The 276,543-nt window shown below is 39.4% G+C and overlaps 7 protein-coding genes across 15 annotated transcripts in view; 3 read left to right on the forward strand and 4 right to left on the reverse strand.

Annotated features, from left to right (window-relative positions):
• Positions 1-11,397: 11,397 nt before the first annotated feature.
• On the reverse strand, positions 11,398-62,273 carry GLCCI1 (glucocorticoid induced 1). The gene is made up of 8 exons (XM_042816457.1): positions 61,838-62,273; positions 45,181-45,332; positions 35,564-35,650; positions 29,844-29,960; positions 26,412-26,564; positions 19,806-20,016; positions 13,783-13,903; positions 11,398-12,694 (listed from the first exon to the last, which is right to left on the reverse strand). Exons 1-8 carry the CDS (start codon positions 62,271-62,273, stop codon positions 12,343-12,345), a joined length of 1,629 nt encoding a protein of 542 aa, XP_042672391.1. The 3' UTR covers positions 11,398-12,342.
• A 4,416-nt stretch (positions 62,274-66,689) lies between these two features.
• UMAD1 (UBAP1-MVB12-associated (UMA) domain containing 1) lies at positions 66,690-159,053 on the reverse strand. Of its 4 annotated transcripts, none has more exons than XR_006168401.1 (6): positions 158,969-159,053; positions 153,245-153,357; positions 105,543-105,628; positions 81,985-82,178; positions 81,524-81,690; positions 66,690-67,690 (listed from the first exon to the last, which is right to left on the reverse strand). XR_006168401.1 is itself a non-coding variant. In XM_042816458.1 (5 exons), exons 2-5 carry the CDS (start codon positions 153,324-153,326, stop codon positions 81,606-81,608), a joined length of 447 nt encoding a protein of 148 aa, XP_042672392.1. In that variant the 5' UTR covers positions 153,327-153,357; positions 158,969-159,053; the 3' UTR covers positions 81,040-81,605. The 4 variants fall into 4 exon arrangements, 2 of the variants coding, with proteins under 2 accessions (XP_042672392.1, XP_042672393.1); XR_006168402.1 differs by lacking the exon at positions 66,690-67,690 and adding an exon at positions 73,716-73,845; XM_042816458.1 differs by lacking the exon at positions 66,690-67,690 and having other exon boundaries at positions 81,040-81,690.
• A 130-nt stretch (positions 159,054-159,183) lies between these two features.
• Positions 159,184-162,416, forward strand: RPA3 (replication protein A3). Its single transcript, XM_042817022.1, has 4 exons — positions 159,184-159,282; positions 159,463-159,537; positions 161,252-161,360; positions 161,861-162,416. The coding sequence occupies exons 1-4, from the start codon at positions 159,184-159,186 to the stop codon at positions 161,941-161,943; spliced, it is 366 nt and encodes a 121-aa protein (XP_042672956.1). The 3' UTR covers positions 161,944-162,416.
• Positions 162,417-164,990: 2,574 nt separating this feature from the next.
• On the reverse strand, positions 164,991-179,362 carry MIOS (meiosis regulator for oocyte development). 2 transcript variants are annotated; one of them, XM_042817232.1, is made up of 12 exons: positions 179,273-179,362; positions 178,795-178,936; positions 176,910-178,276; positions 176,606-176,704; positions 175,404-175,661; positions 174,410-174,579; positions 171,732-171,797; positions 170,998-171,156; positions 170,119-170,271; positions 168,621-168,825; positions 167,418-167,547; positions 164,991-167,145 (listed from the first exon to the last, which is right to left on the reverse strand). In XM_042817232.1, the coding sequence occupies exons 3-12, from the start codon at positions 178,204-178,206 to the stop codon at positions 167,049-167,051; spliced, it is 2,634 nt and encodes an 877-aa protein (XP_042673166.1). In that variant the 5' UTR covers positions 178,207-178,276; positions 178,795-178,936; positions 179,273-179,362; the 3' UTR covers positions 164,991-167,048. The 2 variants fall into 2 exon arrangements, with proteins under 2 accessions (XP_042673166.1, XP_042673165.1); XM_042817231.1 differs by having other exon boundaries at positions 178,751-178,936.
• A 169-nt stretch (positions 179,363-179,531) lies between these two features.
• COL28A1 (collagen type XXVIII alpha 1 chain) lies at positions 179,532-241,791 on the forward strand. Of its 3 annotated transcripts, none has more exons than XM_042816968.1 (35): positions 179,532-179,615; positions 185,103-185,259; positions 185,790-186,349; positions 187,150-187,170; positions 187,760-187,816; positions 189,453-189,506; positions 190,012-190,053; positions 190,798-190,824; positions 191,771-191,815; positions 193,608-193,652; positions 194,241-194,294; positions 203,997-204,065; positions 204,682-204,750; positions 206,110-206,178; positions 207,046-207,114; positions 208,208-208,276; positions 208,845-208,913; positions 210,144-210,212; positions 211,313-211,384; positions 213,470-213,541; positions 214,172-214,240; positions 216,753-216,821; positions 219,021-219,089; positions 220,117-220,185; positions 226,209-226,277; positions 227,951-228,019; positions 232,564-232,632; positions 234,179-234,259; positions 234,349-234,384; positions 234,568-234,604; positions 234,778-235,332; positions 236,600-236,787; positions 238,740-238,956; positions 239,416-239,588; positions 240,543-241,791. In XM_042816968.1, the coding sequence occupies exons 2-34, from the start codon at positions 185,139-185,141 to the stop codon at positions 239,586-239,588; spliced, it is 3,423 nt and encodes a 1,140-aa protein (XP_042672902.1). In that variant the 5' UTR covers positions 179,532-179,615; positions 185,103-185,138; the 3' UTR covers positions 240,543-241,791. The 3 variants fall into 3 exon arrangements, with proteins under 3 accessions (XP_042672902.1, XP_042672904.1, XP_042672903.1); XM_042816970.1 differs by lacking the exon at positions 179,532-179,615 and adding an exon at positions 179,669-179,745; XM_042816969.1 differs by lacking the exon at positions 179,532-179,615 and adding an exon at positions 184,151-184,226.
• Positions 241,792-246,412: 4,621 nt separating this feature from the next.
• C1GALT1 (core 1 synthase, glycoprotein-N-acetylgalactosamine 3-beta-galactosyltransferase 1) lies at positions 246,413-259,872 on the reverse strand. 3 transcript variants are annotated; one of them, XM_042817323.1, is made up of 5 exons: positions 258,951-258,958; positions 257,447-257,562; positions 253,946-254,185; positions 251,824-252,491; positions 246,413-250,383 (listed from the first exon to the last, which is right to left on the reverse strand). In XM_042817323.1, the coding sequence occupies exons 2-5, from the start codon at positions 257,538-257,540 to the stop codon at positions 250,174-250,176; spliced, it is 1,212 nt and encodes a 403-aa protein (XP_042673257.1). In that variant the 5' UTR covers positions 257,541-257,562; positions 258,951-258,958; the 3' UTR covers positions 246,413-250,173. The 3 variants fall into 3 exon arrangements, with proteins under 3 accessions (XP_042673257.1, XP_042673258.1, XP_042673259.1); XM_042817324.1 differs by lacking the exons at positions 257,447-257,562; positions 258,951-258,958 and adding an exon at positions 259,813-259,872; XM_042817325.1 differs by lacking the exons at positions 257,447-257,562; positions 258,951-258,958 and adding an exon at positions 259,595-259,638.
• Positions 259,873-271,643: 11,771 nt separating this feature from the next.
• The window catches only part of ASNS (asparagine synthetase (glutamine-hydrolyzing)), an 11,197-nt gene continuing 6,297 nt past the window's right edge, over positions 271,644-276,543 (forward strand). Inside the window, exons 1-5 of the mRNA XM_042816884.1 lie at positions 271,644-272,115; positions 272,201-272,468; positions 273,849-274,086; positions 274,751-274,936; positions 275,051-275,152. Of these exons, the coding sequence (XP_042672818.1) occupies positions 272,220-272,468; positions 273,849-274,086; positions 274,751-274,936; positions 275,051-275,152 (775 nt within the window). The 5' untranslated portion in view covers positions 271,644-272,115; positions 272,201-272,219. The remainder of the gene's footprint in view (positions 272,116-272,200; positions 272,469-273,848; positions 274,087-274,750; positions 274,937-275,050; positions 275,153-276,543) is intronic.

Consider the following 276,543-nt stretch of genomic DNA (forward strand, 5'->3'; position numbering starts at 1 on the left):
TGTGGTACTGGTGAGCAGGTATGACTGGAATCCAGCTGGCTGAACCCTCATCAAGTTTTGAGCACCTGCATACAAATTTATAATGTTCAAAATGCTGCTTAAGGTGCCACATAGCTGTGAAGTCCAAAAACGGAAGATATTTTTGTTTTTGCCTTTTATGCTCTTTATGTGTATTTTCATGTTTAGTGGATAGCCTGATCTTCTCTTTAGGGAGTACCCAGCACTGGGTGGGGCCATTCTGTTGTGCTATCAGTAGGACACAGAAGCTCATGGAGGCATGGATACCTGTTTGTGAAGGTCAGTGTTTCCTGCTGTTTGGTAATGGCTCCTTGCTCAATAAGCTGTCACCTGTGAAGTCTCTCCTGACATGTGTAACTTCCTGGGGCATTGCAGGGGAGCAGCCTGAGGTCCTGACTTTGAGTGCAGTCTGTGGCAGTAAGGAAGGCATCTGCAAAGATTATATTTGTCTTGATACTTGTTAGAATACTTATGGACCATCTATTCTAGCTAATGGGTAAAGCAGTTCTGATTAAAGCAAAGGTGAGGCTAAAACAGCTCATTTACTGTACTTTGAGTTAGAAAGAAATAAGACTCAAAAAATTCTTGTGTTTGGGTTTTTTTGGTCACAGATTGTAGACTTCCAGGATGCTTAAAACAAACAAAACGCTCCCGTCTTGATTGGGAAAATTGAGGACATGGCACAGGTTCGGCTAAAAGCGTTCTGAATCTTCGTCATGTTTTAAATCATACTTTTTATGTGACAGAATCCACAACTGCAGGTTTTTCCCCTAAAACTGCAATACTGATCAGTTCATGCTATGAATTCCTGTATCATATTTTTTTAAAATTAGTCAGCTTTGAATTTTTAGCTTTCTGCCTGTGCCATTTTTCACACTTTTAAATGGAAGAAGCCAGAGGTGTTTAATACGTAGTTTTGCTTAAAGAAAAGCATTTGAAACCCCTCTGTACAGTGCGTTGTTATCATGACCATTTCATTTAAGAAAATAGGAGCAGACAAACGAAACACCTTGCAGAAAGGCATTTTTTGGTGGCAGAAATCTTAATTGCAGAGGTGGAAGTAATACTTTGCTGATCATAATGCATATGGGATATGCTTGTCTACAGCCTGGGCTACAGAGCAACTGCATGCCACAGTGCCATTGTTGGAGGATTTTCTATGATGTGTGTACAGGCTCAGCAGTAATTGGGACATCAGGGTAGCAAAGCATTGTGGCAAAATTGTGCATTGATTGTTCTACACACAGAATGCTCATCTTGATTTAATATGCTTCATTCTAAATGCATATACTTGTTTTGTAGCCAATTGTCTTAAAATAAAAACAGCTGCAGAACCCCCCTGTGGTGGATGAAAACAGTGGTAATTGATTAACTGTCTTCATCAGGAAGTTTATTAAAGTTGATGTAGTGGATTTTGATGAGTCTGGGTTTTTATATATCCAAGAGCAGCTATTTCTGGGGAGTTGGAGTGTGCACCTTGGAAGATTGAATAGCTTGTGGAGAGAACTAACATGGAACTTTTTATGACCTCCATAAGTGACCGGAATTCAATTCCAGCATCATAGAATACAATGCAGCTTGTTCCCTTCTGTTCTTTCCACATGCAGATCTCAAAGAGGGGAGCTGTAGGTTAGATATAAGGAAAAAATCTTTTACAGTGAGGGTGATGAGGCACTGGAACAGGTTCCTGGATAAGGCCCAGGGCAACCTGACCTAGCAGTGGTATCCCTGCTCATTGCAGGGCTGTTGGACTAGATGGCCTTCAGAGGTCCCTTCCAACTCTAAGGATTATGTGAGTCTATAAATTGATGTACTTTGATGCGTGGAAGTTGGACAAACTGGTCTTGACAGCTCCAATATGCAGGAGGTTGCTATGAAGGCCCAGGCACTGTGTCACGTCAGACTTCAGTTTTCTCAGGGCCTTCTGGAATCTGCCTTCGTATACCACCATTGGAGATCCTGGGTGAGCAAATGCTCCTGGTTGTTCCATTCTTGGCTGCAGTTTTTCCAATGAATGTGGGGTGAGTTAGTCCTAAGGCAGAGGAGGAAGACCTGGAGGGTCATGCCTACTCTCTGCAGTTACTCAGAGCAACAGCAAGACCTTGGAGTGGTAAAGGCATATGTGAGGGTCCCCTTTTTCCAGCTCCCTTCCTCTTCTGTCCAGCAAGCAGCAGCCAGGGAGGCACAGTAGAGGTGCTAAGGAGGAGCTGGGTGGTCAGGGAAGCCCTGTGTGCTGGGCAGCCTGCAGTGCTGCTCACTTAGCTCACAGGTGAGGGCAGGTTGAACAGCTGGACCTCACAGTAACCTGTGACACAGTAATCCAGGGGCCTTGTGCAGTTCTAGTCTTTCCTGGGTGATAAGTAATATGAAGTTGAGCCCCCCCTGTAAGCTTGGTACACTGGCTCACCTAGGATTTGCTGTACCCACTCTCTGGTTGGCCTACTTTTACAGTTGAAGCTCTTTGTTAATGCCTTATTTTTAAATAAGCCACCATAGGGGAAGGCAGGAAGCAGAGCAACAACGCAGCTCTCTAACAGCCAGGCAGCAGAGGATTTGCCTCAGCTGAGAAGCAGCAATGCTGAGACAGGCTAGCGCTGCATTGGTGAGCTGGGCATGTGCTGTTGGGGCTGCTGTCCCCACTCAGCATGTGAAGGAGGTGATTGTTTTCCTTTGCTCTGCCTTTGTAAGGCCCCATCTGAAGCACTGCATCCAGGGCTAGGGGCCCCAGTGCAAGAAAGATGTGGAGCTGTTGGAGTGGTTCCAGAGGAGGGCTATGAAGACGCTCAGAGATCTGAAGCACCTCTCCTATGAAGAGAGGCTGAGGGAGCTGGGCTTGTTGAGCACGGAGAAGAGAATGCTCCATGGAGACCTCATTGCAGCCTCGCAGTATCTAAAGAGGGCCAACAGGAAAAATGGGAGAGAATCCTTATCTGTTGTGATAGGAGATGGGGTAATGGTTTTAATCTGAAAGAAGGTAATTTTAGATTAGGTATAAAGAAATTCTTTACTGAGGGGAGTAAGGCCTTGGCACAGGCTGCCCAGAACAGTTGTGCATGTCCCATGCCTGGAAACATTTTAAGCACAGCTGCATGGAGCCCTGGGCAGCCTGACCTGGTGGGTGGTGTCTCTGCCCATGGCAGGGGGTTGGAACTGGGTGATCCTGAAGGTCCCTTCCAACCTAAACTATGATTTTGTGATGATGCTGGAGAATGTATGAACCCAAAAGCACAGGCACAGAGCGAGGGCTGTACGCAGGTGCCCCAAGAGCAGCACCCACCATTGGTCCAGCACAGGACACAGAGACCCAGGTCTGTGGCTGTGCAATCATAAAGTCTGTGCCTCTGCCCTAGACCCAAGGGTCGTCAAGTAACAGGAATTCTCATTTTCTGCTACCTGCCTGAGTTTAATTGCTGGCCCTGTGAGTGCAGCAGCATTAACACGTTCCAAGTATGACCCAGGTACCTTTATGGCAACTGAGGTGCACAGCAGACAAGGACAGCATATTTTGCCTTTGGTAACCATCAGCCCTCCAGCACCAGGGCAACCTGGCTGTGCTGTCAGTCACTGTTCTACCTGAGTGTTTCATTAACAATGTTCTCCTAAACGTTACCCTGACATTTCCCCTTATTCACTAATTATAAACCAGTCTAATGTTCCTGTTCAGTAGAACAAGGAGGCTACCATTTCCCTGTAGCCACATACAACTCCCAGAAGTGAAGGCTCATTCTATCTGACCCCTGTTTACTTTAATTTGCACTGAAATCTTTATGGGGGTAACAAACGCTCCACCCAGATGCATCAGAGATAATGAAATAGCTGCCAGCCAACCTCAGCCATTGGGTAGAGTAACTGAGCTCAGTCTCCCTTCTTTTATAAGCAAAACTCCCCCGAGACCTGCCCTGTAGGGTGTTGCTTTCAATTTGGACTTCCTCAGCTATTGATGCAGTAGGAAGGGCCCCAGTACAAGTGCTGGAAGCCATATGCCTCATGAACAGGCTGGAAATAATATGCTGCACAATGAAATCACCCGCTTTGTCTCCACCTATGTCAGCAGATAACAGCTGGCTGAGGGAAACAAGTACATTGAACATAGCAGGATCCAGCAAATTAAAAAAAAAACAAAAACCAAAAACCAATAACCCTATTATTATTCCAAGTGCAATCCTCATTATAAATCCTTGACACATAAAATACAGAAATTAAATTAATTGGCCACTGAAGTAACTGCTTTGCTGTTATAACTGCTGAGGCAGCCTGCACTGAACTTGAGCACTCAAGCTTCAAATACAGAGGTAGCCTCACCTATCTAAATTGGGCAGGGTTTGATTCCCAAATGCCTTTTATACTGCTAAGTCTCAGTACCCTGCCTAAAGTACAGGTCCAGGGTCATCCCAGCACTTAATCTAAATGCAGGCCACCACCCTCCCACCATCCACACCCTGGTGTACAGCAGGCACTTGCCTAGCTGTTAAAGAAGAGCTTGTAATGGCTCTGATCACACAGAAAAGGTCACACACACAAAGAAAGTGGAGAGATGTTTGAGCCAGAGCACCAGAGCCAGCATGGCAGGGAGCAGCAGCAGCAGTGACACCACAGCCTTCAGACGGGGCCTGTGGTCACCTCTACTCATCTCCAAAGCACAGGCGAGCAAAGCCTACCTGTGAGATTGTGCAGCCATTACTGCTCTTCATGCAGGGAAATAATGATCACGAAAATCCTTAGATGAACATCTTCCCATCGCCCCCCCCTTCCCTTGTCATTCCCACGCAGCGCACTTCGTGGCTTTTGCTTTCATTTTGAAGAGGCGGGATGTGATCTGTGTACACTGGCTTTGCTGACCTTTGCGGCTTCTCAGTGTCAGTGCTGCACTTTGAAGCCTGGAGGGACCTCAGAGTATCCACCAGTCCTGCAGTTCACTGTTTAAGCAGTGGGAACTTTGCCAAAACAAAGCAAAAGGGAAACAGGATTAAACAGTAAACAGAGATGTTCAGGAAGAAAGGCTGCACTGCTTGCCTCAAATCCACCCCCTCCCCCCCACTGCCTCCCATGTTAACAGCCCACGCTGTTAGCAAACATTAAATGCAATCAGAAAACTCAAGAAATGCACAACGAGTCATTTTTCTACCTGAGATTTCAGGAGCAGATTGAGCTGCCTGCCCAGGGGCTGCTTTTAATGAACAGTACATCGTGCCTGAAAGTGCTTTGGGTTCCCCCTCTGCTCACTCTGAACACACAGAGTATCTAATAGAGGGCTTAATTGAAGTTGATGTACATTGTGTTGTACTGTTTGATAGTTGTTATCCAAGTGAAAAAGGGAAAGTGTTTTAAGATACAGGAAAGTGCTTTTATGGCCCTAAAATAAGTCATCCTGCTGTGCAGCAATGCCAGACCAGAACATCTTCCTTTGGGAGCACTGCCAAAACAAAGCAAGTTCATTTCCACAGGGGACACATAACCCACAACAACTGGAAGAAGCCTCATGTTCTCAGGGGGGATTTGAATCACCCTAAAATCTGCTGCAGTCAGCCCAGCAGGGCACACTCCCAGAGTGCACTGATAACTATGTGATGCAGTCAGTCAAGGAGCTGACGCTCAGCAGGGCCTCATACCTACAAATGAGGGAGAACTGGTTGAGAGCATGGAGGCTGAAGTCACCATGAGGCAGAGAAGTGTAGGAAAGAAAAAAGAAAAAAGCCTTTGCCCTCTTCAGGCACCTGCTTAGAATAACAACCTGCAATACGGCCCTGGAAGAGTCCAGGAACGCAGGCTGTTTCTCAAAGATCACCTCCTCTCAGCTCAATGATTGTCCAGCCCAGCAAGCAGGAAATCAAGGCATGATGGCAGGAGACATGCATGGTTGAACAAACTGAAACAAAAAATGGAAACAGCAGCAGGTGACCCTGTCAACTTGGAGAATAGAAGGCTCAGTGGGATCTTATCCACTGGATATGTGGACATCCACTGTGGGATCTTATCCACTGGATATGTGGATAAATTTCTCAAGGGAGGGAGGGAGCAGGGTGCCAAAAACATGGAGCATGACTTTTCTCAGTGGTGCCCATTAACAGAAGAGGTAGTGGGCACAAAGTGAAATGCAGAGAATTCCATTTAAACATAAGAAATTCATCCTTTGAGTGTGGTCAAACACCAGAATACGTTGTATGGAAAGATGGAGTTTGAATCCCTGCAGAGACTCCAAACCCAACTAGAGATGGCCTGAATGAGACACACACACTAAAATGCTCAGTATTTTTCAGAGCTTTCTCAGGAGGTGCAATAAGTTATAGCCAATCCAAAGGAACCACCATAACAGAGTCAGGCATTTGTTTCTCTGCTTCCTAAAAACAAGACTTCGTTTCCAAAGGCAACACCCTTCCCTCATTTTTCACAAGAGCAAGTTCTTCCTTCCCTATGTAACAAGCCCAACCATCTCAGCAATTGTATGGAAAGGGAGCTGTTCCTCCCCAAGAAACTTCTGCATCATAAAGACAGGGTGAGAAATTCTTATCCAAACAAAAATCTGAAAGGAGTAATTGCATCGCCCATCATCTCAGCACCAAACCTTAACGAGGGGTCTACTTCTCTTAGCTTTGTCGTCTTTGAAGAAAGAACCTGCTTCCACCAAAATCCCATAGCATCCCTGAGCAAACACAACTTCCTTGCCAGCAGCTGTACAAATCACCGCAAAGTTTAACTGCACACCTCACATTATGTATACACCAGAAGAAAAACAAAAACCACAATCAGGCCATATTTTTCTGCAGGCACGGTTATTAGAACAATCGTGCTTTGTTAACAGGCTTAGTCTGATCCAGGGAGGAATAAAAGATAACCAAACTTCCTGTTCTCCCAGGTTGTCAGCTCTTTTGCTGCTGAGCTTCCAGGCTACAGCTCAAGGCAGCCAATTTAACATCAGAACTTGTTACAACCTGAGATAAAATTACGAGGTCTTAGAAAGGGAATGATGTCTCTATCCAGCTCGATCCGATTGCTTGCTGTTGATCTGTCTGCTCTTGTTATCAATTTATCAGTTTTATTTGCATATTCGCACACTTACATTGGAGGCCTTTGTTGTGGAAACGCTCTACGTTCACAATCAGCCTTTTTCTGTCTGCCCTAATTGAGCGACATGTATTTTTGTGACCCACTGCACTCTGTAAAGGCGGCGCCCACTCACCAGTTTCTTGCCATCCGCCCAAAATTACAGCTCTATGGAGGAGCTGACAGAAAGGAAAACAGCTCTAAACGTACTCAACCACCTCTGCAGTGCCAGAGGCTTCACTCCATTGTCATGCAAACAAAAAACCTTCAGGAGCCAGAAATTATCTTCCCAGATCATTTTAAAAAAGCAATAATTCCCCATTTATAAATATTTCAGGGCATCATTTTTCCAGCAACATATAAGAATGTTTCAAGTAGTTGAAAAATACCCCTTTAAAGTCTTTAAAGGTCAAAAGCCCATCATAGCCATTGTGTTTGTCTTCTGTAATCTACACAGTAGTAACATTTCAACTCTATAGAACCGATTTTTCTTTGAGCACATTCTTGGTAAGATCATCTCATTAAACACACCATCTTTGGAAACCCACCTTTGGGAGATGGCCCCGTGCCCAACTGCTGACATATCCACGCTTCTCCTTTGAATTTAACCAGCTTCATTTTCTATCCCTAGTAGTATTCCACATCTGTTGAAATTTGAGTAGCTCATTACCAATCATTTCCTGTGCAAGTATTTACCAACTGGAGTTAAATCATTCTTCATCTGTTAAGGATGGAACCAAAACATTGCTGTGTTTTTTCCAGTTCCTCACTCACTCCTATAGCCCTTCCCGGAACCTCCAACCTTCTATAGTCTCCTGAACTGCTTTCCCTGGAGCAGTTACACTAATGCAAACAGAGAGACGTACATATTTTAACTGCATGACGATCTTTGATCGCACAGCTTCCTTTAGCCAAGCACTGCATTAGGAAGGGCTGTACGTGTGCAGCCCATTAACAAACATACTTTCCCAGCTTCAATCACTTTTTCCTTGTGTTTATGTTCTGGAAGCACACGGCCGGAACTACGGTTATTTCCTCCCAATTGTGTAGCTTCAAATTTCTGTTTGCAGTGCTGTGTTTTGCAAAGTAAGCCAGACTATTTTACAACAGCCATTGATTTATACTTCTACAAGCCGCCCTTCCTCTCCAGGTTGTTGGATTTTACCTCAAGTAACCCATCCACATACCTACCCACTTTAGCACACTGATACCAGGAGCTCGTCTGCGAACCCTCGGTGGTCTTCGCAACTGCAGTGTCAGCCAGCATCTCTAATTCATTCCATTCCTTATGTTTACTTTATATTATCTCAGGCTGTGGTTAAATACTGAAGATACTGAGGCTCTCAAGGGCAGCTATCTGGCCCTCCCCAAGAGCTCATCTGTCAGGAAGCCATAAATCATTGCACTGACAGCACCCTGCTTCCTAAAACAAGCAGGTTGCTATCTGCTGCCCCTACCCAGCATACATAGGATTTACACTCCTCCACAGCCTCTGAAGGGTCTGCTTCCAGAGCCACAACCTGTCTGGAACTATAACACTGACATCAAATGAATGGGGACACAAGGCAAAATTATTTCATTACCACTCTATCCTCAGCACTTTTTTTTTTGACTGCTTGTCGTCATGGCTTTGAGGAGGACATGCACAGTTAATTACAAAGCTGCACCAGAACCTATGGAGGTGAGGGACTGCAGTCCCCGGGATGGTGAAGTTACCTGTGGTTCAAGTTGTGCCACATCTCTGCAGGGTGAGCTGCACGCTTTTGTCAAAGCAGTTCTCAAGGAGATGATGTCCTTTCCCACCAGGACAAGCTGAAGCCACTGCAGCCAAACCACCCAGAGGGCAGGATGGCCAGAGTTTTTTCCTAGTCAGCCATATGAGCTTACAATAAAACAACAGAAACGAAGCCTTTTCTGACTGATGCACACCAGCCATTCCCACAGCAGGGCAGGACACTGCAGCCTTTGCAGCTCCAGATTTCCAGCACCGCAGTTTCAAGATTTTCACACAGTCACATGGAAACCTTGCAATCTTTGGGTTGTCAAAAACCCAGATTTCCACTTCACGACAATAAGCACTGAACCATTCTTATGGGTTATTGCCATAGTGCTTCTCAGTAAACACCGACTGCAGAGGATTTACATGTATTTAAACATGTATTCAAATATTATTCTTTCTTCCTCCCCCCTTCCCTCTCCCCATGTGGAAAGAATTATTTTGCAAGGCAAATGACAACCATTTGACTCATACAAAACAACATGAAACCAAGACTGTCAGTAGATTTATACCACATCCTTTAGGGTTTTCGTTCAGTTTCTCATAGTGAAACATCTCATGGCTTTCATAATTTTCAACAGATAACTTGAAATTGCCCATACCACAAACACAGCAGTGGAGTTTCCAATAATGCTTAACTGATTTTTTTTTTTCCTGTGCTCTGAAGAAACAAAGACCTCATCACATGCAACAATAAAATACACTATTTTTCATGTATTTGACCATTTTTTAGATATTTTTCCTCCTCAAAGCAGCGTGTTACGCAAAAATCAGTGTGCGAGATGATGTAGCACCCTAATCACAGAGAGATGTGGTTGACGTGAGCCTGGATGTATTTCTGGAACAATATTAAACTTTAATCTCATTCTATGAGGTCACAGTTTCCCAAACAAATAAATGGACTGCCGCTTTTGTGTGTCCTCGCCACCTTCTTTTTTTTTTTTTTAAACTATAATTTTTATTTAAATAAGACACAGGAACTTCTATACCGAAAAAATACAAAACAAAAGCCACACATTTCCTTGTGTAAAGCAATATTGTGTGATAATTTGAATACTGTTCAGCACAGTGGCTAGAAATAACAGTACAACTATGTACAAAACTTTAAACAATATTTGACAAATTTCTACAGCTGGATGTAGAATACAATAGAGATAAACAACTGCTGGGAAATTTACATGGCAAAGCATTAGCTTTAACGCATTTGGTTCAAAACCTTCAAATCTGCTAAGAACAAATGTGCAATTCAATTAATATTTAGTTTCTCATGGAAAAAAAAAATAAAAGTACACAATGGCATTGCAGTTATTGTACAGAGTTCACCACTGATCTAAAAACAACTCATCGTATCCCCCGGTAATCTCACACCAACAACCGAGACTATGATTTCTTATCTGGACATAACAGAGCAAAAAAAGGTCATCGTACTGCAATGTTAATCTAGAAGGAAAAATATCAAAAGGAATCGATACTTACATCGTGAGTATTTCCTCCCCTTTATCTTCAATCTATAAAATATATAGTGTTTTCACCTAGGCCTGAGATTAGTAGGGTTAAAGATGGCTGTTGTGTTTCAAGCAGGTTTTTCACGTGAAAATGGTTAGAGACAGACCTCCTCATGTTTTCTGCAGGGGAGCCAAAAACCAGTTACTGTTTTATAGGCTGCAAATTCCACCTTGTAAGGCAGTATTAACAAAACCTCGGTAATAAAAAGAAACCACGCTTTATCTCCAAAGCAAGCATGTACTTAGTGAGCAGTTATTGGTTGTTCACTCTCACCCCCCTCCATTCTCATCTCCAAAAGTGGGAAAGAAATAAAAGAATAATGGAGCAAATTTAAATGCTCGGTAGCTGCAGGCTACTAATCTCTTCAATTCCTGGAAAAGGTGAGCTTTATTCTCTTAGGAGCAGACAGCATAAATGTAATTCCACTGAGCTGAAAGCAATGGAGCAAGAACATCAAGTTTATTTTGCCCCTGGGGTCCCTCTTTGTATCACAGGAAATTATCTCTGAAAGCAGTGCTCTTCTTGTTCCAGTACAGCAGAAGAGCACCACTAACCCGCTCTTGCCATTTTGAGAAAGCGTCCAGCCTGCAAAACCAGGATCATCATCTTTTTATTATTACAATTCATACTTAAGGAGGGGGGAGAACACACTTTTACACATACAGCTTAAAGTAAGCAAAAGTTATGGGAGAAGCTTTGATTAAGTAACAAACTTAAAACTACTGTTTTCCCCATCCCTCTTAAAACACCCACTTGCTACTTGCGGACTTCAATCCAAACACAGTTACTCACTACATAAATTAAATGCTGCTCATCTAACACTGCTCGACAAAATCTGAAAACCTATTTCCAACCAGCAAATGAATGAGCATTTCCAAAAGAGAAACTAAACATTAATTTGACTTTTAGACGGTAACAGTAGCATTTCACATCCTTAACTGCCAACAAAAACATGAGAGGAAATCCCCATCACCCCGCCGTGAAACCTGAAGGAATTTCTGTCCTCAAACAAAAACATTCTTGTCTTTCAAAATCCTCTCACACACAACATGGAATGTTTCTCATGTACAGCCTAGTACTGAACACTTTATTTGCAACAGTTTAACAGTCATTAACCGAGCAACACCTGAAACCTTTAAATGCCACATTTTACATATATTGAAATGACAGTGAATGCAACAGTTGTTTTTTTGCTTGTAAGCACATGACAAAGTGATATTCATCACAGATTTGCTGGTTCTCCTCACGTTCACCCACGTCCAGGGTCACCATTCACCTGGAGCTGAATGCACTTATTCCAAGAAAGTGGAATGTAATGAGGAAATATTAATGCATAAAATAAGGAAAGGCAAAAGAGTGATGTTCCCTCTTTAGCTTTGTAGCTGTAAAATATTTAATATCCCAATATGATATACATTCCAAGTTACCTGAGTTTACACTTCGAGAGAAGTACCTGAAGCTAGGCCATAGGATGGGCACTGTGCAACTGCTGTGGCCATTTTTTTTTTTTTTTTTTTTTTTTTTTTTTTTTTTTTGCATTGTGTGTATTACAGAAGTTAGAAACATAAACACCTGGATCAATTGTAAACATAATCCTGAAGTACAGTATTTTCCATAGGACACAACACAGCAAGACATTTTCTATTCAGACAGGCAACTTTTTTTTCTTTTTTTTATATATATATAGAGCTTATTTATACTGTAGAATTTGAAACAGAACACAGGACACAGTACTAATCTGGTCAAACATACTATGAAATGCATAGTCTCCACTTAAAACGCTTAATGATATATGGATTCTGCAGGCATCACTGCTTTCTCACAAAAGATGCTGAATATGGATTCTGTCCCTGCCAAGAACAGCGTTGAGATATTTTTCAGAATGCTGCTAAGTACTGCATTTTGTTCTGAAAGGTTGCCACCTCATGCAGATGTATCTGAACTGAACTGTTACCTCCTCAATCCTTGCTTTGGGGCAGAGGCCTGCTCCACACCTCGGTCTAGATTAGCGCATAGCTCTGAGGAGAGGAATGCTCTTCAGTCTGAATTTCTTGCAGAAGAGGCTGCTGCTGCTGCTGGGATGGTTGCTGTACCAAGACCTCTGTAGAGTCCATTGTGCTGGTGTCATCTGACAGAGATGAGAAAGAGACCCGAGACGAAAGCTGCTCAACAGTCAGGCTGCTCAAAGCTGTGCTTTGACTGGAGTTTGGAGAGTTCTTCAGTGTCAGGTCTGAAGCGGGAAGTAGGGGGCCCAGAAGTTTCACAGGACAGAAAGCTGATCCGGTTGGGATGAAATTAACCTTGTTTTTGTCAGGACATGAAAAGAGAGGGGTTGAGACAGGCTGACGAGACCTACAACAAGAAAAGAGATTACATACTCGGCCAACTGAGAAGTTTATACGTTGTAAACTTTGTGGTTCTACAGGTTGCTAAAATGTGAATGACAAGGAATGGGATTAATTGGACAGAGGGGCAAACATCTTCCATATTGGTAGTCAGCTAACTGATCCACAGCATTAAAAACAGTGCCATCACAAAAATGACTTGATTGTTACTGGATAAACATGCACCTTTCCAGCGAGAAAAATCTGCAATACATACGCACGTGAAAAAATGCCATGGTAATTTAGAATGACACAAATTCCTCTTTAACGACAGCACTGCACAAACAACACGTGGTCACATCAAATCTTTGAGAGACTCCATTAATTTGACCTCTCCTTTCCCATATTCCATCATTTGCTCGGAGGCTTCCTCCACAACCTAGCATTGCTCCTTCACCATCCATTGGGCAATGAATGCTACTAGAGCAAGACCCATCCCCTCCTTCATTCTTTTCATCCACAGGAGCTAAGCACACAACCTCAACAGCATGTGTTTACTGCTGAGTCTAGGGAAAAAGACACGATGTCCAAGAGTTTAATGTCTGATTTCCTGCTCAACAGCAAAACTATTGAGCAAAGTTTAATGTCATTAAGTATACTACCATCTAAACACACTTTATATTATATAGATCTCATGCCATTTTATGCATTTTAAACACAAGCGTAGCCATAGGTTATACAGACGCGACCTTTGCTCAAAACTGATAAAGAATTCTGGCAAGGGGAGTTTGTGTGTCAAACCAGGAACATTTACAAAAGTTAGTACAAGCATATGAAGCGAGGTTTATAAATGCTTAGGAAATTAAATGTACCTTATCTTTTCCGTTTGGATTTTTGTTGCCTTTTATAAAAGCACAGAAAGAGTTCAAGCATAAAAGACTCCATTTCCTCTTCAAACCAACATGAACACTTCAACTTCTCTTCTGTACAAACTAAGAATAGTTTGCTCCTGAAAAGCTCATCAGCTGGAATAGTTTATTCATCTGCAGTTGGCTGGGCTCAGTAAACAGGTTTACTGCTTTGCAGATACCAGCTGATATAAAAGGCATTACTTACGACATTTCCTCAAAGACCTTCACTCGCTCACATCCCTCTGGGGGCTCTCGTTTGAACATGTAGCTGTTGTTTGGTTTGGGAGATGAGGCATACTTGGGCAACGGTGAGCTACTCCCACTGTCTGAAAATTTAAAGCAGTTATATTACTAGAGATTGAGAGTGTTTTCTTGATTAAGCTTGATTTCCAAACAAGATGCCTTTTTCACAGTTCAGCCACTATGCTGGTTTGCTTCTACCACAATGATTCCTTTATCGCAGGCAATTTCTAACACCCTTGCATAGCACATTTCTTCTGAATAAAAGCTTCAGTGCAGCAGTAATCACATAACACGTAACAGGAGGATATTTTTATCCAGAGCACCGCAACTGGCATGAAGAGTTGTGATCCTGGAATCAAATTGGCTCTAATTATGTATTTCAAAAAATATAGATCAACACAGTAATATGCATTACACATGCAGAAGAGTTATGAGTGGTAACGATAATGCCTTCTCATTGCATAAACAGTTACTGAAAACGTGTGCATAGAGCATCTGTCTTATTTTATAACAATTCTTGGCAGGTATGCTGACCACATTAGTTTCAATAATAGCTCAAAATTTGCAAACAAAACACATTTTTAATACAGATACTGGTATGTCATCATTATAATGTCCCACCTCATTTGCTCTACAGTTTAGTTCTCTTAGCATCCAAAATCAAGCCTCCACAATTCCACTCTCATCGTCACTAACTATTAGGACCTAGCTATTCTTAATGGCTGCAGCTGCCTTTGTGTTTTGCAGAGGGTTACTAGGCACACCTAGAACTAAAGACACATACGTCTAGGACATAGGACAGACTTCACAGCAGGCAGACTTTCACACTTCCTGGCAAGTCTGAGAAATAAGACTCAACTCTCGTGAAGTCAGAAGAACAACAGTTTGAAAAGTTCACCTTAAAGTGAACCACCTTTTCCTTCATCTTGACAACGTTGACACTGAATTCAAGAAGAAAAAGTAGATGCAAAAATAATTACTCACTGAAATTGACCCTTCTGCAGTGGCTTCTACTTTTTCCAAGAGCAAGAGGCCAACACAAGTGGCTCCCTGTTCTATCTTTGGGCTTACAATTTAAAAAAATGAAACAAAAAGGCAAGGTTAAGGAGGATTTAGCAACTTACAAGAAAAAGCAATGAAGAGAAATTGTAGCTCCTACTTTGGCTCCTTTCAAGTGTTTTCACCAGTCTGGTGTACCTTATTCTTTTTAACTCTGATATCTTTCCTTATTCTGTTGCTGTTCAAATGTGCCTTTTCAGCAACACTGGAAAACCAACCAAAGCTTCAAGCATTACAATCTGGGTTCACTGAAACATGTAAGTTTTTCTTAAGAATTTGCAGATGGTAACTACATAAACATTTGCATACATATGACTCAAATACAGAGGCTAATCATTAGAGGTTTTGAACCATCAGTGAGACACAAATCAGCTTCAATGTCACATACCCTATTTTACTGTCAAAGGTATGAGAAGATGGTCAAAATAGACCTTTGTATAGTGATTATTCTGCTCTTGCCTGCTGCATGGTGAATACAACTTCCATTTACAGAATTTTTGGTGTTAACTGTATGAAGGCAACAAGTCTAGAGACAATGCAGGTATTTGTCCTGCTGAGCACGTGATGGTCTTCTGGAATCTTTCCACTGTTGGCCCTCATAGCTCATTCCGAATACAGAAATCATTAACAGAACCCCGACAGTTTGTTTCCCCCTTCCAATATTTAAAATTGAAGATCCAAGTTTCTATTTAAAAACTCTGGGACATAAAATGAGCTTCTGTTCATTCTAGCGAATACTGGAAAACTGTGGAGGTACATCCAAGGAAAGAATTAAACTGAATTCAAAGTTAAGTCAGCTCTTGGAAGATTCAGAGTGTTGTCTAGCCAGTGCAGTTTTCAATAAATTTTGGTTTGTTTAGCCCTGTTTGGCAGAAACTTTCTACATAGAACATCTGTTAAACATGTAAAAAAAAAAAAAAAATCATATAATTTAACCAATCTGTTTCTCCCTTTGCCTCCTTGAGCTTTTAAAGCTTACTAAATGGTTAGCTTTTCACTTTGACCAAACACACACCACAATAGTATCTGAAAAGCACAGGAGGCTGACACGTATAAGCTCGCTGTTAGCTCTTCACTTAGAGTGTAATAATGGAAGGGTGCAGGTAATAAAGCCACCAGCTGTAGTGGTAAGAGGAAGTGTGAAGCTTAAGCCAGTCTCCAGCCATGTATCCTATCGGGTCTTAAGCAATAAATCATAACATCATTACTCATCTGCAGAGTCATTTAAGGGATATTCTCAAACAATGCTATTTATTTTTCATTTTTTATATGCTTTCTCAGAGGTTGCAATGCACGATCTGGCATCTGCACCTTCCAGCCTCCCACCGGTAGGGTGTGCTCTGGCATATTTCAACAAACTAATCACATTTCATTACCATTAGGATTGAAGATTAACAGCTGTAACCTTTAAAGTGAGCTTTGTTACCATAACCACACTGAAGACAATAGGGAGCCCTATTACGTAGAATTCCTGAACATATTTCAAACTGACATATTCTATAATCTAGAAAATGTTTAAATTCATAATTAGACACTGAAAAATAATATTGTAACAAAAGCATTCAACACCACTAACTTTAGCTTGCATATGTTATAACGGACAGACTGAAAACAGCTTGTAAAGAACTTTTTCTTTTCAGTGACATAACTTGGCCAGTGAACCTTGGGATTTGGTTTGATACATTCAAAAGGATTTTCCAGCTCAAAAACGCCTTTGTTTTTAAGGCTACCCAAAGACTTCTCATACAATTTTTATTTTAAAAAACTGAATGAATCAGACACCCAGAAGTTAGAAAATGAGATCCAGGTCAAGAGATAGCATCTTCATGAACAGATTACTTGTTACAGCTGCTAGCAACAGCAGGAATATTCAATCTACACAAAAGTACCAGAATAAAAATCCCTAGAAAGCAGGTTACACTATTTTCACATAAAACAAACAAACAAACAAACATCACTGAATCCTTATGCCTTTGGATGCCTTTGAATTTTACCTCTGTTACTAAATATGTGGGACATGTTAGTCTCATGAAGAAGGATATCATAAAACAGATCTAATGAAAGCAGTAGCTTTAATGGAGCAAGGCAGTCGTTTAGCTTGCAGTGACAGTATTTCACAATAAATCACAAAGCCTGGTGCCATGAAAATACACTCTCTCCCACCCTTCTCTCTCTGCTCCAATCTTTACCATTCGGTATCATTGCACTATTTGGAGATGTATTGTGACCCTTTTCTGAAATCTTTCACTTTCTTTTGAAAAATTCAATAGACTTAGCAGCTCCCTGCAGAAACTTAAACCAAACAGCTGATGCAGTCCAAAGAGCAGCTGTGAAGGCCTCAGGCCAAAGCACAGCTTTGCACAAGAAATAAAAGATGCTTTGGAAATGTAAAGCAGCGCTGTCTGTACAGAGTGCTGGCTCCTCTCACTGCTCCTGTGTCTCAGTCAAACTGCTAACCCTCATTCTCCACACAGAATCACACTCAGGAGCAAATTTTAAGCTGATAATCATATTTTAATGGAAAATTAAGTTATTCCACTAAGGAGAAAAATAAAATTCCATCTTGAGACAAGTAACAAAAAAAAAAAAATCTTAAGTTTAAAATGCCTAAATTCTGGTTATGTGTAGAAAAACATTTTTCAAAACTTAGCAGGTCTTGCAGCAAAGTTACATAAGTTATACTGCAGCACAACGGAATCTTTTAAGATGAGCACAAAAAAGTTTGTTTTGTAATGTAGTTAACATCAATAACAGATGTTAATAAAATCACTCTCAAAATCCTTTTCTTTCCTTACAATTTCTACCGGTATCACTCACTTCGCTATAATTTAACTCTTCTGAAGCTAACATTCTGACCAACCTGTGACATCAATGTTCTGAGAGTGAAGGGCACACTTCCTAACGATTGATGCTACTTTTACAACCTCTGAACAAAGTATTTGCTCCTGGCAAACTGCTATGTGTTTTTCTAGTTTCTATCTTGTCCTTAAAGAACAAAGTTGCAATGAGGAATTCAAGCTTCTATTTTGATAAGCAGGGTATCATAAAGCCTAAACTAATTTAAAAATATAATTAAGTTTAACTCTAGAAAGCTTCCTGTTTATCACCATCACCTATATACAAAGGCAGACTTTCGATACAGACCTAAAGCCAGTCTTAAGATTGAAACCACAAATACATATCTATCTACTCATTGTGAAGTTCAGCAATGGATTTTACTCCAGTGAACTGCTCAGATCATCACAGATGGAAGATAAAGACCCTGAAAATCATTGAGAAAATTAAGTGCAATATTTCAAATTATCTTCACTTGCTAGTGCTACTAAAAACCACTAAAAAACTACACTCACTGTGATAATTGCATACCAATCATTCAATTTTATCACTTTTTAAGATATGTATGTTTTAAGGATAGATACAACAAACTTACCTGTCAAGGCATTTCCCTGACTGCTTGTACTTTAGTGGATGTCTACATATGCATACTGTAAGAAAGGAAAGTAGCAAGGGGGAAAATAATATCCACAGTTGGTTTTGGAACATGACTACCTATCACTCTGTGTTGGGATAAGACCTTATGGTTAACTTACAGGAAGACCTCATTGTGGCCTTCCAGTACTTGAAGGGAGCATATAAACCGGAGGGAGAATTACTGCTTATGAGGGTAGATAGTGATAGGACAAGGGGGAATGGTTTCAAACTGAGAAAGGAGAGGTTTAGGTCAGATATTAGGAGGAAGTTCTTCACACAGAGGGAGGTGACACAGTGGAACAGGTTGCCCAAGGAGGCTGTGGATGCCCCATCCCTGGAGGCATTCAAGGCCAGGCTGGATGTGGCTCTGGGCAGCCTGGTCTGGTGGTTGGTGACCCTGCACATAGCAGGGGGTTGGAACTCGATGATCTTTGAGGTCCTTTTCATCCCAGGCCATTCTATGATCTATGATATAATTTCTTTTGCCCCAGTCTTACTCACTTCAGCTTATCACTTAGAATTAAGATTACTTTAAGGATGATCAAACAGAAAATAATTGCAGGAAGTGCTTAAATCTTAGCTTGTAACCTCAAAATACTGTTGCTTTCAGCTCATTAGTAAATCTATGCCAAATCAAAATCTTAGCTTTCATTTCCTGTGAACATACTGCTATTAGCTTGCACATCTCTCCCAAATGCATTTTTCCAAAATAAAGCTCATATTTACATTGATTAAAAGCTCAAGTCTAGACAACCAGAAACCCAAGAATCATTTCATTGTAAAAAGAATTGTTCAAAATCAATCTTTTTATGACGGTGCCTCATTTTCACACTGTCTTGTCTGTAAATTAACTCTGTTCTCAAACTCTGATTTACTCCCTCCATAAAACTACTTTTTTCAAACTTAGACAAAACACTGAATATTGACATATTAGCACACAAATTACACTGAATTTTCCTTCTGTTAGAACAACATATGCAGACAGATAATTACTCTCCATCAGATTTTTTTAAACTCAGATATGAGTTCCTCACCAAATAGCTTCAAATGGGATGCGACTTCAGAGGCAGAGTACTTATAAAGTAGTCCAAAAACTCACTGTTTTGATCAGTAAATAACTCACCCATGATGAATACACAGTCTATCACAAACCTTCTTGAAACCCTTTTGAAACAAACATGTTACACTCTGAATTCTTTGCATTCAAATCTTCATAAATGGGTAAAACTGTTTGCTGTGCTCCTCTGACGTATTTATGGAAGATGTTTGTGAAGCTTCACAAACAAGAGGGAAAAAGATATGTGAACAAACAAAACCAATTTTAAGATAAGTCCTCAATCCCTCCACAACAATCAAACAAAAACGAAAACTGATGTAATGAGTAAAATGAAGGTAACTGTAAAAGCAGGACATCACATGCCTCCCATAGGTAAAGGTGGGCCGTTCTACTCTCACCTTTATCACGGTCATAGAGTAAGTCTTCTGTTGAGCAAGGACTCCCATCCTGAGATTCAGGAGGGCAAAAGGGAGACACACATGGTGAATGGCTGCTGCAGCTGCTGCTGCGCTCCTGGACAGACGGAGTCTGAGTGTCAATGCTTCGTGTACTACTGCTACGATAGTGAGCAGGTAGCGGGGCCCTTCGACCATCAGGGATATCCAACGGCTGCAAGAGAAACAAGCAACTCAGATTTCTGAGAAAAGATCCAGCTAGTACTCGTAATTGAACTAAACAGGTGAAATCTAAATAGCTAATTTTTGAAACAACTTCTGGGGAAGAAAATAATGCAATACAAAATGCACAACATACATTAATTATGCTCAATGCTGGGACAATGCACAGATTTCCCAAGACAATGATATGCTCTTATGCAATGGAGTTAAATTAACAAAGAGGTGCACTTTGTTGTTGATCTACACTTGCCAGCATTTTTTTTTTTTTTTTTTAGCATTTTTTCTGATATTTTAGAAAGCAATCTCCTCCTCAAATCAATAGATCTCATTATACTAAAGAGAATAATTTTCAGTAACAGTTAGCACAGAGCATAAACAAGTACCATGACAGAGGTCACACCTGGATAAGAGATATTTCTAATACAATAGCATATTATTGGCCTAACAATGAACTGAATTACAATTACAAATGAAACCATCCAAGTTTGGTTGTAATTCTCTAGCACTCCTGTACTTTCCAACCTACACTTCTGTAGCTGGCTTACAACAAATTCAGAACTAAAAGAAAACATGTACAGGTTTATATAAGGTTCACAAGCTTGTTTCAAACTGAAGAGACAAGCACTGCTTTCTCATATCAGTTTAGTTGGCACCAGCCAGTTGATCTTGCACCCTACGCTGCAACATACAGCATAGATGTTTCTAGCTTTGCTTCAGTAAGGACCATTTCAAGCCACAGAGGAATGATCAAAAGTTCAAGATAGGAAATGTCAGGCCTCCTTCCTTCTCATTTCAAGTGAAGAATTGTGTTTCATTTTCCTCTTTTTTATATGTACCAAAATTAGAGCAGCCAATTCCAGAGCTTAAAATTCAACACAACGTGCTTTTGCTAATAAAGAGGATATGAAACAATATTCATCAGCAACAGCCTATGTAGAAAGCCATCAAATTATACAGAGGCAGGCCTAGCAGAGTTAGAAAATCCTTTCCTTCTTATAAGGCTTCTAGCTAATACCTTTTCACATTTCATTTAAAAGCCAAGCAATACATTATAAGGGGAATATTACAGTTGCTACATCAAATGCTCAAAAGTTTGGATAGAGCTGTTTCAACAGCTGAGCTCATGTTGTATATTACGACAGGACCACGTGTTGCTATTCCCATTGCCCCCAACAGGCCATGACTCATTCAATGCACAAGACAGACCTGAAGATAGACCTGTATTACTACACAGACAGAAGTAGAAAACAAGACTGAAGCTGTAGAAAGAAAATTAGTCTCGTAATTAACATAACAAAAAGAAAAGAACTGCCACACAGATCAGCTTTTTTTTTTTTTAATCTGCTTCTGACACAGAGATTCTACAAGAGGCCAAAGTTATCTGATCCAACTCTTCTCTTTTATCATATCTTTTCTGGAAGCCCAGTCTATACAGGACTGATTTACAAAAGTCTTCATCATTCACAGATGGAGAAGGAAACTGTGAGAGCCGCACTTTGAAGTCCTAAAACACATGCAGTATCCTGAGCTACCTGAAGAAGCACACTATGAAAGCCTGATGGATTTGTTTCTCCATCCATAAAAGGCAAATAATATCACCTTTCTTCTAACATAGGTATGATAAAAATAAAACAACATTTCAGAGACACTCTTAATATATAGTAAGAAAAAATCCATGAAGGAATTCAGATTTCTGGCTTCAAAGCAAGGTTTAGTAGTGAACATTATGACACACATCTAATGAGGAGGAAACACCAAACGGCTGCTCATGACATGCACATACCACAGAGCAGGTAAAGCAAGGATTCCAGGGAGAGAATAAAAACAGTAAGTAATCACATAATTAAAGACTTCAGGATAGCACAGATTTCCACACCTGAAGAAACACCATAGTCTTATGTAGTCAAGAAGCATATCCCAAATCGCTTATTTCAGCCTCTGCTGAATCAAAATTGAAGGCATAGAAAGTCATCTGCATTTTTCAATACGCCTCTAGAAATACATGCAAGTATACAAAGATACATATTTAATCACTCTTTAAAGTAAAATAACAGAAAAAGCCTGAAAATGCTTCAAAAATTACTGTGCTTCTGTATTTCTTTCCCTTAATACTGAGCCCAATTTTTTTTTTTGTACAAGACCATAAGCCTTTGTGAAAACATCAACTTGAAATACTCAATTTTTAAACATGATCAACATGAAAAAAGACTTCAGAACTTACTTTCCATGAGTTATGCCTAAACTATTTTTAAAAACCCAAGTCCTCACAATCTTAAAGCACAAGAAATAGGGTAACTATAATTGAGTACAGCTGCTACTAGTTGTCATAATTCCCAATGCATGGAAAATGGCTGAAAATGACAGAATTCTGTATACTTTTTTTTTTTCTTTCCTGCAGGAGGATTCAGTCATGTACTAATTCTATTCCAAAGGCATTCCAACAAAACATCCAACAACCACTATGAGACAGTATGTTCTTGGATATAGTCATAAACTGTCCTTATACCTCCCTGCAAAAGTACAGAAATGGTCTATTTGACAACATGCACTTCTTAATGCAATTAAAAATCACCAGATTTTTTCAGTATCAATCAAATTAAAACTGTCCTACAGAGTAGCATCAGGAATTCTACTATGACATAATATACCAACAGGAACCTTACAAATAATGTTTCTCAAATGCCTTACATCTATTTGAGAGGCGTTTTCTTCAGAGTAAAGCATTCAATGCTTTTAATTTAAAAACTATTCTCCAGATTGGAGCACAAAGGCAGAGATAGGAAATTGCTTCTGCCTTCTAGCATAAATACAGTCATCAATGCATTAGACAACATGAGAGTGCAAAAATCCATCACATCCTGAAAAGACTGTTCCTTACAAGGAGCATTCAGAAGAATAAAACCCAAAACTTTTCAGATGAAGGATGTGAAGATTAAGGTATAGACCCTGTGCAGCTGTTCAAATTAGAAAAACAATCAAAAACGATTATTACCGGACTGAATTTTCTGATAGGTACGTAAAAGCATTTTACTACCTATTTCCAGAAACAAAAGAAATTAAGCAAGATACTGTGGTGAGTTGGGGGGAACATCTTATTCAAAGTCTCCAACATTTGTGCTGCAGAAACACAACAGGGCAATGAATAAAGGCCAGACAACTTCAGAGAAAGCTGATTCTCTTGTACAATTTGTAGTGGGCACAGAGACAACTACAATTTCCTGGAAAGCTGGTCACCAAATTATAAACCAGGAAGGAAAATATATCCAGAATCTTTAAATAAAGGCATTAGAAGATGAAATGACATTTTTAAGTAAACCTGAGGACAAAAATACTATTAAAAAGGGACTCCAAACTAAATGCCAACTTTAACTGTTTTTATGAAATAAAAATGAGAACGCCTTCAGCCAGCTAAGCAAGAGAGATGATCTGAAAAAATATACACACACGTGGCCAAACCAAAAAGGAAGAAATGCTTGAAATGCTTTGACCACATATCACTAAACTTCACAGTCAATTAGATTATTAGAAGAAAGACCTAATGACGTTACTGTACCATCCATTATCTTTATGAAGCATGTAAAAATAACAAGGCTAATCACTCCACAATTACCCTTCCACAAAGTAAAATTCCTATTATTAAAATACCATGGGTGGAAAAAAAAAAAAAGTGAAGAAGGTTTCCAAAGAATTCAGTTAGCAAAATCAGCAAAAGATAGAAATACATTCCAAATCAATTCATACATTTTTAAGAAGTAGGACAGCTAAAATTCAAGTCAGCAAAAGGGAAAATAAAGTATGTAATATCCTACCCCCAAAATCAAAAAAGTATAAAAATAAATCAAATTTATTTGTGTATCTGAAGACTAAAGAAGAAAGTGTGAATGTGAGAGGAAAGTTCTGCTGGTTTCCAATTTCAACTGGCAGCTAATTTAAAATGTAATTCAAACATCCATAAAACCAGATCTACTTTAACCATAAGCTTACTTCTGTTCCATGCATCACCTATTTCAAGGTGATAAACCCAGAAACAGTTTGTTCAAAAATTCACAAGTTTATACTGAAGATATGAAACAGTAACGGCAAAAAGAAGTCAAGAACACTAAACTATAATTTTTAAGAGTTGACCAACTAAAATGCATTTTGTTTTACTTAAGATATTCCAAACATGCTTATTTAAAGGAAACTGATGAGATCAGAAAGCTATTAACATACGGCTAAATTTGAATACAACTTAAGATAGTAAACTGCATGTAAAAAAAATGAAGGTAACTACTCTTCTCTATGACATGAATTTAGATTCACAATACGCTTCAAGAGATTTAAGCAGCTGGATTGATTAACACGAAGTTTTAAAGATGCACTTGCTGAAACTAGGAAGTAAATTTAGAAGCAGATTAGAAGAAACCAGTTGAGAATTTAGATGCCCACCAATATCAAGAGCAAGCTCATAATGAAGTTTGTCCTTCATGTATAGAATCATAGAATCACCAAGGTTGGAAAAGACCTAAAAGATCACCCAGTCCAACCGTTCACCTATTCCCAATAGCTCCTACTAAACCATGTCCCTCAACACAACATCCAGCTTTCCTTGAACACCCCCAGGGTGGGTGATTCCACCACCTCCCTGGGCAGTCCATTCCAGGACTCACCCAAGGCAACCACTTACCTTTGACTGTTACATCTTTTTTTAAAATAGAACATTACAACCAGAAGGAAAGACAGAAAATTGAAAGAAAAACAAATTGTTTCACTAGCAGTGAAACTAATGAAGTTTGGATTCCTATGGTTTATCTTTTGTTCAGTAATTTCTAACCTTTAACCCAGCCAACCAACACCCCTGGCTAAAAAGAAGCTAAACTGTTGCAGTTGGGGAAAGTTCACCAGCGCTAAGATTTAGTAAATCACTTTTATTATGATCTTCCATAAGTAAACTGTGAGATGTAATAAGCTCTAAGACAGTGCTAGGAGTCCCATTTTAGGTCCCACCAGAAGAGATCTGACAGAAATTAGCAGTTATATAACAGGAAACAACCCTTTGCCCACAAAGATGGACTTCAAGGGAAACGCCTAATTTATGACTTTCTTTTGTGTCTGAAGATTCTCCCCAGCTAGATGTTTAGATGACGAGTTCACTATTGCCTTGGTTGTGTAAACTGCTGAACATATCTGGCCTCAGTCCAACAATGCACTTAGGAATGTGCCTGTTTGACTGGGTCAGAGCCAGTACATTCAGTAACTTATAAGATTGGGTCCTGCATCTGAAGTAATGAGCTGTTAAAGCCTAAGGACAGCACTTACAAAGATGATTTGTCTGATAAATAAATTAAACCTCCTTCAATCACAAGACATCACAACTCTGGCCATATCAATATCAATAGTGGCAATACAATATACTTTCTTATACTCTTTGGAGCTAACAGAGTTTATTGATTTGGACTTTTGGGGTTTTTCTGTTTGTTTTTGTCTCTACTCCCCTTCTTACAACACAGATTCTTATAAAGGGATGAGACAGCTTTGGGAAAGGCAATCTAGCATGAAACATTTTACTACTGAGGTATTTAATTCAAAACACAGCTAATTCTCTGGAGAAGCCAAGAATATTCCAAAGCTTTTTATTTATTTATTTTTAAACTTTACTGCCATAGTGAAGAAACACAAACATCAGATTTTTGAATCCTATATCTCTGATTAAAGTCCTATAGCTTGATTTGTGCACTGAAGTGCTATTAGAAGACCATTCACAAGTAAAAAAATTAGATAATTAGAAGAAACAGCGGTTGATCCCACAGCAGAGAATATTCATTGGCTATTTAGGAAAGGGTGGCTGCAAAGCATTTCACATTTTAAGTGTTATTTAAGCACTCTAGTACTCTTCAATGAGAATTCCAACACTCCAGATCTCTCATATGTACAAGCTCAGGAGCCTAGCTTATATTTCCTATACAGAGATCCCCCATTACAGATCAGTGTTTTAAGGAAGTTAAACAGTTCAAATTCAGTTTAGTTTATGGAAGAAATGCATTAAAACCAAGAAGCTCAACAGAGCACAGGAAACTTAAGTCTCACCTAAGAAAAAGCACGTAAAATAAAGCAAATAAATTGATCTCCCAGTTTCTACTTACTCACTACGGTAAGCTGAATATTTAAGTGCATACATTTCTCATAAAAACTTACAGGTTCTCTAAAGAAAGGGCATTCTAAATAAAATGTTTGACTAAAAGGCCTTTAAAAATAAACTGAAGAACAAGCAGTCCTAAAATACTGAAACAATTTTTTTTTTTTTAACAGTCTGAGGAAAATTATTATTAATTTCTGCTATGAGGGAGTTTGCTCATGTATTTGTAAGTCACAAAGAAAAAGCCACTATAGACACATTAATAAGCTTACCTTGGATATCTCTTCTTTTCCACTATTTTCCTTAATGAATACTTTTTCCAGTTCAGGGCTTATTCCTTCTACATTACATGGCACACGTGAAACAGTTGATTTTGGCACTGAAATGTTTGACAGTGGCATAGGGACTGATCTGGAAATAGAAGCCTAGAAGGTAGAGAGCCACATGATTTGAAGTTGGAAAACAGAATAAAACTGAAGTATGAGATCAGCACTAAAGAACCTTAAGATGGTGAACTAAGAAACTGTATTCATTTTGCCATCTAGAAGACCATCTTTACTTGGCACGTTTAACTAAAAAGAAGCGTTTGCGTAAATCAAAGGCCAACTAAAATCACCTCTTCTTGACTCACAAGAGTTCTGTAATAAAAACATTCTACTACCTCATTTGTCAGTAGGCAGGCAGGTATACGCTCTTTCCAGATGTACTGACTACAGAATACACACTAGGGGATGCGGTGCATGCGGTGGGCTGACGTGGATGGTTTAACAGTGATCCAAAAGGCATTTCGCAACATTCCTGAAGCTTAACCACTCAAATGAAATATCTACTTAATGCACTTCTAACCTCTTTTGGTTGGTTTATGTTAAAGAAAAATAAGGCATTCATTCTAAACCCTTAATTTCAGTAGCTTCTAACATTTCAGAACTTTGTGTCAAAAATCTCAAGAGAAAACATTTGGAGTTTAAGAATCAAGCACGTAAAAAAAATACTAATATGGTTTTCAGAAAAAAAAAAGTGAGTGGAACTCTGTTACTAGAAGGATCCATTCACAAGAGCACGTGTCTTGCATAGTCCACTCTGAACATTTTAGCTTGGCAGCAGCTGCACCTACACTAACACTCATAAATTCCAAGTATATATTTTCCTGCTGTTCACAGAATCACAGGATAAGATAAAATGTAAAACATACCAGTGTACTTCTCTGAGAGATTACTGAATGAGACTCTGAGTAACCTGATGTAGCTGTCCCTGTTCACTGCAGGGGAGCCAGATTCGATCGCCTTTAAAGGTCCCTTCCAACTCAAATGTTTGTCATTTCATGATTCAGTGAATCAGCCAGTTGGGGGGAGGGGCTGTTGTTTTCTGGTTGTTGCTTCATTTCATTTTCTGTTTTGTTTGCTGTTTTTTGTTGCTTTGTTTTTTGTTTGAGCATTAAGAAACACTGCCTGCAGAATAGCATCCCTTGGAGGTCCCAGGAAAACTGAAAACTTCACTGGCCTTGTTAAACACATTCTTGAGAATCCAAAACATTGCATGAGTGAGTTCCCAGTGCTAAAGAACGTTACATCAAGCATACACCTTAGGTGGGTTTCAGTTTGTGACAGACTGCTTTTACTATAAGCAGTGGCATAGGTACATGCAACAGCTTACATTGAGATCGAAAGTAAAATCCTTTTCTATTAAAAAAATGCAGCAAAGCTTTTGATATAGAGACATAAATGTTTCAGGAAGAACATCAATTTCTTACATCACAAGACCAGATCTTAACCACTAGACTTTATCCAAGCAGAAGGAACATAAAGGAATCAGCCAACATGAATAAATAGCCATCATGGCACAACTCCTTTTAAAAACACTATTTTAAAAAGCTGTCAGGAAATACAACTACAGTGCAAACGTTTCAGGAGATCAAATAGCTGCCTCTTAGCAATATGGAGACCAAATTAAGGATCCACTGTAGGCGAAATTTAATCAGGACTCAAACACTCACACTGTCAAATGAGAAAAGATAACTGCATTTTACAGGTATCTTAAGGGTTCACAAAGTCACTAACAGAATCTCGCCTGAGCTTTAGAACCAGTTTCAGTTTCAGTTCCACTGGCAGTTTGTGACACTTACAGAACACTGTGTGAGGCATCTTTCATTGCACCCTGCTAAGAATCAGGCTCACACTTGGGTAATTTGCCCAGGCAGTTGCTCAAAGCTATTACTCAGAGCATCAGCATATTTCTTAATATGAGAAAGACACTCTCAGAATACAGGCAAGCTTTTGTAACTGATACACGAAAAGATCTAAAAATCAAAGCTGTCTTAGCCAGGCTAATACTAAAACAATTAACTCTATTAAGATTTGCATACATTTTCAAATCATTTTAGATAAGTAATAACAACACAGAAGATGTCAGACTAGGAGCCTGAGCTTTACTTTCCAGAGAATTTAAGGGATTACAGTCCTATTCCTGATTCACCAAGAAGTGTTTCCTCAGGTATACGCAGCCTGAGAGAGATCAGAGGATAAATTAGAAAGAAAGAGAAAGGAGAGCTGGTGTAATAAGCTCATTGCTGGAGAAGAATTCATCATACTGCCCACTGACTGTCATTGCATTGCTCACTGATATAAAACATGAGAACGCTTCAACATAATCTGGACATGATGGAAGCTCTCAACACATACTGTAACATAGCAATGTTGTTCTACCTCATGTAAGGCACTGCTACCACAAAGAATTATGTGAAGGTTCTCATCCTAGAGCACAGAATCTTTTATTGACAATGATCCTAGACTACCATAACAACCAAAAGGTACGTCATAGGCAAAGTTATGAAGATGATTCATACCCTGTAGTGTAAAAGATAAACAGCCCTCTATTTCAAGGATGGGATAACTGGTAAGCATCATTGATTTCAAACAAAATTAAATTTGAGGTGAATTATCGTCATCCTTTTAGAAAGCAGACAGGACAGTATTCTTTTTTAACTTGTCAATCACAGGGAATCATTGCTTCTCTGGCCACAAGTTAACCAATAAGCAAATTACCAGAAAAACTCCCAAAATGGACAAGGAAATGAGATCTTTCTTTAAATACTGGATAAAGCAATGCTCCAGTCTTCTACTGATGAATACATGATAAGGCGAATTATAAGCCTTATATTTGTTTGCAACAAATCCATTCATTTCAGAGAAGCAGAAAACTGGGTTCTGTAATCTCAATGCAAATACCTTCTAAGAAGTCCCGTTCAAAGTTCTGTCTGCTGCTCAAAGACTTACCAATTGTTGAGCTGTCAATCCAGACTGCTTACTTTTGGTACATTTTATTTATTTACTCATAAAATGAGCTCAGATGAAATTGGGTTGTGTAGCTGATAAGCAAAAACCCTCCAGAGGAGCAGAGACCTTTGAAAGCGTACCACGAAAATTAGTCTTAGAAACATGTATTCCCGGAAAGATAGTCTTATCTGGCCACTCACAGAATTTTTACAGCATCTTTATTTTAGTTTATATCCTGCTGCAACCCTTCTTTCTTTTATTATATGATGGTTATCAGATAAAATTCAGTGTAGATGCAATGGTATCAGGTTGCTAAGCATTTCAGTGTACCACATAAGGAAGCAAACAGAAGAAAGACGGGAAGAAAGAGCAAGCTATTCAACCAACACTGATAAACCAGGAGGCTGTTAATATAAGCAGCTGTCTACTTACCTGAGTCTGACTGATTGCTATGTGGTTGCCATGGAGAGGTGACTGACGTTCTTTCTCTTTACCATGACGACTGCTCTGCTTACTGCGCTGAAGCTGCTGTCTCAATTTGGCAATCTGCTGGAAAGAAGTTCAGGTGAAGTGAGTTAATGAGTTATCAAAAGAAGATCTGTTTATCTTTCTTTATGAAGTGAATCACAGATGTTTTTAAAGTCTTCTTTAGAGAATTTTACAAGCATAGTGGATTGCCTACCTTTGAGGTATGAACATTAACTGCCTACTAGACACTTTCTCCAAGGTAACTGCCCTAGTCACCAACATGCTTATGCAAGCAGATTCAGTTTACTAATAAACTTCCTCATTTACAAGGAAATACTGTAATAACTGATGCAAAGTATCCCTAGTAACAATTTAAAACAATATCTGGCCTAGAACTAGCTTAAACTGAGAGACTGTGAAGCCTACAGTCGAATTTATTTGACCTTGAGCCAAAGCAAAGTTTTCCAATAATTCATAATTAAAACAAAAGAACCTCTACAAACGACTGTCAATCAGTATGTATTGCTTCATCTTGGAGAGCTTAATATATTTAATTATATTTCCCTGCAGGCTACATTATCACAGATTTCTTCAAGTAGACAGAATTATCTTTCCTGATGTCTGTTGCAAAGATGTGTAAGCGAACAACATATATTTTAAAGGTCAAATGCAACTACAACCATTATTCACTTGACCTGCTCCTTAATAGAAATCAAAGCACTTAATCCAGGAATTTTTTCACTTACTACTCCTGAATAGTTTCTACATGAAAGAGAATTTAACTCTGTCAGCATTGTTTGAGAAACTTAGATGATATGCAAATTTAGGCAACAGGTACAGACACTTCCTTAAACCAGGGTACTTCTTTTTTTTTCCTTCACGCTCACTCTTTCACAATCAGCATGCTGGCATAAAAGGCAATGCATGCAAGTCCCCACTTATTTCAAACACAGCTAGAGATACAATTGAAAAATCTGAAGTAAGGAGATATGAGCGCACATGGAATTCATCAGCTGGAAAATATCCCCTGAGTTGAGACTACTTCAAGTGCATTCACTCTGCAGTCAAGTCCAAGTAGTTAAATATATCCCTAATGTCCTTGCAAAAAAGCAGTACTGTGGTAAAGAAACACTTCATACCACTTTTCAGCATCAAGAGTTGACGGTGCTCAGTAAAGGCTTTGATGGAGCTTGACTATAAGCTTTGGAATTTTCTTGGTTTTGTTTCTAACATCACTCACACAACAGATCTGCCTTAAATGTTTCACATCAAGTCTTGCCACACTTCATAATCCATATTCGAAGAACTGCTACTCAGAAATGTTTGGCTACTCCTAATCTTCAATAACAGAAACGGGTTGATTTCCAAATGGGTTTTGGAGAATACATTAAGATAGTCTGAACACAACCAAGTTTTTAACAAAAATGTGCTAAAGAATGAGAAATCTCTTGAGCTAAGTGCCACTCAGGCACTACGAAACTTCGAATGAATTTGAAGATACCTCAACTCCACAGAAAAAAAGTCCTGAACTACTTGATTCTCCACGTAAGAGTAACATTAAATAGAAAACCCAGCTTAACAGAGAGATGAAGAAAGTAACCAGTTTGTTAAGGGAACACAAAAGTATATCTACTACAACATAGATCAAAAATGCTGGAGAAGTGGGTGTGTAGGGAAGTGATAATCTTTAAAAAGCAGAACAAGAAAGAAATGAAGCCCAGACTAGAAGACAGCCATGGACTGAAATGGATGGTTACAAGAATATCCAAAAAGCAAGGACACAAGTCAGGGAAAACGCTGCTTTAATTTCTGTTGCCTTTGCTCTGGGCTTCTTCCTACTGAAACAGTTAATTACCCTACATTTTATTTAAATGAAATTTAGCTTTCTGAGTTTTCCTCAGAAGCATGCTATAAAAAAAGATTTTAAAAAATTCACCTCTGAGCTCTGTCTCAGATTCTAGTTGCAAGCAGCTCAGAAGTCTATAAGAAAACACAGCCACGCTGTAGGATTTACACAGCAAGAGCACTCTAATGGGCTAATACCAAAGTATGAAGCTATGATCTTCTGAAAGGAATCATGGACATCTAGATGGAAAGTTTTCTCAGCCACTTCCAGAGTATGTGTATTTTGGCATTCGATATACATAACAATGTACATAACAATAACAAACAAAATGTTTCTTAGGTCACTGGGGAAAAAGAGAAAGATGAAAACTTGAAGAATCTGACTTTTCTGTCTGGAATCGCAATGTGGCCATTTAAACCAAATACAAAATGCAGTGAATAAACAGACATACTTTCTCTGATCATATCCCTAGCCCTGAATTTGATGAACCCTAATTTCCCGAGAACCCTGTCTTTCTCTGATACAGTAGTTAACATCAGACAAAAGAATGAGAAAGTAAGAATGAGCACATAAAAAGCAACCTGCCATTTCTTATTCATCCTCTAGACATGGGAGACAGGCTTGCCAGCACAGGCTACCTGAATTCATAACAGCCATAGTAGGCAGTCAGCAGTGCCAACTACGTGGGCAGAAGAATCCTCCAAACCAAATGGCACTCCATCTCTTCACTGGGAGTACACAGTGAATCTACAACTTGCCAAAACTAATCTTGAAATCTCAATTGCTTTTTTTCTTCTACAAAATCATCTTTTTATTGTTAAGTGTCTTTCTTCTTTACCAAACTTGAAGAAAACCACTCCTTTTAAGAGGAAGAGGTAGCTGTGCTAACTTCCAAGAACCTTAATTAACTAGAAAGCCAGAAGTCTTCTTCCTAAGCAGCAGAAAAGCATCATTAGATCAAACATCAATCAAAATAAACTCCAGATACGTAAGTGATATACTAATCCAAGAAAAGCAGATAAAAATCATTTTACGTATGCTTTTTAACTCTTCAATGCTTTGGAAGAAAAAGCAAAACATTCACCTGGGAGCCTTACCCTGATAATGCACCTACTTCTTGAAAAAGCCTTTTTTTTGGTGAAGCTTGGGCAAACTGAAAGTTTTGCTAATGTTTGAGATAGATGTTTGGAACTGGCAGCCTGTTATGGTTTAACCCAGCAGATACCTGCGCACCACATAGTCCCTTCTCTCACTTCTCCCACTTCCCAGTGGAAGTCAGCTGTCCTAACTTAGTTCCCTGGTAGTTCCTTGGGCCCTTTACAACACTGCTTAGCAGCAATTATAAACACTGGTGTATTATCAACATTGCTTTTCTCCAAGAACCAAACCGTAACACCATACCAGACACCTTGAAGAAAACAATTCCATCCCAGGTGAAACTAAGACACAGCTACATTTGCTAGTATCAGTATCTTTCTTTAACAGAATCTGTTGTGATAGAACAAGAAGAAATGGTTTCAAATTAAAAAGAGAGAAGATTTAGACTGCATATAAAGTCCTTTACAATAACAGTAGCAAGGCACTGGAACAGGTTGCCCAGAGATGGATGCCTCACCCCTGGAGACATTCGAGGTCAAATGGACCAGGCTCTGAGCAACCTGATCTAGCTGTAGGAGTCCCTGCTCCCCTGCAGAGGAGTTTGACTACACAACTTTAAAGATCCTTCCAACTCAAGCAGTTCTATGATTCTATGATTCTCTACTGAACGTTAGATCTGAATAGAACTGTCTCAGAGAACTTCTGCTTCCAGAAAATGCAGATTGACAGGTCACAAAGAAACTAGTATCGAACAAAAACTCTTAACGCACAGCATGCAGGCATTAAGTAGTTTGGTGTAGGAAGGTGAAAGACTTGCATGTCCTTGCAAGTATCTCACATAGACAGAGAATGCTTGGACAGATAGGACAGTATCAGGACTTACGGGCGAGGGGAAAGAAAAAATAAGGGGTAAAAATAGAAACCAAACAACAGAAAGATAGAACAGACAAAGAACAGGAAAGTAACTGAGGAAAAAGTAATAGTAGACTAGAATTGGCTAAAAAACGTATGCAGAATGACACTGGGTCTACGAATGTGGAAATGGCAACAAAAGTGTTGAAAAGCTGGAGACAGAGAAAGGAAAACAGAAGGGAAAGACCCAGAAGCTGAAAGAGATGAGGGCAAGTTTTAGCGTGAACACCTCTTGCAAAATTTGAATAGAAACAGTTTATTTCCACACACCTTTCCACCTCCCCCCCCCCGTTTTCTTTAATGTGCTCTATCAGAAAGGAATCACGAAACTCACCAGCTACATTTCTTGTCATTCTTTTGTGATCAGCTCATAGAGGATGGCAACTTTGCAAAACGGATCACTGCAATCAAATGGCAGAGATTGCCTACACACTGAATGTTTCCCTACCACTGATAGTCAGAGCCCAGGTGGTGGAGAAAAGCTGCTTGCTGCAAAACTTGATACAAAACCACCAGATGATGAAGAACATTCTCTCAGTAGAAGTGAGAGTGTTATCCTAGAAACACAGATGTTATTCTTGCCTTTGGTTCAATTCCTGTGTGCTGATAGCTAATGTTTAAGACAAAACTTCTCAGACACAAGACTCCTTCTGTATAACTCCTAGGCACTTAATTTGTGGTTCTGAGTATCTGCTCATAGCTGCAAAATGAAGGCACCCAGGCACTTGGAACGCCCATGTATTAATAAATCAGATAAGATGGGTTTCATTAACAGGTGCTCAATGTGACAGGAATGGACAACCCTCACCTTTCCTTGGCACAGGTGCTTTTGTTTAAAAACAAGGATATTGTTACCACTGAAATGCAAAATTACTGCAAAATTACTCTTTATTCATTTGAGGAATCAAACTTCTCACTGCTTTTGACAACTATTCTTCTAACCAATAGCTGTGAGAAAAAGGACTACTGCCAATAACAGCCTCTCCTTAGACAACCTATACATTTGTCCTCATTTTTGAATGTCTTATTCAAAACAAGGAGCCAGAAAAAGGACTCAAAAAAACATGGCTTTTTCTCAACTCTCCATCACATGAAAATAAGCTGCAAAATTTTTTTGAAGAGAAAGATGTAGCTCTGGAAGAGAGGCTGAACCCTTCCTGACACAGACAGGAGGCTGACTGCAGACTAAGTATTTGGCACTGGCCAAAGCTAGAATTGCATGAACTTGAGACAGACTGCAGTTCACTGGTACATAAGACTGACACAGGGCATATTCAACTGTGCTGAAAAACCATTTTCCTGTACCTAATTTCTCATTATGCAAATCCACTTCTGTTGGGTTCTATCTTCCTTCTATTGCAGTTTACAATGGAACACATATGACTGAAGAGCATTTCAACTATGTGTCAACACTTACCTTACTATTTCATTTGTGAAACTGGCATCCTCTCCATCCTCACTGTTAAGCCCAACCAAAATTTCTAAACAAGAATATAGCAGCATAGAGTCTTAAGCTTTGTCTCTCTCAGTGCTAGAGAACAGAAAACTCATGAAGGTAACTGAACAAAAACAACAGCAACAAGCTGCTTTCTCAGTACTCACTCTGGCCACTCTCTGCAGCCAACACCATGCAGTAGAAAGGGAGGAAATCCAACATGCATAAAACAACAATCAGTTCTAAAACACTTCTAAGTAGGGAGGTAAAACCTGTTTCAAGAGCAACAGAGGGGAGGGAAAGGGTGCAGTTTCCTGGACTCCAGATAGGGATTAAAAATTATGTCTTGGCCATATCAAGACGGCAAAGTCTGCACTGTGCAAGAATTCTCACCTCTTTTAGTTGATCAGCACTTCCCCATGATGCTGAGCGCTGATGTGATCGCTTTTCTGCTCCTTCTTCAGCCCAACAGCTCGGTGTCTGGAAGAGAAAAAAATAAATATATACGTGTATAGTGAATTCCCAAGGTTACAAAAAAATTTGTCACAAATTATTGGTTTAACCTGTCTGTAAAGTTAGAGTCCAAGCATTGTAAATTAAAAAAAAAAAATAATAATAATTAAGAATCTAATATGAAGCAGTAATATTATCATTGAAGAAAAAATTGTGTTGATGATTCAGTTTAAGGCTTTGTAAATTTGTGCTTACAAAAGATGAAGACAATGAACATTACTAAAGAAGAAATCAGCTGTCTGACAACTACAAAAACAATCTGACTATTCCTATCTTTGCTTCAGCATACATTTTGGTTTGTTTTTTTTTTTTTTTTTTTTTTTTATCCAGTGAACAGGTAGAAAACCACAATATAGAAGAAATATATTAAGAAATCAGAGACCAAAAGCCAGTATTCACTTCTCCCACGTGTGTTCCTTAGTCATATAATCCCACGTGTGTTCCTGGGCCATATAATCAATTTATTCCTTTTAACTCTGACTCAGTATGTCTTTTATTATTTTTGACAATGACCTAACAAGCAGAAAAATAGATTTCTTCCAGCTTTGTCTGCAAGCCCAGAAGGCTGCTAACATAGTCCTTGAATTTAGGAGCTATAAATGCAGAACTCAAAAACTGAGAAGGTGCTAGAAGCCAGCTCTGCACCTCCTAGGTTTATTCACCACAGGAGTATTACAAAACTGTGGATATCCACCAGCATTTTCAAACAAAAAGAATCACTGGCTGGCAGAGGGGAAATGACACTTAAAATTCATAGATTTGGGGCTAAAAGTCAGGGCTACATACACTCAGAAATTCATAAACTGCAAGATATAAAACCATACCACTGAAAACTATGAAAACTCATCAAAGGTGGTTTTTATGGCCACAAGATCAATCAGAGTGACCTCAGAGGACCACTGGCGACACTTGCATGGGGGAGCTGGGACTCCACTCAAGCAGGTCAGACTGCTTCAGGGATCCATCTCCCCACATGCCTTCCCTTTAGCCTTCCCCCATCTATGCATGGAAAACCAAATCCTTCACAGCTTTTCTCACTCTTGCTTCCTGTCTGGGACTTAGAACCTTCTGAAGCACCCACACAGAGGTTGCTAATAAAAATAAAAATCTGCTAATAAAGAGCTGACATGGCCTTGAAGAGTACCACAATAAGCAGTGCCTAGAGCCCCTCACTCTTCCTACTCTGAGAAGGGGCAAAAGCAGTTCCCTGGCGCCCAGAGAATGGAACTGCTCGTTAAATCCTGTATCTTAGTTTCAGGTTGTAGGCTACACTGTTAGAATCAGAGAGCTGCTACAGTATTATATGGCCTACAGCCTGGCACCAGTGCCAATATTTATTACGGTAACAGGCACATTGTGCACGTAAGCCCACATATCCCATTTCTGTTTTCTGCCAGCCCTGATTTTTTGCTGTGTGTTCTCAGGAAAGAAAACAAGTCTTTATAAAAGTCAGACTTCTGTGTATTTATTATGAGTCTGCGTGGGGATCTGAGAAAGAAGCCTTAATGTCGTTATGAAAAAAACAGTCAACGAGTGAAGGGCTTTAAATAGATGATTTAGCTATCATGAAAATACAAGTCACTCAGCCAGGCAAATCCACAACTCAGATGCCACCTGGTGAGACTGTATACAACTATATAGGGCCAGACAACACGCACCCCAAGGTACTGTGGGAGCTGGCTGATATGGTCACCAAGCCACACTCCACCATACCTGAAAAGTCAGACGGAGAGCCGAGACTGGAAAAAGGGAAACATCACTCCCATTTTTATGAAAAGGGAGAAAGAAAGACCCAAGGAATTACAGTGAGCCTTATGTCTGTGTCTGGAAAGATCATGGAACACATCCTCCTAGAAGCTACATTAAGGCACATGTGAGACAAGAGGTGAATGTGAGACAGCCAGCATGAATTCACTAAGGGCTCACCAATCCAGAGGCCTTCTATGATGGAGTGATGGCATCAGCGGACAATGGAATGGCAACCTGAAATCATCTACTTAGATTTGTGCAAGGCATTTGACATGGTCCCACACCACATCCTTATTTCTGAATTGGAAAGATATGGATTTGAAAGGCAGACTACTCAATGGGTAAAATGGTTGGAAGGTCACAGCTGTTGTGCTTGACAGCTCTACATCCGTGTGGAGGCTGGTCACAAGAAGTGCTCCTCAGGGGGTCCATTGTATTACTGGTTCTGTTCAGTACCTTTATCAATAATGGAGACAGAAAGAATCAAGTGTAGCCCCAGCAACAACATCAGTCCCAAGCAGTGCAGTTGATACAAAAGAAGAAAGGGATGATATCCACTGAGATCTGGACAAGTCTGAGAAGTAGGCACTCCCCTACTCAATGCGATTCAACAAGGCCAAGCACGAGGTGTGGCACTTGGGTCACAGCAATCCCAGATGTGTACAGACTGGGAGAACTCCCTGAGAGGAGCTCTGCAGAGAACATGAGGTTCTGGTGGATGAAAAGCTTGACATGAGCCACCAGTATGCACTTAGAATACAGAAGACCAACTATATCCTAGGCGGCCCCAAAACAGGAGCAGCTAACAGAGCAAGAGCAGTAATTTTACTCCTTACCCTGAGCTCACAAGGCCACACATGGAATACTGCTTACAGATATAATCTGATAGTGATAGGATAAAAAAGAAAGGCTTTAAACTAAAAGAAGAGAGATTCATATCAGATTTTTGGGAAAAATTTTTCACTCGGAGGTGAGGCACTGGAACAGGTTGTTCAGAGAAGCTGTGACTGCCCCATCCCTGAAGGCATTCAAAGCCAGAGATACCGGGGGTTCTGGGAAGGCTAATCTATTGGACAGCAACCCTAACTATGGCAGGTGAGTCCACCTTCAAAGCCATTCTAAGATTCTATAAACTCTTTTTTTTTCCTAGAAGTGCCCAGTTCCATGTAAGTGTTACCTACATTTACTTGTTCTGTATTTTAATGGAACTTCTAACCGTGGGCTTTCAAAATAGCTGTATTCAGTTTTGGGCCTCTCACTATGAGACAGACATCAAAGCCCTGGAGCATACCCAAATAAGGGCAACAAAACTGCAAAAGGTTTGAACATAAGTCTTCAGAGAAGAGGATAAGAAAACTGTGATTGTTTAGTCTGGAGAAAAGGAGGCTCTGGGGAGAACTTGTCACTCTCCACAACTGCCTGAAAGGATGTCATAGCGAGGTGGGTTTGTCAGACTCTTCTCCCAGGCAAACTAGTGATAGGAGATCTACTGGCCTTTAGTTGTGGCAGGGGAGGTTCAATTTGGATATCAGAAAAAACTGCTTCTCAGGAAGAGTGACAAGGCAATGGAATAGGCTGCTCAGGGAGGTGGAAGAATCACCATCCCTGGAAGTTTTCAAGAAACATGTAGATATGGCACTGACAGACATGGGTTCAGCAGGCATGGTGGTGATGGGTTGATGGTCAGACTAAATGGTCTTAGAGCTCTTTTCCAGCCTTAATGATTCCATGAAATTAACATTCCAGTGATGCTTTCTGAACATCACATTACTCCACAGTTTGATGAATAACTCCAAAACAAAGTGCTTAAATATTTTCCTTTAGGGCAGGAGGACATGGCAGGCATCACTACAAGCTCATAGCCTTTCAACAACAGCATAATAAATAGAATAGAAAAGACAATGAGTATCTAAAAAGTCTGAGTTACTCAAACAGAAATAGACAGAACAAACCAAGGAATGTAGTGAGAGCTTGCTTTTTTTTTAAGCATAGATATTGATCCAAATAGGAAAAACAAGAACTAGTAGCAGCATTTCGAAGAATTTCATCAACAGTACTGGTACTGCTAGAAAAGACAGAGATGAATACCTGCATTGCAGTTGACTTAATGAGATCAGAATAACAAATATGTAAAATTCATTCAATCAGCACTAGATTTTGTATGTCCTCAAACTATGCTTTGACACTCTTCCAGGTTAATATTATCCCTGGAGTCAAGGATTACACATTTGCTTTCAACCTCTGGTAAATTGAGGCAAGTCACAACCTTTCAAAATATACGTATGAATACCAGGATAGAGATAGATCATGTCCATCACTTCTCTTTGCAGAATTATAAAACAGTATGATACTCTCATATCATACTGTAAACTCAGGCAGTATTGTACTAATGTGCTATTTATTATCAGCTGGAAAGAAAGAGTTAAAAATAAACCTAAGCAGTTGCTAGAGTATCACAGCAAGCTGGACTCTTCTTTAAAAGCTATACATTTCTGCTTCTACCATAACCACACTAAATGAAGAAAAACATGGGCTTTATAATCCCAAATCCTTATATTCAAGCAAAACTTCTCAAAAAAAGATTCATATTCTAATACAACAGAAATAAGAACAAGTGGTACTGCACCCCTGACAAAGCCACATTTTGTGAAAGTTGTTTTCCCATCTTTATTTACAGCTTCTACACAACAATCTTATTCACATAAGTCTTCATCTGAAGCCACTGCAAAGTGCACTCCTCACATGTTAGACACTTTTTCAAAATGGTATCTGAAGACAAATTTCTGCATCACAGAAAGCAAAATCAGAGTTAGCTGCTTCATCTCAAGTCAGAAACAAAGTAACAGAGGTCACCAGTACTGCCTGTGAAGCTGGCAACGCCACTTCAAAGCTGAAACAAATTTATTGTACTAAGCATGAGCGAACCAGGATATTTCCTACAATTTTATGAGAAGAAACTAAGGTTCAAAACATTTTAGGATGAGAACCTGGAAAGGCTTAAATAATGCATGACTCAACTTCAAGAGGAGCATGGCTGATATTTTGAAATGCGAAGGTCCTGATCTCAGCTGACACAAAGCATTTGCCCAGGACAGGGTGAGCTGCAAACACCACATCTGGTTGCTCTTCTCAGTTTTAACGTAAATCACAATTACCACTGTTCTAACTCATCCAGCCTTGCAGAGATTAGCATTTCTTCCAAAGCCTTCAGTAATTCTGCCTTGCTTTTCCATCTATATCAGAGATATACATCTACATACATTTTATTTCATTCAGATTGGAACAACGTACCAACCTACCTAAATATAAGACTGAAATAAACATCTCACACTTTATAGCCAGCCCTTCACTCTAATTACAATATCTAGCTTGCATCCCAGAAGAACTAGTTTTGTGGGATAGGTGCAAAGATTAAGAACATGAGTCTGTTTTACTATGGAGTTGGTAATGTTTCTGAAGAACTTTTTTATTTAAAAAAATGCAACAACAGCTCTAGACAGTCTGATCAGCCTTCACATGTTTCTAGAGCATTCAAATGACCTTCAGAAATTGACAACAAGAAATGCCCTAAGGAGTTAGAAACTGACTTGATTATAGGTGACTCCTCTTAAACATCTGAGAGGTTAAGTCAGAATAGTAAACTTGTAGTTGTACAGCATGCACCTTTCTCCTTGATACCTCACTCAAAAGTTAAAAAAAAAAAAAAAAAAAAAAAATCCTGTTAACTAATATTCCATTTAAAAAGCTTCAATCTCCTTGTTTATTATGTCAGTTTTTAAGCAACAGAATTAAATCTACTCAAAAGGGAAAAAAACATCACACAGGTGGTTAAGGAAAAGTATTGAATCTACATGGAAGTAGAAAAAATATTTTAGCCAAGCATTTCAGCTTAACTCTGCATTATTCTTTAGATTAGAGAACAGCTCAACAAAAATCCTGAAATGCATTTTGCAAACTCTCTTCTTTGCTGTTTGTATAATACACAGTTGCCATATACAATGAAAAAAGGCATATCCAAGCATCTTGGAATCCAGTTAAAATGGTGGAGGAATCACTGATTCAAATACCACTTGGACATTTGGTTGGTTTGTTTGGTTGGTTTTTTTTTTTGTTTGTTTGTTTTTGTTGTTGTTGTTATTCAGATCAAGAAAGATTAGATAAATTAATTTTAACTGGCAATATATGATGCTGATGTCATTGAAAATGTTTTTATCCCAAATCTCTCTTTTTCATTTTATAAAAAATGCTTTCAACGATTTAGCTACTGCCAAGTAATTACATTAATAAACTATGATGATTATCCAACTGTTTCTGATGATTCTGAGGTTAGGCATAACCATTTCAACATAGAATTATTGCTCAAAGCTGGCAGAAATTGTTACGTGTATAGCACAAAGAAGTATACAAAATTGCTCAGTCAGTGTTTCCAACCAGACAGAAGAAACACAGAAGGAAGCCAGTTGAATTTTAAATTCTCTTAATTGAAAACTCAAACTTTACTGAAAAGGAGAGGGAGGCAGGAAAGCAGAGGAATTTGGGAAGGGTACACAAGGATATATAAGGTATGTCAGTGTGTATAATAACACAGTATAGCAGTAAGTTTACCTCCATTTCTGAAATATCTGAAACTGTACTAAACAAAATATTTATCTTTCATTACCCAAAACACGCCGCTCCTTGAAGATCAGCTAGCTGCATGCATATGCACAAACACCTACACAAATGCATGAAGAGCTGAGATGCAGAATTTGTTATCGCCATACGTGAAGCTGTCAGATATTTTTCCAAAAGCAAATGAAACAGCTTCACTCCTCTTCACTGCTTTCACTCAAAACACTTAATGAACTATAGTTACTATTCTCCAAAAAGGAACAGAAATGAAAACAAAACACAGAGCTCTATTTCTCTGTTTAAGTAATAAGATGTTACTGAAAACTTTTTATAATACTGATTTAATTTTAAAGAGAGACATTTTATTCATTAGCACTGTGCAGATTCAAAGAACTTATAGTAAGACTCACCTAACCAACAATGACCAGAATACCACCTTTTTATTATTATGATTTTTTACTACATCAATTCTAAGGAATAATCACCATCTTCATCAGAACTGCACAAAATCTAGATCTAAAAATTAATGAAACATTAGGGAAAATAAGTACCCTTGAATGAGAAATCATTATTCCACCTACAACCTAAGTTGTACTGGAAGTACTGATTCTGAGATCAGTAAAATGAGATAATTTATTTTCCAATAAAAACACATACAAAAAATTAATTTTATTGATTTTCATTATCTTTTTATCGTTTCTTACCATCCTCCACTCTGATAAACTACTAACTGTAATTATTTTCAGCTACTGAAAACCATATGGACTCCCTTGCTCTGAACTGTTTCTTATCCAAGAAACACAACGTGCTGAAAGTACCCGTGCTGGTACTCATGCAAAGAGCAGGGTGTTAATTTGTCATACATACATTCTATCAAGACCTAGGAACTCATCCTTGGTTCTTGAAACTAGATAGGCTTCAAACCACATAGCGTTCAGTCAAAAACAAAATCAAAACATAACTCAGTAGTTTCCTTTAAAAGCCTTCCCACTGAACATTTTACCTACAAAAGCTTGGAAGCTGCTGTGCCAATCTCTATGCTTATTCCATTTTGCATCTGTGCACTCCTCAGTAGTTAAATACACACTTTCCCAACCCAGCTTAAAAACTGCTAATTGCTTTGGTTTTATTTATGTATAATTTGAATAAGATGACACCCATACAAATCCAAACCAAGCAAATTTCCTCATGTTAATTCCTTTGAAGTAATCCTTCACCTTGTAGAAACCGTAGTACTGCCTTTCCTCTGTTTCAATATATTTGGGGGGCAAAATATTTTTTGACCCTCACTAAGCTTTGCTTCTGAAGGAGACCAAAGGTGGCAGCCAGTAGGTCGAATAACCTCAACATTTATTTTCAGCTTGCTAGGAAAGTAATTTTACTGCCAAATGCATGGAGCTCAAGTATTTTTAGAACAAGTTTATTTCTATTTTCTGTAAGTAGTGAAAAGGTTTGTTTGGAAAACCTTAAATATGCCAAATATTTCATTAATAAGAGTACTTGTAAGGTTTGATTTGGGTATACTAGCATGAAAGGGGATAAGAAATCTAGCAACTACAAAGCACGCTACAGAAATTTTCCTGGACAGAAACTATGGTTAAAAAAAGACCTTCAAGATACAGCATTGTGAAATTCAAGTACCTTATAAGCAAACCCAGAATTAACAGCTTTTTATTTAGATCCTTCATGACTGCGAAGATGGCTGCTTATTCTTCTCTGTTAAAAATGTCTGCTTGTTTTCAAGAGGAATGAGCAGAATTTGAACAAATGATTTTTTTTTAAGAGCCACACAACAGGTTTCTGTAAATCCTAAGCTTCTTTGAACAAATTTTACTCATTTGATACCCAAATTCATTAGACAGGACTTCTGGATCATATTAAAGCTACATACCAGTGAGGCTATTAGTTAGGCTAATAGCTCTCCACAGACTACACAGGTAACATCACATTTTGAGAACTCACACAGACTTTTTCCCCCTGAGCTTTCTGCCCGTATCCTTTCCCCATTAGAGGGCTTCTTGCATTGCATAACAGCACATTAAAAATATGTGAAAAATCATTTACACATTCTAACTGGTCAGTATTACATGGAAGACTAAAACCTAGAATAATTTAAAAGAGATGTTGCATTTGCAACAATGAAATGTTGCAGTGCAAGCAACAGAGCCAGCACAGGCAACAAATGTGTGGCAAATCACTGGAAACAGAAGATTAATGAAAAACTGTACATCTACAGGTGAAGTTATGACCACAAAATCTTTGATATTTTAAAGATATTATATGCATTGCTACAACATATGCTTCCATGAAGAAAAGTCTTAGTGATTTAACAGAGTTACATACAGAAGATAAGATGACAGGAAAATATTGATACTTCTATACAGGACACCACTGGTAACAATGGACCAGAATCACAGCACAGACAACTGGCATAACTGTGAGTACATGGCCCTTAAATTAGAAATATAATCAAAGACATAGTTCTTCCTATTTTTCATCAGTTTAGTTTAGAATAGTGAAATTGAGAAAACTTGCTTCGTACCCCAGCAATGCTATGAAAAAAATGCATGACTTCTTCATTACAGATTTGAGTTTTCAGAATTATTTTTTTAACTTGCTTGATGGTGACGAACATTCTGGACAACAAGGCCAATGTGACCAGAAGCTGGGCAAACAAGAATATTTAACTTTCAGCCAAAGAGTGATGGAACATTATAAATGCCACAGCAGCCCAACTGCTAGCAGATCCTATCAAGGACAGAGCCCTGAGAAGGATCCAGGAGTACTGGGACATAGAGAGCCTCAGTAGTTTTTCCCTTTCCTTTTCCTTCTTTCCTTTCCACATAGTTTGTGTAAGACTCACTCTGAAGTACAGCTTCAATAGGTAACTCTTCCCAACAGCACTGTCCACTAAATGCATAACACTATTAACCATCAGTTGTGTAGCATGTTACTGAACTCACATTGATAAGGACAACACTACTGAACCTTATTTAGAGGGCTTTATAATAAAATTAAGTGAATCTACACTCCTCTGGTATGAAATTGTGCTGAGATTCCAGATCAAGTGAAAAAAGCATTACCAGAAAGATATCAATTACATGAAACGTCTCCGCTGTGTTGCTGTATGTTTTTACCTGAGTAGATTTATCTTTCATACATGAAGGGTAGTGTACGTGCGGATCACGTGGCCACTGTCCTGTGAGGTAAGGTCCTGTAATTGTGTCCAAAGAAGAAGTTCGCCTTATGGTACCAGAAGTTCTGATTTGCTGGGATTTTGGCCTGTCCACTGTGGAAAACCAGAACAAAATTAACAAAGAAAGTCAGGCTACATTGGACATGAAATGTTAAAAGCTAGCTATGACAGACAATGGCAAGAACATATCAGAAGCATTTGTCTAAATGCTAAGCCAAGAAGAATGCCATTACATCAATGCAGATAACATCAGACAAAGGAGGAAAAAAATACAGAAGGTAAAGCTTAGTTACAAAAAACACCACCACGTGTTTGTACCAGCTAAGAACAAGTCTACCTGTACGATTCATTTTCACCAAAGAAAATAAACAAATGGTGGTGATGCAATTCAGGAAAGCCAGATGTCTTGAATAAGAAAGCATAACAAAGTATCAGTTCAGGCTTTTATTTATTCAAGTCAGCTTGCTTAGCTTCACTAACTCTAAAATACGAACCCTGACAAGAAGGATGATTCTCAAAAAACACACACCAGATTTCTTGTTTTCATGCACTGCATCCCATATTGTTTACAATATCTCAAACAGGCCTAAGCAAGCTAGAAGCCCGTGGTTGTATTTTGCCCTGACATCGCTCAGGTCAAAGCAGCTACTACGTTTGCCTTCACTCATCACGGTGCCTACAGTCTTGTATTCCTCTCCCTGTACACTTAGATCATGGAACACTTCTACATTTCATTTGTAAAGCAAAAAGTACAGTGATTCATGAGATCGTTCCTTCCCACGTCAGAATTTTATGGCAAGTTCTCTGGATCATCTTGTTTTGTCCTTTAGGCAAAATTACTTCATATACTCATTTTCTAGACTTTACATAAGCCAGTCTAAGCCCTACATTACAGCTACTGTCTATCTTGCCCACTCCCACCAAAGGAGGTTTGCAAGTGAAATTACTTTCAAAGCAGTCACATGCTATGCAATGATCTGACCCATCAAAATCCTGTTTGCTGCTCAAAACTTGACAACACTTGCTTGTACACTTTTTTGAGGTCAAGGATCTCCAAATGCATTTTCTCTTGTTAGACTGCCTAGGTGTCAAAAGGCAGACTCCATCACCAATGCTTTACATAGCATTAACACAATGATTAGGGTATGGTTTGCACTAATACAAGAAAGTATCAGCCCAAAAACACATGCAATCAGAGCATTAACTGAGGTCTATGCCTTGCCCTACAGCCAGAGGAAAGGCAACAGTAAACCTTACATTGGGAGCCCACAGAATTTCATTACAAAAGGAACAGAAAGTAGCATCACCAAAAGCTACCATATTTTTTTCCATGGCAACCTTGGAAGTGAATTGCAGGACACTTTGTAAAGCCCTAAAGCTAAGCAAATGAAAGTCCAAGTCTTTTAAGCACCTACTCAGTATTTATTGAATGACAGGAAATAAACTGAGGACACAGTTCCTCAGCTGCATAAACCAATAAAACAAAGCTACCACTAATGTAATGACAACTCAAGTGCTGTCTGCTCCTTCCATATACACCTTGGGATGGCACAAGGAGATGCATGAACCCATAGGACAGTGATAAACTGAGGTAAATACAAAGAAAATTAAAACCTATGCAAAAAAAGTAAAATACATAGTTTTCACCATTAGAGGAAGAGATGATAGAACACATGGGGCAGAAACAACCACAGGGGAGCCAGGAGGAACAACAGGGCTGCAGCAGTGCTGTGTTCTATTAACTGCCTTGAGCACTGAGAGAAGTTTGAGCAATATTCACAAGTTTCAAAAATTGCTCACATTTCAGACTATACCACATCTAACAGCACTCAGTGTATGAACGGATTTCACTACAATAGGAGGAAGTCAGAACAATTTTGTTTTCTTTTCCAGTGATGTGAGATGCTTCATCTCAAAAAGAGCTCTGCACTGCCTCCAGAACAAATAATCTTAGGAATACAGTACTTCAGTATTACATTACTTGAAAAAGTAAGCTATAAATAACAAAAGCAAGACATACGCTTGTAGGAAGGCAAAATACCTCATGCATTCTGTAAAATATGCCACAAGTTTTAATGGTATGTATTTAAGAGCTTTTGCTAGACCTTTCTTGCAATAAATGATTTTACATAAAATGACACAAGGGCCCACTTGAACACTACAGCTGGTAAAATTCTGAGTGATCATACCTCCCAGCAGGAATCAGCTAACACAAGCTGCGTGAAATTATGGCTCTGCATGCTGCATCGACAGCCAAAAGAATTCTAACTATATCACCTAGAACGACTGAAAAAAGGTTTTCACTTCTCTGCCAGCAAAATGTAACTCAGTACAACTAACACACGACAGTTCTTTCAAAAAGGATGTAGGGTTCAAATAAAACCGTCTGCCACTGCTCTAAAATGAAGAGTTTGCCTCCCTCCCCAATGCAGAGGCAGCTAACCTGCACATAATCTCAAGCCATGATCACAGCCTGTTTTGGCTTAAATAACATGCTCTGCCATGCACGCAATAAAGCAAATTACCTGCAGAAAAGGAGCAAGACTGAAAGCCAGCATCAGTACCATCCTGAAAACTGCTTCAGCTAAATCCAAAGCTCACTTATCAGCATCTTTTCTTCCCATGTCTTTCAGTATCTAGCAGACAGCTTCAAATTTGGCCAAAGCTCTTCCACTCACATTTTGGCATGGATATACCCAGCTCCAAAACACTAAAAATATCTTGAGAACTTCTCAGACGATAAATTCCTCTCAAGTAGAATGAAAAACATGAATTAAAAATAAAACTCATTCATCCCTAAAACCAGAAGTACTGTCACCTCATTACCAATGTCACCTGACTGCAAAAATCTTCCACCAAAAGGCTAATCTTTTATTCAAAGCTCATCGGTAACTTCAACGACCAGCCTAGTTACAATACCAAGAAATAACACTACAGATTTCCACAGTACAGATGTGACAGTTTCATGTTTTTTTTTTCCTCTTTGGTTTAGTTACTGATGCTCTACAGAACCTGCTGGTTCACCATCACAGAATCACAGAATTGTAGGGGTTGGAAGAGGCCTCCAGAGATCATCATCAAGACCAACCCCCCTGCCAAAGCAGGTTCCCTACACCAGGTTGCACAGGTAGGCATCCAGGCAGGTCTTGAACATCTCCAGAGAAGGAGACTCCACAACCCGCCTGTGCAGCCTGTTCCAGTGCTCCGTCACCCTCACCATAAAGAAGTTCTTGCACACATTTGTGAAATGAGCTATATTGGATTGCTTGGAACTTCAGGGCTACTAATGAAATGAGTTCCAAGTGTGAGACTCATTGGCAAAATTTTACCTAGGAAATCAATACTAACTTCCACAGAATTTTGTCCACATACACTCAACACATGAGGCCTGCAAGACTCTTGACTCACTTGGAGTGATGTGATGCACTTCTTTCAAAAGCCCCAAAGTTAAAGTACTATTAGTCTGGCTAGAAGGAGATGTTTACACCAGAAAACATAACACAAAGGAGAATGATCTGGGACATTCCTACTGAAGATGACAAGTTTACAGCAATTGGCAATATCAGTAATTCAGAAATGCCTGTGTTTGGCACTTTTTAAATAATGAAGTACGCAGGAACACAGCACAGGAATAGAAATTGTAACCTAGAAACGGAAATAGGAATGGTGACCCACACTAACTACTGAGAATGGCAGCCCAACACTCAGGTCATGTGATGACAGTAGCCACTATTACTCATGACTACTCAAAACATTTCTACTCTACATCCCCCTCTTCTGCTACACCTTTTCCACATTTTTTTTCTTCATTTATTTCAAACTGATCTATTGAGTAATACCGAAGTAGACTTTCAGATAGAAGAGGAGCAATGGCCTTTGAACATGCTGGTTAGGTTTTTTTCAGCTTGCTGTTTGGTTCTTTGAGTATATACTGATACCGTACTGACTCCTAACATACAATCAATGGCACTTCCCATTCTAATTATGCAGGTAGATAGGCAAACCAATGTGCATTTATTTTCAGAGTTTGTCTCTACTGGCATTGTGTGAGGGGAAAAGACAATAACAGGGATTAGGAAGCTGCTAAAAAAAAAAAAATTAAAAAAAAAAAACCACCATCATTTTATCTTCCTTCTCAGGAAGGCTTTTCTCTTGTAACTGGAGCCAAAAATCTCTCAAGAGGAAGATTAGTGGGAGATTTGGGGTACCCAGAAATTTTACTCCACAGGATAGATCTATAAGCTCCAAAGACATTTCCCAGTTGCCAATGACTGACAGACTTGTTCCTGAACAAATCTGCAGACTTGCTGACCTACGGTATTAGCAGCTCAGAGAGGTGCAGAACAACTATGGGCACGCTGTTTGCCACATGTGGTTCATTCAAAATAACCAGAAATAGGATTTTATATAGCAACTCAAAAAACACCCTAGTATGCAGCTGGAATGCATAAAATATGATTTTTGCATTATTACAGTATTCCTCTGTTTAATTTAAAATTGAACAGTTTGATCACTTTAAGTTTTTTTTAAACATTCAAAATGCACTACGGCGTTTTGCTTCTAAGGGAATATGACAAGAGTCATTTCAAGCTACTCTGATCCATTAGAAACAATACCATAATTTCAGCTCCCTTGTCTGTATTGCACACACCACATTGTATTTTTGATTTGACTGTTCTGAAGTTTCCATTTTTAGAAACCGAGACTAGATGACTAAAAACGAGTGGAGATGACATCATGAAATAACTGCTCTAAATAGGCAGATACAATTAACTCCAGTTTCTTCTCATCATTCAAACTGACCAAAAAAAGGAGGTACAGAACAGCATCACGACCTACCCCAGTCTCCAACAACCAAATTGAATGCAGTCCACAGGTCTCATACCTGCCATTCAAAATAATCCAGCAGCTCAAGGGCCAAGCTGACAGAGGAAGCTGTGACATGAAGTGTGAGCAAGTATGGCCATGTCAGACAGGAGGTCACAGAGATCCAGGTCCATGAGCAATGTGCTTTCTACATCATGGATTTTTCAGAAGATGTAAAAATTATGGAACCCTTCTTCCACATACAGCATTTCACAGCTTAGCAGCTAAGTCAACGTCTTTTGTGCATCACGAGGTTTAGGAGAATTCAAACTGAACTGCATGAAACAGCAAGTATATCAATATAAGAAGTAGCTTATAATGAAGAAACAAACAAAAATAGCTTGTCCTTTCAAAGGAAAATTATAGACAAACACCCACGGTAAGACTATTTGGAAACAACTATTTGAGTCATCTTCTACAGCCATGATGAAGGAGCCTAGCCAAGGTAATTCATGTTCTGATCAGCCACTGAATCCAACAGGTAGGTCAAAGCACCTCGCCATCACCAAGGCTTTATGCATGACACCTCAATACCATACAACTCCTTCCATGTTTGCACAGGAAAGCACAGTGCTGGGATGCAGTCTCTGCCTCATGTCCCTACTGCACCTACCTACAGGTCAAACAAAACATGACTTACATGTATTTTTCCTAAGTCAGATTCCGTTCAGAGCAAAACTACTTAAAAATCAATATTATCCCTAGAGATCAAGCATAGAAAGAAAGCTTGAATCTGAGTAAGAAGAGTAAACAAAGGAAGAAAGTTTTAGCCCTCTAAAGCCAAGTTATTCTCACAAAGATTAAACCTGCCATGTATAGGACCTCTAAAAACTGACTAAGCATTTAAGACCACAAAAGCCTGCTTTGTTCAACAGATGTAACCTATGCATTTGCATTCTAATAGGACACAGAAAAGTAAATTAAAACCCTTATTTTTATACGTTCCAGATTTTTAGAAAGCATTTTTAAGATTGTTTCAGATGTAAATAATACACAAAGACCTAAACTTACCTGATTTTATTAAATGATGCTATTTCAAACATATCCCTACTGTTGGAAGGGAAAGCAAAATTGAGTAGAGCTCAGTAGCTAAACACTAAGAAAGAACAAAACCATTAGCCACTGGTCACTTCTGCAGGTAAAGGGAGAATATTTTCTTCATTTTAGTTAATTTAGATCAGCTAATGATAAATGTATCCAATATTGAGAAGTAAACTGCTGGGAGCCAAAAAAAAAGAGCACTGAAGCTGTTATTCCTACTTCTGGTGTACTAAAAATTAAAATCTTGAATGAAATTATAAACATATGGCATTAATTCAGAAACTGAAGATAATACAACCCTTGTTGAATAAACTGGATTATTCTGAGGGGATTTTTTTTTTCCTAGTAGTTAATTTAATGACATGTTTTGGAAAGGTGAGGGTTTTGTACATGTTTAATTCCAATTTCTTTCAAAATGCAGCCAGACGTTATTCTGAGTTGAAAAAACAAACACTGTAAAAAGCTAAAAGGCATTTATCACCATTGTGATAAACCACAATGGAAATCCATGAAACTGTTATCACTTATCATCCTCATCACCATTGACCACAGGCAGAAAGCACTTTCCTAGCTAGAGATATTTATATTAAGCAAGAATAATATTTTCCTTTTAAAAAGTACTGAGAAATAGAAAAGTAAAACCAGACTAATGCATGGAGCTCCAAAACACTTGCAGCACCTCAGACAGTGTCTCAGCAGGTTGCTCACTCTGCAAGACTCAACCTGTGCCCAGTACTTCTTCAGTCGCTTCATGCTGGCAGCCAGAGATCCCACCATCACCCAACTCCACCCTCCAGCATTTTCCAACACCACAAAGGGGAAATCAAATGTTACCTCACATACATAAACACACATTTTAGACTTTCAAATCTCACATTTCTGTTATTCACGTTTCTGTTATTTTGATTCCCAAGGTCCTTCAACTTTTGCTGCCTAACCTGCGTGCTAATTAAATCTCTCAAAACTCATCTACGGTTTCATCACCCTAGCTCTGAAATTTGCCTAAGCAGATTAAGATCTATTTCCTGTGCAGAAAATAATTTCTCCTACAAAAACTACAGGGTGAGCACAACACAGTTTGGAAAAATCATTTTGCTTCTCACTACTTTTAGTGGAAAGTACAATACTTTCCACTATCCCTCGGAATTTGCTCTAATGTTGGACATAAAGCAGAATTCAGACCAGTAGATCTCAATAATTTACAACTGGACTTCATATTTTCCACAATTTAAAAATGCAACTATATATCGGCTCTTCTCACATCTATACAAATAATACCACTTCCTATTCAAATACACTGCTTTATAAAGTCACAGGTAAAATATAAAAGCCCGAGCAAGCTGTTCTAGAATGTTCTAAAAGCAACCACTTAATTGATTTGATTAAAACCCTATAACCTGCATCAAAACTGAGGCAATTTCTAATTCCAAATACACAGTTCCAATAAGCCAACTGTGGATCATCATCTCTTTTTTCTCTTGCTACAGAATAGCTTCAACTACAGTTTCCAGATTTGGTCTTTAAGTGCAGACACTAATTCTGTTTGGGTTTTAACTATCCTCAGTTAAGATTTTGATCAGCAAAGTGACGTGTTACCTCGAGTTCCTTCCTGTTTCTTTCAGGTTCTCCACAAACTCCTATCAGCATTTTTCATGGATGAATGTCCATGCCATCAGATCAGCTCCTCAACTTTTAGTGATGTTTTAAAGATTCCACTATGTTTAATATTTTTCATTAAATCAGATTCTCTCCACATTCAGAGCAACCACGTTCAGCGGGATTTATCAAACTATTTCCTTTGGTAATCTGAAACTTTACTCCAGCCTTATACATCATTTACTTTTTGCAGGATTTTGTTTTGCTGTATATGCATGTAAATTCGAACAACTGAAGAAGGTCTAGCAGTAAAAAACTAACATCTACAGTACAAACAGCACCAGTGCATCGGCTGCTTCTGTTCACCCATGTTCTGAGCTGTCAGACTCCATAAATACTATCTTAGAGGCTTTTGTTTTAATCATTCTTGGAAAAGCTCTCTCCACTTCCTCCGAATCTACATAAAACATAACAAAAACCACTAAATAAAACCACAAGACTACACAGAACAATCGTAATAGGCTAATTCCCTCCCTAGAAGTAATTACAGTAGATGTACACAACCATCTTAAAATGAGCATTACAAACAATCCAAGGACTGCATCCTTCAGTACACAACTTGGTTTGAAATTACAAATTCTTCTGTTTCTATAGTAATGCCCAAATCCACTTCTTCCATAACCTGGCAGTTTCCCAACTTCTGTGTAAACCAAAGTTTTATTCTGCATTCTTAAGCAGTTAGCTGATATTTTTAGAGTCTCTGTTCAAAGTCTGCTCCAGGACACTCAGTTTAAGTCTAGATTTAATCTTCAGTGAACGAACAAGTCAAGCTCCCCACTGCTCAAAAAACAAAAGTTATGATATCCTACATAACAGAAAGACTCTGGATGATATCTGACACGCTGGATACAAAGGTATACATTCAACACTGCAAAATCCAAAAGGCTGTGCAACATAATTCCCAGCACTTCAGACTCAAAAGAAAAAAAAAAAAAAAGAAAAAGAAAAAAAAAGAAAAACCATCAGCTGAGCTCTGCCATGATGCTTGGAAGCAGTGTGGCTGAGACTATGGCACATACCCACACAGCTCTTGCACAGTCACTCACTGGCACCTCGTCTTGGTGTCTGAATTCTGGCAACAAAGTGCAAGATGTTAAAGCAACATTTCTGATCCAGTATGGGTTATAAAATGGAAAGCAGTTGTACCACTGCCCCAGAACCTGTACGTTCACAGACTCAGGCATTTATGTCTGCACTCACACTACTCACAAACAGCCGTAACAGGTTTCAACGTCATATTTGGAAGCAAGGTTTGCAATTATGGGCAAGTTTCTGCAGACCAGCACTGAATCAACAGAGTTGACTAGGGACCACCTGCTGAACCAGAACCACCAAGCAAGAGCATGGTGTACTCCTGCTATCCCAAGCCTCACATGACAGATAAAGTCCATACTGTACTTTCTCATATCAAGTGCCATTGCCATATTATCAGGAAGACTCTGTTTATCTGCACAAGAACTACACAGCCACACACAACCCGATACACTCAAAATACCCTGTTGGTATTATCCTGAAAATGTGTCGGTACACTGTCCATGGACTAAGGCAAAATAATCTAATCATTTCTCAATGAAGTGGTTACCATGACTGAAAACAATTTCAAAAAACAGACTTATACTTACTTAAAATAAAGTGTTAAATCTATGTAGCTGGTGAAATGATTTTCAAGTTCATAGTAAGAATGCCAGCAACTTCATAATGATAAGCCAAGCAAGGAGTGTTACTACATGTTACTACATTCAGCAATATACCTACAATTAATCTCCTTACTCAATGCCTGGTGTGAGAATGTGGGAAAGAAAGATGAAGCCACCCTTGTTCAAACAGGTGACTTATAGAGTTCAAGGAACAGGACACCTGAAGTACAGTCTAAACTGGAACCATTGTAGAAGACAGTGAGGACAATCCTATGGTAGGCTTCAGATAAGTAGAAAATCATGACAGAACTGCTATCTTTACTGAGAAAAATAAAAAACACTCTTCCTAAAGAAGAAATAAGATGTGTAGTCTGGGCAAACCTAGTTTCAGGTTGTACAAAACAAACTGCGCATAAAAAACACTGCTGCTAATTATCTGTATTTGATTCAGAGAATAAATTCTATTTCAAATAGTTAGTCCTCAATTTAACAATAATAGTACTGAAAGCTAAACCTTTTAAACAATTATGTCACTGTTTATTTTTAGGGCACATGCAACACTAAATAAGATCTAACCAATACAATATTTAAGAAAAATCTGTCATTAAAGTTTCAAAACTCAAACTTGTAACAGTTTATGAGCTACTAGGAAGCACCTATTGCCTCCAAAGCAGCAATATCTGATATAAAAGCCACTTAAGAGATCTACTAACATAAAAAATGAAACTTAACTACAACCATCCTCCATCAAACCAAGACTAATAGGTTTGGTTAATCCCTATTTACAAATTGTGTGGAAAACAGCTAGTGCTGGAGTAAAGACACTTACATCTAGTTTTTTTCCATCCCAAGAAAGTTAATCTGCTTTTAAAATGTGACAATCAGTATTTTGGTAAGACTCGGTTGTGGCTAATAAGCAGCAGTGCTGATACCAATTGAGTAGGGCAGGTGAAGGTGGCATGCTGAGGATCAAATCTGAGAACAGGTTTCAAGATTGCCAAAAAAACACCAGTGCTTTCATATATTTCCAACTCCATTTTCACTGGACAAATACATTATCTGCAAATTTTCAAACTGAACGTACAGAGCTGCAATCAGACATTTAACCAAAAGACAAATTTGATTACGACTCTTTGTTAGACTTCTATAAGACCTATCTTAACAGAGAAAAATACTCCCCACTTTACAATCACCCCTTATTCATGTCACCACTAGGTGTGAATAACTACTTTCACATATGAAGCACAGGAAGAGTACTATTGTACTATTGGGTCAAGAATCCCTGGCAAGCACCTTGAGAACTCACGAAGAAATGCAACCACTTCCATCAAACCAGACTGTTGCATAAGCTTCACAAAAATATCAACTATCCCACTAGTTTTATGGATTTCTTACCTTTTTATTTAATGTCTTAATAGAATTTTTTTTTTTTTTTTTTTAAGTATTCTTTCTTGTATACATCAACTATGTATTTTATATACAGACCAGGACAATTCCTCCTCACTCACTGCAGCTCAATTAAGCCAAGAGTTTGGACCCTCATGGCATAAGAGAAAAGTTCTGATCTCAGCATTGTACTTGCGTAACAGGGAGAGAAGGAACAAACTCCCAAAAGAGCACGTATTTCAGTTTCAACCATGAACAAGTAATTCACGGATGGAACCCCAGCTTCAGAAAAGGAGACTGACTTGCTATTCAGAAGGATTAACATTATGTACTACCATGATACTTCATGCAATACCCATAATGCAGAAGTGTCAAACTGCGATACCTTCCAGTACCTGTTAGCCATTTTCAAGCTTGAAAATTCAATTCCTGATTCAAAAATAACACAACTGGTAAAATAAACCAAGCCAATGGTGAACTTCAGTCACGTCATGAAGGAAAAAAAGCACAATTGAAAACCAAACTAATTTTTAGGGAGAAGTATACAGCATATAAAGGATTATGTACATTCATGTTCCTTCACTGTAATCTCTCATGAAAATGCTGAGAAAAAGAAGGAAGGAATAATCTTGGGTCCGTGAGTTGCTGTGGATGTAGTATTTCTAATGATGAGATACAAATACTATTTTATAATACTTGCCTAAAAATGCCCTGGGCCATTGTTAGTGCACTATAGGATTACATTGGAGACAGTGTTGAAAGAAAGTAAACTTGATGCATTTAAATATTAACATTAAAATAAAATGATCATCATTAACAGAATTAACTATCTCAAGTCTAGAGGCCAATTTTCCAGTTATGTATCTTCACGACAGGGCCTGTTTTTCACCAAGAAAAGGTACTTTAAAAAAAATGCTACTCAACACATTAAACTCTAGTATATTCATTCTGTTGAATGTATGCTAAGTCCAGGGAAAACCAGCTATTGCATCAAGTGTTGACAATGCTTTTCTCTACATAGGACATGGCCAACTGGCTTCAATAAGATCTTTCATTTTTCACTATGAAGAAAAACTATAACCATCTTCTGATGAAAATAATTACTTGATCGATAAAGTACCATAAAAAAATTTAATATTAACCAACTGAAGCAAAAAGAAGCATATTTCATTTCCAATAAGTCTCACATTGTTACAGCTATTTCTTTCAAGTTTGAGCTGAACAAAGATTTCAAAATTACTGCATCAGTTACTTTTCTCTCCCATGACTATACCTGGAGTAACCGTATAAATTCTATTTCAAAGTAACTATCTCTCTGTTATCAATTTTAGCAGTACAGCAAAGCTCAACAACTCATCTGCAAGTCCATATTTAGCAAACACCAGTGACGTCCTCATGGTTCTACCATAGATTCTTCTGATCCACACTACCTGCCTTTTAAGATAGTCTCCATTTCCCCACTACCTTCCTGGGAAATAAAAGGACAAAAAATGGAAACAGTGATTTTCAGGAACCAAATTTTCCTATTAGCCACAGGTTTACTATGCTAATGGAAATTGCAGTTACAGGCACTAATATTTGCTTATTCCCAAAGAATAAGAATTAAGTGTCATATATATACGCCTCTTCAAAGTTCATTTGTGTGGGGGGAAAGTTGTTAATAAATAATGCCTTGCTACAGTAGCATGTAAGTTCAATGAAGAAAACACTTCCCCATTTTTTCCTTTCCTGCAGCTATCTTAACCTGAAACACAAACAGCTACTCTGTCTTATGCTCAAGGACATCTAATAACTATTCTTATTTGAAGTGATGATATTAGAACACGTAACAATAGAAGTCTTCAACTTTAAAACAACTGGTTTGAATTTAACTATTGTCTTCTATATCACCATCTTATATTCCAGCAAGAGTTATTTTGGGAAGCGAGCAGGCCAAATCTGGAGCAAAACTGATTTGGCCATTCAATTATGGGAACACTGCTATTATTCAGGCATCAGGAAATAGGAAGCATCACAAAAATTACTTCCTTACCTACATTTGTTAGAAATAAAGGAAAGATCATCTCGATCTCTAGTACAAATGCTTACGATGCCAAAACATTGGATGGCTTTAATCCAGGATATCAAAACAGCTCTGGCTTTTGAAGTCTGAATTTTTTTATTTTTAAACACTGACATCCCTTACAAGTCCACAGATCAGCAATACTGCCTGTCCTGTTCCTCACTCCAATAGTCTTACCTGCTAGCATAACAGCTGATCCACATACTTGTTACTAAGACCTGGGTTATGCAGTTGCTCTGCATATATATATATTTTTTAATGCTGACAACTGCTCAGGAGCTATTTTGATAAGTAAAAGATATTAGGAACCCTTAACAGCCAAAGTAATTAAAGTATTTTTCACACATTCTTAAAATTTACCTCTGCTTTTTTAAAAAATCTCCTACGGAAAAACAGTTTAGTATAAGCTTGTAAGCTGAGTACATTAAAGTATTTTGTGTCAGTATTTTTCTCATGTATCACCATGGTTACCACCAAATAAATCAAAGCATTTGATGAAAACAATATTGAGATCAAACCGTACAGAAATCGCTTATACATTCCTTGTACGTGAAACATCACATACCATGTAAAAGACAAACTACACAGGAAACACACTCCCTTAGATTTACACAAACTGCTTTCCATAACATCAGAACCTACAGATTTTATCCAGGTATGAAAACAGCTTGCAACTAGGACTACATGTATACAAGAAATACACTTTGTTTCATCATCTCAAAAAGGGTTTTTCTTTTTTTGCCTTATTATTGAGTTGTCCTTTGTCATAAAACATACAGCTTCATTCTTGTTGCTCTTACATTTACGCCACCAGATAAGTACATAGATTCCTTCTAAGGAAACCATACATTGTCATATTCAACCACTTTTTAAGTTGCCAGCTCTAAAATATGAATACAGGCTATAAATGTCTATGAGAAAGGAATAACAAGGTGGTTTTTTTTGTTGTTGTTTTTTTTAAAGGGAAGGAATAGACTCACACACAGCAGGTTTATCCTATGGCATTGTAAGTTTTTTGCCCTTTTTCCTGCTTCTTTAGCATCTTGCAATTAGCATATAGCATTCATGATTTCTCATCATTCATGAACAACACTAACCCAATACTGGCAGCAACCATTTCCTAAGAACTACAAAATCCTGACATTTGCTTAAAGAAAATACCTAATAAACACAATATTTTGCTACAGAACAAAAACATACATGGCATTTTAGGAAGGAAGAAAAGGGAGCACGACGATAGGAGCAGAGGCAGCATGCTGCTTTCATTCATGAAGTAGTAGTGATGTCAATGCCTGCAATGGAAGTTGCACTGACCTGTAGAGGCTCAAAGCTGGATTGTTTTCATAGATCATTTGCAAAAAAACCCACCAACCTCTGACAAATCACCAAAATATTTACAACAAAATAGGACATATCCAGTTCAAGACAGGCTGGCATGAGGTAGGGAAGGAGCAGGTGTCTTCAGAAGAGAAAAACATTTATCCATCAGAACCACAAGCTGCCTGCAGCACAAGCACGTTTGTGGAACAGTCTAAATCAGACTGCAGAGCCAAAGACAAACAGATCTCTCACACTGGTGAGAAAAACAACAGGATTATACCTACAGCCTATGCTTACACTGTACAGCAGTGGAAATGTTTTTAAAAATTGACAAAAAAAACCAAACAACCCTTAACCAAGTAGCTTCCCCAAGACCTGAACACTGATCACAACTATAAAAAGCTGGAGTAGCACATTGTTTAACAAGCTGCAGCAAGATGGCCTGTGTTTGAAAACAGGCATCTTTTCAAGCCCTCCATTATTACTGCAGCAGTCCTTCAGTTCACCAGTTTTCTACATAGTACTACCACCGTACACACTACAAACATCATTCTCACAATCTAGACATCATGCATTAGAATGATGGGAATAAGCAGGGGAACAAAGACCAAAGGCCCACAGCACACAGCAATATTCCAAATTGTGTAAAACGGCTCTAAATTTGGGGGGGTTGAAGGAGGACAGTATTCTTTTTTAGTTTGGAAGACTGAAGAAATAGTGTACATTGCTGTCCTAACCCGCTAGGAAATGGTGCTTGCATTTCTGTAAAAATAAAGCCGATGACGTGTGCGACTGCGGTCATTATTAGGGTGATCACATTGTTTTCATTCATTCATTCAGGGTTTGCTGGAGGATGTCAGCTTCTGCAGCAGCAGCTGGCTAGACCTGGAGGAGGGGGGTCCAAATTCCTCACAGCACATACAGATTGCAGAGTGGATTTCTTGATGGACCATCTATGATTTCCTACGCTGCGCTCTCACTGCATCAGGTTGTGTGTGCTGCTAGTGTGGCTCACCAAGAGGCAAGCTGCAACAAGTTTAATGACGGAAAAGTCATTCAGCAGTAGTTTATAGCCCAATTTATTAAGGGCAAAATAGCCCACAGATGAAGATTAAAACCACTTTCTAAAATTAAAATTTCCCCTCAGACAAAAAAAAAAATCCATGAGTAATAATGAAATGTTTCACAGTTTGGAGCGTTTTTCCTCGCTTGCAGGTAACTGTCCACGTTCCTCTCTCCTCAACACACAGTGAGTGCAGACCTTCACACGCTGCACCACTACAATGTTTTGCACCAGGTTCTCGTAATTATTTACAGCATTCATCATCAGCTTCAGTGTTAGCAGTATCCATGTGCACTGCATTTTTTGGTTTTGTTTTGTTTCCTATTAGCACTTTCTAAGCTTTGAAAAGGGGGGGAAAAAAGGAAATGTACATTTAGAGCTCCATGCAGTGGGGAAAATATGATCTTGAAAATCTTATTTAGAGCTTGAATGAAGCAACAGCACTGAAGAGCAGCTCCATCTTGAAGCGTGCAAAAACTTCACAGGAAGATCATGCATTCATGCAGAAGTTACAAAGTATTTCTGTTTCAATGTTAACAACAAATTCGGCCATCTGCCTAAGCGCAGACACTACGCTGCAGATTAACTCCGCACACAGGTGGCACTGACATCTTGCTCCTTCTCAAAACGCTGCCCATGCCTTACGACCATCCCCGGTCACGTTGTTCTGCCTCCGTTACAACTACTACGGATTGTAGGGATTTACTACACATTTAAGGCTGAAAGGGGGGAGGGCTGGCGAGAAGATAACAGAACCCACAGCTACAAAACACGTCGGCAACCACTACAGACCGCAGTTTGCCACAGAAAGGGCAGGCAGCGAGGCTGGAGGAAGGGAGCGCAGAAGCGGGGGGTGCTGAGCCAAGAAGAGGCGATGCGTGATACCCGATAGCGCAGCGGGGCTGCTCAGTGCAGCCTCATTCAGCTGCCGAGGGACTGGCGGGGGGAGGTAAGATGGCCACTGCCACTTTAACGCGTTCAGCGCATCAGCAGACAACCTGACACAGGTTAAGTCGCAATTACTACCAGCCAGTTCAACATTTTAAACTTCTACAGGCCCATTCGGGCTACAGGGCTGGGGCTCCCACAGCCTCCAAGGTACAGTATTCGGTATAACGAGACAGATAGACCGGTGCTATTTGCTTTTAAGCGCTTCAATATGGGAATTTCCTTCTTACCGCGGAGCCCGTATTTGAAAACATAACGTGATTTTAACCCTTGGAGAAGGCTAAATAAAAGGAAATACTTGAGAAACAGAGCCGTGCAGAAGGGCAGACCGCTAGACGTTTGCTTTCAACACACATTCAGCAATTCGGTTGGCACAGCTCGGACCCACCGGCAGCAGCAGCCCGCACGCAGCGCTACACCTGCAGCAAGGATTAGCTCCGGCACCTCCAACCAACCAACCCCCATCCCCGCTCCAGGGGACGGCCTCGAGGGGACAGACCCCAGCGGCGTGAGGCGCGTTCTCTGCCTTCTCCCCGGGGGGCGGACGTTAAGGGCGAACCGAACGTACCCCCCCGGACCCGGGGGCGAGAAGCGGGCTTCGTCCTTCTCGGTGCGTTACCTCTGTACACGGGGGAGCCGGGGCTGCGTCTCTCAGGTGAGCTGCTCCTCCTGCTGCCGCTGCTGTCCGGCGAGCGCCGCTGCCGGCCCTTCACCCTGCCCGCCTCGGCCGCGCCGCCTCCCGCCGACAACGGCGGCGTGGCGCTGGGGGGCGGCGGGCTGCCGCCTCGCCCCCCTCCCGGCCCGGTGTTGCTGCCCACCGAGGCGGAGGGGGAGCGGGTCGGGCTGTGCTGGTTGCCCCGCAGGAGCTGGTAGGGGACGGTGGCTCGGATGGGCTGCAGCAAGCGGCTGCTCCCCGCCGCGCCGCCCCCGTTGCTGGGGCCCCCGGTCGTGCCACCACCGGCGGTGGGGGACCCGGCGGCGCCGCGCCTCATCCTCTGCGGTGGAGGCTGGTGGTGGGACGGGGGGGTCTGCGAGGAGCTGGACGACGAGGACATGGCGGGGGGCGCGGCCTCGAGCGGCTCACGCTCTCCGGCGGGGGAAGGACCCAAGCGCTGCCCCCGGCGTCCCGCATGCACCGGCCGCAGGGGAGGAGGAGAGGGGGCGGGGCGGGAGCGGCTCTTCCCGGCCCAGGGGAGTCTCCGCGCCGCCGCCCGGCTGCCCCCGGCGCTTCTTATCGGCGGCTGCTCCCACGCCGGGCTCCGGCCATCGCTGCCCGCCCCAGCGTCGTGGGCACCGGGGGCGCTGCCGAGTCCCGCGACCGCTCACATCGTACGGCGCCGCCGGCTCACAGCGGAGGGCGGCGGGGCGCGACGAGAGCGCGCAGAGGAGACGGGACGGGAGGGCCGGGGGAAGGATAGGCGTTCGCGGCCGGCTCCAGCTTCCGTCCCCCGCCAGCGACCGAGAGCCGCCGCCGGCACCATCCGCCGCCCGCGCCGACCCACCGCCGAATGGCAGCGCGCAGACCCGACGCCCGGCCGCGACGGGTAGGGGCGGGCAGTACTCACGCCCCTTGGGCAGCGCCGCCGCGCCAGCGCTGACTCTATTGCTCAGCGCTGCCTTCACTCTCCGCTCTGAGCCAATCGAAGGGCGGCGATGTGCAGAGGGGGGCGGGGCGTTACGGAGAGGGGGCGGGATGCGGGAAATGGGATGTGGCAGCGCTGAGGGAGGCGGGCCCTGCGAGGAGGCGGGGCGGGCCCTCGGTGGGGCGGGTGGGAAGAGGTGGCCATGCGGAGGGGTGCAGAGGGCGGTTGGTGGATGGAGGGGTTCTCTAGGCCCATCTGTTCGGCTTTTCAGTCGGAGCAAGAGGCGCTCTGCCCTTTGCGAAGCTCTTTCCGTCCCTGCCGCCCCGCGAGGTGTGAGGTGGCTGTAAAGATGGCCTCCAGCACGCCCACACCAATCGTGTGTGACCATCAGGCGCGTGCAAAGGTTTTCTTTTTGGCAGAAGATCTTCAAAGTCTAATTCAACGTAGAATCGTCACCGCGTATAGATTTCTATGAAATTGATGAGATTATTATTTTTTTTTAACGTATGTCAAAAAATGCTTTTCAGAGAAAGTCAAGGAGGAAATAAAGTTTTGCAGTGGCATTAAGCAACGCTGTGGCAGAAAGAGCTCCCACTAGATGAACTGGTAACACAAGGGAGTGGGACAGAAAGAAAAGAGGCGAGTAACTTAATAGTTAAAAATCAGATGGCTATAAGATTAGAGAGATGAGTCGAATCCATCAAGAGCAGTTTATGTTGAATTTAATGTGAGTAGGTTGATGTAAGAGGAATAAAGGAGCAAGTCTTCCTTCTTGGGGGAAGTCAGCTCGATGTGCTGGCTTCTCAGATTCAAAATGCAGGTTTTAAAAGCAAAAAAGACATAGAGAAGAGATAGAAATAGAATGGGTAACGTTTAAAAGCTATGTTCTTATTGTTTGATACAGTAACGAAGCAGTAGTCTCACAGAATTAACTATATCCTTTGTACCTTTTTCAGTTATATGATAGACACAATTATCTTCTACCACTGTGAAGGTTCTTACCCTTACCCTATACTGCCAAAGCTGTCTGTACCTATCCTTATCCTCTGGTAGCCCAGGAACTAGTCGATAGTCCCAATGAGAAACCGTATTCTAGGAAAATGCATCTATTCATGGGCTGTTAATGTGACTTTGTTTGCACTAGCATCATGTGATGCAGTCACCACGGTTATGTTACAAAAAGGGTAGGAATAATACACCTCACGTCCACACGAACATGTGCTCAGGCAGCAGAGCCACTTGTATAAATTAATTTTAAGAAAAGTCAGCAACCGTATATTTTTCCATTAGTCCAGTCTTTTCTTCTGGGAACATGAGCCAAATTTGCTTCTATAACTGCATTATAGAGACTTTTTTTCTCCGGGGATTTAGCACTGTGCTTAATCACAGCTTATGAAGTCCATCTAGTTTGTTTTTTCTACTTCACTGCACTGGCATCAAACTGGCTGTAGAAGCCATTCTGTAGTAGTAGTAGTCTGCTCATGCTAGTCCTGGAGTATTTTAAATAGTAAGCACACTTTCCTATGTTTTTAGTTTTGTCAGATAACACTGCTGATACAGTAATGTCTTGTAGAGACTAAAAACCATTTAGGATCATCTGAGAAAAGGCACATCTTTGCCTGCGTAGGGCAATGATTAATACACTGCAGTTATTAACAGTGCTCAGTTACATCAGATTAAGGCAAAGAGGAACTAGCGAAAGACTTTAAAATTTATATGGTATTTAGACACTATTCCACAACTCCTGCAAATCACAGAATTACAGAATCTTAAAGGTTGGAAGGGACCTCTGGAGACTGTCCTGCTGAAGCACGTTCCCTAGAGAAGGTAGCAAAGGAAAGTGTGCAGGTTGGTTTTGAGTATCTCCAGAGAAGCAGACCCCACAACCTCTCTGGGCAGCCTGTTCCAGTGCTCTGTCACCCTCAAAGAAGTTCTTCTCATGATCAGATGGAACTTCCTGTGTTCCAGTTTGTGCCCACTGTCCCGTCACTTGGCACCATTGAAAGAGCCTGGCTCCATCCATTTGATACATGCCCTTTAGATATTTATAAGCATTGATAAGATCCCCTCTCAGGCTTCTCTGGGCTGAATAGTCTCAAGTCTCTCAGGCTTTTCTCATAAGGGAGATGCTCCAGGCCCCTCATCATAATTCCATTACGTCCTTCCTCATCGAAACAAATAGGACACAAAAGAACAGGAAGAACTGATGCATAAAGACGAGCTAAATCTATGACAGAAGAAAAACCCACAAGAACAAGAACAAAAAAAATACTCCTTCCCACAATGATTGGACAGAGCACTGTAAAATATCAGTATTTCTTCCTTTCCAGACACCAAGGTCTACACTGTGACCTTACAGTCCAAGTGAACGCAGCCTTCAAAGGCTGGTCTGCTGGGGGCACTCCCAGCCAAATTTGCCAAACCCACCAACAGCTACACAGGGTAGACATTGCCCCCCACAAGTTATTTTCCTTTTTGTCACCACCTTAGCTGGAATTAGCATACATAGTAAAACAGCATCGCACCTTTCTCCCAGGAAATGTTTGTCACATCTAGGCCAAAGAAGATGAAGGATATGTTCTTCCTTATTTTTAAGTGAGGTGCCAAGTGCTGATATTTTCCATTAAGCGTTTGATATAGGTTTCCCCTCAGGGAAAACCATTGCTTTGTAACAATCAGGGGAAGGCATGACAGGGAGAGTGGAGCAAAAACTGAGCTCCTATTGGAGTCTACGTATTTTTCAAAAATCCACATTTGCCTTAAATACCTTGGGACACCTTTTCAAAAGCTACATAAGTGTTTCTTGCTTCACATCCCCATGCACTTAGGGAGTTCACATTGGAAGTAATGGGAAGTTCAGAAATTTAAGGCCTTTTGGGAGTCACCGGCATTCTTAGCATGGTTGGGAGAGGCATCCTGAATGCAGTGGAAATTATACATTAAAGCAAGAGCATGGAAACAAGAGAACAAACTCAAAGATCAGGGCAGCTGCAGGCAAGCATGGAGCAGAGCTGCACAAGTGTATCCTACTGTTATCAATTAATGGGTTCATCTCTCTGGGGCAGAAATAGACTTACTGAAGTGCCATGAGCCATGGAAACCAAAGAGGTTTGGGCAGTCATTAGGCACTGTGCATTCCTAATCCTTGTTAGTTTGCTCTTACCTGAAGTTTTTGAAGAGGAAAAACTCTTCAAGTCTGGATGTATCTTTTGTTTTGAGGCACTTACGTGGGTCTGAGAACATCAATACTCTGCTCTAAGTGTATCAGCCTGATAGCTTCAGTGCTTTTATATCTCTTTTATCTTCCTCTATCTACGTTTTCTTTGTTGCCATTGCCCACTCGACTTAGAAACAAGTCTTTCCTGACTGCCTCTGAGGTTTTCATGCAATGTCTAACACAAAATAGCAACAAAAAAATTGTGCATTTGTTTTTGCATATCTTCTGATCCATTCACTACAACCTTATTTTATATTACAACCTACAACCAATGACTTATTTCTAGTGAGCTTACATTTGGGATAATTGCATTTGGAATGAGAAAAATAATAAGATGAAGCGTTTGTATCCAAGTGGCAGTCTGGATGTAAAATCAGCTGTGGCAGAGTACTAGAACAAGCCAAGGTGCAGCCCTTCAACGATGAAACTTTGTCTCCAAAAATTGCACTTGAGGCTCCTCAGGCAGGAAGGGGATGAAGCCTCTGGTGCTGCCAGACCAGGAGTTGCGAGTTTTCCTAGAAAAAATCTATCAGGCTGTGGGTGTTGGTTTGTCTTCTGGCTTGTTTTGCCTTAAAAAGATTCCTCTAAAAGAAGAAGAAGAAGAAAAAAGAAGCAGAAAATGTTTTGGAAAGGGGTAGGAGGGCCAGGCAGTTGGTGCTGTATGGAGCCATAAGATGAGCAGCAGAATCTCATGCTGTATTGCTCATTGTCCCATCTAGAGCCAAACACTTGGACAAGTGGTAGTTTTCCTTTCCTTATAGTCTTGATTCATGTCTATCCTAAATACTTACAGAGTATTTATACTGAGTCAAATTAGTACTTACGCATACTCACAAATTAGAATATTTTAGAATTAAGTTTCATGTCAGATTTCAACAAGCAGGTATTACGGTGCTGTCTGTTTAGTCAAATGCTATTTGTTACTGTGTTTCATTCAGCACATTAGAGTTTTGCTGTGAGTAAGGATTGCATAATGAAGAAACAGAGAAACTATCAAATAAGAACCATACGATTTTTCCTTAAGAATATCGAAAACCATTTTGGGTAATGCTTTTCCTTCCTGGCTGCCAGAAGCATTTTTGTTTTTTCTTTGTGGTAGTGGATAACTCACTTAAACGAGAATGTGCTCATTAACCATTATTTTTGTTACAACAACATTTTATCTCATCTGGAATCAGACCTGCTGGCTGCATCCTCTTCTCATCTACAGGAAAACAGGACAACCACTGGGGAATTCTGAATTATGTATTCCTTGAGCATTTAGTTTAACACAAAGGCTGACATTCAACTCACAGCTAAAATCACCAATCCTTCTTCCTGATTTATTTTTAAGGCTTTCTTTCTGTCCATTGGTACACATAATGCACAAGTCAAGAATGTCAGACTGTACACCTTGAGAAGCTGGGCTGCCTCTGGCCTGCAGCTCTGCCCTCTGGATTTCTTCTACCTGTCTATCCTCCTTTCATTTTCTCACCAACAAAGCCTTGTTCACCACCATCTTACAACAAGCAGCACAGAATTTTCTTTGGAAAGCCCCTTACCATTCCTCCACAGCCAGCTGGAATGCTATGAAGTGACACGGTGTACTGCAAAACCACGGCTGGGAAATGAAGATGCTGTCACTACATCTTCAAAGCAGGAAAATATTCTCTTGTCAAGTAAATACTGCATTCTGGTAAGAAGAGCAAGAATAAAATGTATCACAACCTTTTTTTTTTTTTTTTTTTTTTTTTTAAATAGATTTTGCTTTGCTAAGGCTACATACCCTTAATAAATACGTTCCACTTTGAGATACTCTGTGCATACAGCAGGTTATGGGGTCAGATCAGAGTCACAGTACTGAGACAAAATGCTGTAAATAATAATTCTAGGAAAGCAACATGTTTGCCTGTGGAGCAAATACTTAATTGCAAATGTGGGTTGTTGGTGTGACATAAAATCTACAGAACAAGCTTTAACAATTAGCCAAATGCTAATTTACAATAAATGCACATTTACATAACTCTCTGGAACAACCTGTAAGAACAAGGAAACATACATGTGCCACGGAGATGGCATCGTTCAGTGAAACAAACAACGTGCTTCTTTTTTGACTGCACGTTTCCTTGGGTTTATGCATTTCTGTCACAGCCTTAACTGCTTATAAAAACAGGCTTTCCCTTGTAGCTTTTACATCCCAACCTAAAATAGAATGAAAAACTTAGGGATCATTAAAAGTGAGACAAAAGAAAGGGAACCGCTAGTAAGTTTCAGCAGCTGGGATAATCTCCCTAGGGGAGAGGTGGAAACCATATTCCATGAGTCATTTAATACCAAATAAACAAAGCACCAGAGAATAAACTGCAAGGCATGATTTTTCTGTTGATGTTGCTCGTTGACAGAGAGAGGGCTAATTGGCTTAACAGCTTTTCCTTTTTTCAGCTCTGTAGTAGTAGGAAGTGGGGACAATATTATGGATATAGTTTTTCTTTATTTCTAATTTGTCATGGTGATTCTTGTTGTAATGGTAATAAGATACGAGTAACTTTAGCTCTCATACTGTGAGTGAAGTAAAACTTTATATGAAAGACAGAGCCCTCAAGAGTTGCTCAAATTCAGGATTCCTTTAGAAAGTGGCCTCCACTGATGTAATTACATGGAGCTTTAATCACAATTCTGTAAAGTTTTGCTGGCCCAGCTATTAATAGCTGTGCCTTAGTGACAAGGCTCTGAGGAGAGTAGCTTTGTAAGCTGTGCGTGCTGCCAAAGTGTGCTCTTGGTCTCCAGTGGAATCCAGGACACTGATAGAAGGAAACAAATAACCCCTCTGCATCAGTACAATAGGAACATGCCTGTAATCAAACATAATTATGACATCACCACCAATCAGAGCTGTTACACTCTTGCCTGTAATCAAGAACAGCATTATTGAAGTATTTATTACTCTCAAGAGCAATCTGAGATTTTATGAGTTCTTGGAAATAAAAGCATTAATTGGTAAACCTATTTATATGTGTTATTTGCCCGGAAAGAGGGCTTTTTCCTTTGAGAAATCAGGACTGTCCCAATGATGTGCATCTGGATATTTCCTTCAGATTCTTAATATCTTTAATTGACAAAAAAGCCCACATATTACTTTCAGAAGTTCTTTCCAGGATTGTCATGTGGAAACTTGGGCTGGCCAGCCACATAGGCACACGTAAGGTCCCTGATACTTGAAATACAGTGTAAGCACTGTGACACAGGTGGGAATGTAACCACTACATTCAGATTAGCAGTTGAAATCCCTGTCATCATGCAGAAACTGAAATGTCTGATGTACTTGTTCAGTGATTGTAAGCCCAGCATGAAACATCTCAAGGGGAAGACCTCCTCTTACACTACTGAGTTACAGCTTTGGCTCTTCCAGCAAATGAAATGTCTCTGGTATGTGAGAGGTAGTGGTAAACAACAAATGTATCTGTGTGAAGAGCGGTGAGTGATAATTCATCATATGAAGTGCAGAGAAAGGGAGTAAGAAATGAAGTTGTTTACAACAGATGACAGAAGCTATCTCTCAATTTTGGAAGGGAGAAGGAAAAAGATTTATTCTGTGAACTCCTAGCTCCCAAAGGAATGGAAGGCAGCTCTAAATTCAGACACGGATTTGGGTGGGAAAGCAATGAAAGAAAGAAAAATCTTGTTACCTCAAAAATAGCTACCTCAAAAGATTTGGAACCCAATTAATAAATCCACCTCAAAGCTCCCCAGGAAAAGGGGAACGTAAATGACCTGTTGAGTTGCTTTGGAGGGCATGCAAACTGACACAGACTACTCCCATCCCAAGCGTCTGAGGTTAAGAGTCAACTCCTCTGTTTGTGTGCATGAGGACAGCTCTGCCAAATACTTCTCAGGTACAGAAACTTTATCAGTGAGAAGGATCTAGAAAGCCTTGCAAAGATAACACTGCCCATGGCATGTCAGGCCTCAGGAAGGGTGTGATTATCATTCCTATGGAGTGTGATGTGAAGCTGTCTCTGATCAAATGTCAGCAGAGTACCAGGCAGACAGGAGCTCCCCACCTTGGGCTGGCTCTGATCAGCATCTCGCAATGAGAAGCTTTGGCTGAACACAAGGACTGATGAAATCTCTCAGCAGACTAGCTCAGCTCTATTAGAATACTGCTGCCAGCTGCAGCCTTGTCTTCACACAGCCCTGGTCCCCACATCTAGGTGACATGGTACTTTGCTCCTCTGCTTGAGCACGTCTTAGAGATGGATGCTGCCTGCTGTGTCACTTTAAGGAAACTTACAGTTGGATCAGGTCTGATCCAACAGGACTCCTGAAGCTCCTGAAGTCTTTCATGTCTTTTTTTTTTTTCCCCCAGTGGCAAAGATAAGCAAGTCTATCAGAGCAGTGATTTTTCCAACTATACTGGGTTGTTCTTACTTATGCATTATAATCCAGGGAAAAAAAAAAATTGGGGCTTCTGAGGTAGTATTTGCAATAGCAATAATGGAGTTAAACCTGGAATTTACTACATACACACGCACACACGGAAAAATAATCTAATAAGGACAACAAAACACAAGCCTAAATAAGTAGCACCTCTGTGACAACCATAGGTTAGCTTTTTTTTTTTTTTTAAACTGACCACTGCACAAAAGCCCCACTTCTCAGTGCTGGCTGCACGAAGGCAGGCACAGCCACAGCTGCAGCCACCTCAGTGCCAGAGTTGTGTCTGCAAGCACTCACTCCTGCAAAAAAACACCTGGTCATGCCTAATGAAATTGTTTTCTGGAAGGTTCCCTGAGCTCTGCCAGCAGAGATATATGCCTTGTCAGCGAGAGCATAAAGAGGCAATTCTCAAAAAGCTCATGGTTTGACTTCCAAAAGCTTTCCTTAAGGGCAAAATTAATTATATATCATACAGATCTATTATATATTCTGTTTATACAATTATAAAGCATTATGGCTAATTAGTTGTGGTACAGGCTCCTGACGCAGAATATGGCTAGAGAATAAACAAGACACTCAGCCAGCTGCAGCGGTGGCTAACAACCTCCACTTTCATATCACCTTTCACACCAAACTCTCTTGAAGTGATTTATAAATTATGCAATTCAGTGGGCTTGTGTTACTGGTTTTACACAAAATTAGAACAGGCTGATTCTGGCACGACCTGGCTGGGATTGTCACACCTTTAAGAAACTGAATTTAAAATATTCCCCAGCCTTCTGGAATTGAACTCTTTTTCCTGTTTACTGTCATAGCATACTGTCACTGGGTGACCAAGTGATTAATCATGAAACTACTATGTCTGGCACCGTAACAAACACACAGAACTTAAGTGCTCCTCCATATCCTTTTACTCTCGTGATACACAGAGCTCTAGCTGGCAGCAGTGTGAATCTGCCTGTCTCAGTATCTTGAGAATCAGGGTGAACACCTGATCGGATTGACTGGACCAAACTGTGCAATACTGCACACATTTTCTTTTCTCACTACATTTTCATATTATTTCAATGCAATGAGATGAGCTGGCACGCCACACTGTGTTAATGCCTCAAATTATCACGTTTTAATTTAATTCACTTTTTACCACTACATCATTTAGTGCTGACTCTTGCGTATGCTGCTACAGGTGTCTGAGAAAATGAGGTGTTTGGGGAAATCTTATGATGTCTTGTGAGTACAGCTAAAAAAAAAAATTATTATTATGTTGTATTATAGGGTTTTCTGATGGTTCTACACACCCAAAAGCACAGTTCTTAAGGCAAAGGAGGTTATATTTATAAGAGAAACTGAAGTAAAAAAAGAAGGAAGCAAGAATGAAGTTGAGTATATATTCAGTACAGACTAGATTTCTATAGGCAAAAATGTATCACGAAGCATATTTATAAAGCTACAAGTTAAAGAATACATACCCCACTGAAATTGCCCCAGGACAATACCAATTCTTGTTTTCCTGAACGCTTCATGAAAGTGGTAGGATTTGAGATAACTTTGTAGGAAAGCTGAGAAGTTAGTTAGTTTGTTTGTTTTTTTAACAGTGTGTTTTGAGTATAGTTTGCAAGAAGAAAACGTGAAAAAAGTGAATGGCAGCACTTTCTGAGAGGATGCATGGGCAACTGAAAATGGCATAGCCAGCTCAGAACAAAGAACTGCATAGTGAAATACAAGATAAGATTACAAACAGGTGCCCAACGGAGGGCCCTAATTCATATGGCTCCCATTTGTATTCAGAGTCACAGGAGAGAGGAATGCCAGGAAAGGATACAAAAATAGGCTGATAAAATCATAGCAAGAATTCAGGAACGTTATCTTGACTTCAACATTTCCATCTCAAGGGGAACCAGGTGTGTGTAATGAAAAGCAAGGATTTGTATTGTAGAGGTGACAGTTGAGTTAATGTAATCAGAAGAAATCACCTGAGAAAACGCACAAATCGGTGAATGGAGGTAAAATAGAGCCTGGTGAGATTTTTTTTGAAAGAGAAACCTTGGCTGGAGATCCATTGCTGAAAGAAAGATTAAAGAAGTTGCAATGATTTGGAAAAGAAAACAAGAAAAGATTCCATTAAAACAGGACAAGATTTCAGAGTTACAGTAGGATCAATAATGCTGCAGGCAAGAAGTCCTGAGATTTGTTCACATCATCAATAGTGACCTCAGAACAGCCGAGTGGAGCACACATAGTAGAAACTGAAGATGACTTGAGAAAAGGTGAAGTTGGCAAGAAGCCATCTGAGGTGATTGCTGCAGGCAGTGCATTACTCTATTTGAGAAGTTACATTCAAGGGGAAGAAAAAAAAAATCGCAAAGCAAAAATGAAATTAAGTGTATTTCAAAAATATGGGTGGAACAGACATCTTTCTATGTATGCTGGGATCACCACAAAGGAAAGTGAAGAACAAGGGAAAATGGCAAATAGAAAAATATTCTGTTACTGATACAGAGGAGGAGTGAAATGAAAACATGGTAAGAACTGCCAAGACAGGGAAAAGTGGGAGAGTGGTTGAAAGGAAAAAAGAACACAAATTTGTTGCTAAGATCCTCTCTTGAAAAACAAGAACTGGTAACACAGATAAGATGATGGCAGAGGTGTGAAGTTGATGGCAGATTTCAAAGATGTTACTCCATGGTATACATTAACAGATACTACAAATATTTTAAAAACCCAACAATTCTTATTCCCGTATTTTATGCATGTAGAAGTCTACTCCTGCTGTTGCTGTTTTCCCAGCTCCCAGGCTTTTCTCTATTCCTTGATATCAATCTGATAGATAGCCCATTAGTGGGTATTTAAACATCATTTGTAGATCTGCTTTATTATTCTTGCATGTGTATAAATCAGAATTCTTGCAGCTTAATTTTTGCAGCGCCAGTGATTAGGCACATGGGAGAAGAAAAGATGTAGGAGCTCAATTTATCTACACTGTGTTTCCAAAAGCTGGAATATTCCATCCATGCAAGTTACCAGGTAAAACAGCTTTTCCTCTTTCAAGTGGTTAACTTCCCAAATGAGAATTCTCATTTACAATTTCCTATGTTTATTAAATTTAAATTTCAATGTTTTATAGCCATTTTGCATATATACAGGTTCACTAATGCTCAACAACCAATATCACACTTTATTATATGCAAGTGCAGAATTTTAATTGGTGCTATCTTTGTATCAAGGATAGAGGTGCAAGAACCTTCTACACAAGCCACTATATAAAGATTAAATATAAGATTGATGAAAACAAGGGTCACATCAGTTTAGCTTTTACATTTTCAGTAATTTATCCAGAAGCTGTAGCACACTCGTACAGCCATTTGGATCCTTTGATCTCAGCACCAGGCTAAACAGAAAACATGGATATTCCTGCAGTTAAGAAAAAATGGAAAATCAGTAGCTTGGTTTTTGCTGGTGTCTCTTCTGCATTACTCAGCTTTGATTCTTGAAAGCCAAGCATAGCCACAATTCACTGAAAATGGTCATCTGCAGATGAATGGCTGCTAAAGCTTCCCAAAGATCCAGATCTGAAACAAATCCTCTCTCCATTTGTCTTTTTTTTTTTTTTCTTTTTTTTTTTTTTTTTCTCAAAGCAGATAAAAGGCTTAGGGAGGAAGAAAGGACATTTAGTTCAGAAACTAAAGAGACTGCAGGTAATAATAGCATTTTAGGAATAACTTACAAAGATACACGCATTTCAAGCACTTCCCACCTGCCTTTAAATTATAGCTTATAGTGAGTGCATCATTTGCCTCAGTGGCTTGCACACTTGGTACAAAAGCACAGGGATGAGCCTACGTATAAACTAAAATTTAACATGTTCAGAAAGAAGCATAAATTAAAGTACAGAGCAAGTAGTTAGAAGACATTTAGGCTTGTCTGAAATGCACCGTTGTCTCTCAAGCTCTGCAGCATACTCATGAGCACACAGCAGCACTTCCAACAAACACCATCTGCTGACATCCCAGCTTTCCTAGGTGCGCTTTAATTAAAGGATTCAGCAGAACAAGAAAACCTAAATCTGTAGAAGTAAAGCACTTATTATAGAAGTACACCGTTACAAATTCACATGCCTTCAGAGAGAATGCAGTGATCACATAACAGAATTTTCAGAAAACCTATCTAGGTTTGTACAAAGCGTACAAGCGGTAGATGAACTGCACAACTACCTGAATGGCACAGTGGGACTGAACAGCTCTGCTGAACCATGGCTTCTGAGACAAACATCACTGGCAGCAGCAGTTAGGTTCATGCAAGGAAGGAGCATGATGGAGTGCCATGCAGCAAAAGGGACCCTTTGTGCAAAGAGCCCACAGACCCTTCCTCACACCTAGCACTCAGCAATGGGAATGAACCCAAAATGTCTTTCCCACATCTGGCAGTAGCTCTGACATCATGCATGTCACCTATTATCCAAAGAGTGGTTGCTACCCAAGAAACTCATGTTACTCCTTTCTGGTTTTAAGATTTAATTTTCACCTGCTGTGGAAAGATAAAACTAATTCCAGCTTAGCCTGAAGATCCTGCCTGCACAGGTGTGCTGCAAGAACATTGCTGTGACATTCAGCTCGAATCTGGGTGAATGCTTCAGATGACTGCAGTAATTATCAGAACAACCAGGTTTAGTTAACTGGGTTTAATCTGGAGCAGATCTGCCCGTGTTTCTTCTGACCTTTTCCCTCAGATAGATAAAGCTGGAAGAAAAGGAAAGGCTGGAGGAAAAGGAAAGTCTACAGTACTTGGCAATTGATTGATGTAGAACATGAGAGATGTGTATTCAAGACTGCACTCTTTGTGGAACTGCAGGAATTAAGATTCTTAATTTAATATCTAAATTAACCTTCTAATTGCCATGTTTGTCCTGGATGGGCTCCCCAGCCACGGTACTGGTGTGCCATCAGTCACTGCCCAGAGCCTTGCAGAGGAAGGCTGGGAGGAGCCTGAGGAAACCACAAGGAGATCAGCACAGGCAAGGGGTTGGAGCTGATGTTTATTGCTTTGTATAGAAACTACTGGACACACTGTCTCCCTCCTGCCCATCAAGACTGGGGAAGCTGTCCAAAACTTCTCCAGTTCTTCCATGGGCTAGAGAGGAATTCACCCCAGATTCTTGTACCTCACTACATGATAACTATGCAGCTGCTCAGCAGCAGCAACCCATGACTCCAGGTTTCTGTGAGCCAAGCCCATAAGTAAGACATCTAACTTCCCATCCAATGGAAAAACATACTCAAATTGCAGCTGTACAATTAATAAATGTACAATTCAGAGTAGCACGGTTAAAATGGTATCTTACAGGTTTATAGTTAGAAAGATTATCATGGTGAAAAGAGACAATCAAAAATGAAATGCTTACCCATATCCTAGGCTTGCAGTAAAAAAAACTCCAAAGGGAGAGACCTCCTGAAAGAAAATCTTCCCCTGTGGCAGTCAGCTCTTAAATGGGGTCTAGGAGTCATACAGATGAATTGCCTTCACCTGTGCTCATGTGGCTGACTCAGTCCTTGCCTCAGGTGATCAATCAGTAGTTCAGGAACTCAACAGTTCCCTGAACAGCTTTCCCACATTTTGTTTACATCGAGAAAAATGGAAAACATTTATTGTGGGTCAGTCTAAACGAATTTTAGTTTAATTTTTTCAGTTTGGCTACTGATCTAAAACTCATTAGCACTGTTCCACTGCTATCACTCAATATTTTCTATAAACATAGCAAGCAATTTGCACACTAAACAGAGCTTGTACAGGAAATTAAAAGCAACAACAACAACAGAAGCCACACAGGTAGGACACAGAGGTACACCTGGGTTATTTCTCTGTGTGCTAGCAGTGTGATTGAAGCAGTAATCACATTAGGCCATCAGTAACATTTTTGTAATCTGCAATTTTTGAATTCCCATCCAGGTACATCTATGCTGCTCTTTTGTTTTCAGGGGCATCGCATAGGATTAACAGCAGAAGGAACCTAGTCCTCAAAGTTAATGAAAATACTGTTGGTGAAGGTCAGGAAAGCATGTTCATAACTACAGGTGAGGAGATTTAGATGCTCAGTGTGGGGCAGTTGTGCCCAGGCTTCTGAGATTCTTATCTACAGAAGAAAAATGCCTCTGGGTCCTGGCAGTGCTGAAGCCCCAGGCAGGCAGAATGAGGCAGAGCCCTTCTCTGGAGGCCCTGTCTTCTCAGACCAGTGCTCTTACATCTTTAATAAGATCAATAATCTTCCCCTGGTTTAGCGGCTCCATGAATTCTGATTAAGCCCCATGACAGTGGCTGTGTATTAAGAGTAATAGGCAAGAAGAAGACTTTAGTGTCTCAATCCATGAGGCATTAAAGCTCCTTCTTTAGGCAAACTGCTATTGATTTGATCTTGGTTTTTTTCAGCGTGGCCTCTGTAAATAAAGCGCTGGCACACAGCACACTTACTGTGCCACTCCTCATCCCTGCAGACCAAGTGTCTCTGATGAAAAACTTTAATTGTTCCATGACTGCTGACGTGTTTAATTAAAGGCTTACATGGCTACATCTTTGGTGACAAAATGTGGGGCGATCACAAGGATAAATAAGGTAAGAAATCACAAAGGTATGCTCAGAAGCAAAACGCTCAAATGCTCTATAGTGCAGCCTTTCAGCAGAACACCAGCGTGTGAGTTTCTGCCTGACATTAAAATTCAGTTCAGTATTTTTGGGGGAGAAAAGACCAGCACTGACCGAATAAGTCATCTGACCACAGGAAGCTGTGTTGACAAAAATTCATACAGTAGAAATTGGAAACCCATGCTCCAAAGCGTTCTTGTATTAACAGTTTAATGTCCAACTCTGTAGTATATAATTTATGGGAATTCTCTAACACAATCCAGCCTTGCATATTTTGCCATTTATTATTCTTATTTAGAAAGTGGTAAAGACCAAACTATCTCTCTGGTTCCTGAAGTCTTTTTTTTTTTTTTGTCTTTTTTTTTCTTTTCTTTTTTTTTTTACCATTTTTAATACATACTGCCCATGGTAACTTTCCACAGATTCCACTGTTTGCAAATCCCTATTTTCCGTCCTTAGTGATGGGCCTGTTTGGGCTCGCTTCTTTTTGCAATTTTGTGGGGGTTTTTTGGAGATGGTAAAATTTAGGGAAATTAGATGTTTGTATGTCGGGTTGAGGCTCTTGAGTAGAAACATGGATAGAATTATATCATTGCTTCATTGGTTTTTATGAAAGTGGCTTCTAAATACAGCTCTGGACTGACTCCTGATCTCATCCGCTGGGATTTAATCTAGGCAAAAGCATCCATAAATCCATACTCGGAATGTTTTGCTTTCTATAGACTCGTCTTGGTGTTTTAAAAGTAGATTTCTTTGTTGGTTATGGTCCCTCTGTGACTACAACAGCACCTAAGCATCTTGGTGTAATAGTCTTATGTTTTTTGTGTATTGAAACCCTTTTGTTTAGGAAATGGATTGTGTGGAAAAGTGTCCTGAAAAAAACTCTTGGTGAGACCCATTTTGTTTTTAATATCTGCTACTCGTTACGAGTGCCCATTCCCCTGGGAGCCCTGGAAATATGTTAGATGCCAAAAGCTGCATATTTGAAACTGGTCCTATTGTAGAGCAAGTAAATATTATCAATATGCTTTATTTGGGAAGGATTCCTTGGCCAAATAAGGGCTTTAAAATCTAAAAAGAGAAGAGAGAGTCTGCAGAATATGAAGATATTGATGAGGATGATAAGCAGTGTGTTACAGATTAGATATTCACGAAGATGAAAGGAGAAGGAGCAGTGAGTGAGCCCCATGGTGGCTGCTGCAGTAAAGATGACCACATCCCTCAGAGCCTCTGCATCAGATGGGAACACAGATATCCACAGCGTGGGGAACAGCAGGAGGGCGCTCTGCAGAGATGGAGCTGGGGGAAATCAAACCCAGAAATGGGGAAACTGAAATTTGTCTGATAGGGAGAAGGAAATGAATAATCGGTGCATGGAGACTGAAAGAAGGGCTTTAAAAAAGTTATTTCAAGATGCAAATGCTTCCTCTATTGTTTCCTATTTGCATTTTAAAGTATTTCAGTATCAGAGCTGAGGCATCTAGAGAGGACAAACCTGCCTCGGGTCAGCTCAGAGGTGACGCAGAAGAGTATTCAAAACATGTTTGTCAAAAAGGTAAGCCTCACCAAAGTTTGTTTTCAACTTGAACAGTCTGTTGCTCCAAGAACTATTTGAGACTACTCTCAATGAAGAACAGAGATGGAGGGAAAGGTTGATTTTTATTTTTTTTTCTATGAATTTTTCATATGTACATATTTTTGCAATGCTTTCTAAGAAAGGATACTTCCACTGATTGTTTGGGTCAACAAGGAATAAAAAATATGGATTTAAAGAATGAACGGCACAAACCTGAGTACTCATCACTACTTTAAATCCCATTGGAACAGAGTGACTCTCGAGCCGTGCCTTGGGTGCTGTTATGACAGCAGGCAGTGAGTGCCCAAATCCTGCACTGATGCTATGGCCCCAGATGAAGATCTCACCCAATGACCCCCAACCTGCTCCCACATGCTCTGACTCGAGGGCAGCCAGTTCCACACGTACATACAAAAGGGCTTTGCCAGTTGTGCCATGGTGCAAAACAAAGGAAATCTCCCTCTTTGCCCGTTATAATGACTCGTGTGTTTCCAGCCTATTCTAACTCACAGCACAGCGTATGTGCAACAATGCTTAATTACAAAGAGGCCACGATGAAACCAGAGGAGCCCAGTAACCATGGAGATCAGTGATCAATAATATAATACTATTTGTTTATAAATTATCCATAGTCCCTATATCCTTTTGTAAAAGGCAAGTGAGATCCAAGCAACATGTTCAATTTATAATTATTGCCTAAAATAAAATGTGATTCTGTGGGTGAATACCTGCCCATTAATAACATTATTTTCAGATTGTTCGATATGATATGGATCGGTGGAGATAACTGTGTTTGGAGGAGAAATATAAAGCTGCTCAATAAAGTGGTGGCTGTAAAGATTCATCTGAAGTCTGTGATGTGGAAAGTACTGCTTTCAACCAGAAGTCTCAGTAGATACAACTGGGCTGTGTTACATTTGTGGTGCAAATGGGGAATGACCTAAAAGCGTATACACCAAGCACAAAACACAAACCATGCTCCCAGTTCCTTTTCCAGGAACAAAACCCTCATCGTGAAACTCTAAAGGTGGCAACTGTAATGTGAAGGCTGTCTCAGACAATGAGTAACACGACTCTGGAGGAGCTTTCAAATCTTTTAGCTGCTTTTCCTTTTGGATAAATTAAGATAAGTTCTGAGGTTTTTTTATTCTCCTCCCTTCTTTTATATAAACAACTTGTTAGTTCTACTCAGTAGTTTCCATTGGGAAAGCCAATAGTCATCAAAATTTGAAGTTTTCCATGCTTTACTGATCTGGTATATTGGGGTGATAAACAAAATGATTTTCATCTCATTACTACCTATTTCAATGTTTCTGTGGTATTTCCACATTTTTAATATTTCCAGTTTCTTTTCAAAATCACTTTGTCAAAAAATGGATATGAAATGTGGAAATGATTTTTTGATATTATTCAACAATGTTATGTAATGCAAACCCATCAATGACCTGCTTTGTGTTTCACTCCATGATGAGCTTTTTTTTCCTTTCAGCTGGGAATGATACTTTAAGAAATCTTCCACAGAATATGAAATCTGCCTCCCCAGCAGTATGAAAGGCACAGCGTGGGGAAACAGGAGCCATTTCACCACAATCTACTGTAGTATTTTAGTCAATCTAGAGAATGAACAAATATAAGGGATGGAATGATATTCCAGAACAAAAATATAGTTATGTGATTGGCACCAAGAGGATAAGAATTAACTGATTACAACGAATCCCTCTTTTGCAATGACTACGTAATATTTATGTAATTGTCATAACAAATCCCATTTTTATGGCTCCTCACAAGCGAAGTGAAAGCATTCCCACTGCTGCTGAGTGTGAGCTTTGGAAGGGACACCCAGGGATGCAGGGTTATGGTGGACGAAAGTCTGGACATGAGCCAGATGTATGTACTTGCAGCCTGGAAGGCAAATGGTACCCTGGGCTGCATCTGTGGAAGGGTGGCCAGCAGGGAGAGGGAGGTGACTGTGTCCCTCTACTCTGCTCTTGTGAGGCCCCATCTGCAGTACTCAGTCCAGTCCTGGGGCCCCAGGGATATCTCATCGCAGTCTTCCAGTACTTGAAGGGAGTTTATAAACTTAGACAGATGATAGTGATAGCACAAGGGGGAATGGATTTAAACTGAAAGAGGGAAGGTTTAGGTTAGCTGTTAGAAAGAAATTCTGCACCCAGAGGGTGGTGAGACACATGAACAGGCCGCTCAGAGAAATTGTGGATGCCCCATCACTGGAGGCATTCAAGGCCAGGCTTGATGGGTTCCTGGGCAGTCTGATCAGGTGGTTGGCAACCCGGCCCAAAACAGGGGCATTGGAACTAGATGATCTTTGAGGTCCCTTTCAACCCAAGCCATTCTATGGTTCTGTGATTCTGTGCCCAAGATCCCCTCACATCAGCTCATAGTGCCGCCCTGCTGGGGCTATCAGCATCATGGGGCTTCAGCATCCTAACCAGATGGATGGTTGAAACACACAGAAAAAGGCCCAGAAAACAACACAATGAATGTCTGCTCAGCAGAGGAAAGGTGAGACACTGTTGTCTAAAAATAGAGATGAGCTACAGCTGTAGGGAGAGCCCTGTTGATGAGAGCACACCAGTCGCACTCAGGCTGCTTGGCAGGCGTCAGGCACACACACAGCTTGTTGTTAAGCAGCATGGAAAGCAATCACGAATGAATAGACTTTCTCCCTGTCCATTTTTAGTCCTACTGCAAAGAAGAGGTCACCAGAATTCCTTTTCCCTGAGCTTCAGTTTTGGAAATAGCTGAGCTGCTAAGAATTGGAGGAGAAAAAAAAAAAAAGAAAAAAAAAAGGAAGGAAAATAAGAAAGGTAGGCAAGTGTAGACAAAAGATGTGAACAGTGTTTAGACATGTCTCCTTACCAAGAAGGATCACTGCTCTTGACCAGATTTTGTCAGTTCTTTCATTATGATGATTTTCTCCACATTCAGCACTTAAAATCCATCACTGGGAGAGGGATGAAGATGGAGAGCAAAGGGAAGGCAGCAATGAAAACAATAAACCATTTGGTTCCTGCTGGAGAACATACCTGTATATAAGGGGTGAGAAAAATGCAATAGTATGTTTTATTTTGTGTTCATGAAATCAAGGATTTTCATGCAAATTTAGTACCAATATTCTAAAACATACTTTACAGCACAGTAGGAGGTTTTGTAGTTAAGATGGTACAACATTTTAAATTGGAAATGTGAATGTAATCCCTTCAGTTAAATGGAAAACATTTAAATACTTAACCTGATTGCTGCCAACTGCCATTTTGTACAATAAGTAATTATGAGGAGAGAGAATGGCTCTTAAAGGCACATAGTTCACATGAACCTACCAGAGACTCCGATCTGGAAATTGCACCTTCATCTCTGTGTATTGCCACTTGTCATAAAATAGTAATAATAATATGATGAATGTCAGAATCCTTTCTTTTTCTTCAGATGGACTATCTGGTAATGGAGTTATTGACAGCAGATACGGCAAAATGACAGGATTGGAGTCAGCAGAGCCACATGAAGTATCTGATATCTGAATGGAAAGGACAAAAGAATTTTTTTCTGGGAAAGCTGAAGAATTATCATTTTATCTACCTACCCATCCATCCATCATTTCTGTCAATAAACCTGGGATTAAAACACACTTCTGCTAAAATATCTCCATGATGAGGACAAGGTACAGGTGCCAACTGGCAGCTGAGTGTCATGAAGGATGTGTGAGCTCACAAGGACACCTTCCTACACATTTAGAGAAAGAAGCAGATGAAAAAAAGACTGGGTGCTGGCCTACAACAAAGAATTCTAAATAAACCCATTTCAGGAAGTGGTCATTATAATTATTATAAATCCTGTACACCTCTCTGCTTTGAAGAGCTGCTCACTGCATAACTAAAACTCCTCACAGAATGACGTTCTCCCGGAATGCTATGTGTTCTGATCCCCACTGCTCCCACCGTGGCTGACAACAGAACAGCTCTTTCAGTATATTTGGAGCAAACACTCTACTGAACCCTTCCCAGACCGTGTTTTCAGGACTTAAAGCACTGAACAAATCAAAATACTTATTTAAAAAATAAATGAATTCTCAATGACAGGCCTGATCTCAGCAGGAATAATTCACCAGGAGAGAAGCAGGACAACACAGCCCACTTCCAAGCACTGAGCTGAGGCCATGGCTCGGCAGTTCAGTCATTCCTGGCTCCCATCAGCCAAAGCGAGGCTGAGTTGGAAGGGATTTCTGACCTTAAAGTTGGCTGAAGAGCTCCTCCTTCCCTTCTCTCCTGTGTGGATGGAAACAAAGATGACTGGGATTGTAATTAAGCACACTGGCACAAAGAAAGCATAGAACGGAGATGTGTGTCGGAGAACTTTTCCTCTCAAACCTTCTGGCCTGGGTTGAGCCTGCAGACCATTAGGCACCTAAAAGTTCAGGTTGGATGCATATGGGACAAAAAGTTCAAGGGTGGAAATTCTCAGATAGGGATCTCCCCTCTTCTCTGTTTACTCCATATTTCATCATCTTAATAACATAATAAACAGTGTCGAGAGACTGTCTCTAGGTCAGAGGAGTTTAAGATCAATAGATATATACAGGGGGAAAGGTAAACAGAGTAATCCAAGTGTTACTGAGTCACATGGACTACTCTGTTAGAGACTGACAGATTACTGGGTCCCAATCTCCAGACTGAAATATCAGAAGTGAATGGTATTTCAAAGAACTTTTGTACTATTTTCATTTAAAAATCCAATGGCAAGATCCAGCTTTGAAGTAGTTACTTTAACTTTACCACTGTGAGTGGATGCACATACTGCACAGTAGATGTATGTAGGGGAAATGATTGTAAATCCCTCTATTAATTCAACATCCATTGCCCATACAACAACTTCCCAGTTTGCCTGCTCCCAAGCCATGAGTTAAACTACAGTATGAATTAAACTACATGAAAATACAGCGAATATGTTAACCTTGCAGATAAAAATTTAGCCATAACTACAGTAAGACGGATCTGAAATATCTACAAGTACTGTAATGCTATTTGAAATAAAATTTGGCAATCCTTTTTAGGATAAATTTAATGCATATGTTCTACTCCATCCTAGCAAGTAGAAGGAGAAGTGTAAATGTTTTTTATTTGAAAGCTTACTGAAGGAGAACTGACCAAACTACAAAAGACAAAGTCAAACAACAACAAAAACATCCTTTGTCTCAGTGGGTAAGATAAATATCACATATTTGACAAAAGCCCTATCTAAACATATAATAGTCAAAATCAGAGCTACAGGAACCTAAAAATGTCTTTTAGAGCAGAGTAAGCCAAGCAGATGCACCAGCAGTTTCTAAAAACAGCTGAGAAAGGAAATTACAACATAGTTTCCAAAGCACCACACATTGCTTGATTTTCTTGAGCAGAACAGACAGACAGCAGATCTCTTCACAAAAAGGGGTGACATTGTGCTCAAAACAAAGTCTCAACATCTTTTCAGTTCTAGTCAGTATCAGTTCATTTAAACAAGTAGTTTCCTTCCCTTCCTGATGGCCCATTTCACCTGAGCCTATTTTCTGACCCCATCTGCTTCAAACTTATTTTCACTGTAATTTAGAAGGATGCCCAGATCCAACCCCTTGAAATAGTTAGATGAACATTTGGATACAAGTGGCTACTCTCATCATAAAGCTGATACCCACACACAGTTGGATGAGGGATGTTTATAATCGATACTCATGGTTTTTTTCTGTTGTTTGCTTGTGAGCAGTTTCTTTTATGCTCTGTTATTGAAACGCATGTGCTGACTGACTTAAGACAACAGCCTTGTAAATGAGATCTTTGGTCTCAAGAGTTTATTTTATCTTTGAAGAAAGAAAAAGTGAGTTGAATTGGCTGGCAGAACCAAAGCCTCTCTTTCTTCTGTTCTACGGCTGTTCCATCCTTCTGGGGTCATCATTACTTCCACTCCCACCACTAGATACCCTATTTTGTCCAAGGAATTAAAAAAGCTTCTCCAGTATCTCACCATAGCTGGCAGCACAAAGCCTGAAAGCTCTGCAGCTCCCGGTTCTTGTAGGAACCATGCAGCATGCTCACAAAGTTTTGTTTTTGTAGGAGGAACATATTTGACAAACTGCTGAGCTCTGATATAGCAAAGCTCTTTGAGCAACTCTGATGTCTCATTAGAAAGTAAACTTTAATATTCATTGCTCTTCTGTGGTGAAATACAGACTAGAAAGGCTACAGCCTGGAAGGCTGCAGACTGAAAACAAGCACCAGCTCTGAGATGTTGAAAGAAGTACACAGTTGTTACTCTACACATTACACTACCTGTAAATGACAGAGGCAGCAACACGAGGGACCTTTGTGCTATCTGCTGCATGTACACTAAAAAAGACACCACTGGCACAATACCAACACCAATTTACTTCCCATTTGGATCACCAATATAATAGTGTTATCAAATTGTTAGCATCTGCATTTCATTCAGTTTCTGCATTTTCCTTAAAGCCAGTTTCAGCTACTACAACAAAAACTTCTTTACATGTCCTTGCCACCCTTTCCCTCTTTAGTTTGATTTAATTCCACCATGTGTTCTTTGTTCCAAACAAGGTAAAAAAACAAAGGAAATATGAGGACTCTGCCGTTTTATAGTAGGTAGATATTTGTACAAAACCAGTAGTTTCCAATTGCCTCAAAGTAATTGCATGCAGAACAGCCAGGCTTAGTCAAGACCTTTAGCACTCCTCATGAAAGCAGGAACGTTTGCCACTAATGTGCCTCAGAAAATAAAGTTTGAAAAATTATTTTTGAGAGTTTTATTAATTGTTTAAACCATTTATACATGGAGGAAAATGCTTCCGCATACAGAATTGCCTAAGGACTTCATCCACAGAGGTCAAAGCAGTGCTTTGGATCTCATTGCTTCTTAGATCTTATTCCTTCTCAGCAGGCTCATCGGCACGTGCTGAAGAATTAAAACAGTCTTACTCACCAGCATCACACAGAGCAAAGGGAATATCAAACACAGAAATCTAAAATTTGCTCTTCAGAACTAAACAGTGAGGCGCCATGCCTTGAATTTCCTTCTTAAGACTCATGGAATCTGAAAATGATGAAATTCCAAATTGATAAAAAAATCAAGTTGCATTATGGGCAGCAGTGCTTCCGAATTAGCTGGCTGTTAACAGGAACAAGGTAGTGCCTTTTCTCCCCTTCCAGTAGGAATGAATACTTATGTTGCTTCCTTTGGATGGCTCTGCTCTGATTCAGCCAGAAGGAAGGCTTGTTAGCAAAGTGCCTATGCAAAAAGGTCCCCTTTGCAGAATGAAGGCTGGGTCTATTTTCTGGAACAGTCTCATCTCTGTAAAAGATATTGAAAAGAAATAGGCAGTTCTCTAGAAGAATCAAAGGAAGAAAATATCTAAGAAAGAATATGGCCTCAGTGAATAATGGGTAGATTCACAATGCTACTTCAAGGAATGTGACACTGATGGGAAAAAATTAGTCCTGATGTACCTATGGCTAACTTTGTGAGCTCATTATGCTCATGGAAATTCATCACAACAGATGGACTGAGCAAATCCAACATGGCTTATTAAACTTTCCTCTTCCTTTTGTGCCCTTTGGCACGTAGAAGGAGACTGCCTTTGGATTTTAAGGACTTACTCGCCAGGCTCGGCCTCTGTTGCTGTAGCAGACACACTCTGGCTTTGAAAGGAAATCTGGTTAATCTGGAATCGCCTTGTCATCAGAGGAACTGTTGCAGTTACCTAAGAAGGGAAGGAGTTAGCCCCTGTTAGTTGCAATTCTGGTTCCTCTCTGTACTCACTAGGTTGAGAAAACCCAAAGCAAGATGAATGATTATGTCATAACAAAAGGGCGGTGGGGAGGAGAGGAAAGCAGTTTCTCAAGCACAAGCTTCATGCTATTGTTCTGAGCAGCCCGTTCGTCCCACACAGGGAGGCTGCTTCAGCTTTTTGTGGACGTGACAGGTTCTCCAGCTAACAATGCAATAAACTGCATATTATTTTGAGCTGCTGCAACTAGCATGGTGAATATACTCTTTGCCTTTCACCCTTTTTTTTTTTTTTTGCTCTAGGGTCAAAACCTCTCATCCGTGACCACACAAGCATGCACTGCCAGCTGTGGTAACAAGGTTCAGGTCGTACTTTATAGAAAACAACAGAAAGGGGATCTGTAACCATCTCCTTGACTGACCTCCTTTGCACAGTGTTGTCTGGTTCCACTTCTGAGTTTGTCACCAGGGAGCTGTCTGTAGGGATGGGCTCACACTCAGCCTTCCGTAGAGCTGCTCTGGATGCAATTATACTTTGATTTACCTTTGAACATGTGGGCTTTGGTCTCCTTTTTCTACATTTAAAATTAGGCTGTTCCAGAGGCCTGTATTTACTACTTTTCCAGAGGAAATAAGAAGTGTCTTGTTATGTTTGATTTATTAGAAAGCTCCATAAGGAAGCCATCACACAAAGCAGAGTACATCTTTTGCAAGGAAAATGTACAGAACTACAAATGAAACTCAAAATATGCCACGAACCAAAGGCCGAGTAAAGTGTCCACTAATGGCAGTAGCAAAGCTCCCATTTACAGCACTCCACCGGCACAGGATCATACCTCAGGCTTTCATCATTAGCTCTGGAGTTGGCAACCTGTCTTAACTCTGATGTTGCTGATATCAGCTAAGAAATATCTTTCAGTTCAGTCTAAACAATTTACATACATACCCATAACACAATGCAAACAGCTTTATTCCAGTTCTTGTTTTAATATACAGAACATATAGAAAAGACTGCCTGGGGCGTTTTACTGCTTAGATCTCAATATTGATTATATTATAATAGTTTATACTTCCATTTTTTAAAATCAGTGGCCTAATGTTTTAAGGACAACCATTCAGCTTTTGCTGACAGTGACTGATAGGCATTTACAGTGCTATACACTTTTATATGAATTAAGACTGTTTGAAATCTTTCATTTTCCAGAGATTCTGTACCATCTTCACGTTATTAGCAGGCAAATCCATAAATCTTACTAATTTATAACAGTCTAAGTGTCTTTTTTCTTATCCCAGTGGGAAGAAGTTCACCTTTGTGGTCTGGATACCATTAAGCTTCAATCTACTTTTTATGGATGATGTTAAGCAAGGGAAAGCCTCAACCCTTGCTAAAGAGAGGGCAGCGAGGAGACGCACTCCAGTACCCCTGCTCGTTACAACTCTCGCTATGTGCAAATTTTCATCTTTATGGAACACGGCCAAGGATGCAGGCCAAATGCTTAACCTACCGGCCATATTTCTCACCATGGGTGAACGCAACCTCGTCCTCACACTCTTTTGCATCTTCTTTTCTTTTAAAAGGACACCTTACCGGCTTGCGAGCACAGCAGAGCACGACTCTGACAAGATATAATTATTTTAGATGGATTATCTAGCTTTAATCAAAAACAAATGCCAAAAAAAGTTATGTGCTGTCAGCTGACAAGGGAAGAACGAGTATTGTGAGTTTGTTGGCTTCTCAGCAGCATCGTGCAGCTCTGCTTCCAGTCCAGCTGAGCTGGAGAGACATTTCAGGTTTGAGATGAACATCTTGGAAACATTCTGTTTGCTGAATGGTTAATTTTTAAAGGAGAGATATAAAACAATCATGGAAATTAAACAGTGCTTCAGGTATGTTCTAACTAGAAAAATAGCAAACAAAACAGTTTCAAGCAGCTTTGTAAAATTAATTCTTTCCTCTGAAGGGTCTGAGTACTCCCAGCTCACAGCAGCAGTGTCCTCGGAGCAGTGTATCAATACCAACCAACCACTGCACATCACCAACACAATGCACAAAATACAGCAGATGAAGGTGTCACAGTCTCACTGAATACCCTGATTCTAAAGTGACACTGAAAAGATTTTCTAAATTGAACAATTTCAAGCTCCCACGAAGTCTCAATGGTCACTGGTACAGAAAAAAAACAGGTCGAGCCAAGTATTAATTGTCACACATTATTTGACAATTATTTATTGGTATGCAGTACACTTACTTTCCCTGAAGCAAGTATTTCAGAACATTTATGAACACAACTGTTAAACACGTACTAACAAATACACTTATATACATACATTAAAAAAGATTAAATCTTAAACACGAATATGTAACAGCCTAAGACATTCACAATGCAATTTTTCCATCATTTATGGTATTTATCTCAAATACCTGCAGAATGTAAGTCTGAAAAAATATATATTTTGAGCTACCACAGAGCATAAAAATATATGGAATTACCTACCAAGGTTTGGCACGATATAAATACCCCAAGAGAGAAAACAAGTGTAATCTTTTGTGCAACACAGAGCATTATTCACACAAATCATAGTATTACATCAGAGAGCTGCTGCTCATACAACAGCAACTCTGGTTTTAGTTGGAAAAAACATGCTGGAAGCATGTGAGCTAGGGACACAGTGGTCTGTGAGAAAGCATGTTTAGGTACTTAGCCATCTAATTTAGCTGGATAAGAAACAATGTAATGTTTTCCTGTTGTTAAACATTGCCATCTGTATCTCTGGCACACAAATTAAAAAAAGGAGGGTGTGACCATTAAAAGTACGTGTCCTGAGATTTCCTTCTTTAGGGGGCAAAGAGGTTAAAATGGAAAAGCTGATCCGTTTATAAATCAGGAACACATGTGGTAGTGAGAACAAACAGCAGCCAACAGGCAGCCTTATAGGACTTCTCCAGGCAACAGGAATGGCACAAAACGAGGGCACAAAAATACCATCCACAGGGAAGAGAGTGGAGCAACCCATGGTCACTGGTAATCAATCGTACCAAGTACTCCAAATTATTTCAGTACTCAGAATTAACTCTGAGTTTTAAAACTTATCTCTTGGAAAACTCTCTGTCCAGTAGTACAAAGAAGCATGCTTTACTATTAACACTGGCTTCTATCTGCAGAAAATCAAAGGTGATCTAAAGAAACACGTATAGCAGGATCTGCGTGTTTATTACCAGAATGAAAAACAAAACAGAGCAGTTGTACTCAGACTTCATCTTTATGAAATGTTTGTGTCTACAGCCTACCTACGAGAAGCAGATACCAACATCCAGCATCAAACTGAAACAGTTCTGCTTGATTTCTTTGTAGATAAACAGAACCTTAACATAGTAAGTTACAGTCCACTTAGATCTAAGGAATATAACACAGCACTGAATAACAATCCTTTTGATCCAATGGATCTTATATCAGTGGTAGGCCCCCCAAAAAATTAAGCTGCTCAAACTAAATCTTTATCTTCACATTCAGACTTTTCCCTTGACACACAGAAAAGATCAAGAAAACATTATGGCTCACAAAGAACAGAATTTTCAAGTGTAAAGTCGTACCAAAATCTTGATAAATTGTCATTGATGTTGTAGGTGAGCAGTCGGTCAGGAACATCATTATGGGTGCCTTGCACTGCTAACACATGTGGTGCCAGGGCAAAGGGTACATCGCTTAGAAGATCTGACATGAAAGGGCTGCTTTCCAAATTTTGGCTCCTTTCATTTCCCACCTCTGCTCTCGATAGAGTCAATTCCGATTGGTGCCCTGTATTTATCTGAAGAGAACAGAAGAACAGTAATTTAGATGCTACACATCAGGCAGATACGGCTTCCTCTCATGAAAAAAACAAAACTAAACTAAAAAGTAGTTCCAGAGTTTAGTTCAGCTAGATCCAAAATAGCAAATCTTAATGCACGTTGATAGAATTCTTTGAGGTAGGTTGGTTTGAATCAAGGCTGAAAACAACAGTTTTTTTTCTTGTTTTTTGAAAGATTATCATAATTTCTCCTATTAATGTCACTCCGCCTTTAAGAAAATCAAGGCAGATGGGACATTGTCTTCAAGTTTAGGGGAAAATACTCTACACAATTCCATTCATAAACTGACAAAGCTCCTTTTTGGATAGAAAGTTATGTTCCTTGTACCCTTCTATACCCTTTCAGAAGTCATCTATAAATGTAGGACTCTGTTTAAACAAACAACAAGAAACCCGAATTACCAGCTCCTGCTCTAGCTCTTTCAAATTACTACTGATCACGATCTCCAATTTAAAACAGAGTTGTTTCACTGACTCGTAAGGTCTGCTAACTGTGCTTTATAGAGCATTAAAAAAGCACAGTAAACAAAACTATAGCAGACAAACTAAAACCAAACGTACAAAACCCATAAAACAAAACCAACAGTGAAATAAAAAAAATCCTGACTTACAGAATAAGTTAAGGTAATTTAAGGAAAATGCCATCAGATAGAATGGTGAACACAACAGTCTTACAAGCTTTGATACTGGCTTACCAGAATGACTTTAGTAACCATCTATCCTAAAACTTTTACCACTTTAAAAACAAAGAAAAGACTGTTCACTCTGCCTCTGAAAGCAAATCTAACTTATTCTACTATTTCTAGCAACCAAGTGCTATTCAAACTAAGAGTTCACACACAATCTCGAAGAATAAAATGATTGTCATGGGGATTTCCATTTTATATAAGTACACATAGAAAAATAGTCCAATTCGACTCCTTCCAAAGTGCTTAACAAGTCATATAAGAGCCAAAACCATTACACGTTGATTTCTGATTGCAGTCTGGACTTCTTCCTTTCAACCCTCCATGCTCAGCACACATTCAGAAAAATCTGTGAGTAGGGAAGAGAAAGTACTGAAAAACCACAAACCGTAAGTCAGTAAGTTCAGGAAAACTCCTACAACCTCTTGTATTTGTCTCTTGTAATTAGCAGAGCTATCTGCAAATTGAAGACCAGCAGCTCTCACTTTCAAAGGGATCTCAGCTGCTATAGTTGATGATCAGTTAGCAACACTTAAGTCTTCCTTCTTAGTCTTCCTTCTTGTCATGGCCAAGCAAGCTTAAGGCATTGTAACAAAACTCAAATCCATTTTTCTGATAGAGACAGACTGGCTTGCTAAGAACACTGGTGAACACACAGAACATTTCTTTATAACAGTAGTTATACTTAACCTAAAAAAAACCAACAACACACCAACAAAAAAATCCTCCACCACACTCGAAATATGTACCTAAACTTGTAGCTGCTCAAAGTTTCAAGACATCCTACACTGTTCTGCTCTGCTCAAATCTGTTAGACTCCTTCCTGAAAGAACAAAGCTGTGGAGCTTTCACTGAGGTGCTGGTATTTGCTTCTATTACATCAGTCTCATATTCTAAAGAGGAAAGTGGAGCCAGAAAGGCCCAAATGGAAAACAGGAAAAGGTTCCATCTAGGAATCAATTAAACCAGATCTTCAAAGAGCCTCCCCCACTCATGTGTTCCAGGGAAAAATGATCTCCTGCCGTCTATTCCCATAGCTTGGACAATAATTTGAAATCCCTACAATCTAATGTTTATTTTATTTGGCAAATTATGCTTTTAAGAACATCTTTTTCTGTCTTAATTGTCCTACAAGCTGGATGAACTCAATTTACAATGGAAATCAGAGAATCAGCTGGCAAATCTAACTTCAAGGAGAAAAAAATTGCACAGCGCATAAAGCATCCCACATTTTCTTCTTTTTTTCTTCTTTTTTTTGTTTTTCTTTTTGTTTCCAGAAGCCTTACAGTTGTTAGAAGGGTGCCAAATGGGAACCCCCACAACTTAGACCCCTACTGCACACAGAAACAATGTACTGATAATGACAGGACAAGGATGAGCTTCCCTCATTCTCAGCCCCGCTTCATGTTTCAATGCAAGATTGAGTAAGAAAGGATAAATTAGAAATATTTTACTCTTAAACATCATCTTACGGCACTTAATATCTATATACCGGTTGTAAAGTTCTTTGCAGCTTATAGATGCTAATACTGATTGAATAGTCAAAACAACATCATAAACAAAGCCTGAAATGGAACATAGGATATGTAAGCCAGGAACAAAGGGGGAAAAAAAAGGCCAGTCAGTGAAACAAATGCCATAATCTGACCTCTCATTCAATAGTTTCTTGGTCTCAGTCCACCCATGCCCTCATAAGATCTTGGATGCAGTATCACAACATGAGCTCACAGCAGAAATGAGAAAAGATCTCAAGATTTCCTATTCCAGTTCCACACATCAACCACTACTATCTTTCCCAAGAAAAACAAAACCAAAACATGCCTAAAATAGTTTAAAATGTTCACATTCACAGAAAGTCGTATTTTAGACTGTCTTATTGTATCGATTCACCAACAAATTATACAATGCAAAAGATACATAACCTGGGGAGGACGGCTGTGTAATACAATGTGCAAACCCCACCAGTGGTAGGAAAACTCCAGCCAAAGTCAGCCTGGCCATACATCCCTGCTGCTATGCTGTTCAGAGAAGAACAGCTTAAAAATGAGAGGGAAATTAAAGTATGCCACAGAGGTGAGGGAGTGAGGCTGGCCCTTCTGCCTTCTTATCGCATTCCAAAAGTACAGCTCCAGAGTGCAGAGATGAAGGCAGCAACAGAGACAGCAAGTGACACCTTGCCCTGAAAATAGGCTGCTGGAGAACTGTTATGTTTGCAGTTTTAATCCTTGAATACTGTGAATCTCATCTTTTTACCTGATGTACAGAGTCACATGCACTATGGCAGTGTCTGTTATCTACCAGCTATCTACACACACAGAAAAAAATGTTCCTGTCCTGAAAAATTCAGGGTGAATAATCATCTGAACCCTCTTACGATGATATTCAGATAATGGCTTCATGCGCAAGATGTTATCAAGCTAGATACAATTTTGCACTTCACAGAATCATAGAATCACCAAGGTTGGGAAAGATCATCCAGTCCAACCATCCACCTATCAACAATATTTCCCACTAAACCATGTCTCTCAGTGCTACATCTCCATGTTTCTTGAACACTTCCAGGGACGGTGACTCCACCACCTCCCTGGGCAGCCTGTTCCAGCTCCTCACACTCCTTTGGAGAAGTTTTCCCTAATGATCAACCTGAATTGCCCCTGGTATAACTTGATGTCATTCCCTCTCGTCCTATTGCTAGTTACATGTGAGAAGAAACTGACTCCCACCTCGCCTCAACCTCACTTCAGATAGCTGTAGAGAGCAATAAGATCACCTCTGAGCCTCTTCTCCAGACTAAATAATCCCAGTTCCTTCAGCTGCTTCTCATAAGACTTGTGCTCCAGACCCTCACCAGTTTAGTTGCCCATCCAGGGCACGATTTTCTAATTATAAAGACAGCCACTCCAGTTAAAAGTCTTCAGTACAGCCAACCTGACCAGCAGGCTTTTACAGCATCTGTGGTAACAAAACAATGAACTGGAAGCTCCAGTAGAGAACATCAGGCACCCACCAAGGCTAAAATTGCCCAAGCTGGTTAGAATGCAAACACCAGCACAAAGCCACGCTGCACAACCAAAAGTCAAGGTTATGAAATGGCTCATGTTTTCATGCATGCATTCCTCAAGCACATATAGAACTGCAAGTCCTAGAGAATTTGATATCCCACATTAGTCACACTGGTTTCTGCTTAAATGTCTAATTTATTTATCCCAAATACAATCCATTCAGAGTGTATTCTCTGGACATTAGCTAAATAAAGCACTGCCAAATGCTATGACACACAATCCCACTATGAGAAATATTAATTGAATGCACTTAGAATATCATCAAACAATTTACATTTCAGCAAGCACCAGGGAGTTGAAAAATCAGTTAAAATTACAGAAGGTATAGTGCTCAGATTGCAATAAGCAAGGTGCTCTCTTCACTCTTGGCTTGGAATCCAAATGAAGAGGGGATAAAAGAAACTGTGTGTAAACATACATGGTAGTTGGCTACCAGATACCAACTGTGCTATGACAGCAATGGCACTGTACGTTATTTCAAAACTAACAAAGTATAAAAGTATCCTCTAAAGTAAATTCCTCATCTTATGCTCTTATACTGTTACTTTTCATGCTCCTCAGATGCATTTAAAAACATCTAATTTGCTGCAGCTACGTGTGCTAACGACAAAGTCTGCCAAGGAGTCTCGTAAGAAAGAAAATTCATGGTTTGCAGTGTACTTGGAAACCAGATTTACAGTGCTCTGAAGAAGAATCAAAGATCAGTGCTAGCATTATTATTATACACATTATTGAACAAGCTTTTCTACCAAGAAATGATTTACCTCAAGAAATTTGTACTTTCTGTAAAAGAGGCTTTTTTCGTTTTTTTTTCCCCAGAAGCAGATCCATTTCCCTTAAAAAGCCAGCCATAAGAAACTATCGACAGGTTCCATATTCCAAGCTGTCTAGTAAATATTCAGCAATATCATAACTCTGCAAAAGACAGAGACTGATAATACTGTTCCTTATACAGAAATATTTTCTTCAATTCAGGCAGTTTTGCAGTATTAGGGCAAATAGTGTATCCTAATGCATCTTCAAACTTCGGTAGCATTGTGCAGTTAGCTCTGATGTATCAAGAAGCAGAGACTGTCTTAGTGGACTGTTCTTCCAATTGTGTCTCAGTTGATGCTTTTATGATATTCATTGGGCCTTTTTAGAAAATCTGTAGGGATTCCAGAGGCATCACCACTAATGACAATGAATGGCTTTGCCATTACTTTTTGTATTCGAAAAGAGGAGCAGGTGGGAAAATAAAAAAACACTTGAAAGGCTTGTTTGCACTTTGTATTCAGAAGTTTAAGCTTGAAATAAAGGGCAGGAGGGGTGGAAAAAGTGTACATGACGTCATAGTTTCTAATGTCACAAGAATGCAAACCTGAACACAGGAACAAAAAACCCCACACCCTGCACACCAGTAAGTTTGTGGCCTATGTCTTCACAGAATATACTCAGACCAGTAAAACAGGAACACCACTGAAATGGCACAGAAACCTCATGTGAATCTTGAGAGCTGAACGGCTTGAAGGTTTGACAGGCTGTTGTGCTGTTTCTACTATGGGACAGCAGAAGTAGATAGAGGGAAGAGTGCAGGACACCTCGCACTGGCTGCAATACCATAATGCCTGGTGTTGGCAACGGTCAGAGAATTTCTTAAGAGGAATGCAGGCATAACCATAATGCTAGTGGCCATCTCGCACACAGAGCCAGGATGGAGTTCTCTCAGAGGCTTTTAGAGCTATGGTTGCTGTCAATGGAAATCAGCTTCCCCGGTCGGTTTGGGCTCTTGTTTCCCAACTTTTTATAACTCCCATTCTGTAACACAGCACTGAGCTGTTTGTCCTAAAGAGCTGCTGCAAAGTTCTTGTTATGAGCCTGCCCCAGCCTGAGCATTCAGTGTTTAATAAGTGTTCCTTGTCCCTTCCAACAGCTAGAAATGATAAACAGAGAAAGCACTGCGGGACTGCTATCTGAACTGCTGATATCCTGAATGTTCCATGCTTAAGATACATTAGTTTAATGGTCCTGGTAAATACTAGAGATGCTTGTGAGCTTTATTTATTAAATACCTGTAAAATGTAAGTTCACCCTGGAAAGTATTTTTAAGTACCACAAATGACTGCAAATCTGGTGTGTAACTACCTCATTTACTCATGCTAGAGGAAAAACACTGTTTTCTTAGTTAACAGTTTTGCAAACTTCAACTGAAACAAGATTGAGCTTCTGTTTTACTCGACTTCCTAAAATGCTGATTCAACACAAGGAACAGCTGTCTCAATGTCTTAATTTCCAAACATAACTACAATAATATTTGTGTCATAGGAATTTGGAGTACCTAAACTTTTAAAATGAATATACCTAGATTTCTATACACCAAAACACCATCAAATTGTATAAACCAAAAAGGCAGAACTGCAAAGGTCCCAAACCAATAACTGATCTAAATAAGAGATGGCTCTGCTCTGAGCTCTGCCATAGACTTGGAGCTCTGCCACTCAGCGTAGAAAAATGTCACGTAGTCAAAGAAGCCTGATCTTCAGCTGAGCATTACGAGAGGTTTGCAATACCAGGTGCAAAAGCTTTAAGCCCTGCACTAGTGAGGTAGGGCCCTAATTTCTTTTTTCTTTAATAGAATTCATTTTCTTTTACCCCTTTCCTGGAGCCAGGGGCATTCTTGCACACAAATGATTTTGCCAACAATAAGACATCAGAAATCAGTCTATCTGGGAGAAGTTTGGCACTATATCATGAGATCCTTCTAAAGCAATATGTTTTATGATAAATTCTTTGAACAATTATAGTTGCTCTGGAAGCAGAACATCATTCCTGTCCTTATCCCTCCTTTTATCCCAGCCCATTCTAGCACTCTGTGCTACTTCAGGATGCTTATTGGGCTTTTATGCCCCTCAGCAGCAGGGTTCCTGCTCCTGCTGCCTCCCCATGCCTCTAAGTGCTCAGAGCACTGTCCTATCAGGTGAATTTTGAACATTTCCCCCTCAACGTGAGTGCTGTGATAAGAATGATCTTAGAAGTGAGAGTGGTTCAGCCTATCAAGTTCCCCTGTTCCTATGAAGCACCACACAAGCTATTCATAGCAACAATCTCACACAGCACAATAAGCAACACCAACAATATTCAATGTGCTGTGATTGTGCCGGTGCCAGGAAACGCTGCTAACTGGGCCAGATCGTGGCTGCATTTTTTTCTCTGTAGTGTGTATGCTGAAAGATTAAAAAGGTCATGAAAATTACTACAGTGAGTAAACGGTGAGCCAGAAGAACTGTGATTGAAAATACAGGCGGCTCTAAGCACCCAGCCGTGCATCCCACAGCCACAAATCTGAAGTGAAGGACAATATGCTGCAACACAAACAGAGGAGGATGATAAATGCTGATGAGGGATTTCTTCTGCGACTTCAGTGCAAAGGCACAAAAAACTCAGATTTATTTTGTTACCCTTGTTCCTGATGTAATACTAACCTCATACTAACTACTAAAATGCAGTCATCTGCTGAAGCAACTGAACCATGAATGAGTACTTTGTATGTGGGGAATAATTTCTGAGTAACTGGAATGCAAATATTCCTCTAAAAATACTCTTTTAGTAGAGCTGAAATGAGGAGCAAAGGTTGTGTTTTAACTGTTCATTTCTTCATATCTTCTCAAGACATATTGATTTTTCTATGAAATTGATTGCATATTTAAACAAACAGTATTTAAATAATGAGTTTAAAGTTAGCAGCTACGTTCAATCTCTGTGGTTAATGACAGGATCTGAGTTTCTCCACATTGCTCTAGGTAAAAAAAGAAAAATTCTGAAGACTTTTTGGGCAGCTGATGTCTGACCAAGAGAAGCAGATGGAGTCCCTGCCTCCATGACTTTATCTCTTGTTCCCAATCCCTGCAACAGCAGAAGCTCCAGAATGGCAAGCTAGAATTACAGGAGAAAGATAAATTTCCTCTGAAATAGCACGTGGTCACGGAGCAGAGCCTCTAAAAAGGAGTGACAATGCTGCATTTTGCTACATTATTCCACGTGTATGAAAATGCAAGGATCCTCTAGGTCTTCTCACCAGCATCTCTCCTAAGTTTTAAGGCATTTCAGGCAGATATACTGTGCAGTACTGTACTAAGGGCTTTACTCCAAGGTTTTTATCCTGAGGTATAAAATCAGTGTTTGTGGCAAGTCTAGCAATATATTGCAGCTAAAAATTAAAAATATTCCAATGCTAAAAAAACGGTCAAGTATCTACTAATGCAACTTTCTACCTGGTCTCCCTACAGAGATTCAAGCCAATAGAGAAAGGAAGGATGGATATCTGCCTCTAAGTTATGCCATGCACAGTGTGTAATGGTAGCACTTGACAAGAGCACCTTCTGCACAGAGAGGGCTTATCCAAAATCAGAGCTCACAAAACAACAAAGTTGTCCTCAGCACCTATTGCTTAGGCTTTTGTGACACATGGATGAGAGCAAGATGATTTTCAGAGAAGAGGAATAAATAAGATAAAAAGAAACAAATACTGGTCATTTCTTTCAGCTCTGTGGACCTTGTGGTTCTCTGTAAAAGGAAGATAACTGGACCACAGTGAAAAGAAAGGGCAATTTCTCAATACTTAAAATAGATTCATTTTTATCAAACATTGACAAAAATTGCATTGTGACACTAGAGAAGTATTCTAAACATTTATGATCATGTGGAATCAAACAAAAAATTGCAAACAAGCCCATTTTATCTTCATATATAATTAAAAAGCACTTCAAGACAAATTTTGCTATGAGCTACCCAGTGGAGAGTCTTTTTAAATTCCAACACAGTGAAGGAGTGGTGAAGTTTTGAGAGAAACTTTTTAAGGTATGAATTAAAGCAAAAGCACTCTGTGGAGGAAGGATCAAATCACACTGATGGAAATTACACAAAAGCGTATTCCTGTATTATCAATACTTGCATTTTGGACTGAAATAGGGCAGTTTTCACATCATTTTTTCCTTGACTTTAAAACAGACTGGTTACTGCTGGTTTTTGTTTTATTTATTTTTTCCCTGATAGTGGCAGAGAAACTAATCTAAGGACACTGCTACTTTCCTTACGTGACGTTTAGAGTAATTATTCATAAGCTGACCCATACTGTGGTCTTTCAGCCACCATTTTGCGCTAATGCATCACACTGTAAATATCACACTTCCATCAGGCTGTGTTAGCACACTGTTTCATCAAGTGATGTATGATCTAAAATGTATTTTAGATCAATTTTAATATTTTGAAAGCCCAGAAGGGTTACTCCCAGAGGCAGGATGACTGACCAATCAATGCGTTGACAGCAGCAAAGTGAACCAGCATTACTGGCTTTTAGTCCAACCGCATGTGTTTGGGCAAGAGATACAGGGTAGGCAATTGTTTTATCTAGGGATTAAGTTAGTCAGAAGATTTCAAAATTAGACAAAGCCTGAAAATGTGAACATCTGGGCATCCAATTTTAGCATCTCCTTTACAACTAATAATCCAATGTAACTGAATAAGCATGCAATTACAGTAAGCGTACAATGAATCTCTGCCCAAACTAAATAGCAAGGTATGCAAACTGTGTTTCTGCATACACGTGCCTTGGTCATCATATGCAGCATATTGAGCTAGCTCTCAAAAACGCAGAGGCTGTCAATCAGGACAATTTTACTGCTTTATTAACTTCTACATGTGGGTGTATATGGTGCTCATTATAGGTACTAAACAACGAAAATCTAACACGGCTGTGTGCCATTCTTTCCCTCCAGGAGGCAGTTCTCCCTCCTGTTGCACACATCCCACCGATGGACAGATCAATCCCATCCCAGCTCCCAGTTCCAGCATGGCAGTGGGGATCCCAAATGTCTCTGCTGGGGTTATGCTCCAAGTTACAAGTGTATTCTAACCACACAGAATGTTCAAAGCTTCTTTTGAAAAGAATGTTAAGCATCCTCAGTTCTTGTCACAATGAAACCTCAATGTAAGTTAAACAAAGGGACTACATTACAAGTAGCACTAACTTGCAAAGTACCACAGAAAAGTGTTTTGTAATAAAGCTGCATTACTTTTTTTTGAGAGTGAAGAGGAAGCTGGTGGCAGCCACATCAATTCACACCTCTCCATTCCCAATCCAGTTCCCTAGATCTAAAAATATAATACTACCCTTTAAAAAAAAGGACACTGACATCATTCTTGACATTACTATAATTACTACAGATCTGAAGTAACCTCCATTGTCTATGATGATATACAGGTGAGTTTAACTAATCACTTTAGGACTGAAAAAACTCCTAGAAGGCAGTACTCTTCTAACACATGACCAGCTCTTACTGGTTGACTCTAGGTCACTAGATCATGAGAGTTTATAAAACACTGCTTGTGAAGCCACAGTAACTTATCCTTTGTGATGTACAGAAGCAGACTTTCTTATGGATGATCGTACTGCTTAAATTTTATGCATGCATGTATACATAATACATTTATACATAACACGTGCACACCCACACACCTGCACCCCCCAGGTTGCCCACCTGTGGATGGCAAGCAGAAGTCCCCTGGTCAGTACATTCTGGAGATCTTCCTAGTATGAGAAGACCCCTTAGATATTTTGATTATCAAACAGGCAGCAATACAAACCATGTAATTAAGCTTTATGAAGTACAGATGCTATTAGAGTGTAAAAGCTGATTTTTAGCTGACTGGGCTGTTTACCTTCTTTCCCAGTAAGATCTCAACCACATAGTGTGACTTCCTTATCATACAGTAGCTCTGCTTTGAAGGGATTCTCAATCTGTGTCTGCACAGTAAATGCAAGCCCTCCAGCTGCGTATCATACATGCATGGAATGGAGGGAGCTACGAACGATGATGTTCATTGCAAAGCATCAACACTGAAAACAATTAATCTCTTCAAAAGTTTGTAAAAACTTCACTTCCTATAGCTAAAACTCATACACAAGAGTCGAGTAAAGCAGATCTTTCTTCTGAAGGCACCAGCATTCAGAGAACAGTATGCGCTTGATGACCTGATGTTACAGTCTTATTCCAGTCCCTCCTAAGAGTGGATAATTTCATTAAGTGATTACTGCTAACATGCCCAATTAAGAAGAGAGAAAATATGAACCAACACACTTTAAGGGCTTTATAGACGAAGAAGAAATACTTGTAGTTAATACGACATATGACAAGCAATTAATCTAACCAGGACACAGCTAGAATCCCAGCTTAAGAAGGCTTTCTTTTTTTTTTTTTTTTTTTTTTTTTTTTCTTTTTTTAATAACATTTTCTATAAACATTATCATTTGTCAGAGTGGAGCAGACTAACCACAAACACTGGCCAATAATTGTAATGATTTTGATATATCAACCACTTTCTCTAAAGCAAATGTGGGGAATTTAAAATGATGCAGTAAAACTGACCCAGAACATCCATTTTGAGCCTTTAAATGCAGGAACTCTGAATGGAAAACTAAGAGCTGGGTGACTAAATGAAGGCACAATCAGTAATACCTCGTTTTCTGCTAACTTGTAAAAATATTCACGACAGCCAGGGTTTAGTAAAAACTGGACAATACAAGGTCTGGAAGAACGAATTAGTATTCACATATACTTAAAGGAAAAGAAGGTAACATTAGCGTTATTCATATCCTGGAATTATATCAGACAATTGCCAGGTGATCTGCTCTAAGGAGATCTTAGAAGCCTAACACATTCAGCAAGACTTGCTATTTCTTCAGAACAGTAGAAGTAACAATAAATTCTTTTCTGTTCACTTTTTTACTGTGCGCTCAACCTCCACTATCTCTTCCTTGACATTTTATATCTTCTGTCTTCCCCATTAACAAATACAGCCAAAGAAATTGCTATTTACAGTTATGTAGAATCCTTAAATAGCAGAGCTTTAAAAGGGATCAATGTAATGAGGATATTATCTGCAAATTCTGATACAAAAGTTTGGGGTTTTTTCTAATTTATTTGGGAACTCAGCCAAAACAGCGCACTGTGCAGTGTCTCCGTGCAAAAAGCCATGGATAAGTGTAAATTTACTTCAGGAAACATGGCACTTCTATCTGCTACATTCCCAGTTTGTAATATTAAATTATGCCAAGAAAGGTCACGAGCTATAACAGAATGACTGCAATTCATAACAAAGGCTATGTCCTATGAAGATAAGTATCACAGCAAGGTATATAATTAAGAGTGGCTATAACAACAACATATAAATTAGGTACTTATGGATTAAGCAATCCCTTGGAGGATTCTCTCTTGCCCTAGAAAGCGTGTAACAAGCTCCTTACATAGAACGCAATAGCAATTGAGTATCTGAAGGAGAAACAGGACTATAAAATAAACCAAAATCCAACACGCAATAAGAGAAAAAATCTTAATTCACAATCTAAATGCAGCTCTCATTTTTGGTGGTTTATTTTAACACACTTACTGGTATGGTTTCCACCCATTAAATCTGCTGACATGTGTTGGCTAAAGAGCATACGTCAGATTATCCAGAAGTGCCATATCAAATAAACATGAACTGCTTCTTAAGGTGACAGTAGGGAGATGCAAAACACTGCAACTATTATCAGATTTTTTTTTCTTTCTTGCATCAATGTAATAATCCCAGGTGCCCTGCACACCAGACGTACAATAATCTTCATAAATCCTAATTCACAGCCATACCATCTGTCAAAAGTATTTTTCATGTCTCCTAATAGACACACTATATAATTGCTCTCACAGTAGGACAAAAACACACGGTTGCACTAATTTGCTCTACCAGTGGAACAGCTCATTACAAAAAATAACCCCATCACATTACGGGGGCTTCTAGCACTCTGCATATACAAACCTATACACTTCCATTTGGTTACTTTCTGTAACCTTGAATTCCCAATGAAAGCAGATTAAGATTGAATTATCTGGAATGGAAAACCCACAAGCATGAAAAAAACAATCCATAATCTCTCTATCGTGATGGTGTTGCAGTTACAACTAGATGCTTTGCGTTTCACTGTCACAAAGAGACAAATCTAAGTTCCCAGTCCTGCAGAGCACTGAGCACTTTGGCCCACATCCAGAAAAGCACTTAAACATGCATGCAACTTGTAGTCCACAAGCCTGAAGCAGCTTCTGTGGGATGGCACATGCCTGTGGGATGGCGCATGCTTATGGGGATGGTGCACACCTGTGGGTGCTGTGTGCTTGACTGTGCCCAGAGCACTCATTACCCTGCCTGACCTCCAAGTTCCCTAGCATTAAGTGGGCATCAGAACCCTTGCAAGCTGGTGATGGAGAAGATGCTTTACGTGGGACTCTTCACAGCAGGAGATTCTGTCTCCACTGTATAGCAGAGTGAAGCTGGTCAGTGAAAACACCAACGAGGCTGCAGATACCTGCAGTTCCTCTAACAGCACCACACGCAACATGGAAACCTCACAAAACAATGCAGATTGCAGGGACTGCCATTGCTACAGGAGCTTCTGTTAAATGTTGCAAGTTGCAGCAAAACAGTCTTGTCTCAAGATTTAATTTGTGCATTAGTTTTATATAAATACAGCAACACTGCACAAACATATGTACTTGAGAATTCAATAGCTGTGCAGAAAATGAATCCAGTAGTACCTAAATGGGAAATTCCAAGGACTACAATGGTTACAAAAACATACTCCAGAAAACATGTTCTTCAAAAATCAAACGCAACAACCTCATTTCCTTTTCAGATAAGGAAGTGACCCATAAACAAAGCATGACTTTATTCTTTAAATCATATTTCTAAAAGAACCTATTCATGTTCCACAAAGTCAACACCTATTAAGTTGTCAAATGTATAATGTGTTAAAACAGAAGCAAATTTCCAGCAACTTTACTGTTCAACTATGCATGGAAAATATCTGGTATTACATTGCAGCTTAACAAATCTATTTCAACGTACTGTACTATGTTTCTGAAGTATTCTTGTTTTAATGATAACAAGTTTATTATTTCAATTAATGTCCCACGCCTCTAGGACATACTGAGTATATAAAAACACTTTTCCAGTTTTCTTAAATTGGTAGATTTCTCCCACAAATTTATAAAAATACACTCACTGCTGTAAACAGAAATATTGCTTTCCTAACAGCCAAAACTATCAATTTCATTTCCATGGTCTCTACTCAATTTGAGAAATTGAGAACTCCTCCAAGTAAACATGAAGTTCAAATACATGAAATCCAGAGACTGGAATTAAAATGCTGTCTCTCAATTTAACTGGCGTTGATTCATACAAGCATTTTGGTGACATGTAAGCCTTTCAATATAAAAAATAAATATTTATTCTATTTTCATGGTAACACTTGCTATTTTATTTTGAAAACTGCTTCTTTCCTCTAACTCGTAAGCATGCAGTTCCTACTCTGAAGCTCCACAGAACTGCAGCCACTGGCAGCTCACAACACCTAGTGAGAACACCACAATAAGGGAAACTATGTCTGTGCAGTCAGTAACCACAATACCATGGCATTTTACCTCCTCAAAATGGCAAAACACTTTGCTCAGATGTGCCTGGATTCAGAAATCAGACTAAAGTTTTGCTATTAACTCGAGCTGATTCATTATCCTATGTTATCAAAAGGCAAAGCTTTCACGGATGGTGAATGAAAAATTTCCATATAAGGCACAGTTTTTAATTAAAAATTAAAAATGAGAATCTAGAGTGCACCCCCACAGGCATTGCCCAATCTTAGATTAGCAACAGTGACACACGCACCTCTGATACTCCAAAGGCTTACAAGGGCTTAGCAGTAATAAATGCTACAATGGTGCTGGGATGAGAGAGAGATATGGTTAGTTCTGATATGAGAAAGAGACAGGGAAATAATGGATTAAGGGGAAAAAACAGGGCCACAAAAACAACAAAAAATAAAGTGAAATGTTATCTTGTAAATGTCTAAGATTATGTAGCAATGGAAAACAGGCTCATGCTTATTGCAAAAGCACTTTTAAAGCAGAAAAAAATGCACATAGGCTATATGCTGAAATCTTTTGGAAAGGTATACATAGATTAAATATTAAATAAACAAGAGGACGTTCATATTTACAGTCACACAGCACTGAAACAGAAAGCAAATACAGTGAAGAAAGTCCATCATACTCACACGTTTACAACATGTGAGTTACAAAGGTGGCTGTGGAAATAACTTATGTAAACGTCTGACATTTTCCATCACTGCACTAATACTTGTACACAATTCATTAACACCCTCGCCACAGTTCCATTGTTGCAAATCTCAAGTATAAAAACAAGATACACAGCAATAACCACACAGTCCAGCCTTATACCTGCATTTTTTTCCATTCAATATTGGTGGTCATTATAGTATTACCACCTAAATTTTAATAATGCTTCTTTTATGATGGATGGCAAGAAAGGCTGAGTTAGCACTTAATCAACATATATGAACATGCTGAAATCTTCCACAGCACATTCACACTTCTCACATGAGCTGCTATCAAAGCTTCTTCATGCATGAGTAAAGTAGCATTCTCCTACCTGTGGAGGCTGGTTGTACACTGGTCTGGTCTCAGGAAATGAAGCTTTGTCCTTTGCCTCTCTATTTTGGTCATCAGCTGTGTCACCTATCAAAGTCAGAAAATACCTATTAAGTCACTAAAATCCTTCATCTTAGGGAGGAAGAAAACATCTTAAGTCTTCCTAAAATCAAATTGCACAATTTCTTTAGAAAGGGAGAACTCTGTTGCCCAATTTACATTTTATACTGAACACAAGCATTGAGAAGCAGTCTCTAAAAACTGGAAGTAAATATGTCTCTAACAGTTAAAGCGAAAGTTACAGAGAAACAAGGAAAAAGAAAGAAAGGGAGCAGGGCTTTTCTTTTTGAAGACTTTAGGACCATTAAGTCCTAACAGTGGCAACACCTCAAGCAGAGGAGACATAACAGTGGGAGGATCTGGTGTAATGGCCACAGCTGAGCATGTGTCAGTTATGTCTCAGGCCCAGGTCAAACTAGGACACGTGTGGCCACTCCATTCTCATTTACAACCTAGGCTCTGCACAGGGCATATCCGAGCACGAGTGCCGAAACAGAGGCGTAACGCATGCAGAGCATATGCAGATCCCTACTTTGTCCATCCAGGAAAATTACTGGAGGACAGGCTGGCCACTGCTTTTCTCCCATGGCATGGACATGGCTACCTCTGCCCAGGATGGCACTGACAACACAGACACCAATTTACTTAAAAAACTGCAGCTGGTGCCAATCTCAGATGAGCAGACCTCAGCAATAAACTGACAGAGTAATTAAGTGGTATTAGAGAGAGAAGTAACATCAGTAACTTTTTCAAAAATGTGAAGGTAGTAAAACAAATCTACCAATAAAAAAAACAACCCAAACCAACCCACTATCTTCTGTAATTGTCTTTGTCTGAGAGAGGCTGTACAACAAACTGTGAAGATCCTGTGGTTTATCTCCTTATGCTGTTAGTGCTACTCAGCAAATAGTTTGTAAGAAACAACGTAGAGAGATGAAAAAGATTCAGCTGCATAATTCTGGTTTTATTTTTATTTGAATGGATGGTGCTTTCTGCAGCAGATTATTTTGAAAGCCTGCATTCTTAAAAAGAGTCCTGCAGCCACAGTTCTAAATGAAAAGGTTCACGTTACTTTAGTTTTATTCCTTTGGTAAGTCTGTGCTTGTGGCTTTGCTAGAAGCAGGGCACCTGGAAGAGCCCATCAGGACAGCGGCCAGCTTCTGCCCATGCCCAATGAGCCTGGAAGCTGGTGGCACCTGGGGCCATGCAGCCCTGCACCAAGCTGTCATACACCCCAAAGGACCCTTGGGTACATTGCAGTACCTAGTAAAATATCTTATAAAAACAAGTAGAGACATTTAGTCATTGGGTATGCTTTTAATGTGTTTTAATAACTGTAGGTCACTAGTGCATACTAGCTCCATTAATGTCTAAGCTTGTCACAATCCTTTCTGGAACTGAAAAATGCTTCTTGGTAAACTGGTAATTCTCTGTATAAAATACTCCAAAGTATTCGCATTCACATCATCTCTTCTAAAAAAGAAAGGGAGTGGGAGGAGTGGAAAAAAAGAGAACAAAGGAGATTAGGAGTCAGTTCATCTGCACTTCTTCCCCACAGTACTCCAAGAAAACAAAATTCGTAAGCACCTATAATGATATAAGTAATGGCCATGAAAATAAACTCCATCAGACCTTTAGTTTACATGCCTAATGAAGGAGACGACTGCAAAGAAAAACTAACTGTGGCCTTGTAAATGCAATGAAATGTTGCAAAAACTTGAGGAGGCATGAAAATAGTCTGCAGATGCAGGAAGGAGAGACTGAGGGATGATTTTGATACATTTGCAAACAAGTTTAAACTAGCAAATTTAGCAAGATCAGCTTCACCAGAAGCAAGGCTGCTTAAGAATCAACTACCTGAGGAAGCAGCAGAATGTCCACCTCTGAAGGATTTTCAAAAGAAGTTGAAGAAACATCTGTTATGAATGCTTTCAGTCCTGCCAACACAAGGAGGATGAATGACCTTTTGTGCTCCCTCCCAGTCCTACATTCAATAAAAGATGCAGGAGGAAAAACACAGGATACCCCTCCCTGAGATCAGGATTTGTCAGGGGAACTTGTGCTGGCTGCAGGCAGCCTCGCGAAGATGTGAGCAGGCTGCAGCTAGCTGGACAAAGCCTAATCCGGAGTGAAAGGGCAGAGCCGGTTAGCCGGTCAGCAGCAAAGGGACCGCTAATTGAGATCAGTGAGATGACTCACGGTGGGTATAGTCGGGTGTATGCAGAAGCACAGCAAAAGAGTGTTACAAGGGAAATTCTCTCTTTGTCCTTACAGATCGTCCTTAGAAAGCGCTTGAAAGTTTTTATACTCAAAGAAACTGAAGATCAATTTGATATGTGTTAATGCCATCTGGAATATACTCTTTTTCCTGTGATTAGATTTCCTTAAGATGAAAATAAATGATAGCTTGAAATCAGAACCAGAAAGTCAAAAATGTAAAAATGATCACAAGAAAAGAACAAGAATAGCTTACTGGGAGAGAAAAAAAAGTATCTTTTCACTTCGAACTCTGACATCCAGCTCCCACAGGTGGCAAGTTCATACTATCTACGGTTTTTCACGATTCAAGCTGACTTTGTAAAATGAACTTTAATGCAGATCTCTTGCTAAAACAAAAGTGCAAATGGGAAAACCTCAGCATCCTTCCAAGTTTTCAGTTATACAATCCTGCAAACATAACACACAAATATTTATAAAGATGAGTATTATTTGAGTTAATGAAATTATAGGCAGCTCTAGATTAAACTACCTCAGATGACCATGAAAATAGAACAGTCTTCTGGAGAAAACACTATTTCTGTTTTTCTTCTTTGCTTGGTTCCTATTTCAAGTACCCAAATAGATTAATCATCCTAATTTCTATTAGCCCAAGTGATTAATTAACTTTCACATACCTGCCCAAACCCAGGCTCTCCTAGCTCTATCAGTTCCCAGCCTTATCATGTTTGCCATAACCAACCCATCCTGTTTTGCCACCCCCAATTTTTTTGCTCAGCTTGCCTTGGTTTCCCATTGACCTCAGTTCTAATCTCTTCCTTAACTGCAAGTCCAAGTTTCTCTTCCCTTGTCAGTCTTGCTTCTCAAATGCTTCCCTCTGATCCGATTTTCCCCTTCTCCCTACAATTTCTTCTTGTCTACCCAGATGTTAGGAAGGTAGAGGAAGGTGAACCCTAGACATCACATGAGAGCAGACTTTTGGGAGCAGGACCTAAGACGTAATTTTGAGCACCTTACAAATTAAACTTTATAGTCCTTGACCTAAAGAAAAAACTCTTACAGATTCCTGATACAAGTAGGAATGTAATTATAATTTTGCCAAACTAAGCAATGGAGATCTGGCTCTGAAAAAAATCAAGAACACACAACCTCAGTAGGCAGGGCTATCAGCACTCCCCATCCAGCCTTTCATCAGAACTGAATGGTAAATATGTTGATAGATAAAGTCAGAGGGATCACTGTAATCATCCTGCCTAACCTCCAGATAAATACAGGCAATAAGATTTCTTGAATTAATTTGTTTGAACTAGAGCAAGTTTAAAGCTGTATTTTAATGAAGAGATAACAGGCAAAATGATTCATTTTACAAGACAATTAGATTCTGGCTCATATATCTTTTGGCTTAAAAGCATTATGCAAAGTTTTAGTCATAAAACTCATATTAAAAAAACTGAAGTCATGTATTTAATACATCATGTACTATTTTGAGAATCTAAGCATTAGTAATGAAGGATGTTGTGTGCAATGTAATTTGGTTTAAACATCGGCAGCATAATTAGTGACATACAGGAGATCACTTGGTGAATTTATCAGGAAAAAAATCATGCTTCTTCCTGAAAAATATTCTCTTACTAAACAATGGAAATATATCTTCAAATTTGAGAAGAGAGCAGTAGACAATTATCTTGCTTTCCAGACACTCTCAATTCTCAGCCCTGGGAGGCTGTTTTTAGGTTGTATTAAGCCTCTTTCGGGTCCAAATGAATGATGTTGCAATTGAAGGTCAGACACAGGTTTTTCTTCCTCTCTTTGCTGGATTCCCCAAGTTCCACCAGTACCTTCTTCTTTTCCACAAACTGCAGACAGGTGTTGACCAGGAAAGAAACACCCAGGTCAGTTTGCAGTATTTACAACCCCCTCAGATCTCAGAATTTTTGGCATCTTCAACAACTGGCTTTTAGCTGCCTATCCAGACCTCAGAAACTCTTGTATATAAAGGTTCAACCACAAGTTTGGCTTCTACTCAACAAGGAAGTGGGGTTTCTATTTATACTCTTTCCTCTCCCAGCATTTTGTCATCCTCACGCTGTGTAGTCTCTTGATCAACAGACAGCACTTAAAAGTCTATCCCACCCTCAGCCCAAAACAGAGAAATTACTGTAAGTACATGTTAGAGCCTTCTTTAACTTAGACTGCCATTTGGCCTGGTGTGGATAACCCAATAAGAAAGTGAACCATGTGTAACACAGCAAGCAGTAATCAGATACCAAATACAAAAATTTCCACCTTTAGCTTCAAAATGAAGATTGTTATTTTCCATTATACTCTACTTAGTCGTTTTAAATATTTCCTGCTTGTCACCACTTTTTCTTTCCTACCTAAAAAATGGCAGGAACAAATAGTATTCTGACTTCTGGTTAGAAATAAAAAGACAAATAGCTCTAAGAGAGGATTAGTAGGATCTGAAAACAGGAGATGCTGACGGTATGGAAGCATAGAGGTTTTACTGCCGTTTCTCACCCCTTTTTCCTACTCCGAAACCTTCCCCTCCTTCACGGAGACAGACACAGCAATTTTAACTCAATGACAGAATGTCAAATTTCAGTTCATTGACAGATGCAACACTATCATGGTATCAATTCTGGGGAGGTATTTAAGTACAGTAAATCCCTCTCTCCTCTGAACATATGACTCTCAGGCTATTCTACAGCCTCGCTTCTGTGCAAAGGGGTCTGATAGCACTGCTCTTCTCCTGCCTTATTCTGTAGCTTTCAGCTCCTTGAGCATCCATTTGCTTCCAGTCTAACTCCATCCAAAGTGATTTACTAAAAAGTTCCTCTTCCTTTCCTTGTGAATATAGCAGACAGGCAACCAGCAATGGATGCCACGTTGCTGCCGTTCTCCTCACCACTATTTCCAGCCTCAAGCTTTGTCTCAACTGCTGTGGCTCCTTACAAGAGAAGTCCAAAGCCACATTTAGTGCCAGAGAAGAGTTCTGAGCTGCCAACTCAGAATATCAGTGAAATATCTTTCCCAGGTACATCCTGCCCAGAGTGAGCTGTGGACTGTAGTGGAGTCGTTCCAAAGAACACAGATGGCAGCATCCAGAGCACAAAACTGCGCTGATTTTGTGGAACCAGGACTGTTAACAGAAGGCAAAGGAAAGAACTTTAGAAGAATTTGCTAACGATCATGCATTGTATAAAAGTACAGCAAGCTGTAATAAATTGTAAGTGATTTGACACTTTCCATTACAGATTAACATATTACTCACTGATCTATTTCAGTCAAATAAGGCACTAGACATGTGCTGTCTTCTTCAGTGGGAGAGATGGGACACAGATGGCTGGGTGGTTCTCTTCTCTTAAAACACAACTACCAGTTCGTACAGCATTTCTGCCATGCAAACTTCACATTAATTCTCGGCAGCTTCCATACGCATATGACCAAGACATAGTAGACTCATAAGAATATATATAGTTGGCAAAACAATGAAGTCATCTTAGTTTCAGATCATCTCATCCTGGTTTCATATTAGAGCTTTTCATATCAACAGCAGTTTCATTTCAACAAGCTAATAATACCTCCTTAAAATCCAATATATCAGCAAAAAGATTCTCCACAGCTGCAACTTTCAGCAAACCAAAAGTTTAAGAGTTCATGAAGCATAAGAGTGAATGAGAAGGAAATCTGCCTAAGCCATCCTAAGGCACAGGTCTGTGTTAGACTAAGCAGGCCCACAGTAAATCTTTGTCAGCCTTATACTGAATTTCAACAGTGCTTTTATAGCTGGTATTAAGATACCTATAAATGAAGCTTTTATAACAGTAAAACTTACCAGTATCTTCTGTAATTATTCTGATGAATCATAAGAAAATTTATATAAACACTGCAGAGTGCAGATTCTGAAAAAATAGTTTCTTCAAACTCGTGAAAAGGGAGGTGGAAAAATCACACACACACAAGAATCACACAAGAATCACAAGGTTGGAAATGACCTATAAGATCATCCAGTCCAACCGTCTCCTCATCACCATTGCCACCACAAGCACTAAACCATATCACGCAGCACGTCATCCAGACGCGTCTTGAACACTGCCAGGGACGGTGACTCCACCACCTCCCTGGGCAGCCATTCCAGTGCCTGACTACTCTCTGAGAGAAGAAGTTCTTCCTTATGTCCAACCTGAACCTCCTCTGATACAACTTGCGGCCACTGCCCCGTGTCCTGCTCGTTGCCTGGGAGAAGAGGCCAGATCCCTCTTCACCACAGCCTCCCTTCAGGAGGTTGTACAGTGCAATGAGGTCTCCCCTGAGCCTCCTCTTCTCCAGACGAGAAAATGTAACAAGGTAAACATTATCATAAGTGTTTTGCATTTGCAAAAGGTCCAGACCTTAGTAAGAGAAAAAGCAATCATGATACTTCCACACCAAGCAAAAAGAAACTCTGGGGATCAGTCCCATTCCATTTTACTGGTCTGATGCTTCCATGCATGTACCTTCTCCAATATGTGCTCCTACCAACCTTCCCCAGTAGCCCACACCTTCCTTCACCACTTTCAGCAGACCTCGCTCTTCTATTCTGCTGTTTGGGAATCCTGTTCTCGAGTTCATTACTTTATATGCTGTCACACCTTCCTTATCTTAGATTATTATCAGAGTCTTGCTACCCAACACATCTTTAGCACTGAAGCAACCAGTGCAGTACAGATGTGAGTAAGGGCTTACAACGGATTCAATCACTTTATAAGCAAGAAGTTGAAAACACCAGCGACACCACAGAAGTGTAGGTCCTCCAAATCACCTGGCCCAACAGTCATGCTTACCTGGATATGTGTGCCCATGCCTAAGGGAGAGCTTCCAAACTCTTCGCTACTCATCCCATGCTGAACAAACTGACAGTGCTCTACAGATAATCCATAGCATATCTATGATATGCTAATATTTTCCGTGAACGTTGTCCCTAAAGAAGTTTTACTTGATTTCCTGGCACACACAGACTAGATGCCATAGGTGAACCTGCACACGAATTCAGCTGCTGAATCTGAAATTACTAAAGAATCTACAGTCCTCCCTGTCATTCACCTTCTCTGTCAACAGAACCCGTCTTCTTCATATAAAAACAAACACAACCTTCTAAGCCCAATTGAATCATACTTCACTGGGGAAAAAAGCCACTTAATGTACTTTTTTTTTCCCCTCTTGTTTTTAAGAAAGTTTTATAAAATTAATTAGTTTTTCTTTAGACTTACTGAATAATAACTAAGAGCTTACTGCCATGGTCATCTAAACCAGCTTAATCATCCCGTAGAATAACTAGATTGTTTTCAGGTTAAGAATGAAACAAGAAGCCCCTTAAATTTTTTAGATGTTTGGAAAAGTTTAGACTTAAACTATATTATCTCTTTCCACCTCATTCTCAAATCTGCTTCCTGGGTAGTGACTCATTATAATCCACCTTTGTTATATGGATAGTCTGGTATGCAGCAATTGCAAAAGAAGTAGTTTGAAAGCTCTCTTAGGGTTACAGTTTCTTCCTGGATCCTTTTTGTTTTTCCAAGAGAGGGAGGTAAAGATAATATTCTCTGCCTTTATTTGCTCTATTTCTCTTGCCTAACTGCATCTTTACCTTTTATGAGGATATGAAAGTCTACACAATCTCTCTTGCATTTTCTTACTTTGATTGGAAGGATGATAAAAAGTTTAAACTCAGAACAATAAAAGTCTTTACCTCCTCGTTCCTGATGAGCAAGCAGTAAAAGGCTATGTGGAAACAGTAACAACAACAAACTTAGCTGAAGACAATGGTACAGCTCACAGAGTACAGAGCTAGCGAGAAACCTTCTCTTAAAAACATTTTAACAGCACTACTTTCATGCTACTTGCTCAACTAACCTAGAGAGAAACATTTATAATAACGATCAATTTTTCACAATGAAATTAAGATTTTTTCACTGTCCACATGTCATCCTGAGGCTGAAGCCTCCTCCTGTTTTGTTCATGGTAAGGTTCATTCAGCCTGGTTGGAAGAAAACAGCGCATTGGAAGCCACCTTGGTCAGCATAAAAGAGCTTCTCCTAGCATGTAAAAATCTGCAGCATAGACTCCCTGATCAGTCTTTTGGTTACACTGTAAAACTTCACACCACTAGATCCAGCATGTATTAAAATGATTTGTCTATCAAAAATTTCAGTGTGAATAGTCTCATATTTGCATGTGAGAGTTGCTACATAAATGCAAATCAACAAATATTGCAAATTTAAGCTGGTTTCCTAAGGGATTAGATTTACATGACCAACTTCTGTCCCTGATAAGAAAGAAAAACACTGTCAAACATGACTGAAATGGCACAGAAGAATAAGATTTTTGCAAAACATAATCATCTGTAGGTGGGCAGTAAAATGAGACCAATTCTTCTTGCTGAAGAAGAATCCCATTGCTCTCTATTTTTCTTGGCCTGTTGGCAGCACAATTAACAAATACTGCTGTGGTTGGCCACTGCAAACGATGACAAGGGAAGGGTAAGAAGCAGAAGTCGCTACATAATGCAGAGAAATATCTAAGGCTATTGTAGAGGGATAGGAGGACTAGGAGATCTTCAAGGAGCTCTTTGAGAAACTGAGGGTTAGGATTATATGGATTCACCGACACACAGTTTGTATGTGAACATGTGACTCACAGGCACTGATACATCTGATGACAAAAGCTAAGTCATAATATCAAAGCTTTTCTTCAACACGTTTCAGACAACAAAGCTTACAGAATTCTGGCTCGAGAAGTTTCCTACCCTTCATTTTTCTAAGTGATTTTTTAGAAGGCAGTCTTACTGCTGGGATCAATCTATGTATATAATGGCAGTTGTAAGGGGAAAACCTTATGTTACAACCACTGTTGCTTTTGCATTTCAAACATGTGCCTGCAGTATATTTATGAGCATAGCATATTTTGTTTTCCTCTAAAAAGAAGCATAAATACTCTGGAGTTTGTGTAGTAGCAAATACATGCTTATGAATACATCTAAAGGTTTTACACAATGAACATGAAAGAAGCAAAACCTCCATCCAAAAGCAATTAGAAGACATTATTCAGGCACCTCTGCTTCTAAAGCTCCTTGATATATTAGTCCTGGTTTACAACATTAATTTCATTTTATTGCTACAACCTTCTGAACTACCTCAGCCTCAGGAAGGAGATCTAAAATCTAAAGGCAAACCAACAAAAGAGGCTAAGAATTAGGCAGTCTCCACAGAAAATAAAACATAAATCCGTTTACTATATCCTCAGAAGAGGCAAGAACAGTACAGCAGCTAATCTTCAGGCAGACTTTTCTCATGAACAGCCAGCTTCACAGATGATTAAAAGGACAACACAATTTTATGTATTTATTTATTTATTTAGAGCACGTAGGTCAATAATGTGGATTAACTTGGATTAAAGTGTTATTTTCCAATTACTTCTGTGCTTTAAGCTGGTTTAGTATTTCTAGGAACTTTATTTTAAAGCCAGCTTTGTAGGAGAAACTACACTATGGAACTTCTTGTTTGCCTTTGACTTGTATGTAAACAACATGGAAATGTTCACTCTAACACATTACCAGTATGCTATTTCATTTGAAAGGCAATGAGACAAACAGCATCAAATATTCACAAATTTTTAATATGCATGGCTTCAGTGCATTAAAACGTTTTTAACCACTGCTTGGATCTTCAATTACATGACAATATTACACAGAGTTGCATCAATTTATAACAATTTAAAGCATCAGCACAAAAAAGCGCAGCAGAATTCCTTAAAATCATGCAGAGAGGAAAGTAGAAGCTATTATGGTGGACAAAAAGGGACAAACCAGAATTTCTGAAAAGACAAAGAAGCTTAGTTCACATAGTCTAAAAGAAAAAAAAAAAAAAAAAAAAAAAAGAGCCACACTAAAATATCCATTTACAAAGATAATAGATCAAAAGATTTGGCTGTAATGCTTTTGCATGGGTTTTCAATGAAACAGCAAAACATTCACCTGCACACAAAAAACTGACACAAACACTGCCCACAAAGCAAAGAGAAAAAAAATAATCAAAAGAATTGTGCAATATTCTTTTTTTTTTTTTTTTTCCCATTAAAAAAAAATTGCTGGGGCTTTGTACTGCATTCTTATCACAAATGGAAAAAATGAAGAAAGGCCACAGCTCCTTGTAACTTTTATTATCAATTGCTAGTGCTGTGTGATGGCAGTGATCAGATATTCCTACGCTGTATGTCAATCCCTTCCCAAGGGCAAGTTCCCAGGAAGGAACACCCAACACATGGAATTTTTCTGCAGAAAGCTGTCATACAGCACAGAATGGAATGAGTACCTATCTCAAAACCCAGCATAACAAAAACAGACAAGGCCACCGTACAAAAACAAACTATGCATCTTTAGCAACTCCCTCCTGGCTACTGTTTGAAGAAGTACTATTCAGTCTGCAGTAACATCACTACCCCAGGGTGAGTTTTCACAATGTGGCTGAGTCAGGCTCACAGCTCCATGTGCCAAAAGAAGCAGCCCTGCCTCTCCTCTAGGTGAAATACCAGCCAACACGTATGGAAGATTTGCAATTTTGATGCATTTTGTTTAAGATGCATTGAAATGAACCCTGAAGATCAAGAATTTTAAGAAGGTGAGATCAGAACAATCACAATTATGCCGTTTCCTGTTTCTAGCCATGTTCCTAGCCATTTAAATTCTGAATTCAGTACTCACAAAAGCACAGACCAACAATATCATTGTGCTGTTTACGTATAAGACAAGCCCACAAATTAACCCAGCCCACACACAAAGGGCTGCATTATTGGATCCTATTCAATTGGCTGAAGACTAGCAGATGAAATTCTAGGTCACAAAGACCTGAACGCTTGTGAATGATTGGCAGCTGCTGTGGTGGATTAATGATTTTCAAAAAACAATACCACATCCAGTTTCCATGATGCAGTTACAGCATAACACATACTCTACTAAGGAACATACGCTGTATTTGGAACCTAGAATTCTCATGCCATAACCTGCCTACAACTATTACATAGCCAGGTATGCAATGAGAAGTGGAAAAAAGAAATACAGGAAACATAAGCACAAAATGACACTCCTTTGTCCGCCAAAGAACACAGCTTCTGCTCAGAAGACAACTGATTTCAAGTCTCCTTCTAGGAGGAGGTGGGGAACACAGGCTGGGTAGCAGGACAGATCCCATACGTGGATGTAGTCAGAACTACTCGGCTGGCATAATGGTCATCCATTCTGGAGCCAGTGAAGCTTCCCAGGGCATCAGTTCAGCTCTCTAGTCCAGAAGGACTTCTGGCTGAATGCGCTGTTGCTCTAGCGAGCAGTCCCAGCTATCGGGTACCTTAACAGTGCTGCCTGATGAGAAATTAGGAGGTGATCCAGCAGCTCACTCATGTCTTCCCTTCTCTATCACTCAACCCCTTTGAGCCAATTCACGTTATTAGAAGAGCACAACACTAACACAAAAGAAATACAACTCACAAAACTGCAGAAAGCCAAACAGCAAGACTGTAGAGTTTGCAGCAGGATTAAGGACCTGGCCTTCCCTAAGGAGGCCAAAAAATTCAGCCCAATTAGCCTAAGATGGGGAGAATTTCCAGAGGGAATACTTCTGTGTAAAATGTAATAATTTGCTTTCATTTATTTATTTTTTGCCTGGATAAGGGGGAAAGCCTGGGAAGCCACCTGAGGCGGTTTGCTTCCCCTGAGGTGAATTCCTCTTCTCTCTCCCTGGAAGGCCCTGCCCTTAATGTGACCTAAGCCAACAGAAATCCACCCACCTTTTTGTCTGAAACCGAGCTGGTTCACAAAGAAGCCCAGGGGACACTGGAACTGGGCAAAGGAAGATCCAACGGAGCAAAAGCAGCACCTTCGTTTTGGGAGGCAGCAACCTCATAAAATTAGATTACCCTCTCTCAAAATCGCTCCTGGCCAAACAACTCAGAGTAAGGTCAGACATGGGAGAAGATAGCATACAGGACTTTGTCTTTGAGATATCCCACTGTAGCAACCATTGAAGCTTTTGTGGTTAGACAAAATTCCTTTGCTTCACTGTCCTGCCCCAAAGGGATTAATAAGGGACTAAGGCCTAAAACCAGTCTCCACTTTCTAAGCACCCTGGAGGTTAGAAGACAATGATGGTTTGGAACTTGCTAAAATGTAGGTGTGTACATAAGCACAAACTGGAGGCTTGTTTATTGGAAAGGAGCTGCAATACAGGCACTGAAGCTAGGAGACCAGGTTCCCCATGCTGCCCACAGCATTCCCCAAAAGGTGGCAACTGTACACCTAGGGATGCATCTTTCCATCCTGTGACTAAATTGGAAGAACCACTCCCAAATGAAGGTGCCTGCAGTCAAACCCTCCTGTAAGCAATATTTTCTGCAGCATTCTCTCCACCTGAACACCTCCCTGTGCAGCCTGCTGCAGGGGGGCTGCTATGCAGAGCGTTTTGTCGACGATCTCTGGACGTCCCTTCCAGCCTCTACAATTCTGTGATTCTGCAGCACAAAGGATAAACCTAACCTAGGCAGCTCTCATGAAAGGCTACAATCAGAAGAAAAGCTCTGAGACACTGACAACAACTTCAGATGAGAGTTGTGAGCGTGTTTCTACAGCCCTCAGCCACTAAAGTGATTTGGGAAGAAGAAAATGCTTCAGAGCACAAGAGATGCTCTATCCTGCTCCAGGTACCAGAGGTCCATCCCAAATTGCTGCCACCCCACATGTGCTTCTTTTTATGCATCAGTGCAGATAAAACAAGGTCTGCGGTGAAAGAATGAGCTGCAAATATGAATCTCTGGGTCTGCGGTGAAAGAATGAGCTGCAAATATGAATCTCTGTCTAAATCACAGGAAGATCCAACAAACAGCAGGAAACAGAAGCAGATGCTTGCTTGGACTTACACCTTTTTCCAATTTTATGCATAAAAGAGGGACTCTAAGTTTCCCTTACTCGAAATTATTTCTAAATTAATAAAAAGTACTGTAAAAAGTAACAACAAATTGCTCAGAAGCATGACTTCCTTCTCTGCATCTGAAGCTTTAATCAGTTTCCTTAGTTGCAATCAAAAGTAATGAAAACACGTTACATCTTGGAATTAATATCTCTTTAATACTTTCCCAGAACCATAAATTAAAATCTCAGGACAGATCAAAGGAACATTACCGCTGCGTTAATACGTCACAAGAGATGTCAGATTCAAAACAGGGGCTCCCAGTTGCACAGACCCTGCACAGAGTTGCCCAGCTATGCAAATAATGGCTCTTTCATCACCTTACTTCTAACGTACAGCGCCAGGTGAGCGCAGCCACAGCCTGAACCCCAGCAGCACAACAGAACCGAGTTCAGAAAACAACCCGACCGTCCTTCCACATGCCAGCTAAAAATATCGCTGCCCTACCAACACTCTCAGTGTTCCCAGGGGTCCAGCAGGAAAACAGGATTATTTTCTTATCTCAGCCCACATGGCATGAATATATTTACCTGCATTAACCTACGACCAGGCTGCTCTCATCTGAGAGCCCTACCTACCATCCTCCCAGCCTGCTCCCCCCGAAACCAAGAGTCATTTGTGATAATTGGTGCTAAGTGAACCAGAAATAAGAGAATGGTAGGGATTCAGCTGACTCATTAATACCAGTGTAACGGATTAACCCTTTTACATTGTCTTCCCCACCCCCCCCAATTAGTCAGCATCAAAGAGACTTGAGACTGCACTCATTGGAAATGTAAAATGGGACAAAGTGTTTGAAAACAAAGGAGGACATCGAGGAGCAACATAATATTTTGCCACAAGGACTGCTATCTTCAGGGATCCCTTCATACAGCTGGGAAAAGTATTTTAAAAAAAAGTTAGGCTAAATGTTATGGAAAGGGCAGGGAGAGAATGACATTGCTGGTCTGGAAAGAGTGGAATGCTCTGGTCTGTACAATTACCCACAGCTCCATAGCAAACTGGTCACGTATATGAGGAATGCATAGCGCAGCACGAAACACACAACTGGCCAGCTCCAAGTACAAGCTACTTATTAACTGTGACTATGAAATTGTTGATGAAATGTTAAAACTCAACCCTTTCTTTATTTTTATTTTTAAACACGTGGGCAGCACGTTCTGATTTGTGATGCGCAGCAAGATATTTCTGGTTTAGTCAAACAACGCTATTTAGAAAAGTCTCTTCTACAGCAAACTGTCAGTCTGAGGTTTTACATCAGATGAGATGGAACACTTATTTCCCCACGTTAACTTGCTTTAAAAAAAAATCTTCTAAATGCATAACTGCCATAACTGCCACTACAGATTAATGACTGCCCTCGGTGCCTCTGTTTGCTTCTATTTCATCCCATAAAATACAACCACTTTTATTTCTCAAAATAAGCATACGTAGAGAACTGTGACAGATGCACTGCCATTTAGACAAACGTCCCAGACAATTTAAGAAAAAGACCTCAGCCAAATTAGTAACAATATTTTGGAAGAGCGCAGCATTTCTCACTGTGCAGTGATGCACACGTGCACCATCACCAAAACCTGGATTGCTGCACACGGTAACTTGTGTGCCAGCGCCCAAGACTTCAGCTCTGTTTAATGCAATATATGTAAGAACATCGCTTGCTTTAAAATGTTTCATCATGGAGTAAATTCCTGTCTGTATAAGTGCTCCTCATCCTTTTAAAAATTCAGTTGCAGTTTAGTGAGTACTCCGCTCTTAAGACATCCATTGGGCATTAACATTTGTTTCACACAGTCTGTCTCAATTATACTGCAGCTGTCTCCCAGGGCAGAGCTGGCCATCTCCATCACCAACAGCCACTGCAGAATCTGAAGTTCTTGATTAAAAAGCGAATGGTTTTGTGAGCAGAGCTAAAACTACCGCAGCTGCTCCATTTCACAAACCCAGCACCATTCAGCCAGGAATAATGGCACCGACTCGGAATTGTTCTTCCTGAGAGTTTTCACAATAAAAACAAACCACACTACTTCCAAATTGTCAAAGACTTAAAAAAAAAGAAAAAAAAAGAAAGAAAGAAAGAAAGAAAGAGAGAAAGAAAAGGAAAGGAAAAAAAAGTCTCCACTATTCTGGAAACAAGTGTTTTCTTTTTACTCTGGGCTTTTGATTTCTACGTCAGAGTTCCTCTATGAATTAAGAAACAAACTGAACACAGCCCCTCCCCCAGGCACGCACACACACCACGCGGGTTCCTGTAGGCTCCCTTGATAACTGTTTACAGCAAGTTTGCAGATTTATTAAATGAGAACTGCAGTGCTCCAACCTAAACAACCCCCCCCACCCAATAGGACTATAGGCCCTTGGGCTAATTGTTGCTCATACTGGTACGTACCAAATTCAGTGATAGGATAACTCAGGGAGACATTATGATAATGATTATTATTCACATACATTGATGCTACGATACAAACTGTAATTCCCTTCACAAAGGCAAAATACAGCTCAGCTCCTGATCCCCTGCACTCCAAAAACTTATCTATTTTTTTTGCAGCATATGAAACAAAATGTCAGTATAGAAAAGTGCATCTAAGTAAGCCAGAATACGCATTTGAGAAAAAAAGTTCTATTTGATACAATGCAGTGCACAATTTTTGTATGCCAACGCCTTTTCTTTTAGGTAACTGCAGCAAAATGTAACGATTCACAATAACAAAAAGTACAAGCCACCCAAAACACAGCCACTAAAAAGGTGAAGCAGAATTTTGTTGAAATGACTTAAAGGAAATATCAAAACCAAAACCCTTACTTAGGTTTCATACAACATCCTAATACCACTGTCTTAGTAGGCAACCTATCACGTGGTTAGGAAAACACAGCTAAATTACACTTAACGTTTCCAAAATAAGGCATGGCCAGTTGGATTTTTAATTTTTCAGTTACCTGGCTACATGAAATCCATTTGTTGTCTTTGCAAAAAATAAGCAGTATGCAGCTGAAAACACTTTCTATTTGATTCAAATGAAACTATTCAGGAATTTCCCTGAAGTTAATGCTGACTGACACAAAAATCAGAACCCTTTCATGGTGTTAAAATTCCCTCATTTCCAAGTTATGTGAAAGAAAAGTTGTGCTCCATTGGAGAATTTTCTTTAAAAAATTGCCTATAACTTCCCTGTCACCACTTTACTCATTACACCTTTATCCCTTAGAAGTATCAGGTTAAACACAGACTGGACGTTATAAAATGCTTCAGAACATTGCCTTTTTAGCATAGAAAAAGAGGAAAAAATCGGAAAAAAAAATCAGATCTACTTTGCTTTTCCTGGAGCTGAAGAAGGGTTGGTTTTGTGTGGCCAACTAATGAGGACAGTTTTTAGGCTACAGATATCACTGCACCGTTTTTAGCAAAATTAATATTCTTGCTGCCTTTTAAATTCAGTCTGAGAGTAGTAACAGGATGATAAACAGACACCACTGGATATCTTCTGAATATTTCTTTTTAAAAAACTCACCGTTTGGAAAAGAAAGGAGGTGGGTGGGTTTGGCTTCACAAATCAACACCTGGCATCTGAAAAGGTTATCAGATTTAGAATTTGTTTTTGAAGTTTGTTGGTATTTCTTTTTGCCCCTACTGTAAACAAAAAAGACATTCTGAAAGATGAAGAGAAACTGCATGTTTATCTGCAAGCAAACAATAATCTCAGATTTCAGTGGAAAGACTACTTTAATTCTGGAAACCTTACACGCCATGGCACAGAACTGATAAGTTTGAGCTCTTCTGTTTATTTGTCCTTGATATAAATGTTCTGCCCCTATGAAAAATAAGGATTCCACTGGTCTAACTGCAGCTGCTGTCACAAAGCCATTCTGCCACTTTCATTTTTGAAATGTCTTCCAGGTAGTTAAACTCAGCACAAATTCTGAACTCCTTTAAGCAAAGCTACTTTCTTTTTTTTTTTTTAAACTTTATTTTTAAATCTACTCCTTAATAACTGTCAAACAGTATTTCCACCTTAGCAGGACTGCTTGCAAAATAGAAATACGAATTCTCAATACTGACAGTAAGAACGAAGGCTTACAATTTGAATCTATGTTTGATTTTTACTCCAGGATACATATTTATCTCAAGACAGATAAGAATCCTGCTGTGCATTTGACTTTCACCACTGCTACTTCAGAAGACAAGGAGAACACAGACTATGTGGAGCCCACGTGCCAGGGAGAAGACTTAAGCTTACCATGGCAGCATGGAGTCCAGTCCCAGTGACCCAACATGCTGATGTTCCCCAGCCTTTTCCATACAAAAATGCTGCTGAATTTCTGGTTTTTATAGAATTATACACGCTTCCTGATACACTATAATTCAATAAAGAGACACAGCATTTACAATTTTCCCCAAAGCAGGGCTTGCAGTAATATTCGTTCCAGTTTCACATTGAAAGAACCAAACGAAACCATGTACAATGCAATGTGTGTGCATCAGCCCCTGCTTCAAGGTGGTCTGCTAAGAGGAGCAAGCAACTCATTTCAACCAAGTGGCACAAGGATGTAAGTCTCAAAAACAATTACATCTTCCCAAGTTTCATGAACAAAACATGGACAGACAGAAATGAATCCTCTGACTGCAGAAAAACTTTCAGACAGATCTTTCAATAAATGATGGGATAAATCCAGAAGTGTTGGGGCTGCAATGATTCCGAAAACACCAATGTAATTCCCATTCTCAACTTCACTATCATTGTCATTATTACTTATTTGTGCATTTTTAGGTCATGCACAACGAGCAGAGGGGAAAAAAGAGAGACTGCCATGACCTACATACTGAACCCATATTCCCTTTTGAATATTCACATCCTTTTCTCCTCCAGCTCCTCTAAGGTGTTTAGAAAGAGACCAGGGTACTTTGCTGTTCTCCCATTTCAGAGCTCAGGTAAGAGCAGGGAAATTGTCTCACCTGAATTCATCAAATTTGGGGGTGGGATGGGGAGAGACAAATATTACAAGTTTTTAGTGAAAAATCCATTTGATGTCTGTAATGTTATGCATATTCCATGGCAACATTTTTACACTTCATGGATTACTCTTATAAAAACTGACTGTTTCTGAACAGGGAGACTGAGAAAGAGTCTGATCTCTTTGTTAAATTTAATAAATGCTTCATCAAGAAAATTATGTAATCAGGAGGCTTGGAATCAAATGAAATGCAGAATCATCACTGAGATACAAATTAAATAAACTGTTTTTAACCGTAACAGAGTATTACAAAACTACTATTGTAGTTTTTACTTTTGGAAATACTCTCCAATTCACTCAGATGGAAGACCTGCTGCTACAGCAATGTCAGTAAGATAAATCAGGTGACATTCCTTAAGGGCTCAAGAGAAAGCTACTCCAGAGTGTGTAAACTGAGGTCAGAAAGGAGTCAGCCTCAAACAAGTCTTGAGATGTGCCATTTACAAACACATTCTTCATAAACAGCTACTTCAAAAGGAAGCTAACAGTGGCCAAACATTTAGAAAAAATAAAAACTAAACACGATCAATATATCTTTATGAACACGAAAATGTGCTACACATCCACAGCAGTTAGTGTTAGATATTCAGCAGGTGCAAAAATTCATATTGGGTATTACAAGGCTAAAAAACACCTCTTCTGAAATCTCAGCTATTTAAGACTGATAGGGATTTTGTGAGCAAATGCCAGGTACAACCTGCAAAGTCTAGCTGAAAAATAGTATCAGAATCAGAAATAAGTTGACCTAACAGTATTCCAAGGGGCAAGAGGGAGGGTGTTTGGATTCCATTCTTGCTCTGTTAAAATACCCAGAGAGCAATGGAATCAACTGGATACTATCATAAACTCTGTTAGGAAGTAAATCTTAATAAATGTTTTGAACAAGCTACGTACATTGTTGCTTACTATGAAAAGCAGTGAAATGCCAAGCGTTTTTTCTTCCCACTTTGTATGTTCTAAGGTGGAATTCTGACTGAAATAATCCTGGATTAAAAACATTCAAGTCACATGAACTCTTTGTTCTCAATAATCTGCACTTCCTTTAATTTGAAAAAGGCAACACTAATACTGATGTTTGGAAGAGTATAACACTGTTGGATTCAAAATCTATCACAAATTTTTTCCATTACAAAACCCCTGATAAAAGTCCTTTCTAGTATGGACAACTGAAAGACAATTTCAAGAGACAATGGATTAGCTTCAGTATTACAAAACAAACATTAAATACGGGTGGATATACACCACAAAGCAACACTAATATCTTTTTACTGTGATGGAACACTTTCTGTATTCTACAAAGTTTATCCTTACTGTTACCTCACTCCGTTACTCTTCTACTACAGCTTTCAGGACATGGGGGAACAACCTAGAGCATGGTTGTGTAGGATATACTTTTACAGTTTGCATTCTTTTCTTACTGATTATGATAGGTGACAAAATTTTTATTTCTTCACATCGCATTGACACAAGTTTGTCCTGAAAAGGCAAGTCAGTCTGGAAGCAGGCAGTGTGCATGGCAAAGCTGTAGAGCTGGGAGAAAAGACTGAGAAGCTGAAGTCAATGACATACACAGCAGCTGAAGAAAGCAAAAGCATACAGTTTCAGCCCATGTTATCAGAGCCACTGTGTAGTCAGGTTCCCACTGTTACAACTCAGAAGGACACCCCCAGTTTGCAAAGTGACCTCCTTTCTCAGCCGAAGATTGAAGGCCAAAATGCTTCAGCAAACTTTCGGTCCTATTTCTTGCTAAATGTGTATCATTTCAACAAATTGGCAAGGGCTGATTTTACCACTTGAACACCTTTGAGATTAGAAATAAAGTTACTAGAGCACAGAATCAGCATATCACAGTCTGCAAGCTTCTATTTAGGTAATGAAATATTTATTTAATGGTAATATATGTTTTAAATCTCTTCAGCCTAAGGAATCAATGTAAACATGAAGTTACTGGCTATGAAAGGGTTAAACGTTTAAAAATTAATTTAGTTATGGTACAGCAGAAAAATATGCCATAATGCAGCCCAGGTCCATTTATAAGTCAAGGCAAATAGGAACCACCATTTGGGAGGGCCACGCTCCTCTGAGCTACCAGACACTCCCCAAGCTTACATCAGCTGCTCTCCATGGCAGTATTCATCTGCCAGGGCTATTGGTAGATAAACAAAAAAGCCATCCCTTGGTTCGACACCTTCTGCTTGACTTTGCACTTAATGAAGCCCGTCTGTGCATTTTTATCTCCCTGCTATGCCACTTCCTTTCTATGCTCTCGTTACTGCTTTCCACTTTGTTCAGCAGCAGCACAACGTCTCTGCGCTTTTACTGCAGCTCCAAACACGTGCCCTCTGAACGGTATCTCAAGCTGATTTCACAAGGCATTTACATGAAGTAACCCAATTTTGTTCCCTACAAATGAGGCACACAGCCACCCCCACGGCTGGGCCAGCTGAGGGCCTCAGAGCCGGCTGCAGTGCTGCTACTTTACCTGACGTTCTGCTGAGAGCTCGGTTTGTTCAGCAGGCAGGAAACGCCAACACGTGTGTGTGTGGTGTGGGAGGGAGTGCCTTGTTTTGTACCAGCTTAGTGAAACGAATCAAATCGTCAAAAAAGCAGACAAGCCACTAGACTGGTGCTAGGTGCAGGAAGAACAGGCCTGCAGCCACTCTAACTCAGTAGCCCTACCTGCGCCTGAAGCAGAGGCCGCTTGGGTGAAGATCTGTGAGCTTGGCCTCCACTGGTCACTGATCTCACCTCTTTTTTAAACAGAAGACTGGTGTAAGAACAGTACATGGAGCTAGAGCTGGGCTGTGCCTTGGAACTGAGGAGAGTGTGGGTACAGGAAGACAAGTATTGCAGACAGTATCACTGGTAACTTCAAAAATTAATAAAAAAAACAGCAACGCATTGAGCTCAAATATTTCATCACCTATCACACATTAGTCATGGAACTTCATTACACAAGGTTTTATTATGCAAACGTACCAGTGAAAAAGCACCATTTCTTTGGTGCCATTTTACATGCAATATATTTGTGATGGGTTTCTCCAGGGGCAGGTACTGTTTTCAAGTTCTTCATCTTACTTTCAAATTATCCAGAATTAGGACATTCTTTTAAAAAATCTTTAGAGCAGAAGCTGCTGGCGTTTTGAAGTTACAATAGCAGAGCAGCACCCCCACGGAGAAAAAAACAAAATGAACTAAGGTGATGTAAAAAAAAAAATCACCTTATGCTTGTCCAATGGAATTTAATGTTACTTTAAGTTGCAGCCTGGGATTTAGTTCAAAATGCTGTGTTGTGCACACCCTAAATTTCATTTGCTTTTGATTCTACAGGATACTCCTCAGGATATCTGTACATTTTCAAACAACTATTTTAGGACAGTCACAATTCCCAGGATGTTTCCACTGTTGCCCAGAATTTCACTTTAATTACCTCCACAGTGGACAAAGGTCTTAAAACATTGCAGAAGGGGAAAAAAAAAAACAAACTCAAAAACAGTTATAAGTATGCAAACCAGAGACAAAACAGTGAAGTTAAACATTAACTTCCGGACAAGGTTGGCATGCTCTTACCTGATGGCAGCGTGTTGTGCTATGCTCATTGGGCCAGACTGCCCTGACAAAAGACTACCTTCATGTAGCTGCACTGGCTCAGAAGCAGATACAAAATACACCCCAAGCCTCTGCAACTCAGACATATTTATTTGACTTCTTTTTGTGCCTGATTTCCAACAAGCATCTATTCTTGTGGGCAACATTCCTTTCTGGGTAAAAAAAATGATGCAGATCAAGTTGTTTTCCTCCCACTTTGTTCCCTCTCCATCCAGGGTTTCTGGAGTTGATTTACATTAGAATTACATTTGCACCTCTCTATTTTAAATCAGGCCCATTATTTCCTTCCTTTTAATTGTTTATGGTGGCTGAGGAAAGAGGAAGGATTTATTTTTCTTTTTTTCCTTCTCAGATAACTAGAAAAGCACAACCAAGTAATGTATGCTTTGTAATATAAAATTTAAAATCACCAATTAAACAGAGTAAAGAGCAGCAGCATCAAACTTCTTGGTATCATTAGAAAACTTACTACATCTATCAAAATCCTACTGAACATCTATTTGGCATTAGTCTTCCTGAAAGCAACTCCACTACAAAAAAATGGCCATGTAATTCGGGGACTAAATGGAAATGTGCGCCTTTCCCAAAAGCTTTGACATGTGATGCTTGGAAAAGCTGCAGAGGAGCCAGAAATTCCAGATAACAGAGCTCTTCCACATAATGTTACTGCTTCCCTTAATTGTGTTTCCCTTAAAATACCTTTGTATCCTCTCATGGGGTTTGATACTGGTCCTATGAAAAGCAGTGAGCTTTAGCGATGCAAGATCAAGCCTACTATAAGGAAAGTCCTACTACCCATATGCTGCAAACAAGCTTGAGACAGATAAACTAGATGATGCAATATAAGGAATTCAATGAAGGTACCTAAATTAGAGCCTAGTAAGTTTATATGGTTACCAAAACTATCTGGGGGGCAATTCAAGGTATTGAAGCAGAAACACAAAATGTTTTGTAGCAAGATTTGACTTTGTTACAAGAGCTCTTGATTTGTTTATAACTGCTTTCTCTCTGAATGTAACACAACAATGCTTCTTTGCTTCCCTGTTTATCCAACTTAGATCACTGCTATTATTCTGGTGCAGAGGAAAAGGAAAGGAAGAAACATTAATCATATCCTTACTTGCCAACTTTGAACTGATAGTTTGAAAGTAGTTAGATTGAATAAGGATAGCTGTACCTAGATCATCAAGCCTACAATTACATTGTCCCTGCTATTTACCACAACACACACAGCTAGGTATGTACTCCTTTTATACAAAACAGTACCACTCACCTGTTTTGTTGCTGTTGTTGTTTTAATCTATCAGTTATCAGAACATACAGACAGATTTCTTTGCAAGAAAATAAGATCAGTCTCCTTCCCCAAGCCCTCTCTTTTTAGTTTAACTTCATGACTTCTGATCTATTAACTGCCTCAGTTTTTGATTCTTTGTATAGCCTTTATGCTGCAGAGACAGATGATGTTTCTTTGTTAAATGCTTTGCTGTTTCCCGTTGTGAGAAATTAATTGACTGTTACTATTCAAGTCCTAACAAACAGCATTACTACTGTCCTTTGCTAATTACGCCATGCCTGTGTTTTACATCACATTTCACACTCCATTTGTTTTTCTACTTTATATTTTAGGGAAGCTTATTAGTAAGAACGTGCATTTTTGTTCATATTATCTTGACCTAGCAGACCAGATCTGATTGCTTTTTAAACGTATGCTAATAATTGCCTTGGAAACAACAGACAAATACAAGTGCTGCATTCAGTGTGACTGCAAGAAAAGTTAAATTGAGCTGCCACTTTGAATAAGCTCAACCTGCCATTTTTAAATGCATATTTTGCTATGGTCCCAGTGATTATATAATGGATCTACCTCTGTGGTAGCAATGTCTGATGATCTCACACAAAAAAAATAAGCCCAGCCTGTTGGAGAACTCAAACAGTAGATTATGGCGACCATAAAATGGCTGGTCAAGAAAGAGTGAAGGGTAAAATAGCTAAGACGACCTCTTAGTATTGCCATGCACACTACTCAGACAACTAGCAGTAGTTTGTCAAAAATATACAGGATCTTTCTACTATTTTTGCAACAATTAATTCATATGAATTCAAAATAAAAGTACTAATATATGTAACTGCTAAAAGATAAGTCATAAAAAAGAAATTGTTCTGGTTTTCAGACAAAAGTGTTTCTGAAAATTAGCTTCATAACAGGGTGCTGTAAGAAAAAGAGAAAGATTAAAAGGAATGTATTGGCCAGATTGAGGAGGAAAAGCAACAGACATCTTTTCCTTTTTGAAGGTTAGATCAAGAATCAGCAAAGATTTTGACTATATGAAAAGACTTGTTCAATGCTGTAACAAAAGTTCATAATTACATACAGTCTTATCTAAGACACATCTTTGATTATCACGGTGTATCTTTTAGACCAGGATTTTGGGGTTTGTTTTTTCAATTTTAACATGGGAAAAAAAAGCTGAATCAGTAGGCCTAAGTGCTCGCTGAAGTACAGAGTACAAAAAATTTTGGTAGCTGTTAGAATACAATAAATCTGTGTTAATGGACAAATAACAAGGGTCTCTTAAAAATAACTGCAGCAGTGGTTAGCTGTACTTGTAAAGGTCTAATAACTTGAGAAAGACAAAGTCTACATGCAAAAGTAGGGTAGACAGCCAGAGCAGGCTGATATATTAGGCTTTGGTTCACAGAAGCCCTTTGATACTGAAACTGGAAGCAGTAACTCTGAAAACGAGTGACAAGTGTTAAATTATTCTTTGGAGCTGAGTACAGATTTGCACATTGTTCATAAGAGGTACTTGTTATTTTATCAGATGGACATTAAAAACCATGGCTTTAGGAAAGATCTTCGTTTTACAGCAATTACAAATGACTCCCTCCTCCCTACAAGACAATGAATCCCTGTCATCTCTCCTCCCACCACATCTCCTTTAAAAACATCAACCATCTTTTTTTTTTTTTTTTTTCTTTTTTTTTCTTTTTTTTGTCCCAGAATGGTTCAATTTACCTACATTTTGAGACACTGTCTCAGCTCCTATCTGGCTGTGGAGCAGCAGCTTTGATTTCCACACCTGAGGAAGGACTCGTCTCTCCAAAAAGCTGTTCTAGTTTTCTGTAAAGATTAATGGTTATTAGAAGATATTACCTCTGGCTATGACAGTTGCCCTGCCTAAAGGTCTTCTACCAAACAAACTCATAAAGTAAGTAAAAAAAAACCTAAATGAATAAGAAATAATTCTGAAAGACAAACTCTAAGCCAGTTGCAGAGAGATCAGGTTACCTCAGAGTTACAACTGTTCAACATTTCCTTTCCAAAGCAGAAGCTTCCAATACATGTAAGGATGTTTTCATACACTGTGGTTTACTGAGAGAAAATCTGAAGTAAAAATTCAAAGACTAATCTGCTTTTGAAACACAAAGCAAATTTAATGAGATATCTGTAATTTTAAGTTCAAAGATGTTAGAGCAAATAGTTCATAACGTACAGCAAAGACCATTTTTAAGGACAGAAAGTGACATAAAGGTAGATCTTAAATATTTCTATTTGAAAACAGCCTGCTGCCATTAATTAGAGTCGTTATTGTGATGTGCACAGACAAACAATTAACACAGTGTAATCAAGCCTTAACTTCTGCATTTCCAGAGTTCGGTTCTCAGTTCCATAACTGACACCATCTGGCCCAAGCGTCGCATATCGTCTCTCGCCATGTCACAGGACAGTAAGCTGATCTCCTTCTATGATAAAGTCACCTGCTTCATGACCACTGCATCAGTTCATATGCTAATTCTGTAATCAGAAAGTCTCCATGGAATGCACAAAAATTTTCAGTTCTGATCCCCACGCTGTCTGTGTGCATAGCTTGAACATCATTTCAGCTGAGACCACGACAATTTGCTCTAGGTAACTCAGTGACTAATGCCGAAGTCATTGTCAACTTTTCTCACTACACCTCAATGCTGCCCCTTCCACATCAGCTCTTTACTCTAAGCCTTCACCATCTTCATTGCTGCTATTTTTCTTTTTCAAATTTGTTAATGAAAATAACATCATCAGGTTTCTCTGTGATAAACTTCCTGATGCCATCAGCCACAAGTGGGAAAAACTATAAAACAAAATCCATAACAGTTTTCAAGACAGTTCCCAAAATTCTGCTACCTGTAATACTTACACCAAATTGCCAACCGACAACAACCACCACAACTTTACTTCTGAAAAATCAAGCAAGCAAACAACAACAAAAAAAGTTCATATTCTTCTTTATTATGCAACTCATCTATCTTTCAGATGACAAATTCTTGGGACGGGGTCTTTTGGTGATATGTACTCACCTTTCATAACATAGCATAAAGAAGTTAGCTACTAGACAAAACTAGGCTATCACCAAACAGGAATGACAACTACATGCTGGTATTATTTAAATAAGAACTGCAACATAGCTTTTATTACAAAGACTAATGGAATGGGATGAAAAAAAGAATAAAAAACAGCAGCTATAATTTTTGGAAAGCTAGGTGCAACGTTTTTTATTGCATCCCTGAAAAAGGAAAAGTGTCTGGCTTTAGCCTTTAACACATCCATGTCCAATAGAGAAATTAAGCTAGTTTAGCACCTTGTATTTTGCCTAACGGACTATTTCTGCTCAAGCTATAAGGCTCTGCACCAGCACAGTAAGATTGTATTAAAAAAAAAGAAAAAGTAGAAAAAAGAGTTTTGTTTCAGCAAGGACTTCAGAATAAGATTCTCAGAAAATAATCCAATATCTGTTCCTCTAATGACTAGCCAGCAGGAGTATTCAGGCACAGTGTAATCACTCCTCCACCATACCCAACACTACTGCATTAAACTATAATTCAGTTGACCTGCTGCTGAGAGTCACTTTTTACATTCGAGTTCTGTGGATGATGATAGTGCATTCAATGATGCTACAAAAAAAAAGAACGTGCCCTTACCAGCTGGACATATCTATCTACTACATAGATAATGGGCTTGATGCTTGATAAACATGAAGATTACTTCAGCGAAGCTCTACGAGAACACCGTTTATGCAGGAAAGTGGTTACTTTTCTTTCTCATTCTGTACTTTCCTTCATTTGATGCTTGCACTTTGTCTGAAAATTGGACTGCTTACAGATTTTTAAAGTACACGTGCACATCGAAGTGAGATTTAATTACTGACAAACTACAACATAATTTTTAAAATTATGTCTGCTGAAGTCTGAAATATATTTTGGTGTCAGTATTTGCATGGCTTCTTTAGATTAGTGAGCAGTGACAGTACCACGAGTAGTTGCTCTGAACTGCCCTGCACCTAGTGGTGTGTTCTTTGAACAGGGCTTGTGAAGGCTGAAGTTTTATATTGATCAATTAAAGCTGCATGGGTGTCAAATAAAATCAGCTTTTTTCAATTTTAAGGAAAATCTTACCTTAAAATACACAGGCTTGGGGTTTTTCTTTGTGTTCTTATTTCATGTGGTAATTGAATGATGGGATTCTCACAAGCATGAGCGAAGGAACAAATTATTCTCCACTCCAGCATGTTGCTTGCTTCATTTGAAATTAATTAGCTGAAGCCTAGATTCTAGATGTCTTCTCATAAAGCACCAAGTGTCTTTAATTGGCAGACTTCATTCTGTTTACTGCAGCATAGAGTCTGTACTAGGTCACCAAAACCACTTGTGTTACTACCAATGTAAATACTGAGCCTTTACTGCACAAAAAGCTCACTCCAGCTGAGTCCTGACTTGTACAGACTACAGACAGCTTCAAAGTTTAATACCATGCAGAGATTTCAACTTCAATAAATTGATAAGACAGAAATCAGAATTTTCAACATAATAATTATTTTGAAGAGTACACTGCATGGATGTATGATTAAAAGCCAAAACAGACCTTAACCCTGTAGTAACACTACAATGACTCACCGAATACAAAACTCACCCAGAGATCTCAGCGAAGTCCATCTACTTTTAATACATTATTTGGGACCAGCTGAGCACAAAAGTGAAAGAAAAGATCATAGATGAGATTCTTTGCTAGCTAAACATGCTTATCACAGGATGTAGTAGGAAATTAACCTGGTTCACCATGCAAATGTACAGTTAAAGCAAAGAAACAAAAATGAAACCATCAACACTCATAAATCAGGATACAATTCTAAAAGGAAAACAATTAGTAGTAAAAGTATGGATTTCCCCATACCTTCCGAGTTGGTAGATGCAGTCCTTAATGGCAAAAAAATAGAAAACAATCAGACAAGCTCTTTAGTAAACATTTAGATGGAACTATTACAGACCAAGAGTACAACCTTTCACTACAGCAGACTTGTGACATTTCGTGAGCAAACAAAGAAAAAAACCAAAACCAAAAGAGAGTCATTCAAAATATTCCACACGTGCAATTTCAGCGGCTTTCCTAAAATCAGCAGCTAACCAGAGATACGATGGCAAAAATCAAATGTAAATATATCTGACAACAATTTGTTACATGCTTTACCTATTTTACCTTTTAAGCTGACATCTACAGGACTTCCATGTTAATGGAAAACTTCTCATAAGACTTCTAACACCCAGTTCTGCCAACCTGGTTTATCTTGCTGTGTTTTATTAAATATAGTGAGGGACAAAAAAATGCCATCTCTCCAACTTTTTTGTGTGTGTGTCAGCTACTAATATGAAACACTTTCAGACCATGACAAAATGGAAATTACAGTGGTCTTAATGTTAACAGTGTTAAAATAAATCTTTACAGAATGTGAGAGCACCTATGGCTAAATAGATGCTCCTAAGCATCCCCATTCAGCTCAGGTTTTGAACCAATATACACACAGTCATATTTTGCTATCAAAATCACACAGCAGGTCTTTCTGAATTCTCTCAATCAAGAAAGTATTCATATTCAGTATATTCAGCTGTAAAAATCAGTGACTTTCTTTTTCATTTGGTTAAAGAGGTTTCCTCAAGAAGTCAACAAATCATTTCATTGGCCTGTCCCCAGATCCTCAAATGTTTGTTTCCATCCTATTTTGAACAATCTCTTTATCTGGAGAGTGGGCCAGAACTGTAGATGCCATTACTATAAGAACAGTAAATTCCAAGTAAGCATAATATGAAGAATAGGAAAAGATATTCAGATACCCTGCCATATGCAATGCTACAGAGTGCCTTGATAACATACAAGATCTGTCAGTGAAGATCTACAAATAGATCTACATCTATATCAAAACAGATCTACATCTATTTTTTTTCCATATGTTTATGTACAAATAGGAATAGTTCTAGATGGTGTTCTAAAAATCAAATAATCTGTCTCTGATCACTTGATCAATGATAAGCTGCAATATAAAACCAATTAAAAAAACACAACTTTGCTTCAGTTTCTAGAGTGGGACTTGGACACACAACTCAAGGAAGAAAGTTTGTAACAGTATATGCTTTTTAAGGATGGCAAACTTTGTAACTGTTTGAGTTAAATACTAAGTTTTAAGGAAAGCTCCCAGTTTCCATCAAAATGCTTCACTAAAAATAATCACGACAGGGAAAATGATAATGATTGAAAAGAGATTTAAGTGATCATGTTACTAAACCAGCAGGTTTGGATTGGGGGCTTGATGTCCAAAGAAGGTATTTAATGTGAGTTCCTTTCTTTGAACATGCTTAAATGATTGTAAGACATGTGACCTGCAGTTCAAACACAGCCTCCCTGTTTTATATCTTACAGGACTGACACTATAAAGTAAGGTACAGTACAAATTTTGTAGCAGTTACTGGTCATAAATCAAGGTTTTTTAAGTTCTACTGGTCTTATGAACCTGAAGAACCCTGTCATCTCAAAAGTCTTTGAAACCACCTGGTTTCCAGACACAAATGAGTTACACATTTACCCTTGAGTCTGAGGATGTGCTGATATAGCTATGTACTGGCAGACAAGCTCCTTTGCAAACCTTTCTACACAGGCAGGAGTCAAGGCAACCCCCACTTGGACCAGGTAGCTCCACTGCTGTGTCACTGTGCCGAGGTAATCCAAACCTTGCTATCAGCAGGGCAGAAGCTCAAGCACAGTTCCAACACTGTTGCATTTTAATAAGTATGGAAGTCTCATGTACAGAAAACCTGCCTCCAAAATGAACTCAAATCCATCTGGACTTACTACATAGATAACCTAGAGGTAAGTTAAACTGACTGCAAAAGCCACGGGCCATTCAGGAAGAAACACTTTAGAAAATCCACAGCAGTATCACTGTTATTCTCTTTCCTACAACGTTTTACTAGACCAAATGTACAGCAATAAGAAGCTTGAAAACGCAGCCATGGCCTTGCAAACTGAGAAGCAAACTTCTCAGGAACAATTCACAGCTTCACATCCTGGTTCTGATACGTATAAGTAGCAATAAGGTATTGTACTCAAGATGTAAGAGGGCTGGCCTAAACAAACCTGCTGACATGCTCTTCTTGCAAATTTTGGTGTTCATCTCCCCCTGGTGGACTACGTGCAGAGAAGGGGATCTGCTCCACCAGGGAAGTCCTCTCCTAGAGGAGAAGTCCTCTAGAATCCACCTAACTCCACTCATCTTCCAGTTATTACAGAATCTTTGACCTCAATTCACCAACTGGCAAAACCAGCAAGACCCTCTGAAGTAAGCAGGTTCTGAGACATCAGCATGGTCAGCATGTTGCCAAGAGGAAAGGGGTAGCTCTTTTTCTGGAACATACATGTGTGCTGAACGTGCAGAACAATTATTCTAACAAGTACAGATTTCTAACTAAGAAATCTACTAACAAGTAGATTTCTTCAAACTTATCTGCTGTGGCACTGGAAGACTGAGTTCAGTTTATGTATGGATGGGATTGATTGGTAAAAAATAACGCCCACAATTAGTGTAGACATATGAGATCTGGATCAATAACACAGGAGAACAAACAGAACCAGAATTCCTAATAGACTTACTTGTATATTCTCTGAAAGATGCCAAAATACTGTGCTTCCAATATTGTGCAAATGCTACAGGATACTCATCAACTGAAGCATGTAAGGACAATGAAAAGTCGATCAATCTTCCTCAGCTGCTAACAGCATTAAGCCTTCGCCAGCACAGCCAACAGAAGCTGTCTATACCAGACCTACACTCAATTTCTAGATCTACTCAAGACAATCAGTCTCATTAATTTTTGCAGCTCCCTCCCTTTTATGCAGAACATTTCCTTATATTACTTTTCCTCCATATTCCCTGCAATTCCTCAGTGCTTCAGGTGAAGGAGCTGAAAGAGAACATATGGCTAAATGCTAAAATTAAAATTAAAATTAAAATCTTTGGAAGGCAGCAAAATAAGAAATCATTTTTCTTTCTTCAATTCTCATGTTTGGAAAAATGAGGTTCAACTTATCCATCTTTTTACATGATACATCCAGCAGGACCTTCTCCAGGTTCTTCTTGCTTTGAATCTAATAATAATCACAGATTACAGAATCACAGAATCACCCGGGTTGGAAGGGACCTCAAGGATCATGTAGTTCCAACCCCCCTGCCTAGCAGGGCCACCAAACACACACATTCAGATCAGGTTGCCCAGGACCCCGTCCAACCTGGCCTTAAACACATCCAAGGACGGGGCATCCACAACCTCCCTGGGCAGCCCGTTCCAGGGCCTAACCACTCTCCTTGTATAGAACTTCCCCCTAACATCCAACCTAAATCTTCCCTCCTTCAACTTCGATCCATTTCCCCTAGTCCTGCTGTTGTCAGCCCTTTTGAAGAGTTTACTCCCCTCGTGGGTGTAGATTTCAGACAATGGGTAATAGTTTTTGGCATTTGCTCTGCCCTCACTCAGCTATTTCCAAAAACCTACCTTCAAAGTGTGGGTAGCACACTTGAGAGCGAGTCTCAACTACAATCAAATCTGAACTTACAGCAGACAGTGCTTCATGCTTTCATTCTGCATTTTTAAGGCCCCCAAAATTAAGTGATGTTTACTTACTAGAAGGGCTTCAAAGCAATGTAGACAATGTAATGGGTTAACTCCTTCAATATCAAACTAGGTTGAGAATAACACTGTGTTATTCTTACAAGTCACCATAGTGAGCAGACAGTAGGCATCCCCAGTCTGAGTTAGCACAAGCTAAGACTTTCCATTACAAACTTTCAAGGTGACAACTGTTCTCTCTAGTCAGCACTTGTGAATTCCTAAGTACTTACATTTTATTAAAAATAAATTTGAAGTCCCTATCTGTAGGCAATATTAAACACCTTATCTCAATGCGTCAAGTATACAAAACTGTTTAACTTTCTACCAACTGCCATTAATCATATCAAGCCTTCGCAGTTCTTAGTGAAAGCTAACTCAGTAAACATGGAGGAAAAAAAAAGAAAAAGGAAGTCTGTATATGAAGAGCAGAAATACTGATGACTTCATTTTTTCTGGAGATTTACAGATTTTTTTTGCAGCCTGACAAAAGGTTCCAACTTCACCTGAGTCTGCTGACAATCAGCTGTCTTTAATACCAGAACCAGAATAAATTTTCCAACCTTCTTCAATCTGAATTCACTGTGGGACACAGCACATGAACTTCATTCCTCTGAAAAAGCCTGCTTTCACTCCATTTGTGAGAAAGTTCTGATTTAAAAAACATGCTTTTTAAAATGTATTAAGGTGATGTAGTAAGCACGTCAAGCATACCAGTAAAACCACCTACACTTCAGCTGAGAACACCCAGCTTGAACACCAAATTCGTAATGGGCACATAGATGCATCCGTAGACATGCAAACATTATGTCAGTATTTTCATCAACATCAATCTATTTAAGGATCCGCTTGCTTTGGACATTTGTCTTTTATTTAGGTTGCTCTGAAGCTTCCAAACAATAGACCAGTGTTTATTTTCCACTATGTATCATAGAATGATAGAATGGTTTGGGTTGGAAGGGACCTTTAAGATCATCTAGTTCCAACCCCCTGCTATAGACCAGGTTGCTCACAGCTCTATCCAGCCTCTCCTTGAATGCTTCCAGGGTGGGGGCATCCACAACCTCTCTGGGCAACCTGTTCCCAGTGTCTCAACAAGAATTTCTTCCTAATATCTAATCAACATCTACCCTCTTCCAACTTAAAACCATTTCCCCTTGTCCTGTCACTACTTGCCCTTATAAAATGCCCCTCTCCAGTTTTCCTCTACTGCTTCATCCACCTATTCTCAGTAACCTTCGCTACAATTCCAGTTAGCAATGTGTGCTCTCACAAATAGGCAGTGACATTCTGCTCCTTTTATTGGACTTCTCATAGCCCATACTTTTTTTAAACGTTTCTCCTTTATACTTATTTTTTCTCTTAAAAGATTCACTTTGAGATCTCAAACCATCCAGACACCTAGAACAGAGATTTGCAAAAGCAAGCAACTTTTTTCTTCTCAGTGAAACATCTATGAAACATCATTGGCTTACCATACACACGTCATTTCCCAGCGCATGGCTGCTCTCACATAGGTGGCCTCAAGTTGCTCCTACTCAAACTCGTCCACTCACCAGAGACAGATTATTGAATTCACCTTATAAGATGTTTTTTAAGGACTGCAAAGCTTTTGTTTAAAAAAACAAACAAACAAACAAACACAAATCCCCTCCAAATATACCGAACCAATACAAAAGAGGTGGTGTCAATGCACTATAACAAGATTTCACTTGTGCTTGTGAGATAAGCTTAGCTACAGCTACTCGAGATTTTGTAAGCAAAAAAAAAGGATCTACCAGGTCTACCAACTGATATACACAATGCTGTTATAGCAATAAAAGAATACCTTGCTGAACCACCCAATTTTAAAAGAAAAGTAACATAAGCTCAGTATGAAAATCTAAGATTTTTGTGAGTTTTAATAAAGTTTTATGTAAAGGCTACAACGAATGAAAAGGTTTTGACAAGTTGAGAACTGCTCCTAAAAGAAAAAGTTAGCTTAGAATAACAATATGTACCCTTTCACAGGTACAAAAAAACATAGGTTTTCACACTTGTGTGGCTCGTGTGTTTGTTACTCATTAATAATTTTATGATTGCTGTACTAATTAAGCTTCAGGGAAGTCTCAAGAATAGAGCTGCTAACCCAGCTCCACGCAAGGAAGGGTTACATGATTGAAGCAGCTGCTCAAGCCACTGTTGCCCATCAACAGCCCAAAGCCAAGCACTTTGCTGGGCTTATGCAAGAGCAACTCCTGAGCTACATTGGTGGCTACATGATTTCAGACTAACCCATCCCCAGTGTGACACCTCTCAACAAACTCTAAGACCAAATTTAAAGGAGTGATCTGAAGGGGGCATTAAAGGACTGACGCAAGAAAAAGGAAAAAAAAAAAAAAAGAGAGAAATGAGCTAAGGTTAGTGAGGAGAAAGTCAGAGAAGACCAGGCTTTATCAGTTTTGCTCGTAATGCAGCTACCAGCTACTGTGAAAGGGGTTCTTCCTTTCAGAGCCATTGTCCATCGCTTATTACTGTAGACTGCACTTGTGTTACTGACAAAATACATAATTTTCATACTATTTAAAAGCAAGCAAGCTAATGATTCACTAGATGATGATACATTTAGAAAGCATAACTGTCCTATTTAGAAGTTCTACTTTTTCACTTAGAAATGAATATTAAGATAGAAATACTGTAAAAGTTTATGGTTTTGTTTTTTTTTTTAATTTATATCTAATTAGCTTTCACTGGAAATAAAAACAAATATGAAATGTATGGTTTTTCCTATCAACAAATAAATGTACTATTTAGTTTCCAAAATCACTTACATTTCTAGCCCAAGAATATATTGCATTTCTTTGTGAATGATCTGTGGAAAATTATTTTCCTCCTTAAAAACCAATGAGCAAAACATGCCCAATTCTTTTGGATAAGATAAACTTTACTTTGTACCACAAGGACTGCTCTGAAAGTAACATCCTTTATTATGCTAGTCCACAACATCAGAGGCAGATGTCAGTGGAACAGCAGTAAGGCTGCAACAGATGGCAGCACAGGGGCAGCCTGACAAAATGGCGTCTGACATGGGAGCGTGTACAAAGCAAAGGTGTGGAACTGAATTTCTCCATATGGAAAAAATGGCACCCACTGGCATTCACCGATGCGTGCTGAATGTTGATGGAGAACAAACAGTGGATGTGAGCACAGTAAGGTGGTGGGTGGTGCATTTCAGCAGTGGAGACAACAAGAGCAGGTCACTTTCGCCGGTGCAGATGTTCGTGAGCGCAGCATGCAGGCTCTTGTTCATTGCTGGCAAAAATGCACAGCTAATGGCAGTGATTGTGTTGAAAATGAATGTTTTGTAGCTGAGAATTTGCTCTGTTTAATAGTGTTGTTGTGCTCTTTGTCAATTCCATGAAAATAAAGAGGAAACTAATGCCTGCTATGTATTTTTCTTGAGTACGGGCACCACTCAGTGCCATAACTTATTTTTTTTTTTTTAGATAAATACGTAACATTCAGCTTTCATTACATCACACTGATTTTTAAAGAGTAAGGCATATGACATAAATGTGAAAAGGAAACGAAGGTATTTTCTAGAACTATTTATAGTAATCCAGTCACACTGAACTGATGGTATTTCCTCCTGTATTGAAAATGCAGACAGCTGCATACAAAATAGATAGCACCAACTTTCAATTTACACCTAATGCAGAAAATAGTACTAAATCCTACTAGTATGGAAACTTAATATTGCTTTCAGTTTACAATTGGAACGAAAACTTTACTGTGACCAAATTTTGCAAGTAACAATCTGTATGGATAACCACATATTTCTGTGGAACATATTCGCATATAAAAACTACTAACAACTACACTCATTTTCTTAAGAATGAAATTTTAGCATTGGTAAAACATTTATTTCAATGAAAGCACTTAGATACAAAATAAATTGTTGGCAGAATGAAGTTGTTTTGTATTTTAATTAAAAGAAGCTGTAAAGCAGAGTTTGTATAACACATCATTTCTCCCGAATGTCTGGAATCCAGCCAACAGCTATTGGTTTCTCTAAGATTTAAGTCTTCTGAACAGCAGAAGTTGAATTCTGAACTGGGAAAGGTAATAATTTGCATCATGTCTTTGATAAGTTATGCTTTTTCTACCTGTCTACCTACTCATTTTAAAATTTGTTAGCTTTAGGGTCAAAAGGGCACTCTAATTTACATGGACAAACTAATCTAGTGACAGGCCACCTGAAATTGGTTAGTTCAAGAGTAAATTAAAGCCATACTGGGTCCCTTTCACATTTCTTCTCATGTTCCAAAGCATTTACAAATAATTCAATTCCAGTGGTTGCATCATATACAATATTTAAAGGAGGCATTATTGTGGAAGATACTGACACACCTCACTACATCCTAGTATGCCTATTGTGAACACCAGAAAGAAAAGATGTTGTGACATTGGATCAGATATTTCATCTTTTTCAGTCTTTTGCTCCTCTGCTTACATATTGTTTGACTGTTCAAGGATCTTCCCTAGAAGATCTCACAGCAGCAAGTCTGAACTGTGAAACTCTGCTTCATTACCTTTGAATTTACCTTTGAATCTTTTCAGCTTTTAAGACTGTGCTGAATCCTTCTCCAGTGCATACGCATATTTTAATTTAGACTATTCCTTCAATTCACTGTTATGAAAATAGTTCATTAAACTCAGATTGGGAACTAAAAATCATAAACATATGGCTCACTAGAAATATTCTGTTGAGAAGCAGGTGGTACACATGCAGCAAAATTTTAGTAATGTTCCATGAGAATCAATTCCACAATGTAGTATTTCCTCCAAATTTTATAAAACAGGAAAATAAAGGCAAGAATTATCCCTCCCATGCTAAGATACAGCCAGATTTTAGGGGAAAAAAATGTAACCAGACAGTCAGTTTAGAATAAACTAAACATAACAAAATCTCTCCCATCCGAATGCTGTTTACAATTTGTATTTACTCAAGCTATTCAATACATCTATGTTGAAATTAACATAAAGATCCAGGACATCTGGATGTTTCAACCATGACTGTATCTCAGATTGTTGTCACCACTGAGAACCTCAAGAGCTCTACCAACTAAAATAATTGCATGTAAGGCCAATTTGGAACAGTAAGAAGGCCACAGACATGACCCTCAACATGCACACCTTCAGCATTTCAAGGGAATCTACAAACTGTACCTAAACTTCTTAACAAACCTCTCAGAGAAATGTCCATCATGCTTAGCTTTGAGGTGCACAGTAAGTACAAATAAGATATCAATACATGACTCCATTTAAGAAGGAAAACTATTTTGTATTAACTAGTATGCCAGCAGAATGGAAGGAGTATAATTTATACATACATAGGTTGTATACTTTCCTTCGGATAGGTTTTTGCCTTTAAGTATAAAATCTAACACTCTTTTATCTATAATAAATATCTATAATAAATCTATAATACATACAGCAGAAGCTAGAAATATGTAGAAGTAGACAGGATTTAAACAACAGGCACTTTTGCACATTTCTGCCTCTGCCTGACTAGCACTTAGCATCTTATGGTCACGTTCCTTATTTTGAATACTTGCCCATTTTACTACACAACTAGGTCTCCTACAGGTGATTCAATTTATAATTCAGAATACGGCACCCCAGTTAGAAGTGCTGGGTGTTGTGAAGGGAAGAAAGATGGACAAGATTCATGCCATGGTCTACTCTGGCTTGCAGATTATTTCCAGATGCACTTCATATTATATTGATCTGTTTAATTACCTTGAAGAATACACTCTCTTAAAAAACAATCTTCCTGTTTATTTCAACACCGGTTCTGTTCTTCCGAGTGGTTTAACAGCAACAAAAACTATCTGAGACATGGAGTAAAAATAAGAGTCAAACAACTACTCAACAGTACACCAGCTATCATCTGCTTGCAGAACAATTGGTACAGTGCATGGCTCAGCTCTTTCAAAAGGGGCAGAAGACACAGGACTCCTGCCTGACACATTAGGTAGACACGCTGGCCCTTAACACTCCAAACAGCACATAAAAGTACTTACACTATTTTAAGTCACACAGACAGACAACATAATTAATTGTAGGTTGCTCTTCATTTGGCAAAGATAATAGACTACAATTGAGGAAAGTCATCAGCAGGAAAGTGGAAAGAGAGGCTTTAAAGAGGCCCTAAAAGCATGTTCTTCATATCTCACTTTAAGCTTGATCTTCAGAGCCCAGATCAAAAGTGCTGGGACACGTTCTCACCAGAAAGGTCTTAACTTCATAATTCATTCTCTGCTCATTAAGTTCATTGACTTTAGGTACAGAACATAAGCAAACAGATGTCTTATGCTGTCAGGAATGTGCTGATGACTTAGAAAAATGTAAACCCACAGGGAACAGAGGATTCAGAAGTTCCACTGAAACCAAAGGAGGGTGAGGGAGAAGAAAGATAGCAGACAGCACTTAACACATACAACACCTTCTGAAATCAGAACACAAAAGAATAGAGAGAACATCTTCAGCTTTGAGTTGATTCACCAAATCTAGAGAAAGGAAAGAAAACAAAATCTTTCTTTTTCAAGAGCAGCTGCTAGGAAGGTAAATGCATAAGATAGGGAGCTGAAAGATATTTGTGCTTAATGTACCTGCTGCTCAATGTGAGCTCATGCTGCCTAGCCAGTAAAAAGTACCAGGAGAATATCTGGCAGGCACAGTGAAGGTCTTTTAATAATGGAAGGAAGCCTGATTCTATTTAAAAACAACTTCCACAGTTGTCTTTAAGCTCCAAGTTTCAAAAAGCAATACATAGAGGAATAAAGTTTATTGAACATTTTATATTCTGAGGTTCTTAATTTCTTCAGAACAGAATCAAAATGTGCTAGACAGCTCTTATTTCTTTATTTTCTTATTTAAACACCAAAGATGACCCCTCTTCCTTATAAGCCAAGTTGTCAGCTCTAGTGCCCACGGAGAGCAAGAAGGTCCATGCTGGTTGGGTCACAAAACCAGTGGCAAAGGGAGCACAGAGGAACTCTGCTGCTTGGAAGTGGTGCCTGCTACCCTCCTCCCAGCAAGGCTTATTTTAACCAAGCTTTGATGGATAATAAATGTGTTCACAGCTGTGACAAGTTGAAGATCATACGTCTGGGTGATATGCAATTATTTTGCTTAAAGTTCTCCCCCTTATTACTCCTAAAATTTTCTTAATATTTCTAAAATGTTAATTTAGTCTAGTAGCAAAGATCTGCGAGTATAGAATTTGACTGCAGTTCAATACTATTTAAAATGAAAAGCATATTATAACAAACCATGGCTCATTATCTTCATGCAGTACACATTCTGCTATCAACAAAAAGATTAGAATGAGTACGATGTCTGGAAAGGCATATCCAAAACAATAATCTAAAAAAGCAGCTGTCTCAGAAGCCACAAAATGCATTAGGGATCTAAATTCATTAGCTGTAGCTTCTGCAGATGAAAACAAGCATCCCGGATCTGAGTGGGAAGCAGCTTAACTCCTGCCTTCCCATGCAGCATGCTCCAAGCACAATGGGCACCTTCTCTTGAAAAGAAAAATGGGACCCTAGAACAAATCCCACCTTCTCCCCTTCATCTTCTCACCAGCCTACTCAAGATGCAATGAACGTGAGCTTTGGGCTCCACAGCCTGAAGGTATTCTCCAGCTCCTGTTCATCACAGGAGCCCTCCCAGTCAGCTATGCTCACACTTGCTTGAGGTACCTTTCTCCCTTCCATTTGAAGCTGGATCTGATATTCAGACAGAAAGGAAAAGGTGCCTGGAACAGAGTTAAACCATCAAATGTAATGCTTACAAGTTGGCAGCAAGCACATGTCTCTTTGTGCTATTTATGTTTATTTTTAATCATCTCCATTAAAGAAAACAAAAATCAAAGAGCACAACAGACACAGGGTAGGGAGTAGACACCAGTATTCCATTTTCCTCACTCTAAGGTCACTGCAATTCCATGATTAATGCAGCGTAACAGAAGCTCATATATCTTGCACTATTGGAGTAGAATCACTGTGCAGCCAAAGTAAACAGAAGTGGTCCTTCCAACTGGACTGTTTCACACTTCGATGCTAGAAGATGTGCTAAGCCCATGCAGAACTAGATTTTGAGGTTGTTGGATGAACGCTCCAATAAGCACAAGTATGCATTTCAAGAAGAACATTCTGTAACTTCAGGTTTTGTTTTGAATCAAGTAGACGGATGTGCTTGACATACAGTGCTTCGACTCTGACAATTCAGCTTCACAGCACACCAAGAACACAAGCTTTCTCCTTTGCTAGTGGGTCATCTTAGGCAAATATGCTCAAAACACTTTGAGAACTGGATTTCAGAAATGCTGAATTCAATTTCTTGGATTGGCCTTCCCTAATTTTGTATAATGCAGTGCACAAGTTGGAAACTGCATATGGTTTGCTCCTGGTTCTCAGCTCCAGTTTACAGAGCAGTAAAGCGGGAGAAAATTTTTATAAGTTCATAGCCAGTACATACAGCTGAAATTTATATCCAGTTCCCCATCCAAATGAAGGGTGTGCTGGTATGTGTATTTAATATCCATGTTTTAAAATATAATACTGACTGCTTTCTACAATATCTGTACTAATACTTTAATAAGGTAAATCTTCCTTAGAAACAGCATTCCAACACTGCAAGACTTAAACTTGAAATAATTCAGGAGGAATTCAGGCACGTTCCCTTTAAAAAAAAAAGAAAGAAAAGAAATAACTGAATTCCCATTCTCTGCCTCTCAAAAAAGGGGAAGAAAAATCATGAAAACTGAAAGAAGAATAAAAATTAATCCTATGGGTTCTAAGTTGTTCCTCTCCCTTACTCACCCTGTAATAGGAAACCTAGGAGCTTGAGCTCCTCAATAACTGCATGTCTGTACAGGTCTCAGTAAAGTAAGCTTTAGAATGATAAGGTCTATCAGACCAAATCCTCCCCCCGACCCCACTCCCCTAAGGAAAATCTCTGCGACTCTGAACATTTTAAGGAAGTTTGCCTGCTTTCAACTGAAAAAGTGAGTTTATTTTACATATGTAATGGTAGCCATATGCTTAAAGACTTGGTCATTAGTCTGGAGGCAACTGGAAGAAAAAAGAAAGACAGACACCATACCCACCCACCCCCAGACCCCCCCACCCGATCTCCCCATCAAAGCAAACCAAAAGACACCCTCACAATTGATAGTACTACTTTGAGCTCCCTCTCCAGTTTGTACTCATTCTCATTGACAATATTAAAAAAAAAAAATAAAGAGAAGAGTAAAGAAAAGAGTGAAGTGATCGTGGGCACCCATCCACCATAAAAATAACTGCAGAACAGACATCATGCACCCTAATTTATAGGGGGGAAGTGGCATGAAAAAACTGAAGCACATTCAGCTGCTCGAGCAGTGATCAGAAAGCACGCTGTATTTTTGGCAAGCACCAAAGATGTGTTATGGCAAAAGCAAAAGACATAACACTGAAGTACAAAGGGAGGGATGTGTGTAAAATCAGCTCAACATAATGTTTCCTTCACAGAAAATTAACATTGATTAACATCTGTGTCAGGCTGAATGACTTCCATCAGACAGAGACTACAGACATTAATACGAGGGACCCATTTGGAAAGAAAGATCTCTAACTATGCTGTAAATTTCTAAAAGACAGACTTTGATCTGAATTTATCATTTGCCAGGATAGCAACTTAGACTCCTACAAGACATTTTCCACCACTCTGTTTTTCAGTTGTAAGTTCATCTTGGCTGTACCTGCCTGTAAGTTCATCTTACAGCCTCTCGAGTCCAAGTCTGATTTTCCTATCCACCTTCAACACTTTCCTTTGCATCATAAAGCAAAGAACTTTTTACTCCTACAAGGGATTTAATGACCAGTATAAGTTGGGAAACAAAGTTTACAGCCGACATCTGAATATCCCTACTTTTGTGTTATATTTTGCTATTCTAGGCAGTCATTATTTTTATTTCTTACATTCCAACCTCAGATTGCTTTAAGAATGCATTACAGACCAACTGACTGAGACACTACCTATGGGAGTAAAGCTGTCAGAACTCAGGTGTCAACAACAGTCACAAATACTATAAACAAAGGTTAAAGAACACTGCAGTGTCTACGCAAATACATCATTGCAGAACAATCAGGTCCAAGGAATGCCTTCATCTTTCCAGAGGAGAAGTTTCTAGTGGGGGAAAGAGGGATTAAGAAAAATAAATAAATCAGGGGGAAAAAAAAAAAGGATTTTATTCATCTGTATATTCTACTTCCACTGCTATTTACAAAAGCTTTAAAATCAGTAGGGTGAAACCTCTCAGGAGCATTCAGGAGACGGGCATCCATAGAAAGTGACTATTATACATCAGCTTGGAAGGCAGTTAATATGAAAAACAGGAATCCAACTCCAACCAATATTTTCTTACAGGGCTAGCAGCAAACTGTCAGATGCATGTGTGACCTCAAAACAACCTTTTGCCAGATGCCTCTTTAACCTCTTACAGTTACATCAATTTCTAAAGAGATTGGTACGTTTTACCATTTTCCTCTTTTGGTTATGCAACTTAAAAATATGTGCTTAAAAGACTGACTAAAAATGCTTCATTCTGTGCATTTTTGATCTACCTTAAAGCTCCAAAATAACAATCTCAAATACACTGGCAAATATTTGAACTTTTTTTTTTCCCCACTCCAGAAATAAAACTGCTATAAAAGTTGAACACAAGAAGTCTTTAGCATTTTTGGGCCAAGAGAGTATGAACCCTAACCATCAATTTCAAAAAAGCATTGTTTTAATGTTGTTTTAAATAAATGTTTATCATTAAAAAGTAGGTTAAATAACCTACATTTAAAATGAGTAGAAGCCAACACAGTGATTCAAAATTTGCCTGCATAGAAACATTTAAGAAAGGGCATTTTGGTAAATTTATTTACAGAAAGACTTTTTTGGCAAATTTAAACTTTAATGAAATATAATACATGTCATGAATGTGTTTTCTGGGGCTCGGGCCTTAGAAAGCATGAAGACAAATGTAATGGAAAAATAGGTCGCATACAATGAAGTGCTAAAAATTCTAACGTCTGACTTGTGGCTGAGATAACTATTTGAAAATCTGGAGGTACGCAAATAAGCAATTAAAAATGCTCTGCCAAAAGAAATCCACATTTTGATGAAACAGTAAAATGGAAAGACTGCCAGTACTGCACAAAATCTAGAAAAAAATATATATTTCCTTTGAGAAATATACCTACTTACACAGCGCAACAATGAATTTCAGTTGTTCTGTAACCCAGTTCCTTTAATCTGCATAAGAGATGCTGAGTTCACTCAACCAAATCACTACTGGCTTTCAGAATACAATCAACACATGCTTTTCAACAGTATTAATATAGCATGAAGCTTGTGCTCCTAATTATTCATGTTTTTGCATTCTGTTTTTCCCCCTGCTGTAAAATATGCAAATTTACTTCTTTGTGTTATTTAGGTCCCACATGGGCCTCAACAGATCAGCTTGGAAAGAATTACAAGCCAACATCTAGATACATGCTGTCAACACTTCAAGCTTCATTATTTTTATTAGACTGGAATTCCATTATAAATTTGATATTAGGCTTTAAAAAGCTTTTTATACTTCTGATGAAAACCTACAGTCTAATAAAATGTTGTACTGATAATTACTATTACTCGACTTTCTGTGTGTGTGGGCAAATGAAGGAGAAAGAGAAAAGCACAACTACGAGATGCAAGAGAAATCACCACCTAGTGGTACTACTGAAAAATGCAGTTTGTTTTTGTTTAAAACTAGTACCCAAGAGAATTAGTTTGACTTCATTACTGAATGAAGGGTAGCCATTACCTCCTTATGCAACTAAAGATCAGTAACAGGAGAGGACTGTTTCTTCTCTTTCTGAATTCTCCCACTCCCTTTTCAGTCAACTCTGATTGAAAAATTCAGTGCCCAGATGAGCTACCACCTCTTTTTTTCAATATAGAATGCAGAAAGCAGTGATTTGAAAAACAGGTTGCTTAATATAATCAACACATGCTCCTCAACAGTATTAATACAGCATGGCATGCACCAAAGCATTTACTTACATTGGCATAGGCTAATGCATATATTCTTTAGAAATATATATATATATATATTAGAATTATCATTTTACTATTATTATACTATTATTATTAGAATTAGAATATATATATATATATATATATATATATATATATATTAGAATTCCCCCAAAACCTCAGATTGTCTCAAAGTTAACATTAAATATTTTCAAACCTTCACAAGAAAATGAAATGGCAGCTTGCTTATTGGAAAACAGCAGGGTTGGAAATAGCTACACAAACACTACATCAAAAAAAATAAATAAACAAAAACAAAAACCCCTTAAACCCACCAATGCAGAAAATAAAAGGGCACTGAAACCAAACCTTCTTTTCTCCAATGGGCACTAAGCCTTGTGGATTTCTTAAATGTAACAGCATATTATTTTAAAATACTGCAGCATTCCAGTCTTTGTGACTAGCACCACTAGAAGCTCCTTAAATATTAATGGCAAAACAGTGTAAAGATTCACAGGATTCTACTACAGATTACTATCAAGCCACAGAAAAACCAGCAGCAGCAACACTAAGGTCTTACAGATCTCTTGGTGCATTTCCTCCTTGAGGTACGTGCATGCAAGAGAAAAACCAAACAGCTATGTGCACTGCACTAATCAAGCAGTAGGGATGCAGTCCTTAGATTCGGAAGGGTCAGTATATCATGCTTCCTTTTCAAAACATACTTAATTCTTGAAGATTTTAAAACTGCAAATTCATCTCAGAAGTTCTTCCAAATATACAGAGACCTACATTATTGACATGACCGTATAAACAGTATTTTACTTATGTACTTACACGTCAGGAAACAACTAGGTGTACTTTAATTCATGACAATTTATCCAGTTCTTCCACAACAAAAAGCACCCCAAAGAATATCTGTATGTGTAATACATTAATGGAACACAGAAATGGATGGCGGGGGGAACAACACATGAACTGTTCTTCAGAAAAACAGAGCCAAGACTTCCAGAACTAAAGACTGACTGGTGTTGATCATTTGACTTTTTCATATCTTCATCACACAGCACTTCCTGATTAAGCCCGTTAAAGCTGAGCTTGGTCACTGCCACTAGACCTGCTCTGCTCTCCTTACTCAGGCAGCACAGTACAGTGCCTCTCAGAGCTGAGGTCTCTGCCTCAGCCTGTCTGCCCTCACATCACCTTCCCTCCCCTGCAGGTTCACCTGCCTTGGGGTGCAGCTGCCCTTGCTGCTCCTGCACACCTGGCTTGTTTCAAATTTTGCTGGAAGAATAATCAAGACCCTGCACATCAGCATCTTAAAATATACCTGAAAACAAAATGAACATTGAAACACAGTAGTTTTGGAAAAGCACATCCAGGGCTCCATCCAGGACCACCCAAAATTCAAACCGTATCTCTGAGAACAATGTTTGCAGAGTTTCTGATTTGCTCACCAGAATTACATGAAAACAGCACTGCCTCAATTTTTCAATGCCTGATTTTTGACAGAAATTACAACTACAGATCACATGCATCTTTGTTAACTGATGAGAGATTTTTAACTGCGTTTAAAACCAACACACTAGCATTAATGTGTTTTCTTCCACACAGCTACCAAGAATCATCAAAATGGATGGTAGACTGGAATTCATTTTGCAAATAAATTGTAATTTGATTATTTCTTGATAGGTCTCTCTGAGACTTTTAGTAGGGTTCCTGAAGGCCCTCAATTAATGGTGCACGGTATGAAAAACCTTGAAAAGGATTTGTGACAGGCAAGCTTCGCCTGACTACAAAAAGCTTCTGTGGAAATCAGAAGCCAACATTCTCTAAAGATGCATTTTTTTCCTCTTTTTCTCTCCATGAAAGAGAAGCAAAATGCTTCCTCTCTTCTCCGCAGAGTATTAGTGAACAAGGCTGTTGTTTTTTTTCTTTTTTTCTTACATGCTTCAAATGAAAGACTGGGTTTAGAAAACAAACTGAATCACACAACATTTAGCTCTGACCCCCTGTTAAGACTGTTTGTTCACTGCCTAAGGCAGTATTCACACTTATAACTTAAAGATGCAGTCATAAGAACAGCTTTCCTATGATTACTACTAAGATAAGACTTCAGTACTGATGTTCCAGAATGCTTTACATCTCATTTTGAAAAGTTTCAATATCTCCCATCCAAGCAATAAAAAACAAACTAGGAGAATAACTATTCCTAGCCAAAACTTCTACGTAAGTATCTACTTAGGTACTAACCTATAACTCTGCAACTGCTTCTGACCAGCAGCACAGTGACATGCTTCACTGACAAGACAGGCAGTAATTGTTCTGCCAAGTAAAAGTTCAGATGAAAAGACTATGTGCTATCTCATCACAGCGTGCAAAATTAACTGCTATTCAAGAGAAAAGAAATAGTAAATAGAAATAACAGAAGACTCATGCATACTTGATAATTCTTCAGTTTATGTTTAAGAGTTTATGTTTATTTTAAACAAAATAACAGGAATAAAATTTAAGTAGTCACTGACAGTATTTCAAGAAAAAGGAATGAAGCCAAGTTAAGTACAAAACTGGGGTGAACAGTTGTTGCAGATGAGCAACCTTTATATGCAGAGCTCTCTTTCTGTTGCAGAATTTGAAACTCTGGTCTCCAACCTTTTGGGAGATGATTGTGGTCTCTCCTTTAACCCTTCCACAATGCAAGTGCTGGAATTATTTAACATAGTCATCAAAACCAAGGTGAGTAGACAGGTCCATATGAAGAAAATCCAGTGGAAGACAACTGTTCAACCTAACAGTCACATATGTGAAACTGGATCTATTTTAACAATTGACAGCTAGCTGTGGCTATTTGTTTTAAGCACATGAGTAAGTTATCCTAAGAATGAGCTCTAGTAGTCTCACACTGTTAGATTTTGATAACTCAGCAGCTCTCCTTACTTCAGAATGCTCAAATACCACTTACATAGATTCCTATAAGATTCCTCAATATAACTCAGTTAATCAGAGCAACAGAAATTGAACACTGATGATGACAGTTTTACAAGGAGAAAAATACAAACTTTCAGAAGAGGAAGAAGAAAAGGATCAGTTACAGCACTACAATAAATTCTGTTTCTCCTGTGTGCTTGAGCCATCCTACAGAACTTGTGACAGAACTTACTTAATGGTGTAGATTTAGCCTGGCCACAGACAAGTACACTTCAGATTAAGTTCTGAATAACAGAAAGACTTAGAAAATCCCAAACTGCTTAGTTTTCATCAAACTAATCAAAAAATCATATTCTGAATCAGAACATTCACCGTGTGACTGGCAATACACAGACACATCTTGCCTTCTAGTTTAAAAAGACTTTGGGGATAACATTAGAAGGAGGGAAGTTAGCAGCTGTAACAAGATATTCTCTCTGCAACTCTAACCATAAAGTTAGAAGCGGTAACTCTGAGGTTTCTTGTTCTGAAAAGAAATAATGTTTCATTGTTTAAAACATGAGGGGAAAATAAGAAATTGGAATTTCCATGATCTTCAAGAAGAGCTTGTACCTATTAAAAAAAATAATAATAATAATGTGAAGAAATAAAGCTTTAGCTATTTAGTCTGGAATAGTGTAGGCTTACTTGTGGAAAAGCAAGAATTCTGAGTTGTTTTTGTTACGGCTTCTTTTAATTCTTTTCTCTTAGTCTAAGCATCTCAAAGACCTTTTTACACTCAAAGATTACAAGAATCATTATATACAGAAGCATCACTTACCCACAATAACAAATCCATCTGCTTCTCTCTCTTGCACTGTAATTTTCTTTGAATCTTGACCTTTCCGGAAGAAGCTGAACATAGTCTCTTTTTCTCTTCTTCTAGCTTGTTATCTAGAATGAAGACAATTTATGTTAAATACAAGACAGCAGAATTCAGCATAAAAAGTTCATACCACCCCAAATACCAAATGCATGGTATTACAGCTAGATCTGTATTACCAGATTTGAAATATCAGGCATCAGCATGTCAGATAGAGTTCCTTGTTGGTATAGCAATTGACTTCAATAAGCAAAAAGTTTAAATTACTAAAGGGTTTTTGTGAAGAATGGAATAAAACAGACAAACAACTTATCTTTCTAATGGAAAATTAAAGAAGAAAACTCACTTCAGCATTTATTAAGCACCTTTCCATATTCTTTTGCGTTTTTGAATTGTTGTTACACAAATTTTCCCACCAGAGTTTGCTCTCAAGGTTTTAAACCCTAGAGCCCAAAACATGATCCTACAGGAAATGTAGTTCTATAACATAGCAGTACTTTAATTAAGCAAATTACACTATATTAAGTGTCTGTGCACCAATTACAAAAGCACAGATAAAAAATAAAAACACATACAATAATAGCATAGCATCCATTTTCATTTTTCCAGTTCATACCCTTACATACAGCTTAATACTTGGGAATATTCCCCTAAAAGAAAGCACAATACAATGAAGCAGCTTCTTCGGAACAATAAGCCGTTCTATAAGAACCTGCCAAACAGACTGTAACTATGACTTCACATGAGCTGGAACAAAACAGGTAAAGCATAACAGTAATGGGATAGTGGCAGCTGTAAATGATTGTGCTCAGTATCTCAGGAAAGCAAGATTTGAAGCAATTTTAATAGCTTAAAGAGGACAAACTCATCTGAAAAAGCCTCACAAGCATTAGTCAAAAGACAGCCAGATGGGCCAGCTATGAAGCACACCATATATTTGGATAAACCAAAAGACATCCTATATAAATTATCTAATTATTCCGAACATTTAAGATGTAGAATCAAGGAAGGATCATTCCTTTAAATAAATAGATAGAACAAAAAGTTATAAGAAAAGTTTCATTAGCAAGTCCCACTTCAGCAAAAACTGAACAACAGAATCACATGAAGTATGCATTTACAGGTTTGACTTACATCACAGTACAGCATCACTTTCTATTTTCTACACAACACGCACCACCAAACACAGTAACCAACTCTCACCATCTCCTCCAGCAACAGCAGCTCCCATCTACAGAGCTGTTGCAATGGAAGAGGAAAGCAGCACTGCCCAGCAGCCACCAGCCCAACATCTGCTCACTTCCAGTTCCCTGAGAAGTGGCCAAGCGGCACCCTGGGCAATGCAGAGCCACACAGCAGCGTGTGAACGGACTGGCTAAGAAGTGCTGCATCAAATAGAAGTGAAGGTAAAGAGAGGTGCATAAAGCTTTTCTCTACTGAAATACCAATACAAAATTGGCAAAGTCAAATAATGCAACTTTGAGTCCGAAGCAGAGCTTGAGGAACTGAATCCTGACTTATTTTGAAGATATGGATAGCGAAGGGGCTGACAATCCAACAGGAGTATATCAATCCTAATATATACACCCAGGAAGAGTCAAGTCTAAAGAAAAGAGGCATACTCTAGAGATAATATTATCTTAAACTAAATACAAATAAAAAAGAACCATCGTGAGTGAAATATAGGAAACTACAATGCTAGCTTTTATATTTAAAATTTTTTTAAAAAAAAGGATTAATTATTTGCCCAAATTCCTCCATTCCCATCCAAGTATTTGTGATCCCATACGCAAGACTCGTTGTGCCCTGCTCAGTGACCTGCAGTAATTTTCTTCACAACCAGCCCTGACTATTCACCACGTATGAACTGCCCCCGCTCTGCTGTTACAAGCATATCAAATCCTTCCATGGAGCAGAGCATACAGAGTCCTTTATGAAGTGTAAGCGTTGGCTTTCAACAACGGTATATAAATAGAATGTGGTCAAAACCAGCAGTGATTCAAAGCGTGGAGTGATACCTCTGAATGAAACTCAGAGCAGCCCAGAGGCCGGCCAGCTACAGCTGCCTTACGCTGACGCAGTGGAATTTCTATCAGTCAAATAAACCACTCAGATGCATGCAAGAACACCCCAAGCCAACCAGCCTCGGATATGCAGTCATACGAAAAATGAATGTTACTTCTGTGCATTTGATTCTTCTGTGCACATTTCCTTACCTTAGCGTGTGGAATACTGGTGTTCCAGTCCCATGGAGGTTACACAGCAGAAACCCCCTAATTGCCTCCTTTCCCCCACACCCAGGCTCAACACATGGCGCCAGCAGCATATTCCTTTTTTTAGCCCTTAGGGAATAAGTCTTCTCCTGCTACCAATTAGGGCTGTCAGCCCCATAGCTCAAGCGGTAAAAACCTGTGCTGCAATGCTCAGGAGTCAGGTTTCTGCTCCAGTGATGTATGAAGGAGAGGCAGTTGTGGAGCAGTTTTAAAATGCAATTTTACCTTCTTCCCAAGCACACAACAAGAAGAGAAATCAACTCAATGTGTAAAATCTCACAAGTAGCTCTGGTAGAGACTCCGATTGCAGGCAGCCGCTCCAAGAGCTGCAATTGCTCCGTTCCCTTCTTTTTCCTCTCTGACATCTGCATTATTTTACAGTTTCCAGCTCTTCCAAACAGTGATCTCCTTTCACTATTACTCACACAAAGTAAAGCATCTTACTAAGTGCATACATCTACACAACAGTGTTGTGCAGGAAAATATGAGCTTATCAGCTTTTAATTCCTGCACACATAAACATCAGTGCTTTAAAACAAACGAACAAACAAGACTGGAGGCATTTCAGTTCAGAGAAAATGAGCAGTAAGTACAATTTGATACAGCCAAATTAACTTTACAAGCACTTTCACAGCCTGGATTTTTTCCCCCATCGCTGACAGAAGGCAAACCTTCTCTGAGTATCCCATTTTTTGTTTCCTGTAAACCTGTAATGCCCTCAGGTCTGCATCAACGACTTCCCTTCTTTCAGTCTCTATCTTCAACACAAAGATTAACCTTAAATAAGAGCTTTAAAAAAAAAAAAAGAGGAAAAAAAAAAGAGACAAAAAGCAGAGGCATATAAAGCGAGGCTTATATATAGGAGAAGGATGGGCAGCACTGTGATAGCTGTGATCTTTGCTCTCTTCAGAATTTTATCAACTGTGGTACTTCAAAAGTGAACATAAATCTCTCCAGTAATATGAAATGCAGACATGAAGTTTCCTGAATTACATGTTAAAAACAGAACAAAGAAACACCGAATTGAATGAAAACACACGCGTGCTTTTGAAGATAAGAGCACTGTTTAAGCACTTGCAGAGTCAGGCTGAGTCTTACTACTCGTAGATAAGATGAGGCTTTATTACACAAAAGCTGAGAACAACCAATTTCGGCACAAATTTAATTTCAGAGTAAGAAAATCACCTTCAATGTTTGGAAATTTGGATGTATGGTCACATGAACTAGAGAGAAAAACACATGACATCTTTGCTTTTAAAAAGCTGTCAGCACAAAATCAGAGACAACACACCCACTATTCAGAGTGCCACATTCCTTGCAGTAATGCCTCCAATGTAGCACACCACTTTCCTCTTTCCAGATGGGTTTAATTTGATTTCTATAGGAGACCTGAAAATTGAATTCACTGACTACAGATAAAAATCTCCCTTGGAGGGAATATGCAATTCCCTTCTCCTCATGTTTCCCCCTCAACAGAAAAGGGGACATAATTTTTCCTTTCTCCAGTCTCATTGTTGGTAGTTGAAAAAATAACTCTTTTGGCACTGCTTCAGTCATTAGCAAGTAACAAACTGTGAAGTACAGCAATTCTGTGAGACTGTAAGAAATATTCTGTCTTTACGTGAGGCTCTGAGAACAAACACGGCACTGGGCAATGATGAGTTGCAGAGCTGCACACAGGGATTAATGTATGCCTGGTACACTTTGTCAGTCTGCTTTGACAAGAGGTATGGGAGACCTTTGAGCCAAACCAATACATTACATCCAATAGGATTTTTGTATATGTAAGGATCCTAACCTATTTAGCACTACTTTTTACCATTTTCCTGCATGTTCACAAGTAACATGAGACGAAAGGTAAATTAATGATTAAAAAAACAAACAAACAAAAAAAAAGACGCTTGGGAATACAGCAAAGCAGAACTGTGATGAAAATACTGGTGCTTAGATAGATGATGAAGTGAGGTCAGAAAAGATACAAAGACTGATTTTAAAGAAAGAACCAGAATAATTTCAAAGCCAGCTGTCTAAGCTGTAGAACCCACAGAAAGAGAAAACGAGATGGCATCAGAGCAGTTCTCTCATCTATATGAGCATTTGCTGTGATAGACTATTAAATCAGCAAGAAAATGAGTAACGTGTTCACAGCCCTGTACAGCTCACTTATAACATGAAACCAACTAATTCAGAGTCAAGAACGCACATGTTGAAAAGATTTCCCTGTGACATCAAAAGAATTTAAAAGCTTCTGGCCTAATAAAGGTTTGCACAAGAAGAGAAGAAGAAAGAAAACCCATGATAAATCATTTCTTTATCTGCCAACTCTAGTCACATTCCTTTAGTTTATGGGTTTGATGAAGATAGGTGTCAAGAGAAACACAAATACAGAAATGGGACACACATTTGCTAACATGCTAAAAAAGACGTAAATATATATATATAAATATATATTTATTGACACTGTTCTAACAGAGGACCTGAATTACTCAGTGCCAACGCAACCTCAGCTATCCTCATACAAAAATACACCAGGATGTGGAATCACAAACAACCACCACGATTAAGGTGACAAACAGAAAGCCAGGGGTGAACCAGGCATAGCCAAACTGCTGGCAACGCTCAAGAAAGCAGCAGATAAGACAGAAAGCCAGACTTTCACCAGATGCAATGCCTAACTGCCTGAAAGCTAACTTCTTTCCCTGCAAACTCTAACAGCAAACCTCCATTGGCAACTGAGGGCAACAGAGATGTAATGCTACTGACAATAGTGCACAGGATCATACTGGTGCTCCAACCAGACACGACAGCCCCAGGAGCAGCGCTGTTGCACCTTGTGCTACCTTCGTGAGACATCTCCTTCACAGCTTTGAAGAGATGCTGACGTGACAAGAATCTCTGGCAAATTAACCGCTGCTAAGCGAGCAGCAGAGCGACCCTGAGGAAATGACAGCGCTGAGGACAGCGCTTAGGGAAAGGAAATTAGAAAGACGTTCTATACACTGGAGACATTCACAGAGCACAGCCCGACACGGCAGCGGGCACAGAGGGAGCCTGCGCCAACTCTGCCTCGCGTCAGTCGTTCAGTCGGTCGGTCAGCCAGACGGTGCTGCACAGCACGCAGAACCGCGGTTCCCCGGGGCAAGGAGAAGCGGCGTGATTGCGCAGCGCTCGGGCAGGCAGCGGGCACGCGGCGCGCGCGCTCCCTGCAAAGCGAGCGGAGGGCTGCCGGCAGGGGAGCGGGAAAGGGGTCAGGCTGCCATCGCCAAGAACTGCAAGGGCTCGGGCCGCGGCGAGCAGGCCAGCGGGAGGACGAACAGCCCCAGAGCTTCCCTGCCGCCTTCCCCAGGGCTCAGCCCTCTTCCCGCCGGCCTCCCCACCGCCTCCCCCGCCTCAGCCCTCAGTCACCCACCAGCCCGCCGCCGCTGCTCGTCGCTTCCGGCTCCGTGAGGAGACGCCGCCGCCCTCCCTCCCGGCTTCAGGAGACGGCAGCGGCGCGCTCCCATGACGTCATAGCAAAGCGCCAAGCCGATTGGCTGGCGGCGGTAAAGCTCCGCCCCGCCGCCGTCCCGTTGCCAAGGATGACAGGGGGCGACTCTGGCACAGCGCGGGAAGGAGGCCGGCGCCATGGGGGACGTGCACGAGGCGCCGCGGCCGCGCATCGCCGCCGCGCAGCTGGCGCAGCACATCGGGCGGCCCGTCTGCTTCGTGGGGCGCGTCGAGAAGGTCCGTACGCAGTCCTTCCCCCGCTACTCCCCGGGAGGCTCCCCGGAAGCGCCGCTGCCCCTCGGCCGCCGAGTGCAGCCTCGCCCGGGCCGGCTGCAGCCTCCCTGCGGGCCGAGGGCCCTCTGTCCGCTCGCTCGTCTTTCGGCCGTCGCTGAGCGCACGGCGTCGTTTGTTTTGTAGATTCACCCGACGGGGAAACTTATAGTTCTGTCGGACGGAGAAGGCTGCAACGCGACGGTGGAGCTGAGCGAACCTGTAAGTAAGCAGCTGCGTTGTTGGCAATTTTTGGCTGCTGTGCAGACAGGCTTCGTTCCCCCCTTCCAGACACGTCCCTGGTTGGATGCTAAGGCTTGCCCTATTCGCTGCTTGTAGCACGGTGTGTTTCACCCCACGTCTTGTCTTTCTTTCACTTTTTTCCTTCATCACTTTACTGACCATATTCCTGCCCTTAACAAAATGCTTCGTAGAATCATAGAACGGCCTGGGTTGAAAAGGACCTCAAAGATCATCAAGTTTCCACCCCCTGCTATGTGCAGGGTCACCAACCACCAGACCAGGCTGCCCAGAGCCCATCCAGCCTGGCCCTGAACCCCTCCAGGGATGGGGCATCCACAACCTCCTCGGGCAACCTCTTCCAGTGTGTCACCATGCTAACCATCCTACACTTTGTGAGATTGATCAAAAACAAACCTCGAGAATATCTTGTTTTTAAGAGTCCCTTAAATGGATATTTCATGTGCAGCAATACTGTTTCCTTTGTGACCAAGTACCAGTAAAGGAGTAACTCCCAGGCATTTTCTCTATTTTTTTTTTTAACCTCTGAGGTATGTTGTAATTAAAGGATTACTGTAGTTGTGACACCTCCTGATGACAAACACTATAGTTTAACTGAGGGTGGCAGCAGTGTTTCCATCTTTTCCTCTGAATGAGTTGTTAAATATACAGGCAAGTCTGACTCCATTGCTGTGAAATAATTGCACCAATACTCTGACTTATAAGAATTGAGTCTCATTTGTGTAAAATGCAATCTGGAGAAGAGTTTGGTCTTACAAATATGAAACTGTGTTCATCTCCAAACTGCAAGAAAATGTCTTTCCTGCAGGTACTGCCCTGTATCTTAACTCTCACTTGAGCTCCTGAAAAGGTTTCCTGTGTTGAGCTGTTGCAACTTAGGCTGTCAGCATCTCACCAATGATTCTCTGACTTTCCATGATAGAGTAAATGGGTGAATGTCATAAATGCACAGCTGGATGCTGGGCATTTCAGTCTGTGCTGCAGTGCTGTGTAAGGAAGAAACGGGTGTGTTTAGAAAGATCACACAAGAGTCAGATACTGGAAGGGTATTACTGAAATAGTACCAGAGTCCTCAAATGAATATACTAAAATCAAAGAGGAAAAGAAAACAAATGATTTTAGGGTGAGATGAAATTTTTAGCCTAACTATTTTTTCTTACTCAACCAAAGGTTTATTACCTAAGAAATAATTTTGGATGATAATCTAAATCCTCCTTAATCTAGAATTACTGGCACTGCTTTCTAGCACAAATGATAATCCCTTAGCTTTCATAAAGTCTTACAATCTGCAAAGTTTTGAATGCAGCTCATTCAAATCTGGATTTTAATTGTCTCTGTTGCCCTAGACCAATCTTCAGTGTTTAGACAGCATAGTTTCATACACCCTCAAAGTTCAGTCTTCCCTCTGCTGCTGCTTCATACCTTTTCTGTGTAGTACTGAAGTGCCTTTACAAAAACTGTAAATCTGTAAGAGGTGCAAAGCTTTTGTTTTTGTTTTTTTTTTCCTGTTGTCTCTTAATCCTCCCCTCTCCCCACCAGTACTCATGTATGACTTGACACAGAACAGAATCTGTTGTAATGAACACACCTTCAGAGAATTCCTGGTTCGAGTGCTGTGCAGTGGAAATAACAGCTAATTTGGTGATGCTAATTTCATTTCTGGTACATTCTGCAGCTAGATGAAGAGATCTCAGGAATTCTTGAAGTGGTGGGAAGAGTCACAAATCAGGCAACCATCATGTGCATGTCATACGTCCAGTTCAGGGAAGATAAAAGTCCATTTGGTAAGTAAGGATATGTTAGAGCAAATTAATTTTGTATTCTGAACATTTATTCAGTAAATAAGGAGAGCATCATTATCCCTTCCTGTGGAGAGGATCATTCTTCAAGCTGCCTAATATGGTGTGGAAAATATATAAACAGACAATGGCATTAGAAAATACTACGTGCTGAATACGTTATTTTACTGCCAAACTGTAGGGACTGGTTCAAGGCCTGAGCTGACCTAGGCCATTGCCCCAGGCCTGATTGTTTCCCCATTCCCAGCTACACGGTTCTTTGTCTTCCCTGTCCTGTGTTGGACCTTGTGTGATGTCCAGTTATTAGCAGGCCTAAAAATAATCCCTCAAAAAGAAAGCAATGAGACTATGGCAGGGTTGGAAAACTGGAGAGCATGTAGGGGATGGAGAATACTCAACTGTATTGCTTTAAAACTGGCAGTGCTTTAATGCTGCAATTTGCTAGTGGGGAATTTAAGCTTTTTTCTTTTTTTGCCCTCTTTCAGATCTGGAACTCTACAATGAAGCACTGAAAATTATTCACGAATTCCCTGAATACTTCCCCTTTGGTACTGGGAGGAACAATTAATTCTTTTTAGAGCTTCAGGTGTGCAACATTACCTTGGCTGTCTTACCTGACAGCACGGTAAGACTTGCATTAGTTTCCAGCAAATATACTAAGAAGATGCTATTACACGTGCCATGTGTGGCCAGTGAAATATATTTTCTTAAAAACTTTTCTTTGCATGAGCTTAGTGAGAAGCAGAACATTTCTGTGGCTATCTTACTGACTGTATATATTTAATCCTTCTGCATTCATGAGGAATGCTCTCTTGCAGGATTTGCTAGAAATGGACATTTTGTAGGTGTCTTTTCCATTGTCCACGGAGGTCCCAGGATACTTAACACAAAACTCATACTGAAGATGTTTGGTAGGGTATTAACGTAAAGATATCTCAAAATATCTTTTGCTTTGATATAAATTTGTTGAATGTGGGGGGGAAGATTTATTTTGCATCTTGATAATGGTCACTTCTCCAATAAACATATGACTACGTACAACTGCTTGTGGTAGTATTATATCTACCTAGTGCTATTTCCAACGATACATGGTGATTCCTATTCCATTTTACCTAACACAAGTAATTTAATTTTGACAATGTGGAGCACAAGGTACTTGCCTTCTGCACTGCTGTTCAACATTAGAGACATTTAAGTGTCTGATTAGGCTTGTAACTCAATCACACTTGAAATCCCCATCACAAACGTCATTCTTGGTGGATGTCAAGGCAGAAGTACCAGGACTCTGCTAAGATGTCTTGATGATTTTACTCAGACAAACTTCCCCACAGTCCAGGGGGAATTTTATTCTATTACAATCCAGGCTATTTAATATCACACAGCAGAATTCTTACCTCTCCACGTAACACAGTTAAATCTAACTTCTGAAAAATTTTCTGTGATTTAATAAAATAGTTAGAAAGCATTTTAAGTAAACTTTTTTGTGTGTGGTTCCATATTCACTAGCCTTTTCTAGCTGCAGTTTTTATAGCTGGATTAAAACCTTATTAAGATCGCTAGCACTGTGCTTATTTATGAATGTCTCCATTTTTAGTCAAAGAATCTGTTTTTAAAGAGGCCTCATTTATCAAACTTACCACAAACTGCAGCACTACTCTGATTGTTACAAATCATAAGTGAATTAGTTCTTCCAGCTGAGTGGCTGATCAGGTTAATCAGGTGCTTTGTTTTCTTCCCTCTCTGCTTAGAAGTTGGACAGTGACAGGAGGTGAGGGAGAAGGACCTGAGAAGTATGAGTCAGTCTCATACTGTAAACCTGAACAAGAAGGTCCTTCTGGCATGACACCATACTCTGCTTTATGGTACCATTACTACTGTATTTTAGCATTCAGCAAAATTAAATGTCATTGCTAACAACTACATGCTTGTTTTACTGGCATTTAACTCTCTAGAATTATTCTACCTTAGAAAAAAAATCTATTTTGTGCATGTATATATATTGTAAAATATAACATGCAAATAGTTCTTTACAAGGTTATCTAAGCCCAATAAAACGGATTCCACCACTAGATGGCTACAGCACTTTACACCGACAGAGACCATCCTTGGATATGGGAACTTGTGTGTAAATATTTGATCACATCTAAGTGGTAAATGCTAGTTTTCCCTTGTCTGTCAAGACCTCTATCCCAGAGCAATGATACACACAAGAAGCAGTATCAAACTGACTGTGTGGCTTATATTAATAAGGAACTGTAACATATTCTTGCTATGAAAGGAAAAGTAATGCTCAGGCTCTGTATGTATTTAGGAGGGCAACAACTAAAGAAAGTGCAAGACATTCCACATATCAAAGAAATAACCATGGGGACTGCATTGCTTCCCCCCCCCTTCAGAATTTCACTAACTCAGTAGATGTATGAGAAACTGCCAGGGCTTAGAAACAATAAAGGGAAACTCTGGCTTAGTGGGTAACTCATGAAAGGGGAATCACAAGAGCAACCACACCATAAACACCAAGGGAAGATATCAGGTCAGTGAAACTGGGGCATGTTTTTCCCTGCTGTGGCTAAGAAGTATTCTTCCTAACTTCAGCCCAGGGGTACTATACTATCCCACTGCCTTTTTCTCCTGGAACATCTAGTGTAGTTGGCAGGATCCTAGTCTGAGTAGGCATAATTGGAAAAAATGGATTTGAGTATAGAAGGGATGCCTGCTGAGTGCACTGGGAAGCACAAATTGGAGAAGAGAGCTGTTGGAAATGCAGAGTAGGGGGGTTGAGCAGCTCCCACACTAGGCTCCCTTTGGGTACAGGGAAAAGTGAAGTGAACCATGGAATTGTTTGAGTTCAAAGGGGCCCTTAAAAGTCAGCGAGCCCAACTCCAGGAACATGGCACAGCTCAGTCAGATTGCTCAGGACCCCATCCAACCTGACCCTGCATGACTCCAGGGATGGAGCATCCACCACCTCTCAACATCTGGGCAACATCTCCCGTACCTCACCACTCTTATAATTATTTTTTCTTTATATCCAAGCCTTGTCAGAGGTGTCTCCCTCTTTGCCTCATGGTCCTTAGCCCACAGTCCTGGCCTGAGCTACACCACCTGGACTGCCTGTGCCTCTCAGTGACCCCAACCCGCTGATGGGAATGCCAGCCTGACCTCAGTCCTGCCTCATCACTGTGACTTGTCCGAGGAGTGCTGGACACTTGGATGATGTTAATCTCTGTCACCAGGCTTGCTCGGCTCTCCTTGCTCAAGCAGCACAGGACTGTGACCCTTGTAGGTGACAGAGACCATAACAAACTCAAGCCAGTTTGTGCTCATTTGCAAGCCTCTAATGCATAAGATGAGAAAGTGCTTGCACTTAATCACATACTATGAAATGAAAATAATGTAGTCAGCATGAACCATAAGTTCAAAAAGGCGTTCTGGCATGCAAAGTCACCTTCAACTATTTAAATAACAGAGTCAAGAAGATAGAAAATAGTAAGTGTGAATGTTATCTGCAGATAATGAAATGTCTGCAGCCATACTTACAAATCAACTCGCCAAATCACAGCTTTACTAATTAACAAACAAAACAAGCACAAAGATGATTAAGTACACCTCTTATAAGTTTTTAGGAATAGTGTAATTATTGGTCTGAAAGCTCAAACACCAATTAACAACAGCAAAAGTTGGTACTTACACTGGACCAGAATATGTACATATTAGTAACCTAAAACATTTCAAAGACATGCTGAACATCAAAGTAGGCAACTTATTTAATAAAATGATAGAAACTGAAACAAACAGGTATAGTCAAGTCAAAAAAAGTTGAGCCTTCTTTTTTACATTAAAAAAAGAGACATTTTTAAGCAGTTAGGTTCCTGGACATGGTATTTATCATGAAAATTTACTAATCGATGGTACTAGAGAGGAATAAAAATATATCCTTTGCACTTACAAATCCTCACTTCTGTAAAGCAAAAGTGTTATTGCCTGTGTTTATATAAATAGGGTATCATACATCAAACCCCAGTTTACATTTATTAATGGAGAACATTTTAAAGACCACTTCAACAGAAACAAAGTGTGCAAAAATACTAGAAATAAATATTCCAACAAGAAAAAAAAAAAACCATTAACCACTCCTCCATGATAGTCTGACTACAGGTATTAAGTACCTCTTAGATTTTAACTGTATATCTTTGTCAATTAGGCAAGAATTTTAGATCAGAGTAGGTATAGCAGACGTAGTACAGCATTAATCAGAAAATATGACTGGAAGTTCCAAATGCAGTCATGTACACCCACAGACACCATTTCTACTTTCTATCTTGTTGCAACTACATTAGAGCACTTAGAACCCGTGGTATGTTACAATATATTCTTTCTTAAAACAACAAATGTCACAGTCCTGGCAATATGGTGCCAGTTTATTGCTAGCATTCCATTTAGTATTTCAAAGCACGCAAGTAATAAGTAACTCATACACTGTTTCTAATAGTAAATAAACACACACCAAGTAAACTGATGTTATTTTCACATACCTTAAAACAGGTGTTTTTTCCCCCCTAATATGAATTTTGTTGCCTACAAAATTAAGGACAACAATACCGATTAGCTCCTAGCACAGTTTTAGCAAAATATCATTGACTCTCAAGTTAATAAATATACTTAATTCCAGCTGGTAACATACATATATGTTTTTTTTACCACTTGCAGTCAATGACACAAAATCGTGCAGTCTTTAGGAGCACACTGGTGTCCAGCAGTGACCTGAAGCAGGATTTAAATAGGTTCACTTCACGCTTCCCAGTCTATTTCAGAAGTGCCAAAAAATCCTGATTATCCGAAAGTCCCAAAAATTCAAAATGCTTGTAGACAAAACTCAGTATGTAGTTTAAACCTGAAATGTTTACAAGTCTCCAGTCTTGAGATTTCAGATCTTCACAGTATTATGTTAAAAATAAAACAGTCGTATCAAACTTCTAATAATTTGTCTGCACTCTGCAGTGAAACTGACACGTGAGTTTTCAGGGAACTCCTGTCTAGGATAATCTCCCCAGACTCTTTAGCATTATAATTCACATCAGCACATGAAATAAGCTCTCAAATTGCAAAGGTATTGCTTTACTGTTAACAAAAGTTGAGAAAAGAAAGAAATAGGTTTTCCTGTAAAATAAAATTATTTAGAATATAATTAGCAGTAACATTCTTAATTGACTTACAAGGAAGTGATTGCATTCAATGAAGTGTGATCAATCAGTGAAAGGACACCACAGCATCGTTCTGCCATCCTCTGAAGAAGGCTTTTTCGCCATTTGCTTTGAAGGTTTACTTTCACTGAGCACAACAGATAAACATTGCTTTATTTGGAAAAACTGATAAACTGATAAAAGGGCCCAAAAACATTACCCTGAACAAGTTGTTAAAATTCTTTGAATTTCAACAAAGCCTCCCGGCCCCTTAACTGCTTAAATCCACTGGCTGAGGCCCATGTGATAAATCCAAGAGGCTTATTTCCATTATCAATTTCTACCATGCACAGTCATACACACAGCATTTTACTCATCTGATAGCAATTTATTTTTTCACAGTCATTAAGTCACAAACGACCTCTGTCTAAAATGTATGCTTGGACTAGAATGGACATCCATTAGAGATCCTCACATTTTCAAGGAATATTTACACCTGAACAGTCTCTGCTGGGATAAGATTCCCTGTTGTATCCAGCTGCATACACTTACACGAACAGGCAGACACAGGACACTCAGTATGGTCCCTAGATAGCAATGGCAAAGAAAAGGAAAAAGCAGGTAAGATAAAGCTAACAAACGTTTTGCAATCTGTAAATTTAAGTATGTGCAGGAACGCAGCATCACACAGAAAACTGCAGCGTAGTAAGCTTAGCCTATGTTGTTGTTCTTTGGTTTTGGTTTTTTTTTGTTGTTTTTTTAAATACAGACACTTTAATTGCAGATACAACAAAGGAGACACATCGTACTTCATGCAGCATACAGAAGGGAAATGCAAAAGATCTTAGCATCAACTTACCTGAACCAACTGAGCATATGCCCAGCATGTCCACCATGCCTACAGTTGTGACACCAAGTAAACCAGTTGTTGAACTGGGCCAACTTCTTGTCTTTGCTAAGATCCACTTTTTCATCTGACTTGGATCCTCCTGCACAGAAGCAAACCCATCACAACAGATAAATGAAACATAATGGCTTAAATTTCAGTCTCACTGACACTGTTAAAATGAATTTGGAAATAGGAACTTCAGGTGAAGTAGCAACCTGACTCTAAAAGGGATGTCAATGCAATTATTGAAGATATATGAACTGGTGGAGAATCAAGAATTGTATTGCTTGGCTAATGTCTCACACCTTACAGACATGCTGGTCTTGCCTATTAAATTTTGCAGACAATCTCTTTCAGTGATGATTTATGTTTCAGTGATTAATTTATGTTCCAGTGAATTATGCACCTGTTCTACTGTACATAGAATGTTCTGCTCTAAAATATGTAAGATTAGCAAAATCTCAGTTATGAGTTGGAATAATTCAGTAACAAGTCATGTCACTGAGCAGTGAAAGAATGAGAGAGATATAAATAGATGACAACTGCACAGCTGCTCATAGCTCTTTAACAAGACTGACCTAAAAATATGGAAAAAAAAATAATTTTACTTAGACCTTGTATACTGCTGTGTTCAAGAATTCAGAACCAAGAGATTCTAGCAATAGCATCTCTTAGCTGTTCCAGCAGGACCCATACATTCTTTCACCTTTAGTCACAGAGAGTATACATATACACATTACATTTATTTCCTCTTCCAATTAAGGAGCAGTTGATTTACATTACAAGATTCGTGCAGGCTCCCAACAGTTCATCCCAAGAAAACACATCTCCCAGTTCAATGTCAAAGCTCATAACACCAAGCACCCAATAACCAAATCTTTTTCTCCTGTTTAAGCTGTGGAATTCTACTACCAATATCACTGGAAAAAATGGCCAGAACGAGGTAACCATGCATACAGTCTGACACACACACACAAAAAAAGATATAGGTTTAATCAAAATATTGGATGGGATGTAAATGTGTTCTCTACTACAGTCTCTCTTTAATTAAAGTATTTACAGTATGAGTACAAATAGGAGGAAAAAGTGCAACAGAAGATCTTCTTTCAGGAACTGCTAATTAGGCCCCTAATGAGGATCCCAGCTGAATAACTTAACATGAGTACATTATACCTGGACAACTGGAAACTGGAGTTCCCATATTTATCAAGCAAAGTGCACAGCGAGGAAGTGGCTTACGACAACCAGGGCAGCTGGTAACTTTTGACTTCGTTGGTGAACCACTAACCCCATACTGGCTGAAACCTCGCCCCTGATGAGGAATGGCTGAACAGCTGTAGGAGATTGATTTTCCACAGAAATTGCAACTCACAAACACCTAAAGAGAACAAAAGCCCATTAGTTTTTCAGTTTGTTTCAATTTCTACTATAATTATAAGTGAATTTGCTCAAGCTAGTGAAGACTTGATTTACTAGATGTTCTAAAGACTGTGCTGGAAAGTCTTGCAAAGGTGTTGCTAACATCTTGGCTTATAGACTTGACATGCAGTTCTGAGGAGTAGCCTCAATGCTGCCCATGTACTTAAACAGCACATAAAACCCTGTAAAACTGTTACTGCTTGGAGGGATATCATTTAAGAATATAAGAAGTTACACGTCAGGTAACTAAAGAAACTAAGCTTACTCAGTCTACAGGCCTCTCCATCTTTCTACTCAAGTGACTCAGTTTAGAGTCCACAATGTGAGGATTTGCCTAATAATCTTTACCTGCATACCTTATGTCACAAGTTGAGTATAATACAGAGAAAAGCATTACTTTCAGCTCTGTAGGAATTACTGATATTCATGTAAGGCAGGAGCAGTAAAATTCAACTCCTCACTTGGAGCAGTATAGATGGAGTTCTCTTTAAAAAGTTGTGAAGAATGTGACTCAAAACAGCCTTCCTTAGAAATCCTTGAGTCCCCAAGGCTTGTAATGCACATATTAGCAGGCATGAGCAAATAGGAGTTGCTGTAGGCAGAACATTTTGAGTAAAAACAGTACCAGATAATATTTGGACAGGGTGTCATTTTTCAGTTTAGCTTATGCTCTGAGCTGATAAGGAAAGCTGCTATTCACTTCAGACTCAAAGGCTTCAAAGGTTGAGTTAAACGAGAACCAATTTGAACTGGTCCTGGTTTCTTTCCCTAGTTTCAGCACCATCCTCATCATGATGAAGAACTCACTAGGAAAAGTTTCCCATTTTGTTTTTCAATGCTGGAAGAAAAAAAACCCACAGTTTCACATGAAAAAAAGTGTGGAAACATTACAGATTCTGAAAGATGAGTTCCTGTTACAGGAAAAGAGTTAGGAAAAAACACACCAAATAATGATTGAATAAAATGGCACTTCCTAGATTAGGATGTATGTATATTTGTTTACTTCCTTACTTCCTACTAAAACAGTTAAGTCCTTCCTCTGAACAACATTTTTAAAAATATTAACAAAATGAATAAATAAAAACAACAAATAGAACACAAAACATTGATTTAGAGTATTCTTAATTGAAATCTTTCCTTTCCTTTCTTTTCCTCACGAAAGCCAAGATGCAGCCAGGAATTTATTTTTTTCTTTTTAAGAACCACGTTGCCTTCCTGAATTGGTCATACTTCATGTAAGAATCACATTTACCTGAGCTAAAGGTTTTGAACTGGGATCCAGCTTACTTCTGTGGATATCAAATTCTGCACGTTTGTGCCAAAACCTCCAAGCATCTAAAAGATTCCTATAGTTCTCAATCCAGTACTGAACCCTTTCATCCTTAAGTACTTCTGATGGAGAACCCTAAAGAGAAAGGAAAAATGGTCAGACATATACTGAATATGCACAACACAAGGTATTCACTTTTTGAAAAGGCTTTACCAGTACATAATACAAAATACAAGAAATAACAGCATAATTTGCATTGACAGAGATGATATTTGGAAATATTTAACACGAGTTTGATAAAAGTTTCCTTCAGTGTACCTTTCAGGTTGAAAATACTCGTGCTGCTGTTCTCCTAAAAACTCAGATTATACATTTCTGTAGCACATCTGAGTTCATACCATTCCTATGGTTACATACGTAGTCAAACACAGTGCTGGTAGTAACTCCAACTGTGCCAGTAAGGACCAAGATAAGCTCAAAACAAAAACGAAAACCAACATCCACCCAAAGACAAAAAAAACCCTCCACCTTACAGCAGTTCTCTAACAATACCCTGGAAGCAAAAAAGCCTATTTTGAACCTATCAGAAAACATAGCAGTAGTTCAACTATTCAACTGCTCAACTATTTTTCTTTTCCTGTCTTCCCCTTGTCTTCACTTTCTCTGACTGAGACAGCTTGAATATATAAGTTTGTAGTTATCATCAAGTGTTTCATATGATTGCACAAAATCATCTGGCTATCTATTGTCAAAACTTACTACAGAATATACTTTTTAGTTCATAAGATTCAGTGCTGTACTGGTAAATAAACAATGTTTACTTCTCTAATGTAAAGATTCATTTTTGAGAGAGACACTAACCTGTAACATGCAATAGCTTGCTGTCTGGACATCACCTGTTCTGTCAACGTAACTTTCCATCAAGTCCACACCATCTTTTGTCAGCCCTGTCAACAGTATTCCTTCTAAATTCCCAGCATCTTTCATTTCATTCGTCAGCTTCTCAATAAATCTGTTCAGCTATAAAAAGAAATTACTTAACTTTTGCTGTTTGTACATCCCCTGTAATTAATTTAATGCATGCAGCAAAACTTTTTTAAAGTTTAAGAGTATTAACAGTACACACTGCTTGCTGCATGTTGTACAGGAAAATGTATATGGCTGTATCCACTATATACCGAGAATTTAAATATCAGTGTACTTTAAACCTCCTGATGCAAAGAGCAAAAAGGAGGAGATCACCAGTTTTTCCATACACTCCTGTCTATTCAAAGGAAAACATTCCTACTGCAAAATAAAGGCTTTTTTCAAGAGAAGGTAAATGTCTGGAAATAAACACCAAATACAAATACTGTCCAGTAAAGCATTTAGCTAATGTGATATGATTTTTAAAACAAGTCTAGAACATTATTTACTTTAAAAAAAAAAAAAAATTAAGAGAGAGAGGGAGAAAAAATATACCACAGCTTATATCCTACTGTGAGGAAAAACCAAATCCCTTATGATACCCTGCTTCACCCTCCCACCTCAAATTTTCATCTCACTAAATAAACCCCAGCTTAACAGTTTGCTTGAATGTGTAACCATAGACTTACCTGAGCATCATTGAGGAACTTGCAAGCAAATGCCACTCTGTCTCGTACTGCCACATTATTTTCATACTTAAGAGAGAAAAATGGGAGTATCACCATCACATGCCAACTTACAAGATTTCAATACACTGCTTCTAAAAGTCAGATCATTTATCTTATTGTACAGCTAATATTATGAATTTGATTACGTACAAAGAATGCACCAGGAGAAAGCTAACACCAAATACCAACTGATCTGTTAATGCTCAGAGATAGGCATCAGACTGAGACTGTGGCTACCTGGAACAATCTGCTCCTGTGGCAGAAAAGCCTGGTACAATACACTGTACGTGCTTTTTGAAACTATACAGTAAACAGAAGTTTTACAAATCGCATAATTACAATCAGGGCTAGGCTACAGCGTTTCTAGCACATATAGCCAAGAGTCTCAATAAGTCACAAAAAGTAGAACAACCAACCCTTCTTCTTCCATATTTATAAAAAGCCTAGCCCCACTACTTCAGTTTTCCTAAAACCACAACTGAAGAAAATAGTAGTAATAAAACGACAATACCCAAAACATCAATTTCTCAAAAGTATGTTAGCACCCAACATGCAGCATGCAACATTTACTTGCTGCTTTTTAATCCTTTTGCTATATCAGGCACTCAAGAAAAAAAACACCTTGATTACATTCACCCTGGTACTTAGCTGTGCCTATATAAAATCATTACCTAACACCCAGAGAACAAGAGCATTCTCTCTTCCTCACAGAAAATGTTTTCTCCTCTGGGATTCTTACCTTATTCTTATTTAATAGCCTAAATATATCATATTTTGTTATCCTTCTCTTTAACATTTGTGGGCCAATCACTCTTCTACATGTGGGTTAAATCAAGCATATCCATTATTCTCTAACTAAGGATCAAGTATGTTACTTCTCCAAAACGTGAAATATCTCATGATTAAAGATCTAGCACCCTCTTTATATCAATTCTAGAAGATATAAAATTGTTTATTATTTCATCACTCCAAAAATATTTTAACAATTAAACAAGAAAAAATGAAATACAATTCAGCGCAAAGACAGCATCACAAAAACTTCTCTGCACCTGCTGTTTCCTGCATTTCTCTTATTAGAATAGAACAGTTCATAGAATCATAGAATGGCCTGGGATGAAAAGGACCTCAAAGACCATCCATTTTCAATCCCCCTGCTACGTGCATGGTCACCAACCAGCAGACCAGGCTGCCCAGAGCCACATCCAGCCTGGCCTTGAATGCCTGCAGGGATGGGGCATCCACAGCCTCCTTGGGCAACCTGTTCCAGTGCATCATTATACTGTGTGAAAAACTCCTAATATCTGACCCAAGCCTCCCCTGTCTCAGTTTGAAACCATTCCCCCTTGTCCTATCACTACCCACACTTGTAAACAGTCATAAACCCCTCCCATTTATGCACTCCCTTCAAGTACTGGAAGGCCACAATGAGGTCTCCCTGGAGCCTTCCCTTCTCCAAGCTAAATAAGCCCAATTCTCTCATCTTTCGTCATTTGGAAGGGACCTACAAAGATCACTGAGCCCAACTATGTTGGGCTAACCAGTAGTTAAAGCACACTATTGAAGGCACTGCCCAAATGCCTCATGATCACCAACAGGTGTGTGGCACCAACCATCTCACTAGGAAGACTGCTACAGTGTTTGACCATCCTCACAGGGACGAAGTTTCTCCTTAAACCCAGCCTGAGCCTCCCCTGGCACAGCTCTGTACCATTCCTGAACGTTCTGTCATCAGTTCCCAGGAGCACAGTCCAGACCTTCCGCTCCTCAGGGAGCTGCAGAGAGCTTTTGGCCACCTCTTGGACTCCTCTTCTCCAGCCTTCTTCAGCCTCCAGCTCCCTGTCCACCTGGGACAACCCAGGTGCCTTCAGCTTCCCCTCACAGAACAGACCTTACAGCTCTGTTCCCAGAATTGATGCCTTCTCTGGATACTTTAAGGGACCTTAACATAATTGACATATTGTGGAGCCCAGAAATGCACACAGTATTCAAGATGAAGCTGTACTAATGCTATATGCAGAGGCATAATCACCTCTTTTGACCAGTTGGCTGTGCTGTGCTTAATGCCACTCAAAATAGTTTTCTCCTTGGCTGCCAGGGCACACTACTGGCTTGTACTGAATTGCTGTCACCAGTACCCCCAAGTCCTTTCCTGCAGAACTCCTCTCCAGCCACTCATCCCCCAGTTTCTGTTTTTATCCAGCACTGTTCCATCCCAGGTGCAAACCTGGCATTTTCCTTTGTTAAGCTCCTTGCCATTGCTGATGGCCCAGTGCTCCCATCCATCTGGATCCCTTTGTAAGATCTGTCATCCCTCCAACTAGTCAGCAACACCTCCCACATTAGAATTACCAGCAAACTTGCTGAGGATGTACCTCACTCCCGCATCCAGATCATTAACCTCTCTCCTGCTTTTTTCCTATCAGCTTATGTTATTTTGAGAACACATTTCTAATGGCTTAAGAATTGCATGGTAAAAAAGATAAACAAAATCCCCTAACAACTGTGTCAATTATATTGGATGTTTTGACTGCCTCTGCATATTTCATATAGTTTTCACACTGACACAATGCTCACTTTACTGACATCCACGTATTTATATGCATAACTATTATTTAAAGAAATTTAACAAATTTACTCACCAGAACACCATCATATGAACCAGACTCACTTGTCAGAAAAGCAAACATAGCACACAGGTAGGGATTGTTCAACTGCAGTCTGAGAGTACTGCACATTTCTCTCCAAAGTGAGTTCTTCTCATCTGTATAGCCTGACAGAGCCATTGCTACTACATTAAGGTTCAGATCACCTGGTTTAATGAAAAAAATGAAAGAATATTTAAGTTCAGGACTTCTTTTTTTAAAAAAGGACATACGAGAGTTTGAAGTTAATACGTTTCCTAAAATCATTATATTAATTTCATCTAAATACTCTGTCAGAAAATGTTTCCTGTTTTCTAATTCAAACAAAGCCAGACCCTGTTCTGAACCTTCTCCCGACCCAAAAAATGCACACACCTCCCCCAGCCTCCAAAAATATTAAAAACAGAAGAACCTTAACAGTTTTCTTCATCTCATACCAATATACTTTGGTGCTAAGTCACTATTTTAAATTTAATAAGAGAACAGATGCAAATCAGAGTCCCAGGAGGAACTAAAACTAGCTCTAAAATCATTAAATCCACCTTCATACATTGTCACTTTCCCAACAACATTTCAGAACTAATGACTTCTGTAAACTTTGAATATTTTATTTCAGTTATTCCAGCCACTGCACTGGCAGAAAGCTGCATATAGCCTAACTGAAGCAGACCTGACATCTGATCCACCTGCAATTACATTAAAAGAAAAAAAAATCCCACCATTTTTGTGTGGGTTACTTTTGGGTGTAAAGCTTTCTGTGGTACGTATCAATATTTACAACGTTTTAATTACATATAAAGCATACTACAGTGTGAGGAGTGAAGAGATAATAGGATTTGTCAGATTCTGAGGCTCCAATACAGCCAATTCAAATAAGTACTGTAAAAGACAGCAGGCATATTCTCCACACCACCTTCCAAAATCCTGTTTCCGTAAGCATCTACTCAGGTGATGTACCTCCAAAAGAAAGGACACAAAACACAATACAAACCTTTTCCTGAGGAAGCACCTTTATTTAGAATTTGTATTGCCCGCCGTATGTCCAAATTGAACAGTGCTACAGCAGCAGCTCGCTCCCAGTCTCCTTCCTGTTCCAATGAATTTAAGAAAGGTTCCACATCTAAGTCTGTTCCCTTCTTTATCCACCCACAGAGCTGCAAAGCCAAGGATCTCTCCTCACTCAGATACTGAATAATATCTGCCTGTCTATCAGATCCACTCCTGCTGTGCCTGAGGTTCTCAGTTGTTCCTAAAATGGGAACAGTATGTTAAATAATGCTTAAACCATAACCTAAATTGCAACTGCAACGCTTTGATTTCAATCATAAAACAGAACATAAAAGCCAAGTATCCCACTTTACTACTCAATTAACATCAATAGTAACTACATGGTAAGGAGCAGCAGATAGCAAATTATTTTATTCTGATCTCCTAAAAGTCACACATCTAAACTTGACACTTACTCCCTAAGTCTGTCTTTCTTTTCTCTTCACCCTAAGATTGTGGATGTTCCTGTTACCAAGACAGGACTGATCAGTGCATTCAATTTGAAAATACAGTCAAGCACCTGCTCTACCAGTTCTCCTCAGCAAGCATCAATGTGCTAGAAACATTCCCAACACTCAAGAGTTGCTTTTGTTATCTCCCCCCCGCCCCAATCAAGCAGATCAAATATTAATAAGACACCTAATGAATAGAGAGGAAAAGATTCAAGTAAGAATCCTCTAAAAAATAACTCAGCTTAAGAGGCGTAATGTGATACACAATGAATGACTGCCACTTCAAAATAACGTAGCCTCTCTAAACATACAAATGTACTTTGGCTACAATAAAGTTAGCTTTCTAAAACTATACTCCCATGTTGAACTTTGAAAAATACAACAAATAGTTACGCAGGGAGCAAGACCTTTTGGTGCCATAGTCAACAGCTAAATGTTTGAAACAGCTCAGATGAAGTTCTACCTCTGAGGTTATTTTGTTCTACTGATGATCTTCAAAGAAAACAAACAATTCAGGAAATCACTGTAATATAAACTGTTCACTTTCATTTCTGTATTTACGATATATATTAAAATACAGACTGATACACTTCATTTCTGCAGCCTCCTTCAACAATTTTTAAAGACAAAGTTGTGAGTGCTTCATTTTGTAAATATACCATAATATAACTTATCAAAGTTAGAACATTCTTACCCAAAGATGACTTCACAATTGACTTAATGCCAGCATAAACTAGGGGACCTTTGTTTCCTGTAAGTTTTTGATCCATATCTTCAGTATACTGCTTCATAAGTATTTACATGTATAGGAAGCTTATTTTTTTTCCAAAGAATTTGAAAAAACACTTCTTCAAAGTTAAAACTCATATTCTCTTAACACAGGCCTTTTACAGGACACTGCATTGTATTTAGACTTTTACACATTTCACACAACCCATTCATGCTTAAAGGGGTGCATTACTTCTTTAAAATATAAACCACAGTAAAATAAAGGATATAGTGCAGAGTGTACCAAAGTGATTTCAGCTGAGGATCTTCATTTCCAGCTAGAAGGTGATTTCTCCAAACTTGTTCAGTATCAAGGCCATACCTTGACAAAGCTCGGAGCCGCATTTTGGTCGCTATATCCTTTTCCAAGGAGCTGGCCTTTCCTTCTTCTGTACACTCATATAAATGCCGCCCACAAGCCCACATTAAGGATGTCACTGGACTCCATGCAAGAGAAATTCTTTCAAAAACTGTAAAGTCAGACATAGTTCTATTGGGAGTCACTACCACCATTCGATTTTGACTTGTGGGATGCCAGGCAAATGAGGCAATGTAGTTTTCACACGGTTGGACACTTCTTTCAATTATTGTAGGCTCAGTTTCATCTCCAATAGGCGTGGGAGTATGCTGCATGTCATACAGCCTAATGATATTACTATCCCTTGTTAAAGTAGCTAACAGTCCTGTCCTTGTTGGACACCATGCCACTTTTGTTAAAGGTTTTGGTTGCTCTGTCAATGTCAGAACTGGCTTTTCAAACTTTCTTAAATCCCATATGGCAACTTGGCCTTCATAGAAGGAAGCTACACGATCATGGAAATACGGATCAACAGTCACTCCTTGGACAGCCTTGGTATTTACAAATATTTTTTGGCTTGTATTCCTCAGATCAAAGATAGCCAGATTGCGATGCATTCCAGCTAAAAGAAGCTTCTGATCCCGTGGAAGCCAACAAAGGGAGAGACAAGCATCGTTCTGCCCTAACTCATAGAGTGGCTTTGTTACCACTAGTCCTGCTTCCGGATCTCCTGTTGAAAGTCTCACTTTCTCTGTAGCAACTGCAGTCTCTGGAGCATATTTGCTACTGATATCCCAGATCAATACTGAAAAGTCAGCCCGGTGTTTATCTAATCCAGCAGCAAGCCAATTACTATCTAGTGGGTTCCATGCTAGAGTGTTGCACTGTCGCGCGTGCTTGGGAACAAACTCTTTCCCTATCAAATCTTTAGATTTTGAGTTGTGATCTTGACCAAGGCTCGTAAGCACCACTCGACCATTGGCCTGTCCAACAGCAAGAAGACATTCAGGATCATACTTGGGATACCAAGCCACACATTTCATATACGGTGTATCCGAATTTATTGACAACAGCGTGGCAGTAGTTTCTTCTGATAAACGCAAGGACCCTGCCTTGAGTTCTGAACTTACAGCAGATTCAATGTGATAAAGGCTCAATTCTGAGTCACACACAACAAAACGGTCGACGTGATGTGGGGCCCAAAGAATATCAGGTTTGGAGCCACTCATGTTTAAGGTGAGTTCACAAACAACTTAAACTGCTGTAGGAAGATTCTGGTGACATCCATTCATACGAAAACTGTTAAGAAAATAATTTGTGGGAATGTTACCAAAATCCAAATTCTTTTTTCATCTCAGATCAGCATTTTTTAAAAAAAAAAAAAAAAGAATATTTTTCTCCATTGCTTTTAGCCCAAGTTTATTGTGTGCACACATTTAAAGCCAAAACTAAGCATTTCTCACATTAAGCCACTTTTCCCATGACATGCCCTGTTTTTGCTAAGATACACTGACTGGTGCAGAAACCACACAGCCACCTACAAACCAACAGCAGTGTGTTCACAACCTCCAGCAATACCAGTATTGCTTATTATGGAAGAGAGCATCAACCAAAACACCATACAGAGTGATGTGTGGGTGTGCTGCCAGGAAAGGGCCAATCCCTAAAACACGTAGTAGAAAATGTCTCTGCCTAATTGAAATGCACTAATTCACAGATATTAGAGTCTGTCTGCCTTGTTTAAAGTTCCATCTATAATCTACAAAGGCTTACCCTTCTTGAAGATTTCTGTAACTATAAAGCTTTACATGCATCACCTCCTTCTGCTGCTCCCAGTTCCACCTTCTGCCCTGCTGTCACCAGGTCTTTGCACGCAGCCTAGCAGCACACATAAACCCACGTTGTTGTCAGTTCCACTGATTCCTGCAGGAGCCCCACGTCCAGAATCCTTACACGCTCCTACGTACAAAGGAAACGACCTTGTGATTCCTACAAATTTTTCTTACGGCTGGGAAAAACAAAGGATTTACCGTATTGGGAAAAGGCAAAAAGAAGCATCACTTGCTGCCACCGAGCCTCCTCTCCACACCCGCTGTCCGCTCCCAGCGCTCCCCTCCTCCCGCCTCAGCCCAGCCCCTACTCGGTCCGGAGTCCGGCCCGCCTCACCGCCGCCCCACTCTGCGGGAACGAGGAAGCCGCCGAGGCCCGCAGAGACGTCGCGGCAGCAGGGCCAGCCCGTAGCAAGAGCAGCAGCCAACCCCCACCCGTCCCCGGGCGCGGCGGCCGCTCACCCACCCGCGAACGCTGCGACACCGCCGTGGCGCAACCCGCGGCCAGCCGGAGCCTCCGGCCGCGGGGACAAACGACAGCAGGGCTCCGCTTCCGGCTGCGGGGCGGCGGGGAAAGGACAACAACTGCACTTCCGGCGCGCGATGAACGCCCTTCCGCACAGCTCCTTCCGGTGGTCAGGAGCGCGCTCTCACTTCCGTGTTGGGAGTGTTCTGGTGATTGGTGTGGTGACGTCACGCAGCGGCACCACAGCGCCCCGCCCCTAGTGGAAGTGGGTGCGCTGCGCGCCTGTGCTGCTGGGGCGGGCTGTAATAGCTCTGTTTTCTGAGTATCTCAGTGACAGCAACATGTGAGTAAATCCTGTCCAGCTTCCCCGAGCATGCGTCCTAAAATGTAGTGCGTCTCTGAGCTCCATCTCGTGGTCTTTGGATGAAGGCTAGTAGTCATCCTCACTGTCAACTTCTAACTTTTAATGAGAGGTAAACCAACAGTGTTGCGCTGAGCTGAGGCATCTGTTTTGATGTCTTATATTTCTGCTTTCTTATCTTTACTTGACACCAAATTCCTTCAGCTCCCACATTCTTGTTCTTGAGCTTTCATTTACACAAGCATTCTGTCCTTCAGTTTATGCCCACTGTGAGAAAGTGTTATCATGTGAAAAAACTGTTCACTGTTTCCTGTCAACACCAAGCTGTGTGGTACACCTGTCGTGCCCCATGGATGGGATGTCATTCAGAGACCTAAACAGGCTGAGCAGCAGGCCCAGATGAACATCATGATGTTCATCAAATCCCAGTGCAAATCTTACACCTGTGCTGTGGCAACCTGCACTATCAGTACAGTCTGAGGGATGTTAGGATACAGCGGAGCCCTACCGAAAATAATAGGCAAGGCAGTGGGATATGAGCCAGCAGTGTGTCCTTGGAGCTGTGAAAGTTAAAATTGTGGGTTTTTTTCCCAACCTCATATACAAGCTAGGGTACTCTTAGACAAACAGATGAGCAGATAGTGAGAGGCTCAGCTGTCAAGATTAGGGAAATGGATGGGACAAACACCATAAGCAGGAGGTAGTAGTTTATGAGGCAAGAATGAGAGAGAGGTCCAAGGTTGATGGGATCAAGCTGTAAATACAACAGCAAGTGTCGGGTAGATTGTGAACCTGGAGTATTCAATCAACAAGGAAATGGGAGGAATTCTTGGTGTCAGTCAGTAGGGGATATAAGGCTGTGATTTTTTTGATTTTTTTTTTTTTTTGTGGTTGTGTGCTCCTGCTTGCTGGATGTCTGCCATTGCAATCACAAGTTAAAACTTCTTCACAAGAGATCTGGTCTCTGAAAAATCATTTGAGTTATTTCTCACAGTCTGGGGGCTCATTCAGGAGCCATCACCTTTCAGGGGTCTCTGGCTACCATGGATAGGAGAGGTGCACTCTGCTGAGTTTAGCGGACCTGTCAGGGGCAGTGGGGCACCTCCCAGAATGGCTGACAGGAGGCCAAGACTGTTTAGAGATAGACCGTGAAAAATTGAAGAAGGTGAGAAGGTACAGGCACAAAAATTGATACAGGAGCCTGGAAACTGCAAGTATGGACCAAGGTAAGAGAATTTTGGCCAAAATACTGGACAAAGATTAGGTATGTCAGACTTTGAATTCATGTGTCAACAATAAGACTCCTTTCTCTGAAACAGAATTGGAATTAGTTTCTCTAACTTCCCTCTTTCCAAGACATTTTCCCCATTCCAGTTGGAGTTGTGTATAACAGGATTACATTATTCAAGGGATTACAGTTTGAACATACAGAATTGCATATGAACTAAAGCCTGTACTTCCTTATTTTACCTTCTTTTTTCTCCTCAAGCCATGTACCTTCCAAAGTATACTTCTCCAAAATATGAACAGTGAAGAATTTCTTTTTAAAATAATGCTTTTAACCTCAAAACCCCTCACCCACAATAGCACTCTCTTAATTGTTTTTATATCTTCAGGGAGAGCCTTGCTCTCCTGGTCTTCGTGGTCCTCTAGGACTCCCCACCACAGGGAATCATGAGCCTAAGGAACTGGTTGCAGTATGTTTCTATCTGAATCTTTCAAACGACGATTTTAATAAACATGCTCATTTTCTAAAACATCACATTCAATTTCCTAAGTTTTGAAACTAAAACTGATGTGATTCATAGATTTTTGTATTTGCACAAGGTGGCATTCCAAGCTAAATTATGATTCCAGCTATTGACTTAGCTACAGAGCTGTACTTTAAAAAGGCCAAATTTCATTTTTGGAAGTAGAAATCACATCTTGCATGAAAACACAGCTCCTTTTTCTGTAATAATGGTCATCTTTAGGAACTTAGTAATGGTTTTGATAAATAAAGCAGGCTAAAATTTATGGAAAAAATAAGAGTAATTCAATTAGGGTAGTATATCATATATCAAAGCAACATTGGCAGCCTGTATTTTTGTGCTTATTTCACTGCCTATTCATTCTTCAGTAATCCACTTCCTTTGGTACTGTTGAAGTCAGACATACTGACTTGTTCCCATCTGTTTTCAGTAACCACCTATAGTTGCATTATCTAACTTTGATTTTAAGAGGAAGTTCTTTAGATATGTGGGAATGAGGAGCTTAAATATCTGACATCTTGCTCACTTCTTGAGATCTCATGACAGTGTAAGCACACTATTGAATTGCAGTGTAATTGGTAGTTGTTGCCTTTTATGTGATGGCCATGAGAATGTGAGCAGGGAGAGGTGGTAGAAAGTCAAGTTGCTGCAAATGTTGATATTGGAGCATTACACAGAGAACATAAATGAACAGGTTTCTTTAATGCAGTAATTTGAAGAACAGGTTGTTCACGTGTATTCCAGAGTGTCAAATTAGGTTGTCATTTGAATTCTCTGAAAACTCCAAGCTCTGAAGGAAGTCCTTCAGTAGGTTGTATTAATTTGCTGATACATCCATTGGTCGCTTTGAGCAGCTGCTGACTTTGTAGGGCACAGAACATCAGGTCCTGAGGCTCCCTGTCTGGGTATCTAAAAGAAGAATATCTGAAATGAGTATTTAGTTTATCCAGATCAGACAGGGACGAAGGAGTGCAATCAGTTATTCCAAGAGATATTTTCTCTCATGAAGCCCAGCATCTCAGTCTTTTACTATCTTAGTCTTGAGCTTTCACTTTCTATTACAAAGGGATGTGTGTTATACTCTTATACCATAGGCTTATGTTATTTTGTACATGTGGCCCCTGTGTTTTACAGTAGTTTTGCTTGCTAATTGTGTCCTGATTAAAGGCTGAATAAGACACCCAAACTTATTGCAGTGCATAATCATGTAGATACACCAGGGGGCAGAATTTAGACAGCATAAATAATACCTCTTTATTTTATAGGTTACACACGATTTAACTCAGCAGCTAAATGATCATTTGCTTGGTATATGGCTGTCTTATTTTTGAAGACTATATGTTACATGAAGCATGAATAAGAATGTCACTGACTTAATATACCTCAGGCATTAGGCTTAAAGTTTGTACTTCAGATTGCATCAAATTGCTCTGTTTCCTAACAGGATATAAAAATCTACAGTGTATTCAAGGGAATGTTGTCATTCTTACTGTGTGAAGGACATACTGGGGGGGGAAAAAATGAAAATTTAGGGCATTCAAATCTGGTTGATATCATTGATCAAGCAGAACCAAAACATCTTTTGACATATTATATTCCTGTACTATACAGTAGTCACCTTTTTTCTTGCTTTTGTAGATCTGTATCATACTCACATTCAGTTGTGGCTATCCAAGTGAAAGAATTGTCACTTTCTCATCTCCCTTCATCCAGAATCTCTCTCGTCTTTGTCACCTCTTTCTGTTTCTTTACTGTGCCATTTGAGTTGCTGTAACTCAAATATCAGACAGTGTCCACGTTCTCTCAGATCATGAACGATAATGTGAAGTTTATTGACCAAAGTCTTATTATCCCCTATTTCAATCTGGAGGGGTTATCTGCCCTGGTCAGGGAGCTCTGAGAGGTGGAGTGCAAAAGGTCAGTAGCTGCAGTGGATACAGTGAGCTGCTATGGCACACTAGGGATTAAGTGCCTATGCTTTCAAAGAAGTTAAAGCTGTTTTGTGTGAAAGTTATGCCCAAAGGGATTTAGAACTTGTCATCTGTATATACATTTGCCAATTTAAAATGTACAAGGGCAGCTCTATAAGTAATACCTCCTATTTTGGCCTTTTAGGCATTTAAATGCATTCTTAGTGCAGAATCTGAAGGTAATCTGAATTTTCGAATTCTCTGGAGCTTATTATTTCTTTCCCTCCCTGATCACAACTATTTTCTTTCAAGGAGAAAATAATATTGCATCCAGATTTATATGTGCCTTGCAATTTGTTTGTGAAACAATGAAACAAATGCTACCTTCCTTTGGGTTGTACATCCTCTTTACTCCCAGACACTCAGTGGTAACTTCAGTCCTCCCAGTATTTCTCTTTACTGCAGTGCACCCAAGTTCTCCTCTTCAAGCCTGAGCTCAGGCTGTAAGGGGTGCTATGCTAATGTCACATCTCTTGTGTAGCCACTGCTGCTTGGAGAAGCTAAAGAAGTGTGGCTGACAGGGTTGATAGGTAAGGATGTAAATTGTTTAGGAGCAAGTGTTTTAGCTGAAAGTTCAGCTGTGTAAAAACAGAAAGTGTTTGTGCTCCTGGGCTGACTCTGTCCCTTTAACAGAGTGGCTTGGTCTCCCACTCAGCACTGGCAAAATGCCTGAGTGTTTTCATTTAAATTTTGGCCAACTGACCAGGAATAATGGACCATAAAAGATCTTGAGGCAAGATAGAGTCATTTACAAGTGGATGGGCTATTTATTTGCAGTTTTCTTTGTTTTTCCATACTGTGTAAACCTGCTGGACGTTTTCTATGCTGACAGCTCATTCTATCCCCAGTTTGCCCTTTGAATACCTTTGAAGGTAAGAGACTTTTGTACCTGTAGAGAATGACACTGATAGATTCTATAGATGTAACTGCTTGATGGAATGGGAGGTAGTGCTTAGGAAGAATAGTTAAATTTGAGATATTATTGGTTACCATTATTAATGGTATTTCAAATTACTGTGAATTAAAGGCTTTTTAAAATTGATTTTTAATGGAGTACAGTTTTCTCTAGAACTTTGTTAAGTCACTATCTTAAATATTGCAATATTCACTTTTTTAGTGTATGCTGTCATAATAGACTACTGTCTTTTCAGACAACATTGCACACATTCTGTTATAACAATGTACATTAATGACACACTCATGTACTGAATTTCACTGCTAAGCCATTGGTTTTTTTATAAGTCATTCATGCTAATTCTCCAGCTGTGGGTAATATATTTGTATCCTAAAGTGCTTAGATCTATTTATTCCTAACAATTAAACATTTCTAGAAATTATTTGTATTTTTATTTTCCGTAATATCTCTGCTATTTTAATACAAATATATTAATAGCAAAATACGTTGACAGCAACATTAATTAATGGCAATTTCTTTTACCTTACTTTGTTGTAATTTCAACTGGAAGTTAAAGATAGCACTGATGTTTTTAAAACTGAAAAGTGGGCACTGTGTTCTACCCATAAATCTCCTCTAACAGAACACATTCTAATATAAACTGGAGCTCCAGTTGGGATTGCACTGGCTGCTATGCTTAAACCACCTACGTGATTACTTTTTATAAGTGTTTTTAAGAAGTTGCCTCTAGAATTGTGCTTCCCACAAACGTGTATTCTGTCTGTAAATATGTGTGTTTGCTTATTTGTATTTACTCACGAAGTGTTCACAGATTATTTTTTTCTTTTAACAGGAAGCAAAAGTCATCTAATTTGGGATAAACATCATTATGAGGAAAAAACATTCTTTCTTTTGCTTTCTACTTCTGGCTGTGGCAACAAACCAGATAGCAGAAGGACAAGATAAAAAGAAAGGGAAAAAGTCTTATTCTGTTGTGCAAAGTGATGAAGGTGAAACCTTTTCCTAAATATCTGAGTTGACCATACTGCATGTGTCCTCATGTTTAAGAATAAATATGAATACATTCATAAATGTAATTTATTTTGATTACTGATAACCACAGATGCTGAGCTGTGTCCTGCATTTTCTTGGCTAGGCATTACAATTTGCCCTATTATTTCAATTGACACATGTTTCTCTTTTAAATGATAAGGCACCTATTTTTCATTTTGAAATTGCACGTGGAAAATTCTTACTTTGTGTGCAAAACCAATTAAAATTCTGAACCAATCCCATTAAGAACTTTGAAAGTGTTTGTCTGCAGATTGTCTTTAATAATTCTGATATAAATAAAAGTAAATTAAATTTAAATACTGGACTTTAATAGAATTTATTGCCATTCACAATGAAATTCTCTTCAGAACAATACTGAAAAGACAGGAATTTGGGGGGAATGGTTTGAAGATTGGGATTGTTGCAGAGAGTCTGTAATGCAGATGTGCCCATCATTCATAGATTTAACTTCCTTGTTCCCCTGCAGGTGATTTGTGTCTCATTGACATAGTCTTTATCGTGGACAGTTCAGAGAGTGCCAAAAATCAGTTGTTTGGTTTACAGAAGAATTTTGTTCTAAGCTTAACTGACAACATTTTCCAGATGAAGCCAGTTAAATCTCAGAAGTACAACGTCAAACTAGCAGGCATGCAGTTCAGCAGCACAGTCAACATTGATCATCCTTTTATTGCATGGAAAAATGTGCAGAATTTTAAAGAGAAAATCAGGGCTCTGGTCTACATTGGCCAAGGCACCTACTCCTATTATGCAATTTCCAATGCCACTCAGCTGTTAAAAAATGAAGGTCGGGAGAGAAGTATAAAAGTGGCTTTTCTGATGACTGATGGTGTGGATCATCCAAACAGCCCAGATGTCCAGGCCATAGCCACTGCTGCAAGGAGTCTTGGAATACACTTTTTTACCATCGGCCTTTCCAAGAAAAATGTAAAGGAAGAAAAATTGCGCTTGATATCTGGTGATTCATCCTTTAAACGTGTCTTATGCCTGGATGATGAGAACCTGATAGTTGATGTAGCATTGGAATTGGTGAGTAATGCTGATGTAATATGGTCCCACATCTATCCATGGCCAATTTCCTTTAACTTTGTCAGGTTAGTCCTGAAGGCAGTGCAGAGATTTGCAGTGAAGTACAAAAGACACTCCTAAAATATTCCTCCCGTTACAGGTATATATTTTGCCCCTATGAATTGATGTATTTGCAAATCAAAAATTCATCGAAGAGATCTCAGGGAATGGTGCTGTTGGAAGGAGTATTTTTGTAATTCATGTCTCTGTGGTAAACCAAGAGTCAGGATCAAGTTGGCTGCTTCTTTCCAGCCACTTTCCAAGGATTTGTGTGCTTGAATAACGATAGCACAGCAGTGAAGGGACAGGGTATTCCCCAGCACAAGGAGTGTGTCTCTGAGCATATGGTAAAACTTTAACAATTTACTGGTGCTATCGTGCATAACACTGATAAAACATTGACACCTTCCTCTATGTATTATTTTAGCAAAAGCTTCCACAGTAAGGCCTTTCCTCAATCTTTCATATTCCCCTTCTTACCTTTGATTTTTAATATTGTCTCTTTACCTGTCTAGGTACTTTCTGGTCATTATAGGGCATGTGGAGCACCCCCCCCCTACTCATAGTGAAGAATCATTTCAATGTGACTAGTTTCATAGACTAGTGTTCTTACCAATGGTGACAGGTGAAGGTGTTTATATTCTTTTTCATTTACCTTGGGAATTCTGTAAACCGGAGAGGGAAAATAGTTAAATTAGTACACCGTTAAATGAGTTCTATGCAGAAATAATACATTTTGTTTTGTTTTGTTTTTCCTACAGGAAGCCTTACTTCGGAAGAAAGTAGGTTTTTTTTGAGTTTTACTCCTCTTACTCTTGGTTACTCTTATTAATACTAGATGGTATCTTGTCCTCCTGATATCTGTTTCTCTTGTAAAGCAGCAGTGTTGCAGAATGAATTACCCTTCCTTTCCTGTGTATAGCTTCTCCCACCCTGTTCCTGATAAATCTTCAACTTCCATTTGGTAGTATTGGTAGCATAAAACACTTTTCCTTCTGAATCAGAATAGAAACACTACAATATGTGAAAGTTCATTAGTTGTCTCACTGAAAACAACAGCAATGTCAGAATTACCCAAAAAACATATAAAGTTTCACAGTACTTTACAGTGTGTATATGCAGCTTTAAATATCTGTAATTACATCAGTAACTGATTGTGTTATAAATGAAGTCTGGAATTCAAACAACTGATTTTGGTTAGGCTATACTGAACTGTAATGTTGATTCTAAAAGAAATATTTATTAATATATCATGTATTTTATGTTTTCTAATGTTTTCTCATGTCAGCAGGCAAAAGCAGAGTTTTTACTTAAGAAATCTGAAATAACACATTTGAAAATGTTTACATAATGTTTCTAATAACCCTTTAGTGTATGCAGAAGAACTGTGTCTGTGAAATGGGAATAAAAGGAGACAAAGGTGATCCTGTAAGTATGCATTCATGTGAAAAACTTTGAGAATTTGCATTTTTATCATTGTGATCAGTGTTGCACTGTATTATAATTGGTTAATGTGTTTATAAATCAAGGTATTTTCTGTGCATACGTGGTAAAACAGAAGCGGGGTATCATAGTATGTCACTGACATCTCTGGAAAGGCTGCTGCCATTTTCAGAGCTCAAACAAAAAAATGTCTGTACTCACATGCTGTCATGGACATATCTTTATATTACTAGATAAACACCACGGTTAAAAAGGTGCATTATTTTGAAACTCAAAAAGTTATCCTAGAAACCTGCAATATGGAAGCAAAGGTCTGTTAGACAAAGATTTATTTCTACCAGAAAATGCTGGCTTATGTGAAGAAAGTTCTAAAACTCTTCCTCTACCTCTCTCTTGTAACACTTCAGAACATAACAGCTTCTTGGCCTAGGCAAAGAACAGAGTATGTGACCTCTGAACGTTTTTGTACCTTTAATAGCTCTCCCAGAGACAGACAAGGTACATATGAAGGGTTTTGCCTTTCTCCCTACACAATGAGCAGCTGATCAAACACTTTAGGGCTTCATTTTAGGGCCACTTCTCTTTAATGTTTTTGTAAATGACTTGGATGTAGGACTAGAAGTTGTTCTGAACAAGTTTGACGATGATACTAACTCTGTCTAGGGTGGGGAGGCCTTACGGTGAGATCCGGGCTAATTAAAGAGCTGGGCAATCACCAACCACCCAAAGACTAACAAGAGCAAGTGCCAAATTGTGCATCTAGGATGGGGCAGCCCTTGCTATGTAGACAGGGGATGAGACACTGGACAACAGCCCCAGAGAAAGGAATCGGGGGGTCTTGTTTAACAGCAAGTTGTATGTCAGCCAGCTGTGTGCCCTGGCAGCCAAAAGGGCCAACCATACCCTGGGGGGTATCAGGTCCAGCGCTGCCACCAGGTAAGGAAAGTGATCATCCTGCTCTCTGCTGCACTGTGGCCTCACATCAAGTACTGTGTGAAGTTTGGGGCACCAAAGCACAAAAAGGCTGTGAAACTATTAGAGAATGTCCAAAGGAGGGGTACAAAGATGGTGAAGGGTTTAGAGAGGAAGACATATGAGAAGTGACTGAGTTCACTTGGTTTTTGCTGAGCCCGGAGAAGAGGAGCTGAGGGGAGCCCTCATGGCGGCTGCAGCTCCTCAAGGGAGGGAAAGGGCAGCACTGAGCTCTGCTCTGTGTGACAGCAGCAGGGCCCGAGGGTACGGCATGGATCTGTGTGAGGGGCAGCAGGGGGTCAGGGAAAGGATCTGCACCAGAGGGTGGTGGGCATGGTCCCAAGAACCACAGTTCAAAAGCATTTGGACAGTGCTCTCAGGCATAGAGTTTGATTTTTTATTTATTTTTTTTGTGGTCCTCTGTGGAGCCAGGAGTTGGACTAGATGATCCTTATGGATTCCTTCCAACTTGGAATATTCTATGATTCTAAATGTATGGAAGTTGTGCCACGTGTGCCATACCTGATTCTGTGTGAATTTATCCCTTAGTTTATTCCAAAATAATTTTGCCAGCACCAAATCTGTGGCCTCCAAGGAACTGGAAATTTTATCCTGACCATTGTAATAACATTCTCCTGCTTTATTTCAGGGTGATGCTGGAGACAAAGGGGAAAGAGGTGAACCAGGACCAAAAGGAAACAAGGTTGAGAGAGTTTTTAAAAAATATAGGCACATTTCTATCAATTTTTGTCCGAACTATAGAGGTAAAAATAGCAAAGGAGATATGTTAAAGTGTGGTTTAAAAACTGACTTTTGCTATGAGACGTTTACAGTTAGCTGCTTTAATAGTCAGCTGTTAAAAGAAGACTGTATTAAAACTGCTAGTCATTCAATTGTTTCTCTAGCAGCAGAAGTCTCTGGATCTGTCTGATGGCTTGTTAAGCTCCACAGAACTTTCTAACAACAGACAAATCTCTTGTATGGAGCAGTTTGCTCTAATGATTGAGGTTTCTGTCATTTAATAACAGTAGTTGAGCTTTCTATATTAATTTTTGAGAATATTGTGTTCATAATTGTGTGAGGAAGTGCTGATATTTCTAAATAGAAAAGGCAATTTTTAGTCCTCGAATAGTGTTCTAGGTTCTACTGTAGTAATAAGAAATGAAAGAACAATGCCTATTTCAATTATGTTCCTTTGCTTCCAACAGGGTGACTCTCAAAAAGGAGACCATGGAGAAAAAGGTGAAGAGGTATGTGAGTACTACAGAGCTAACTCATATTTGGGTTTTTTTCAGATTATCTTCCAGATCCTAGGGATATCCAAGTTTATTTTCACTGAATTGAAAATACCTTTTCCATTTTTTCACAAATCCAATTTATTTAATTATTTAGAGCACCTAAGCTTGACTCTGGCTTAGAGAAGCATCTGTGCTGAGATGAACACATTAAAAATTGCTTAATTCTACTCATGTACTTAAGTGTAGGGTTGGGATTGCCACTGACAAAACAAACTTTTGAGGCTACATGATTTTGTATTGACCTGCATTGTACTTCTGAGAAGACAGAGTTGAAAATGTCATCGCTAACAACATCTAATTAGTTCTACAATGACTTCTGAAATCTGGTATTTCTTAGCTTGAATTCTTGTTCGTTCCAAGTAGAAAAATTAACATTACTCCACACATAAGATCAATTCAATTTAAAAATCTTGTTTAAACGTAGTGTATATCTGCTAAAAGTCAGGCAATCTGATTGACATATTTACAGCAATGTCATAACCACATAATACACATTTCTAAATTTGGAGATAATTACAAATTAAATGATACCAGAGAAATGTTTTATTTTAATGAATAGTTAAACTTCTTAATCGTAATTAGCTACTGGTTTTGTTTCCTGTACAAATTAACAGCGTGTTTGCCTTTGCATTTTCTTTTATGATCCTCCCCTCCCTTTTCCTTTCTTTCTTTTTTTCTTTGTTTGTTTTCAAACAGGGAGCTCCTGGCTATAAGGGTGACAAGGTAAGATTTTTATAGAATGGATGAGCTGTAAAAATAAATTATCATTCGTGGATGAGTGAAAGAATGGAAAGAAGAGCCTGTCTTGCCTGTTTGTCATTACAGCTCCCAGAGCAATCCCTAAAAGTAAAGCAAAAATGTACGTAATTTATGTGAGTTGGCAGACTTGTTTGCTGGAATAAAAAACAAAAAAGTACAAGATAAAAAATACAATCTAAATATTTTTTTAAAATGCCAAAGACCAGTGAAAAAGCTGCTGGAAAGAAGAAAGGTGAGTGCTGAATACAGGTTAGAAAGAATTTGAAATTATTTGTTGCAAACACAAGTAGATTTGTAATTAATTGGCTTTTAAAAAACTTGACAGAAGGAAGCTGACTTCAACTATTATTTGACAAAGTTAGTGCTCGCCCAAAACAAATCCCAAGGAAGGCTCTTCAAACAGAGAGGGGAAAAAAAAAGAAAAAAAAAATTTATTCAGGATCTTGTCAGATTCTAGAGCTGAAATAGACTAACTTGGCCATCATAACCAGTAAAGAAACAGAGATTATCCAATTTTCTCTAGTAATTCTTCATTTTGTTTATACAATCTCACAATTATTACTCCAGAAAATAGTGGACATCACAATAATGAAACTGGAATATAGAGAGAAACAGGATCTTTGGAGGCAGCACAGCAAAGTGGAAAAATACGGCAAAACTTGTTAGATATTAAATATGTTATCCTCTTACTATGCAGGTTGGATATTTTGTAGGTGTTTTCAGAGACAAAAAGTGTGCATCCTGAGTAGGGCCCACCATATCTTCTGCAGATCGTGCCTAATGCTGCAGCTCTCAGGTCCTCAAAATCTGCTGAGCCTCTTCTGCTATTGCACTGCTTGCACAGTTTTAAGTGCATCTACTGTAATCAAGACATCTTGTTTAGATCTTAACATATTGATTTCTTATAAAGGGTGAAAGAGGAGAATGTGGATCCCCAGGAGTAAAAGGGGAAAGAGTAAGTACAGTTTTTATTTCAACTGTTGCACACTGAAAAATACAGGGCCTATTTGTAAAAAAGCTTGTACAGATTACTGTAAAAATTGAACCTCTTTTAATTCTCTGGTATTAGATATTTATTTGCTATAAAAATATTGTTCATAGAAACAAACACCCAGTTCACTTTATTCTTTTTTCCATTTTGCAGAAGAAAAGTAATTGAATACTCAATTTGAAGGCTATCCTAACTGATGCCAGGTGCTGTTTACAAAAGACTGTGGTGTTGTAACAGGATTAATCAGAATTTTTTAAAATATACATTCTAACTCAAATATATGAAGTTATATTACAGTGGAAACAAGTTCTTATACAACCTTAACAACTTAAAGAAGACGTCCGCTAGCCCATCTGTGCTGATATGTACTCACACATCTATCTGTTCCTCTTCTTTTAATCTGAAGTGTAAAAGTCATACAGTTGTATGTGGTTTTCATCTGGATTTTATAATCTGAAAGATGAAAGGACAATGCAGTCCTGGTAGAGATAATTATATATGTTGGGCACATGTAAACTGCTCATTTATGATTAGATACCAGCTGCAGTACAGGTGATCATTCAGTCAAAACATTTCTTCAGTTTTAACATCTGCATTATGCTTATCTCTGTCAAAGATCAAATTGAAATGTTTGTGATTTCAGTCATGTGCTCTGTAGTGATGAATTACAGGTACAGAAAGTAGGAAATATTTAATGCAGAAGTATTTGTCACAAATAAAAAGGAGTATTAAAATAAAAAATAAAAGATCATGTGTATCTTTTAAGAAACTGCCAGCAACTGAGCCAGAAAAGACTGAAATACCATTAAAGAATGTGAAAGAGTGGCATCTCTCTGAGGAATAAAAAGAAGTCATTACTTCTTAGCTTCTTTATCCATGCAATATGTAAGAAATAGCGTGAGGTTATGTGAAGTGTCTACTAAAATCAAAGGAAGTTGTTGAGAAGCTGGCATAGAACATAACCGAATCAGCCCAATAGATGTAGAAACCATATGTCAGTGTTGCTGGAAATGTTCTTGATTCGTTTCTGTTGAGGACAGCGATGAAAGGAAATTTGACATCTGTAGAGGATCAAGAATTGATGTATTTAGTGGAGTAAATTTCCATTTCCATGAGTCCCAGCTTCACATTCTGAAAGGTAAATTATTATATATATTTTTTTAATGAAAGTAGTCTCTGCTGAACAAAATCATCAGAAAAAGAGCAGATATGGCAAAGAATAACTTCAATATTGCAAAATGGATTTTTGAACTGCAAAGAATTTGTGAAAGATTTGTGAGCAATCTGCACTAGCAGTTTCTGATAAGGACTCTTTCCATGGAGAAATAAGAGCTAATGGAATAATAAAATATGGCATCTTAACATGATTTTTGCAAACTATTAGTGTGATTCTACCTTCCTACAGTTTGAACTACTGAGACTAATTAGCTGAAGTTATTCTGGTATTAGCACCATAATGTTTTCTAAGAATTCCGTATCTGATATATGACTTGAACTTGAATTTCAGGACCTATGGCAAAGAACAACCAGTTAACCAAATAGTCATTCATAATATTAAGTAGCCATCCACAATGTTTGTTCTAAAAGAGAAGTATTTTAGCCATATATTGAAAATTGAATTAAGTTACTGAGTACAGAAGGAAAACAGCAGTACTGTGAAGAATGAATACTTGAACGGAGATATGCTGTAGTTTGTTTTGAAGTTGGTAATCGCAATTTCTTCTTAATATGATAATTGAAATTTCTCCTTCCATAGGGTTTGGAAGGTCCTTTTGGCCCTAGAGGACCTCGGGGACCTCAGGTAAGGGAAGTAAAAGATACCAAATAGAAGAAAAAACATTATTTTCTGTAAGTTTCTAACCTGTCTCAGAGTGGCCTGCTCATGTGTCATTGCTCCTACAGAGCCATTAACAATTTCATTGTGTGAGGGGGCACAACAGCTATAGTAAAGTCAACAACAGTTATAGTAATGTCAGGGAATTAAAATTAATCTCAGCTCATCAGCTAGAGAGTGATTTAGAAGAATTGATTTTTACAAACAGAGCTAAAGTGTGGGGAGTGGTGGCTTATTTTATTTTCTTGGGCAGAAGAAATAATATGAAAACTATTCAGATCTGAGTCAGGAACAGGAGACAAAAGGAAAGCTTTAGATAAAAAAGATGAAATTTATATGGGGTAGTAAAATACCTTTTCTGCCAGCACTGCTTATTGAATATTAAGAGTATGGTATTGGTATGCTGGGCACTTAACAGGATATGAGGCAGAAGTTGCTTGTCCTTCAGAGCTTTGCATTATGCTACGTTTTACTGTATGCAGTTCAGACCAAACTCAAGGAAACATTATATGCACCTCCAATGAAAACTCATTCTATTCTTTGACTTTTGTGTAGGGCATCAGTGGACCTCCAGGTGAGCCAGGCCTGAAAGGCATTCAAGGAAACAAGGTAAGATGGGGTTTTATACGTGTAGATTTTATATAAGAAGAGAGGATACAGGAAGTCTGTGTGGAATCTTAATACTGTACTATCCTTTTTTTATCAGTAATAGTTTTAGTGGTGTTCCTTGCATAGCAATAATATTATAGAATCATAGTTTTTTGAGTTGGAAGAGAGCCTCAAGATCATCTGGTTCTGACCCCCTGCTACAGGCAGGGACACCTCTCACTAGACCAGGTTGCTCAGAGCCCCATCCAGCCTGGCCTTGAATGCTTCCAGGAAGGGGACATTCACAACCTCACTGGGCAACCTGTTCCAGTGTCTCACCACCCTCACAATAAAGAACTTCTTCCTAATATCTAGTCTGAATCTACCCTCTTCCACATTAAAACCATTCCCCCTCCTCCTGTTGCTACATGCCCCTATAAAAAGTCCCTCTCCAGCTTTTCTGTAGACCCCCTTCAGGTACTGGAAGGTCACTATAAGGTTTCCCCAGAGTCTTCTCTAGTCTGAAGAGCCCCATCTGTCTCAGCCTATTCCCATAAGGGAGATGCTCCAGCCCACTGATCATCTTTGAGGACCTCCTTTGGACCTGGTCCAACAGCTCCATGTCCTTCTTGTGTTGGGGGCCCCACAACTGGACGCAGTTCTCCAGGCTGGATCCCACAGGAGCAGAGTAGAAGGACAGAATCGCCTCCTTTGGCCTGCTGGTCACACTTCTCTTGGTGCTACCCAGGATATGGTTGGCCTTCTGGGCTGCAGGTGCACATGGCTTATGTTGAATCTTTCATCAATAAGCACTCCCAAATCCTCCTCAGGGCTGCTCTCAAGCCCAACCTGTATCTGTGCTTTTTGCCTCAATATACCTCATAATACACATAATATACTTCATCTAGTTGATGCACAGTAGTAGATGCACAAGGAGCATATAAAAATCCAAAAAAAAAAATTTTTTTAATGAATTTTAAAAAATGAATTTTTAGATCATAATTATAAAATCTTAAGAATGAGCTTTCAAAGTCATTTTTTGTATGCTTATATACTGGAAAAAAACTCAGGAGAACTTTAAAATTAGTAGGGATGTAAGGTTAGTTACACTGAAAATAGACCATTTGGAGGTATTGACTACAGCTTGTGAAGCAAAAACAATTGGATATCTAATTAATGTAGGCAGTCTTCTGATTTGCAAACCTTTTGCAAATTGCATTATGTAATTAAATACAGTTGTCCTGCCCATGGGACGGCTATTAACATCATTCAGTACAGAAAGATCTTTTATTTATCAGTTTGAAAATGTAGAGTCTAATGACAAATATATTTTACCACAGGCAACAAAATTCACATAGAGCGATTTGACAAAGATGCAGCATTCATATTTTGTTTCTTAGGCAACAAGTTAATTTGAAGATCCACAGAAATAAACCCAGATGTAGGAAGTATTTATGGTAAAAGGTCTGGAATACTGGCATTAACCATGATTTTCTTCTTCTGACAAGTGCTTTTTCTTTCTTCTTGTTTTTTCATCTTTTTACAAAATGCTTGATTAGGAGATTTGGTACAGAATATTTCAGAAGTGAGGAAAGAAAGAAGGCAGTGGATCTGAAAGAAGCTATTCATGCATGTGGTGGAAAAGTCAAGCCTCTCTTTAATTTAGCAGAGCAAATGACAGTAATTTTTTAATTTGTCGTTTCAAATTGATGAGTCCAGGATAATATACTACTGGATACCTTAGTTAAATACTAAATTGTATTTGTTGTATGTTCGTTGTCCTGAAAATCTCGTCGTATGCTTACCTGTCTGTAAAATACATGCAGCTCACTCTATCATTCACCTACCTGGGTTCCGTATTTGTGGTCTTTTGCTTCACTTTGCTGCAGATTTTCACTATGAAAAAGAAAGTTTCCTTGTTTGTCAGCCTCCAACTCAGCAACCTTCTGGCTAAGGTTAATAGACAAGGCTTTTCCAGGATCAGACATCCATGAAAATAAAGAGGAGGAGTCTAATTAATACACAAGTCATTATACTTAAAGCTAAATGATAGAGAAAACCAAAACAAAACATATGCACGTTTAGTTTCACTCTTATCTCTACCTAGTGCCAAGATCGATTTATGGCATTGCAGAGCTTATTTCAAATGAGTGGAAAAATTTTTAGTGATCAGTACAGATAATCAGTAGTTGTTTATAGCTTAATAAACACCCATTCAGTTACTAAAGGTCAAGGTCTTTTTTGGTTCAGACACATAGCGAACTTTCCAATATTTTTTGTCCTTACAGAAAGATTAGTCAGTTAGTCATTGCTTTTTCGAAATTAGTTTTCATGGCACATAGTACAATGTATCTGAGAAGTAGCAGTTATTTATAGTTGCCATGGGTAAAAGAAATAAGGCTGTTCTTGGTGCACTTCCTTGTAGCCATGGCCTTTCCATGCTAATTCTTATGCTCTTCTTATTGAGCTGACTTTGCTGATTTAACAGAGATGAAGGCAGTTCAGTATGACACAAAACAGAACACCACTACTGAACATTTATGTTCATTGTTGGTGGGCCGTGTTGAGCTTTGAAAGGGGCGATTCAGCTCCTCACGACACAAACTCCAGATCAAGCTCAGCCTACAGATGTTTTGGGTCTCTTGTGTGAAGTCTGCAGATCACTCATGTATCTGCCCAGTCAATCTATCTCCAGCCTCCTTAAGCAGTGCCATACCCCTGCCCTGCTTTGCAGTGCCTGATGGCAGACACAGCTGGAGACACTGTTGTCTGTGTGCTGCCCAGATGCTGCTGGCTCTGGCAGCTGCCGGCAGGAGAGGACTGACAGTACTGCAACTATAACTTGTCTGCTTGAGTTTGACATGTCCGAAGCAACATAATATGGGATCCAAAACCTACGTTCAAGAAATTACTTGAAAGAAGTTTCATGCTTATTTCCTTCTGTTATTCATTTGCATTTTTAATTCTCTCTTAATATACTGGCTAATCTTTTCAGTATGCAGTTCTTACTGCTTGCACAATCTGATTCTGCTCTATCATATCGTCAGTGAACAGTTGAATAGATCTTCAAATCCCACTGCTTGGATTCCTGCTTTCCAATTTACAGCCTGCTTCCAAGTAGACATCTAAGTTTAGGAGTATTCATATAGAGTTGAATCATACCCTTAATCTCTTAAAGTCTTTCTGTGGCACTTCAAAATTGGCCCTTCACTTTAATAATCTCTTTTTTATAAAAGCAAACAATGTCATCTTACTTTTGGCTTCTTTTCAAGAAGGAAGGTAGGAACATACTGAAGAACATTTATCCTGACAGAATGCAGGCATTAACTAAAAACTCTTTTTGCTATTAAGGAAATTTTTAAAAATCTTTCTCTTTGGATTTCGGCAGTTATTACATCTCAAACATAGCTAAATAGCTTTATTACCAAATCAACTTTTTCCATAATGATGCCAGAGTGTCTAAAATGACAAATTTAAACTCAATTTCTATAAGAATAAGAATGGTTAACTCATCTTTTACTTGTATTAGTATTAATCTCTCTGACGAAATACATTTCTGTTTAACCAAGTGTTGAACTTGTACATTAGCAGAAAATCTGCCACTCAGCAAAAAAACATAACCATTTTAGAATAAAACAAACAGAGAAGGCATTTTGCTCATAGGTAGGAGTTGGAAATTGACCAATTTCACTTTTTGTCTCCGATCTTCTGAAACAATCATCATGGTCCTGTTCTCCAGGCGTGTCCTGAGAAAATGACCAGGATAATTCTGTTTGGTATCTGGTTTACTTTCTGTTTTCTGTTGGCAGTGTTTCACTAGAACGATGTTGAATTGTTGCAGCCAAAGTCTATATTGTCTTGTCCCTCATACTAATTTAGAATACCAGGAAAAAATACTCTTCACAGCTGTACTTAATGTATCTTCTTAGAAGGCTGATGAGAGTCATTCACTTTAAGGCATACTTCAGCTTAATCAACTGCAACATATTATCTGCATTGTAACAAGAAATAAAAACATACATCAAAGATACTGTACATCTCATCTAGGTATAGAACACGTAAAGAAAATTACAAAAGACCCAGAGGAAAAAAAAAAACTTCAGTAGTTCTTTCAAAGTGAACACACCAAATTGATTAATTAAGATTGTAGAACTTCAGTTTATAACACTCCATCTGTTGTGAAGACATTTGACTCTTGTTCTCAGAATAAGAAACTCAGATTTTTGCGTTCCCTAGCCTATGATATGTTTTTCGCTGGATGACACAAAACTATTATTTCTCAAACAAAAAAGCAACCAACCAAACAAAAAAACCCCTACTATCTCACCAAAAGAAAGATTATAAGATTAAAAATACAAGAAAGAGAAATAAATAGAAAGTCAGCAAAGAAGAAACCTCTGCTTGTATCTGCTTTAGTAATATCCTGTATTCTTGCCTGGATTGACAGCAGAAGGTTAGATGGCTTATTAATAAATGGTATCTTGATTAAATCAATAGTAATTGCTTTTGTAAGGTGTGCTTCTCAAAGATCACATTGAGCTGATCACAGGAAGGCACAGGCTTTCGTAAAGGGACACAGTAGGTAAAGTTAATGTTTTCTGCTGATTGAAACAAAACATCTACTTGCTCTGTGAATGTGATGTACTCTGCTGTAAGCTGTAGTGCTCAGAAACACTATCCAAATAGAATCTCATCTCTCTTCCAACATTTCTAGTAGTCTGTTTTGTGTGATTTAGTTACTTATGTTCTATGCAGCACTTAACTGCATTGGCTAATACAGGAAAATAGCATCCTAACTGACTACTGCATTTGATATATATATATATATATATATTTAATTTATTACTACTGATACTATGTGGTTTTGCTCTTAATATAAGACACCTGTGCCTTTCAAAAGCAGTAAAAAAAAGGTTATAGGGTAAAATGTGAATATTCTAACATGGAATATGTCATGCATCTTGGTTTCCTTTCTAAAAAGGAAACAGAATCACCTTATTTTTCTAGAAAACAAGGGAGTTCCAAGAATGAATTTAATGCCATTAAATTAATAAATAATTTTAATGTCATATGTTGCTTTAGCAGAACTCTCAGTTCTAAGCTTTTACTGCTTTTTTGCAAAATGAAAGTACCTCATCAGGATCAGCAATGTAAGATGTACAGATACACTTTTGCATAGTATTCTTGGTGTTACAGAAATGAATTTGCAAAATGCATATGCCTGTTATCAAGTTTTTCATTAATTTACTCAAAAATAATTGTTTAACTAATTTTTAACCTAAAAATGCATGTCTGTACAATGGCACAAATAAGGTTCTGTAACTGTTTGTATTCAAGGCAGTTGTGAAAATCAGGGAGGGACTGAATATTCAAAAAAAAAAAGTTGACAATTCACAAACAGATTTGGTTACACGTTATAAAATTGGGGCATAAAATCAAGGAGTGGATATGACCTGTGTGGCTGAGATAGCCACTTACAAGTTGTTCTTATGGCTCTCATTTCAGAAATAACATTGGGGTTGCTCATTTAAACTCTTAGACGAGCTACTGAAAAGAAACAAACACGTTTCCTGGAACTGAGAGCTATTCCTTACTGGAAAGACAGAGAACATTCTTTAAAAGCCACTGTTAAAGTGAAAGCCACTCTGGAAAATTTCATATGCGTAGTAGGATCCTCAACTACCATTTAGTATGAGAACTGATGTGTATTCAAACTTCTGAGGAATGAAACAGTTAAGTTTGAATGTGGATATTCAATTAGTTATTTCCTTGAAAATATCTTGGGGTAATACTTTTATGCAAAATCCATTATTGCATTTTTTCCTGAAAATGTGTCCCAGAATAAACTATTCCTGCTCCTTCTCTCATGACTTACAGATTCTTTCCTTGCTTATCTGGCAAGTTACATCCTTCCCAGGAGACAGAAAAATACAGTTTCCTGATACAGTAACATAGTTACAGTGTAGCACAGCTAGCTTAGAAATGTAAAATATCAGTAATATCTGTTAAATATCTGTATTTGCTTACATTGCTGTTTCTACTGTTTACTTTGAAAGGAAAATCATTAAATTTGAAAGCTTATTTTTCTTTTTAGTTTAATTGTTGTCATTCAGACATTATAGTATTAAGGGCTCTGAAATACACTCTTTCTGTTCCTTGCAGTGTGTACTTGCCGTCTTAAAAGTAAAGAAGTTGTTTATAGCAGCACTAATCATAAAAATCTCTTTGCTAAGGGTTAGACTTTTAATTATATTCCCAAAATTGTCTAGTTTTAATGTTAAAATGTTAAGCTCAGGTGAAATTTTTCTTTCTGTTGCTCTGGTTGATATTAAATGCATCTTGAAAAAAAATCCCAACAGAGAAGGAAGGTAGAATTTGAGTAGTGCTCAACAAAAAAAAAGGTAACTACAAGGAGGCTATTTTGGAAAGCAGAATTTTACCTCTGAATGTCAGTAATATCTCTGACAGCAATTAATTGTTTTAATACATTTCATATTACCTGTAGCACCATGACAGCAGAAGAGTAACACCAGTCTTATTAGTAACTCATATTATTAGTAATATGAAGCTTGAAATACACTGTCTTTAGAAATAGTTTAGATATTTAGAAATAGTTTAGATAGAAATAGTTTAAGTTTCAGATTTTGCTTCCTGCCTGGGAAAGATTATTTTTCTTTTCCAGTCATCTTCAGGCATTCTCCTTTATCAAAGAGTAAAAAGTTTAACTGAGTATTTGGAAAAATACTAACTTCACTTGGACTCCCATTAAGACAGCACAAATATTAACATAGTTCTAACACATGGGTGAATTTGGGAAGGAACCAATGATTTGTAATTGGAAGCATTCCTCAGATGTCTTTGGAAAGTTCTCTTTGGAAGCTGTTATAAACAGATATGAAGCTCTTTCCAAACAGAACAAAGGGACACGGTTTATTGTTTTGGCTCAGAGAGGAGCCTGTACTTACCAAACGAAATTTTTCAGAATGGAACAAGTTCCTACATGATTTCAGGTTTAGCTTTGACAGAAGGAGCCACTGTGCTTAGCCTGTCCATGGCTGCCAACTCAGATCTCTGTAGTGAATGTGTGAGAGGGTCGGATGGGGAGAGAGCACAGGAGGGAAGAACCATGGCAAAACATGAATATGCGGCTGTGCCCTTGGGATAAACAAGCACCAAGCTCAGCAGCAGCTACAGCTGGCTTGTCAATGTGTGTGTGTACCATTTCTAGCAGTAGCAGGGTGAGATGGCATCTCTTGAGGATGTGATCCCTGGCAGAGCCTACAGCTTCTCAGGCTGGAGGCCAGAGCTGGGATCCCATTCCAGCAGTTGTCAAAGACAGCTCATCCTGTCAGCATGTGAATTTAGTGGGACGAATGGTTGTCACACTAGCGTGTTTTAAGCAAGTCTTGCAGAATACTAAAAGGAGTGGGAGAGATTCTCAGTAACAGTGGATAATGGAGGAGAGAGAAGCCAAGGCCATTGCTGTGTTACCTTCTGGGCTTCCCCATCCCTATAAAGAAACGGACTTGCGCAAAGCTTGTTGAATCAAAATGCACTGACTTCAGTAGTCTTCTGATGCAGGCTCAGAAAGTGGGGAGACAGCAGTAGTCAGCTATTTATGTTGTGATAGTTTTCCAGTCTGCCACATCTCGTAGGGATGCTTTTACCCTGGAAGTGGAGCACATCATGGGGCTCTGGGTGTGCCCTGCTACAGTGCTGGACGCAGCTGGTACTGTTCTGCACCTCTACAAACTGATGCACACTCAGAAGCTGAACTTGCATTAATACTTGAGTCATTGCGACCTGCCAACAGTAACGAAATTCGGTAGACAAAATTCCTCCTTTTGGAATTGAAAAGGAGGTTTCTAATTAACTTCTGAAAATGTGGCTTTTTGTGTATATTATTTCCTAAAAATTCAGCTAACTGTTCACTTAAAGGACAGCAGTTCTTAAAATGGAGTTTGAAAACAGAATTAAAGTGGATACCGGTACTAGCTTTAGTTGTATTATTCTTGGCCTTCTTTAAATTTCCTGCTGATAGGAAATAATAAAATTGGTTTTGATCAGCTGAATTTACAAGGACATTATGTTCAATTCCAAATTAATTCCATGGAGGAACTGGATGTCCAGAAGATGGACCTTTTGAGGAGAAAAAACAAAACAGCTATGAACAAAACAGGTCAACCGTAACCTGGGGTGCATCAGACCCAGCAGTGCCAGCTGGGAGAGTTTGTCCCACTCTTCTCTGCTGTGCCCTCACATCAAGCACTGAGAGCAGTTTTGGGCACTGCAATATAAAAAGAGCATAAAACTGTTCAAGAGTATTCAAAGGAGGAGGTTAAAGATGGTGAAGAGTCTAGAGAGAAAGATGTGTGAGAAGGTGTTGAGTTCACTTTGTTTGGTATGCACTGAGCTCTGCTCTGTGGCGACAGTGGCAGGGCCTGAGGGAACGGCATGGAGTTGTGTCAGGGGAGGGGCAGCTGGGGGTTAGGGAATAGGGAAAGGGTCTGCACCAGAGGGCAGTGGGCATGGAATGGGCTGCACAGGGCAGTGTTCACGTCACCAAGCTGCTGGAGTTCAAGAAGCACTTGGACAACACTCTCAGACATTGGGTTTGGATTCTGGGTAGTCTTGTGTGAAGCCAGGAGATAGACTCAATGGTCCTTGTGGATCTCTTTCAACTCAGTTATTCTCTGATTCTCTGATTCTAATTTTTGTTATATCAGTAAAGAAATGCATCGTTTATGATAATCTGGATATGCACTGACTTGGGATTCTGGTCCAAAGCCTTCATGAAAATAAATACAGTTATTTAATCCAGACAGAAGCTGTATCAAGAAATACATTAAACTTGTTTGCTATGTCCTATATTTTGGCAAGATCTACGTGCATTGAATGCACACTGAAGCAGCATGGATGTTGGTAAAATCCTATTAGTTTCTCAACTCTCCTGGTTACATTTGTTTTCAAAGTTGTACCAGCTTTCTCTGATTTTTATCTACCCTATAAGAATTTTTTTTTTGATGCTGTATTACTAAATTAAGAAAGTGTGCTCTTTTGAATAAGCATTAAATTTCGACTGCCATTTTGAGGCAGTGATTCCAGAATGTATCCAACATTGTGTCAGGACTGGCATTTGTAGCATCAGTCTATGGCAGGCACTCCAGGCAATGAAGATCAGACCTTCAAAGGACTGTACCTGCCTGATCCCTGCTTATATCTCCAAGTGTCAGTTTTGAGGAGATCTGAAGCTTGTTTTCTGTAGAAGATACGATGGATTTGTTAGAAATTTATTAAACCTACAAGAGAATTAGGAGCTGCTTCAAAGATAGCATTAAGAACAACAGTTATGAGGTGAAAAAAAATTTAGTTCTTTGTTTAAAACATAAATGTGAGTTGATTTCCAAATGAACGTCTCTCTGGGAATGAAAGGAGCAAAGGAAACACATACCGAATTACTGAATAAAGTCAGAAACAAAGACATAATGGAAACAAATATATTTCAAATGGTTTTTAATATCATTATCTACTGCAGCAACTTTTATTGCTGGGACGCTGACCTTGCTACTAACCTAAACATTCCACTCTAAAAGATTTAATTTTTTAACTTAAGATACATATTTCTATAGCCCTAAACAATGGAGTGGACAGGTAGTGTGGGGGAATTTGATCAAGAAAAGAGACTATTGCATTAGGAGTCTCCTTCCATGTTTTTTTTTCTAGGGAGAACAAGGTCCTATAGGTCCATATGGTCCTCCAGGAGTCCCTGGCATTGGAGAGCCAGGACCCAAGGTAAGTCTCAGTTATACATACATCCATTGAAGTGCTAACAGTGTACAAACATTTTTGGGTGAATGTGCTCACTTTATCAAACTCAAATTCTTTTGGTCTAAATATAAAACTTGTATAATATCGATAGGTTTGCATGTTTACATAGGAATGAGGCAACTGGCTTGCCTTTTGCTCAACCCTAAGTTTTCATTATGATTGTGCTGAAATATGTCAGACATGATATCATTTAAATGAGGACTGAATATGTGAGGTCAGAGTCAAGCACTAATGAGTAAACATAGTTCAAAGCATAGAAATACATCTCAATTACTGAAATATACAACCAAGTGACAGATTTGTCATACTGTGTTTTCACCAATGAACCAATATGCTTCTACACTCTGCTGTTGGCATGAGGGCTGAAATACAATCTTGGATTCCAAGTGTTAACTGAAATGTGTTTTCAAATGCTTCTAATTTATCTTATTTGTTTGTTTTATATTATTTGTTTTACTTCAAGAGATGTTTGATTTCAGACCTTTCTGATGACATGTTTAAGTCATCTATATATAAAAGTTTCTCTTTTCAGAAGCATCAAACTGAACTAAAATTGAACTTTCTAATTATTTTTCACAAGGGTTCTCAGGGTTTAGAAGGTAGAATTGGACCTCCAGGGCCTACTGGAATTGGTGAGCCAGGAATAACAGTAAGTCATTGATATGTGTATTGGAAGTGAAAATAAGTAAGCCTTAATAAGTTTTAGTAAGCCTTAATAAGTTTTAGTAAGCCTTAGTGATCAACAGCAGCTGCTGTTTCCATAGACTCCATAAACCCCTCTGCATAACCTAGAGCAACAGGAGTTTTTGGCTATGCCAGCCCAATTTTGCAACAGTAATTTTGTGTGGTTTACCAGAGTAGTAGAATTAAGCCATGTCCAAATGTGTTCTGGTGAAATAAAAAATTGTTTGGTCCCTGTGAGCAAGATTACAGTATTCAGCTTGCGGACAGACATGGAATTGTATGTTAATAGGTGTACTCCTACTTTTCTGAGATGAGAATATATTTAAAAATAGTCTGAAATATTATTGTAAGAAGGTGAAAATTCAGGAGCTGAGGTATTTTGCAACTTTTATCTGTAATGTGATTTGCATAAAGTACAAAGCTCCAAAATGATATACTTTTACTTATATTTTTAACTCCCAAGTTAGAGCAAGTTACCTTTAGCAAGCTTTTTGTAGCTGTGAGAAACAGTTCTCTTTTTCTAATAGCCTCCTTGGAAGGTATTTTCAGTTTTTAGCAAAGGATTGCACTCTTTCTTCACTGTTAATAAGTGCTTGCTGGAGACTTTTTCTTCCTGTTGGTCAGAGTATGTAATATGTAGTTCTCTTATTCCATTAAAAATCACAAAAAGATTGTTAATTAAGAAACCACACCATGTAAATAGCTGTTAGAAGTCATTCTAATATTAGTTTTGAGTTTCCCCTACTGATAGTGAAAGACTTTTTTCCCCCACACACAAAAAAGTGGGAACATTTTAATTTAACCAACATCATCCTTAAAAACTCTTCAGTATCTTTAAAATAATAAAAGAGCTGATTTTTCTGGAAGAACAGAAATTTACTACAATAAAAAAGTAATTAGTATTTATTTAAAACAAAATTGACGTTCTCTGAGTATGTATGTTAAGCCAATCATTTTGCATGGAAAAAAAATGTGTTCAAATTAGTGACTGACATCATTTCAGGTACACAAAATTATAGGAAATAAATTTTACAGCAGTAAATATCATTAGTGTAATTTATTCCAGAGTTACACTTGGGTTTTAAAGATACCATCTGTAAACATTAATTATGTTCAGGGCATTTCAGCATTAGCTTCTAGTAGAAATCCTCCAATTATGGTTTATTACAATTTGTTTTAATCACCTGGACTCAGCCAGCTGTTGTGGAACTGTTGCTAGCTGTCTGTGTTGTTAAGAGTTGCTAGGAGCTATATTAGCAGTTAGAGAAAAAGTCAGTAAGAAATGAAATGCTGATGTCATCTAATTCTTTTTCTTTTCTTACAGGGACCACGTGGCCCTGTTGGTCTGCCAGGTGAGAAAGGTGAACAAGGAGAAGGTATTCAAGGCCAAAAGGTAGTTTTATGGAATTTATTTCTTTTTAAACATTGTGGAACAAATCTGCTGTAAAGTCTAAGCTATTCAAGAGAATTGGTTTTCCATCTCAGTCTTCTGAATCACCGTGCTCTGTGAATATCCCTCCTAGTTCAAAACTATCAAGATAATTACAAAAGATCTGTACTGTTCCTCTCAAGAAGTCAGTGTTTGTCTTATTTATGTGTTCAATAAGATATCGTATTTTTGTTACCATTGTCTTCTGAAAGATTATCTATGTTCTCTATTGGAAGAAAATATTCAAGAATTGTTTTCTTTCTGTCATACCATTTTCAGAAACTAAAAAATGGGTTATATGAGTCTCTGTGGACAGTTACCTCATTAATGGCACTTGATAATACATGTAAACATTCTTTTTTTAAAAATAAATAGAAACAAGCAAAGACTTATGGTAAAATTGTGACCAGGCTTCTCATCAGAATCCTTGAGTGACTTCAAGATTCTCTAGAGCCTTGAACTACTAAATAAAGCAGATTTTTCTTCCTTTCATGGAAACAATGTTAGCCATTTCCTTGCACTGGAAGGTTCTGAGCCACTCTATTTACTGATAAAATGAACTTATTTTCGCATTCTCAAAATGTGCCTCTCCATTTCCCAGAGTTTAGTTTTCTCCTTTTGAAGCTCTATTCAACAACACAATGAATGCAGATGGAATTATGAACTATAATTGAATTGCTTTTCTGTAAAACTAGTAATTCCATTGACTGTTTTTCTTGTTTGTTTGCAAAGGAAAACTTTTTTTCTCATTATCCACATTGTGCTGTCAGTTTGTCTTGGATGTTCTTTATAAATTCCTTAGTACAGTTCCAAACTTTTTCATATTTCTAGGGTGAAAAAGGCTCTGAAGGCAAAGTTGGTCCAAAGGGACTGCCAGGTCAATCAATAAAAGGTAACAAGGTGAGGGACTGAATATTTTCCTAATCATATTTAAAGTTAGTTATATAGATATTAAATTAAAAGATGAATTATTTACAAAACTTCACAACAGTTGTGTGAATCTTAGGAATCTGAGTGAATCCTAGAATCTCAGGAACTACTTTATACATTCAATGCAGCTTCGTAGACTGTGCTTATAAGTATCAATAAATGAGTCTCATAATGTTAACTGCAAGTACCAAACACTGTGTTCTGTGCAGTACAGAGTATGAGGGAAGAAATAGACTTTTTTCGTTCCGCATAAATTTATTTCCAAAATGTTGTATAAAATGTCATTTGAATATTTTAAAAATATTGAACACGCTTTCAGTCGTATAGTCTAATGGACCTGAGACAGACAAAGAAACACTCTGGCTTCTCAAATGTGTTAGCTTTTGGTTCTTAGGATCACAAAAATGCAGTGATGGCTAGGGTAGCAAGTATTTGGAACAATTTCAGTAATTAAGATCTTCTGGTGTAAGTGAAATGAATTATTGTTTTCTAGGGACTGGGGTCACACATCCTGGATATCTTTGTGCGTGTGTGCCACTCCCAGTACCCATACCCTCCCAATACCTCCCCACCATAATTCCTCCGTTCTCTCCTTAAGTGCTGTAGAAAACCTGTGTGATACCACTTGACAAAGATTTTTCCAAAATATTCTCTAACTGTCCTCTTCATGGTCATAAGCTTTTCTTCTGAGTGTTGTGCAAGAAGCTGTGTATTTCAATGCAAGATAATCCTTCAAGTTAATCTGTGTGCAAATATAAGCTACTGATTCTTCTAGCCTTCACTGTCTATTATAAATGAGATAGTGTTGTTTAATTTCATTAAATCAATTGCCGTAAGCAGATTTTAAGGTATTGTGGCAGGGGGTTGGAACTGGATGATTCTTGGTATCCCTTCCAACCCAAGCCATTCTATGATTCTACTCAAAATTCTTATTACTCTCAAAAAGAAGCAGCGCAATTCAAAATAATTCAGCTTGAGGCACTACTACTCTGATTAATTTAAGCATGTTAATCAGCTAACATGGTTTATTGCAATTTAGCACTCTGGAATACTTTTTGTATAGGGCGAACAAGGCCAGGTAGGACCACAGGGCCCACCAGGACCACCAGGATTCGGTAATCCAGGAAGCCAGGTAAGTTTGAATGAGGGACAGACAGACACTGAGCTGCAAATATGCCAGAGACAGCTAGCATGAGCTGAATCATGTATTTGTCTGTTTCATTCTTAAGTCAGAGGAAACCCATGAACAGCCTAGATATATACTGTACGATCTGTCCTGCATTTCATCCAGTCTTTTCATAGAGACCCAGCCACGACTGAACACAGAGCTGCCCCTGAAGTCCACCGGTTCTGAATTTCAAGCTCTGTTGAAACTTGAACACAGCCTTGAATAGGTGGATGCAGAATGACAGAAATGTCCAAAGATATTTTGCTTTGTGTTTTTGGTTTTTGTTTTGTTTTTAGAAAAGTTGATTAAAGTTCATGCTTACCACATACTGTACCAGTGAATCAGATATTACATGCAGATACTGAGATGCTTCCCATTTGCTTTCTCCCTAAAGAGTAACTGTGATCATTACACTTGGGTGAGGCTGTAAAATCCACAGAAAAATGACAGTGATGAAATAATATAATTGTAAGCTGATAGACTCATGGTTAATTTCAAATATAGAAGAAAATAATGCATTTTTGTTTCATAGGGTATACAAGGTCCAAAAGGAAATCCTGGGCCAAAAGGATCTAAAGGTTTTGGTTTTCAGGGTCCAAAGGTAATAATTAATACGTTATTTTAAAAAATATCTTTCGCTAGCAAGAAGCAACAAGCAGTGTATCTGCCAGATTTTCAAGATTGCGCTTCGTGAGGTGAAAAAGTTCACTGGAGAACTGTTCATTGAAAATAGCAATTCACTTTTGAATCTTTGAGGGAAAAACACTCATGTTTTCTAAGTGGAACATGAGACTTCTGCTTTTTGAATATGGATTTTATGTTCTAGGTGAACACAAATTTATAAACAAAGTGTCTTTCAGACGTGTTTCTATCAAATGAATTTAATTCCTCATACATATTACATTTATATAATTTTAGTAAGTTACTTAGCTGTAAACCAGTTACAGTTTGGAGACTCGTTAGGCTTGTCTATCCTTCAGCCTTCCACGGTGACCATGAGAGAGAACCAAAACCAAAGGTAGAAACACTAGGAGAGAGAAAAGAGCTTAAATATAGTAGGCAACCGTGCACCATACGAGAAAATAGGGTAAAGAATTATTGCTTCCAAAGTCCAAGCCTCTAGCAATGTCTAGTATCAGGTAAGAGCTGCGTGAGAGGAAAAAGGGAATTTGGCAAAATATTCAGGAGAGCTAATGGAATGAACTGATAAATTATGAAGTGGATGTATGCTTCTTAATCACCTTGATTCACAAAAGAATCAGTTGTCACTCCAGCAAAAGCAGCAAGTAAAGTCATGTTCACTTGGACGTTACTGTGGCACATAAGTAGCAGTCACAGCAACAATGTTTAATAGTAATGTAGGGAAAAACAGGTAGTTCTGAAACATTATATATGAAAACATTTCGTTACTGTGAAAACCAATCTGAAAAACGTAACTGGAAAATTAAATTCCTATTTCTTTAGAAATAACTAGTTTTATACTACTGGAAAGAATCACAAGGGCAAAACTTTCTCTTAAACAGAAGTTCTGATTTTTCTTTATGTGGAATTATCTTTCTTTCAGTGAAAGCAGAGTCTTTGATATATGAATATAAAATAGAAAATACAGTGCACTTCATTTGAATTAGAACAAGAAGAAGGAAGTTGGAATTATTTACTTAGACTTTTTCCACAGTGCATGGCTGAATAAAATAGATGTAGTCCTACAAGTTACTGGAGTTTTGACAGAAAAGAATATTTCAGTCAAAAATGACTTGACTGAAAATTTGACTATTTCTATGTGTAAACAACTTATTTAAGTAATACAAACAGAAGTGTTTTTTGTTATTAGGGTGAACAGGGTGAACGTGGACAAAAAGGAGAACCAGGACTCCCAGCAGTTGGAGAACGAGGGTTAAAAGTGAGCCTGTTTTCAACTGTTTCTTACAGTGAATTCTGTTTTTTTTTCCCATGTTATTGATAAATAAAGTAGAAGATTTTGTTTCTGTTAATTAACTAAAATAAAATCAAATCAAATCTATGAGATCTAGATATTCCTGTCATTTCAAATTTTTACCCTTTAGAATCAAAATGTCCTTCTAAGGCTCCCATGCTCCTAACCCCATTACTGCAGCCATAACAGAAAGAGCTTGTTCCATCTTCTCTAAGCTAGTGAGATACCTCTGTGGCCTGTTAGAAATGCTGCCACTACCTCTGTTCCTCCACAGTGATTGGAAACAATTTGGTCTTATCTGATGGCGGTGCTCACACTGCTTTCATGTTAGAAAAGATGGTGAGCGCTTACGGCTTTGACTTCAACTGCCATTACAAAAGCAGTGTACAAGAACCTTGCCATTTCAAATAGGAAGTCTCCCAAAATTGGGTGAAGTGTCATGGGTATTTTGAGTTTGGTGATTTTTTTCATGGAAGAAGCACTGGGCAGGACTGGTTCCTATAGATATTTTCAACTCCTTGTAGCAAGGTCTGTCTTAGAAGCAATGCCTAGACCAGTTTATACAGCAAGCGAGGCAGTCTTCAATTCCCACTTTCATTTATGGAACAAACCAGTCTGTGAGCATCATCCAACTCATGCAGTGCAATATATTCAGATAAACCAAAGATTATAATACAAATTCACAAGAAAAGTGATTAGTTTACACAGGCATTTTAGACTGAGCAATCCTTCAATCCATAGTGTTTGACTTTGCAAGAAAATTGCTTTTTTATTATGTTAGCATTGTACACAGAATAACAATCAAATTTCATCCATGTTTTTACTTGCTGAATAAATGTAAATTTATTTAACACAAAACCAAGGCTTAAGATGTAGGCTTTAAGAGAACTTCAGAATACTTATCTTTTTGGATCTATAGAATATTTAACTTATTGTGAATAACAACCTTTACCTGAGTAAAAATATTGTATCTAATGAGTTAACATTGTAACACACTGTTAGAACCATTTTACAGAATGAAATAATTTATTGATGTATGCAGATACTATTATTTATTCTTCTCTAAGGGAGATACAGGTCAACCAGGAGTCCCGGGAGAGAAAGGAATTCAGGGAATCCCTGGGGATCCAGGCAAAAGGGTAAGAAAATGTGTTTTCCTGCATATAAAAGCCTTAGATGAAAGAAGACCAAACTCAGCCTTCAATACTTTTCAGATATTTAATAACGAGCAGTTCATCCTGGGGGATAGCACGTGCCAATAGATCTGTGTAGTACAGGAGGGTGATAGCTGAGATGTTTCCAGCAAATTTTGTTTACAGTGACTGTCATCTGAATATGCGGCTGTTTCAGCAGTCCTGCCTTTTATGGGCTGTTGACTTCCACTAATTTTCACAGTCTTCACAACAGATAGTGTCTTGTGTCTTAAAGTTTGTTCAGATTTTTCCTGACACAAAGAAATCAGGCTAAATTGATGTAGCCTGCAATATCTGGAAGAACTGTGAGCTGTGGCTGAAGTCTTCCAGCACGGTATCTAAACTGCCACAAAGATCCAAAACCAAAGTTCCTTGTTTCCAAGGGAAATTCTGAGACTTTACGAAAATCTCAGGCATGTTACAAGAAGGGTTAATAAATTCAGTATGGTGGAAAAAAGTTTAGAGGGCAGCAAATCAAAGTGACCAATACAGTCAATTTAGAGCAAGGAGGAGGGTTTTAATTTTACTTCATCGAAAGAGAGTAAGGTGCTGAGTGAGCAAAACTCATTGCTTTGGCTAGTTGTTGAATGGCTGCTGACAATCCAGGGGCCTTCAAAGTCTGCTGCTGTGCAGCTTTATACAAGGGTAGCACCTTACTAACATATTGAACTGATGAACTGAATGTGACTCTGGGGAGACCTTACTGTGACCTTCCAATATTTGAAGGGAGTGTATAAACAGGAGAGGGTACGACTGTGTACAAGGGTGGATAGTGGTTTTCCCCCTTGTCCTATCTTCACTAAGATAAGGCAGGTTTAGGTCAGATATTAGAAGGAAGTTTTTCACACAGAGGGTGGTGATGCACTGGAACAGGTTAACAGGTTGCCCAAGGAGGTTGTGGGTGCCTCACAAGGCCAGGCTGGATGTGGCTCTGGGCAGCCTGGTCTAGTGGTTGGTGACCCTGCACATAGCAGGCCTTTTCAATCCAGGCCATTCTATGATTCTATTATTCAGTGTAATATTTTTTAACTATAGATCTTTAATCAGAAAGTGTCCGAATAGCTGTAGTTAACACCTATTAAGGATGCACCTTCATGTTTTTTCAGCTGCAAGGGCAGTGCAAATACCAACATTCCACTATGGAAAGATATGTGGCATTTGTGTTGTTACTTTGGAAAAAAAAATGAATAGAAATCACCTACTATACTATCACCTACTATTAAAGCTCTTTGAAATGAAGCTCTTGGTGTATCAGGAAGATACAACTGAATTGAGATTAAAGGTTGAGTTAAAGTTACATTTAGCTTTTGTACTTGACGATGCTGAATTTTTCTTTCACATTCATTATTCCCATGATCATCTTGATATAATCACCTTCATTGTCATAATACATTATAACTTAAAATGTTAGCACTGGGCAACTAACTTGTGTACTCAGGACAATGCAAAGAACAGTTTCATGTCTGCTGTGAACAGTGGGCGCAGAGATGTTCTGGCAGTTTTATGCCAGTGGAAAGATGTCTTGCAGAAACGGGACCTCAGGGATGCTAAACAACAGCAGACTCTGAACTACCACGTCCATCAAGACCTCAAATCAAAGATGAATGCTTAAACTTCATTTTAATCTAATTTTCATTTTCTGAATTACCTGCAGTTGTTCTTATGCACTAATTCGGTTGATATTATGCAAAAAAATCAAAATTTTCCTATATAATTTTCCTAAACCTAATGTAATATGTGGAACCTAAGCCATTTTATGACTGTCTCAGCATTCTGATATGGAAAGAGAAGGAACTAAGGTAAATGATGTGACTATTTAGATGTCTAAATATGAAATTAAAAGATTGGAAAGATTATGAGTAAACAAATGTTTTTATCCCTTATCTAGTTAAATTTAAGACATTTGGAGCAGATTCTAAAAACTGAATGGGATTTCAGATTGAATGAAGCATCTATATTTCTAATTATGGGCATCATTCAGCTGTGAATGAAATTTTGCTTTAATTTAAACCAAAGCTTTGCTTTCTTCAGGGTGACCCAGGAGAAAAAGGATCCCATGGAGAGAATGGTCTTAAAGGAGAAAAAGGCATATCTGGAGCAAAAGTAAGCTTCTTTCAGAGCAACCCTTCACTTTGTATTTCATACAAAAATTCATAGGATATATTTAACATATAAATTTCTCAAGTGTACCTTGCTTTAAAAAGCCAAAACAATCCTATTGTTTGTTCTGTTTCTACTAAATGACATGAGAGTCCTGAGAAGAGAAAGAACAGGAAAATGTAATTATAAACTTTATAGTTATGCTTGAGCACTGGGAAGCTGAATTAAAATTGCCAGAGTAATTCTAATAATAAACATTTTGCAAATTTCGTCTTGGAAATATTAGCTTTCTATCAGAGTATTTTGTGTGCATTAAGTATAATGGTAAGTAAATTGAAAAAATACCAGTGTTCTGGTTATTATTCTGGCTTAGTATGCCAGACACAAAAAATTAATTACTATTTAAAAAAATTAAATATAAAGTTAAACCAGTAGTCATTTAAAACTTGAAAATTGGACCACCTTCCATGAGAGCTGTAAGTTGATTTATGTTTTTTTCCCAAGTATTGTCAATTTTTATGTAAAGTTTTATAGATGTTTTTATAACATAAAGTTTTGAAAATATTTTTTAAAAATTGTTACTTGTGGAGAAAATTATACAGTTTAAATGAGAATTATGCTATTTTATAATAGGGTGAACCAGGAGAGAGAGGGCCACCTGGTGTTGCTGGATCATCTGTTCGGGGGCCTCCTGGACCAAAGGTGATTATCTAGTATGCATCTGCTGGGGACCAGCGACTGGATATTTTTTAGTGCACATTTCTGTCAAAGGTGAAGGAACGTAAATTAAAGAAGTTAAAATTTCTTTTTTGTAGTAATGAAGCTGAGTGCATTTTAGAGGTCAAGAGTACTGAGAAGCACCAAAAAGTAACATAGTGTTTTGTGGCCATTTAACATGGTATTGGGCTTAGTGGGTGTTATTGCTTCTTAAAGCCATTTATAAAAAAAAAAAGTATTGGTCCCTACTTTTAAATTAATCACTTTCATCTCCTCTTATTTCTCATTTTCTTAAGCATTTTTTTCTTTGAAAGTCTAAAGATTTCTTGAATACAGCAGTGAGCCCCTGCAGGAAGGTGTCTTTGTGTACTTCCACGAGTTATATGCTGAACTAGAAGACTTTTTGGAAGTGAATGTTTCTGTGTGTATCTTTGCATGTCATTTTCAAGAGAATAACTGGACTGTGTGCAGTACTTTAAATGAAAGACTATATACCAGATAACTAGAGCTATATCCCCTTCATTTTATCTACAGAAAAAATGTACTTGAATTGGATGGGACTTGTCCTTCTGAGGAAAATATGCTGATTTATCAACAGTAAAACTAACTTTGAAGGTTTTGAAAACATTTGAATATTCATAAATTCCCATTTTTATTTTATAAATAAAATAGTGGCTGTTTTTATAATAATAAGTTCAGCATTAATTGATGCTCTTCAGCTTTGGTATAGTAATCACAAATTCAGTGACTCTGAAGACATTTCATCCCCAGTTTTCTTCTCCCTTCAGTATATATTTGCACCTACACACATGCACACGTAGGCATTGTATATTCAGTGTACTTAACAGCCTGGCAACAGGACATCACAGAGGGCTAGGTTGTGGTTTGAGCTGGTTTGGGTACAGATGAGGTAGGAAAGACAGAACAAGATCAAGGTACAGCTGTAGTAAAAATGCAACTACTGAGAAGAAAAAAAGGAGTGTGAGCTGCTCATAGCTCTTATTTTAGATTGAAGTCATAATAATTTGCAAAACTTTATGTAAAGAAAATATAAGTGACATGCTGTAACACCTGTCAGCCTTCTGGACATAGTGCCATTTTCTTCATTAATGTGATATTTTTTAATAGACCAGTAAGTCATTTGCATGACAGTCTTGCTGAAAATAATAACTTTGTAGATTTTACTGCCCTTTCCACTCTAATTTGATCAGTTTGGTACAGTTCACTGCACCTTCATAGCAGAAGAGCCACAGTAAAAATTCACTGGAGCCTGTAGGAGTTTTCAGACTTTACTAGATTTTATATCAGGCTTTTATGTGCAGAAACTAGTGCATCAGTATAAGTAGTTTGAGTATTTATAAAGTGCAAGTTGGTTTTTAGAATATATAAAAATCTTTGCCGATTTAGTTCCATAATAATTTTTTTGTTTAAACAAAATTCTCTTGTGCTTCTGCCAACTACTCAAAAATATAACAGACTGTACAGGTCTGTATTCTCTCTTCATTGTGGAAAATACAATGTTTTGCTAGCATTCATGTTCTTGGAATATCCTGGTATCTGAAGTAGTGAAGCCAGGCATAAATTTATTAGGTGAGGGAAATGGCATACTTTGCAGTCCCAGGAGTTGTCATGGTCTGAGGTCTTCTTAGTATATCTCTAAGTATTTAATGTAATAGTAGATCTACATCTAACTCCTGAACAGCTGTGGTTGTGTATTTGGAAATTTATTTGTTCTGAGCTACACCCACGTTTGGGGATTAGATGTTCATTTCCCTAGACAGCCATTATGCTGTTACTAATATGGAGACAGTAACATTAGATAGCAGTTTTTACTTCAGATTCCTTTCTCATGGTTGCAGTTACTACATGGTTTTGGCAGAACCTTTGATCTGCATTCCCCAGTGAATGTCCTGAAACACTGACTTTCTCAGTACTTTTAAAAAATAGCAAAAGTTTCACTGGAAACTGAATTTTTCTTTTCATGATGCTTAAAGTAAAGTAAAAAATCTGTTGCCATAAATTGAACATCAGACAAAGTCCAAGAGTTAGCATGAGAAAAGTGAAATCTAAGCCTCTTTGCTTTCCAGGAAAGTCACTGGCAGGGCTAAAATTACCCTGGGTAATATCTGAAGAAAAACTCAAGTTTCTTCCTGGGTCTTCATAAAATTCAGCCTGTGGAGTTTGCAACTTTGAAATGCTGTGCCATATGCAATTGCATATTTAGCCTTTCTAAATATACCCTGTCTTTGCCATCACTTTTAATTTCTTTGCTATCCACTGTGCTCTGGCAGGAACAAGGTTACATCAGCCTTACACCAGCCTGTGCTAGCTTGTGGTAGTAGTAACTTCCTGTTGAAGTATTGATTTCATACTACCTAGCTCAGCAATTGTCGTGTCAGTGTCATAAGGAATGGAATACTTGTTCTTTTCTGTAAAACCTCAAATATTAATAATGAAAATAATGAAAATGTCTTTGGTTTTATTTCTTTTTAAATAGGGAGATCCAGGACGTACTGGGCCACCAGGAGAGGATGGACGTCCTGGAGATTCAAAACCGGGTCCACAGGTAGGAATTTGGAGACAAAGTTGGAAAGCAAATCTGAGACATGCGCAAAGCTCCTGTGAAAGTGCAGAAACTGCCTGAGCAACATTTTTATGTCCGGTGATGTCTACGACAGTGAAAGCTATGGGCACATTTATGTCTATATTCCTTTCTCTTTTCATTTATTTTTAGGAGCAACAGAGTAACTGTCTCTACAGTACTCCTTCAGGAAATAACTTTAAAACAAGTAGTGTCAGTGAATTAATTCAGTATGTCATCCGTGACAACGTCACCTGCCTTGTTGCAAGTACACTGACTCACTGTGAGTCACTGGGGTTGTATTATCCAGATACCACAAAATTGTGCTGTGAGAAGCAGTAATCATAGACATGCTATATTGTAGCCATCCCTATTGTATTTCTGATGCAGACTTTAAAAGTAAAACAACACACAAACAACTGCATAATTTGGGCTAAAGAGCTAGCTCTTATAGCAGATTTGGCAGTAGATTTATGATTTATGTTATGTTACTAATGGCAAATCTAACTACCTGACAGAACCCCAGTTGTTAAAGAAGAGATTGTGTTAATGTGTGTTTGGTGTTTACAGTGGTTTGCTAAAATTAAATGAAATTCTGTTTGGCAGGTTTTTTACTATGCTGGAATTGAAAATAAAAATAGAGATGAACTCATATTTTATTATTTTAGTTGAGGCCCTAGGGTGTGTCCAAAGAAGGGGAGTGAAGGTATTGAAGGGTCTGGAACACAAGTCTTACATGGAGCAACTGAGGGCAGTGGGATTGTATGGGGAAGAGGAGGCTCAGGGAAAAACTTAATTACTCTCCAACAGCTAACTGGAAGGAGGTTGAAGCAAGGTGAGAGTTGATCTCTTCTCCAAGGTGGTAGGATGAGGGGTAGTGGCCTTAAGTTGTGCCAGTGGAGGTTCAAATTGGATATTAGGAAAAATTTATTCTCAGAAAGACTGGTGAGGCATTGGAACAGGCTGCCCAGGGAAGTGGTGGAATCATCATCCCCAGAGGCATTCAAGAAGTATGTAAATTTGGCACTGAGGGACATGTGGTTTAGCTGATGGTTTAGCAGGCATGGTAGTGATAAGTTGTCAGTTGGACTAGATGATAATCTTAGTGGTCTTTTCCAAACTTAATGATTCTAAGTTTCTATGATTCTATGAACTAACCTTCCATCAATCTACAGTAGAGTCCATTTTCCTTTCTTGGCACTCTAGTACTGTGTGAGGGGATGTGCAGTGTCCCCTGTGTGGCTGTATGCGTGCCATGCTTAGATGTGGGGTGAATGTGTGACTTACAAGTATTAACAAGGAATTCCAATTGTTCTGGCAGTCACATAGGAACAACTTTAGTGCAAACTGCCAATGTACCTTGAGAGATACTTTATAGTTTTAAGTTTTATTTTGTGATAAATGAGAATAAAGAACTGGCCTTAATGAACATGGAGAAGACTGAGGTACTGAGGTACTCAAGTTTTTTGCCTTGGTGGCAGTCAGGCCTTCCACATTTATCATGTACCTGAACCTCCAGGTGGGGGCTAGGGGAACAAAATCCTTTCTACTTTAAGAGAAGAGCAAGACAGAGACCACCCTATGAGACAACATGTGCAAGTCTATGGAGTCAGATGACATGCATCCCAGGGTCCTGAAGAAACTGGCTGATGTGAACCATTCTCCATCATATTTAAAAAATCATGGCTGTCAGGTAAAATCCCTGGTGACTGGAAAAAGAGAATCATCACTTCAATTCTAAAGAAAGAGAGAAAGGAAGAGTTGACAAACGGCAGGCCAGTAAGCCTCATGTCTGTGCCTGGGAAGATAATAGAGCAGATATGTTAAGGCACGTGCAAGAAGAGGAGGTGATGTGAGATAGCCAGCATGGCTTCATTAAGGGTAGATCACACCTGACCAATCTGTTGGCCTTCCTACGATGGAGTGACTGCTTCTGGGAACAATGGAAGGGTGACTAATGACATCTACGTGTATTTTGACACAATCCCATGTGACACTGCTATCTCTAAATTGGAGAGAGATGGATTTAAAGGGTGGACAATTCAGTGGATAAAGAATTGGTTGAATGGTCACAGCCAAAGCATTCTCACAAATGACTCTAAGTACTGGTGGAGGCCTTTAAGTGTGTTACATTACAATGATCTGGTTACATGCACAGTGCCTGATTTATTACTTTGTATTTAGGGTACCCCAGGACCACCTGGACTACCTGGACCCCGTGGAGAAAAAGGTGAAGGCCACAAAGGTGAAGCTGTAAGTATAAGTTTAATTCTTTACTGTTTATTGCTTATAATTACATTCTGTACTTAGTGTTATACAAAAACAAAAATTACTTTGTACGCTCTATATTAGACAGTTAAGTGTAACTAAACTTCTCTTTCATCCTTCACCAATTTTAAATAACTCAGATTTGGTATGAAGCCCTTTCCTGTCCTGGATGCTAGATCTACAATCAGAACTGGGCATGGACTGAACTGCTTTTGTTTCAGCATCATGAAAGAGTTTTTATGTAATTTCATTGAAGTCTTCATGGCTGCTCATATGTGTTCACATTATGTAATAAGTTTACATTATGTATGTAATATTGTTATTGCTTTGAGTTCCTTCCTCTCTTCCTTTTTTTTTCTTTCTTCCTTATTTTCTCTTCAAGAGAAAATATCTGCTTGGCCAAGCCATTCATTAATAAAACTATAACTGCTGATTATATTCTACCCAGCTACAGGATGGAAAACTTAGGTTTATGTATGTGTGCATGCTGCATTTCTATTAGAGACCAAACAATAAGAAGAGTTTTACTCAGCAATAGTATTCCTTGAATTATGGTTATTACAGGACTCCTATCTCCAAATGCTGTGAGAAAAACTGTCTGTTTCTCCCTGACATATGAATACGTATCTTTGAAATATCTGCAGGTGGTAGCTTGTGTCTTTCCCATTCTTAGGCCAACTTTGCCTACCTCATGACCTGTAAAGATCAGTTCTGTAAACTACAAGCAGATATGAACGACAGTTATGTAGCTAAGTCTAAGTAGCTTTGATAGAGCAAAGACTTCTGTCCTCTGAATGCTGAAAGGGAGGGTAGGGATGCCTTCAGCAGTATGACGTGCAGCTGAAGGGGTTGTGAAGGATTGAGCTGTTGCTCAGTACACAGTAGAAATACTGCAAATTTGAGAACAACAGAAACAGATTAATAATACTGCTGAAATTCTCTTCTTTATTGCAGAACATATCTACTATTTCTTTAGGACAACTAATGACATGCTATATTCTTCTTGTACCAGGGACCTCCAGGACCAGCAGGCCCTCCAGGACCAGAAGGCCCAAGCAGTATGGGAGATCCTGGACCAAAGGTACGTGCAATGGTTGTACATGCGTCTATCTGGCTAGTAGACAGTATAGACAAATATCTCTCTACAAAGTGCATTACAATGACAAAATGCTGGAATTTCATCTCCCGCTTTGCTTTTCGATTCAAAGAAAAGCTTGCAAAAGATTTTTCTACCTTGTTAGATGCAAACCAGTTCTTGCTTTATATCTTCAGATTTTCCATACACCCAAAAATCAGAGTGTTTTTATGTGCTGGAATTTCCATATGGAAGTCAGAATCCAATGCAGGCAGAATACTGCTTAGTAATTACTCACTTTCTTCTGGCAAAGAGAAGGGCAGGACTCTGAACAAATAAGGGGAAGTAGTGATTACAGGTGAAACAGTGATATATTTTTAAAATTCCTAGTTGTTGATTCCCCAGAGAAGACTATAGATCTTACCTGAAAATGAATAACACTTTATAGGAAAAACTTGATAGCAAAAAATGAACACACAAACAAAAGGAAACAATAAAGAGATTAGAAATTCAACACTGAAACAGTTCTGAGTTTATTTGTTTGCTTTATCATAAAACACAAAATAGCTGAAGTGTTACAAAGCTCCACGCAGTGTATAATTGGTCTAAAAAGTCACATTGTAGCTACTATGTTATAAAAACTCAGAAAAAAGAAAATTATGGCTAAAATCATATCATAAATTGCTTTATGGTGTCCTGCAGAGTGGTTTAATTAACGATTTCCTTATTACGTGTGAAATAGGAAACACAGAGCATGTTGTAGTGGAAAGCAAAATAAACATTACCTTTTTTTTTTTTCCCAACAGAACTTTTAACTTCAGTTCTCAGAGCATGAAAGTTCCCATCAAAAATAAACAATAACAATGATGTCTTGAAAACAAATCCACAATGAAGGAAAAACTGAAGGCCATTCATCCGTAGGATTACCAATAGTCTGATGATAGGGACCCGGAACACCGGGATTTGTGCTTCTGTTCACAGTTGCCACTTAGTGATACAAGACATTCCACCCGGAGTAATACAGAATCTGGCACATGCCAAGACTAAAGGACATAATTTCATTTGTGGCAGTCAGTATAGACTTGCAGAAAACAGATAGCACTGAACTAATTAGGTATTTTATGTGAGGCTTTTTTTTCCAAATAAAAGCTTTACACTTGATATAATACAGTCTTACAAGATATTTTTTCTTGTTACTGCAGAAGAACATTTCATTTAAACCCTAAAATATCGTAGAAGAATATTAAAGCAGTTATTACATAAAAATATAACTTAAGGCTGCAAAATGTCTAGGGACAACTTTACATCTAGAATTCCCCCTTGATTCCTAAATATATAATTCTGGAGAGTAGTATTTCCTCCAGAAAAATAAATTGGAAGGTCATGTCAAGTAATCAGACAAGGTGATCTCTCACTAAGATGACCATGGCTGAAATATTAAAAAAACAAGAAATTTAAAACAAAATTTAATTGGGAATATAGGGATTTAATGTAAGGAGATTTGAGTTAAACAAATCCAAAATGCAATTAAAAGGGTTTTTGTTTGTTTGTTTTCTTGCTTTTAAGTGAAACAAAACCACCACAATAATTGCAGTGGAATTTCCCAAAGGAGAATTTTTACATCACTGGAAAGTACAGTGAAAAAAAGAAACAAATAACACAAACAGTTGTTCACCCTTCTATTTTGTCTTTCTGTTTGTTCACACAAAGTTTGAAATCTTTAATCTCTACAGAATTTCCTGGAATCAAATGTTTCACAAGGGAAAATAATTCACCTGAACAGTGAAAATCCCTCTAGAAATTAGTTCATAAAATGGATGATCACTGGCTATCTCTCATCCTTTACATGTTAAAAAAACAACAATAATAATAATAATGCCAACAATCTCAGAATGTGGAAAGAGCATTTATTTCATAACAGAGATTCATAAATTTACTCACTAGTCAATTTGAAATTCCTTTGAGTCTCATTACATATGAATGTTCCATTCAGCTGAATCAAATTCTGTTCTCCCTGCTCTCAGAAAAGGCTCACACATGTGCACACTGTAAGATAGGAATTTTATAGATTAGAGGTCAAATTTATATGAAATCAAAATTGGAACATGTGGAATGCATTCAATCTGGGCAGCACACTATTTTCTATAGCATTTAAACAGAGGCAGATAATGTCAGAGTAAAATAAAAAATATACACATAAGCAATATTGCTGAATGGGAGATGGGTTACAGACATTCAAGAGTAAGAGCACAGCACCAAGCATAAAGAAAGTTTCATTCTCAGTAATCACATAACAGGAGGATTATTAAAATCCTTAGCACAGCATGAACATTTGGGATGGATCCATTTGCAATGTTAATAACTTCTGTGGCTTAAGGCAACTCTACTTGAACTAAAATGAGAAAGGTAGAGATGCAAGGTCTTTTTTCTTAAATTCTTAAATCAACCAGCTCTCACTGAAGAGATTGCTGCAGTGTCTATTGTGTGTTTCAGTACCAATATAAGTCTTAGAGTAAATGAGATACATATCCTTGGAGGCCAAAATTTATTTTTCATGTGAGCATTAGGTCATTTAATGAGCTTTCTTGATCAAATGATAAGAAATAAGTTTTGGAGTCCTGTGCTTTTATTGTCACAGAAGCATGGAGAGGCTTGAGTTGGAAGAGACCTTAAAGATCTCTTAAGAGACCTTAAAGATCATCTTAAAGATGTTTTCAATCCCTCTGCCATGGGCAGGATTGCCACCCACAGATCAGGCTGCCCAGGGCCCCATCCAACTGGACCTTGAAAACCTCCAGGGATGGGGCACCCACAGCTTCTCTGGGCTACCTGTTCCACACCTTCTGAGTAAAAAGTTGCATGCTAACATCTGATCTAAATCTCCCCTCTTTTAGTTTCAAACTATTTCCCCTTGTCCTATCACCATCAGACTGCGTAAAAAGACAGTCTGCCTCCTGTTTATAAGCTCTCTTTAAGTACTGGAAGGCCATAATGAGATCTTCCTGGTGCCTTCTCCTCTCCAGGCTGAACAAGGCCAGATCCTTCAGCCTTTCTTCATAAGAGAGGTGCTCCATCCCTCTAATCATCTTTATGATCCTTCTTTGGACCCTCTCTGACAGCTCCATGTTTTTCTTGTGCTGGGCGGCCCAGGCCTGGCCATAGTACTCCAGGTGAATCCTCATAAGGACAAAGTAGAGGGAAATAGTCACCTCCCTCACCCTGCTGGCCTTCCCTCTTTTGATGCAGCCCAGGACACTGCTGGCTTTCTGGGCTGCAAGTGCACTGTTAGCTCATGTCAAGCTTTTAATCCCCCAGGACCCCCAGGTCTTTTCTCATCAGAGCAGCTCTCAGTGAGTTCTTCTCCCAGTCTGTGCATGTACCAGGGGTTATCCCAACTCAATATCTTGCAACACCTGGCACATGATCTTATTGAATCTCAATATGTTCACATGCATCCACAACTCTAGTTTGTCCAGGTCCCTTTCAGTGGCGTCCCTTCCTTCTGCTGTATTAACTGCACCACATAGCTTAGTGTCTTAGTAGTCTTGACTCAGCTTTTTATTTCTTGTTTCTGTGGTGTTTTTCTAGTTCACCAATGGTGACTTAGATTGTCTACAAGCACAGTGCAGGAAATAAATTAGAGCTCATCAAAGAGCAGCACTAATCCTTTTTGAAATGAATTCCCTGGAGGACAGCTTAGTGTCACACCTTAGGAAAAAAAACCTGCTCCCTTTTGCAACTTATAAAGCAAAATGAAAGTCTTTTTCTCTAAGCCAAGAAATACAAAAACTGATAATTTCTATAAAGCTCTACAAAAGAGCTTTTCAGTGAGGCATCTGGTATTAACTAAGCATGTGAGGCTAAAATTTGATCCTTCACCTGCATTGACCCCATGTAAGAATGTATTATTCGTGGGAGAAAGAGAGACAAAACTTCAAGACATACTTGTGCTTTTTTTTTTTGTCAGGGCTGATTTAAGAGTAGGTTGCAACTGCAGCAAAATAGAAGACTGCAAATTGTTTATTTGCTCAGTACCTTCCCTTCACAATGGCTTACTGATTGCTTCCTTGTCCACAGCAGCCCAGAATCTCTTAAAAACAGTGTGTATTGAAAAGCATTGTCAGTATAACTTCCTCATAGCTTTGACACACATCTGGCAGTTTTCAGAAGCTTGAGAAGGGAAAACTTTGGCTCCTCTTTGATTCATCTGCTTAGGATTGTTTCATACAAGGACACTGAGAAATAATTTGTCTCTTGATAACAGATGAAATTTAAAAGGAAAGTGGCTACATTTGCCTAATCTCATACTATTCACTAGTAATACAACAATCTCAAGCAAATGGTGGGGAAATGCTTTGCAGGAGGAACTGATAAACCACAGAGGTTTTAAAAGATCAGGAATATCTACCATTCCTCTCACCGTAGAGGGACACCTGCCAGCATTGTGTGTCAGATTTAAGTGCTACAATCTTTAAGTGCTTAGGTTTGTAATCTTTAAATGTTTACAGATAGAAACTGCCACAAAACAAAATAAAATGTCAAGAACACTGCCAGTGTCTTTGTTCTTGAATTAGCAGGGAAGGTGTGATAGAAAAGTGTCAGATCATCAGAGGAACACCTCTCATCCATAAAAAAAAAAAAGAAGAAAAAGAAATATCCCTCTCTTCAGCTCCCTTTTCCAAACCAGACCAAACCAACAAACCAACCCTCCTCTTTGATCAAATCTGAGGGAGAAATTCCTGACTAATCTGGCAAACAGCATAACCCTCAGACTCCGAGCTTGACACATCAATTTGAAGCCAAGAGTGCCGTGTACCATGCCTACATGTTGGCTCAAGCTGGCCATTGTCCAGTGCTTTGGAAGAAAGAGGAACTGAAAATCAATCCAGTAGCCAAATATTACATCAAGAAGGAAAGCATTATAAGCTTAATCTAAGCTTTGGTCTTTGGATTCAGGTTTACCACCTCTCCAAATCCATCAAAATGGAACTAAGGCCTTAATGAATTAACATCCCAGAACTTAGCATGGGAGTTTCATAGCCATATACAAAACACACAGATTGGTGTGATCTGTCACTGGAGATTGAATTTCAAGCATTTAACCTAAAAAGCAGTCATTAAGATCTGAAAACTGCACAAATGTTCATGGAAAGTAAAAGAAGTCAATAAGAGGTTCTGTACTCATTTCCTTCCTTTTTAATCAGTACAGTATGTTCTTTTTTTTCACCTATCACAAATGAAGTGTCATGTGTGATCAGTGTGATGTGTACATGCAGTTTTCTTCTGGTTGGACTGCTCCCTCTGCAGGCATATCAATTTGAAGTGCTTTTCCTAGTGTGAAAGCAAATAGAATGAAGACTTTCATCAAAGAAAAGTTTTATTTTGTCAAGAGATACCATCTGTTTTGTAAGAGATACCATCATGACACTGTTGTTAGTATATTGGATGAGTGATAGCTTATCAGAACATTTCTACCTTTTGCATTTGTCTGCACAGATATAATTTAAGAGCATTTGCTAAACTTGGTTCAGAATTTTCTGTGCCTGTAACTTAACAGTTCTTTGTTTTTCTTTTTGAAGAGATGAGAGTTTTCTAATGAAAATGTGCTGGATGTGTGCCTATTCATTTGTACTGTTACAGACTGTGGGGAAAAAGCTGCCTTTCATGTCCCTGTGCCTCGCCCCTACCAGCAACGTGCTCTGACCCCCATCTCCTTCCACTGGGCTTGTCTGCAGCAGGCAGGGCAGCATGGTACTCAGAACTGCTCACATTCCCACTGGCCTGCCAGCTGCCACCTTGGGTTTGCTAGCTTATTAGGGGATGAGCCCTTCTGTTTTTTTCCTCACTGTTAACTGAGAAAAAAAAGTATAAATTGACCTCTTTTTTTTAACCTATAAAGCAAATGTCTGTAGCATTTATTTGCTTTCTTTTATTTTTGCTTGGTTGTTTGACCAACTGCTTTTTGAGTGTATGAAAAGTGTGCTAGTTAGTAAGTGGTAAATTACTGATGTTATTATGACTGCTTTCAGGGAGAACGTGGACTGAAAGGCTATCGTGGGCGCCCAGGACCGATGGGAATCGGAGTGGTTGGTCCTAAGGTTGGTACTACATCATCTTGAAGCTTCCTCCTTTGTTGTAATGCTGGCTGCCAGACTCTCTAATCTCTCTGACACCAGAATAGCTCCTTCAGTTACTGATTCATGTTGGTGCAACTGCAGGAGAAATCAAGCTTTAAAGCATGGGGATTGACTATACATTTCTGCTGCCTGGATTAGGAAGGAGTACTGCCTGAAAACTGCATTTGCAGCTAAAGTTTATGAGATCACAGCTTTAGATTACACAGAGCTAATAATTGAGTTAAATGACACATTTATTCCTTTTGCATCTATTATATTTCCAAGATATTCTTCTGTGGGTGAAAATATGTTAAATTTGGATTTTATGTTTGCTTTTTTTGCTCACTGAAATTGAATCCTGTTGGCTTCATTTGTAAAACCATTAGGAAAGAAACATAAAGCCAAAACATTAATTCTATAAGGAGCCAGCGTGCAACATCTGGACAAATTTTAATTTCCTCCACTAAAATGAATGATAATTCAAAAAGGAAGAAACTGCTGCTAAGAAAGATAATTCAGTTCATGCCCGTATTTCTGTATCATGAATGTATCCATTCATTATTTTTACAAAGTCAATGGAGAAAACATAGGATTTCTAGATATATTTCTCCACTTTTACTTAAGTTAAAATGTGTATGTCTTTGTAACTTTTTCTGTAATTTCTTTAGCAGATACAATAACAGAAGTCTCCACGGCTGTTTTGAATCTGAATAGAGAACTGTTATTACCAACCTGATACAGAAATGCAGTGAACAATAGGGCATGAAAGTTTTCTCAGGATGTACATATGACTTTGCATTGCTTTGTGAAAGCTATAGCAATTTCAGTACCTCAGTAAATCATACAGCCAGTCAGTTTAGAAAGAGTAATTTTGGTAAGAATCGGTTTAGGCTGGGTCTCAAAGCCAACAAAATGTGTGACAATATATAGTGCTCAGCCCAAAGCCTTCAAGAATGAAAAATATATTCTCTATGTGAAAATGATATTTTGTTTTCAGGGCTGAGGACCATCTTGTATCATCCTGTTCTCGAGATAAGATTTTTAGAACGTTTAGTGTGAACCCCTGCTGATATAAATGTAGCTTAACAGTAGTTTTTACAAGAGATTCTGTGAAAGTGTGTGGCAAAATTTTGTCTACGGATCCATAGGAAGACTTTACCTGTTTTCTACTGTAGCCACAAAAATCAGCAGGTGTTGCTTTGGCTGTAGCCACTTAAGATTTTCTGAATGAGTGATGCTCCCAGAGACCATGGCTTGAAATACATGCCTATGCAGTGTGTAAGAGCTAGCGTGTCTAGCTTTATTGCTCTACTGCTTGCCTCTGTGTGTAGTGATTGCACAGAGCAGTTGGATAAAGTTGGCTTCTGTTGGTTTCTACCCAGGAAAGGAATGGGAAAATCATCACACTGTTTCATGGGCTTATTTTATTCTTTAATTTTTTTCTGCTTAATTGTTCCTTTACTTTCCTGAGAGTTTGCTAAGTATAACTACTGAAACCTACCGTGTGAAACTATAAGCCACAGAAGGATTGGAACTAGAGTCTTCAAAAAGGTTTTGCTTCTCCTTGCAGTGAATTTGAAATGACTTCTTTAGTGTTACCAGAAATAGAATTTATCTCCTAATCCTTCATTTTTTTGTCACACTGACTCTAATAGGGTGTTATGGGACAGAACGGATTGCCTGGTCCCCCTGGTCCTCCTGGCATCAGCATACAGGGAGATAAGGTAATCCAGTTTAATATAGTATGTTTCCAGTTTCTTTTTATATCTCTTTGCTAGGAAGATTCATCTTTTCACTTTTTCTTCCTCTGTATATTCTGTTTGCCACTGAGTCGCTGAACTCTTGCAAATATTCTTTGTGAATCATTCATGAAGTATGTAAAATTTACTTTAGCTGTTGACTTTCATTACCATTGACACCTGACTGCTCTCCTATTATTCTTATTGCTACAGATATATTTAACCTCTCTCATCCTTGTCACGTTTCATGGACTTGTTAGACTTAGAGCACTGTCCAAAGAAAACATCTGGAGTTTGCTTTTGAGGCCCTTATGTAAAGACAGTAACAGAGAGCTACTGTATTTATCCAGAACAAGACAAACAACACGTAACTATAAGAACATAAAAGAAATTAGCCAATGTCCAACGTATTCTTACTCACGTCATTACTAGCCTAGTTCCAGTCACATCAAAACATGCCTCCTTACAAGGAGAAAGGCAAACATGGTAACACATTCTCACTGTTGAAATTTAATGAAATGTCTCGTCATAAATGTGTGGAAACAAATTGCTAAAACTGAAGGCTCTAGTGGAGAAAAAAATATATTTCTCCTATTTCTCTGAAATCAATGTTTAAAGTTGAGCATGTGATTGAATATTTCCCTGGATCAGGAGTTGAGCTCCACTCTGCAACTCTAAAGTTTTAAATCACCAGTAATTTGATAAGCAGTGCACTATTTCAGTTGGGTTAAGACAGATGTCTCACTATACCGCATACCGCAGTGGCTGTAGAAACTAAAGCCACCATGGCATTTGTTGGCAAAATTGGTTTTCATTGCAAAATAGTGATGGGCTTAAATAAATAAATGAATAAATAAGTTTATGTTGCTACCAAATGTTTCATAGGATAATCTTTCTTTTATTCAGGGTGGAATTATTTCATGCAAGCTTAACCAGGAAAGCATTATTCCTGACTTTGTTTTCATCAGTACTTACTCCAACTCCAGCTTCAATGTCTTCCATAATAATGTTAATCATTTTCTTTTTATACAAGCAGAGAGCACTTTTCTTCTTCACTGTGAAGTGTTTTATAAGAACATACTTTACCACATTCTCCCTTTTCTCATCTTTTCTCATTATTATATAACTCTCTTCAACAGATTCTGATTTATCACATTTCAAGACTCCTAGACAAAGATCTGTCTGTGGTTAGAGTCATCTGACTGTCTGAACCTTTGGTTTTGATCTATCTGCACCTTTCTTCTATTTTAGTGATTATCAGTGTCCATAAAGATAATAGGTATTCTAATGCAATAATGTAGGTAACTTCTTCCATCCTTTGATGAATTTCAGAAGCCTATTTGCACTATTCTTGAAGAAAGCAGAAATGTTTCTGCCATCTCTATGTGCTTTATAGTATAGGAAAACTATTTCTGCCTGGCTTTAATAGACCTTTTTGTTGTGTTCCCAGAATCTAATGCTTGGAATATTTCTTTGTTAATTTCATAGTTATGGAGGTTAGTTATAAAAGCACAATTCCCATTCTGAGCAGAAACATTTCATGACTCAATTTAATGCAGGAATAAGTATATTGATCACTGTGTATTTTTTCTCTTCCTGAAGAAAAATAAAAGTCAAAATATTTTTAGTGGGTAATAGGTAGATACGCAGATATGCAGACACACAGAGGTTTGGATGGTAGTAATGGCACTGCTATGAATAATATCTGTACCCGTTTCCTCCATTCCTCGCTTGTTGAATGTCAATCTCTTACATCTGTCTTTTTGTCTCCTCACAAACATCACAAGCTTCATATTTTATGGCCGTTCTTCATCAGCTTAAAGCTACTGTACTCCTCAGTTTTGAACTATCAATATTACTCCAAGTATATTCTTAGATATACATGGAGTTCTGTGGGCAAATGGTCAGAATGGAATGTCAAAAATGAGATGGGTTGCGTTAATTATGTTAATATCAGCATCCATTGGTCTTTTTTTTGTGTGTGCTTGGTTTCCTTTCAAAACCACAGTCTAGACATTCTCAGGTCTGCACTCTGAGAATGGCATTTTAACATAAAAGTCTACTTATTGATCAGTGATCTACCAGGAAATTATGGTCAAGGATTTATAGGTCCTTCTTTAGATGAATACTGGTTTAATTTTTAAGATAAGACTGGTGGTCAATTTTGAGTTTAACTTTGTACATGCACTGAGCTGTTATAATGACAAATAATTAAAAATGTATGCAATATACTTCTTGCTTAGTTACTAAATATTTTCTTATGGTATCTATTACAAATCCTTTCTGTTGATGATCGATTACACAAGTAGAGGAAGCAGGATTTGGTTCTGCAGTTGACATTTGAAGGATAAAATTCACGTGTGTCTGTGATTAGTGTCAGCTGCATAGGCTTGATTTTTTTAGAAAAGTAGGTCTCTTTCGATTTTGTTGCCTAAATGCCATCCTAACTGGCAAACTGTCAAAGGACTTCAATAAATCTATAGTTTTCTTAGATCTGACATTTATTGTTAATGACAGACTACTGGAATACAAAGCAGATTCTAATTCTGGTTCATGTGTTTGTGCTCTGCAAATCTGTAAAGAAGTTAATCAGGCAGTTCTATCATGACTGATTAGGAAGAGCAGTCTTTCCCAGTGCTGGACAGCAAGCATTGAAACAGACTGGCATGCTACTTCGCTGTGTTTAAAAGTCATTTGCATTTATAACCTATATAGAAGACCTATGAAGTACAATCCTGCTGAAAAGTAGCTTTAAGTTAATTAAATACTCACTGAGCATTTAAGAATGCCAATAAACTCCTTTGTGCATTCCGCTGCCTTATTAATATTTCCTATTTGTAGGAAAACCCATTCTTTTTCCTAGTGCATTAGGTTTTTCCTAGTGCATTGCTGCAGTTTCTTTTCCAGTATCCAACGTCTTTAACAGTGCCTGTTCTTTCTAGCTGTAAGAAATTGTGGAGTGCGGAAATGGGAGAGTTGTTCTTTTTCCAGAGGCAAGAAGTTAATGATTATCAGGGCAGTGGTATGTAGTCCTGACAAGGAGCAGAGGTTTTGAGCTCCCTGTGTTGGGTCTAGTGGATCTGAGAGGCTCCCACAGGGCAGTGCTCTTCAGGCAGTGCCTTTGGTGAAGATGTGTTGGAGTATGGTAGGTGCCTTTGCCTAGTACAGGGCAAAACCACAGCTCACCTGTGTGCAGTCAGAGGCTCCCATTTCAGCAGGTTCTCAGTGAAATCTGGGATTTGAACAGGAAAAAAAATCACCCACTGACTTTGACTCCTAGTATACTGCCTCTTATAGGAAGGTGCATCTCACTGTCTGACTCCATGTGAACTTTCAGCTCAAGAGAGCCAATCATGGGAAGAGAAATTGTCTGACTTGGTTGTGCATCAAGTAGCTGCTTCTCCACCTGAAGAAATCTGTAATTCTCTTATCCACTCCAGCAGAAATGATCAGTCCACCAGTTCACCAAAAGCACTAATATACCTACTGTGAAGACTGGAGTCTTGAAAATTGTGTATTTCTCTGTCCACTATGAGCAGAATAGCCACTTCAGCCACTTTACCTGTCCTAGTAGGAGTATGGGATGTGTGAGACAGTCTGAGCTCTTGACTGAAAAATGTAACTCACTAGACTTGTACTGGTCTATGCAGATATGCCTAAGCTAGGTTTACTGCAGGCAGTAGGTGATCTCACTGATATTCCCTAGAGCTGTTTCTAATATTTGCACAGGGCATTGCTGTTACGCTACAAATGTGAATTTTGGGGAAGTTTTTTTGTATCAGGGAACCTAAATGTCTCTAACTGTGCTTAAAATGTATACAGTATTTTATCTGAAAAGATTATTTACCCTGTTAAAGAGAACAGAACAGTTTCTGGATCCCACATGCTGTGAAGGATTTTCTGTACTTATTTTATGACAACTGTGGTTTTCACTGTGCTATGTCCTCATCCTGCTACTGTGAACATGCTTTTCAAGTCTCTGTTTGCACAGCAGGACATACAGAACAATCCTTTCAAAACAAATTTGCACTTTGTAGCCAGATTGATCCTGTCATCTGAAGTCTCAGCAGAAATGTGTTCTCTCCACATTGTGAAAAACAGAGACCTCATTTACTTAAAATCAGAAAAATTAAGTCAACCCTGAAGAGATCCTAGGTGTGTGTGCCTAGAGAACCTTTGAGTTGGACTTTGTATTTCCACTTGTAGGCTGGATGAATAACTGAACCTCATTGTGTGAAACTCACTACTTTTGTCTTTCATTCATGTCAGCGTAATGTCAATATTGTGTTTAATTAAACAGGAACATAGTCTTCATTGTGTACTTTATCAAAGTACATTATGATTCATACTCAATTGTTTATTTCTTCATTTCTTCAGATTCAGAGCAATTCTATCTTGAAAATTACACATTTCATTTCCTAATACAAGTATGTGGCTTTCTCTATGATGCAGGATGTCATAAACTGAATAGACACAGCATGGATTCTACCTTTATTTTCCATTAAACTTACTTTTCATATTCTGTTTAGGGAGAAAAAGGAAATCCAGGTTTACATGGGCCAAAGGGGTCAATAGGAGTTGGCATTCCTGGACCAAAGGTAAATCCTTGCAATAAGGAAAGAAAGGTTTTATTTTCTTTATTGTTGATTTAATGTGACAGATCTTTGAAGATAGATAAAAAGCAAAGCATAAAAGCAAAAAACTGCCTCATACGGTTGGCAAGACAAGTGCTCACCACTTATTGTCAGCTTTGGAATCTGTGAAAATCTTAACCATCACTAAGATCAGGCTCTGAAGTAATATATGGAACGAGCTCTTACCTGTTAGCAGGAGGAAATGCTAGTAAAAACATGCATTCTGCTATATTCATATAGTTTTTAGCTATTATAAAATCAAAATGTCTGTTTATTTGCCAGGCTTTGACCAAAAATCTCTCCAAATTCTCAATTTTGCTGTTTGTTATTAAAAAACAGACTTGTCACAAAAAAAAAAGTTTAGTTCAGTAGGAATTTTATTTACCTATTTTCTACTGAATGCATCAAAAACCAAACAGATCTGTTTTTAGCATATTTGTGTGCATGAGAATACTAGCATCACCATCATCTAGCATCAGTAGAATGTATTTGCTGTTTCTTGTGCTGACATTAGTTTTGATGAGGTTAGATAGAATTCACAGACAAATAATGCAAAGTAGTACTATTAGCTGAATATTATGATTTTGTGAAAACAGACCAGCAAGTGTTTTCCAAGAGCTTATGCAGTGGAGATTTCCTTAACACTGAGGAGGAGCTATGCAATTTTCAGGTTTGAATAAGATCAGAATAAGACTCAGGGAGTCAAAAGGGTTCCACAGAATTGATAGCAATCATACTGGCAAATGCTGTAACAGGGAATGGTATCTAAATGATTCCACTGTCTGGGTAGCAATGAGTAGTAATATTGAAATGGGCATTCCCCTCACAGAACTCTTAAAAATTCACGTGAAATATTAGGTGATCAGTAAATCCCAGAGAGAAGAAAAAAAACTGTCGTGCACAGTCATCTTTTTGAAGACATTTCTAATTAAGATCCAGAATCCTTTCCATAGTGTATTTCATACCTGCAGTAGCTGAAAAGCAATAAGGTTGAACACCTTCTCTTCTAGGGGTTCAGATCTTCTCTTCTCCAGATCTATTCACTCAAATTAAAAAAAAAATGAAGAATTTGTTTCTAATGATGTAACTATGTATTTTCCAATGTATGTAACAATCCAGGTATCTCTTTTCTGGGCAAGCTGACAGTATTTCATGTGGGTTCTGCACAAAGCTGATGTGAGTTTCAATGTGTTGGCATATTTCAAGCAGTTAAGTCTCTCCATAGATTTGCATTAACATGGGCCAGTTTAGAATTCAAGAAAATCAAAGAAAAAAAATTATATAATCTCCTAATCAGCATAAATTTATCTTCACTCTTTACTGATAAAAATTTCTTGAAGGTATTTATGTTGACAGTACTTTCTTTCTCTAAGATGCTCTGCTTAAGTAATCAGCCACAGGATAAAGCTCAGAAATTTAATCTTAAAAACTAGTTGAGCTATAATTCCAGCTCTTACTACCAACAAAACTGGAGTTGTGGATTGGGTTTAATGTGACTGCTTTAAATTAGGGAGACTACGGAGATAAAGGTGATCCAGGAAGAAAAGGTGCCAAAGGAGAGATGGGAGACCCGGGACCTCCAGGACCAAAGGTAAAAGACATTGTACATTACTTCATTTTACACAGCAGAAATGTGATGAACTTGGATTTTGTTAACTATGTCACTCTACACATTTTCAGGGAGCTTGGGGAACAAAAGGTGAACCGGGTCTTTCAGTAAGTATGTATATGAATTAATTTAAATGTTAGAAATTTATTTTGGAATGTGTTTATGTGATATTAAACAAGGCTGATATAGGGGCACTGTATTCCCTGCATTGGTGTAGGTAAATAAGTTGACCATTTCAGCATTCTTAAAACACACAGCGGATTAATTAATACTTTTTTTATTTTTTTCAGAGAGAAGAGGTCATAAGACTTATCAATGAGATATGTGGTAAGCATTCCAGGATGGGGAAAAAAAAATAGCTCTAAAACTGAATTTATGTTGCTTGAATGGATATTTCCTCTTCATGTTTGTGTGACTGTAAATCTGTTATTTGAGTTCAATTCATTTATATAATTGGAAGGTGGTTTCTCACACAATATCTGCAATGGTTATTCTTCCAGGTTGCGGTACCAGATGTAGAATAACACCGCTGGAACTTATATTTGTCATTGACAGTTCAGAAAGTGTCGGACCAGACAACTTCATCAGTACCAAAACATTTATGAAAACAGTCATTGATGAGGTTTCGGCCAACCACGCTAAAACTCGCATTGGTGTTATCAACTTCAGCCATAAAGTGGAGTTGGTATCTTCTCTAGAGAAATACACAACCAAAGAATCTCTGAAATCTGCTGTTGATAAAATGCTCTACTTAGGAGAAGGCACGTACACAGCTTCTGCCATTAAAAAAGCCATTAACCTATTTCAGGCAGCACGCCCAGCAGTAAGAAAAGTTGCTGTGGTAGTAACAGATGGACAAGCAGACACTCGTGACGAAGTGCACCTGGATACGGTAGTAAGGGAAGCACATGCTGCAAATATTGAGATATTTGTCATTGGAATTGCTCAAGAAACTGATTCTCATTATGGTGATTTCCTGAAAGAAATGCATCTCATTGCAACAGACCCTGATGAAGACCATTTTTACCCGATAGAGGACTTCAAGACACTCTCAGGTAAAAGAAACTATGTAGGAGAATATTTGAAATAAGCAAATAAAAGTGTTTGGCCTTCCCCAAACAAGACAAGGCAGTCCATACATGCTCAGTGAATGGCAGCTGATGCCTGTCTTTTGGACACAGATTGGTTTTCAGTGTCCCTTGCTCTTTGGCCAAATGAAACTTTTGGCAAACTTTTACCTCTTGTAGAAGCAATGAAAACCAACGAACAATGATTTTCAGAGTTGAGGCCTTCTTTGGGGCACTCCTCTTTGCTGAGAGCTTCCATCAGCTTTCCCTTACACAGTGTGTAGAGCCACAGATTCAGCCCCAAAAGAATTTCCTTCCATCTTGGCACACCATCTCTGTCTCTTTCTCTTTCATATATGGCTGTTTTTAGTGATTTGTCTCTCTGGCAGTCCCTTCACCATCTTTTATATACACTCATTTTCTTCTAAAAGTCATACGAAATTCTAGGGTTTCATCCTGATTCTAGGGTGGTGAAGGAATATCAACAAGGGGATGAGGTCTGCTTTATTCTGCATTATTTATTTCAAACAGACTTGAAAAATCCTGTGGCCATATCTGGAATCAGAGATAAAAGACAGGAAACCTATAATAACCAGTGGAAGAAACAAACATTGGTTTCAACTAACTGCAGTCTAACCCTATAAACTATATTTATCCTGAACATAAACTCATTTTGCTGCACTGAGCCTGTGGATGGGCTTAAGTTAATGCGTTTAAGGCATTAATGATGAGAACAGAATCTGCACTAATGTTCTGGTGCCAGCTAGGATTAAAATTACAGCTCTAGCTCTGGCTCCAGCATTCAAGTATTCCCAGTCACTGAATACATATTATATTTATATATATATATATATTTATAATATTATATATATATTTTTGTGTGTGTGTGTGTGTGTGAGAAGAAATAGGATCTGTAACTCAATTTATCTTCTTACTTTTCACACATAAACACATTCTTTCCATCGTCCTGTTTTTCTCTCTAGACTGTTGAGCTATAATTTATGCTTCAAATGAGTTTTGGTGTTTTTATCTGTTGTTTCGAAAAAAGAACTAGAGGTATTTAAAATCTGTTAGTTCTGAGAGTGCATTATTTTATTCATTCCAATCTGAGTTTTGGTATAACTTCAGAAAACAGTCTTTCACAAATCACTGTCATTATAGGTTGTGGTTAATTCTGCACTAAAAGCTTGTGGAGAATCATTGTGACTTTTCTTTATTAGTCTTAATAAATTTCATCATTTGTTGATGTTTTCAGCTCTTGCAGATAAACTCATCACAAAAATCTGTGATAATGTGTCTGAAATTTACAGTAGAAAAGAAAATGTTCTATCGCCACCTCCAAGTCCAGAACCTGAATTGCCTAATGAAGTTACTAACACTCAGTTGACTCGAGTGGCAATTTCAGAGACTTCAGTGCCCCATAAAGAAGGAATCAGTTACTCAGTAAGTTACTGAATGTTTTTTAAAAGATGTAGCTCTTTGTTGACATTCATATGTTATTTATTACACCATTTACCAATCTTTTAATACATGGGTAATATCTCAAAAAAAATCTGAAGAGAACTTCTAAAGTTAGAGTGAACTTGTTTAAAATAGTTTACAAAAAAAAAAAAAAAGAAGAAGTAATACTGTGTCATTGTTGCAATAAATGACAACAATCTGTATTTTTGTATTTCTGATTCATTTTCAAAGTGAATTGGAAATATTTCAGATGCGCGCCTATGCAGGCAGATAGTGTGCAAGGCATTTATTTATGCAACTGTCAGTGCAAAGTTGCTTCTCCTGGTGATGCCCTGTAAGTATCATTAAGCTTTCAGCTTTGCTTGGACTGTGTTTCCAGGACTCCTTGCTCACATTACTCTTTATTCTCCAGTTTTAATTTCTCCTGTCCTGTGTTCGTCCGTTCTCCGACATGGAGTTGTTGTACAGACAGAGAGGACAGGTGGTTTTTTAGTGCAATAGATAAATATTTTCTGCAGGTGTGCATCAACTTAATTCTCTTAATAGGTCTTTGGTATTTTTCAGTCGCTGTCTTAGTATCAGAGAAGGACATTTGTCACTTTTACAGTACTTCAGTACAAACACTCTAGAGTGTTTTAATTGCTTTGCCTGAAAATAGCTGATGATAAACATGGAACAGATGCTTGCCTCCATAATGTGCTGAAATAAATTTTGAAATATTTTCTGTATGATCCTTTGTAGCTGTGTGGAATGGATATTGTAGGCCAGTGTACCAACATTTAAACATTAAGTGAATTGAATGCTGTATATAAATATTACTGATATATGGTGAAGTCAGTGAACTCCTCCATTATTAGCCAATACTAACCCTTTGGATCATTGTGTATGTAATATGATTGGTAATTACATAAATCAACTTCACTTTCAAAGTTCAGTCTCATTTCCCTGAATGACAGATACAGTCTAAGTGATTTAGGTTTGGGCCCTGTAATACCTCCATGTAGATCTGTGTGACACAGAGGATCAGCTTTGTACCTTCATCATTAAGGAAAACAACAGGGAAAATAAATGTTAATCTGGTATTATAGATGCTGACATTTATATATTTTATTGTAAGAAACACAAATATGAATAGTTCTAACTAATTAGATGCTCATATGCTTGGATCTGATTGGCTTTGGTTGGTTATAGCTGAATCTTAATAATTTAATTACCATCACAATAAATATCTTTTTGTACATCTGTGAAATGCAACATGCAAAGGATTGGATGAACTGTCTATTCACATTTCAGTTAGACTTTGGGTTTCAAAGTACCAGTGGCTAAAAGGAGTTTTCTTAAACTGAGTGACACGTCAGTACAGTCCTGTAAATGGGTAGATGTTAAACATAGTATCAAGTTTCTTCCTTCCTGGTTTCAGTACATTATGAGATGTATGGATAAATGCAGTCATTTCTACCATACTTTACTAAGAAACATGCAGAGCTTCTTGAATATAGTAAAACACTGGAGAGGCACATTTTTAGATAATAATCTTCACCTGAAGAGGTCTGTTACCTTGATTTCAGCTCTTTACCAGCGAGTGTAATAGACATCTGAAAGCAGAGACTTACCTCATAGTTCCTTGCTTTTTTAGTTTATATTACAAATAAGCACTGGCTGAAATTTTACAGCAATGGAACTAATTCAGCTTAGTGACTAAATGGAAGGAATTACTTTCTCTTCTCATTTAGCTGTCAGCACCAGAAAATGCATTTGTTAAAATCATGGTCCCTTACTGAGAAATCACTAGAACAAGGTCTGAACCCACCTGCCATTATTGCGAAGTAATGTGTGTAAAAAACACAATTACTTTCCTTTATAATTCTCTCATTCTTTTTCTCTTCACACTTGAGCTCTGACAGAATGTTAACAGATTTTGACTCCTTTTGCAGCATAGCCCACCACAGACCAGATACACCGAGCCGCTGCCGTCTGCTCAGGATCACACGGTGACCACCTCTGTTCTCAGAGAATCGAGATTCCCTCCATTTTCCAACATAGATGAAATCAGACGTCAGAGTCCACTTGTCAACCCTCTGCTCAATATTACCGCTGCTAAAGATCGCCACGCAACAGCACAGCAATCACAGGTAGCAAAACCTCAAAAAGGTACGTACTGTTGTCTGAATATTGGGTAGCAGATCTGTACCAAAATCAACCAACCAAAAATCCCTACTCCCACCTTCATATAGTTACTGGATTTTATCATCTTTTGTTTTTCTGGGTGTTTTGGCTGCAGCCACCATACTCAGAGTTTCAAACCTAGATGCCAGCCCTTGTGTATTGATTGTGCTTAAGTATTTAAATGCCTATTTGAGTCTTGCATCAGAATGTGGGTAGCCTGATTCCAAACCAGTCATGTGTTTGTTTAGATCTATTCATATATCTCATTAACTGAAATGGAATTTGGCTACAAATCTGAGATGTGTATATATTCCAGGCATTATGAGGAAGAAAAAAAAAAAGATGCTCTAAAAAAATAATGGACGGATAGGGTATTGTAATGGAGAGATAGGGTAATGTAATTGATACCAGAATCCAAGTTAACTTTTAAAGATATGCTTTCAGATCCCAGGTGCTTGGAACCTATGAAACCAGGTGATTGCCGGAACTATGTGGTGAAATGGTATTATGACAAGAATGCCAATTCTTGTGGCCAGTTCTGGTATGGAGGTTGTAATGGTACCAACAATAGATTTGAAACACAAGAAGAATGTCAAGGAACCTGCATTGATGAATAAGTAAGTTTTCTCTCCATCGGGTTCTTCTCCTTCAAGCACTTCTTTTCCAGGCTAAAAAGATATAATACTTAATTGTCTCCAATACTGTGCATACATATTATTTACACCTTTGATCAGGTTTTACTCCTTTCTGAGATGGTGGGAGCAGAATTGCACTTCGTAGTCATGAATTTATACAGTAACACAGTAGTTGTCTACTTTGCTTTTTACTCCTTATCTTACAGTTTCTCATGTTGTATTTGAGTTTGTTGGGTTTTCTTCACTATTACTGAGAATTAAGGTGACATATTCACAGATCAAAATTCCAAGGCCTCATTTTAGGGATTAGCTGAAAAGCCATCATTTTATACGTGGATTTGGTATCATTTTTCTCATATGTACAATTTTACACTGTTCAAAACTCACTTTACCTTTTCCACTCACACCTTATTCTGTCAACATCACAATGTTCTTCTGCAATTTCTTGCAGTCAACCCTTTCCTTTTCTGCTCTAGAGAAAGACAATATTGTCATAGACTTGGTCATCTCACTTTTTACTCCCTTCACTAGATCACTTATGATCATTTCGAGTAGGACAGACCATTGTAGCATGCATCTTCCAGTGCCTTCTTTCCAGCAGCCATTTATTCCCTTTCCTTTTCACTGTTTATAAATCAGAAGATTTTTCCTCTTAATCCAATATAATTTTCCTTTGGTGAGAGACTTTATCTTTTAGAAATCCAGACAGACTTACTCACTGCCTTAGGCCCACATACTCATTGAGTGATGGTCTTCAAAGAGCTTGCTTATCCATAGTGCATAGTTTCCTTTACAAAAAACATTTAGCTCCTCCCCAGTACACTGTCTTAAGTTCTGTTTCATCTTTCAGTACAGGAAAAATCTGTTGATATATATTCTATAGCATCTTTCTTTCTGAACGCTCCAAGAAAACTAATCGATTCCTCATTCTTCTAGAAATTACTGCCATTTGGAGTTTTTAAAGCAAGAAGTTCATGTGTATTAAGGAAGAAATGGCTGAGAAGAATCTAAAATGATGTGTGAACATGAATATATTGCCACTCCGCTCCACTGCTTTCGCCACTGTGGAATTCATGAGATTCCTGCACAGCATATGTTATCTGTAACATCATAACAATAACTTTATTACACATACACATGCATGGGAACATACCTTTTCCCTTCAAACTCATAGTAATTTGATAATACTAATGTGGCAAGGATAAGATTTTATTTTAGGATTAAAATGCTGGAAGTGTTCACATGGCATTTAATGGCAGAGGTCTCTTATTCTCTTGGAAGGAAAAAATGTGCTCTAGTTTTAAACAAGAGTAAGTAGCTCTGACATTAGCACTCTTATGACAGCATTTAGTGTCATAATTTAAGATTTTCACTAATTAGACTACCTCTTGTGAATGTAAATGCCGCAGCAAAATTAATTAGAGGGGAGGGTTTTCCCATTAAAGCACATTTATATTAATACCAGTATAATCTTTTCACTTACAAGAGTGGGACTTTCATTTGAAATTACATTAAAACCAGGATTCTTCATGTCCTTTATGGCAAGTAAGCAAATTTCAGTTTCTCAGGGTCTCTGTGTTTAAATATATATGTATTTCACTCCGATAGTATGCTATTAAGTAAAAAAGGAAAAGAACTGAAAAATGCATATAAATGTTTACGTACATTCTTTCTACTTTTAGCAGTAATCCTAATGAATTATCATTAAAACTGAGAATTATGAGCCTGTAATTAAAATGGAAAGCAACATCTGATAAAGAGTCTGGCATTCTTTGTAGACAAGAAAACCTATGATCTGTATATACAGTCTGAACAGATCTTAATACGTTTAAGCAATGCTTGCACATTTTTTTCTCCAGGTGCCCAAAAGACAGCATATACCATGCAAAATGGACTTCTTTATAGCAAACGAGGCACTAACCTTATTCTATGAAATGAAGTGCTTGAATTTTGGGAGAATTAAATACTTTTTTCAAAAAAAAATTAGCTTTGTTAGTGAGTTTCAAATTAGAAACTAAAAAACTGATGGTAGCCTCCAAAAATGCCACTGTTTTTATACTCAGAATGAAATATGAAGGTCACTCCAAGAAGAACAACCATGAAGCCGCAATTAATCTTGTCTGGAAAAGAAGCACTGGAACACAAGGACAATACGTTGTGCTACATACTCTGTAGAAGCCTGAAAATGGAGGGATTCAGTGCTATAGAAGAATGCAATTTCAGTGGATCTGGTTGTTTGTTGTTGGTTTTGTTTTTTTTTTTATCAGAAAAGTATATTGCTTCAAAATATACTGCAAAGGATTGTCTCTTGTGATATCCAGCTATGTACAGGGCTGGGAATAATCAGCAAGTCAAACAAAAGGTTTCAAGCTAGTAAACTTCCTACTAGTGGTGTGAAAAGATCATGGAAGGATTGAGTTCCTGCTCAGAAATACAGCTTGTGCAATATCACCCAACTATATCTATGCGCTGGAGAATTTAATAGTGAACAGATGTCCAAATGAATTCAGCAACATGGGAATAAACACAAAGTGTGAGGAAATGAAAGAACAAGAAGGTTTCAAATTGGCTGAATAGGTGGATTCAAAACTTAAAACAGTACTGAAGTGCAGTATCAACATACTTTCAAACTTGGAGGAGATACCGAGAGACTTTTCTCTTGGCTATGTCTCAAATCCAGTATCCAGAATTCAGTTTAGTTTGATGACAAAAGCAACTTATGAAATACTAAAACAGATAAGCAGTGCAAACCTTTTTAATAGCAAGATTAGCACAAAATGACAAGAAAAAAGAAACCATTGCATTGCATTCCATAACCATGTCGCCTTTCATAAATACCAGCATTTTTTCATGAGGCTCAAACAGAGGAATAAATGATGCCCCCAAATGAACAAGAGGTGAATCTTTATAAACAGCACTGCCCAGGTCATAGGGTGCCAAGTGTTTGTTTGGGCATCATCCTCCATGGGCCTTGGAGAAAAGACTTTGGATACTGCATTTCTTTAACTGTGCCTTCTTTATCCACTTTACTTCTTCCCTCTAACATGGACCAGATGTATTAATGAAACAGTGATTAAATGCTAAATCTCTGTATGATGCTGAACTGAACATCAAGGGAAAGTGTTTCCCTCCTCATGTATTTGTTTCCTGTTCTTTAGGAATCACATAGGAATTGTTAAGCTGTGGACTTACATATGGCACAGGTCTGTATGAAAACACTTCAGAGCTTTCATGCACAAAAATTGGCTTGGATCATATTCTTGCCCATAATAATGCTATGGAGTTTTTAATAGCAGCTGCCTACTCTTTGTCAGAGGTAAGCAACCTTTGTAACCAGCAGGCCCATGCCAGTAGCTGTTACCCTCTGCACAGCAACAAAACCTGATCCGAGTTCAGCAGTCAGTGGGAACAGTTACTGAGGAGCAGAGAGGGATTTATGCCCTTAAAACCAATTGTACATTAACTGGGATATATAACTGAAAGGAGAAAGGCAAACAACCTATAACAGCAGTAAAAAAGCCATGTATATATGACACAGAAGGGAACTTCCCAAGGGAAGGAAGTAATATATTTTAACACTGAGACAAAGCATACTCATCTCACCACCCTTCTACAGAATGGGTCATAAAAGCCAGAGTTTGCATAGCACCAGTCAGAATGGTGGGCAGAACTGCTGCCAGGATATCCTGCTCCTCTGGAAGGAAAGGGGGACATGAAAAGCAACACGGGAGCTGTGAGCAAGGAGGCAGGCACAGCTCAGCTCTGCCAGTAGCTGAAGGGAGAGGAGATGGCTGCAGAGCTGAGCAGCACCTGGGAGAAGAAGGAAAACCTGCAGGTGCCAACATATTCCCTGCAATGCTGACAAAGTGCTGTGGGATTGGTGGTGGTGAATTTATCAGCATGGGACACCCACGTGACTTGTACTCCTTTTTTCTTTCCTTAAGCTCACTGAGGAGATGCTAGTAAGACTGAATGCTGTTTTCGTAGTGATGGCTTTAAAGCAAGAAGATAGAGCTGATGCAGGAGATTCTCTCTCATCAGGATTGTCTTAAATTTGTAAACATTCAGATCTAAGTTTGGTGAGACAACTTCTGCTTTTAGAGACTGTGAATAACACTTGCATTAGTCTGAATACATTGCATGAAATGTGGCTTTGGAAGCTGACAAAGATAAAGGCCATAAACCCCAGCATAGCTGCTACAGAGCAGCTCTGAAAGCAGGATGCCTGCAACTAGTGGGGCAACAAATGCTCCACAACAAATGTCTGGGTAAACAGACACTGCCTGTTGTCTGCTAAAAATGAGATAACACTGGCAAAAGGGAAGAAAGACTTCGTTATTCACGCTGAACGTCTACCAGCTGCTGAACAGGAGAGCTCTGCCTCCAATTTATAAATTGATTTTAGTTATGTGTTGTGGATGAGATCATATAACACTCCCATATGAAAGAAGCAGCAAGGTTTCATTGCTGTAAGGTAAGGATTTAACAAAGGTTATACCAGACTGGTGACTTGATTATATACTGAACTGGGACAGACAGAACTGCTGGGGGAAACCCTCCTGTTGCACCATGAGGGGCAGAACGCAGCCCTTGACCAACGCTTTATGTCTACAGCATTCTTTGTGCAGCAGTCCTTCATGTCACTCAGTAGCATAGAGCAAGTTAGCAAGCTGTAAGCAAAGTCTCTCAATCTCACAAGAATCTATGATTCTTGTGAATCATAACATGTGGCAGTTGCTGTTTGCAGTGATAAATGCTGGAGCTACTGGTGCTGGTCAAGTGCCGTTCTGTGCTGGAAAAACATCAGATCTCCAGGTATGGTTTTCTCTGCAGGGTGCTGGACTACAGCTGTAGGGAGTTTGGAGACAACAGTTATTCATTAAAACAACACCACAACTGCAACTACACAGACATCTGTTAGTTTTGATTTCTACCGAGCATCCAGGGTTTCCCCCCAGTTAATTTTTATCTTCCATGTCGTGCTCTCTGTCTCCAGGAAGGGAGGAGCTGACGACACCTAACAGTGTGATGTTCAGACGATTGTTCATTAAAAACTCAAGTGCAATTACCAATGGTGTAAATCATAGAATAAGGTTTTAAAGGTGCAGGGTATCAAAACAGATGAAGTTTGAAGTTCTTTTGGTCAGCTGAGGGGAAGAAGAACCTTGACATGAGACTATGAAGAATTTAGAGTGCTGGGAACATTGAATACTGGGGGTGGAACAGAGCAGGACACACCGACCAGGTTTGCGTATGAGTGAAGTTAGTGACAATGTTCCTCTCCTTTCAGCGAGTGAGCACTTGATCCTATGAGGGGACAAACCAAGAGGGCACGGAGTTGCTGGGAGACAGAACAGAGATTCAAAGGAACCAACCAGCCCTGTGGATTTCAGGATGCCAAAGGGATGGGCTCACAGAGGCCATAGGCAGGTCTGTAAAACTAAGAACTGTATCCTGCAAATGCTTACCTCCTCAAGCAAAGCTGTAGTCTAAACGTCAGGAGATAAGCAGCTGTTCAAACCAACTTTGTGTTTTAACAAACATTCCTGAGAAACTCATGTCTCAATCTACTCAGATCTCCTTAATCTATAACCCTCAGGTTGACTCTTGCTTTGGTAGTGGCTCATTTAGGCAGGCTGATTTCAACACAGTTTGTAGATTACTAACCTCATGTATGACCTTTTGCATCCAGACCTGAAGTGAGCCGTAGACACCTGAAGCATGAAAATGACAAGCCAGGTTCTGGCATGAGCCTCTCAAAGAGAAGGCAATACCTTGAATGTGCAAAAGAATCAACTTTTTCATCCCAAGAGCAGTATGACACATCAGAGAAGTCCCAGGTGGAACTGGAACATTGGAGTTTGGCTCAGCACCGCTGCAGGCTCCAGCACCCAAGGCTTCAGCTGGAACCAAATAAGCCAAAGAAAGGTGGCTAGGGTTGCAGGAATATATATACACATGTACTAGAAAGCTGGAAAAGCACAGAGCTCAGCCTACATTTCTGATGTGAGTATTCACCTTTCCTTTGTAAATGACACCAAATACCACCCTAATGCCTAGAAATAATTTCTCATGATCCAGCTGCTTTTCCATGTCTATGTTATTTCCTAAGTGCAACAATGAAAATATTCACTTTAGGGCTCTGACTTTCTGATTCCTTTCACAGTTGTCAAAAGAAGTTACTCACCACACCACAACATCTGTAGAACCCAAAGGAGGGCCTCATAAAGGCAAAAAACTCTCAAAAAGGAGGGAAGGCTGCAGACCATTTTGCAGTGCGTTGGAACCAGCAATGCACAAGTGCATCCACCCTGCAATCAGAGAGCCTTCAGTCCCTGGATGGAAAATATTGACTTAAATTCCTTTTAAACTCACATCAGTGCACAGAAAAGCAGTGCAGGAAATTCCCCTGAGCCTGCAAAGCTTTCTATAAGCGGTATTTCCTGTCAAATGTGGTGCATTTGGAACAATGTTGCTTTATCTCTGAGCATCAGCTGCAGTCAGTTCACTCAGGATGCTATAACATGGAGACAGTGAAAATCAGCACAATGAAGGAACAGCAGTCTGGCTGTGTGGATCTGGTGCTAGCACCTGTAATTAATTTAACATTTTCTTTAAATAAAGTTTTCTATGTAGCTTGCTACTTGCTAGTAGCATGTAACAGAGAACTCAGCAAGCTTTCCACCTTTCCTGCAACCACCAAAACTGACGAACACACAAGGAAAGAGAATATTCTTATTGCACTCCACTGTGCTGCCACACTACTGGCATACAGGGCGGGCAAATGAAGACAGACACGCAGTGTATGGAGATAACTTATTTCATTTATTCAATTCTGAACTTAATTTTGATGCTAAAAATTGGTCAAAGGCACTTCAAAGAAGGTATTTCAGAAACAAATCTTACGGTGATCAGTCCAGACGAGTCACCAATTTACACCCGTCAGTAGGGACACAACAGCCTACAACTGCAAAATGAAACATTCACAGGTTTTTAGTGGAATATACTGTCCAGCAGCAATATTCATTTTATTTTTTAAGAGCATTAACAACATTTCTGGAGTATTTTAAATACAGCATGGTAAACTAAAACAAATTACACCTTTGGAATCCCACAGAAGTTTTTCTTGTCAGAAAAAGGACAAAGCAGCCTTCCCATGTTGTGCCACACTGGAAGTTCTATGTCCATCTGCCTGTGCACTATTAGCAGCAGCAGCAGGACATCAGAGAAATAACCCACATCTTTCTTAGTCATACGAAGATAAAAGCCCTTCTCGGATGGCAAACTGTGCATTACAGGTGTGCCAGGTACTCACCGAAATGCACACTCTGGAAACAGAACAGTCATATGTAAAGAAAAAGTGATTTTAATACATAACCCCATCAGAGCTAAACAAAGACAGTGTCCTTACAGGCGAAAGACATTGGGAAAAGTCCTCCCACAATGATGGGAAGATGAGAGACTGTGCTAACAGCACACAGTCTAACCCCTTCACTAAGTCCAACACAGGCTGCACAAATGAACTCAAAGTTAATGATTAAATTTGTTTGTTTTTTTTTTCTGCAAGCCAAATTTAACACTGTCCTCCAATTAGGAACTTTGCTTGGCACTCCCATTTCTTTTGAGCTAAAACACACTGCAGGGTTAATACGTTACTGTCTTATGCTAAGGAACGTTCCCATATCCAGGGGCAAACAACTGTTTAAGAAAAGCCTGCTGCTTCCTAATTCCAAGAAAACTAGTTCATAAATGTTAGATGCACCATTTTAATTACAACCAACCATACCAATGGAAGTTTCTAATTTTGATTAAGAGATCTGAGAGCAAGAGAGAGAGAGCATGCAATAATCTAAAGAGCCAAAGAGACTCTGTGCTTCTGAATCCTCCCATGAAGAAGCCTGCTGGGGCTACAGAAATACTCAATACTTTGTCAAAGCACGAAGACCTGAGAGTGAAATAATAAACTGTTAATGGTTCTGTAAGATGGCATGTGAAAATTACACTAACTGCTCAAATTCCAATCTCGTCCGCTTCAGCTGTTGAAGAATGAGATGCAAACTGCTCACTTCAGGAGGTATAGGCTCGTTGCTACATTACAATTTAGCAGAGAGCAACAGCCTTCTATTAGAACGTAAAATTGATATTTTTTCAAGCCTATTTGGATACTGACAGGAAAAAAAATATTTGGATTTCTTTGCAGTATTGCCAGAAAGGCAAAAGAAATAATATCAGAAGTGTGGGAGCAGAATACTTTAAAACAAAGCAAGAATGAGCACTGGAAGAGAAGGCTGCTCTTACTTCTCCAGATGGGCCGCCTACTTGTCACAAGCAGTAAGTTCTCGGCCTTGCAGACATGTGCTGCTCACTTCTTTATTTCTCCATTCCACCCGAGGCCCTGCCCTGCTCTGCTAAGCCCACCAACCACAGCTGGGGAACAGGCAACCATCAGAACTGCCCCAGAGGAAAGGCAAAGAGATTAACGCTGGGATCTTGATTTCATTCTACAGTTTCCTGATGTATTCCAGAACCTTTAATTGCAGGTTTGAACAATGCCACCAGAGTTATCAACAGTATAAGGATTTCACAATCTTATTGTTTGCGTGGCACGCGGGATAAACGTTTAGCTGACAGAAGGAAGCATCCAACTAAAAGAAGCTATCAGGCATTCTCTCTATGACTACAGCACCCCTCTGACCACAGCAAACTGGAGGCTTTTTCCTTTTTCTAAACAAATACGGTTATGATCTTCTAAGTCAGTTAACATAAAATAAAGCTCATCTCTTTCAGTATTTCGCAGAATCTTCCTCATGAAAGATCAACAGGTTTAACATACAAACCTAACCTATATTCAGGCAGACATGACAAACAGTATTTCAATTCCACATATTTCAGTAATTGCCATTATGCTGCACGACCTCACTACTGGACCACAGACAGAACCCCAATCTGTGCGAGAACTATCTTTGGAAAACACAAATTCCAGTACTTTATGCTAACGTCCTCTCCAGGAACCTGAAGGACAGCAGCAGTAAATAAGGCTGTCTGCTATCTAATCACTAAGTATGTGCCCTTTCCAAAGCAGTGACTGGAGGTAATCAGGTTATGTCCAAATTCATCAATATGATGAAGGCGAAAAATGCTAAAAAGAAATTTTGTTCAAGTGTGGAATAAAGGCATGTCAGGCTTCACCCCATCCCCTGAACTGCTCTATTAACTGAATTCGAAGAAGTGAAAACCACGAAGTGTTGTGTTGTGTATGTAAAACACAGACCCGACTTCTGAAAACTCTTCGGTAATTAAAACCGTTTTGTTCCACACCAAGAAAGTGTTTTCACTTACGAGGCAGAGATGCTCATAAAGTAGTGGAGAGATTAATGCACTTGAAAGATACCTGCATTCAGGCTGGGTTACCTGAATAACCAAATACTTCAGCTTCACAAGAGTGACACAGCGATCATCTATCACTTTGTTCTGAAAAAAGCAACAAGAAACTTTAAGAATGGAGGAAGAGTTCAGAAAAGGGAAATGAAGTTCTCTAAGCCAAGCAGACAAATGAGCTCTGTTCCTGTTTTAAAACAGTATGTGTTTGTACCTGTAAAATCCTGTGAATAAGGTAATGTCACAATCTCAAAGTACAGAAATGGGGAAACTGAATAGAAATGAACTAATTAACACTGGCTGAATCCAAATTATTACATGCCACCGCAACTTGGCTAACATACTATCCGTTCTGTTTTACAGAGAAAATGTAATGGAGAAGAGCTTTCATATGAAAAAGCATCTTTAGCTCACAAGTTCTGAGATGAATTTATTTAGCCAAATGGCAACTTGATTAAAATAAAATTAAAAAAAGCCATGGACAAACATAGTCTCCTCACATCACTTCAGTAATCTGAACAATAATAACTATCCCTGGGTTTCTCCCTAAGACAGTAGTGATCTAACTTCATGTTGTTTTGTACAGTAAAGATTTACAGTAAAAAACTGTAAATAATTCCTAGCAGTGAATTTAATTTCTGAAATAATTCAGACATTAATCACTGAGATGTGTCTCTGTTCTTACCAACCAGTCTGTCATTAAGGCAAAGCAGATTTGAGGCTCTATTTTTTACCCTTCTTACTTCCTTATAGGGCAACATGCACGCAGTAACTTCAGAATACTGAAAATACTGGAGAAAACCATCATGAAGCATTCCTGTTACATCAGATTTCTAGTATAAGAACTCACATAACAGAACAATTGGAAGGGAAAAAAAGAAACACTGTATGATTATCTTTGAATCTGTCCACTATGCTTTTAAATCTGAGTTCTTCTAGGAACCAGCGTACCAGAACCTCCTCCTGTTCCACAGCTCTAGGGCCCAATATCTTTGTGAGTAGGGCTGCAATGTCACACTATCCCAATCAGCCAGAGCCTACGCTGGACTCTTTTGTGCACAGGCACTGACTGGTAGTACTGCCAACGTAAGAATCGCAATGGATAATCCTAGTCCACAAGCTTCATGCAGGAGTTTGAGAAGACTCTTAATCACCGTACTGCCTTCTTTCAGTTTCCTTCAAAGTCCAATTAATTCTCAGAAGTCTTTTGCTTTAGCTTTGGATTATCCTCTAGTGCTTCATTTTTGTTCTGCTCCCCCGGGCTCTTTGCCGAATCAGGATTGTACCGATACGAATACCCATATGGACGGAGATGGTAAACCAAGTACTCCAAGTGATACATAGTCATGGAATCAACATAGTGAAATGAAACCGCAAGGTCAGAGCAGCATCCAGGGCCCTAAAATACAAAACAAGTCAAAATCATCAGCAAGAATTCCAGAGCATGCCACGGATTAAAGATACTGGAGGAAGAATTCAAACACACATTTGACTTCCTGGGAAAAAATCCCTTTCGTCATTCATGTATTTATTTCGAAGCTTAGCATCAGGCAAGCAAATTGGATCAATCAGGCAGATTTGCCAAAGCATCTTTCCTAAGACAGAAATGGATAGATAGTCTCTGGCCTCTGTAATCAAGCCAGTGAAGAAACTTGCTGCCTGCACTTAATGCCAGAGGGCATTTTTTGCTTTTACAGAATCACAGAATGGCCCAGGTTGGAAGGGACCTCAAGGATCATGAATCTCCAACCCCCCTGCCACAAGCAGGGCCACCAACCTCCACATTTAATACTAGACCAGGCTGCCCAAAGCCCCATCCAGCCTGGCCTTGAACACCTCCAGGGACAGGGCATCAAACATCATCATTTTACATACTTCATAAAAATGAATCAGGCAGCAGCAAGCAGCTTGCAGAGACACTGCCTTTTATTTAGGCATTTTCAGACTTGGAAATTCCTTATTAGTCTCAGGACAACGTCCTGCCACCCTGTGACTGAGTATATGATATACAAACATATGCAAAAATCTAAATGAAAAATGGCTAAGCAAAACAAATACTCAAGTTGGAAACTTAATTTAAGAGAAGTCAGCCAAAATTAGGTGTCCTCATGGATCAGTGCTAGGGTTGATACTCTTTAATGTCTTTGACAGTGACATCAACAGTGGGGTCGAGTGCAAACTCAAGCAAATCACCCCACTCCAGCTGTGGGGTGAGGTCAACACACCTGAGGGATGGGGTGCCATCCAGAGGGATCTAGACAGGCTGAGCAGTGGGCCCAGCTGAACATCATGAGGTTCAACAAATCCAAGTGCAAGGTCTTGCACCTGGGTCAAGGCAACATCCATTACTAATATAAGGTGAGGGACAAAAAGATTGAGTAGCTGGGGGTACTGGCTGATGATGAAAACCTAAGAAACAATCATTATTTTTTAAAACACTGCTTTGTAATGAACCTCACAGGACTCGCTTCCTATTGCACAGCAGTCTGAGATACAAGGGTACAAAACAGAACAGGAACTTTGCAGGTAACTTTGCAAGGAACGTAGTAGTGCTGACACCAGACAAGTTCTCTTAAGAAGATTTCATCATTTCTTGCTGTCCACCAAACACAGGCAAACAGTAATAGCAATTCAAGATTGAGTAGCTCCTCCAGAACATTTATCTCTTCGCACCAGTTTTAGCTGATGACTATGGTATTTAACACAGGTGTATCCAACAACGTCACAACAAAATTTTCCTTTCTAAAATACATTTAGCTGCCATTCAACTGTCAACTCAAACACTGTATCATGGTAAGACATACGTCATGGAACACATGCCACATTCCTAAAGACTTACCTCTACAGCAGGGTAATAATTGTAATTCCAGTACCAGAATGTTTTTGGTAGGTATCCTCTGATTAAGAGATGTTCTGGAACAAAGGGATGGAATGTTTCCCTACCACTTGTATCCCTGGAATCTCCTGCTTCTACATTAATGATCTCCATGCACTTTCCTAGTGCTAAGTCTTCAATAGAGGAACTATGAGAGCATTTGTTGGTTTTAAAAGCAGTCACAAATCTTTTCAGAGCTTCTTTGCTCAGAACATACCCCGCTCCTCCACTCATGTAGCCCTGTTTCACATAAGGCTTAAACCTTCTTCCAAAGTATATCGGCTGTTCAGGACTGTACTTTGAAAGAAGCCACCTTAAATTGTCCAATATAACATACGTATCATCATCCGCTTTCATGAACCAATCAGCATCATCAAAATAATGGTCATAAACATACTGAAAAGCTTTTATAGTCTTCCAGTAAAGTTGGTCCCTGCCTTCTTTGGTTTCTAGGCCCACTGTTGGGAAGTCTTTATTTTCCTCAGAGCTCATAAAAAGTATTTTATTGCAACGTTGGGCCCAGGTGGCTTTAACATGTCTGGCTTTCTTCTCCAGATTTTGAGGTCCAGTCATGACCCAACAAAGTATTTTCACCTTCTGATAGAGTCCATCTGCAACATTTTTATTCTCATCTGAAAAAGAGAGGAAAATTCCCAAACATCAGATTTGGCTGAGCACTGATACATACAGGAGAGCAAGCCCCCCCCAGACACTCTGCTTCTAATTCAGGAAATACATGCAGAGGGACACAGGAGGTCTTTGTTTTCAAATGAAATTAATATTAAGTTTCAGAAGAAAATAAACTCCCCAAACCAAGAAACTAAAATTCTCGAAGTTACTTTGACTTCACAGGATAAAGGGAAGCTGGATCAAAATGGGTATCTTTTCATTGTGACTTCAGAACGGTTTAACACATAAAAACCGTGAGAAGTCATCCTCTTTGTGGCATTAGAAGATTAATTCAAATTTAAAATATATATTTATACCATTCACAAAGTACACAGCAACTGGAAAAAAAAAAAGCTCTAAGAACTTCTTATCTTTGTTACATAATTTTTTTTTAACTAACAAAACCTAATAAACAATTCTAACATACCAATCTGTTTCTGAAGGGAAATGCAGATGGTAGGGCAGAAAAAATTATTATAAAATCAAGTTAAATCTTATCTGTAAATTATCAGTGGTATTAAGATAGAATGAACCCAGTATTAATGTGCCAAACAACAGATGTGGAATATAACATTTTCCAAGGTGCCAAAGCATTTGTTTCCCCTCAAAGAAACTTTCACTGGACACATACAGTGATGTTAACTCATGCAAAAGAACATTCCATGGTTGGTGAGATTTGTACCACTGGTCCTAAAATATTACTGTTTAACCTTATCAAAAACAGTTTTCTTTGAAACAGTTTTCTACAACCACAAGCAAAACACTCACAAACTTCACTTACAAAGCTTGCAGTTTAAGTAACTTTAGATTATAAATTACTTATTAATGCCTTGTGAAATAAATGCATTATAGTGCAGGCAATTTTTCTTATCTAAACTGCCCCAGTTCAGATACTATCTGTATTAGGACTGAGAATGAACTCATGATAAGATGGGTCAAATATAAAAGTGTGCCTGAAATATCAGAAGGGTCTGCCTTCTTCAAAAAGAAAAATCAAAGTGCAACAGACTGTTTCTAGCTGAGAACAGTAATTAGTCTTGTGGATTGTGGATCAGGAAGGCAAAGAGGGCCCAGTGAGGCACCCATCCTATTTTTTTCCTTTTAGGGTTATCTGAGAATTAGATCAGATGTTAGAAATGGTCCAGAACTATCTCCTTAAAGCTGAAAAACAATTCAATCACATCTTCAATGCTAACAAATATATCTGCCTAGCAAAGGTTCCAAAGGGAAAATGCAAAAATCACGAATGTGATGTAAGCAAAGAAAATCACCTTGCAGTAGACCTCAAGAGAACAAAGTTACTTAGATGTAACCTGAACACTGGCAAACAGAAAGAAAACGATTCATACAAATACTTGGCAGTTTGTGGTGCATGAAAGGGTACTTATTATATAATAAATCAGGTGTAACAAAATACCTCTATGCTGTCCAGAGTCCGCATTGAAATTCATTTGTCCTTGCAGCTGATTGTTATCAGTATCTTCTGAGTGTTGACCATGTGGATCATTGTGAAGAATACGAGGTTGGATCTCAACCTGTTCTTCTAGTATCATGCTAAACAGGAGATAGCATAGAAAAAATCCTATTGCAGATCCAAAACTGAAGGTCAGAAGGTTCATCAAAGACTTAGAAGAGGCCATTTCCTGAAGGTAATACGCTGTCAAAAACAAGTGGAAAATACATTAAGGGTAAAGCAGCTTAACACATAACTCAAATCTAACATACAACAAGAAATCAAGGACAAAACACCTTAAAGAAGAAATCTCAAATCTAACTCTGATCCAGAACCCCTGTGCTTGCATGGGAGTTTAAGTACAGAAGCAATGCAACTGGTTACAGAAAATGTACAGACATATTCAGGGCCAAACCCAACTGTGTACTACTTAGCTTACAATTATAAAGGACAAGCTGAATACACAAGAGTGCCTGTGCACACAGAAAGCACTTCTTTGACCATACTGATAGAACATTTATACAAGAATACTTTAAAGTGCAATATCTTAAATATAAAATGGTAATACACGTTCACTTCTCTTGGCCTTAAGAAAACTGTGCTTAAAAAGGTAATGCCTGTCTTACAAAACTAAGAGATGATCCAAGGCAACGTACAGGTTGAGACACCGTGCGGGCGTGAGATGAACTCCAGCAGTTGGAATATCATAGCAATTCTTAAACAGATGCCAAATACAAGCAGACATTCAAGACTTATAAAAGTCAATCTACTCTGATCTCAAAGTAGGGCATCTTCCTTTCACTTTTAGAAGTACTGAGGACACACTTCCAGAAGAAAAGTGAGAGAACATCAGAATTTCAGTAAAGAAACACTCCCTTTTAGAAGGCATTTGGAAGAAGAGGAGAACAAAGCACGTCAGCCTCAAAGCCACTCCTACATGTCAAAAAACATGTATTCCAGTCAAGTAAACCTAATCTTTGGCCACACCTGTGCTTCTCAAAAAGAAAAGGACTTGGCTTAGCATTGTAAGAACTTTAAAGAAAGACCTACATCTATGTAAAATGAGCTTTATACATCTAAAACAATGGTGAATTTACATCTCTTAAGCACCTGTGGGCCAACTCCAGGCCATGGAGGCCTGAGAGATTTGAAAGGAGTTGAGATGTGTTCAAATAATTCATGATTAAACCACAGAAACACAGACAGTTAAACACATACCGGAGTCAAGCCAACCTTACAAAGGAGCTGTTGGCATTCCCTCCATTAGCATCATTCTTCACATCATGAGGCAGAACCCCATTTAGTAAGTTGGGAGCCAAAAAAAAGGTCAGAGAATGCACAGAGCAAGAGGACTGACTTTAAAATGAGCAGTACTTCCTACACAACCAGCTGCCACCACGGATAAGGCAGGTGGAAGCAAGCGCTCAGACGTTCTATTGCAAAACCCTTCAGCCTCCCTGTGACATCAACATCTCTACAGAGCAGAAAGAAAAACCAACACTGGCATACAGAAGAGCTTGGGCAAGAGATCTCAGAATGCACAGCGCCCAGACTGCAAAGGTGTGTCTGAGGCAAACAGACAGCAGTAAAGAGAGAAACTGTTAGGGAACAGAAATGTTGCAGTGCTCCATGACACTGCAGTGAATGTGGCTACAAGGGTATCTTCTCTTAACATCCTTATGCCGTGCTAATGATGTTGCTTTGAATTCACCTCCAGCTGTCGCTTTCCTAACACAGTAGGTCAGTCCCAAAATGACACCTCTGTTCTGCACATTATTAAGGTGGGACATTCCTCTAAAAAGCTTGCCGGATACTTGTCAGTGTTACAGCAAAAATGATATTTCAAGTTGATATTCTGCTGTCTGTAACGTATTTGATCTACGTTATTACAACAGCAAACATCAGTAAAGAAAAACACCATGATGACCACAAATCATAAGCTGATGCTGCCACGTCTCATCAAGGCCCCACGCACACAGCTGCTTCTAAGCAAAGGTATTGATGTTCATCAAAGGCTGAATGCCTTCTAGAGATCAGCATCAAAGATCCGCCGCCACCCGCGCAACCCATCCAGCCCGCATCCACCTCCCTGCTGGCTATGAAGAGCCTTTTGCAAAGTGCCAGCCCCAAGCACGCTGCATGAATCACCACGCAGCAACACCCACTCCAAACACCAGCTTCCTGCCCCTTTACGTCCTTGGATCAAAAAGCAGAGAGGACAGAAGGCAGGCGTAGCCATGGGGCCGGGGCCTCCAGAAGCCACCTGGCTCAGCTGAGAGGGGAGAAGCTGCAGCATGCGACAAGGCCTCCTTTCCACACTGCCAGGAAAATGAAACAGAACTGGAAACGCAACTTAAAGCACGGAAGAAAAACTAAGAGGTCAAAAGGCTGTACCAGGCAGTAAAGGAGTTCTAATTCTTTAACATGAACAAGCAGAACATACAGCTTTTAATCATATATTGTCATATGTAATGTGCCTAGCTTTATTTCTGTGTCTTATATGCCATAAACTTGGACAGAAAACCCAAGGACTTAAATGAAGTGCCCAACCCTACCATGGCCACAATTTAAGGGAAAGCCCAGACACACAAGCAGCCGGTGACTCTGAAAAGCACTCGCTGCACTAAAGATATCTTTTTGTGCTTTAACTTGTCCCACGTATCACCACAAAGGTCAGCTCAGAACTGGAAATGAGCAAAGGGAGAGTGCCAGGATAAAACAATGCCTTCCTTCAGCATATTTAAAAGGAGGAAAAACTACCCATGGATGCACACAAAGTAGCTGCAGTAGTTTCTACTAGAAAAAAAGTTGTTTCGCTGTTCAATATTACCATTATTATTATACAGTTTTCAATTGGAAATAATCTGCTCACGACTTCATTTCATATCAACAAACTGGACATACATGCATACATCCCCATATGCTCATGAACTCCAGCAGCACACAGGACAGTACTTCTGTTTTTTAACTGTATGTTGCTATTTGACACATGCGGTGCCTTTTAACTTGCCAGCAGCAGTTACTGAAAGCAACAGCAGTTCTTATGATGACAAACACTCCCACTCCCACTTCCTTGTTACCACTCTTTTCCAAAAAGGGATTTATTCAGAGGTGAGATACAAGTAGAAGGAAAAGGCAAGTGCAGAACACAGGACACTTAAACATTCCCATTTTTATTCCTACTTCTATCTTCACTTCTTTTGACTTCAAAAAGAGACGCAATTTAAAAGGAAAGGAAAAAAGCCCTGTAACGATAAGCTTACACTTGTGCTCCATTACTACATCATGACAGCTTAAATAAATCTCTTTATCTACTTACACTCTCATGTAAGTAGCCTTATTCACATCAGCCAAAACGACGAGTGTTTTAAAACTCTATGACAACTTAGCAGTCATTGGTTTGGCTTCAAATTTATGTTTTGAGAACCAAAGATTCCTGCATCCTCAACTTGCAGTAACTTTCACCTGTTGGGTGCTGCCAGCCACGGCAGCCTGAGGCTGCTGCAGCTTCTTGTCCCAGGCACCGGCAGCAGCAAGGCTGAGGCTGTACAGCACACATGCACAGCACCTCACGCTGTTCCCTGGCCAAGACAAAGGTCAGTTAGTGTGAAAACGAGCATACGCACAATGCGGATCTCTACAGGGCAGAGAATTGAGATTGAGAATCTAACCAGGAACTGCTGGTCTCCCCACAGACCCCCTCCCATTCCTGGTTCAGATCTCATCCAGATTCACAGTGCCAACTCCCCATGGGTGCACCACAGATTCCTCTCTGAACGGCCCCAGATGCTCCACCTATCCAGTACCCAGCCAGCCTTTGCATCCAGTCACCTCTCTCACACATGTGCACCAATGAGCCTCTAAAACAATTTTCAAACCTCATATTCTCTTCTGATCTCTCTCACTGCCAGCTCAAATATCCCCTCATCTCACTAGCACTGTGCCCACACCCAGTTGCACTCATACTTGGCCCCGGGCCCGCTGTCCTACTCACCAGCCAGCCCAGCCCAATGCTCACGAGCAACCATACAGTGGCAGACCTGCCAACACACGTGCTCTGCTCTCTCCAGGTCACCAACCCATCTGGTGGCACCTAGACTCTCTCTCTCTCTCATCAGTCACAGAGGTCCCTACAGCTTACAGTATCATTCCTGTTGCTGGCACTGAGACTTCAATATGCACATATGAATACAGAGTCCTCTCTTCCAGGAGAACAGTTATATATGGAGCTTAATGAGAAAAAGGAACAGGCTGCAGAAATCCAGCATAGGATACAACCAGACAAACATGCTGACCAGTGTTTGTTTGCACTTGACTGGGCTTTTTATCCTCTATTCCATCTATTTTCCCATAACTGTTGCCCTGCAAACCACCTTGCTCCCCTCCTCTGGTCCCTCCCTTAAGCATCTGTAAGAAGCTCTATACAATCACAAGATGCTCCTCTCCTGCATCCCATAAGACGACCCATGCTCTGCTGGCAGTTACCCCTCTCAACCCTGTAAGCTGTTCCAGAAAGCCTGTTGACATGCTGTGTGTCACACCCTGGGCAATGGGGCCGATGGCTGTCCTGTGACAGGACACAAACACTAATCTCTAATTCCTCTAATGAGATTCATGGTTCCCCCATGGTTCCACCACCACTACTGTTGTGCCTCTGCGCTCCTTTGCATTCCTGATGATGAGCCTCTCACCACAGCCTGAAATATTGCCCTCACTCTGCTAGCTGCTTATGATGAACACCTTATAATTAACACTTTGAATTAAACGCAGACCATAAAACCATCTAATGTTGTTTCAAGAGGAAACACGTTCAACAGTCAAAAATCAATCAGTGGTTTTGAAACTTAGAGAATACATTATGCAGTAAGCAGCAGAGATCCAGAACTCTTGCACCTTTCATCCCACTATCATTCCATCGTCTTTTGCTCAAGATTTCACAAATTAATCATGTAAAACATGGTACACACACAGCTGACTCTTCCCTGCGTCCCCTTACTGATGGAGAGAGCAGGAAGCAGCGAGGCCTCAGCACGAAGCAGAAGGCACAGGCCAGAGAATCACAGCATATCCTGCATTGGAAGGGACCCATAAGGAGCACTGAGTCCAACTTCCAGTGTCCTCTGCGAGCTGCACCATTGGCAATGGAATCAATGGCTTCTACACCGTGCCTCGAACAGTCAAGCGATGCAACAAGGTACTTAGAGGCAAAGCACAGAAGGCACAGTTAGCTGTACATGCCAGTGAAGGCTTTCTGCTCAGTAGGAACCGCTGTTTCTAGAAGCTCTGCGCACACATCGGCGCTCCTGGCACATCCACAATGTGAAGCTGTACATCCACAAATGCAGCTTCCCTGTCAGCCAAGCGCAGATGACGTTCTCCGCTTTCAAAACCATCGTTTAACATTCTACCGGCGTAAGCACTTCTTAGGAGAGGTCCCTTCCCGGCCGGCTCTGCCGCTTCCCCAGTCAGGCGTAGCGGTGCCCGCTGCAGGCGGCTCACGGCGGCACGGAACCGGACGCAGCCGCAGCCGGCCGCATCCCCTGCAGCAACAGGTCAGCCCCCGGTGGCGCCGCGCCCCGCAGGCCGGCCCCGGGCCCCGTCTCGCCGCCGTACCTCCCCTCCGCGCGGCCGCTGCCGAGCGCGGCCTGCCGAGCGCCTCCTCTCCGCCCGCGGGGCCCCTCCGCTCCCGGCGGACGCCCGCCGTCCCCGCGGCCGGTGCTCCCCCAGGCGGCCCCTCCTGGCGTCTTCCTTCCCACGCGGGCCGACGCTGCCGGCGGCCCCCTCGCCGCCCTCCGCCGGCCCTCGGCTCCCCCTCGCCACGCTCCCCTCACCTCAGCGGCCGGCGGGGACCCGGCGCGCGCTCCGCCGCGCGACCCCCAAGCAGCCGTTGGCTACGCGCCGCGCACACGGCCGCGCCGCCACCATCCCTCCGCCCTGCGCGTCACCCCGCGCCGCGCACCCCGCCGAGGGCGGGGCCCGCCACGCCCCGCCGTGCGCTGATTGGGCGGCGAGCGCCGGGGAGGGCGTGGCCATCCGGGGCACGCGCATTTAATCCCTGGCGGATTCTATCCGCCGATGGCCGCTGTCTGTGGGGGGTACCGTGACGCGCGCCTCCGGTGCTTCCACGGCCGTCCCGTCCGGCTGCTCCCGGCGCTGCGGGGCACCCGCGCTGAGTCGGCGGCTGTGCGGGACGAGCCGCGCGTCGTGCTGGGAGAGCGGCGAGGCAGCTGAGGGCGTCCGCTCCCCGCAGCGCTCGCGAGTTCTTAAGCATGCTTCCCTCCGTGCACGTCCCCCCCCGACAGCGCGGTCCTTCGTGGTCGGCTTACCTTCCTACCTCCGCTCGCAGCCCCTAGCCTCCACGGTGCCGCCGGCCCGGAGCCTCCGTGCTGCTGAATTGCCATGAGGCGGCTGCACGGTTGCTAGGAGACCGAGCACTCCGCAATCTCTCCTTATCGCCTAGTGCAAACGCCGCCTGCCTTCCCAGAGCCGGTGACGTTGCGTTCTGGATACCTTTCCTGGGAAAATGCGGTTAAGTATGATGACGAACTGCGGATTTAGGTGGTTGGCGTTACAGTGTGACCAAGGAAGCGTTTGGCAGGTAGTAGGAAGTTAATGGGGTTCTGTAGATAGGGATTATAGTGCTGCAAAGAGTGCGGGTGCAGCTCCCGTCAGTGGGGTTCAGCTCGAACTGCGGCTTTGCCCTCCTGCAGGTCGATGTGTGCTCGCTCTCTGAAACCGTCTGGCCCCAGCTGTGCCCTTCCCTCGGCTCTTCTCCTAATGAGTCACTGGCACGGCTGCACGAGATGAGGCTTCTCTGTTGGCTGCAGAAGCTCCTGTCATAGTTCCAGTCCTGCCTCATTCTGCTCCTTGCTGTGTCCTCGAAACGATGACCAGAAGTGAACAGGATTTCCCTGAGCAGTTCCATCACAGTAGGGGCAAAGGTGAGGCGAGCACACTTGATGGGAGAGTTTGAGTGTTGGGCATTAATAAATACAGCTGTAAACTACGAGGGCTGCTCTGAAACTACTGGTTCCTATTATGTTGGCCCATGACATAAGAGGTGAATGTCAGTCTGGCAGTGGAATTGAACCTTCCCACCAATGTTCCACTACGTTTTGTTGCCATGCAACAGGTGGCAGCAGAGGGGCAGAACATCTAAAGTGGAAGCGCACATGAAGCAAAGGCATGGAATTCAATTCCTCCACGTGATAAAAGTGCTGCCCACCAGTATTCACTGATGTTTGCTGAACGTTTGTGGAGCCCTGAGGATGGATGTGAGCACAGTGAGGTGGTTGGTGCTGCGTTCCAGCAGTGGTGAAGGCAATGTGAAAGATAAACCATGTTCAGGACCCCCATGAAGGTGGCTGTGATCGCAGCATGCAGGCTCATGTTTATCACTGCCGAAAATGCACAGCTCATGGCTGTGACTCTGTTGAAAAATAGTGCTTTGTAGCTGAGAAGTTGCGCTACCAGTGCGATTGTGCTCTTTGTATCTGTTGTAGTTTGCATAGAAATAAATAAGAGGTGTTATTTTTGGACTGGCCTACATATAACAAAGGCAATGGAATTGGCAAAGGCAGCAGATGAGGTAGAGGTGTTTTTGTCTCCTCGTTTCCTTTTTTTTTTTTTTTTTTTTTTTCCTTTTTTACTACTCCAGATTCTGATTGCAGTTCTGTCCACCCATGTCCATGGTGTGCCTTAACATTTTGAAATAGGTAAAGTTTTCAAAATGTCTCATATTACAGGTATTAAATATCACGGAGTTGAATGTGAGACGCATCTTGCTTGGCAAACCCGAAAGTCTGGTTTGCTTCGTGGGAGTGCTACTGCCAGGGATCATGGCCTATGTGTATCACATATGTATGCATGAGCTGCTGCACTTTTTCACACTGATTTGTTTACTGAGTTATCTTATTCCTAAGCTGGTTTGAAAGGAGAATTTCAAAGAACAAAGGTGGAATGAGCTGTAATTTAACAAAGGTCAGATATGGACTGACTATTAATATTGGTGTGCACAGTGTTTGCTTCAACAAATGGCAGGGCGTTGGCCACTGCATAACAGCTATTTAACACTACATGCAGAGATTTGCATATCACACACAGAAACAGTCTTATCGCTCTCAGATATTGGTGAGTTATGGAACACAAAGGGATCTGTTTCTTCTAAGGAGATACCTTGCATGTGCAGCGGCAGCAAACACCTCTACAAACCTTCTGTTGAGCTACATAGCAGCGTGATGCGTGGTGGCTGTGTGAGGGAAAAGCCATTCCCTCTGTCTCGGAGGGAAAGGGGAGCACACCTGGTGCTTCACCACCATCCCGTTCTTATATGTGTGCTGCTGCTTTGTCCTCTCCTCCTGATAAAACCCTCAGTGATGGGGAACATATCGGAACCATGGGAATATCTCAGTATTATTAGATTCACACAACTTCCTTTCTTGCACACTGGGATAAACGTGGCTGAGAGTGAATGATAGGGAAAACGATGTGAAGCAGTTTGATTTACAAGGAGATTAGCTACTTCATGGCATTATGCAAGAAATGAGGAAAGGGTGAGGACTTTCCCTACCTAGGTAAACACAGGATCATTTCCTGCAAGCTTCCAAAAGGTGACAGGGCAAAGGCAGGTTAAGAGGCCCTCTATCACTTTGCACATCTCTGGGTAGTTTTCAGGAGCTCCCTGGCTGGGCATCTTCACTACAGAGCTCTTTGGGGAGTGCTTAAGAGTAAGTACATATCTGAACAGATATACAGATCAGCTGGTAACTCTGCATCTCTCTGTGCAGCAGTCTGAGAATACAGGTGTCTGTGCAGGTTGTTCCAAAAGTATTGCCTCTTTTTTTTTATTTCCATGGAAGCTGCAACAGATAAAAAGAGTGCAGTAACACTATCTGATAGAGCAACTTCTCCGCTATTAAAAAAAGCAAACAAAACCTCCAAAACACTGCTTTTTTTCTGTGTAGTTACTACCATTACCTACGTGTTTTAGCCAGTGACGAAAAAGAGCCTACATGTCACCTTCAACCTCAGGTAGGCTCAATAGGTCCTGGCAAACTTGCGTGTGGTGTTCTTTCTTTCCCTGTGTGAGCATTCATGGGACCCACCTGGTACAAACTTTGGGATATTCCAATGTGGCCACCTCCATTTCCGATGTGTTGAAGCCAATATTCAGCTCTGTACGTAGCTCCCTGGTCAAAATCCATTGATTCATGTGGACTATCTGACTGAGATGCTCTTAGTTTTGTGGTGTGACTGCAAGGCTGTCTGGAACATGGCTTGTCTTTCATATTGATGTCTCCACTGCTGAAATGCGCCACCCACCACCTCACTGTGCCAAAATCCACTGTTTGCTCTCCATAAACATTCAGCAAACATCAATGAATATCAATGGGAGATATTTTATCCACATGTGGGAATTCAGTTCCACCCCTTTGCTTCATACACACTTCCACGTTAGACACCATTTTGTCAGGCTGCCCTTCTGCTGCCAACAAAATGTGAAGGAATATTAGTGAGAAGGTTCAACTTCTATGTCATATCACCAACATCCATCTCTGAGGTTGTGGGCCAGCATTATAAAGTAGAAGAATTGCTTTAGGAGCAGCCTTGTAGTTAAGAGGAATGACAGAAATGTAGAAGACAAAATGTTGTGATTCAACAAGTCAATGACTGAATACATATTTAGTTAGATATCTAAGGCAGAACTCTAATTTCTTTCTGCAACCTATTTTCTACATATTAATGTCTGGCAAGGAACCAGCTTTAATAGGCCAAATTTTACATAGTTTTTTTTTCTTGATGATTTGTTCAATTATAAATGGTTCTATCTTGAATTAATTTATGCCAGTATTTTTATGAATCATCATCAAAGACCATGGAAACATATATGGATGAGTAATTTCCATATTTTTTACCTGCAAGCTACTTTTTTTTGTTCTCCATTCATTTTTGGTTAAAGAGATTACCATATTAAATATAATGTTTTATTTGCTTAATATTATTTATAAAATAAATCCTATTGTCTTTCAGACTCAGTGAGATCATTCTTCTCTACAGAACTTCCTATTCACTCTTTGTGAGCATGTGAACCCACAAATTGTGGTTGCAGGCAAGCTGGACTAGCTGAAGTACAAGTATAATTTATGCCTATGCTAAATCTGGGAGTGAAACAAAGGCCTTCAGGAAAGCAAACAGTTTCAATTTATCACCATGACCTCCACCTGCTTGACTTGGGAAATCACACACTTATTTGGTGTTAGGTCCACGTAATCCATATGGTGCATTAATTTTACAGACTTGCAAAACTAATTTACTGTCATCTATTTGAGAAAAGTGGATTATAAAACAGTAAAGAAAGGGGTTATCTGTGCTTAAGTTTATTACTCCCTTCTTCTTATGCCCAAAGAAACACCTGGTGGCTTTAAGTCTGACTTCCTGTTATGATAAGGAACTTCATTTGCTGTATTTCTTGCACAAACAATAGAATTGCCATGCAATAATACACCTCACTGATCTGTAAAGTTAGAAATACTGTCTGCCTTTAAACAGTGTATGATCTCTGCATTGCTATCCATGCTAATTAGATGTGCTTTAAACAAATAATTCACTTAAAACAATCCACAGTGTTCAGTGTGTGCCAAAAATTTGAATGATGCACTTTGAGTGGCAGGCTTGAAGAATAATTTCTGCATCTTGCTGATATTTTAAAGAGCATTTTAAAGAATGTGAGGGAAAGGCAATTTGCTCATTACAAAAATTAAAGAATGTTAAATATCTTTATATTTTGATTGTAAATGTCAGACAAGTTGCAATATGCTCCCATCCTGAATGTTCTACAAGAAAAGCATTCCCCACGATGTTTCCATCCTGCTTAGGCACCCAAAGCCCACTTCAGAATGCCTTGGGCTGCACCTACATGAGTCAGAGCTAGGAGCTCTAACTATTTTATGACTTTTTTTGGGTCAAAATAAGCCATTGCAGCCCACCAGAATGATGTTTACTTATCACTAAACTGAGAAAATGGTATTCACCTTCAGTACCATGGTATGTGGTGGGAAGGCATGCAGGAGCACTGAAAGGTTATGAAGTCTGCTGGGATTCCCTCGGGTGGATGGAATGAAACCTCAGTCTCATCCATGGTGCTCTATAGAGGTAGCTCTTGGCAGGTATTATTCTGTAACCCATGCCCAGAGATTTTCTCCAGGAATGCTACTCAGTATGGACATAAATCACACCGACAGGTGTGCTAATAATTAGTTAGGCTGCCATAACAAAATGTACTTTCTGGCCCTGCTGTGTTTGTTGAAATGGCCTTGATAAACCAACTTTGGCAATTAAGAAAAATGCATCTCTTTTTATTCTTGTTACTGATATATTTCTGTACAGATAAGTAAATTCCCATTTATTCTACATCTACGTGCAAGTTAATAGGTAGCCAGTGCAAATACTTTCTCTGTCAAATCCTACAGAAATGATACATCAAAGGTCCCAACCAAAAGAGGCGAATTTCAGAACGGCTTGAAGAGTAGCCAACACTTGTGGGTACGTTCTTTTGTTTGCCTGTCTCATACCCGTTCCTGGTGAAAGCAAAAAGGTTCCGTGGGTGGCTGCCAGAGATCCAAGCATCAGTATCGTATATTTGTGCTAGGGTGAGAGCTGGCAGAAGATTTTAGTTCATTCACGTTTCCTTATTTTTCCTTAGAAAACAGAATAACACAGAAAGCTTAATAAAAATGTTGGAATTAATATTGGAAATCAAGCTTTTGCATTAGTAGAAATGCATTATTATCTGAAATATCTGTGATGAGAAATGAGGTACAAATTAGCATGCAGAACAAAGTTCCCTACTTTCCAACCATTAATTGTTCAATTCTTTACTCCTTTTGAACTGATACTGCATTTTGAGTTCCTTTAGAATTAGTTTTCTTCTCTTTTGATTTTTTTTGTCTCTTGTTGGTTGTTTTCTCTTTTAAATAGGAAGAATTGTCTTTCCTTCATGTTTTCTTTTCTTAACATGTAAAGAAACATTTTTACAAAGTCTGTTGTTAAGAGTTCCTAGCTGTGGAAGAACAGGGAGGAGAGACGTGCCGTGTTACTATTTGTATAACACCAGTAACAAAAATTACCTCTGTGTAGCATTCAGAACTAATTCCTAGGGGTAAAAAAAAAGCAGAGTAAATAGCTATAATAAAGAAAGAAAGCAACCATTTGAAGGGTTTGCTACTATTTGATTTAACAGATTAGAAAGAAGGCACCACATACTGACTACGCAGTAAGCTGTATTTCAGCATGCACATATGTGAGAAAACTGGAAACAAATGACTTTTGCTATTATATTTTCATTTAAAGAAAATATTTGGCTTAGTGTAAGCGTTACTGCAGTTATTTATTTTCTACAGTGCATTTACCAGTCTTTCACTGAAGACCTTTGCTGTGTTTGTTCCTCACCTCTATTTCTGGTAGCTACAATACTAAAAGCAAGATGATTTCTCATCTTGAGGCAATAGCACCATCTGGTAATGGGAAAGTGCAGCTGCATCCTTATGTTTTAGACTGGCTCAGTGTCTCGGCCCTTTATAAACCAAATGATGATTTTACCTTCTCTAAAAAAAAGCAGTATTCACTAATTGTCATTCTTCCCCCTCTGATCTTAATTCTATTTAGTAACGAAATACAATGCTTTACAAGACTAAACTTGCACCACTGATGCGTGTGAAAATGACTTTGTTAGAACCAAGTCAAGTAATTCCATATCAAAAATACATTCCAATGAGTTTTAAGACTGTTATATATGGTCAAACACAGGTTTTACTGTTACAAAATTACACCAGCTAGCCATGGCTCCTACAGTGGAATTTAGTTGTATTCTAGATGAATAGGATCTTGTTTGTAATAAAACATCTACTGAATTGGGCAAAATGTCACAATGGGTGCTGCACAGTGAAAAATGAACTGAAGATTGCAATTTGCTGTTAATCCTGCTACACTGACTGCAGCTGTTAAAGCCTAGTTCAGCTGACACCTGATCTTTTGTACTGTACGAAAAAGAACCAGGATTTAAACTAGTTCTACCAGCACGACTAAAAACTCAAGAGAATTATTCTGCTTTAGCATCAGAAAACTAATTTTTCTGTCTTGTTTTGCAAGTTGTTAAAAAAGCATATGTAACAGTTCTTTGGGCTGGGGGTTTCCTCCCCTGCCCCCAGGGATAGGAGCACAAATTGGCATTAACCAAGGCCATTATTCAGTTAAAGTCAGCAAGGTTTCATTCCTCTGTGGTCTTGGGCCTTCTCACAAAAGACCTGTTGGTAAGCCATATGCCATGCCTGCAATCTGCACTGGCAGCTCTTTTAACAACCTTTTCTCATCTGTGACAAGAAATGCAAAGGATAATGGAAGAACTTGGGGCATTAGAAAAGATGCTGCAACAGTGTAAAATGCTCCGTCTTTTGTGCAGGCAGTAACAAATCACCTTTCTTTGTGTCTTCTCTAGCTGCTGCACTAGACATGCCTTCCTAGTGCATTACTGAAGATCTGAATGCCCAGCTCTAGAAAAGATACTCTTTTAACACGTCAGTGCTCTCTTAACTCTGAGGTCAGAGCAAGTTTTATTTGTTTTGAAGCTTAACATAATTCAGCAGAAAGAAAAGAAAAAGGATTAAATGAGAGAGACTATAGCAAAAGGAACTCCCAGTGGAAGAGACAACCACTTTTTGTATTGAGAGAGAGAAGATTTCGTCTGGAGGACAGACAGATAGTCTGCATATCCTTTACATATCTCCAAAGGATGAAAAGAGAACACAAAGGAATGAAAGAAAAATAGATATATTCAAAATTATAGGAGCAAACAGCGCAGTTCTGGGGTGGTAAGTTCTTCAGAAGCTGCAAGCACAAAGCTCTCAGACATGGGGTACAATTCCAGCGGGTAAAAGATAGACCGAGTAATACAAATGTGAGCCTATCTTACTTCAAGTTACAGATCTGCAAACAGCTTTTGATTCTGACAGCTTCTGTTTTCTGTTTTTGCTTCTTTGTTTCTTTTTTTTTTCCCCCCATTCAGATGTAAGTGTTAAAGCATGTTGTTGCCTGAGCATTTCAGAGCAATCACTCAAACTTTTACCTATTAAGCACATCATGTTACTGTTCTCCTGGGCAAGGAAAACCAAATTAGGAAAAGGGCTTTGCTCCCTGCATACACATATCCCTGACATATAATCATGCATTTGAAATGTGAGAGGTATTACCAGACCTGGCACTACAGATATCACCTAGTAAAAGTGCATGTATCTAACTGCACATTTTTGTATTTGTAAAAACAGGCAGAGTATGAGACGTTATCTATGCCAACCCATGCAGTTGTGAAGGAATTGATCTCCAGCTTCCACTGGGTCCAGCCCATCAGGTAGTTTCTTCCAGTGTGTAATATGTTGGTGAGGCTGTCATGGGGTAAGGATGTTTCTATTGGCTCCACCAGCAGAAACAGCCTTTTGTTTCCAAGCTCAGTTCCCATCCTAGAATGTATATTAGGCTGCTGCCAGGAAGAGCATTTGCTGTTTGCCACTTGGTTCTCCCTGCCCCTAGGATGGCATCTTGTTCTTGTTACAGTATGCATTCAGGAACAGGAGATATCTGTAGTACACAGACTTCAACACAGAAGTAATTTGTGGATGCTCACAAACAAGTCATAGTAACATATCCCACTCAGGTAAGCCTATGATGATGTCTTGTGATGTGTCGTTGCAGCAAATATGCGAAAGGAAAATTTCAAGCTGGAAAACAGAGGATTCTTGGAGATCTGTGCCCAGCTTACATCATGAATATCCATTCCCTGAGAGTAGAAAAAAAGATTACTCAAGGCATCTAGAAACAGCCTATTCTCATGACTCCATTACTACACCAGTTAGGACTAGAGATGACGTTGCAATTCATGTCGTGTAAGGCTAAATGAAGGGCAGTAGGCCCATGCTAAAAATGGATACTGGATACAAAGGAAGTCATAAAGGTACTTCAATCTGGGTACACCAAGGACTGGAACACACCTGACTAACCACACTTCTGTTTTAACAGTCAGTTTACTGTAGCCTTATTAGAACTCAACGATTCAGGTGATCAATGATTCAGATATAACTAACCAACCAGCATCCACGATTCAGGCCCATTTCTAAGGGGACTGATCACAAGTTGATATCTGCAGAGAATGTCTGCCATTAAACACCGGTCAAGCATCAGAATGAGAACAAATATAGGTCTGAGTCTGCTTGCAAGGAGTTTACAACGAAGGCTTTGATCTTGGCATATAGAAATGGGAAAGCTTGAATACTGCTGAAAGTTGCTTCAGGGAAGTCATCAAGAAGTCAATGCTTTGGAGAAACTATTGCCCATTAGCAGTGTCTGCAGGGCACTGAAAGATGGCTGAGAAGAGCAAAGCTGCTTTTCTTCTCTACATTTAATGTAAAAGGACTGCATTTAATGTATAAGGACTGTAAAGAGCAACTTGACAGTACCAGAGAAAAGGCTAGAAAAGGACAGAGACATATCAGTTATCACCTGTGCTATTGCAGTTAGTGACTGGTGAAATTGCCAACCTCTGTAAATATATTATGTCTGGTATTTCTCCCATTAGTCCAAGGCTCACACTTTCACTGTCCTTGCCCACGCTGTGCAAAGCTGCTGAGAACTGTACATCTGGCACCTGCACAGCTGCCCAAAGCTGCACCTCTCCCAGGTCCAATCTTTAGCATTAGTAGGCGTAAGCAAGGCTGTGCTGAGCAGCAGTTTCCTACCTCTATTCATGATCAGCATGGGAGGCACTTCTCATGCATACAGTACTACAGCATGCTTACTAAAATCTGAAAAAGTAACTTTGTATAGAGTTCTTCATGATCTGAAGAACTTTATGCACAGTACTGAAGTTTTAAACCAAGTCAGCTAAAGCAAATGGTGAAGCGGCACTGCAAGTGACTACTAATGGCTTTCCTGAAGTATGTGTGGAGAATAAAGGCTTATATTTAGCACTTCTCTTTCTAGTTTTCTCAGCAGAATTTATTCACTTCAGCATTTTCTAAGGGAAAAAGGCAAAACTGCCCATTAATGAAGTTCACACAGGCTTCAAAATCCCTTTACCTATAGCATATGTAAGTTTCCCAAGGCAAGCTCCTCAGTAAACGCTCCTGATTAGTAGGTATCACTTACAAGGCTGCAGTACTGCGCAGCCTTGTAAATGCTCTCTTTTCCAAACAAAGTAACACAGCTCTAAGAATCATCATTATGGGTGGAAAAGACCTCTAAGATCACCTAGTCCACCCACCAACACATGCCCACCAACCATATCCCTCAGTGCCACATCTTAACATTGCTTGAGCACCTCCAGGGATGGGGGTGCCATCACCTCCCTGGTTAGCCTGTGCCAGTGCCTCACCACTCTTTCTGAGATTTTTTTTCCTCATACTCGGCCCGAACCTCCCATGCCACAACATGAAGACATTCCCTCTCATCCTACCGCTGTTACACGGGAGGCTGACTCCCACCTCGCCACAACCTCCTTTCAGGCAAGTTGTAGAGGGTGTTGAGGTCTCCCCTGAGCCTCCTTTTGTCCAGACTGAACAACCCCAGCTCTCTCAGCCGCTCCCCATCAGATTTGTGCTCCAGACCCCTCACAGCTCCACTGCCCTTCCCTGCACACACTCCAGGACCTGCACGTCTTTCTTGCAGCGAGGGGCCCCAAACCGAGCACAACAAGGCAGCCCCGTGGATGAGTTCTGATGGCTACAGATCACCCTTACAAATCACCCCGTGAACCTGAGGAGTCCCACATCGCCTACAAGTTCGCGTTTTTCCTTAAAACACCCCGATAGTGCCGGCGCGCTCCAAACCCCCGGCCCCAAGGGGCAGCCCTCCTCCATCGGGGCTGCCGCAACGAGCCAGCCTCGGCCTGCCCGCGCCAGGGGCGGGCTCCGTATGATGAAACCTGCCCGCAGCTTTCAGCAGGCAGCAGGGGAGGAGCTCGGCTACCGCTCGCCGCCTCGCAGCGGACACGGCCGCGGCCGTTCTTTCTCTGCTCGGCGCATTGTGGACGGCGGCGCTCCCTGCAGGCGGCCGGCACGGGTAGGAGCTCGGGCGGGCGTGGGAGCCGGCGGGCTGCAGGGCCGTCCCGCCGCACCTTCCGGGCCATCGCCAGCCGCCGTTCCTCGGCCGCGCGGGAGCTGCATGAGGCCGCGGAGGAAGGGGCGGCCAAGGCCCGCTACCGGGAGGGGGAACCCAAGGTCCTGGTGTGCTGTGAGGTCGGCAGTGATCGCCTGCGGCGGGCTAAGGGGCGGGCTGTCGCGTGTTTCTCGCCGTTTGGAAGAGCAGAAGACCCTGGGGGGAGGGGCAGCCCGATGCACGGCATGGGGGAGGTACCGCTTATTTCCCTGCTGCTGCTGCCTGCTCCACCTGCTCTGGTTCGGCCGGTGGGTTGGAGGTGATGGGCGAGCCTTCTGAAGGCGCGTGGTGGGGCCGAACGCCCACGTCTGCCCTGCTGCTTACGGCAGCGCTCCTGGCAGGGTTCGGCCGTCCTACGGCTTCCCCGTGCCTTCCCAGCGACCGACACCCCGTTCCCTGCATGGCCGCAGCGCCCTGCCTGGACACCGGCAGCGGGGCTGGGGAGGGACGCTGGCCCCTAGGAAGGGCTGGCTCTGCACGGTGCTTCTGGCGGAGAGTATGGAAAAATTGATTTCCCATATAGCATAACTGAGCAAACAGCCCGTCCGTACCTAAATACAAGGAGAAGTGCTGGGATTAGCTCTGTTCCTCGCCGTGAAGCTGCCCTCGTACCTTGGTACCTTCGGTGGCAGAAGAACAGCTCTCGTGTGAAAGAACAGAAAGCATCTGTTGGTGTGATGCTACTTCAGCAGATCTTACCTGATACCCAGCTTGGTGCTGTATGAAAAACAACCCGAGTATAAGTTTAAACTGAATTTCTTGAGCTGGACAAAGGCTGCTTATCATATCCGCATGCTGTGTTTTACCTTGTGTTAATAAGGTCTGCTGCTCTCTTCATTAGTTCTTTTTATGGTCCAGCAATTGATACCCTACATTTTATTTATCAACATGTTGTATCCACGATTTCCAGTTGTCATGTCCTGCACATAGGTCAGGTAGGTGATTGGACTTCGTGCTCTATAACCTTTCCTTCAACCTAGGTGATTCTGTGTTCTGACTGAACGTGTTTTCCATTTCTAGGTAACTCAGCAGCTTCACAATGTGCGGCATCTGGGCCTTGTTTGGAAGCGATGAATGCCTTTCTGTGCAGTGTCTGAGTGCCATGAAGATAGCTCATAGAGGTCCTGATGCATTTCGTTTTGAGAATGTCAATGGATTCACCAACTGCTGTTTTGGTTTCCACCGCCTTGCGGTTGTTGACCAGCTGTATGGCATGCAGCCGATCCGGGTGAAGAAGTTCCCTTATCTGTGGCTGTGTTACAATGGAGAAATCTACAATTTTAAACAGGTAAGAGTATGGTTCGAATATCCTGAGCTCAAATATCGTCGAGTCAGTGGGACTCCACACAGGTCTGCCCAAAACCATATCCTGTGCCTGAGAGCATTGTCCGTATGGTCTGTATATTGCTGCTGAACTTTGTGTGCCAGTGCTGAGATGTGTTGCTTGTAAAGGGAAGTGATTCAGATAATCCAAAATTAGACTATAAAGCAGCTTACAGTTTTTGACTGATTCTGAATCATGCTGCAAATAACTGCTTAAAATGGATCAGAAATTGAGCATGATAGGATCAGAAATATGTGAATAATCTGAAGTGTCTTATATTTCTAACACATAGAAGTTTTGAAGTCAAGCTACTGTCAGCAATGTCATTGGGAATTTGGCTAAATAGGAAGGGGACTAACATTTCATCTATTAAGTATCTGGCTTTTTGAAAGGTAGGATGTACATACACTAGGGCAAAGTGTATGTAAAGGGTATTGTATCAGCAGACTAATATTAATTGTGTTTTGCACTGCATTTTTTTCTGTTGCTGTAAGGACTAAGAATCACTCACAGTTCATGTCACTGAAACCTAAGGGAAATGTAATTATGTAAAACTTGACATTCTGTCAGCAGGAACTTGTTTGGTTGCTTTCCCTACCTTGGTTAAGGGCCTTCTTTTTTTATAAAGAATCCCTTTTTTTTCCTTTTTTTTTTTTTCTTTTTGTTTCTTACCTATGAAAGAATCATTGGTGAAACAGCCATCTGATTTAGGGCAATGCCTTAGTTGTTTTAATAATTAATCAATTTGAGCCAAATCTTTCTCATGAATAGCAATTAAAATCAAAGAACTTAAGTTAAAATGCAAAAACATTAATTATGTGGGGCTTCTTTACTTTCAGGTGTTTTACTGAAACTCCCACCATCCCCCATCTTCCCCCAGGTGTCCAGAAGTTTTTGAAAGGCCTCTAGAAGCAGCACCAGGAGAACATTAACTATGCTTGATCTTAATGCAGCTGTCTTCTGTTTCTGGTCCTATTTTGAGTGGAATTTTCAGAACCAGTGGCTGTTTTCTTCTGCCTTTTCTCTTTGGAACATGTGCTTCTTAAAGCCAGGGTTGTGTGTCTGCAATTTTATTTCTCCTAACAGAAGTGCTTCCCTGAAAAATAGGCCATAATGCACATTGCTTGAGAATTAATCTGTGTTGGCTCTGAGATGATCCTAGATAATATTTTGAGTACATAAGTGTAATTTCCTTCTTTGATGGAAATGTTTGTGAAACTTTGTGCTCTATTTTACAAAACAAAAACCTTTGTTTTCTTTAGTAAATTTTTTTCTTTTTTTTTTTTTTTTTTTCAATTGTTAATCAGTATCTGCAACTGTTCATTTGTGTGTTTCTTTTCTTAGTTGCAGAAGCAGTTTGGATTTGAGTATCAAACACTGGTGGATGGTGAGGTTATCCTTCATCTTTACAACCGAGGAGGGATAGAACAAACAGCATCCATGCTGGATGGTGTATTTGCTTTCATCCTTCTGGACACAGCAAACAGAAAAGTGTTTCTTGCAAGAGACACCTATGGAGTCAGACCACTGTTTAAGGTGCTGACTGATGATGGATTTTTGGGTGTCTGTTCTGAGGCAAAAGGTAAAACAGTTGTATTGAGCATCTAGTATTAAGTATTTTTATTGGAGGCATGCTTTTTTAGTCTCTTCTAAGTATGAAGAGAAAGTGAACTATTAGTTCAGTAATAAAGAAGTAATGTTTAGTAATATGAAATCTGTGCCTCATTTAAAACAAACAAACAAAAAAAAACCAACACCAGGCACTAACTCTTGAAAATGTTCAGTTGTCCTTAAAATCCCTAAAATAACTTTGATTTTATAGCTCTTTGTGTTCTAAAACAGTATTAGTATTGAGCCCAAGGTATTTCAGTTACCCGAAGTTGAATGTAGTCTAAAGAGCTAAGCTAGATTTATGCTTCACTAAATGGTATTAGAATTTATTCCTGCAATTCAGTGGGAAATAATGCCACTGGAATTTACAATCTGTAAAAGCCAAGAATTTTAAAACCCCACTGAAATTTTCTGTAGCTTTAGATAATTTTTTAATGGATGCTAATGTTATATGATAAGATTTTTTTTCCTTTGTTATGAACACTTTCAGTATTATTTATCTATTTCTTTGTGAGTAACTCTCTTAGTGTCAACACTTGCATAAACAAATCTAAAGTTGAGTGAGGTATACCTTAGAAAATCCAGGTTGAACTCTCTCTCTATTTTATTTTGTTTTCCTCCTGTTTTATTTATAGGACTTATCAACTTAAAGCATTCAACATCCTTATTTCCTAAAGTGGAACCATTTCTTCCGGGTCATTATGAAGTGCTGGATTTGAAGCCCTCTGGCAAGGTTGCGTCAGTGGAAGTAGTAAAGTTTCATAGTTACAAAGATGAACCACTCCATGCTGCTTGTGATACAGTGGAAAATCTGCCTTCAGGTAGTACAGCAAAGCGTTTCCTATTAATTCTGATGAAAAAGTGGGAATAAAATCATAATCTTTGGTTATGAAATTATGCTTTTCTTTTGGTTTTGTCTTCTTTCTCCTGGTCAGGCTTTGATCTTGAAACAGTGAAGAGCAACATCCGTGTTCTGTTTGAAAATGCTGTTAGAAAGCGTTTGATGGCTCACAGAAGGATTGGTTGTCTTTTGTCAGGTAAATAGCACAAATTGCAATGATTCTGTCTTCTCTCACTTCTCAGCCATCATCGACCAGTTAGAAGAAAAATACTGACTGTTCTGCTGTGATGTGCCTGAAGTGATCTGAATCTTCCATTTGCTTTCTTAGTTAAGAGACCTTAATGGTCTGTGATGAAGTTCTCTAGTTCACAGATATGTTGAAAGTCGTATGCTTGTTAAGTTTACTCTAGGCTGGGATGTTGTCTTGTTGAAGAAATAACCATTTTCAACTAAGAAGAGAAAAAGATGGTTTTATTGAAAAATCACCAACTATACTCTGAAACATAAAAAAGAGGACTGTTTCAGATAGCAAATGGGACTGAAATTCTTACCTGTCGTATTCTTTGACTTAGCCTACATCACAAACTGCCCTTTGTTTACCAAATTAGAAGGGAACTTCTGGACCAAAATTATTTAGTACACTCTTTTTCAGGTGAGGTAGTAGCTTGTGGTACAAGAAGTTGTTCTCTGACAGAGTGATGTGGTAGTTCAGTCTTGCAGAGGTAAGGCTGTGTAGCCATGGGACTCACATCTTATTCACTGTGTTTGTACTTCTGGGTAGAGTTCTGGTAACACTGTTTATTCATGCACTGAGCATAGGCAGTTACACTCATTTTTCACCTATCCTAGCAAGTGTGCATCTGAATGAGAGAGAACCGACCAGGAGATTCTGTTGAAGCATTTCTTTACTGTGACATGATACAAAGAAGGAGGGAGGGAAATGAAACATGGAGGCATGCAGAGCTGGAATATCTCAGCCTCAGTAAATATCTGAAATTTGTTTTTGAAATGGACTTTTCAATTTAGAGGACAGTTGACTCCTCAGGTCCACATGTACACTGCATATCAGTGGTAAAACTCAAGTCCTGTACTGACAAGTTACCAGAGTATCTCATTGCTTCACAATTTTGAGTATACCTGGAGCATCACAGAGTTGCTTGCTCTTCCAATCACAAAGGGATTGGAACTCAGCTTCACTGTGGAAACAGTGATTCCCTGATTTTCAGTCTCAAGCACTCTGTTTGATTTCTGTGTTCTCTGTCTTTCCTCTCACTTTGCATGTAATTCATGTAATTTCCATAGGGAAATTTTTGTCAAGAAAGGGTTCCCACAGAGGACAATCAGAGTGGGAATGTTTGCTAGTGCACTCAGCTGAAAAACTAGGTACAAAGTGTAGGAAACAAGCAGAAGAACATATTGTTCTCTGCTAGAACTGCAGAGTATGGGACTGTGCTTTGCTCAATATAGCAAATAAAAGGGAGAGCGACAAGCAGAAGTAGACAAGGAGCAGTAGAACTAGCTACTCAGAGTAAAATAGAAGAGCCTTAGGATGTCTCTTGGTATTTTGTTGTTTGTTTGTTTTCCAAA

This window comes from Centrocercus urophasianus, unplaced genomic scaffold (assembly GCF_019232065.1).
Source record: "Centrocercus urophasianus isolate 14NV4802_14NV808 unplaced genomic scaffold, USGS_Curo_1.0 seq_16, whole genome shotgun sequence".
Classification (NCBI taxonomy): domain Eukaryota; kingdom Metazoa; phylum Chordata; class Aves; order Galliformes; family Phasianidae; genus Centrocercus; species Centrocercus urophasianus.

Excerpts from the sequence above, each read along its gene's own strand:
- GLCCI1 (XM_042816457.1), bottom strand. The coding sequence starts at position 62,273 with ATGTCCTCGTCGTCCAGCTCCTCGCAGACCCCCCCGTCCCACCACCAG. Across the intron at positions 35,651-45,180 it reads TGAAAGATAAATCTACTCAG|ACACCGAGCTGTTGGGCTGA; the intron begins GTAAAAACATAC and ends TTTCTCTTCCAG. Across the intron at positions 13,904-19,805 it reads ACTCTATGACCGTGATAAAG|ACAGTGGGAGTAGCTCACCG; the intron begins GTGAGAGTAGAA and ends TTAAATTTTCAG.
- UMAD1 (XM_042816458.1), bottom strand. The coding sequence starts at position 153,326 with ATGTTCAGCTTCTTCCGGAAAGGTCAAGATTCAAAGAAAATTACAGTG. Across the intron at positions 105,629-153,244 it reads AGATGGATTTGTTATTGTGG|GTGACACAGCTGATGACCAA; the intron begins GTAAGTGATGCT and ends TGACTTTGATAG. Across the intron at positions 82,179-105,542 it reads TGTACAACCAGCCTCCACAG|ATATCAGATACTTCATGTGG; the intron begins GTAGGAGAATGC and ends CTTTCCATTCAG.
- RPA3 (XM_042817022.1), top strand. The coding sequence starts at position 159,184 with ATGGGGGACGTGCACGAGGCGCCGCGGCCGCGCATCGCCGCCGCGCAG. Across the intron at positions 159,538-161,251 it reads CGGTGGAGCTGAGCGAACCT|CTAGATGAAGAGATCTCAGG; the intron begins GTAAGTAAGCAG and ends TACATTCTGCAG. Across the intron at positions 161,361-161,860 it reads GGAAGATAAAAGTCCATTTG|ATCTGGAACTCTACAATGAA; the intron begins GTAAGTAAGGAT and ends GCCCTCTTTCAG.
- MIOS (XM_042817232.1), bottom strand. The coding sequence starts at position 178,206 with ATGAGTGGCTCCAAACCTGATATTCTTTGGGCCCCACATCACGTCGAC. Across the intron at positions 171,157-171,731 it reads AGTTCCTCAATGATGCTCAG|CTGAACAGATTTATTGAGAA; the intron begins GTAAGTCTATGG and ends TTCTTTTTATAG. Across the intron at positions 168,826-170,118 it reads GTTCAAAACCTTTAGCTCAG|GTGTTTGTGAGTTGCAATTT; the intron begins GTAAATGTGATT and ends TGTTCTCTTTAG.
- COL28A1 (XM_042816968.1), top strand. The coding sequence starts at position 185,139 with ATGAGGAAAAAACATTCTTTCTTTTGCTTTCTACTTCTGGCTGTGGCA. Across the intron at positions 206,179-207,045 it reads AAGGTATTCAAGGCCAAAAG|GGTGAAAAAGGCTCTGAAGG; the intron begins GTAGTTTTATGG and ends TCATATTTCTAG. Across the intron at positions 208,277-208,844 it reads TCGGTAATCCAGGAAGCCAG|GGTATACAAGGTCCAAAAGG; the intron begins GTAAGTTTGAAT and ends TTTGTTTCATAG.
- C1GALT1 (XM_042817323.1), bottom strand. The coding sequence starts at position 257,540 with ATGTGTGCTGTACAGCCTCAGCCTTGCTGCTGCCGGTGCCTGGGACAA. Across the intron at positions 252,492-253,945 it reads GGACTCTGGACAGCATAGAG|ATGAGAATAAAAATGTTGCA; the intron begins GTATTTTGTTAC and ends TCTCTTTTTCAG. Across the intron at positions 250,384-251,823 it reads ATTATTACCCTGCTGTAGAG|GGCCCTGGATGCTGCTCTGA; the intron begins GTAAGTCTTTAG and ends TTTGTATTTTAG.